Genomic DNA, 203,183 nt, shown 5'->3' on the forward strand with positions numbered 1-203,183 from the left:
CAGCTGTTCGCAGTTGAACACGATTCGCGAAAGATTTACGACTTTTTGGACTACCGGAATATCGGAAACACTGAAAAACCACCAGTTTTTCGAATCCTCGTTTTTACAACCCTCGAAGATTTTATCGGACGAAGTTCTCCTTCGTTATTTTCTTTTACAGAAATTGAAGTATATAATTAAAAATGCTTGGATCAAATTTTAATTGCGTTTGCCAAAAGTTGTAATAAAAAAGGAATAATAGTTGAAGTTGTAATAGTTAATTCGTTGACTCGTTTTTATTTGGTGTTTATTCTTAGTTTCATTGCGCAAAAAAAAACTTGCAACTCCTTAAATAAAATGTACTCCGTCGATAATAAGTCAACTAATTTCCGTCGCTAATTAGACAGTCCGTACGATTAATTTGGGCACGAGAAAAATAATGAAGAATTGAATATTCCTTACACCTGAAATTATCCAGCAGAGAATAATTTTTTCTTATATCAAATTATGAATCGACTTCTAAATATTCTGCGCCAGAATAGTATATTGTGTAACAATGAGAAAAACTCGCACGCGCATGCGCGCAGTACGGAAATGACCACTTTCAACTTCTAGGGCTTAAAAGTGGTCTTTTCAATACTCCGCGCATGCGCATTCGCAGAATTACTCGTACGTCATAGAAACGAATACTTTGTGCACGGAAAACACGCGCGGGAAAAGGCGTAAAACATGCTTGGGTTATATAAAAATATATAATCGTTTCGAATTACGTCCGAACGTTTTCCTGAATTGACGTTTTTTTCTCTCTCACCTTCTTTCGTCGACGTTGGAAAATGAAATGCAAAAATTGTTTGCGAATGACTGCGTATAACTGCGATACTGCGAATAGCCGGACAAGAATTAGTTCCGATGTATTACGAATAAGAACAAGTTACGTAATAGACAGATTTCTCAATGGCACGTAAAATTTTAGGTAAGAGCTGAAAAAACGAATTTTCACCTAAGCTTGTTAATGTTAAACGTCTATTATTAGGTTCGCTGGTTTATTTGCGTACCTCGTATGATACGTGCCAGAGAATGGTTTCTCCTGTGTATACATACATAGTATAGATATATGCGAGAAATGAGGAACAAACGAGCTCCGAGATCAGACGTTGTTTCTACTTCTCTTTATAACTCATCATCATCATCATCATCATGGTCGTCGTCGTCGTCATGCTCCTGCACATTCCGGCGTTTAACTAACTCAAAATCTCAAGCCGTACAACGATCTATTTATAATCTAAGAAACGTATGAATTTCACGTTCAGCTATTCCTATGCGATTAATGCGGTTTCTATTCTTCATTTATTTTTTTCTCTTACATACTTTCGCACAGCTCTGCGGGGTTCGGAAGTTTCGTTTATTTTTTAAGAAAAAAAGAAAAATTCTCTTTCATCTTTCTTTGTTATTACCGAATCGCACGGGCCGTTATGAAGATGAAAGAAATTCTTGATCCTTGTTCGATTCGGAGTAAAGAAAAAAAGAGGAACATAAAAACGGTCGAAACGTGTTCATCGATTACAAAGAAACTGAATAGCATCGGTACCGTAAATACCTTGTTATCAAAAGAGTACAGATTCCGTTAGCATTCATGCAATTTTCAATAAATCGATCAACCATAACGTGTGATACATATTCGCTAAATCTTCCTGCCGGAATCTAAATTTTTATCTTCATTTTCAATGGCTTTTTTCTTCGACTGCGAGAGAATAACTTCGTCGTTTGCGAACCCAAAAAATTATAAAAATTAGTCGGTTAATTTGTTTGCGAAAGATGGGTTGCAAAAATTTTTTTTGCAACCAAAGAAACGAGACTAAAATTGAAAAACCACCGTGGAATGAATCGTCGAAGGACAATACTGATTGCAAATGTCACCCTGATCGTGTAACCGTTGACTCGTTCGTCAAAACTCCAAATCTCAGATTTGTCAGAATTTCGTCAACAAAGCCAGTAGTTAATCGGTCCGATGAATTTTAGATCCTCTAGACGTCTCGAGCTTCATAGAGCATACAGCCTATATATAACGTATAATCTATTCCTATTGAAATTGGGATTTTCGGTCTCACGAAAATTTACAATGGTATATCATAATCGCGTATTGTATATAATGTATATAGTTTGTAGGAGGTTGCCAGCAACCATGTATTCACATTATTACGACAATGAATACCGCGTGGTCATACTTAATTCATGAGAATCGGGTATATATGACTGTACATAATATACACAATAAGACATTTTTGTAGACGAAATTTGGACCGTACATACACTACACATTGCTCAGTAAACATGGAGGTATGATGAGTATGCCTTGCGGTTAGCGCTGTGTGTTTAATATGAAGTACGATATCAGGCACGAATGTCATACCATAGCCTGGACATTCGGACCGCGGTCTCTAATTCGAGGAACATCACGCAAAATTCTATTGAAAATGTTTCCCCCGTGATCAAATTATTTGTTTTTATGTTTATTCATTCTTTTTCTACAAAGAACAATCGTTTGTTTGCAAAAAATTAAAAAAAACAATAAAAATGTTGGCCAAGTTTGACTGAAATGATTTTTTTTTTGTATTTTCAACCACTCTAAAGTCAAAATTATGTTTTCTCGATACCGCTATTTTATTGATTTTTTTAGAAAATTGGAAGTAAAATTACAGCATTGAAACGTTATTTGTACTACAATAATAATACTATAAAATATGAGAACTTGTTGTAAGTATCTACTTGATAAGTGGAAAAGTTGATTTGGTTTGTAGAACTTTGTTGAGAGTTGAGTATAGTTGAAGTTTAATAGATATTTTGATTTATATTCAGGCATTTATTACAAAAATTACAATTATATGATCATTTCATTGTACATAAAAGTAATTGTCAAAAGTATTTAATTTTGTTTTAATAAGAACTGTTATGACGGATATCCGTAACTTTATACACTCAATAGTTGACACGATTTTCATTTTCGAATATTTAAGACATACTTCTGATATATGACTACTATAATTGAAGGAAAAAAGGAATGACGGTATCTCATGACATGTTTTCCATAAAGAACACCTAATTAACATAAATCTAAATATTAAACGTGCTCTTTTTAAATATTTATAACTAACCCATCTAGCCAATGATCCGAGCAAATTTTTAAGAAGATAACTTTGAAAATATCTTCGTCCAAATTCGAACTCGGAATTCTCGATCTTCTTCGTGATTTTGCGCCATATGCTATTCATTTTTCCATCGATCTGTTGAAATAGGTAGACAGAATAATTTTTCGAGTTCTTTGCGTTCCTTGGTTGGCCGTGCGCCCAACTGATAATAAGAGCATCTTTTATTTACGAATTTATTGTGATTCCTAGTTCCGGTCTAGTTACCTCGATATTGCATGAAAACCGTCTTATGATACGCTAATTTTACGCCTCATTCCTTCCGCAATTGCGCAAAGTATTTCAGCCATCCATTTTCACACGTGTCAAAAAACCACACATTTTGTTGATAATTTTCGGGATATGAGTAATTTCGTGAATTCTGCAACAAAAGAGCGATGTACCGTAGAAATTTGACGCCTTTCCGTTCGTTGGTTCATCTGATATAGGAAGAAAAAGGACGAGTTTGCTCGGTCGGTAATGGTAGGAATACCACATAACCTTAAGTTCGAAAATTTACAAAAGCAGGGGCGTTCTGCCCTGGCGGTTTTTCGCCCCGAAAACCCTCTTCAAGTAAATAACTTCGGCGATTTCTTTAGCGCAGGAAGAGAACTGGATTGAGTCAAGGCTCGGAGCAGACAGACCATGTCGGACACGGTCGGACGAATGAGGCATTCGCTACAGCGTGGATGGTTTTCATTTTGTCAAAAGTCAGGACCTCCACGGGGATTTGGAAACACCCTCGGAGATTCGTGCGGGTTTTTTCGAATTTTTTTCAACCGAAGCACAGATGCTGTTAAGAGGATGTTGTAGTCGGTGAACTGAGAAAAATTTCACTTGCAACTAGAAAAATTTAGTAAAACAGGTATCGTTAAAAAAACTGTTTGGATATTGTTGGAATTACGAAAAACGAGGTACGCGTAACCATTTTGCGCTATTGTCGATCCTTTTTTGGTAATTGGAACGCAAAATCAGTTTATGAGGTTTACTCTACTTTTTTAGTTAAATAAGGCTTCAACGTCAATTTATTGTTGCACAAGCATTAAATTTGCGCAACAGTTATACAAGAAAATATAGTAACAGTGATCGAAATGAGAAAGAATAGTAACGGATACTAGACTTTCCGGTAACAGCTGGAAAACTAATTTTCATTTTGTACCGATAATTATATTTTTCGATTGTGGTAAAAGATGAAAATAATTGAGGACTGAACGGTAATCGGAACTAAAAATTTCTCTCAGTGTATTTACCGACCGCGTTGAATGTCACTTATTTCAACATTAATTTTATTTTATCAAAGCTTACGCATTACTGACTCGACGATACCGCAGTCAGCGAAATTCTACAAGCAATAACGAATGTCAAAATCCAAAAAAGTATCGTTTCACGGAACAATAAGGGCAATATAAATGCATACCTATAATGTAGTTACCACTAACTGCAGGAATACATTTTCTCGAGTTATTTTTGCATACAACCAAAAAGTTTTTGGACAGTTTTCTTCGGCATTGCAAATAAAATTGTCCCGACTGCGGCATTTTTTTCATTACTGTTGCGTAGGCTTCGATTGCAGTCGAAATAAGTGACAATTTACTAGTTTCGTGATTACTGACTATAGTATCTTCTCGAACAGCAAAATGGGTTCGAAATCGATGCTGTTTGTTGGCATAACGACGAGATCATATTCGAAAGTTACAAACACGGTACATCGAAATTTCAAAAATGAAGAGTACTAAAATTGGTGACAAAAGCTCACATGTTGATGCTTGCTTTTAAGTCGCTCAGAAATCGTCCAAGATTTAGGGAATTTTTTCGATTTCATTCTACGATGGCTCATTTTAATCGGAAAATTGTAATCGTTCACAAGTTGGCTGAAAAACTTTTTTTCGATTAACGAAAAATAGCATCGTCGAATACTCGAAACATTGCACGGATATATTGATTCTGATTAACAAATGGCAGTATTTAATAGGCTGCTAAAGAAAAATTTGTTCAAGCGTATTTATAGAAAATATTATTCTCTCATAATTTTGAAGCATCGATACTTGAGCTTTTGTTCACAATTTCATACATGTTCAACTTTTTCACTGTAGAAACATCATTGTAGCTCTCGAATGTACTGACGCGATGAAACGCTCATATTTTTCTATTGTAATTTCTTCGACGTCTGAACATGTTTTGAAATCGTTAGCGTCTCGTGATCGATGGTGTGAGAAAAAAACATCCCGCGTAGAAAAAAAGTTCCGGTAACTCGTAACGTTTGCGGTTTTAACGGAGCCGCCGAAACGTTTCGAAACACGTTATTGCAGGTTGTTTCGTCGTGAAAATTGAAATATGAGTGAAAATGAAGAAACTTCTCTTTATGAGGAAGAAAAAATTAACTCTGCCAAATGCCAATGAAAATAACCCCAGTTATCTAGTTTCACGAAGTCGGGCAGCCTTCACCGTCAGAGTTACATTCTCTGTCAGAGCTGCATTCTGCTCAAATCACAGACTCGAATAGCGAGTGCTACCAGAGCCAAATTTCTCTTCACGGAGCTTGGAGATGGAACGCCGAGCCTGCCGTGCCTATTTTATTGGTAATGATATTTCCTGGCCTCCAGAGCAGAGAGTAAATTCCGTGGTTGCAGTCCACCAGACTTGATATCCTCAACCAACAATTTCGGACACGGTCGACTATTATTCTGATTTACGATGATAAACGACGTTGGTGTGGAATACAAAAGATATGTCATATAAGCAAGAAATTTCATGGAATACTTTGTTTAGTCGAGAATATTGCATCTCATCGGAAGATAACAAAAAAAAAATAATGGAACCTCTCTGGACTTACAAATATCGATGATTTTATGAAAATAAAATAGAAGTAAGCAGTAAACATAAAATAAATTATACAATGGCTGATTCAGGATTTATTTAATTGATAGGGTGGTGCTTGAAAAGGTCATTTTTCAATTTCGGCCGAGCCACCCCCCAGATTTAAACCAGAAGGGGTGCCGGAAGCATAAATCCATTTTTAGTTTCAAATTCGGGTAGAAATCGTTGGTTATCACTGAGAATGAAGGATTGCTGTGAACAACGAAGTGTTACATCAACTGTTTGAACAGTACTTCCATTGTAACAGGAAATGGAGAAAAAATCATTGCTTTGCACGTCGATGCTCCTGAAATAATTGAAAGCTTGGGTGAATAACTCTTCGAACATTGAGAAAAATAGGATTATTTTATCGTCGGTCTGTGAATAAAATGGTTTATCAGGTGATAGATTAATTTGGAATTGAAAATTGTACGTCAGTTTTTTCATCTTCCATGCTCAAAGAGTATTTCTGCAAAGTTTTGAATTGTTTCAGGACATCAACGTCCAAAGTTATGATTTTTTATTCATTTCAAGGGAAGTACTGTTCAAATGCTGAGATGATGTTTCATTTTTCACAGCTGTTTTTCATCGTCAGTGATAACTAGTGGCTTCTACCCAAATTCGAAACTGAACATAGATTCATGTCTATATACCGCCACCCTTTCCAGTTGAGTTACAGTGCTCAGGTCTTACTCAAATTATTTTTCATTTATTTAGAACCGCTTTGAGGAGTGGCTTGATCGAAATCAAAAAATGACCTTTTCAAGGACCATCCTAATATTCAAACTATCCTCAAGTATACGGCTTTCAATTCTTCGATTTCCATGCTTTCCTCGATGTTTTAACTCACGACGATGTCTCTAAACGGATCGTACGGTAATTTAATAAGCGAACAACTCGAAGCGCTTATTTCGTTAGAAATTTATCTAACGTGAAATTCAATCTAAATTTGAAAACAGTCTCCGATTAAGGACTGCTCCATCAACCAAGTAAATCGGTTGATCGCCTTTGCTTCGCATCCGCTCTGCTATAACGTAATCGAAATGATAACCTGCCGCTTTGGCTTGGTGCCGAGTAAAAAAAAATGACGCGTAATTAGTCGGTCCAGCGCTTTGCCACGAATCCGTTAGCGAGTGATCGCGGTCCTCGTATCATATTTATAGGCAAGATCGTTGCTGCTCTTGACGTCGCGTATCTTGTTCGGATGACAAAGGATTATCTCTTCTCCGCGGCTTTGGCCGGTCGCTCTTGGCGTTGTTGACGTTGAGGCGATCAGCTTGCTATCTGCTATGGAGGATAGAGGTGAGGATAAGTATCTCATACCGACGGCGGTATGGAAAGACGTGGCATCTCAAATTGTGAAAGAAGAAGGTGACATCTCGACCGAGGTCAAATTGTTCATTGATACGGCACTGGATTTTTGGCTGCATGAATCATACAAAGAATTTTTTTTTTTACAACAGATTCAACAATTGTTCTAATCATTTTCTCATGTATTTAACCTTCAGAATGAAATCGATTTCACACTAATTGCGAGAAAAATTTTTCGTTCCGGGTACCGCTCAGTCCTTAACTATTTTCATTTTTTACCAAAGTCGGAAAATACAGTTCTAGGTGGAAAATGAAAATTAGTTTTCTAGCTGTTACCGGAAAATCTAGTATCCGTTACTATTCTTTCTCATTACGATCGCTGTTACTATATTTTGTTGTAACTGTTGCGAAAATTTAATGCTTGTGCAACAATAAATTGACGTTAAAGCCTTGTTTACGAAGGCTAAATGAATGAGAAAATGGTTGAAACAATTATTGAATCTATTAGCAAAAAAATGCTTCGCATAATTCTTACGCCCGCATTTCCAGTGTCATATCAATGAAAAATTTGATTTCAGTCGAGATGTCACGTTGTCTTTTCATTATTTGAGATGTCACGATCTTCTGGCACAATTTGAGATGTCGCGTTCTTTTATACTGCTATCGACATGGGTTCTCAACTGAAAAAGTGTCCACCAAAAAGCTGGAAATAGCAGTTCAACAAGTCGCCAGAATGGCGCTACAAGCAATAAGGGAAACAATCTGATTGGCGCTTTGTGGAACTTTTGCTGCAGCAGCGCCATCTTGATTTTCCTCTACTTTACGGACACTTCTACACACTAAAAATAGTCCTCCTTCCCTCTACCCTCCATACTATTCACTCATATCATCAGCTGAGTATCTGAACATGTTACAAACTATTTAAGCTTCGATTATATCGTCTCTCGTTTTGAAGCTGTGAATTGGCTTCATGTTTACGGCAACTAATGGAATTCTTGTCAGAATGAAAATTGCTCCGCTACTCGTGGACGTCTTTTTTATCGACAAACGCTAACGAATCCTCAGAATTACCAGCCAGCGCTTTGCCTGTCGGCAACAGATCCCAGAGCTTTTCGGATAAGGTTGTCAAATCGCCAAAAATTATCGACATTTTACCCTCTGCGGTATGAGTCATTGATAACGACTTGTGATCTGGGTAGCAATGATCAGCCGAGGGGGTTCATTTTTTTCACCTACGAAATATTGCTTCGAAAGTGTGAGAAAATTGAAATCGTCAAACGATGACATTCGACGACCTTTTGACGTATCACTTCGTATTAATGTAGTCTTTGCGGAGAAAAGTCTTTGATTTTAATAAAGGAATCTGTTGTCGAGTAGCACGTTACGTTCTGTGAAATTGACCGCATCGGATAATCAACGGTCGAGGAAAATCAGCGACGGTTCCAGTTCCAATCACTTTCCGTGTAAGATTGACGAAACAAAAAGCTGTCGGAAACTGAAAGTGAAATACATATTATCATGCAAGATAGTATCCTGAAATTTTTATTCGTCTCTTAGTTTTATTGCACCGGTCATTATCGTAAAAATTGCTTGTAATTGTGACGTAAGAAGAATCCTTCACATTATTAAGCCGATCGCTGATCAATGAATTTCTTGAATCATCTTTCCGATTAGCTTATTAAAATATCACAAAGAGTTTACTTCTTCTGTCTCAAATCAATTTGTCTGAATACAGTTTGCTACGTACAAGAAATAAGTGTGTCTTACGGACACGTTTAAATAAAGATTTTGCAAAATAAAATAATACGAACTATTGTTTTATGTAGTTTTTTTAATAAGCACAATTTTTAATTCAAAATTCGATCAAGTAGAATATTCAACTCTACTTCGTAAGTGGAGAAAATACGTAATAAAACAAGAAGTGCGTAGTAAGCTGCAAAATATGATTGCAAAGAATTACCGAGTGATGCACTTGGCACAGTATTTAAACCGCATGCAATGCACTGACGTTGCATTATTTCTTGCGATACATTATGCGTGGCTGATTGAACATTTCCACGTGGGGAAAAGTTTCAGACAAACTGGAAGACAGACGCTCTGACGTACATAATTTCTCAAAAACTGATGTTCATTGGACGATAGAAAAAAACACGTTTATCATTGAATTCAACACGGTTTCACTGGTTTCAAGTTCAAAGACACCGGCCAACCCAGACTCACGACTTCCCCTAGCCAGCCATAGAAAGCAGCGTAGAATATGGCCGAGAAAAATAGTCACCACTTTGAAAAATCGAGCCTTCGCCCTGACCCTCATCAGATTTGTTGTCGTTTTTTCTGGCAGCTGGCAGTTCCTCTCAACTATTGCGTGCTACTATTTTGTAATAGAACCATATTTTTTCACCACATTCGCTTTGTGCGGTTGCTTTGCGATGCTTTTCTAAGCTTTTGCTCGAGAGTTAATCATACTCAATCGCTACCTAACGATCCATACGCAAGAAGAAGGATAGTGATCCCGACCATAGCGCATACGTCGTTGTAAAACAAATGGAAAACCACAACGCATATGATCACCATACTTCCTGCGCGTCTTACGAGTTCCACATCCTTCAGTATTTCTCCCGTCACAGTGTGCGGTTTGGATTGTTTCCACTTACGAGTACAAGTGTAATGACAGTTTGTACTCTACTCTGCCAGTGTTGAGGTCGAGATGGCAGAATCTTTTGCGTTGCGTTTATAACTGATGAGAAAAAGCAAGCTCGGTGTCTGCGAGTTCTGAGTTTCAAAAACTGTACGATTTGCACATATCGTTGTGAATTGTGGAGATCATGTTATGGTAGGTGATGTGTTACTTTGAGGAAAAATTGGATAAGTATTGTATCCGGCATACGGGGAGGGTGTTAATCAGCACCATGGATCGAAACAATTCAACCCTTGTGTCGATTGGACGTTTGATGTTGTTTGCCTCTTTGGTTATCACTGTCTACGGCATAGGACGTTCCAGAGGTGAGTTATAAATTGCAATGATTCATTCCGGATTAATCATCATTTCGCAAATATAATCGAGGAACAAATGAATTCAGTCGAAACTTTGTCTTCTTCTCTAATCCAACTTTTGAAACATGTGATAATCTGAACATATTATTTGGCTGTGGGAACATAGATGATACGTACTGCAAATTGTCGTGGCAATTTTATCGGTCGACCGATATCTTCCGGTGTGATATAATAATACTCATTCCTCATATACGGAAAGCTGCGAAGCATATACCAATGAATCAATGATCATGCTTTCCAAGTTCCCTCGCGTCAACGTTAAAACCCTATATATTCAATTCATAACGTAATCATGTGCCTATTTACATATTTGAAATTCGTCGCGAATTTCGAATACAGGTGATGAGATAAATTAATGACACTGTAGTCAGGGCGGCTAGTAGGTCTAGTGGAGTAAGTCTCCGGTAAAGCATCTCTAGATACCATGTTCGATTCCTGGCTCCGTCGTTAATTTTTCAACTCACCTGAAAATTTTCGAAATTGTACTCTTTCTAGTAATCATGTACCGTAAACTTATGTTTGATACAGAAGAAATAGAGACGCGGAGCAAGTACGGCGGTACATTAGATTACAAGGTTTACGTAGAAGAGAATCAACCAGCAACCGTACCTTGTGACCAAATGAGCAATTCGATGCCGGATTTCATATGGCTACAAAGATCCTACAGCAGTTCGGTCTGGAACAAGCTGAATGTTTCAAGCCATTTACGTATCAATGAAACCGCCATCTGGATACTTGATATCGCAAACGTGACATCCGAAGACAATGACATGATATACCAATGCGGTGTGCCATGCCAGATTCCTAAGACTACCCCAGGATTCCCTCTTTGTACCAGATCACTTATTAAGACCTATAAAGTGGACGAAAATTACAAAAGTATCCGAGCTGTCGGTTCGGATCGCATTTGCCTGCAAATTTATGAGGTGGATTTTATCACTCCAGATATAGTCTTGAATCGTATTACATATACGTTAGATATTACGTATCAGGAAAAGGGTACGGGCCAGTGGCAAAAAGTGGGATCACGGTCAGACATCGTACCCAGTGACCTTATTCTAAACGGATTGAAACGAAATACTACTTACCTAATAAGAAGCCTAATCAGTTTTCATTTCCACTTTAAGTACTACACGATTCAATATAAATGGGTTACAACGTTGAAAGAAGGTACACAAGTTTCAGGGTAAATCATTTTATTTCGATATGACGTCAATTTCTACTACATGATATTTTTAAGACGCGTCGGATAATTCCTTCCCACAAATTCAATGTATGGTATGCTCGGTTATGTCGGATGGTCGAACAATTCTTGCAAAACTATTTTTCCTCAACAGATATCAAATACGAACCAACTGTTTCAATTTTAAGAATGACTGGTAGTTCAATAGCGATCGAATGGACCGCACCACCGCCAGAATTGGAAGGTTACATTAGCTTTTACAATGCATCACTTCAAGGGGGACTACAGAACGAGAAACAATTTGTATCACAAATAAGAAAGTTGAGCCACATTTTCAAGGGACTTAGTGCAGAGATGAAATACGATGTTCAAGTGCAAGCTTGTTCTGTTGACGCATGTCGACATGCGTACACGGGAACCATATTAAAGGATGTGTATATCAAACTCGAAGGTTTGTATAGATACTTCGATCGTCTCAACCTGGTGAGAATTAGTTTCTCACACGTATTTCTGGACAACTTTATCGCCAATGTTTACAGAATTATGTGAATCGGGATGTGAGTTTGGTAGCAAATCATCTCATCATTATCGGGCGCTCTGATGCAAGACAGGATTTTCCCTGAAGCCAATTTTATCCTCTATAGTCTTCTTTCGCGAGATTTTGTCTTTGAAATTGAAGACTTTATCGAAAAAGATTAGATCCGCTGAAAATGACATCATCTTGATAAACAGAAGGCAAAACAGTTGTGTGAAGTTCTCCAGATGGACTAACGTCAATCTAACAAAAAGCAAAGATTGTCATCAACATTTTCTACAGATGAGTTAGATCCATATATTCAACCGACCATATTTCTGAATGGAATGACCAACGATTCCATAAACATCGGATGGTATAAGCCCGATGATTCGTACAAGGGTCCAGTTATTGGTTACTACCATCCAGTGCTGTCGGCGCAGTACGTTACGATTGAATCAGTATACGTAAATGGGACTACACTTTCTTTCTCGTTTGAAAATCTGCTGCAGAATGTTGAGTATGAGTTTCACGTGACGGCCTGCGGGAAATACAAATTGAATTGTGGTAATCGGAGCGTTCCAATCAAAGCTATGATCCGAGGTAGGTATACTAAAAGTACTTTCAGATAAACGTTGTCACATGTCCTTACATCTGTTGGTCATGCTCAGAACAATGAACACTAACTGTGACGTTGAACGTGAGATAACGGTTACAAATAAACATAACAGTTTTTTCCTGTCCCTTATCTCCTGCGTCAAGATACTCTCACATCCTGGTGCAATAATTAGTAGTCCATGACTGGAATTCAAACTAAACAAGAGTAAAAGTAGTTCACTTTTCAATTAAAACTTCAATTTAGAAGACTGCCAGATCTGGTTACGTATTGCGACTTTTGAACACGCTTCCTCCACTCTGCGCTCTGGAAAAAATGTCTATTAGTCATTTTGGTAAATTTGAAATCACCATAGGTACTTCCGACAGCTATTGGATTCATATTGGAATATGGGTGATTGCATCGGCGCTAATACTCCTTATCTGTATGAGCGCGCTCACTGTTTGGAAACTTCGGCAAAAGGTACTCGAATAAATCGACCTTGACTTTCACATCAACGAATTAGCTGACTTGTGGTTTTTTTTTTCCAGTCATTGAAACGGAAATTGATCAAAGCCAGACTCGAATACTTCAACAATGGGGATGCAACGATTCTGAGTCCAGACGTGGCCGTCAGCGATCAAGCTGAGCTACTGCCTTACCTGAAGAAATACGAGTTTCCTCGAAGTCTCCTTATCCTCGGTACAGAAGACTTCTCACTCCAATAAATGCTACGTACATAGTGCAATGCCGTTCAGACGTTACAAATTCAGTGATTGAACAATTTCTCTAAGTCTCAAGTCTATTTACTTGTATTAGTAGACTTTCTTGTCATCCCCCGTGAAACACTGGAGGTTCAGATTGGCACACTAAACAGTGGCTCATAACTTATAGAGTAGATTAAAAAAAAGTATTAGAAACATGAAATCCTAGACCAATGGCTCGGAAAGAACGACAACTGAATTAGGTCCAGTCGCATATTACCAACGCGATGTATCCCCGGATACGTTGTTGTTTGCTAAGTTTCCTCGATGTTTCCTCGATGATACACGGTGACTATTTGTACATTTATTTCATCCATCAGGCGACGTGTTGGGAAGTGGGGCATTCGGAGTGGTGAGAAAAGGACAGGCGAAAACCATTCGCAGTCGCGAAGCCGTCACAACAGTTGCTGTGAAGACGGTCCGGGCCACAGCCAGTCTGGATTGTATGACGGCCCTTCTTCGGGAACTCAGGATTCTTTGCTACCTCGGCGAACATCTGAATCTTGTTAGTCTTCTTGGCGCTTGTACGAAAAATATAGAGTACGGTAAGTTGTCTGGATAAATGTAGAGAATAAAATTAAAATCCAATGCTCGGTTGATGTGACACTCATTCCAATCATGTTTTGATGAATATACCAACAGGGCAACTTTTCGTCATCGTAGAATTTTGTCGATTTGGTAACTTGCATGACTACCTGTGGCGCCATCGGCGCGATTTTGTGAATCAATTGGATACTGACACTGCGGAAATTCGTGATCAAAATCCTTCTGAAGATGCAATCGATACCAACGATCAAGAGTAAGTCGATTCAGTCGATTCGAAAACACGGAGAAACACGGTGAAAACATGCAGGATATTACCCTTTGCACTGACTTCAAGCTATTCTTAACCTTTTGACCAAATGCTTATAGCTCGATTGATTGCTTGTTCGTATTTCCTAAGCCGTCTTGTAGGTATTTACAGGATGTAACAGCCACGTGGGATGCAATAATGATCAACACTCGTGCCCGGCAATACTGAAAGATGACTGCGTTCATCTGAACCTTTTCACTGGTCTCTCAATTTTCTTACAGTGGACAATCAGGCTCAGAGGGTGACGAAAATCCAGAAGCAGAAGACTGCGGTGATGGCACTAATGTCACTAGTACAAGTATGACAACAGACCTCGTTGTCACTGGTGCTGAAGCCACCGAACCACGCGTGCCTTTCAAATACCCAGGCGATTACAGAGGCATAGAGACAGATCCGTTGCGAACGCGAGACTTGGTCTTTTGGGCTTGGCAAATTTCACGTGGCATGCAGTATCTCAGTGCCAAGAAGGTGAGTGAAGATTTCTACGCAGGATCATCTCGGCACAAATAAGTGTGTGGAAATGTTTCGCACCGTCTAACAACAAGAAACTTTGCAGGACGCGTTTACTTGGCCAATCATTTACGGCATTCGTTAATCCTGTTTCAGGTTCTCCACGGAGACTTGGCGGCAAGAAACATTCTACTCTCTGATAACAATGTTGTGAAAATCTGTGACTTTGGACTGTCAAAGTCCCTCCGCGAGGAAGAGAACTTTACGAACAACGAGCGTGGTCCGCTTCCGGTGAAGTGGATGGCCATCGAGTCGCTCAGGGATCGAGTATTTTCAACGAAATCGGATGTTTGGTCGTACGGAGTCGTTCTGTGGGAGCTTTTCTCACTTGCTGATACGCCGTATCATGGGATAAGACCCGAATATATGTGTCAAACTCTGATCGAAGGTTATCGTATGGAGCGACCGAAATACGCACCGCAGATTTTGTGAGTGTGCTAATTCTTTTTCTTTCGTTACACAGTTCCTAACAATGTGAAAATTTCTGGCTACCATTTCAGGTACGATATAATGTTACATTGCTGGAAAGAGGAGCCATCGGAACGACCCTCATTCGAATCGCTCGCCTGGAAAATTTCTGATATGGTGGACGAGCATGTGAAATTGGTAAGAGAGATATTTTTTAAGTGAAACTTTTCTAGTGGGGATAAGGATAAAATGTTATTAAACATGAAAAAGAGTGGCTGGTACAGTTATGGAGATCGAAAGAGAGAATGAGATAGAGCACGCTATATATAGGATTTCCTATCATCAGTCTTCTCTTTGTGTGGATCTTCGTGCGAGTTCCTATCTGCGGTTTTCTTTATGTACGGATTTTCATGCCTCATTTCTTTACGCCTGAACATAGCGAGTACGACATTTCTGTGATATATTTTTGATCAGGTTATTAGGTTCTGAATTGAATGGTTTAAGCCTTTTTCATAAGGATTTCGGGGGTTCATTGCAAAATTGTTATGTGTATTATAAATATATTATAATTTTATAGATATATTTTTATTAAAAATATGTTACGCTCATATTCTTTTTTGGCCTAAAACGTTTGACCATTACATTTTTCAATTTCGGCAAGGATTTTTCCCATGTCAGGACAATCCCTGAAAACCTTCGCAAAAAATTTGAAATTTTTTGAATCCCACATTTTTACCTTATGAATTTTCGAACCTATCTCAAAGACATAGAATCTGATATTTTTTAAGCAAGAAAAAAAACATCTCGTTTTAGAAACGAAACATTTTCATCCAAGATTCAGAGTGGGAAAATGCTTTATTCAATTGTTTTAAATCATATTTTCAATATTTCAATCGTATCAAAATGGTGGGCAGAATTTGGGCAGCGGAAAAAAAAATTCGGAAAAAATTGTGGATGTGTCTTAGAACTGGAGAAAGAATTTGAAAAAATCAGTTATCAAATCGGAGATGTGGTACGTACTATAAAAGGTTTTGAATAGGTACGAAAATATAAAAAACGATATAAAAAATGGGAAGAACAATTGTAAGAAACATAATTGAACATCCTTAAACTCTGAATCTTGGGTAAACATGTTTCATTTCTAAAAAAGAATATTCTTTTTCTTGTTGAAAAAATGTATGTAGGTGGTTTTCGGATAGGTTTAAAAATTCAAAAGATGAAGATGTGTGATTCAAGAAATTCGCTTTCCAAATAACTGTATTTGGGTGGTTGAAATCACTCATATAAATTTTAGAAGTTTCACCTCTGTCGCATGTGGTCGCCACAGATGTGATTTTTTTCGTTTTTGTTTTTCTTGGATCGTACAAAATGCAAATTTGTCAGGACAACGTATTAGCTTTGTGAGGCATGATTGGAGACTGCATTGATAGCTCAAAAAATCCAGGACTTAGCACAGTGCTCATGATAAAAATCTTTTGTAGTATTACCTTGACTTGGGCAATCCGTACACCGAGATATACGCCGATGTTTGGAAACGTGAAAGAGAAACCGTGATCAAAGGTGAAACACCTGCCAGACATGAAGAGACCCAACCGCAAGAGTAACAACGTCGGTCCAACCTCTTTACTGGTTTTTATGAATTATTAGATGACTTTATGATTACTTTGCTCATCGATGGAACAAGATGTCAGGAACAACTTTTTGGAAAAAGTTTTTTATGGTTTAGATTCTTAACCACAGCATGTCTAGGAGGATCCTTCTAGTGAAGTCATCAACTTTGAAGGTCAAAAGTAAAAGGTTAAGTTCCACACTCATTGGCAGTTCATAAGATATACTGTAATACATACTCCACACATCTTCATGCAAGGGTCGAAATTTCCCGGATTGATCTACGAGTGAAATAGGAATTATATCAATAGATTTATTGCCAGCTCATTATCATCTAGTTTGAAATACCAATTTTCGCAAAACTAGTAACAAATTAGCGAAACACTTCTGCTTCGCTACTTATTATTCAATTCTTTCAACTTTTCCTAACCTTGGGTGATGTAAAAAAAGTATTGATTTCAGTTGTGACAATTTATTTTAAGAATTTGTGGATATTTAATGAAGCGTCTATTTTTATTAATATCAAGAGTAAATGTGACAAATTATTATAAGTTATAATTTTGCACAATTGAACAGCAGAGGCATACATATCAACATCAAAGACACTTTCATTCGTTACGCTTCTTATTATCGAAATTTCAAGTGAATTATTCTTTTGTATGAACACCTTCTCTTTGTTTAGCAAATAAATATATCAGAGGTGTATAATTGTATAAATAAAATTGTAAATATTAGTTATTTTAAATCATTGATTCATTCATCCATTCATTCACAAAATTAAGATACGTCTTTTAAACATAGAATGCTCATTGGAAAATGATTTTAACGACAATGCTTCTATAACTAGTCTTTTTCTTCGAACAACAATGTTTTTTCTTCTTCTTTTTTTTTTGTTTTACTTGACTTTTGTTTTTGTTTATCGCTGTTAAAGTCAATTCCGCAGTTTTCTTTACACATATTTCGTTTCCGTAGATGGTTTTTCACTTTTCATTGTTATAAAATTTCTAAATTTCTCAACTTTCGACTTATAGTTTTAGAAGAAAATTTGACTAGATTGCATTGAGTAAAAAACAAATCTACGTTATAGAATTCTATTGACAAGTTAAAGAATAAATTGAAATGAGGATCACGAGGTATCAATTGGATGTTAGTTCGGCGTCTTCTCGTAGAGTCCGTCGTTGACTGAAGACTATAGAGTCGTTCGGGTCAAGTGTGCGCACTTAAGGATTTAGGTTCGTGTAAAAATTAAAAAAAAAGAAATAAGGACAAAAGAACCCATGCATATGATGAAGCATTTATTGAACTAATAATTAAATTAAGTAATAAGACATAAAACTTTGACAATTGGAAAGAAAAAATGGTTAATGAAAAAAATTCAAATTCGGGTAAGTGTGCGCATTGTTCTTGAATAGTTATAGACTTCTTAATAAAAAATTATTTTGAAGACTAGATAAATAAATAATGCGAGATCGACTTATTACAATAAAATTACATAAAATCAGATGCCTAAGAATGAACTTAAACGAGGATTATTATTTGTGGCAGCGATCACATTCAAAACTACCACCTTCATAAAAAGTACATTGTTCATGCCACGTGGCATTGTGATCAAAAACTGAAATAAAAAAAACATCATTAGTCAATTTTTTTTGCAACTTCATTGCCTTCTCACATAAAACAACGGGGGTATGAATGAAGCCGAATCTTCGACTACAATCGTAAAGAAGGTCGAGTTATATTTACCGTCACCATCAATATGCATCCAACAAAAAACGTAGGACGTCAATTTAGGAGTACAACGCTTCCGTTATTCATTTATCTGGACATTCCGGTTCCGTGTTAGAATGTGAAAATCAACTTTTTCGTCAACGACGAAAATTATCGTCGGTCCATTAAACTTAGAAAAATGCAATGCATGTAACGAAGCCTCATTTCTTAGTACGTTTACTGCTTTCTCATCGCCACACTTTCTGCGTATTTACCAAGGTCACCATCCTTCGGGATTTTTCCACCGACGGTGTGCGGTTTTTCTTATCTCTAATGACGAGTACAAGTATAAGAGCAGTGTGCACTCTTCTTTCACCGAGTCAAGTTCAACCTTGCAAAATATCTCGTAGGCAACGTTGACAGCCAATGAGAGTACGACCGATCTCCGACAAAAAATACGAGGCGAGGCTTAACTTTCAAAACCGTCTGATCTGTACAGATTTTTGTGAATCCAGTAGCTCATATGATCTCAGAAATTGATTTGTTCAGAGGGAGAACCAGATCAGCGCTGGAACGGACACACGGTGAATGTGCAAATCGGCACAATGAAGAAAAACGATTTGACACTCGTGCTGATTGGACATTTGATGTCGTTTTCCTGCATCGCCGTCACTGTCGACTCCGCGCAACCTTTCACAGGTGACTTAAGAATTACAGAACTTCATTTTCGATAAATTATCATTCTGCGGCATTAACCGAGGGACACATAAATTAAGTTGAGACTGAGTATTTTCTTACTTTGTTTTTTAATTTTTGTCGTTTATCGTGATGTAGAAAAGGTATCGAATTCGGTTGAAATTTACTTGTCTGATTCCAATGATTGTTGAGGTTTTCACACCTCGAGTAGGTATTCATGAACACGTTTTTAGAACAATGTTGGTCCTCTTGGTCTGTTATTCTGTCTCGGAAACGGTTGAATAAAAAAATCCAGTATTCACACGACTTTCATTCAAATGATGGGTATGAAAAATTGCCGTGATCCATTTTTTTCCACGTATGCTTCAAACAGAAGAAGGCAAAAAGAAGGCCCCAAATTATCTCCCGCTGAACCATACTTATGCTTTTCAAGTTTTCGCAACTCGACGTTCAAATATAATACATCCGTAGATAACGCGTAATTACGAATCATGAATTTGTGTTTGACATAGCAAAAGAATCAGCGGTACGTAGCCCGAACGTTTCGAGAAACGACTACGAGGTTAGGGTGGAAGAAAATAAACCAGCAACCCTATTCTGTGCAGTAGAGGGGAATTCGTTGAAAAATTTCAAATGGCTACGGAAAATTGACGCTACTTTAACCTGGAAAGAGGTGAACATTTCGAACGCTTTGAAAATCAACGAAACATACGCCGCCGTGACGTTTGATGTCGCAAATGTGACATCCGAAGACAACGGAACGTTATACAAATGCAGTGCAGAAGATGACAGCCGCAACGTAGAAAATACATTGCATATTAAAACTTTTAAAGAACAGGAATCCTACCAAAATATCCAAGCGGTTGGACCAGATCGCATTTACCTACGAATAGATCGGATGAATTTCATAACTCAGTATCAATACGAACTGTTCTTGCCAAGTGAATCCATCATTCATTATAAGGAAATTGGTACAAGGGAATGGCAGCACGCAATGTCACTGACGAATGACGATATTCCCAGTTACCACGTTATAACCGGATTGAAAAATGACACTGCCTATCAGATAAGAAACGTGATTACTCCCGAATCGCAGAGTTTGGGTACCGTCGTTCAATATAAATGGGTGACGACGTTGAAACAAGGTAAGTGAGTTTCAGGGAGATTCATTGCACTCTGATTTTCCAGTATTTCCTATTCGAATAACTTCATGTCGTTTCGAATGATTCCATTTTATAGATTCCACTTATCCTCAGTCATGTCAAATGAGCGAATGATCTTTTAAAAGACTATATTTTATACGCAGCTCTCGAATACCTCCCTATCATTACGATTGCGAACGTCAGTAGTTCAACGATAACGATTAGGTGGAAAGCGCCACCACCAGAACTGGAAGGTTACATCAGTTTTTATAATGTATCAATCCGAAAATATCAGAACGAAACCCCGTCTGAGGTGAAAGTATGTTCGAGGTCACAAAGTAAAGAGTTGAGCTACGTTTTCAATATTACTCAGAAAGGTCGAAATTACTTTGAAGTAACAGCTTGTTCCGTTGACTCATGTGAAGATCGATTCAGATCCACCTTGAATCTCGTTGTGATTACACTCGTAGGTATGTCAAATATTTTGCACCGATGAATCGTGCTTTCGCTTTTCAAATTCATACACCTCGACATTGAAATACGATATGTATACCAGTTGGACCACGTAATTGTGTGCTCTGAATTTATTTTTCATGTTGCTCAAAAACCTGATAAAGTAAACCCGAAGTACCTGAAGAACAGTTACCAGCTCTGGGTGGAAGAGAATACTCCCGTGACCCTGCTTTGCGATCTAGCTTTGTTTCCGTTGAAAAATTTCAAGTGGCTAAAAAAATCTCCCGGTTCATTGATATGGAATGAGGTGAACGTTTCGAGCAGTTCACTTATCAAGGAAAACGTTGACAGGACTCTTGATATCGCAAACGTGACATCGCAAGACAACGGAACGTTGTTCAAATGAAGTGGGGAAGTTAATGAGCAGCATGTTCAGCGTACGATGCTAATTGTGACTTATGGAGGAAAGGAATCATACAAAAATTTCCGAGCTGTTGGATCGGATCGGATTTACCTACGGCTAGACCGGGTCGATTTCATAATTGCAGATCCAACTTTGGTTTGTTGGTCGTGTAGCTACGTTATTGATTACAAGGAAAACGGTACAAATCAATGGCAGTACGCAGTGAACCAATCGTTTTTCGACGTCCGTGGCTACTACGTCATGAATGGATTGAAACCGGATACTGCCTATCAGATAAGAAATAAAATTATTGATCCAGTTGAGAATTCGACAACGGTTTTTCAATATAAATGGACTAGAACCTTGAAACAAGGTACACGAAACTCAGGGTCGTTTCATTTATTGCGATTTAACAACAATCATAACTATGGCACTATCATATTGATCGTTAATCTTTATTTTCCATGAGATATCGAATACGTTCCAAATGTTTCGATTTTGAAAGTGACTTCCTATACGGTAACGATTGAATGGACCGCGCCATCGACAGAACTGGAGGGTTACATCAGCCTCTACAATGCATCGATTCGAATGTCCGGCCACAATGGGAAGCATTATATGTCTCAAACAAAGGAGTTACGCTACACGTTTAATGGACTGACTCCAACGTTGGATTACGATCTCCACGTAAGCGCGTGTTCCATTGACGCGTGTCGACATGTGTACGCAAGTGTCACCCTCAAACAAGTGCGTACAGAGTCAGAAGGTTGGTAGAATGTGTACTTTGATCACCTCGCCGTGGCGGTGAAATTTATACTTTGGAATGTATCTCTGCATGCATCGATCAAAAATGTTAACATAAGTCACAAAATTGGAATGGAATGTTAAAATCAAAGTAATATTTTGCAATCAACAGACTCTTTGATGCAATACAAGATTTTATACAGAGCCAATCTCAGAGAGAGATTTATTGTTCTTGCAGCATGACACTATTTTGATGAATATAGAACGTAACAGCTGTGTGATCCAACAAAGCATTAACATTGTGACTAACGTTTTCCCAAGATTCAATCAATCCGGATTTCGTTCCAATCGTTTTTGTGAACGCATCGACCAACTATTCAATACCCATCAGCTGGACAGAACCCCAAGATTCATACGTAGGACCGAATATTCATTACTACCATCTAGTGCTTTCCACTTCCTACGGTATGAATCGCTCGATATATGTGAATGGAACGACAAACTCTTTGACGATCGGAAATCTGCTGCAGTACGCGGAATATAAGTTTTACGTGGCAGCCTGTGGTAGATACAGGATGAATTGTGGACCTTGGAGTGATCCTGTCAAAGCTGTTATACCAGGTACGAGTAATCAAACCCATTTTAGATTCATGTTTTTATTCATATGTCTTTCCGTATCTTCACTTCTCTACATATACCGGGACAATCTCTTGAAATTTGAAAATCTACCGCGCATGCGCGAATTTTATCGCTGTTCGTGCAGGCTGTCCCTCCCGAGTTTTCAGCTGTCAAACTGTTTCTGGCGGCGATGTAGTTGATACGAATTTTCGAGGCTAGAACCGCAAATAATTGAGGTAGTGACTCGGAAAGATTTGACAAGCATTTGCTATCATATTGGGTCGAAAGGTTGATTCTTCAAAGAACGGTCGGAATTTAATGCTTAAGCTCTTTGAAAATTCAAATGGACAAATTTTGTGTACCTTGGCCCCGTGCATCGCAGACAACAATATCACTGCGGGAAGATTTCGCCGACCAATGGGATTAAATTATTTGGCGCATGCGCAGTTGATTTTCAAGTTTCAAGAGATTGTCCCGGTGTATCTGTAATACTCAAGCTCTTTCTGATATATGTTTGCTTATAACTTCAGAACTACGAATCCCTTTTCTTTTTTTTCTTCTTTGTGGATAGCTACAATGTCTTGCCAGGTTTTAGGCTGTATTTTGTAACAACCAGAGCCGTAGTTTTGGAGATATAACAATATTTGTTAGCCCAATCGGAACGGGATCACACACTTACGCAAGCACTGACTAAACTCTTACGAATAAAGAAAAGCTGTGTTCAAGAGTTATCAAAGTCTCGATGAGTTCTACAAAAATTTCGCTGGAGCTTTTGGCTATGTCTGATGAATTTGCCACGAAAAGCATTTAAAAATATTTGTGGGTAGAACCACCAGGAATTGATAGTGTTTCACATGTGCAGACAGATCAAGATTCATCGCGCTGAGTGTCAACTCTGAGAATTCGAACTCCAGTAGTGGATTCAAATATTTAGAAGCTTGATTTCTGAAAGCACTTATTTGCTGTCGCAGAATTTTAAGTTAAAAGTATCCATTTTATCTTCGTGCGATAGTCCACGATGCTCGGATAAAACTAGGAGCTTAATGAAAATTCCTAATAAAATGATATCCATCTCCCTAAATCAATAGTACAATTTTCAAAGAATGTGTTACATTTGGCCAGTCAAAAACAGCACAAATACCTATTCACCACAAACAAGGATATCGTCAAATAGTTTTGCGTTTTGATGTTGGTTCATGCTTTCTACACTCTGATACAACAAAAATATGTCTGCAAGTAGCTATCTTGATCAATTAATAATTACCGCAGGTGCTTTGGATACTCAAAATATCGGCTGTTTGAGTCAAATGCGAGTATGGCGGATTGTCTTAGCGCTGATACTTCTCATCGTCACCGGCACGCTGGTCGTTCGGAAACTCCGAAAGAAGGTACTGGAAAAGGGTGACCTTGACCTCAACATCAGCTAAATGATTAAGGGAAGGGGGGTACAGTTTTGACGGTCTAAAATCGTATTCATTTTTAGGAGTTTCTTTTTTCAAAGAAAATGAAAACACTTGGGGCAATTTGAGTTCGATGGCTTTATTATTTATAGTTTCAAGAACATTTAAAAGATTTCTTACTGAAATTAATAACAAAATACAATCTTTAAAACTTTGTTGCGTTCTGAAGAAACGTCTGCGAGAGATGTTCGATTCAGATTACATTTAGGTACACGAACCTTCCGATATCCATGTGTGGGAAATCTGGCTTCTCGTTCAGGCTTTTTTCTTAAGCTCTCCACTATCTGTAAATTCGATATGCAATTCAAGTGAGAAAATAGATATACTATTTAGCATTGCATAGCTAGGAATTGGATTGCCTGATTACAGATGGTATGATGCATAAGAGTTATGAATGCGGTAATGTTGTACACTATGAAGGTCACTGTGTGGATCGATATAGATCCAAGAGCTTATGGTAAGAGCGTGCACGACGCTGTAATAGTAATTGCCCGTCGGTAATTAGTGGCGTGGAGAGGGCGCAGTCGCAATGACCGGTAGGGACGTAACAACTTGTTTATCGATTCGATCTCGTAGCTAAATTGTTTAATTTTAAACTCAACACTCTTTTATAAAGATTCTTCAAACAGATTTTTGATAGAAAGATGACATTTTTTGTTCGCAATCGCATATATGTGAAATTTTTTTTTTTTTTCAACATCTGGGCTACGAGCTCGAACCCGAAATGGTGTTTTTTGTTTTTTAACTCGACAATTTTTCTATCTATCATAAGTTGAACAGCAACGTCAGGAGATGCGCCACCGCAAAATGTGCGCCATGCCACCATTATGTTATTAATTTCAATGAAAAAATTCTAAAATGTTCTTGAAACTATGAATAATAAAGTCCTCAAATTCAATTGCTCCAAGTGTTTTCATTTTCTTTAGAAAAGCTCCTAAAAATAAGTATGGTTTCAGGCCGTCCAAGCTGCCCCCCCCCCCCCCCCAAACTGACATGAAGAATATTATGTTTCAGGCATTGAAACGGAAGTTGATCAGAGCGAGACTCTCGAACTTCAACGACGGAAATGAAATGATCTTAAATCCAAGTGTGGCTGTCAATGATCAAGCTGAATTACTACATTACGAGAACAAATACGAGTTTCCTCGAAGTCTGCTCAAACTGGGTATGAAAAACTTTTCTGCGACTTTATTGGACGGATGATTATATTATGGATTTTTTTCCGCGAATCATTCAAGTTTTAAAAGTCAACGCGTGACAGGTTTTTGCGTGGTTCGAAGTTACAGGCAAAAAATAATCACGGCCCGAAAATCAATAGGCGATCGCAAAGTGAATAACGTTCAACTATATTCGAACACCACCATCCAAGAGTTTCTTACGTACATACGATATATTTTTGCTAGCATTAGTCCACTGTTGATATCGAAAAATCGTCACCCTCTATTTTTCCACTATTACGGGACGATTGATTGCGGATTCACTTTATCCACTAGGCGACATACTGGAAAGTGGGACGTTCAATGTGGTGAGAAAAGGGCAGGCAAAAACCATCCGTAGCCACGAAGCCGTCACAACGGTCGCTGTCAAGACGGTCCGAGCGACAGCCAGTCTGGACTGCAAGACAGCTCTTCTTCGGGAACTCAGGATTCTTTGCTACATCGGCAACCATCTGAACCTCGTCAACCTTCTCGGTGCCTGTACAAAAAATCTACAATACAGTGAGTTTTTCGAAGTAACGTGAGTACAATGTAACTGAAATTTACTGCTAGGCTGATGTGACGTTGATGAAACTCATCTTTCGATGGATACCAATAGGTCAAATCTGTGTTATCGTGGAATTTTGTCGATTTGGAAACATTCGCGACTACTTGTTACGACACCGACGTGATTTTGTGGATCAATTGGGTTCCGATACTGGAGAGATTCGTGATCGAAATCCCCTTGTCGATACGATCGACGCCAACGATCGAGGGTAAGTTGTTGCTGAGTAGTTGCTATATCCGAACGATAAGTGGGTGAAAGAATATTTGGCAATATGTGGGGCAGCCTTATTCGTACTCTCTGTAAGCCAATATAGAACTTGAGTAATCGTTTGGATTACTATCCACCATGGTTGCATGAACCACGTATCCAATCTGAGCGTAAGTTGAAAGCACAAGTGCTTAAGAATCTGTCAAGTTCAGTGATAAACGGAACTTCAAATCACACCCAATGACCCATTCGCCACGTTTTATTCATACGTCCGTGACATTCGTCAGCTGAATATGATTAGGACGTATGGTTTCCTGGAAACTATAGATGAAAATAACCGAATTAACATGTTCAGCAATGATGAATCTTTTCTTTCCTTTTCAACCGTCTAATCATCCTTTTGTGGTCTCTACAGCTCAGAAAATAAGTCACAGTGCAACGATAATGAAGATGCAGAAGGATGCAGCGATAACAACGATCTCAAATGTACAAGTGTTGGAGTAGACGTTGTCACAGAGGCCCAACTAGCTGAACCGAAGCTGCCATTCAAATACCCGGGCGATTACACAGAAACGGTGACAGATCCGATACGCACACAAGACTTGGTGTGTTGGGCTTGGCAAATTTCACGTGGTATGCAGTATCTGAGTGCGAAGAAGGTGAGTGAAGATTTCTACGCGGGATCATCTCAGCACAAATGAGTGGGTGGAAATGTTTCGCACCGTCTAACAATAAGAAGCTTTGAAGGACGCGTTTACTTGGCCAATCATTTACGGCATCCGTTAATCCTGTTTCAGGTTCTCCACGGAGACTTGGCGGCAAGAAACATTCTCCTCTCTGATAACAATGTTGTGAAAATCTGTGACTTTGGACTGTCAAAGTCTCTCCGCGAGGAACAGAACTTTGCGAACAACGAGCGTGGTCCGCTTCCGGTGAAGTGGATGGCCATCGAGTCGCTCAGGGATCGAGTATTTTCAACGAAATCGGATGTTTGGTCGTACGGAGTCGTTCTGTGGGAGCTTTTCTCACTTGCTGATACGCCGTATCATGGGATAAGACCCGAAAATATGTATCAAACCCTGATCGAAGGTTATCGTATGGAGCGACCGAAATACGCGCCGCAGATTTTGTGAGTGTGCTAATTCTCCTCACTTCGTGACATGGTTTCTAACAATATGAAATTATCTGACTATCATTTCAGGTATGATATGATGTTACATTGCTGGAAAGAGGAGCCATCGGAACGTCCTTCATTCGAATCGCTCATCTGGAAAATTTCTGAAATGGTGGACGAGCATGTGAAATTGGTAACCGAAATGTTTTTTGAGTTATCTCTTGCAATCCACTATATGCAAATTCGTCCGTACGAACGTGTCAGCTTTATTAGACACGATATGCAGCAGCATTAGTGGCTCAGAACATCCACCACCTTCATTACGATCAATTCTCATTATAATAATACCTTTTAGTATTACCTTGACTTGGGCAATTCTTACACTGAGATGTACGCCGATGCTTGGAGACGTGAGAGGGAGACCGTAATCAAAGGTGAAGAATCTGTCTCCCATGACGAGACCCAACTTTAGGAATATCAATGTCGTTGAATCGCATCACAATTTCATGATCAATCGGTTAAAATCCATGACCCTTTCAGCATCACCCACAAATAATGTCCTTAGTTATATTGTATCGCATAAAATTTACATGTAATCAGGAAGGAACACTTGTAAATAACTTGTTTTAGTACGTCGCCTAATTCTCCACGACTGAGTTGAGTTGAATTTTCAGTTTGCCGAGTAATTTCGTAGTTGTATCAGTTGTATCATCTCACGATGTGCGTCGGAAAAAAATTCATTCTTGTTCACCGCTCGTCTTGCTAACTACTTATAAGTACCTAATCAAGATTATTACGGCGTCATTTTTGACTACGAAGTTGGTTTGTCGATAGGTTTCCTATTCAACCTATAAGTGGGCTTTGCTCGTGTTCAAACTGATAAATAAATAAACAAATAAATTAAATCTCAATTACTATGGAATAGAATTAAACCTTAAAGTGGTTAGTATGCCATTTTTGAGTTTAGTGTAAAGTGTACTACCATGAAAATTTATTTTCTCCCCAACTGCGATTTTTTTAGCAAACTCAAAGACCGTATTCATTCTGAATTTCGTGAGAAATCCTGCTCCAAATTTAAGAAACCTGCTCGTTGTGAGGGTGAAAAATCAACAAAAATATCGATCGGACTTTTTTAAAGCAACTTCCACCATCTCTTAATGCTTCACATTACGCTCAAATAATCATACTTCTCGGAAAGAAAGCAAAAGTGATTATACCTATATTCTACCAAGGCCTATTCGTCCGCTTTCAAACCCCATTCGAATTCTGCAAATTGGTCAATTTAAAAAAAAGATACGTTATCTTGTTCGACCGAAGTCACTCTTGCTATAATTCAGTTTTTTCGAATGTTTAAACACTTTTTAACAGCGTTACGTCCGGCGTATCGCCACCAGTCCATCACTCCTTGCCAACTCTCCCACATTTTTCATATCAACACCATAGTCTCTATCCTGTCCTGCTATTTCCATCCAGTTCCATCCCGTACTCATATAATATAACAATAAATTTATCGCGTTCAATGCAATGATGATTGTCTGATTAGATTTTTCTTCTCTAACATAGCTATAGTCATAGATTTATAAGTTAAACATTTTCGAACGCATAAATTCCATCATGGCAGTCTTAATCCACAGTTTTCTCCTTGTAAGTTTGTCAAAATTTTGCAAGTGATGAACGATCCAGTTACTGCATATCAGTGGCAATCATGCCTTTACCATATTTCTCCAGCCAACGGATTTTTTCCATTCCTTTGACAACCCCGCAAAATGTTCTACCGACACGATCATGCATGCTTATCTTCAAGTCTTCGTAAGATCTCAAACCATCCATCCATCCGAACCCATGATGGTCATGCTGTAGGAATATTGCATGATATCGCAGTTAACGTGGCAACAGACGCCATTCATATGGATTTTGAAACACAAGATGGCTCAGAGAAATCGCTTTTAACTGTTGTATTATCGGTCAAGCTCGCCGCAAGCGTTGAACCGACTTCGCAATATTTCTTTCTATATTTTATACGGCATTCTATTTTTATACTGTTTCCGCACTTGATTTCACTTTCCTGTACGGAGAAAGTTTCGAGATAACTGCAGCTGCGTAATTTTCTCCATTTCCCTTGTTTGCGGTAAAAATTTCTCATTTTGCTCACCACATTGGCGTTTTGAAGTTATTTTAAAACGCTGTTCCAAGCTTTTACCGGAGATTCGATTTTCACCGACGCTCGATGAAATCCGGGCGTTACAATATCTACTTGTTCCTCACATTCGAGTCAAAACTAACGCCTTGTCTGGTCAACAGCAATTCTACAACACTAGATATCACGAGCATAAGACTGTGTACAAACCATTGAAGTACAGATGTAGGCAAACAGACCAAAAAATTACCAAATAGGATTAGAATAAGGAAGCGTGAGTGAGCCGGGAACACAAACGAAACGTCGATAATACATGTAACCAAATCGGCGCAAGCAAATCGGAAAAAAACTTGTAACTGTAGCATACCTAGAGCTAATTTTAGCATGCCAACAAAAAGAGGAAAACCGCCCAAAACTTGAGGATCAAACTAAATTACGTGCTGTGAAGTCCGATCGTAATTATATGAAGAATTTTGTTCTCACGATAACTGTGAAGATGTTCAGAGTGATCTCTAATTACTTGACTGCAACGAAACGAAAATTTTCTTTCTCCGACGAAAAAGAAGATGTGGCATAGGGTGTCTTTTATTTTTCAGTTAAAGATCGTGGCATTATCATGTACGAAGTAGCAGTACTGCATAGTTGACGTTAGAACGGAACTCGAAAATGATTCACAATGCAATATAAAAACCATTCGACGGTTTCGAGGCGCCACAAACATGTTAGCATTGCCATAATGGAATCCAAGTGGTAAAAACCGCAATAGGCGGCATGTCGACCACATGACTTGGTATTCAAGTCTGGTTAATTGAGCCATTTTGACGAAAATGTTAGGATTCCCCGCATTACTAACCTAGAAACACACTTCAAACCATAACCGTATATAGAAATTTATTTAGAAAATTACGTGACATATTTCACACGTCATGGAACTATGACTAAACCTGTTTGCAATAATCATTCGTTCACGCGATGAAGAAATTTCATTCGACGTGACCGTTAGTTGAAGGTAAATTTTTGCCATTCTTACATTCTTGAAATCATATTCCTTTGAATGATTCGAAATGAATATACGGGGTGTCTTAATCGTACTGAAGTTTATTGAAAAAATTTTCGATTAGTATTTTTCAGCAACTCATTTCCATCATGAAATTATAATCACAATTTTTGGACAAGTGATTTCTTTTTTACGTATCGTTTTATCTCTTCTTTGCCAGCCGCTACTCATTTCGCAAGTTCTCCTTATGTGGTGGAAACGATAATTGTGATAATAAAAAAACAGCCTCAAGTTGTTACAAAATTATGCAACGCAAAGCAAATATCAACTGTTGCATAATTCGCACGAGCGTTTGCATTTGATCTGATGAAATCAGAAACGGAAAATTTAATGTGGAATGAGAGATTAAGCAGTATTCTATACTGTCGGAAAAACTTAACAACCACATCCGGGAAATACCGAGCTTTTGTGTCCTTTATATATTCTCACCATCCTGAATAAGTGCAGAGTCTGCAATTGACGCTCGTGCTGCAAATATCGTGTCTCAATCCTTGCTCCGTCAACGCTTTGTTATCATCATCGTTTTGTTCGAGGTAAGTGCAACATTTTTATCCATGAATTAAAATTTTCCCATAGGATATGTGTAATACTTGTGAGTGAAATAAAAATAAAAAAAGAGTTTTGCCAGAAGCGATTCGAAACAGCAAAAAAATACTGCTTGAAAATTTGGTCAAAGTTTTTAGTTTTAGCAGTTCTTGTGCGTGAGATGGATTTTTATTTACTATATTCATACTTCTAGTTTTGTTTAGTTGAAAAATTCACGTGTAATCTCGTTCAGAAATTTTGTCAACGAAAAAATACAAGACATTTTAGCGCTACGTAATTCGGTGAAAAAAGTAACAGATATTGATCGTCATATTGTAAGATTTAGATGACAACTTTTGCGGAAAACTTGAAGATTCATATGCAGACACTTTTTGTGAAATCTTGCGAGATTTTAAGGTCCAATTTTTGAACTGCTTCATTTTTTTCTTGACTTCATATTGCCCACCACAGAGAGTAATCCATGATTTTTTCTAAATATTTTTTATGATGTTTTCTCCAGTTATGAATTTTCAAATAATTACCTATTTCGACTTTTCAAATAATTATGAATTAAAAAAGATACGAGATATTGAAAATGGCAAAACAATGTTTACTCTTTCATCTTTAATCATAGATAGGTGAAATTGGATATTAAGAAATCAGATCTTCTCAAAATCATCTACTTCGTTGACTTTTAAACAATAGCGAATTATTTTTCTTCATGATGGACCCGTATTATTTTTGTGCAAGGAGAATACTGAAACGTAGACTTTTTTTCTAAAAATGCCAAACCAAGTCTCATTCTGGGCCAATGACTCGTTACATTTGAATCATTCAACTAGCATATAGTTACTATTTCGTGATATTTTTTGCACGAATTTATACTGAAAGTCAATAAATAAATTTATTAGATTTTTCCTGATATCTCTTATCGTTTTTGACTAAAATTTATTAACAAAGTCGAAACACGTAATTACCCAAAAATTATTGACTGAAGAACAGATCGAAATAAGAACTTGAAAAAAATCATACATATTCTTTTCAATGGACGGAATAAAATTTGGAAAAATGCGGAAGCAAAAAATTCCAAATTGAAATGTTATCCGATTGTGCCAAATAAAAGCCTCACGTACGTATTGTGGATTGGAATAAAACATTTTTCGTGGTGATAATTTATACAAATACTTTTTCATCTTCGCATCGACAATTCCGTATCAACGACGACAGTTCATTTTTTTCATGGAATAACATCCCGAGAGACGGGAAATCCCCCATCTACGAGTCATTCTGCTTATCATTCAACACCCGAAGCACGCTGACACATATTCACGTGCATTAGATAAAACTTAAAACTAATAATTGTCGGATTTAATTTTTTTTTTTCAACCATATGTTTGATAGTATACCGCATTTGTGGTTTCTCGAATTTCGAATGATATGAGAAATGTATAAATAAATGATGATGACGTACTAGTTGATAATTATTCCTCTATAATCGTATCAATGCGTCAGCATTGTGACAGCTAGTACGAAATTCTCCGATAATAATATGGAAAAATGAACTAAATGGCCGAAGAATACGTATAGAAACTGCTGTTGACTTTCGCCAAAAAAATCATTTCTTTCTTTACCCTGTGACGTCGTTTCGAAATGTTGAATTTCGTATCCCTGTCGTCGAGAGGAGGGAGCTTGAATTTTAATAGCATAAAACGGACGGTGAGAAACGGATACTGGTCGGTTGGACGTAATCGCTTCTTTGACCGCATTCAGCGATAAGCTCAAATATTAGCATGTGGCTCTTAAACATCAAAGGTTCAATGGACGCATCTATGCATAACACTGGTCAACAGTGGTTTTGTTGCCCTGATACTTGAGTGGTATTAGAAAGATTTGACATCGACGATCCTAGGAGTAAGCGTAGTTTTTCGAAATTGGGTCTAGTTATTTATTTTATCCACATTTTCATATATGACTCGAAAAAGCAATATTATATTTGAATGAGAAGTTCGATTTTTTCTTATTTCTAAAGTTTGTCAAAAAATACTGCACTTTTTTTTTAACGCAAGTTTTTTCCCCTGAATTTTGGCGATTCTGTACGTATAATTTACAAATAAAACTATAATTATATCAGAAACCATCCTCTTCCTCCACCACTCTTCAATCTTACAGTAACATAAAAACTAGAACCAGTCCACTATAATCCTGGTTTTGCTCCTTAATTCTACGTTCTCAAACACCAAAATTCACGGAAAGAATCAGGGCAGCAAAGGATATTATTTTTTGTTTGTTTTTGTTTGTTTCCTTGTTGAGCTGCGTAATGCAACAGGGTAACTTCAGAATTTTTTTTTTCTACCAATTTTTATTCATGGCATTGAAAATTGTTTGCTGAATTATGACAAAAACAAAATCCTTCACAAGAATAAGCTGCTTGCTCAGGCCTGAGAAGTCCTTGAATCGAATCTTTTACTTTTTTATCAAGCTAATCAAAATGAAATTTCTTTTCATATCGAAATTTGAGATGTCAGATAAAGTTTGCTCATTGTGGTTCATATTTTTTCCTGGTTATCGCATTAAATATCACTTTCCATTTTTTTTATATTTATATTTATTTTATAATTATTTACCAGTTAAGAGTACAGATCAATATATTTATACATGTATATAATTATATATGACTATCTGTCCTATAGAGAGGCGAAAGCATCTGTGCATAGGACTGGTATAATATTTAATTCAAGGTAGCGAATTCATATAAAAAGAGATAACAATTTTTTAACATACCAAAAAAACAGCACATTACTGATCAAAGTTTTGTGCCAAAGTATAGTTCAACTAGACTTCATATACTTATAATCCATTTCGGGAGATTATTCTTAATTGATTTCTTAACACCTTTTAAGCTCTTTAAAAGCTCCTTATTTGAAATACGTAAAATAAGAATCTGAATTTTGAAACGGATTATTTGAAAGAAGAGTTTTTGAAAATCTTTGAACTGACAACTATTACGCGATTCAAACGTTAGAAACAAATTTCGAATATACACGCTATCGCGACTTGGAGATAAAAACCTTGTTTTCGAATAACAATTTGCGCAGAGTAATAACTAAAATTCAACGCCAGAACGGCGGATTTTTAAGTGTTCAAGATGGTTGTTCTACATGCAGCATTGAGTGTGAAAACCGTTGACCTGTGCGAAAAGGAAAATGCAAAGCTCCACCGCACCGATGGCTATGAACTTGTCACCATGGATCCACCGACGCCGGTTCTACGACGTGGCCAATTGTTCAAACTGAAACTACGCTTCAACCGTCCATTCGTTAAAGAATCGGACATTGTTCGTATTTTCTTCAGCTTTGGATCTCGTCCAGACGTGATGAGAGGTACCAACGGAATTGTCACCGTCGATGACAAAACTTCTTTTCTGGCCAATTCGGAGACCTGGCAGGTCAGGGTAACCGATATGAGGTCAGAAAATGTCTCACTCGAGGTTCAAAGTCCGGCGGATAGTCCGGTCGGAGTTTGGAAAATGAGGATAGATACGACTGTGTCAGGTGTTGAAAAAACCGTCAATACTTACGAAGTTGACAGCGACATCTATCTGCTGTTTAATCCATGGGTGAAGGGTGAGTGTGAATCTGATCAGATAATTTTATACTGCCGGCATTAAACATTCCGTCGAAATCGTGCAACGAGCCAAAATTATCTCTATTTTCCAGATGATCTTGTTTACATGGACGACGAAAAACTACTCGAAGAGTACGTGATGAACGACACGGGTAAAATCTGGCTGGGAACCGAGAAACAACACAGCGGCAGAGGATGGGTTTTTGGTCAATTCGAGGACTGCGTGCTTCCAGCGTGTGAATTGATGCTGAAGAGATCCGAAATCAAGGACGCGGCTCGAGGAGACCCAATCAAAATGTCCAGAGCAATATCTAGAATCGTGAGTGGCGAATTTACTGATTATCGAATCGTGTTTTCATATTATTGTTCTAATATTGCTAGCAGATCTTTGCAACTATTACTATCGTTTTGTTGCAAGATTTGAACGCACGTTGTTATTTCGGTACCAAAAAGTAACTTGTTAATATTCATCATCACAGATCAACGCGAATGATGATGGAGGAGTTCTAGTCGGTCGATGGGATAGTAAATACGATGGCGGAGTTTCTCCGTCCACGTGGACAGGAAGTGTCCCAATATTGAAGAAGTTTCTGGAAACCAAAGAATCTGTTCTTTGGGGTCAATGCTGGGTATTCTCAGGAGTCGCGACCACCGTTTGCAGAGCATTGGGATTGCCTGCAAGGTCCGTTACGAATTTGACCTCAGCGCACGACGGCGACAATACGTTGTCCATCGACCGTTACTTTAACAGTCACTACGAGTATCTGTATGAAGATCCAATCACTGGGAAACAATTCGACGACATGGTCTGGAACTTTCACGTCTGGAACGAGGTCTGGATGGCCAGGCCGGATCTGCCCATGGGTTACGGCGGCTGGCAGGCCATTGACGCGACACCTCAGGAGCAGTCTGATGGCATGTACCAATGCGGTCCGGCTTCCATCGAGGCGATCAGGCAAGGCGCCGTTGGCTTCAATTATGACATTCCCTTTATGGTGTCCACCGTCAACGCTGACGTTATACATTGGATAGAAGACAGGCGAAGTGAATCTGGTTGGAGGAAGATTAGCTGCTCCAAATCCGAGTGAGTGCTTTTTGTCGTCAATTTGGGCTCTTTGCTTGAAATTGAGTTACCACATTGTCTTAATTCCGTCCATTTCGTACAGGGTTGGACGTATGATCTTGACCAAAGCGCCTTTTGTGTTTGACCCGAACGGCGATGGAGACCGAGAGGATATCACTTTTCATTACAAAGCTAGAGAGGGTAAGTAAACTTGAAGCATCTCATTTCACCGAACTGGAAATTCCGAAGCCAATCACGTGACACAACACATCAACAAGAAAAACTTAGAAACAATTAATCAAAGCTAACAACGTATTTATCAATGAGTACCAGAGTGAGTAGGGTAATTCTTAATCTTTAATTATATAGATACAAATCATTGACGACTTTATCGGCTTAGATATTGTGATGTGAAGTGATGTGATATGTTGTGCATGCAATTATCGCATTTATCGATGATCACATTTCGAAATCAATACAGATTTTTCTAAGGATAATCAATGGCGACCAAATGTCGAAACGAGGCGCCAATTTGCGAATTTTTAATGATATCATAGTAGAAGTGGCTAAGATTTTTGAGGTCCGTTTGTTTGTTAACAGTAATATTATTTTTCATGCTAATATGTGTTATGATTACTTTAGGTACAAGGGAGGAGCGGTTTGCTCTGTACAGGGCTGCTCGTAGTTTGAATGGTGCGAGGAAAATTTACGCGATTCCTGAGAAAGCCGAGGAAGATTGTGAATTCACTCTGGTTGATCTCGACACAGTGAATATCGGAGAACCTTTTTCACTTGAGGTCAATATAAAGAATTATTCTCACGAGCCGCGAACCTTCCATGCGAACTTGACAATCAGAAGCGTGTACTACAACGGTAATCCAGGAAACATGGTGAGAGCAGTGACTACACGTTTTACTGTTTCTCCCCATGAACGTAAGTTGAATTACAATACTCGGAAGATGGCCTTATGCACTGAATCGTGATAGAGGTGAAAATTGCAGCACGATTGTTTTGATACTGATGTTATTTTCATGCTTCAGGTGAAGTGCTTCGCTTGCCTGTCACCGCTGATCAGTATCTGGAAAAACTAGTGGAGTACTGCCACATGAAGTTGTCCGCCGTGATCAATGTCGTAGAAACTAACCAAACTTGGGTCGGTGAGGACGATTTCCGGGTCGTGAAACCGACTATCGCAATAGAGGTAACGTAGTCTGAACTCGTAAGACAATTCTTCAGCCTCAACTTACAGAACGTCACGAATTACATGCAATCGCTCAAACTCTGTGCTGACGAATAAAATTTTTCAGATCGCGAAAACACTGATTGTTGGAAAGCCAGCAGATATATCACTTAAATTCGAGAACCCCTTGAAAGAGTTGCTGACCGACTGTAAACTCAACTTCGATAGTTCACGATTTATCAAGACCAAGGAGATGAGACTCAGAGATGTTGCTCCAGGCGAAACGGTTCAAGCAAAATATCAAGTCATCCCACACAAAACTGGAAAACACAACCTTGTGGTCACCTTTGTGTCCAAACAACTTTGCGATATCAGTGGGATGGCAACTGTCGAAGTTATCAACGAACTGGAAAACTTGACCCAATAATATGTAGATACGGTGTATTCTTAATAATGTTGTCATCTTGATATTCTTGTTATCACTGAAGGGATCAGCCCACAGTTGCTGTCCGGTAGCACACGGTTTCTTATATCTTCTAACCGTCCTGAGAAACATATATTCTTGTTTGTATTAAACGTATGGTTAAATGATATCGACGGCAGTCAACATCCAAACAGACTTAGGTGCACGTGCGTATCAGAAGGACCACACCAGAGAACGACTGGTATCCTTTCAATATTGCAAGCTCATGGTCAAAGCATTTTCTCTTTTACAATGCCTTTCATGGCTTTGGCTATTCATCTCATCAGCGATTGAGCGAAAACCGTTTAGCGTCAAACAACAGTTCGTTAGGACAAACCAGATGTCCGAAAATCACCTTATAATATTTTCGGACATGCAGGAACTGGCGTGCGAGTGCAGCGTAATAAAACCTTTTCCAACTAGTGTCGTTTGGGAAACGATGACCTAAGGCCAGAATAGGCTATCTTTGCATACAACCATTTTGTAATAATATTCAATCATTGTAACCTCAACTCGGTTTAAATTTCAATAAACTTAATCATTGTGTTTAATTTATACTGTGAGTTGTCCAAATCAATTGCCTTCAACGTGAGTATAGTAAACTAGCAATTCTAATAAACTATCCATTTCCATTTTAGTATATTCACCGGCGCTTGTGTGGCATTGGTAAATCCTTTTATCTACTCCATTGTCAATTCTGATCAATTCGTCTGGGATTTTGGCACGTGGTTTTTTTCAAGTATTTTTCACACATTGTGATAGGATTTCACCTAAATTCTCACCTGGGAGTGAGATATTCTAAATTTTGTTTTCACAAAACGGCTAATTTTTTATCATGATTCTTAAAAACGATGTATTTTCTTTCAAAATAAAGCTATGGAAAAAATTCTATGAAAATTTGTTAGCACTTGCAAGTAGATTGTGCCCGAAAAATCTGTATGCTGTGCTACAAATATTAAGTGCGAATCCTTGCGCGCTATGAATTTTTATCTATGTAAACTCTATTAAATTTGCACTCGGTGCATCACCCTGGTACATTTAAATGAGGATCTACATATTTGATCTTATTTTTGAACATGAAAAATTTATTGAAAAACACCGTTAATCATTTTATTTCAGCAGCTAGTTCATTCACATACAAGTGAATAAAAGAAAAAACAGTGCATTGCACTACAAAGAAACACTTTTTGTGTTGGTTTTGCTTCTAACTCAGAATTCAGATGTGGTTTACGATTTGGTGGTTATTTACGTGTATTGCTCAGTACATTCAGAAGGTCTTATTATACATAAGCCCTCCACAGCCGTTAAGATGAGTTTCCGACCATATATTATAGATTCTTGGTGATCGGTCAATTAAGAAAACGTAATTTTAGTTGACGTTTCGACCCGGATATGGGCCCTCCTCAGAACGATTTATTTTAAAAAACTGTCAAAAATAACAAAATAAAGAATTTTATAGTATAAATCATGGTACTAGAAGTAATCGGACCTAATTATCGTAGATGTAATACTGTTAGAGCTATTAAATATTGTTGATAGTAAGACCTTATGATTAATTGAGATAAGGATGTTTTTTGGTGTTATTTACCTTTTGAATTAAGTAAGTGTAACAAGATGTAGTCGAATTCACAATTACAATTGGTGGAAACAGTGTTCTTTTGAGTGACGGTAGACAATGTTAATTGACCGATCACCAAGAATCTATAATATATTACATACGAGGTCGAGAATTCTTATTCATCAGTTTCCGACCATGGTTGCCTTGCCTGAAAATGCTTCCCTAGACAGCCCCTACACACCGTAGAAGTCTGTCCAGATTTAACATAAACACCTTGTATATTTCGTACACCTATCAGCGTCGGGAATCAATCATCTCCTAGCGAAACCATCCCAGCAGATCTTTACACCGTATCCTGATTTCCGACTAGATTATACATTATACCTTCGGCTTCCGTTACCGACTCGGCGCTCCGAAGTTCCAAGATGGCGCCAGCTCGCAACGCGTCCGCTGGATCGATGGTCACAGCAACTGCCTTGACTCGACACTCGGTGACCCGAGGTTTCAGGTTCGGAAGGTTCGAGCGCCAGATCCGTGGTAAAGGGCTGACGAAGCGGCGTCGCTAGATGGCGCCACCGGGCTGACCGACTCCGAGTTTCTCGCTGCTGCCGTGACAGGAACTACGCTTCTCCTCGTCCCTCGTCCCATTGGGTTGTGCCCTAAAAGAGCGAGGCGCTGGGCATGGTGGCGTTGTCTTGACAGCAGCCAGCGCGAAATGTCGATCGAGGAGAATCCGCGGCAGTGCTTTCCGGGAACATCCGCGAATCAGTCCGGCCGAAACGAGGCCTGAAGCCTCGACAATATTTCGCGATCGTTCGCCGCGTATCTTCGGACCGGAAAACTTTCGCGAAACATGAAAAATACCGGGCGGTTCGTCGAGGCGCCCTGCACTCGCCACTTTGACGCTATTGTCGAGACGATTAGCTTTAGCTGCAGCTTCGATGTGGCCGCCGATGGTTATTTTTGGCCCCTGAAGGGCGCCGCCTCAGAGCACGCTGGGAACCCCGATGCACTTTTGCTTATTCCTCGCATTCCTATCGCTCTTCTATATTTTATCGATGATCAATTTGTCAGGGGCGAATAATTCGTGAATTATGAGAATCAACCCGAGTAAGATGAGCACTCCGATCGAGGAGAAGATATACCAGAACCTAAAGGTACGTTTTCATCGTTTAAGGAGATTCCGCGATCTCGAAAGCCTCGCATGCCTTATCAAAGTTTTCTTCTCTCTTACCTGCAGCCCTGCTTTACTGCATCTCCTCGTTATTTTCAAATCAATAACTCGAGAGCGCTACTCTACAGTCGGTTTAACTTACCCGGTTTGCTGGCTGCCCCCTAGACGTTTTACAATATACTCTCTAACGATGTTTTTTACCCGATTCTGTAACAGTTTTTTTCATAATTATTGATTCCGCGATGCCTTAGACCGATATTTTCTCGGATTCGTTTTATGATGTTTGTTTCTCTTCTCCAGCTGCGCGCCTGAATCTAGATATAAAATTCATGATTTAAATTTCGACTCGAAATTTGAATATCGTGCAAATCCCTAGATACAGGAAATGCAGGTGGCATTTTTTTTACGAGGCTGAAGTCAGTAACGTTAACGTATAATTATTGTCCAATTTTAGCATGACTTCAAAGGAGTTGTATTTACAAAAATGACTATTTTTTTGTTTATTACGGTTTAATAAATGTAAGACAATCCCAAAGTTGCGAAGTAACGATTTCTCCTAAACATACCGCATCGTTATAATAACGTTACTAACTTCAATCTCAATTTTTTTCTTTCTCGATGCTTCCCACGATCCTAAAAGTCACTGAATTGATTCTTAGGGAATTCTTTTACTCATATTGAAAAAGATTACTAATTGTGTCCTATAATAATTTACACTCGTTATATAGTTTGAGAAGCGTTAATGAATTTTCTAGGTATCAAAAACCATTTGAAGATAGGTGTTAGAAATTTTTCAAACCATGATAAGATCTACAAATATTTTTCGGGAAATATATTCGTGACAAAAAAAGCTATCACAGAACTATCGTGTCATACAAAAAATTTTGTCGTATTTACAAAACCATCAAAATTCTTTATTTACAAAAATCGTTTAGTCGATTTAAAGTTCTTATTAGCTTTGGCCAAATCGTAATTATCAGAGAATTGTTGTTTATTATCTAACACGGTATAAATGTTGTGAAAAGTAGAATCATGTCAATACTATTTGAACCCGCAAGGTATTTTTTAAATTCCGATATTATGTCAGCTCACTTTTTGTTTTTGGAAATTATTCATTGGTTTTATTTACTGTTTGGACGTTATTGGATTTATTGGACAGTATTATTAATTCGCATGGTTATACTTAAATTAATTGGAAGTATTCGTCAAAGGTTCGGACTGGTATGGTGACTGTGAGCGATGGAAAGAGCAAACCGATTCCTATGCGGTTACATCTCTCGATGGAGGTTCTCAAGCTGCAGCGAGAGGACACTGAGGTAAAGTGAAATGATTTTAACACATCGAAGAACCATCGGAATATTTATTTCTCTACAATTGTCTCCACCCGGTAGACAAGAATGGAATCCATCGTTTCTAAAATTTCAAAATCCTGGTTCAGAACAGTTCTTTTTTGTTATAAATCAATGCATTGCGATTTTTCAAAACTATATGAAGTCTTTCACTATTCAACACAATTTTTTGTTGCTTCTTTGAACTATTGCAAATACTTTTCGACTTTCTAAAATTCTTTTCAGTTTAATTTCTTCAACTTTTTTTTCATCACATTTGATTCTCGGCAATTTATTTCAACGTTTTTTGAAGCTCTTCAGTTTCTTATCAAATCCCTAAAATCTCTTCAAGTCTCTACGAATCATTAATATTTTTGTTAATTCCCCAAATTTTCACCACTTCATTCTAACCCTCTTGAATTCGTACCATCACCTTCTTGTCAGATTCAATTTTCTCAAACTTCCCTCAACGTTTCAAAATTCTGATCAATTCTTCCAAATTATTTTGAATTTCTCTCTACTTCCATAAATTCGTTCAAATTATTTTCGAATTAACTCGATTCTCCAACATTTTTTTCACTGAATTCCAATCACAGAAATTTTTGCCCAATTCCATTTAATTCTTTCCGATTTACTCGAGATTCGGGTTAGTTCACGTCAATTTCCTTATATCCTTTACTACTGTTTTCGTAAATACTTTCCAGTACTTGAAATTATTCTTTTAAACGATTTTCAAATAATTTCTTTGATTTTTTTTTAACTCTTTTTTCGAATGCTGACCATTTATTTCTAGTTCATTGTCACCCTTTCGAATCCCTACGCATTTCCCAATCTGTTTCAAATCCCTCACCACCTTGTACTTTTATCCTGCGTTTATTCCAAATAATCGCACGCCAAGTGCACGAAATATTTCATCCCGATATTCACAATTCAAGAAAAAATAGTATCGACTAATCTCAGCAGGCTATGAATCACAACAAGCCGCCATTAGACGCGAAGGAAAGAATGGTTCAGATAACCAGACAGAAGATAGGAGGACTGGGACTCAGCATCAAAGGAGGTGCTGAGCACAAACTTCCGGTTCTCATATCCAGGATTTATAAGGGTCAAGCCGCTGATCAGTGCGGTCAACTTTTCGTCGGCGATGCCATCATCAAAGGTACGAAATTTTTTCAAATGTATAGAACTTTTCGAGAGCTCAATTGCGTAAACGACTACATCTGAATTTGACGGAAATACATTTTCCGGAATTCGACTTTGGACAATCTTTGTAAATTGAATCACAATTTTTCTGCACAAATGCTGTTCCGTTATGACATTAAAATAATTTTTGGCAGTTTTCTTCACTGTTTTTATTTCACGAATATCACGCACGTTTTTTACGATATAACTCACAGTTATGGTTTGACTGATTTGAATGCTCTTGTAAAGTAATTGCATCATCCATGATTCTTCTGGCGTGTTTCCGATTCTAATTACCTCCGAATAGTTTCATTCGCGTTCCAACTGTTTGACTCTTATTCCTACAATCAATCCACAATTCGTTAATGTTTTTCAGGATATTACTCACGGTTTCAAATAACTCTTCATTCAATTTTTCTTCATTTGACTCAAGCATTTTCATGGGTACTTAATATATTTTTGAGATGCTCAAGCCGATGTTACTCATATCTCCAATATTGTACTCACGATTTTTCATTGAAGATAAATATGAAATTACGTCGTTCTTCTCCAAGATAGAAAAACTATGAGAACAAAAATTTTAATAGTGCATAACGAAAATTAGAGCCAAGAAAACGACTGTTAAATCGAATGACACGAACGGTACAATGATTTTTTCCTCTTATTTTTCCTCAGTGAATGGGGAGTACATTACGGCTTGCCATCACGACGACGCTGTAAACATATTGAGGAACGCTGGGGACTTGGTGGTTCTTACGGTGAAGCATTATCGGGCGGCAAAGCCGTTTCTACAGAAGAATGGTAAGCGTGGATAATAAAAGAAGGGCGAAAATAGTAAGTTACGATACGAGTGCGCAAAGTACGCGATTCTCGCACGAGTCTAGTTTGTCGGCCAAGCGAAGCGAGGGTAACAAATACACGAGTGCAAGGGTCCACGTACTTTGCGCACGAGTATCGTATACTATTTTTTGTAACACCTGTAACGGGAAGTTTGACTCCACGAATTACTTAACCTTTCGTTAGTCGTGCAATGAGCGTCCTTGTTCCACAATGTACTATTTTCGGTAAATTTTTTTCGGTAGTAATTTCTTACAACGCTTTTCTTTCATTTTTTTCAAAATATCTGAGCACGCTTTTCCCCGCATTTTTTGTTTATCTGTTTGGCGTTTTTTTTTTTTTCAATTCTTTTTGAACTATATTTCTCGATGGTTAATTTTCTTGAGTTTTCTAGATAAAAATTCTTTTTCTACTTTTGAAAATACGTCTGTTACTTTTTTTTGCCAAATTCTTAAAAATTCTCTTTCAAAACATTGGAAATATGTCCCAATCAGGCTTAAATCAATCAACAATTCGTGAACGTTTCTTTTTTTTTTTTTTTTTTTTGTTTTTTACACCCTACAGAAGAGAATAAATGCTGCTTCGAAATTTAGAAACTTTTGCGGCGAAAATTTTTCAGCAATAACTGGATAAAAAACCAACCACAGAACGTTGTTTTTTGAAACGCAAATAAGTAACATAAGTCTCGAGGAATAAAAATACCAACTCGGAAATCAACTAACCAAAATTCTCTGAAGGAATCAAGCAGCGATTTTTTCATTCCGAATTTCGACCGCGTTTGTTGAATTCTTTTCCGTTTATCCTTTTTCCCCAGCAGAAAAGGAGGAAAAACTGGATAATGCCAGCAACGAGGTTGCAGAAGACGGTTGGATTTCACCTAGCAGAAGATCAGGCAGTCCCAGATGTGGCCATAGCAGACACAGCTCGAACGCCTCCTCTACTTCAATTCAGGACAAAAAATGGCTGGATATCATAACCGGTACTTCAGTAAAACGTTCTTTCTTCATACCCACTATAATATTACCATGATACTATTTTTCATAGTCCTCGAAAAGAATGTTCCGTTTCTTCTTAAATTCATATTCTATTTGTTGTACGTAGAAACTTATCAAAAGAAAGAAAAAAAAAAGCTCCAACACCATGTCGTGTGGTCACAAAAATGGAATTCCATTTCAAAATCTGAGCTGAGGTCGTAAAAAACGATATCATCGGAATATTTTCCAAGCGATTAACTGTCCTGATACAATTTCAACGATCAAGAAAAATGATGATAATAATAATAATAATAATAATAATAATAATAATAATAATAAACTGATGCGGACGTGCGATTATTTTGTAAAAAAAAGATTCTCGAAAAAAAAAAAATTAAGGACAAATTAAATTTTTACCGAATAATTCCATTATGGTCTCTGAATTCCAATTAAAAATATTTAGAAAAAAACGTATGATAATGTATGTATTTTTGTATCCCCAGTCCCTCTGATGATGGCGTACGTGACGAGATACATATTTGGTACGGACAAACTGAGAAGAAACGCGTTCGAAGTGCGTGGTTTGAACGGTTCAAGAACCGGAGTAATTCACTGTGACGACAGCGCGATTTTGAGCCAGTGGCTGAAATTCATCACCGACAACGTGACGGGTGTGACGCATCTGCAGGTGATGGACGATTATTATATTCATAACGATTATCCATCATGGTGGAATTTTTCCTCTCCGAAGATGATTTCGTTCACAAATCAAGTGTAAATGAAAATTTCGAAGTAATTGTCGAGCGATTTGCAAATAAAAAACTGCCTGGAATTTTGACATAGATGTCGCTACAAAAAATTCCAAAAGTTTCTACAGATTGGGATCAAAAGAATTAGAAACGAAAGAATGCCCAAAATCCGGGCACACAAGAGAAAAAAAAAAAAAAAAAAATACTCAACCAGAACATTAAGAACGAAAACAAAAATAAGAACTTGAATAGAAACAACAACGGTAACCTGAATAAAATCAAAAAGTAAACAAGAACGACAATTAAACAGGAACGAAGCCAACAACACAAGAGAAAAACAAACTCAATAACAGCAACAAAAATACTTAAAAAATATTGGCAATTCATGAAATTCATTCGAGTGATTCCACATTTTTTACTTTGAATGATAGAAGAAATTCTTCCGTAACAATTCTGTGCATGGCTTAGAAAAGAAATAATGTTCTTTTACTAACTGACCGAATAATTTTATCAACGTATTGCTTTATTTATTTGCTCTATTAATCGATAGATGAAACTGTACAACCGCAACTTCAGCGTTGGCGAACGGATCGAGTACATGGGATGGGTGAACGAGGCTGTGAGTAATAGTAACCAACCCTGGCAGAGCTATAGGCCAAGATTTCTGGCGTTGAAAGGCCCAGATTTATTGCTGTTCGAAACGCCGCCGGTGAGTAAAAACAAAAAACGGGACAAACGTTGCGTTCGCAAAAGATGTGGTATTTTTTTTTTTGAAAATTGAGTAACAACTTGGCTGTTTATAATCATATAATATGTCTTGAAAATCTTTCAAATCATCGTAATTTCGAATCAAGGTGGTGTTTATAAACTCATAGATGGCTAAAAAATGGTACGAAATCAGTCGGTTCTTACTCAAATCGTTACTGCAACATTGTTTGAATTGCAGTGAGCTCAATTCAAGATATTTATATATATATATATATATAAGTTTGACACCTAATCCAAATCTGAAAATTCAGACGAAGAACTTGAAACGATATCTTAGTAATATTCGGCGACCAATAACGAGGATTTTAAAACAGTTTCAAATAAATTTCGCATCTGCGCGTGGAAGAAAAAATGTTATGCTAAAAATTTAATTTTCTATGGATTTAAAACTCTTAAAAAAAAAAAATCATCGTTAGCAAGAGATTTACAAAGAGTACAAAAATGTGAATGAGCCGAGTTTCTTCGGTGACAATTTTACGCATCTAATAATTTGTCATTTTCTCCACGTGATAATTTTAGTGCAATATAGGCGACTGGTCTCGCTGCGCGTTGACGTTCAAAGTTTATCAGACGATGTTCAGGGTGATGAAAGAGTCCGAAAACGTCGACGAGAGGCAGCATTGTTTCCTCGCCCAGAGTCCTGGAAAATCGCCGCGTTATTTGAGCGTTGAAACGAGGCAGGAACTATTGAGGGTCGAAGCGGCTTGGCACACGGCAGTTTGCTCAGCAGTGACGCATCTCAAAGTGAGTAAAAACCAAAAAAATTATTCGAAATTTTTCATAGTCACCGTTTTCAAAAAACATGCGCGAAATTCCATCTAATTCGATCCTATTAAAAAAAGTACTGTTTTTTTTTTCTGGATTGACAGAAGAATCAATAAATTTTCAGATCAATAGTCACCGTGAGTAATGAGAAATGAGAGTTTTTGTATCGCAGTGTTTTTTTAAAGTGTGAAAAGAGCACAACAATTTCACTTGGCAGGAATATTCAAAAGACAGAATGAAACCTTTGTTGAAGTTCCTCAAGATTTGACGTTATTGAAGAAGTATTTGTTCTTGTTTTTTTTTTACTTCTTTTTTGAATTGCCAGAAGACGTCGAAGAAAAAAATCAAAACAATTTATTTGTAATTATTCTTTTACGAAAATGTGGTAAGATTCTTTTACATTTGACCGTGGTATGAAGAAGTATTCATGTTTTTTTTTTTTCTCTTTTGAGCAGCTAGAGAATTGAAAAAAAAAAATTTCAAAGCAATAATTGCATCGATTGATAAAAAAATAATGAGAAGTTTCGAATCATGGGATGTGCAGAGAGTGCAAAGTGAAGAGGGAAATATTGTTCCATGGACGGGTATTGCGAGTGAATGAAATCGAAATCTTTAAAAATTGATTCGAATCAACTTTTCACGGAATAAACTGATTTCGTTAATTGTTGAGTGAATTACAATAAATTAAATTGTATGATCACTTGAAATCTATCGAAAAATACCGCCATGAAAAGTAATAACTGCTTTAAACGAACATGTCGAGTTGCGGAAAAATCGAAATACCGTCGGCCTGTCAAAAAACTGTGATAGCAATAAATAAAGGATCGTATCGACTGAAAATTCAGGTCATGATTCCGAAGTCTTTGAAAACATAACGACATTAAATGCAATTTCAAAATCGGTTTATGAAACGACAAATAAAGAAGATGCCTGAATCGTCGATTGTTTAATTTTCCAGCCACGCAAAACATAACTTTTGTATTTTGTCATTAAAGGACAACTGATAAAAACGGTAACGAAAAGAAATGAAAATCTTTGACGATGAGTATTGCAAATTTGACATCACGATGGTTAATGATTGGTGAATTTTCGGATTGGGGAAAAAGCCTAAGAGTTTTGTCTTATTTCAGCACCGAACGGCGGCTGATAAAAACGGTAAACGAAAAAATGTCTGCGAATGTTACACGTTTCATACGACCGTTATTTTTCAGAGTCAGACTTTCCCGGTGACATTTAGCGGCCGGAGTTCAACCCTAACTTTGGAATGGACTCAGGGTTTCACGCTTGCATACGAAAACGGGAGTGAAATAATATGGAAGTACAAATTCTCCCAGCTTCGAGGCTCCAGTGACGACGGCAAAAGTCGTCTGAAGCTCCACTTTCAGGAGCCTGAAACTATCGCGATCGAGACTAAGGTGATTATTAAATGCTGATTGAGTAGTTTGGTTGGTCAAAAATATACAATTTTTGTCAATCTAATTACGAGATTACTTTTATTTCATTGACGTACTCCGTTTCTAAATTTGATTTTTGATCAAACGCAGGAACTGGAATGCACTCAGCTACAGAATCTCCTCTTCTGCATGCACGCGTTTTTGACAGCAAAAGTGGCAGCCGTAGATCCGACATTCCTAACATCCACAACTCCGTAATGCGTCAACAAACCGTTGAAAACGACTCCAGTAGCAGGAAGATCGAAAAAAGAACGCTAAAAACAGAGTCTTGACAGAGAGAGCTAAGTTTAAAAAAAAAAAAGGAAAATTCACATGAAAAATGATTAATATGTGACAAAGAGCATGAACTGACAAAACGTGAACAATTACCAAATATTAGATCGTAAATATGATAACCACCGTAACGTGTAATGAATTGCTGGATTTAAAAGAAAAAGAAAGACAGAGGAAGGAGAAAAAACAAACAAACCAACAAAAAAAAAAAAAATAATAGAATTATTATCTGTTAAATTGTCGTATATTTTATCAGGCTGATTATTCGCGCTATTACTTGTATATTGTTACACCTACTCGACAATTTTTGCTTTCGTGCCAAAAAGTTTACTCGCTCAATCTTGTATCGTATATTCGAAAATGCCATATTATGCATCGAGGTTTTCGCTTCGAAATTTGAAAGCCGGAAAGAAAAAGTTGAAAATTCCGAGAAAAGAATAAGCAACTATCGAATATAATTTTGGCCCGAGAGCGAAGATTCTGACTGTCAATACCGGACTTGAGGAAATAAATAATGCAAATCTGCTGACTATTAGTATTAGGAAATAGATATTGAATTTAATTGAGAGTCGTTAAAGTTATACTGTATGAATTATTACCATTATTATAGTATATATGTAAATGCATAAATATACGCGACGTCGTCGAAATATCTTGTTGAAGAAGAAGAGAGAAAAAAAAAAAAAAAAAACACAGGGACAAAATAATTTTGTCGTTGACTGAGTGTGTGCAATATTACGACATACTTTTAAAGTAATTTAATCTCGTCTTGGTATAATATTAATTAATATTGTTATGAGCAAGGAATTGCAGCTTCTTGTATTGCAAACGTTAATTTAACGACGGCGTTTTGACATAAAGATACGCAGGAAACGCTGAAATACAAACAGGGCGTCCCATTTTTATTCCAACGATATTATTTTATCCAAGAAACCGAACCAAATTATTCGTCTATCATCACTTCAGAAGTTTTAAACGAACATTTTTTACAACAATTGAAAAAGTTAATTTCGATCGCTGTTTTTCCGATTTAAAGTTGGAATTTTGACATTCAAAACATCAGATTCAACCGGAATTGACAAAATTCGTTTAGTATATTCGGGGAAATCAATGAAAACTTCTGATTGAGCATTTCGGTATTGCGTAAAACACGCCGTGCATTGAATGTTCAGTTAACAGAGTATTCAAAATGATGGAAAGCCGGTAAAATATCTCAAAATAAAAAAAAAAAAAAAAATACCAGATGCGAAAAATTTTTTTTTGCAATTCTTTCAGTTTCTCAAATTAAAATTGGTGAATATTCATCGACATTCCACGTAAAAACGGTAAAAACTTTCTGTATTTACTTTTTTTGAAATTTTTCTGCAATTTCGTAATAACTTCGTTACTATTTATCGTTGCGTACGGGTTGCCCTGCATTTTATATCCAAGTCACGGGCTTTCACCGAGTCAAAGTTGCTTCTAGTGTATAAAATCTCGCTTTTTACAAGCTTGGATTTCTGTCCATTGTTACCGACAGTTCGTTACAATGATATTATTATATTGTCATTATTTACATCACCATGTATCACGCTATAAATCATTATTTTATATTATCACTCATTACTATTATCATTATACATTAATATATTTTATCCAATTCTTTTATCGTGATACGAATATATTACGTATATCGGTTTACATGTACAAAAATTGAAACAAAGAAGGATAACAAAAATACCTACGTTTTTTTTTACACGTTTCATTTCACGCTACGTAACAACTCACAGCTTTTATCACTCTAATTTCCGCCTCTCTAAACCGACTCATTATTAAATGTCAAGTAGTAAGTATGGTTAGAGAAACGTACGCCAGTCGCTGATTTTTGTAATTTTGTGAATTATCAAAGCGTGAAAAATCATTGCTGATAATTTCGTGTATTTTATACTCACGTACAATTTCGGTCACCGCAAGCAATGAAATTGCAAAATTGACGAAGCAATCAGTCATATCAATTGTACATTGAAAGAAAAACTCGACGCACATGACATTAAAATTTATTTGAAGAAAAATTACTTACTTTTCTATAGATTGTGCTATCTTTTTTTCCAACTCGATCCTAACTGGAAATAATGAAGATTTTCAGTTTCGACGATTGAAAATAATTCTTCGAGAAATAATCATTGCTGTTTAAAAATTATCAGAATTTTGACGATAAACGGCAAAAGGAAGAAAATTCCCCGCGTTTTGAGATTTCGAAATTGTTTGCAATCTTTGAATTTTCAATCTACGCCTCTGAAATCATTGAGCTCTTCGGCAGAAAACAAAATTACTATAAAAATTTTGTCGATTTTCGCGTTCTAAAAGGTGAGAGAATGTCTCGACACAATACAAGCGGTGAAGAAATTACAAATAACAATTAGTAATCATAGGTATATGATAGGTATATATATTACGATAATACACAGTTCTATCAAATTCATGTCAATATATTATAACAATAATAATTTGTCCTTTAACTAACTTGTAGTAAAGTGCCTGTAATACGATTTAATTATAGTATACTAATATTAATTATATAGTGTCTGTATAAAAATGAAAATTATCGACTTTCGAAACGAGAGAAACACGGAATTACGTCAAGTTGAAAGAAATTAAAATAAGTGAAAAAAAAAAGCTTCTTCATCAATCGATAAACTTCAATACAAGATCATCTAATCCATGATGTAATTACTACGGTCAAGAAAATGATACACGCTGTTTAAACGGTTAGGAAAAATTAAACTGTTATTTTCTTTCTATTACCTCTTTCACAATTTTTCACAATCCTATATTATATTGACAATTATTATCGATGTTGATGTCAAATCTAATTGTAACGCAAATGGAAGGGAAACATTGAATAGCTGTAAGGAAAGAAAAACGAAAGAAATGGAAATACTTGTCATCAGTTTTCGATTTTTACATACTGATTTTTTCAAATCAAATACTTGTGTCGTTAATGCGACGGATGGATAATGTTATAATAACAATCATTCTATCGGCACCGCAGACTGCATAATCAACACTTGAAGGAAATAATAATAATATTAATATTAATGTCAATAACAATAACAGTGTTGATAACAATAATAACAGCAACAATAACAGGAGTAACAAGAATGATATCACGTCTGTCAACATTGTATAGAATAATACATGTAATACGTAATTATGAGAAAAGCATGTAGCTAGGAAAATGGAATGAAGATAGACGCGTTAAAAACGTGGCGTGTCATAAAATTATGCTTTTAATAATTACACATAAGTAATTAAACATAGTTTAAGTCACATAGTCAAAGGATGAAAGAAATTTGGAGAGATAAGAAACCAGAGAAATTCAATGCCTCATTAAAGTGATAAAATATGTAGTATAATACATAGAGTAATACATAAAAATATTTATAATTCTGAATTCCAAGATGATAATTCATGGTTCGTGAACGTGATTCGATTATCAATTTTTCGTTCTTTCGAAGTATCGTCTCCAATGTTATATTCCGAAATATAATACTATGGGAATCTGTCGAAATATATTACGTCACATTTCATGTCAATTCAAACCACGCCTAAGACGCAATTATTATTTGACGTAGATATTTTATCATACGTTATAAAATCGTCAATGTTACATATTGCAATAATGTAATGATTTAAAGCGGTCATCGTCACGAGTACGATATAATTACAAATATCATTATTATATAAAACAAAAACACATAGAGCTGTACATAGTTTATCATCACCTGTAGTATATAACGGTAATAATAATAATTATAACAACAGTAATGACAATTTCATACCGATAATCAAGTCCGTATGGTAAATCTATGAAAAAGTCGTATGATCATACGTTATGCATAATTTAATCGAGTTACAATTCTTGAAAATTTCTATATATTGTTATATTTGTTGGTATCTTCATTGTTATTCTTATTGCTATTATCGTTATGGGCAGCATGCATTGCAGCCGTAGGCATGAATAAATAATTGTAATTATGCAATAAGCGCGCAGTGCACCGATAGAAATAATGGTCAAATAAAATATATGAATATTGAGGTGAATGTAGAGGATAAAATGAATAAATGAATAGATTATAGGTCGATGAATAATTGAAATTTAGCATCGCACACGCCTGCGTTACATGCGTACAATAATATCACTAATTTCCAGGCTACCAAGTACGATTAATTCAATTCCATGCCAATCGAACCAATCACTCAACTCCGAAGATACACCAAATGAAATTAGAGAATAGAAAATAAAAATCGTAGTAGCTCAGAACTGTGACAGTGATGCTAAAAATGTTTCAACAAAACCCGTAATATTTCGATTGAATTTGGCATGGAATGCCCCATATGTACACGTGAGAATGATTGCAGAATATAAATAGTATATAAATACGCGAATAAGTATAGTTAATTATATATTACAAATATCGTGTTGTATGTACACGGTGAAAAAGAGTTTTCGACCCACCGGAAAGAACTATAACCGATTAAAAAATCTGACGTTAGATGTAACATTTTTTCTTCAACTTATCACAGCTACAGAAACTTGTTATTTCCGTCTGTTTTTTCCATGAAAATCAATTTCTCCCGACAGCTCGGAGGGTCTTTTTTTCTGTGTAAAGCGACTATATAGGTAGTATTGTCAAAATTCTTACGTTTCAAAATATAGTTTATCCGTATAATATGTATCCATCTCCACCTCCCCCCAACTTCCTTTTCCCAACCCCAAAAACTCCTCGAACCTCCACTGACAATATGATTCGAAAATATATTATATCATTGTTAGAAGTTAACAATCCTGTCCGTCAACTTTCGTGAATTTTTAACCCAACCCGAAAGTGCATGCACCTTAATTTTTTTACTTTCGATTCTCTGATTTTCTATACACCGATACTTTCAGGTGTCCGAATTAACGTATTCGGTAAAACTGCGACCATAATACTTTATGCAGTAAAACATATAATCGTTTACATTTGTACGAGAATTTTTACAACGCGATTAACAACTTTCTCTCTCTTCCAACATCTCGCGCCCCCCATCACGTTTGAAGTGCCGATCACACGGCAAATTTTTTAGGGAATGTAGTCAGATATCAATAATCTTGAACGGTACGTTTCCCGCGAGAAAAGGCGGCACCTGGCGGCGACCGGAGGAATTAAGTCAACGACCCGCCATCTAGCGACTCAGGCGCTGAAGTATTTCGCCATCGGCTCGGCTAATATAGTACACACCGCTGTCTCTGAAGTCGCCTGCATTTCTACGCGATGTAGGAATTCCGGTAACGCCTGCAAACCGCGCGAATTCCCATAGTTACGTAAGTAAATGTACAAATACTTATATTGTTGCAAAACTGACAAACAAAATTATTCCAATTTATTTGATAAAATGTGTTATTGATGAATATATCATAAGATGAATGAAGAATCAATAAACATATAACCGAGAATCCGACTGTAAACAAATTGGTCTCGAAAATTTGTACTGAAACGTTCGTTCCTCCGTGATATAAAATTGTTGTTATGTAATTAAAATGTTAATCAATTCAGAGCTGATTTTAACCGTGATTTAGGCACGAAGGTTGATGGATAGCTGAATTATTGATGGGTTAATTCGTGAATTTAACGTGATAGATTTGTTTTGGGAAAATTATGTGGATAAAAGGAAATTGGACAAGATCTGCGGGGTTGAAAAAAAGATGGAATATTCGTATACATGAGATAATTATCAAAATTTTTCATTTCAGATTCTCAGTGAGATAAATGGTCAGACAAATAAACAAACCTACAGGATGTAAGATTTAGGGGCAAAATGAGAAAGATAGCGAGAAAAAGAGAGGGAGAAGAAGCTGTACGGATTTCGTATCTCGTCAAACCTTTTGTCCACACGGTATAAATGGTCTCTGTACTGTAACGATCGTATCGCGTCTATGGAGTGTAACTGATAGAAACCTCATTTTCCCTCTAAAAAGCAAAAAGAGAGAGAGGTAAGCTGCTTTCAAAAACGTTTGAGTAATAATGTCTGCCGGCCAGTTTGCGATTTCAATTAGTGAGGTGGAAATGAAAGGTCGTTATTGAATTATTTCCACCAATTACGAGCCTTGCATTCTTTCCAATCTTTAAAAATAAACTTCGAACATGAACGAACTTTTATTCTAGTAAATTTCAGAGAAAAGTGAAAAAAAAGCATTTCTCATTACTCGATGTTTTCCATGAATATAGAGGTGACGTCAACTTTTACTTCATCAAGTTCTTTTCACCTTTCCAGTTGATTAAATATGCTTTTGTTACTGCAAGGGAATTTGGCGTCACTTGACTTTATTCATTCGAGACTTATTTCAAGGTTTAATTAGCTTCGGATACTTTTTTATGCATCTATGATTTGATTAAAAATTTCTTACTTGCAAATGAAATGAATACTCCAAAAATATGCAGAAAAAAAACCCAACTATAATAACTTTTCATCCTTTGGAAAGACTGACAAGTTTAACAAGAATTATCTAAAAAATGGATTTCGGTAAATTTATGTATCATAATCAGAATCTACGCAAGGTTCCTCAGAAAAATGTTGACATCTCGAACCAAATTGAGATATATTTTGACCAAAAACAAGTAAACAAATTGTTAATTTCATTTAATTCATGCGATGCCTGACTTGACGAACATTTTAGTTTATTTGAGTGAAAAACTGTAGATACAAGTATGTAGAAATCAGTTACTTCTACATTTCAGTCGTTCATGTGTCTTATGTTGTAGAATATTTTGTGCCTTATCTTGCTCATTGGATTTTTTTTTTATTATTATAGCCCGATGAAGACGTGATAAATATGAGTAAGAAAATTTTAGCGGCGATGAGAGGTGTGCCAGAAATTGATAAGTTCATTGATCGCAAATAGAAGGCGAAAGGAAAATCAGAAACGGCTGCGATAATACGAGGCAGAGTGATCGGAGAGGATGGAAGACAAACATTTACCTTTTCTAATTCGTTTTCACATTTTTCCCATCAACGATGGATTTTTCTGCTTCTGCTGAGTGACGTGGAATGAATCTACACATAACAGCCTTTACCGTCTGTGAGTATATAATATGCGTGAGGATACACGTAGATACTGCCCGAGTAAATGGAGACACGGAATTTTCGCGAATTCCTTCGCTTCTTGAATAAACAATGATCGAACACCTTCTTCGCTTATCTTCGGTCGATTTGATCAATTCGCACCATTTTACAGGCAGAAATTAATTTTTGATAAACAGTTACTCTAAAAATTCAAGCGTAATCGATATATTGGTACACGGGGAGAAAAGAACTCTTGAATCAATAAAATAGATTTTGTCAGAATCCATTCGCTTCATTTTAATATTCCTTATTTGTTCCAAATACGATCACTTCAATTCAACAATTTCGATTTCGATTTCGTATGTCAAAATGATTTATTGTTAGTCAAGCGAATTCCTTAATTCAGCGCAAGGAAGTATCGATTCGAGTCAGCCTTTAATGTGTGTCCAATATTGAGTCACCTAAATATCATTTCATTTGAAGCTTATGTGTTGTTCCTCCAAGTCGCATTTTCGTTGACAGAAACAATCAGGTACTTCAAATAAAGTAAGTACGTGATTCTAGCCATCAAAAAATGTTTGAGCTTGTTTGTTAATGAGATAAAAGAAACACCACAGACTCTGAAACAAGTAGAGAATATATTTATCGTAAACGTCACTGCACTAGTACTATAAACGACCGCTAGGCGGTGAACTCTCTCGCTACGGAAGTAGCTTCACAGATAGTTATAAGACCGGGTAGTCCAGCAGAATGTCGGGTGCGGCAACGTGAGATAATATCGTTCATCAGATTCATTACGAACGAAGAAAGTGTAATACCTGGTTTCGAGTCGTCGAATTTCGTATTGATATGACAGATAAACAATAACTATTCACGGTAATGAAATTTACTCGATTTAAACTTCCGCGTGTATAGAAATAAGATTTCGCATTCCAACCATCAATTATCGGGTGAATCTCGCAAGATTTTGAGTCGAAAAAATTATTAAGATCATTCAAAGAATACACCTTGTGTGATGGAATAACTCCAATGTTCCGTCTATGCGAAAGGTTTTGGTAGCAACAAATTTTATATTACATGCTTCAACCATTGAACTCTTGACTGAACGAAACATGAAACAGAACAATCTTAAATTTTTTTGATCCGACAATTCAATACTTTTAAAACAAAATGATTGAGGAACGTTTATCAATCAAATTTTTCGTCGTTTCAATCACACATTTTCTTGATACACAAATTCACATTGTCGCAAATAACTCGTGCTGTGTTATCTCGAATAAATTGATAGTCAACACGCTCGTGCTCAAAAGTCTTGATTCAATTCTATATTAAGTTGTCGCAGTTGAAATCATAATAATCATAATATTCATAAATATCAAGAATATTCCATAAAGACGAAAGATGGGTTAAGCCGGAACAATTTCAAATTCATAGTTCTCGGTTTTTTTTGCAACATCTTATCTTTGTTAATTTCCTCGCTTTTTCTTACATCGTACCAAATTCTGCACGCATATTGCACTCGGAATGTTTCATCCAGTATAACGAAGCTGGGCAAAAAAGCATTTTGAGCGAAGTTAAGGGACCAAGAGGGCTGAATCGGTAGAAATGAATAAAGACAATATTCTGGATATTTCCGCCGTTTTTCTCGTTAATTCCTCGACTCTTTTTTTCTTTTGCTGCTATCCTTCTTTCTTCTCTTTTTCGCATTTTATAACAATCTGTAAGTATACGCTTTGAATTAAAGTCTCTTATTGTCCCTCTTTCTCTTGCTCTCTCTATTTCTCCGTCTCTCTCAATCTCTAGCAGCTGAACACAGATCGAAGCGATCATTTCCCTCGAACAACAGAGCATCCATGTACAGCTACAAGCTCAAAAAAATTGAGAGTAAAAATACACGGAAAAATATGTAATGCAGATTTTACGTCTGCCGTGGTGAATACATGGACAGCACTTTTTTGGAGTCAAATCTACATCAATTGTGGTAGATCTACCGAAGCATATTGTAATTCTTACTATTAGTTTTGTAACTCTTATTATCGGATTTTTGAATCTTGCCAAAATACCTGTAGATTTAACTCCAAAAAAGTTTTGTCTAGTTATTCATGACAGGAGATGTAAGACCTACAATATCTTTCTTTCAGTGTATTTTCGCTGAAACTTCTTACTCAAATATTATAAAGCGCTTTTTGCAATTCCTGCTCGAATAAGATTACGATGTACAGCCGATAATGTGATCAAAGCGTTCTCGTTTCCTCCACATTTTTTTTTTTTTTTTCCTCATTAAAACAGGCTCGTTTTTCTGTTCTCGATTTCTTCAAATTTAATTATCACGTGAAGTTATAAATAAGGACGAGAGATAGTTCACAAAGAAAAAAAAAGCGATGTGTCATAATTGTGTATATCAAATTCAGTTACTTGCTTATTTCTCGTAGGATTCAACATCTTACAATATACACGTATGACTAATTCTAGCTAAAAATCTAATGATGAGAAAAATAATTGCCCTGCGGGCTTTTTACTTTATTTTTATACACCGAACAATAACATCGACATTCGATTGTGTTTTTAATGAAGCATAAACGAGATAAATAAAATAATGTGTTATGAGGTGGATTTGTATGTATGTATGTATATTGTACAGAGTGGTTCAATTGAAACTCCGAGAATGGGAGGAGCTTAGTTGATGAATGAGAACAAAGATATGACAACAAGGGAAACACGACAGCACGAAATGTCAAGAATTAGGTTTGTCAAGACTACGCTCGACCCAGTGGAAAGAAGTATAACCGATTAAAAAATCTGACGTTAGATGTGACATTTTTTTTCAACGATCACAGCTATAAAAACTTGTTATTCCCGTCTGTCTTGTCCATGAAAGTCAATTTCTCTCGACAGATGGGAGGGTCTTTTTTTCTGTGTAACGCCAATATTTAGGTATTATTGTCAAAATTCTTACATTTCAAAATATAGTTTATACGTACAATATCTATCCCATCTCAGCTCAGGTTGTTGATCGTCCGTGGTTTTGAAATCTGTTTCCGTCTCTCTCACACAGCCTGAATCACTCGATAGCAGCGACACTCGTGGTCTCTAGGCGAAACGGCCCGTGCTTCAATAAGAGGACCACCACTGCAATTTTTGAGCGAGTTCCCAGACCTGTATGTAAGACCGTGGTCTTGACATATTGAAGTCATGTCTACTCATAGGCGTCGTATATACTAAACATTCGCTAGATTCGCTGATGAGTAGGGCCTAATTCATCAACCAAGCTCCTCCCATTCTCTAAGTTTCAATTGACTCACTCTGTATATGCCTGTGTACGTGAGGTGCAGGTTTTATGCGGTTGGTTTGAGTTGACTTGAGCCAAACGTGGCGTTTCGTTTGCAGAATATAAACGAGGGAACATCCGAGGTGTGCATCGCGTGTGTGCATCGCGTGTGTGTATACGCAATGCATATACAGAGTGAATTCCGAACGACTAGAGACTTCGTCGTCTGCTAGAGTTTAACGCCCAAGCCCTAGAATCCGAGATCAGTTATCTGAGCTGTCAGCGCGACCTACAAACGGAAATTTTAAACTTCCACACGACTGCTCTCCACGATGTATATAACCTATAAAAAGTTTGTAATCAATTAAGATTGAATAGTAAATTGAGACTTAACATTCCGGCTGTTTACACTACTCTTTTTTTAACAAACTTGGCTAAATGCGAATGCTTTTATTCGTAATAGTTTATTCCAGAGAATAACCAACGATCGAGTTGAGCCAAGGTGTGTAAATTTTTGAGGTTAGATACATCGCAACGAACTGTCGTTAACGAATTTGCAAATTTTCGGCAGTTGGTCGCCCTGACAAGCGACCGTTTTCGGATTCTAGCACATCCGCATTAAACTCTAGCAGACGACGGAGTGCCTAGTCGTTAGGAAATCACCTTGTACACAAACGCACGCACAAATACTCGCGTGTTTTCGCGAAAAAGCGTACAGCCTCTGAGAACAAATGATACAGGATCACGATGATCTATGGAGCAAAGCAAATTGCTCTCTCTCTCTCTCTCTCTCTCTCTCTCTCTCTCTCTCTCTCTCTCTCTCTCTCTCTCTCTCTCTGTGCCTCCTCTCACTCCTCCCCTTCGTAAGGAACGGCGCAACAGACATATGGTGTAATAAAATAAAGGAGAAACGGTGAAATGAACGCGAAATAGACGAGGAGAACATGAATAATGGAATTTGAATAGCGATATTAGACTGGTTCGAAAGATTTTCTTTTCATTCAAAAATGTAAAAGCTTCAGTCTTGTTTCATAAAAAAAAACTTCTCCAAAATATAGTCTGAGAAACAAAAACGTACTCAAACCATTCGTTTTGATTGATCAAACTAAAACCAATTCATCGCATTATAGTAATAATATCAACGTATCGAGACAATACATTTCATAAGCTTGTAGGATTTTCGTCAGTGAGTAAAAAATGTTAATATATTTGACTATTGACCAGGAAGTTAGAAACGCCATATGCGAAGAGAATCTTTAGCGTTAATTATGCAGTAATTTATCTGATAGGTAATTCAATAATATCTTTGAATTTCAAATTTCAACGATTGTGACAAAGTTAATTCACGCAGTATTAAGATATCGCTATTTTTTACAATTACAATGATTTGCTTGAATTCATTAGTCAAACTATTTGTTTAGTTTATTGTTTTCATCAGAAATCCACTCTCGATGTTCGAAAGAAAGTACGGCTAGCTTTATTCTATTAACAACGAATCAATTTTGGTCGCTGAATTCTAAATTCACTGATAAGGATTATAATTCAACTTGTTACTCAAAACGTACTGACAATTTATTAAATAGGTGATAAACAGCTGCACAAGAATCGTCGGTACAATAATGTTGGCAATCAGAACATAGAGTCGAAAATAGAATTCATCCAATTGATATTAATTGAAAAAAAATTCTCAGTATGTGTTGAAATGATCAAGAAATATCTGTGACACTATAAAATAATGTACAAAGTCTCATTTTCTGTTCGAACGTTTTTCTCGACTTCGTTCGGTTGGGTTTCGGAATCGGACGGGAAAATGATTTAGAACTGTACAAACGGTGGGTTAAAAAAAATCACCGCGAGGCTGTAGGAATTTGTTATTTCTTTCGACCGTGACCGTTTAGCCAAACTTTTTCCTACGATACGGTGTTAATTTGACTTTTGGCGGATCCTGGGCCCCGGAATCGCATCACCGAATCAGAAGCTCCCTTCTCTTTCATCCCTGCAGAATCCAGCCGGCAACGACGAGTGACGCTTTCCGAGGGTCGCCCACGCGCCTCGTTTTCGTTGCCGTAGAGTTGGTTGTGGTCGAGGGGATTTTAACCAGTGTGTCGAGAACCACCAGATAGGTAGTTTCCGTTATTTGAATAGTCCGCCTCTCGTCGTCGGGAGAAGCGCAGGACTTTTGCGAGCTTTTAAAAACAGCGCTTAGATTTTTGTTGTACATCATCGCTCGCGTTCATCTTCGATGTTCATTGCCTAACTCTGTTCTAAAAAGTCCCTCGTAATTGCGTTGCTTGAGAACTCTTCCTCTGAGCATTGTGAAAAAGATATTTGAAAGATTTTTTTTTTCATTCTTTTTTTTTTCAAAAATTCGAAACAACTACGCATCGATGAACGAAAGAAGAATAACTAAGAAATTCCTTCGCTTAGCTGTTGATTAAATTCCGGCACGGAAATAACGGGAATATTCAGATCGCCTGTTGAAAGCTCACTTGATTGAAAGTTTTGCAGAGACTGTACCGGAAATCGTGCGGGAGTCAGAGGTCGGTATAAACATACCGTATTGGTTTCCAAAAGTTTGGGTAAGTAACCGATTGCGAGTTTGTGGATATCGTGTGACGTGTGATTAGTGTTCGTCAAGTTTCGAGTTGTCAACATTCGTACGTCAGTGACTTTGATTTAGAAATTCTAAGATTATTCGCTGCAGACGAGCACCTTATGGAATTATTATAGAACATCCTATACTTGCAGATTACTAGTAAGTAAAGCGGTGAGTAAAGTATCATTGTATCATTATCAAATACCTGAGAAATTCTTGTGCGAAAAAAGGTGTAATTCGATAAAACGAGTCATTGAAAATCAATTTGATTCATTCGATGCTGTGCAATTTCAACTATACAATATTGTCTGACAGTTTGTAGGTAGAGAATTTATTTACGTTTTGAAATGAAATATTTTACAGTAAAATTGGACCAACTATACGGATTTTTCGGTGAAAAAATAGTGGAATAACGTGATTTCTCTTATGTTGATAATAACAAGGTGTTTACAACTGAGATTCAAAGTTGAAAAGTTTTCATCTTTATTGCAAAGACGTTTTTGCATAAGATTTGACTTGATCAGCTTTGGTCGTCCTGTTCAACTTTCCCGTTATTACGTCTTTTATTAGACAAATTTTTGAACTGACTATACCTGACATACATCCTTATAGCGCTGATCAGATTCAAACAGCTGAGATATTTTATTCACGTTGTCTATCCACAATAGTAAATTACTTGTAGGCATTGAATAATCGGTTATAAATTGATCGCAAGGAATTTTTTTTTTTTAGTAAAACAATATTGAACGAAGAATGCAACAAGTATTCAAGAAATTGTTGAGAAAAAAAAAACTGTTTATTGTTTGGATGAGAATTATAACATCGTACGCTTGCAGGAACGAAAAAATTACGTCAAGAAGAAAATGAAAATAGCATGCCTCGGTTAATTTTACATTTGACCGATTTTTGAATTGCGTTGAGGGTCTAAAATTAACCGTCTAGCGTTGTGGCGAGAAAACAGCCGAGCATCGCACTGAGAATTTAATACGCGCAATATAAAAAGGCACGGTAATTTTTGAATGGCGTGATGCTACGAAGAAAAGCTGAGAGCCGAGAGTTTCTTGACTTTGCACACTGATAAGTGAAATAAAATTGAAATTGAACACGTAACGATTAACGACGATAATTTTTACGGATATAATTACAAAGATAATCGTCAGCAATTCTCACTTTTTTTTTTTTTTTGTTCGTGAAAAAAGAAATATGTGGAGCTGTATTCGATATTCCCGGTTTTACAACTCGAAACAACGACAAAGTCAATCGATTACGTAAAGTCCCCGTATCTTCTATCAAATCTCTACTCTGATACTTTCAGCTCCTTCTGTTATACATCTCCTCTTAATCTCTTGACATTTTCTTCAAGCAGGCAGTTCGGGTAGCGTGAAGAAAAACCTCTCAATTCTCTCCACAGAATTATGTACAAGTTGTTTCATTCCCTCGATGAAATATTTTTTACTGTTTTTCTCTGAAAAGTGTGAAAAACTTTATTGTCAAAATAACTCGAAACATTTTCAAAGAATATTCTAACAGATATTTTGAAGATGGTTGAAAAAAATTTTGTTTTTTTTCGGTTTTTGCGGTTCCGAAATCTTTGGCGAATAGTGCGTAACAAATTTATTTCGTCGAAATATGATCAGATTTTATAAACATCTCAAAGCTTGTGACATCTTCAGATGATAAATTTTGAAAATTTTCTATTCGGAACTCCTTTTGACGATAGTCAGAAATATTATTCTGTCAAGGAATTTCTTTTGCGGAGCTTGATCGGATTTCTTTTTTTGTTTCAAACTGTTGCCCAATTTTCTTAACAAGTTATTCACGACTGATTATCAATAATTAATAACTCAGCATTTTTATTTCCGTCAAACCTCTGAATCGCATTGTCGTTCAATTCTCTTTTACTTTTTTCAGCTCGCAATCGGATTTCACCGCAGTTTCATGTGTGCAGTCCTGATAACTTCAGCCGCAAAAATGTCGTCAAGGTTAGTAAAACGCGCATGCAACAAATCAAACTATTTAACATCTAGCGACAAGAGTTTTCACACTTCGTGTAATACCCACCAAAAAAGTCTGTCAACTGCAAGCGTTTTTACCGTCTTTTTTTAAGCCACGCTCAAAATTTTCCCGACCAAGGCCATTTTTGCTTGATCCACAATCAGTACGAGACTTTTGCGGTGAGAAAAATTTCATTTGTTACGGTAACTAGATCAATTTATCGTTGCACAATCCTTAAATTTTCGCAACAGTTACAAGAAAATCTAGCAACAGTGATCGTAATGAGAAAGAATAGTAACGGATACTAGACTTTTCGGTAACAGCTAGAAACCTCATTTTCATTTTGTACCTAGAATTATGTTTTTCGGTTGTGGTAAAAAATGAAAACAGTTAAGGACTGAGCGGTAACCGGAACTAAAAATTTCTCTCAGTGTGGTTATTTTCGTTAGTCCGTCATTAGTGAAAGTTTTTATCTCTTGTAACATTTTTGCTACAGCGTTATTTCATTGGTGTAATTTCTTTCGTCAGTGTTATTCCGGGAATTGTATCAATGTTCATGATACTAACATAAGTGTAACTCAATATCGATTGAACTCTGTTCGGTTCTTAGCTGAACTGCACTTTTATCCAATTTTTCATCGAAAGCGCAATATTTTGTCATTTTCGTAACAAATTTTGTTATCGGTTTAATTTCTTCGTCAACTCTGGCCATGGTTTCCAAATTCGTCGTGTCGAATTGCGCATTGATTTTCGTTCGACCGAAGAAACAGATAAAACTAAAGCTCTAAGTTATACCTACGATGTTTTGCGTTGTCGGATATATCCGTGCACCGTTTTAGCTCCTGGCTAAAATGTAATACTTTTATAAATTCCCCCGTCGGCGAATATCGCCGCAATATTTGCGGATAACGCATTGGCGGTTTCCAGGGTAAACTGCGATACAATTTAGCTTGATATACGTTACGCAGATAAACCCATGAATCGCCTGTTGCGAGATACGCAAGTTGCGTATAACCTGCTCGTAAACCGTCTGGAACGCAGACGCGCTTACGCGTGCACACAAAAATAACACACACATGGACACGTATTTAATAAGAACTATGTAACGAGCTTATTATACTCTCACCCGCAGGATTTCGGTATTGAGTCATATTCAAATAAATCTCCCTCGATATTACGTCGTCTAAAATGTATCTCACGTGAACATTTCGGGATTAAATTACTCGATCTCTGATCTGAGATATTAATTTTTTTTTTATTTGATCTGATTTTCTCCTTGAAATCCATGAATTTGAGTCTTTTCCTAAAAAAAAAAAAAAAAAATAGGCTCGTATTGCATAAATCCCGATACTTTTGCAATCTTACTTTGACGTGTCCGTCGCAAAAATAAATTCAATCGAAAAAACAATGAGGAAATTCTCGATTTCACAGTGTTTCGAAAATATTACTTTTTCCTTTCTTATTTCTGTTTTTCCCTCAAGCATTATCCAAGCGTTTTCATCGTCTACCCTTATTCCGTTCCTATGTCACCTTGTTTCTTTGTTATTTTATGGGCTTATTTCTCATTCTTCTCTTGTACTCCGAGTGTATATAGGTGAAGGTATAGAGTGTTGAATAAACAGACGTGAAGTTGCCTGGCGTGTGCCGATACTTTTTATATCGAGTGCAATTTTCTCACCCGGTAAAAGCCTTTCTCGATCCGCAAATAAATATATGTAAACACACACATACACTTTCATATATATATATATATATATATATAGCGGTGTGATATCAACTGACAGTGAAATATTTATCCGTTTGATTCTCGAACTGATCTTCGCAAATTTAATAAACTTGAGTACCGGATAATTAATTCGTTTCATGGCGATAATGGTTGCTTTCAATTTGATAATTTAAATTCTTAGATGGAAATGTGCATTTTTTTCTTTTACCTTTCTCTCACGATATTGAACCACAAACTGCGTTGAACGAAATGAAAGAAAATAATTGACGATCGTATTTTTTTATAGAAAAAAAGATATTCGTCTTGATAACGAGAACAAAACCGCACGTAGCGTCATTATTTACACATATTCGAACGATGTATTGAATTGATTTTGGAGTAGTAATAAAGTTTCAACTTTTTAACGGACGTATAGGTGTCCATACAAAACTTCGTCCAATTTCGGTAGAGGTGAAAGATTTTATTACGTTGAGACGGTCGGAGTTTGGAAAACGTGATCCTTTTTTCAAGTTTTCGGCTTTTCACATCTTCCGGTCGGACGATTTCAATTTTACATGGCAAATAAAGTGGGTTTCAAGGTGGGTTTATTTGAAACCTGCGAGTTTCGTTCGACTATTTTTATTTTTTTTTTTTTTATCTGAAACATGCAGGAATTTGTGCGAATTGTGTCAAATTAGTAGATCAAAATTTACGATTTTGTAGTAGATATTAAATATTCAATATTGTTGTAACAAGTTTCATCATTTTCGAATATCGTTCAATTGATTTTTGAAACTTTGAAAACAAACAATCCACCGTAGTTGTAGAATATTATCATAAACAATCGGTAACAGCTTTCATACGATAAGCAAGAAAAAAAAAGTACGGAAAAAATATCGTCACACGATTCCCAATTTTCAAGCAATATAAACAAATTTCGATCAACTCGCGTTATTTTCGACGATGAGCAATAATATTAACGAATTTTTCCAAATTTGACGAAACTTTTCCACAGCTTGTTTATAGAAAATCTCGAGATTGATTTAGCGAGACTGTTTCCGCGCTCTCCGTCTCTGGTTTTTTTTTCTTTCGTTCGTACCTTTTTCTTTGCCTTGAATTTTTTTTCACTTTTTCTCTCGAGAACTTATAACTATTGGAAAAAATCTCTTCACCCCACACCAATAACTTCTCAATTCTTGGAGGCGTGAAGTGGAGAAAACTTTTTTAAGGCTACAAAAGAAACGACGGCTCTGGAATTTTATCCGTTCCAACCCCCACCTAAGTCAGGCACCTAACGGTGAATACTCACGGATCTTAGGGTATCCCGAATTTCAGCGTACTCCTTGAATTTTCATAGACAGTGACTTTCCAATTTCAGTTTTTGGTTCTGGTTCGTGTTAATCGATCAAAAATTAAATAGAAAATAGTAAGCTGTAGAAACAAAGGATAAATTTACAATTTTCCACAAATTCATTCAACAATTCTGCATTGTCCTGTGCTTTTTATTATTTCGGAGTGTTTTTTCCGAAAAACAAACCTCCCGTTTGTTACTTGAAAATAATTAATACGGAATCGTTTTTTTTTTTTTTTACAAATAAAGAAGACACTTTTTTTGTTTGTTTATGGCTATCGGAAGTCTCCGTAAAAACATAACTAATGGGAATTTTTTATCAAGTCTTCCGAATCTTATTAACGAATCGACGATTGGAAAGCCCAAAAAAAGTCAAAGTAATCTAATTTCTGACGGATAATTTGAAATCCGTTTTCATGTTTGAAAAATCGAGAAAAATTTCACGGACTTTTGTCGAAACTTTGGAATTCGTAGTGATTAATATATTGACATTCATTCGCCCCTCGGCAAAATTCTGAGAAAGTAAAGACATTACTGGGAATTCGCCGTTGGTTAAATACGTGTAGAAAAGAAAATCGGAAAACGAAATAAAAGTTCGATACCATTTTTTTTTTACTTCAAACAGAGAACTCGTGTTTTAAACTCGATCGAATTTTGAACGGTGATTATGAAATGGGAGTAGAATTTGCTCTACGCAAATTCGGAAAACTTCTGATGAAATTTTGCAGTACTGATCACTCTAAAGAATAATTAACTGGATCAGAAATTTTGCATACTGTCTCTCGACTTTGCCCTTTATACGGAAAATTTTCTAAAAATTTTTCGCGACGGAAAATGATGGCAAGTAACTGAAAACTTGAATAAATTTTCCGGGAGATCGATTGAAAATTTGTAACTGGAATTTTCGCTCATTGACGACAAGATTGCAATTTTTTGATTGTGTCGCCGAGTTTTTCCATCGGGGGTGGTTAATTAAAAGAATCTTGTAAAGGAAAAATTTCGGAAAGAAAGAATTTTTCTTCTCCTTGTCGTTATTAAAAAACGTGTAACAAGTCGGATAGAAGATCCTTGAACGATGATTCGCGTAACGAGGTGCTTGAATATCTCAAGGTTTAGGAATTCTTCCATATAAATTACAGTATAAAGCAAGGCGTGCGACGAACGAAGGGGAGAATTTTTATCCCGACCGAAGCAGGCGAGCTTACATAAAACGGAGCTTTGCCCACGTTTCGAGCACTCTGTCTTCGTCTCGTATAACATCCTTTACTTGTTTCTTCAGTTAGTGGAAGTCTGTACCCCTATTCCGCGGTTAGGGATACATGCGCAGCCCTAAAAGGGCTTCGAGCTTCTGATTTATTCCAAAAAAGTTGATTCAATTTCTTCAAAATAATTTTCCAGTATCAATTACGCCTGTTGTAACGTAAGGTTGAAGGGTTAAGAAAATTATCAATGAACCAGGGCAAAGAACAAAAGCGGACCTTAATTTCATGTGCAAAAACATTAAAATTATTTATTTGATTTTTTTTTATACTTTTCATTCGAAAGTAAAAACCTTATCTGGCACACTGTGCACATTGAAATTTTACCTCAATTTCTAATCAAAAAGTATATTTGAAAATTATCCACGTCGTCGACCAGCTCTCGTTTGATTTCGTCAAGTTTACAAATTTAACTTGTTTTCCTAGGTATAGAATCCTCTATTACTTCTTACCTTTGATCGAATAACGACGGTTTCTCTTGCCTGTATCTGCTATTGATCTAATATTAACAACCTTTCCACAATCGTGTGACATGATCAGCCCGGAATGTCTCTGCTCCACGCCTCTGAGGTGGGAGAAAAGTGGGGGGAGTAAGCGGGCAGCGCGCATGCGCAGAAGAAAAAGCGAACAGCGAGCGAGTATCGCGCGAGAGAGAGCGAAGTGAGAGCGGTGAGATTAGTCCGAATCGAGCGCTCGCGGAGAAAGGTCTAATCCGAGAAATAGAGGAGAACAATCCAAGATGAATCAGTATTATTTGGAAAATTTTGAGCAGGTATTTTCTCTTATATTCACCCTCTCTTTCTATCTTTCCATTGAAATAATAAATGCACATTACCTATTCTGTGGTTTGGAAAGGATTTTTCTCAAATACTATTGCTAAGAGTCCTTTTTACCAAAAAGAAAGCAAAATTTCAAATTTGACGTTTGTCAAAATAACAATCGAAATATTTCTGTGTTTTATTCATATTTTTGATGGAAAAATCGATCAGAAATTTTCAGATCTGTTATATTCTTAAATTCTGCTTACGAAATAATTTGATATTGCAATGATTTGCGGATGAAAACGTGCGCTTAATTTTCTCTAAATTCCACGACAAATTTTATCTCCACCTACTTTCGATTTAGGATTGTAACGTTCCGAATCAGCGTCAATCGCAGGTGGGACTTACGTCTTCTGCTGTCTTTTCGTATTGGCTTAATTGGTCATGTATTAAATGAGATACGTTCCGAAGTTTGGGTATTTTGGTTTTGATTCTTTAAAATCCCAAGATGAGAGCAGCATTGATCACGGGGTGCCTCAGGCTGACGGTAGAGATTAGACGCCTGTACCTTGAATTAAAGGGATGCCCTAGTCGATTTCAACGCTGTCATATATATCCCCAAATATCGCAAAAAAGGGCTTAACAGCCCCATTCTATACGCAATTCTGAACAAAGACACTCCAATTCCTTTTCATTTGATACAGAAACAAAGAAATGGCACGAATTCTACAAAATCGCGATAGTAAATTCGTAGAATCCATGCCGTTTCTTTGTTTCTTCATGAAATGAAAAAAAAGTTGGAGTGTTTTTGTTCGGAATAGCGTACAGAATGTGAAGCCCTTTTTGCGTTTGAGATACGTGAACTCCGATATTTGGAGACATTTACGACCACATCCGAATTAACTATTACAACAACAATTTGCAAGAGTAATGGAAAATGAGAAAAAAAAATGGCGGGAGAGGCAAAATTGGTGGACGAAAATGTGCGGAATTTATTGTAACACATGTAAGCGTGAAATTCGAACTGGTTGGAATTCATTCAAAAGTCGAATGACAGCTGGGTGAATAATTATGACACGGGAAGCCGATTAGGTTCGGAAAATTCTTGTTATAATACGAGAATTTATAAGCGAATCTGCGTCGAGCATTTTTTTTCTTTCTTTTGATATCCTCACACTTTCTTCGTTTTGTTAATCTGATTGCGAGGGAGACGTTCTGACTTCTCAAAAATCTCCAGAATTATCCTCGGCTTCATAATTTATCGCCACGTAGTATAGCCATAATAACGATAACAATAATAACGGAGACCATATTGTTGCATTCCCTTTGTCTCTTCTATCCTTCGATTTGAAAATTTAATAACTCGCTTTCTTCTTGACATTTTGCTTTTCAGGAAAATTATGGACGGGAATCAGATAAATAGAGAGTAAAAATTATAGTATGCAAACGATCAGGATATGTGAGTATTTTAAAAAATAATTCAGAATTACTTTTTTCAAACATATCCAGTATCTGTTTTGAAGCTTTAGTAACATTCTACCAAATACTGAAGTGTTTTGGGGATTTGCGTTTGAAAGAATGAGAGAGTAAAATAAGTAGTGGACCGGTAATGAAACTGATCGTAGAAAAAAACTCGACAGTTTCATGAAGAACGTGAAGAGAATTCACCAACAGAAGAAAATTTTCAATCTCAAAATCAGAATGTTCAGATGACTGAAGTTTTTGACCTAAGCCCTAAGGAATTCAGAAAATATGAAAAAACATTTCGTGTGACACTAGAAATGACTTTGTGGATTTACAAGGCTCCACATGTGATAAAAAAAACAAAATGTCAAGCTACTCGAGAAATTTTGCTGAAGGTTTTCAAAAAAAGTTTGTAAAGAATTTTAAACAATTCAATAGCTTCGAAAAACTCAAAAAGGTCTCAAATAACTTCGAATGGCTGTGAGTTGCTTCGCAGTAATTAAAGCAATTGATTTTATCGTTTTGAAACACCTCAAAACACTTCAACATTCTTGGCAAGGTTGACAGAACTTCGAACAATCTTCGAGGAGAGTTTTGCATCATTTGAAATTACGCCTCGCACTTCTTTGAACGAATTTGAAGTAATTCCAAAGACTTGACATCGCTTAACGGGATGAACTAAAAATACTCAAAATCGACGTCAAATTATTCTGTTGCGAATTCCCACACTGTCGTAATTTTTCAAAACAGTTGGATTGTTCATATTGTTTGTTTTTGCAGTGTCGTTACATGGATTAAAAACCCCATTGAATCCATCTTATCTGCGAAAAATTTAAAGCGATGGTGAAAATATGACTGGTATTAACGTTGAACGATCCAAAAAGTTCCGAGCTTTTTGCCAGAGGAATGAAAAACCGCACATCGAGGGTTGAGAAGGTTATTAATTCTCGAAAATCTCGCGAGCGGGTTATCTGTCATACACTCTAAACAAACATCGATCAATTCAGATGAAAAATTAAACAAAATAGAAAGGAAACGACAATGAAAAAGTCGGTGATGAAACATTGTTCAGGGTTCAATTGAGAGTCAAAGATGTTTTGTTTTTTCGAAATTGTCTAAAACTAAATCTTGCTATTTTGATGATCAATATCGCCCAGCTGACGCTTTTGAACGTTCAATGAAACGAGCTCGGATAAACATCTGGTCAAAATGATACTCGTATAACGATTTTTGGAAGGAATATTGAAGAACCCGATCAGTAAAATGGATTCAATTATTTTTTGGCGGTTGTCTTTTAAAGACTATACATATTTAATTTAAACTATAATTACACGCACTGGCCATTTCGGAATCCAAGATACCTAATTACAAAAACTCCTAATACCGTTCCAAATGAAATCAAAATTTGTCGATCTATTTGAATTTCAAGAAAATGTTACCCGATAACCTAAAAATTTGACTAACACATTATTTTCCCACCCAGTCGCGAAATGGAAATCTTGCGTTAATATTTCACGCGACGTCAGAATTTTCCCAAGCTCATGCCGAAGGCTCTCAAGACACCTTGAATTCGGTTGCCGATATCGATTTCCGATTTGTACAACCGGGGGTGTAATGCCATCGTGCGGTCTCGTTACGGTTTCCGATCCGCAATCCTCTCAGCGCCGGCATCTGTGTACTTGTGTACACGTGGCAGAGACGCATCGCGACCGTCGACGGATCCGCAATCAGCGTCTTTGAAGGTGACCCTTCGACGCCTGCAAGAACTTGGCTCTCTGCGAAATTGCGCAACAAATGACCGCAGGTATCGGCACGCGAGCCGATCGAATCACCTCGCATTTCATAGCTCACCAAGTCTTTTCACCCCATATTCAAATTCCGATGTGTCAACATGACAGCAATTTTCGTCGGTCTCCAGTATGTTTCCGATTTGTCTCTCTTCTCGTTATCCAGCTTTTCAAACTTGAAGATTTACCGACAGAAAAATCCTCTCATCTTGACAAAATCGATCATTTCAAGAACGGTTAGTCGGTAAGTCGTTGGCAAAACTTTGTAATCAAAAATGTGACGTTGGTAAATATTTCAAAATCGAGGTTTTTGAAGTTTTCAATGAGTGAGGGGGGAGGGGGTTGACGATACGTTACGTCTGTCTTTCTTCCGGTGCCCCGTCCTCGAAAAATGATTTAAAAAATCATGAATTTTCTTCAGAATTGTAGGTAAAGATCCACAAGCCAAGAAAAAACCAATAAAATCATCGTTGTTGAATAAAACCTGGAAACTCCTGCGGCCAAATTTGGATCTCGGAATCTTCTTCCATTTGAGTTTCGATTAGTTAGCGAATCGTTGATAAAGATTCGTAAATCGTGCATTACCTAGTGGTAAAGTAATTGTAATACTTGGTTCGGAAATGAACATATCCATGACTAATCCATAGATAATAATTTCGATCGTTGATTGTCGTTATATAGTCAGCATTGTCAAAGTACACTCAACGTGTCGAATACTCACCGAACTCAGGAACACGCGTATTTGGCTTAAACACCAATTCTGATGAGAACCGTTTGAAACGTCGGTAACAATCCCACTGGCACTGTGCAGTATGTGATAAATTTGACTCGTTCGAGATGTTGGCGAACGATTTTACCGACAGACTTACCGACGTATCAGATGGTTCTCATTGGATTTCGTGTTTGAACCAAATACGAGCGCTCCTGAATCGATCAGATCCAACGCGTTACAAGTGTACACATGATCGATATCTTTAATCCCTTGTTTGGATTAGAAAGGACGGGAAGTTGTCACGATTTGCTCGACATCTATTTATTGGTATGATAAAGTTCCGTATAAGCCGTTTGTGAGCGAATTAAGGTTCGGATTTTCGGTTATGAAATTGTTTAAATATACCGTAGGTATTTGTATGATATTTTGTTAAAAAATCTAAGTTTATACCACAGACAAATGAATGGTAAAGGAAATGCTCTACAGCTCTGAATATCATAAAGTTTCTTTGTGGGACGTCAGGTACATGATGCGGTGCAGACTCCAAAGTGTTTTATACAAGAGTTGTTCCGCTTCGTAATTGGGTACAACTGCTTCAGATGTTCTCCCAGCAGCAAAGGTTTTAGAGAGAAACTTGGAAAGGTACAATACACGGTGACAAGAATGCCTTCGAAACACTTGATTAGTACATAAACTAATTAACTTCTAAGCGAATCTGAAGTATCGTGAAATCACTATCAATGACTAATTTTTATGAAATATCATGGAACTTGAGTTCTCTAATTTATAAAAAGACATTACTCATATTATCGGAAGCAGAACTACGATTTTATCGCCAATAGTGATAGCGCCTGGTATAATCGACTCGAAATTACACTTTTGTATGGATTTTAAGAAATTATCACTTTCTGTCTGATGTAGGAGTTTTTGGCAAATCGATTCTTGAGCATCAAAATCCAACAATGGCCTCAGTTCGGATCGAAACTCACTCATTATTGGAACCAAAATTACGATATCAGTTATCCTTCGAGGAATTAAAATTTGGTTACAAACTTTGAAACGAGTTTTCGGATTTTTTCTGCCACACAGCTTTCAGATATGTTCGAATTCATTTTAATTGTCAAAGTAACGGATTCTGAGCATATTCCATCCGCGCCATTTCGCACACACAACTCATTTTTCGTCTCTCTTGCCCGAAAATCTCGCCATTTCACCAGACTCAACAATCTCTCGCACATATTTTGCACACCTGACTATCGCATCTCATTCCCAGAACCCTGATCCAGCCCTCTGCTTTTTGCACCGACTTCCGCATCTCTCGGCTTATTCGACTTCATTTCTCACCGAACTTCCAAAGTGTTCGCTTCGTCTTCACCTTTCGAACCAATCAATAGACATCAAACTTATATTCTAATAATACCACCCATTGGTTCATCCCTACTCTTCGACTTCTCGGTAGTTCTTAAAGGGTTGACCTAGTCGATTTGGACGTTGTCGTATATATCTCCGAATATCAGAATTCACGTATCTCAAACGCAAAAAAGTAGGCCCTGTTAACAGCCCCATTCTATACACAATTCTGAACAAAAATATGTCAATCGATTTTCATTTGATGCAGAAACAAAGAAATTGCATGGATTCTATGAATTTATTATTGTGATTTTGTAGAATCCATGTCTCTTATGTTTGTAACTGTCGGTAATTTGACTTACGGGATTAAGTTCCGTCGGCTTTTTGGTATTTCGCATTTTTGCACCCTACCAAAGAACGAGGGAATTATTAAATTCTTAAGTCAAAAGATAGAAGGGACAAAGAGAATGCAACGATTTTTTATCCGAATAGCGTTGTTATTATTATCGTTATTATAGCTATACTACGTAACGATAAATTATGAAGCCGAAGATAATTCCGGAGATTTTTAAGATGTCAGAACGTCTCCCTCGCAATCAGATTAACAAAAGGAAGAAAGTGTGAGGATATCAAAAGAAAGAAAAAAAAAATGCTCGACGCAGACTCGCTTATTAATTCTCATATTATAACAAGAATTTTCCGAACCTAATCGGCTTCTCGTGTCATAATTATTTACCCAACTGTCATTCGACTTTTGAAAGAATTTCAACCAGTTCGAATTTCACGCTTACCTATGTTATAATAAATTCCGCGCATTTTCGTCCACCAATTTTGTCTCTCCCGCCATGTTTTTTCCTCCTTATTTCACATTACCCTTGTACATAAGCTTGGATACTTATACATGTACAAGGGTAATGGATATGTATATACTAAACATGTATATATATATATATATATATGCATACATACATACATACATATATATTACATTGTTTTTCACCCCTGCAGCTAACTTGCGGCGCCATTATCGAATGACTTCGGAGTTCTCCTCTTCGTATTCGATTCGACTCTCTTCCCTCAGCATCGCGCCCCCCTGTCCTTGATACTTGACACCCCTTCCCAACCCGAAGCACGGTTACTAGCTCAGAATTTAAACGAAGAGGTGGCTGTATAACAGCCCCCATCTCGCAATGTACGGCTCACAATTTTCTCAAATTGGTTTACTCGAGTGGCCTGATTATTTTAGCATCGGAAAAAAAAGAGGGAAAAACGGAAGGCTGGTTGAAAAACGAGGCAACTTAATGACTGTAACCGGTAAACAAAAGATAAAAATTCACACAGATAGTTTACCTGTATTTTGTTTTTTTCCGCCTCTTGTACACACAGGAAGAAACTATTTACAGTTCAAAAAATGAAACAGTTATTTCTGAAGAGCTAACCTTTTACCGTAAGTATTGGAAATACTGTCATCAAATTTCAGGGTGTTTATTTTTACAACAAAAGGGTCGAATGTATTTACGATATTCGTCGTAAGTTTGTCATTGCCATCAGTGTTGTCAGCAATATAAAATACCGCTTGGAATATCAGCGGTTGATCACTGTGATAAACCAGTGTCTGATATATCAATTTCACCGCTAATTTTATACAAGAAAAAAGGTGCAGAGAATATGATGTTATTGCAATGAGAAGGAATATGATATTATGTTACGTTCCCTTCACCTCGTATTGAAAGCCCTCTTGAAATCGTGGCTTTGATCAATAAGTCTTCGGAACGTAGTGTACTTCCTATTATGTACTTCAGCGAGTACATCACGCCAACATAACATGTAGAGTATGCTTCGAAGTATTTTTTCTAACGTACGTGTGTACATACATGGGGCATTCCGCGTGAAATTTACGAGTTTCGACTCGTGTCTATTTTTTGCAATTTTTATCCGATTAAATTTGAGAAATACACGTTTTCTTAATTAGCAATTTGCTTGAGCTTGGTTTCGTTTTATAACAGGTTTATATTTTTTGGTCGGGCTTACGATAAAAATAAATGAAAATAAATTTGTTGAAAATTTTAGCTAACTTTTATTAATAGGGTTATTGAGTTTTTTCTCTTCAAATACTACTAAACAAACATAATTTCAATGATTGAAAGTATAACGACAAATTTACACGAGGATGAACGTTTAAAGAGTCTCGAATCATTTTTATGCGACTCGGAATCAAGACAAAAATCATTATGTGAAAAAAAACGTATTTTTTTATTTTTGATCGTTCCACACAGCATAAGAAGTGGCTGATGAAATAAAAGAATATGGGGGTTCTGACAATGAGAAGGAAAGTGCTCGAGGTTATACTTCACCGATTTTCGTCATTATGTAATATGCCGCAGTAGGTACATAAACAAAATATCGAACACGTATTTATTTTACGTGCTAATTTAGTCGTCTGAAGGGTCAAATACACCCCTAAGTCTTGTCCACACCAAAAATAAATAATGACACGGATATCATTGTCTGTTGAAAGTGAATGGTGTTCAATTGGTTCCACGTAAAATATTTATCTAACTATCGAGAAATCATTCGAACGCTAATTTTTCACGCTGAGGTTGGATCGTGATTCTGATCCTTTTCAATGGCCAAATTGGCACGTAAAAAGACATGTTTGTAATGTACTAAAATATATAACAGAATTATTAAAATCGGCTAGGTACACTTTGAGTAAAGTAGTATAGCAAGGGGGGGTTCTACACGCAGAGATTCCTGTTACCGACACTTACCGATATTCTCCCCAGACTCAAACCCTTTTCCGCGAGCACTACAGACTTTGACCTTCGGTCGGTAAGATTGTCGGTAAAACAGCATGATTTTGACCTTCGACCGATACAACTGTCGGTAAGGTTGCACGGTTTTGACCTCAAGCCGGTACGGCAGACTGTGACGTCATCGCGGAAAAGGGTTTGAGTCTGGGGAGAGTGTCGGTAACAGGAATCTGCGTGTAGAACCCCCCTTGCTATACTACTGAGTAAGCTTGTAGAATGTGGATTCCATGCGGAATGGACCATATATGTGTATCCGTACGGCGAGAGAAGTGGATCAAGTCTCGAAATTCCGGTGTGTACGTAAATAGCGCAGGAAGTGCAGAACAGTCGGCGTCGTTCGAGCGTTATATCTCGTCAAGAGGTTTTAATTGGCCGTTTTTTTTTTTTGCCTTTTCCTCTTTCGCGGAAGAGCAAAGCTTGTGCGGAAAAGCGAGAAAGAGAGAAGGCTGTTACTTCGTATAAACAAAACTTCGTCCAAGGCAGCTCTTCCCTTTCCCTCACTTCGCCTTTCTTCTCTGTCCCTTCTTTTCCTTCCGCTTCTCGTCCTCGCGTGTTTCGCTTTTCGTGGAAGATTTACAGAATTGAAATGCCGAGGAAATTTTTCCTTTTACAATGTAACATAACCTTATCTAACCCATTCTAACCTAACATAAACGAGTGTCGAACGTACGAATAAAATAGTTGCCGGCTGTGACAATTTGTTTGCGCGGGAAAATTTGCCGCCAAATGTTTTTCACACAGTATTGGAGAAACTTTTTCCGATTGTACATTTGCTCGCTCACTTTATCCTTTTCGCGGATCCGTTCTTTTCTCTCCGAAAGGAAAGCTTGAGATTCTTTGCTCGAAAGATGTGACCTTCGAATCTTATTCGCTATCCCGAAAAATAAACAGGAAAGTCTAGGTTAGGATTACGTTGCCGAAAATTGTGTCGATGGTTTCGATTTATGGTAAATGATGCGTACCTGCAACACATTTGATTCGGGAAATTTAATAATAACAAGGTGAGTAAAAGTACCGTGTTTTGCTGATAGTTGGTTACGGAAAAAGTGCCATGATTAAGAAAATTCGAAATTAATCGAGACTCGTGAGATACTTGAGTCGGCCATTTTGTTCACTAAATTTGAGGAATATTATCTTGCTCACTAGCATACGGTGTAATTGATTTTTAATAAAAATCTTGGATCTCGAAAAATAAGTTAGGAAAAAAACAGGAAAAAATTAATGATGTTGATTTTATAGCAGTGTATCTAAGTCGTTTTCATCATATCTCAACAGTAAGTATCATCTATAAATAATACGCCAACGATAAAGATTACATATTTTGTGACCTGAGTTGAGTTTCTTTTTTTTTTTTTTTTAAGTTATGTATTCTTAAGTTTGGTCGAAATAAGGTATACACTGTGCATATCGATTACGTCCTTTATACCAAGGACTTTGATAGGCTTCTGAATACCTACAATATACAAAACCTCAAACAAACAAAACCGAAACGAAACTCCATTACAAAAATAAACAAAACGGGCAAGTTCGAGTGAAGAGAATTGAGCCTGGTGAAGAATATATAATATGTATATATGCATGTCGAAAAATAACACGCTGAGGGGAGAAAAAGACAAAAGGTTGAAGCCTTCTAAACAGCGAAGGAAACGGAAGTCAGTGAAATTCCATTCTCTTGAAGTACGAGATATATTTGCCGCGGTGAAATACTAGGGTTGAGGTGTTAAAAGCGCCCGAGGATCTGAATCGAGGCGGTAAATAGAATTTACAATAATTGACCGGAAGAAAAGGATAGGAAGTCGGTGAAAAAAGTTTTCACATCGATTCAACCAAGATCCCATTTTCATGGAACGCTGATAAAAAGAAACATATACTTCTTTACAAAAAAAAACAAAAGAATAAAGACAATTTATTTTTTTTTATCCTTTTCATGCACAGGACTAAAATTGTTTAAAAGAAACGTGTCATTTGGCAGATCTGTAAGATCAACCTCAAAATGGATTTCATATTCGGAAAGACAAGACCTGTTTTTCAAACTGAAAACAAATTGGGACATATTTTTTACCCGAAAACAGGAAATCTTGAGAATTCTAAGGCAAACTTCAATTCGAAATCGTAATGAAATTGGTGTCCTTGTTTCTCGTGAACGATGTGGCTTAGCAGCCTCGAAATCGGAGGATTCTCACATTTGGTACACACTAAAACACGTACAAATTACAACGACACCGAAATTCATTGTACATTAGCAGTTTTCGGTGAAACTCACTGCATAACGCCAACAAATAGGCAACCAGAGGTGCCTATTTTGTGTTCCAACATATTCCGAAATGTAATTTCGGTTGCCTATCTCCTGGCTCAAAGTGTTCAGTTTCATCGAAAACTTCCGTTGCACGAGGCACTCCGTTAATGAAGAGTCGTGCGAATAAATTGGTAAACACAGAATGAGAAAAATATGTTTAAGATCCCGTTTTATCGGCGAAATGGTCTGCCCTGCGCCTCCGGCTCCAGCCCTTCTTCTTCGTCCTTTTCCCTCGGTCCCTCGGGATCAATAATACCTAGGCACCGCTACACCTTTGGTCGGGACCAGATGGTCCCGCATTCTCTGTCTCCTCCTCTTCTCTTCTTCTCAGCCGCGGGGACAGCATGCGATAAATATTTATTAGGAGCGATGCCTGCTATACCAAGTTGCGGCGTCAAATGGCATGTCCTTAAAACAGGAAATCCTGGACCCTAAGATATACCTCGGGAATTGGCCTAAGGATACGAGTTTCCGCTTCTCTATCGCAGCCTTTTTACGCCATCGCTATTCTCGCCTTCCAAGCCCTCCACGTTTCGTTATACGTATTGTTTTTATTCCTAAAATGAACCTTTGCTCTGCTTTTCATTTTCGTAAATGTCAGAAGCGAAATTCAGATCTAATTTTCATTACAGAACAATTTTTTTTCCCCTTCAGAACAAGATATTTTTTGGTTCTTGAATACTGGGAATTAAGATAGTTATTTCATCCAATTATCTGGAACACTTGTGATCCTTTCAAATTCGGTAGAATCATGTGGACGCAAGTGGCGTGAAAAATTGGGAAATACCCTTTTGAAGGAATTTAACGTTTGAATTGCCTTTCAGCGGATTCGAATGTCGACATTCGAAATGTCGCGAAAGCAGAAATATAGAAACAACAGAATGTAGGAATTTTTAAATTCCTGATTGTATTTCGACCCCGCATTTTTTTTTTTTTTAATTATTTTGACGTTCTTTATTCTGTATTTTATCCATCATAAATTTTGGTACTTGTTATTCGATAATTTATGATTCTGCATCATGATACTTGATAATTCTACTTCCTTTGTTTCACCGGGAAATTTTTGTTCAGGACAGAGGTAACAAATATGATTAAATATTCGATTCAATAATTTATGTACGATGCTTGATTTTGAGAATCTGTTGATCAGTTTTATTTTTCGTTTGAATCAGTAATTCTTTCCCACCGCTATACGATGACGAATAAAGGATAGCGAATAATCCCAGTCAAACTTCGAGCTGAAAACTATTAATCGTTGCAGTCGAATTTACAATCATATCGAGCAAGTTCGCGGGAGCACCGCTAGATGGCGATGCTCGCGTCGTTTTCTCATAGAAGACACGAGTTGAGCGAAGTACAGATTAAGGATTGAGGTTGAACCGCAACAACCTCTATTTTCCATTGAGATCGTTCTAAATTTGATAATTTGAGTATCCAGTATCAATTTGGTTTTCGCTTTCACGATTCGGATTTCCACGCGTTTCTCTAGCCAACCAGCCATTACGGCAACTCCGTCCACATGCCGTGTACGTTATACAGATGCACGTATGCGTGTACATAAAACATATTTCTGGCAAAGCATTAGCGAGCTTTTACAGACTATTGGCGGTTGATCGATCGCTCAGTTGGGATAATAGGAGTGAGGGTGGCGTCGAAGAGTAAAGAGCGGTCAATAATTCCCCCGGCAATATAAAACTGACGCTGATTCTCTCAGCGAGACATGTAACGTATTTCCTTCGATGGATCGGGTTCGTGCTTCATTTTAATCCTTGATTTTTCCTTTTTTTTTCTTCAAAACGACGAAGACGAAAGCTGCAGGATACCTCGCGTTATCAGCTTTGCCGTGAGAGCGGGGCACGTGACTCTGCAAGCATTATCCTCTAAGAGTTATGCGGATTATCCACCGGCACACACTTAGCACTTAGGCGAAATCCTCTAAGTCGGTTAAATGTCTGTCTTAAGTTGGATGCTCGGGGATTTTGGGAAAATCATAATCTAACCGAAACCGTGAAGAATTAATTTCCCGTCCCTTCCTTTCTCCCGTTCAATTTCCCATTTCTATTTCTCATGCATCCCCTTTTCCGTTTGTCATTTCTCATCCCCGTAGTACATTTTCTCCTAAACTCACTCGCAAAATTTTTATTCTTCGTTGCCAACTCGTCGATTTACATATTCAATTTTACACTTTTTCTTTTCATTTGTCTCTTTTTCAACAGCATTAACTCATTTCCCGTTTCAGAGAAAAACGGAAATTATTGTTATCGCTCCGAAAATGAAAAGTTGAGTTTCCACTAGATCTTCACGTTCAAAAGTTCAGAGTATCACCTCCAATTATTTTCGGATATCGCGAAATTTGGCGGGCCTCTTCCAAAGCATGAGACTTACATGAATGGATAAAGATAGAATTTGATTTATTCCTAAAGTTGCTTTTCTAAACGTGTCCGCCAAGTACCACTTTCCAATTTAATTTTTTTCTAGATTTTCATCAATGTATGAGTTATTTTGTTTCTTATTCATACTTAATTATCACTTGTGGTTGGATAACTTTAGGGTCAGTCTGACCCCAGTGTGGCAACGCTGTGATTGCAGATAGATCCGGAAGCTGAGGGTCAAGTTTCAATCATGCTTTCAGTGTGAATCAACAGACATATACTTGGCAGTAACGTGTGATTTGAATCTTTTATTGTACGAGGTGATTATATGCATACATTTCTGATCAGAGAAGCTATATTTGAGAGTAATGACCACATTTTTAATGTACTTGGAGAAAGGTTTTTGCACCAGCAGTGCTTTTTGGGCGGATATCACTATTCTTTGTACAAATTTATTTGTCACTCGTTCTTACGTATAAACTACTCTTGATAGACATTGACAACTTCGAAATGCAGAGAATTGATTTGGTACAAAATCATGGTTAATTTGATATGGTTTCAGCTTCTAGTTGGTTCGAAGGTGCTACCGATTGTTAAACCAAGTTTACGCAATTACATAAACTTAGGGTGCGCAAGACTACTAACTCTGCGTCTAGCCTTATCGAGAGCTCCGCTGTTCACCAATCCAATTTGAAGTAGTCTAATAATTAAAACTAATTTGGATATTTTTACTTGTTAGTTCCGAACCTGTGACCAGAACACATCAACATGACTTTCTTTTATTATATTATACGAATTGAATCGATGTCCAAATAATGACATTAGCACTGTGACCAGTTATATTTTGTATATTGTATCGAAACAGTTCACTTCTCAGAACTCAGGTATTATGGAATGAAAAACTTAGTAAAAAAACCTCACACAGAGAGAAACTTGATCGTTAAAAGCTACCTAACATCAAGAGTAAACATGTCAGAATTATCTTCAACTTTGTGAACTAGTATTTCGAAGTGACTAACATTTAATTAGATGAAAATCAACGCACATGAAACATTATTGTTGAATTGGTATCACTACAATTTTGCTGAAAGACTCAACTTTAATTTCTGAATATGTAGAAGTTTCAAACCTTCCTAGAGCAATATTTTTATTTTAGTAGCGACTACTTTTGATGCACATTAAACTTGTACAAAGAAATTTGTGGACAGATACTATGATGATGATCGTAGGGGCCACGCGCTTTGAAATCATCAACGATTTATAAGGAATTTCCTGGTGAATTCAAAATGTTCAGGATGGTCAGAGAAATAGATTCCGTAAAACTGAATACTATACATTTCATACATGTTTTCACTCGAAGCTATGTCTCGAAGAATATATCAAACCATCAACGGTGTTCAAGTAATTATCTGCCGACCTTATAGCTTGCATTGTGTAGGACGAAAATTTCCAACCTCTATGATGATAAATAAATAAACAGACCTTGGAACCAGCTGGCACAGAATGCCATATAATCAACTTTTCGGGGTAACAAGGCCGAAAAAAGAGACACGAAGGCCAGCAAATACACTTGTACGGTAACTCATTTGTTACACAGAATGGTAAACATCGTTTGCATTATGTGTAACGAATCTGACAGATTGTTTACAAAATGCGTTGTTCGATGAAGCCCAGTTTTCTGCATATTCCAACCTTTGTCCTTCACTTTTTGCCAGTATCAGCTGACTCCTGTAGGTGCCGGATCTACGCTTCTTCGGTTAACCCACATGTGAGAAGCGATAGCATGCTTGCATCCACCCGTCAAACAAGATACTCAAATGACGATACTTGACACACATTTTATGCCAAAACGTACAGCTTTGTACATATCCTCCTGCCGTACACTCGTCACATTCTGTGGATTTCATTGACTCTTCGTCTTTCTCCTTCGTCGGTGTTACGACGTACCATTTGCTACTCACTTTGTGCCTTGGACTGATTTTTATTCCACGGTGCATGCCGAGCTCGACAACGTACCTTCTCGTGCAAACCTAATTACATAAAAGGTATATCTGTCAGGTTATAGATGTGGAAAATGTAGATCCTTATTGACATTAATGAATAAACAATTTCGGTACACTCTACTGGGTATAAAGAAGTATATGGAAAACACAAAATAAAAAATAATCGTCATATTTTCATTCAAAATGGTATCCGAGAACTTTAAAATCGTTAATCACGACTCTGAATTTGTATTTCGAAATTCGAATTGGATATTGTTCTGTTTTTTCTCTCTATGAACTTGAAACCTGCAGTGTGAAAATGGAAAGTTTGAAAAAGCCGCTTGGTCATCACTTTGAAATTCTCGTGTTCAATTTTATGTTTCTCACTTTTCGATCTTCACTCTCTGTTCTCTGATTCAAATTTTCATCTCCATTGTGATATCGATTTGATTCGACAAAGCGATGACAGTAATTAACATCCGCTAATTCAAAATTATTCAAATTATCTGTCTGTACAAATTATACGTGTCGTATTCGATATCAGGCGTAACGGGATTGATATGCAAAGCGAGTATTAATCAAATCGTGTTACCAATATTGGTCAGCCATTGTTTTGCATATAGCAAAGTGAAACACGAATTCATTCGCACAGTTGCAACTGGTCTCAAAAGCGAATCACTGCTAATACTTCGCTGTTATTTATTAAATTCGTTTCGTCATTGTGGTTCATGTTTACGTCTCCTTCACCATTTCTCTCGTAAGTTTTTCATTGTAGATTCACCTTTTCCATTCTTCTTGAATATTTCTCACATTTTCCTTTGTTCTTCCTCAAAATGAAACTTTTTTATGAACATCACGCGAAGTGGAATGCCTCCATTTTTTTATTTTTCTAATTTCATACCTTTACATCAAGGCTGCAATTTCTATCCCGCGTTTTCCATTTTCGATTGTTAATTTCTCATTATCTACATTACGAATGTTCAATTTATACTGAACAGCTCACCGTTTTATTGTCAATTATTTTCCTCTTCTCATCTCTTGTCATCCAATTTCCCCTCTCTAAAAATTTTTCATTATAAGCTATCAAAATTGACAAATTATCCTTTCTTCATCTTTAATTTTCCATTTTTCACTTTTCGATTCAACGATTAAGCATAACATTCAGTATATGCTTATAATGCTTATATATATATATGTAAGTTTGAGACTAATCCAAACTACAGCGCGACTATCAGAGGTCGTCCGCTCGGCACACCTACCAAGCCAGAGACAGCGGTCGTCATGCTGATTAGTCGAAACTGCGTAATTCAAACAGAAACACGCAAAAGGCTCGTAGCGCTTGGCGCTAAGGTTTATAATCAAACAAAGTTAATAATTATAAGTACTAGTTGTTGATTCAGGTAATCCTGGGCATAATTCCATATTGTAATTATCTGAATCGTTTGAACATGTGTAAATAGTGTAAATATATTTCAGTTATTACCAGCATCAACCGCAGTACTTTATTGAAAACAAGATAGCCCTTAACTACGAAAGATAAGGGATTGACTTATAAATCAACAACTATGGCGGTGGTTCGAGCAAAATTCTGCTTTGTCTCCGAGGCATTAGACGCTAGAACCACCATTTTGAGAGTTCGCACAATTCAATTAGAAGGAGAGGACACGACTTATGAATTTCCGGAACACTTTTCAACGAAAGAGAATCATCCAAAACTCTTCGAAACGAAGATCGTGAAAAATATAGTCAAGAGTGTTAAAACACGGGGAAAGTTCCGGAAGGTGTGGATTTCGCTAGTAGATGAACTTGAAGGGCAATACTTAGATGAAGAGGGAAATGTATGTTACGACGGTATTTATTTGGATGAATGTCGAGCGTATGGTGATCCCAGTCCCGTTCCCACCCATAATTTTGAAACCTTTCCGCATGAAAAGATAACGTCACGAGTGAAAAACATGATTCTGGAAAAATTCTCAGGAAAAAACCAGAACGCGGCTATTTTTATGGATCTTTTCGTGAGCGAGTGCACCCGTTTAAAATGTAGAGAAGAAAACTACGCAGAGACGTTGAGATTTTTTTTGGAGGGACCGGCCCTTGACTGGTTTCAAAGCTTTTTGAAAATAAATAGGATTACAAGGCCATGGGAGCATTGGAAAAATTCCTTTTTAGATACTTTTGCCGTGATAGGGTGGCCAGAAATAAAGTATGCATACGAATTTCGTTATTTAAATGGTTCGCTTTTAGAGTACGCACTAAAAAAGAGAAATCTGCTTTTAGACACAGATTCTAAAATATCAGAAAACACTCAAATAAATTTAATTGTTTTGGGCTTACCAGCAAAAATTCAAGTACACATAAATAGAAAAGATTTAGATACAATTGATAAATTAATGTCGCTCATAAATCAGTCAGAAGGTCTTGTAGAGAAAAAAATCAAAACAAAAATCCCAGAGGAAAATAAATCAGAAAAAAAACCATGCTCCTACTGCAATAAAAAAGGATTTCCAAACAGGTATCACTCAGAAGATGTGTGCAGGTTAAAACTCTATGATAAAGAGAAAACAAGAAATGATAAAATACGTATAATAAATAACACGAACATTGAAGAGAGCGTAGCGTCTTCTGACGAATCAAAAAACGGATGGCGACCCCACTTATCAGATTAACAATAGGTATCGAGGATACTCCAGTCGTTGCGGTATATGACTCGGGAGCAAACGTATCGATAATAAATTATGATACAGTGGTAAAATTAAAATTAAACAAAAAAATAAGTGGGGTAAACAAACTCAATACATTTGCAGGCACTACGAATACGTTAGGCTCAATAAATCTAAGAACAAAAATTTTTAATATTTCAAAAACAATATGTTTTTATATTGTAAAAAGTGTCTCTTTTCAGGATGACATTTTGTTAGGTTTAGATGCAATCAAAGAATTTAAACTGTGTCAGAATGAAAATTTGAAAATTTTTCAAAATGATACAAAGAAATGTCAGTTACATGAGAATAGGAAAACAGAATCTATGTCAACAAACATAGCGGTAAACAGTGAGATCTATTTGGAACGCGTGTGGAATAAACACAAACAGCTGTTTACAGAGGACAAGTTCAAAGTAGGCAAAGTAACAGGCTACGAGGCGCCAGTAAAGCTTACCAAAAATAAATATATTGCGCGAAAACCGTACAAATGCTCTATAGCGGATAGCGAAGAAATAAATTCACAAATAAAATCATTACTGAAAGTAGGTTTAATTGAACGCTCGACTAGTCCGTTCGCTTCCCCGGTAACTCTTGTTTTGAAGAAAGAAGAAGGGAGAAAGTCACGGTTATGCGTAGACTATAGCGAACTAAATAAAATAATTATACCAGAATGCCACCCATTCCCAATCATTGACGATCTGCTAATGCAAGTCCGGGATTGCAAATTTTTTACAAAATTAGATATAAATTCGGCCTTCTGGTCAATCCCGATTAGAGAAAAAGATAGATATAAAACCGCGTTTATAACCCAAAACGGGCATTGGCAATGGAAATGTTTGCCTTTCGGCTTAAAATCGTCTCCGGCAATTTTTCAGAGAATTCTGAGTGACGTATTAGCGAAAAACAATCTCGAGAAATTCGCGATAAATTATATCGATGATATTTTGATATTTTCAAAAAATTCTTCAGATCATTCACGTCACATTAACGAAACTCTCATCGCCATAGAAAAAGCGGGTTTTAAGTTAAACAAAAAAAAATGCACATTTGCAAAAAAGTCAGTTATCTATTTGGGACATGAAATAAAAGAAAATAAGATAAAACCTCTAAATGATAACTTAATAGCAATAAAAAAATTTCCGAAACCGCAGAATCAAAAAAATGTGAGGCAACTCTTGGGAAAAATAAATTTCTACTTAAAATACATACCGAAAGCTTCGATAGAATTAGAACCACTACATAATTTACTTAGAAAAAATGTAAAATTCGAATGGACACAAGAATGTGAAGACAGTTTTAAAAAAATTAAAAACTATCTCAGCTCTGAGCCGATATTGGCAATTTTTGACCCGAAACTTCCTATATACATTTTTACAGATGCATCCAAAAAAGGAGTAGCAGCAATTTTAAAACAACCTCAAAAAGACAATTCTATAAAACCAGTCTTTTTTTTTTCAAAAAAACTAACAAAACCGCAAGAAAACAAACGCGCTATATTCTTGGAAGTCCTGGCGATAAAAGAGTGTATTTTATATTGGCAATATAAACTTATAGGAAATAAATTCACGATCTTCACAGACCACAAACCGCTTGAAAACTTTAATGTAAAAAAGAGTAAAGATCCTGAACTATTAGCATTATTAAACTACATCTCAAACTTTGATTTTGAAATCAAGTATAACCCAGGCAAAAATAATGCAGAAGCAGATAGCTTTTCTCGAAACCCAGTACTAGATGAAAACACAAGCAGTGAAACGGCTATAAAAATAGTAAATTTTTTATCGATGGAAGAACTGAGGAACGACCAAAAACAATTACATATAAAAAAAGAGGATAAAACAGTAAAAAAAAATAACATTTGTTATAAAATCTTAAATAACAAAGAAAAAATATGGGTGACGGAAAAGTTAGGTATTCAAATGATAAAAAATATACACAACGAAAGTCATATTGGAGTAAAGCAGTTAACTCTGACTTTAACCCCAAAATACTATTTTAAAAACATGCACAAACATATAAAACTTATTTGTCGAGCATGCGACACTTGCGTAAGAAATAAATCAAGGTTCGGAAATTTTATTCAACCCCTTTCACAATTAGGTCCAGCGTTGGAGCCGTTTCAAATAATATCCTTGGATACAATAGGAGGGTTCAGCGGAAACAAATCACCAAAAAAATACTTGCATTTAATCGTAGACCACTTCACGAAGTACGCCTTTGTATTGATCGCAAAAACACAGACAGCAAAAGATTTCATAAATCTAGTAAAAAAAGTTCAGAAAAAGGGAAAAATAAAAGTACTTCTAACTGATCAATACGCGGGAATAAACTCAAAAGAATTTAAAAATTATCTAAAAGCAGAAAACATAACAAACATTTTCACCGCGGTAGACTGCCCCTTTTCAAACGGGCAAAATGAACGGACAAATCAAACATTAGTTAATGCGATTAGGTGTAAAATATTTGAAAAAAAAGACCGGCCGTGGTCAGTCATAGCTGAACAGTGTGTAGAAAACTACAATAACACAATACACAGCACAACAAAGTTTACACCGAATTACCTTTTAAATGGAATTGATAAATCCTATCTCCCGTCGGAACTTAACGAAAACAACTTAGAAAATTTAGAGAAAAACAGAAAAATAGCATTTTTAAATGCAGAAAAAATACATAATCAAAATAAAGTTTACTATGATAAAAATAAACGAAAAATAACATACGAAGTCGGTGATCTTGTTTATATTCAGAACGGAAGTCGGTTAAATAGGAAAAAACTTGATCCGGTCAGAGTGGGCCCGTTTAGAATAAAGAAAAAAATCTCTGACTTACTGTATATTATTGACTCGGGATTTAAAACACCAGAGTCAAACGTTTATCATGCAAATAAAATGATCCCCTATTTCCAGACTCCTGACTCCTGAAACATAAGTCTGGGAGGGGGGGGGGAGGGGGGGATGTAAGTTTGAGACTAATCCAAACTACAGCGCGACTATCAGAGGTCGTCCGCTCGGCACACCTACCAAGCCAGAGACAGCGGTCGTCATGCTGATTAGTCGAAACTGCGTAATTCAAACAGAAACACGCAAAAGGCTCGTAGCGCTTGGCGCTAAGGTTTATAATCAAACAAAGTTAATAATTATAAGTACTAGTTGTTGATTCAGGTAATCCTGGGCATAATTCCATATTGTAATTATCTGAATCGTTTGAACATGTGTAAATAGTGTAAATATATTTCAGTTATTACCAGCATCAACCGCAGTACTTTATTGAAAACAAGATAGCCCTTAACTACGAAAGATAAGGGATTGACTTATATATATATATATATATATATATATATATATATATATATATATATATATATATATATATATAGTACGTATTACAATATATCTTCAACTCATCAAATCTGTATTGCCCCAACCCCCCTCCCCCCCCTCATCTTTTATGTAAACGTACATATATAATATGTGTGTATAAGATTTTTCCTCGGTTTAATCTTCAGGTTTTCGACTCAATATTTGTTTCGCCCCAACGATTCCGTATTCATCTCAATCCAGTTTTGTAACACATTCACAATCATTGAACAGTTCACTGTGTTGTCTGTTGTTTCCTTTCTTGTCTTTTGTTTTTTTTTGCCATTCTTGAAACATTTCTTGCCGATTTCTTTTTCAAACCTATCGAGTAAATATTTAAACAATGAAAGCGAGTGGGAAAAAGAACTGAAACGAAAAATGTAAGAACGTGCATATAAATAGAGAGGCGGAAACAAAAATAATAATAAATTGAATTAAACGAACACCCAGCAGACGAAGAATAACACCGCAAATGGTCCGAGGCTCCAGGGTATAAATGATGTCGTAATCAAGGGTTGTTCTCGTCCGGCGGTCGCCGCAAGGTATATACACGGTGAATGCGTGCCTACATAGAAAATCGGAGGTTGTGTACGTGGGGGTCGGTAAATAGGTATATACACGTGTATATACAGAAGGCAATGCGGCTCCTGATAGGCCGGAAATTAGAAAAACGGCGGAGGCGAAGGGGGGACGAAAAAACGCCGCAGATCGGCTGAGTGAAATTAAAACCGACTTACACACCGAGGCTTCGAAAAGTATCACAGAAAGTAGGGATGAACAGTTTTCAGCTGCTGCTGACTTTGGGAAATTTCCGACCACGATTCTTCGCTGGCTCGCAACGGCGACGGAAAAGTTAAATGGCGACGGGAAAGCTGGTTTAGAGAACGGAAAAATAGCAGGATTTGTCAAGGTTGTGAAATTATACTCGTAGTACCAAGTGTCGAAACTTGATCCGTTCAATAGAATTTGCAGTAATAGCGGCTGAGAAGGCATCGATATCACTGATCGTTGATACGTTAACTTATAAAACGCGAGCTTGTTTTTATGCGTTTTTCCATGCGTATTTTATGTACACAAAGTACGAGTTTCTGTGACGATCGAGTCGGTCTGCGAACGCGCATGCGCAGAGTACTGAAAAGACTACTTTCAAGTCTCAGGAGTCACGAACAACGTTTTTAGTACTGCGCATGCGCTGTCGCGAACAAATCTGACATTATGCGATCCTAACCTCGAATTCGTGCTTCGTGAAAAAAACGCGTAACGTACTCTTGTTGTATAAAAAATGGTTTCGAACAAGGAGGCAAAAGTCTTTTCGCCTCGCCTATTTGCAATATTCGTCTTCGACTCGTATGCGTCCTCACCTGCTACTCGTTTTGCAAACTTACGCTCGACCCGAAAAAACCGAGTTTTCTTCCTTGTTACACAATATACTATTAAGTGTCCGGCATGTTGATATACGATAATATCATATGTGAAAAGGAGAATCGGTAAGGAAATATAGAACCCCACACCCAGAAAAATGATATTCTTGAGGCAACTAAATTTTCACAAGTGTAATATAATCGACTAAAAATTGACATAAGACAAATGAATTTCATGCTAGGTTCAATCATTAATACACAGCTAAAATTATTGAGAATAACAATCCTAGGAGTAAAAAAAAATTTCAACAATATTTAATCCAGGGCTGAAATTCTGATAGCAATTTTTACACTGGTAGGAGAGACATTTGTTTTAGTAGCTTGTTATGTGTCGTATAATGAAGTCGGTTGGAAAAATTAATGAATTACTGTTATATATAGTTTGTCATGAAAATTAAGAATTGACGAAGGAAAGAGTGATGAAAATGCAACGCGGACAGTTTCATCACCCAACTATTCAACAGCATCAGAATACTATTGCTAACTATGACAGGAAATAAAGAAGTTTCCTTTATCTTAGGAACTAATGATTATTTTAGAAAATCAATCACGAAATTAGTTACAAATAATAATCTCGATCTACAACCAGCATAGAAATAGTACTAATTTATAACTATTGTCAGCAATGACAAATTTACAATATAAATAAATATAGTTTTGGATTTTTATCAACCTTTGATTAGGTAATCTAGTCAAAATACAAAAGTATTCTGAATTTATACATGCGGCATATTTTTGCGAAACTATATTCAACGCAACGAATTACTGAACACGTTCAGATTATGCAATATTTTGAGAACAGTTACGTGAAAAAAATAAATAACGGTTGGCCGATGATAAGTTACAATACTAAACGAATCGAACGAAGTAATAAAACCGTATAAATAATGCCGACTGAAATATGTGGGGTACAAAATCCAGAGAGGGATAGAAATTCCGAAAGAGAGAGAGAGAGAGAGAGAGAGAGAGAGAGAGAGAGAGAGAGAGAGAGAGAGAGAGAGAGAGAGAAAGAGAAAGAGAGAGAGTTTGATTGATTGAATAAATTTATTAAGGCTACGGGGTACAACCCCATACAGCCCAGTAAGATAGTACATTAGTAATATTATTTGTTATTTGCATAATATAAGATTTATACATGTAGTAAGAAATATTTTCAAATTTAACAAGAGATCTTACATGTTAAGTTTAACAATTTTATAATTTTAAGTATAATCCTGAGTGTAACATCTTTGTTTATTCTTAGATATCAGTAGACTTCTTAATTTCGGTAAGCGCAGTAACATATCAATAGAAATAGTCTCTGGAGTATACATATCACAAAGTATTTTATATTTGGTTACCATTCCATTTAATAACTAAAACTAAGTGACACAACTTATGCCGAAGGTACTGCTACATATCTAAAAGACTAGTTAAGACACTGTCGTATGGTAGCGGGTTCAGTATCAAGTTTGGGTCTTGTGCCACTCTAAAACGCCACCGATCAACTTCAGTCTTAACGAGTTTTGCAAGTACTTCTGATTTAAAGCCACTAAAACGTTGAAGGTCAAACATGATGTTGCGATCTACCGAGGAGTTTATAAAACGCGATGCAATATAGTGAAACGAGTTATCAAGCTTCTTAGATCGTGCCACATTTATCAATAATGGAGCAGGAGGATAACGTGGCATAACACGTCTCTGCTCAGCATCAGCCCTTAGTTTGAAAAGATCAAATAGATACGTTGGTTTTCTTGAAGAAATCACAGTGTAGGCTAGAGTAGCAATAATGTATAATCGTCTATCCTCAACAGTAAGCCAACCAAGGTACAAGCGACATGGCGTTATTGGAGTTTGCCAAGGGATATAACCTTGAACAAATCGAATACAGGTATTCATAAGACGATGAAGCTTTAAGTTTTGTGTTTGTGTTAAATCATTGTATACCGCTACTGCATAGTCAAAGTGGAGAAAAATAAGAGATTCTACAAGGCGTTTTCTAAGAGATCGTGTAAGTGCATGCCTATGAAATCGCAGAGAATAAAGTGCCCCGTGAACACGACTAGAAATCTGACTAATATGCTTGTCCCAGTTTAAAGTTGAGGAGAGTTGAACTCCGAGATCAGTTACATGACTAGAATAGTCTAAAGCGACACCATTAATTACAACTCTTGTAAGTGTGGAGAAATCAATACTGGAGATGTAAGCTTGACTACCTAAAATAATTAGCTTAGTTTTATCGGGATTCAGTCTAATCAAGTTACGTTGTGCCCACTCAAAAACACGACACGCATCCTCAGAAAGCCTGAGATATGTTCATGTTAATATACAACAGGTTTAATGCTTTGGCTTTTAGAATAGCAGCACGAAGTAGATTATACGTTTGTTTAGGCCAAACAGCATTCATAAAGACTGGTTTTTCACCACCAGAGCCAAAAATGATTTGCGCAGTTTTTTCCTTAAGCAAATTCCACTGAGATATAACATTATTGCGTACTGTAGGGGAGACAAGTTTGACCATGAGAGTTACAAATTCAGGAGAAAGAACTGAATTATCAGCTGTAGTTTCATTTGCAGCATTAGCTGAGACATCAGCTGACTGTGCAGAGGGCAATTGCCGAATAACAGATACGTATTGTAAATTATAGTCATTTTTAGTCGCTTCAAATACTGTTTCAACCGCACTATCATATTCATTTGTCGGGGATTTAGGAACGTCCGTAATACGTACTTCACACGAATCAGAAAGTAACTCCCAGTCTTTGATACTTTTAAGGGTCGACTTAATATCATTCAACTCCCTAGAGTTAATTCGATTTTCATTTTCAAGACTTGTTATTCTAGTAGACAAATCTGCTAGCTTTTGATTCACTTCATTTGTGAAAGGATCAAATTTTTGAGTTGACCACGCCTCAAACCAAGGTGGCATATTTCTCTCGCCCATGTTTGCGGAAGAATCTGATAAAGAAACTACGGAACAAGCAACTTTTTGCCTTTGCAAGTTCATTGGGGACGGATGAGACCGTTCGTTGGTTAGTCGTTTGCGAGATACTTCTTTGCTAGCGTTTGAAGACAGTGGAGTCGAAGATAGCAAGAATTCAGATTGACCAATGTTTCTACTAACTGAATTATCAATAGTGGCAAGAGTACCAGATAGACTACCAGCAGAAGGGGAACGTAATTTCATGCAAAGTGCACAACAATATAATGCAATGTTCCACCGCCAAGTACCTTTCAAGCAGGACGAGTTAAAAACTCTACTACACAACTTACACTTTCTAAGCGATTTAGAGCCTGGTAATACATTGTCGTTACATGCAGGGCAAACTCGATCACTCATGTTTCAAAAAATTTTACAAAGTAAAGTAACATTGTCACTATTATATGTATCTTTCAAAACAATAATAATAATATAGTTCCCCCGCACTAACAGGCAACCAGTCACACCTACTTGTAGTACTGGATACTATATACAGATTGAGTGAAGATATCCAAACTGATCTGCGCTTAGTGTAGTTTCAAGAATTCGCGCGTTTCACGATGACGAAAAGCGCATGCGCCAACTGGATGTGTAGAAGCGTGCGAAGGTGACAGTGGTAACAACCATCCAGTTCCAGGTAGTGAGTGATATTCTAACCTCTAAAATGTTCTGCAGCGGCCATGTGACTTGAAGATGAATGCTTGACGAACATAACCTCCAAGAAGAAACGTTCAGACAAAATCGAGAAACCTGGCTCGGAAAATGCGAGTCTTGCCGAAGATGATCAAAGGTGCGAGAGGCAGCGGTTCCCCGAACTGTCTACAATAAAACTCGACAAAAGAAAATGTATGAGTCAAGAAAACTATGTATAACAAGACGGAGCGAAAATCTACACGTGTAGCCACGCTTACCGAGAGAAAGAGAGAGAGAGAAGAAGATAGCGAGTTAAATTTCTTTTTTCGCTCGTAAGCGTGGAGAGTAGCCTCTCTGATTGTTTTCCGATACTCATGATTGTGGAGGACGCGAACCTGCGCCAGCAACCACCTTATAAATTACATTATTATATACCTTATAAAGGCAACGCAGACGATCTCATCCCCATCTTTCCCTCCTTTTGAAGAAAACTGAGACGAACGATACTTTTGTCACGGTTCTAAGGGTTGCCGGATTTCTCAGGAGGTTATAAAAACTTCTCCTTCATGTTCCTTAACAATGGATACCATAGATCTACGGTCTGGACATAATGATTTTATATGAGGCTTCTTCGTTTACTTTTTTTATTCAGTTTCGACGCTTCAAAGACGAAAAGTATCGCATAAAATGATCGTAAAGAAGAACAGATGAATAGACCAAAAAGGATGAAAATAAAATCAAACTTTTTAAAGTTGTCGTATGAATACCCCATTGAAAATTATCAAATTCTCACGCATCGATAACGTAATTTGCAAATTTTTATTTGAAATTGTGATTGGAGACAATTTACTGTGTCAATTTTCAATCGTTCATTTTTGCTGCTCAAATAAACAGGTTCAAATCCACATCACATTTTTTTTCTATATTATTCGGAAGGTAAGACTTTGATATGCGTTATAAATTTATGAATTTGTGTATTAATTATAAAAAGACTCTTAAATCGTCGGTGCAATTAATTTTCACAGAAATTGGAAGGTTGCGTGATAGCTGAATAATCGCAGTAATCGACGGTCATTATTCATAAATTGTACGTACAATAACTAATTTCCATCATTTATCAGCGACTCCCGTAACAACTTCGAGGAATCTCCATTCCTGAATTAATGATTGTTAGTTCTGGAACATATTTACTCAATTTTTATTCACTCGACAGCTGACTTGTTCATTTGTTTTATTCAATTATCCATTTGACCGTTTACCTTAACATTGAGACTACTTTCCGCATGAGATTCACTGCTCATTAATCTATTCCTTCGTTACTTTTGTTTATCGAGTCGAGTAGTTAGTCATTCATTTACTTAATTTCAATTCATATCCTATCGATAATTTAGCCTTGAAAATAAATGACTATGAAGTTCCGAGCTCGGGATTTTAGGGGCAGGGATTATCAAGAAATCGGGAAGCTAGAGAGCAGGCAGGTATCGAGGGTGTGAAATAATCGTCGGAGAGTTGTTACTCGTGAGAATACTCCCCGTTGACATACCTCATTTTCTACATTAGGTACATCTCCAGAACGTTCCAGAGTCGAGGAGGATTGTCAAATTCCTTTGTTTCAATTTGCCGACGAAAATTCTGCCCTCTGTATTCTCCTCAGCGAAACTGTGGCCATTTTCCTGCACTTAACGGAGTACCCTTGGTGCGCAGTAAGTCAAAGAATTTCAACCTTCTACTTGAGTAACGTAGCATATAATTTGGCAACACCGCGTTCCGTGCTAACGCACAAGTATAACACTTATGTGTAGGACACTGAAGCAGCCTGAACGCGGTTTCCATACATCTAATTGTCTCAATTTACCATTTTTATACGGTTTCGTAACTGGTGCAGTTCGGTAACTTACCTTTAAACGAAGCGCCATAACCTATAATACTGCGGTGTTGCCACGTTTCTGAATTACTCAAAAATCTAGTCTCTTTTTTTTTTTAATTTATTTCTCCTGACACAGTCAAGTTTTACATCTTTTGGAAAATGAAAAATGTTCGTAGGATATTCGTTTATATGTCCTTGAGATTTTATAAAAATCCGTTTGTTAATTCCAATAATTGATACATGATAAACTGCTTCAAAATCCCAGATACTCCATGTTAAGTGCTTCGAAATTAAATTATTAATATCTTCTTTCAAAGTCGACGAAAGATTACAAAAATTGAACCGAGTCATTTTTTGAAAGGTTTTGATATCCCTGCAAATTTTCGTTACTTTCTGTTTGTGGATTGATTGACCGAAGGTACTCCCTTAAGGACGTAAGAGACGTATAGTCAGGTCGAAAAGTTGTCACTACGAGAACGCGATAAGACAAAGCTCACAAATTGTCACTGAAGCCAACGTATCTAACATAAAACTGAAAGACTACGCAATATGTAGGAAAAAATTTTAAACAATGAATTTTTAATTTTATCGCTTGATCAATTTATCAACTTCAGAAATATCACAACGTTATATCATGTTTTCACTTTTTTAATTTGAATCGGAAAATTAGTGTTTCTGCGCTACCTCCGTCAACAACTATTTGCTTCCTGATCGATTGGTCACGAATCGTTTTGATCATATTCTCGTCAACAGTAACGTATTTCTTGCCAAATCGTAAATTTTTTATCTGTAGATTTTTTGACGGAGTTTTTTTGCACTCACTAGATTTTTGCGATTTTCATTACTTATGTAAACGCAACGTTTAATACTTCGGCAAATACGAATATAGGAATTTTTTTCTCAAAGAAACTTCAAACAGGCAAAATTGAGCGTTGACATAGTTTTTCGACATTTCTTGTGACTTTTCTTCGCGTGGTTGAAAATGCGTTTTGACACGAGAAGAACAAAAATTGTAAAAAAATTTGCAAAGTGATTAAGGAAGCTGTCTTTTTCTACTTTCAGTTGCCACTTGCACTCTTTCTTGACAACTTTTTTGAACAATATGTCTTAACTTCTTGTTCAAATCGGGAATTCGAAAAGTCATCTGGATCTTTTGGACGGTAAATTTCACTTGAATAACTTCAGCAGCACTTTTTAATGCTTTATGTTGTTTTTTCTTCGACATACTTTTGACCTGACTGTACGTCCCATTTATCCCGAATATAACCTACCGACGCTCCATAAACAAGCAAAGCTCTAGCGGTAAGTCAAGCATTTCATTCCGGCCCATGAAATGAGAATCAAAGACTGTTTACCAGGTTATTCAAACAGATACAAAAAATTTGATTTCCATGAATTCAGGCCGGCTGTACGTGTCGAAATGCGAAATCACCAGAATTCGAATAATTCGACCTAAACGTTATTATCTCGAATCTCACCCGAAGTTTTTAAATTTCCGGAGCGCCACGAAGTTTTGGTTGGGAGTTAATTACTGCAGACAGGTCAAAATCTCAGGCATTTCGAACTTCAATGTACTATCAAAATTTCAACCATCTGAAATTCCTGAAAAGGCAACAACGCGAATTGTTCTATACAATTAATCAATCGGTTAGACTGAATTTTGACATCTTCAAATTTTTTTGCAGACTTGGATATTTAAAATTTTTTCAGTCAGATCATCGAAGTTTATTTCCAAAGTTGATTCGAGAATTCAATGTGTTGACTTTATTTAATGTTTTTTTTTTATCCTCGTTCAGCTACAAGATGGTATTATTTTTTTTTTTTCTCTCTCTCTTCTATTCGCCGTCGGAAGAAATTGAGTCTGTCACGTTTTTCAGAAAATAAATTATCGCAGCACAGCTGATTAAGTCTGGATATTTTTCTCTCCGGTAAGTAAGATTTTCCTCAAGTCAGTGATCCGAAGTAACAAGTTTGCGTCTAAACAAACTCTGACCCTGCGTTTGAAGGATGGCAAAAAAAAAAACTAACTAACTAACTAACTATGCCTTTACACTTTGGGTCCGACTTGTGCAATGATCGGAAATCCACTAACTGAATCACTTGCAAAACACTTCAGCTTGAAATTTCTGGAATTTGGTAGTATCTGAAATATTCTGTACCTACATATTAGAAAATTCCTGAGATTCGTATCACATGCAGCCCTTCCAAATCCAACGAGTAAACAGCCGCACGTGGCGGAAATGCCACCGTATAAGACGTGTACAAGGGCTCGACGATGTAGTAGACTGAGAGTTTTCCCAATCCTTACGTCCTCTTCTTCCCATTTCGCAGTAAAGCGCATAGCTGACGCCGAAGCAAGGGACGAATCATGTCAGGATCCCCGGAACCGAATTTTTCTCATTCCCATCCGGTCAATAAACCATTCAAAAATAGTATTCGAATGCTAAAATACACTAACAGAGCTTGTGTTCAATGGTAAAAGATAGTGAAAGAATGTAAATTCGAAAAAATGGTGATTTCGAAAAATTAACGACGGAGCCAGGAATCGAACCTGGTAACCAGGTAAACGATGGTATTGCAGTATTTTACCAGGAACCAGGTAAAAGATAGTATTGCATTATTCTAATCAATCAGATATTTTTGCAAAATCTATTGACGTGAATATATAATAAGTATAAAATTTCCCGTTAAACGGATAAAATATAAAGTAAGTAAAATATTATACATTGTATGACAAGAGAAAATTTTGACGATTGGTTCAGAACTTGTATAAAGTTTTATGAACATTTTTGGTTCCTGGAACTGTTTTTGCGATAGACTGAAACCAAATTTTTTCATTGACACACTTTGAATCGACCCTAAGCTTACAAATTCCTTGAGTCAACATATCTGGTTCCATTAAACAATTATACACATAAATATTGTGCAACTTGAGTGTTCCACTCGAAAAGTTGCAAGAAAAAAACTTTTAAGACCTACCCCAATGTTTGAGTAACTTGGAGTGGATGATTCTTCTACACGAAACTATTGGAGGCATTTTATAATATGACAACCAGACCGAATTTTAATCCCACCATTTCAAGTTCGGGTAAGATTTTTTCGACTGCCTGTAAATCCTAAAATTTGATGATTTTGGAGTATCTCATCGAACAGCTTCTGCACGATGAATATTGACACATCTTTCTGGTTACACCTTTTAACAATTCGTGTAAAAATGTGTAAAAGTTAGTTTTTTAAAAACGTGAACATTCTGGCACATAATCATCCGCATTTCTTTGCAACACAAAAATATGGCAACTAAATCTCTTGATACATCAGCGAGGCAAGATAGAAATAAAAATTCCCTGAGGCCCCTGGAGAACTGCCAGCGTGGGCACCAAAGCTTTCGCATAATAGAAAACGCGCACAGTATCGAGCTCGATATGCGTTCTCTGGAACCGATCGAAACAGCCCCCAGACACTCGACGAAGTGCGAGTCACCGCCAGACGCTTGTTTCGATGCTAAGCGTTCCGCCAGCCTCGGAATCCTTCGGGACTTGGGCATTCGTCTTCCGCTGATATTGCATAACACCCTACAATCCATCCTTCCTCGTCCTTCGTCCTTCGTCCTTGAGGTTTTTGAACGGAGCTTGCAGAGGAACGCGTGTATCCATCGCGTGTTTATAAAGGATAATGGAACTATAAACGATGTACTTGCCGTTACATGCTGTACGGACTTACAATGGCATCTCGTTAATTCTCCGCTCGATAACTTTCCGCCGAATAATCGCCTGCTGTATAACTTCCCGCGAAATGATAGTCTTTGCTCGATATTTACCGGCTGTTTAATTTGGCACCTCGGTAAGTATCCACCCTATAATTACCTGCTGTATAACTTCTCACTCGATCATTGTTTGCACAATCATTTTCCGCACATAACATTCTGCTACGTAACAACACGTTCGATCATTGTTCGCTTAGGAATTTCCTACTCTATAAGTTCTCGCTTTATAACTGCTTGCTGTATAATGTCCCGCTCGATAACTGTCCGCCTGATTACTGCTTGCCATGTAACTGAAATCTAGCTCCATAGCTTTTCTTCGATTATTTTCCCGTTCAATGATTTCCTGTATCGAGAGTAGTGAAATTCACAGACTAAGACTCTCGTTGTTTACTCCCTCGATAATCTCACGCCTCGTAATTTGCTGTTTGATAAATTAATACTGGATAATTTTCCATTCGATAATTCTACACGTTAATCGTAAGCATTCATGCGGTATCTTTGATTGCATTAAGATAAATAATGCTTTCCAATTTTCGAAGCGTGATTCTTAAAATTTTCCCTACCTAATATTACCAAGAGTGGATGTTCATCGAGACTCTATTGTAAAGATACAGATGAATGAGTATCAAAACTCTGTATCATTCTAATCACACGGATCTTTTGCTAATTTGTCCAATCGTGTTTTCACACTTGTTTTTGCAAAACATCGTTGCGTTTTTTCATTCAATTATAACAAAATAGAAAAAATAAAGTACAGTTACGTACCATGGTACGAACCATTTTCTCCCACCATAAATAAGTCGCGATTAAACCATAGCCTCGGCGACAAAACACGTACTTCTGCATGCTTGTAATTTATCGACTACTATGTAGGATACGGGGGATTGGATTTATGATAACACGTAGTGCAAAAGATGGGATTAACCGTTGGTGACGTAAACTCCATTCTTATTTTTTACCTTCGTTCCATGTTGTAACTAATGCGCACGGGCCCAGCTTAGACAGTATTATTCGTATTTAATAAACCGATTTCGATGAAAGTTTTCAAAACTGGAAATCTATCACTTTTGAAAAAAGATAATGAATTCCTATTTTTCCATTCATTCGTTTATTTGTTTTCAACTGGAAAGTTCAGGAAAATTACTCCAACTCCTTTTTTTGCTTATTCCGAACGAACGTTATTGAATATATTTTTTCAAACTCTGTATTGACAAGTAAAGTAAACAGTAAGTAGTTTTCAATAAAGCAATGACGAATTAGTAAATTGAAAATAAATAATACATAATTCATCGTGATTGCGAGTAACAATTTTTTCGCGAACACGGCAAATATCAGTCCTAATCATTTTTTATCCCTCGTCAGACAATTTTTTGCAAAATGCGTACAGGTTTCAGGGATATTGACTTCGTTGAAGAAGTAACGCGAGTGCCTTTGTAAGTAATTTTGGATCCTAAGAATTTGAAAGAATTAAGGAATATGGGTAAGACGAAGAAGTCTTAAGAAGATGGGGAAAAGTTTGGGCTTTAAATTTACGTCGACTTTGCCGGCGACCCGCCGCCAAACTCGCGTTGCGTCTTCCAGCGCGCAATAAAGACGATATAAGAGAGCTGGAAAAAAGTTTTTTCCTCTTTCTTTTTTTTTTTCTTATTTATTTTTATATTCCCCCCTCTCCTCCTTCCCTCGTTCTTCAAACCCGGTAATTTAGGGCTTCTACTTATACGCTCGCCGCTCTCTGCTCGGCTGAAGATACCAGAAAATGAAGGGCGCAGAGAACGCAAAAAACGAAGGGTACAACGAAAAAAAAACTCGGGAAATAACGACAATTTTGCAGTCATGGTTATTACAGTATAACTGATATTGGTTGTAGAATGAATACAAATTGTACGCGCATTTTTACTCCTTTATCGTTTACTCGGCGAGTGTTATGAAAATTAAAAAAAAATATTCTGTGTTACATTTTTTTTTTTTTCTGATATTCGGGCTTGTTGCGTGAAAAATAAACATCTGAATATGAAATTGAAGAGCGTCCGTTTCTCGTACAATTCTTATGCTTGAAAAATGTTATTATAGCTGTGAGCTAGGCGCCTCGCTTCGGAGCAATTTAAATTCATAACACGAGGGTTGGCGGTACTGGAGTCTATAGGGTTGTTTCGATCTCTATCTCTACTGCTTGTATATGACGAATACATGATCCACTACATCGCGGTTTTCCGAATGGATGAAAGTTATGGGCATGCGAGGCGGAAAAGAAATTACACACTATAAATGGTGAAAAAAATGTCAAATTCAATTAATTAGTTATCTACACAATTCTTCCAACCATAAACACACTTCAAATTTTTTCTTCAAAAAAGTCTGTAGCCTAAATTAAGAAAACTAATGTTTCGTCGATTTCCTCTTCATCACTCACGATTCAACAATCATAACACCAACGGTAATTCTAAGTCTTCGCTAAAAATGTAAATATTTTTTTTTATGACTCGGTGAATTGATTTTAGAAAATATAGAATTCATTAAACACGACCCGTGCAGTTATTTTTATCTGTATCTGTTGTTTACAAATGATATTTTCGAACGAGTATAAAAATGCAAATACGTATTTTATTTTCTTGATGTGGAAGACAAAAAAATTAAAGTCCTCAATATTGGATCAGTAAAATCAGAAAGAATTTTTGGAAATCTTGCAAATTATTGGAATATGTTTCCACGTAACGTTCAGACGCAGGCATCGGATGTTAAACCCGAAAAACGAGATGGCAATAAATAATAGGTAAAAGATAAAGTCTAGAAAATATTTTGAGGGCGTTTCAGAGTTCGGACTATATATTGAAAAATAATTGCTGATACATAGCAATATAAAGCTAATAATAAAATAAACATCCAATATTCGCTAGTTGTTTGAAAAGAACAATTAAATCAAATAAGCTTCGCATTGTTATTATTGTTAGTAAATTTGTTAAATTTTAGTACGTCTCATTCGAATCCAACAAATGATTAATCGAATAAAAAAAAATAAGGGAAATCAAGTATATACCGTTTACTTGTATGGAAAACAATTTCTCTTTTTAGTGTGTGCCATAGAAAAACAAAAAAAAAAAAAACGACTCGATAAACTCGATGCTAAACGTTTGTAGAATTGACATCGAATACCCTATGTGCATATTACTTATGAAATACCTAGCCTGAGGAACGCTGGAAAGACTTCACGCACGTGCGGAAAATTAATAATCTCGCTCGCCACAACTGCAGCTGTAACACCGGCTCTCGCATATCAATTCCATATCATGCAACAGATGCTTGGTCTACCGCACGCACAGCATCCATATCATTTACAAACTCTGTGCAATAATGACCTTTAATTATTTTCTATCCGTTATCAGGTTTCATCCAGTCTCGTTTTTCCCGTTTCGAAATCACTCACATTCGTTTTTGTTCAATAAGATTAAAAGTGAGTAAACCGAAAATTATTTACCATCAATTAATAATCCATTACGATTCTCAAATTCGGAAACGTAGATTGTTAAATACCGTTGATAAATCTTACCGCAGAGTTACTTTTTCATTATATTCAAGTGTTAGTTTTGGTTGTCATTCCAGAAGCCAAAGTCGATCGACGCGATAAAGAAACTTTTTTATCCGTGATAAGAGAAAAGAAGAATCTCTGATCAAGATGGAAAAAATGTCTCCACGATACATTAAAGTAAGGTGAACGAATGTCGGTAAAAAAATTAATTCCATTAGAGTTACCGGCACACAGACATTAAATGGCTAATTGAAAATAAGCTGATTGGTTTCGCGGTATCAGCTCTTCATTTAATTTTCTTCTGTTCCCATCCGATTAATCCGCGCCGCCTGGCGGTCGAGAATTTCTCCGGCTGAGCAGTCACCGACTCTTTCTACTCGTTTCGCGCGCTGCTTTGTCCGTCCGTCGTATTATCCGCTGTTTTCACTTACGACCGTCACTTTCGTCCGTTTCGCGTCGCTGCCGACCGTCTGGCTGACCGTAACGCTGATCGTGAGCCTCATCACTGCCGCGTTCAAATCGCCCCGTGAACTGACGACGTTCCAATATCCTTAGAGACGAAGGTGACGGACTCGGTGTTTTAATCGCGTTCACATAATTTTTGAAACCTTGATTGATTTAACGGGACCTGAACCTTTAATTTCTCCCTTGTACCGTCATTTTGCAATAATTATCAAAGCGGGGCAAAACAAAGCTCTGAAAAAATTCTACAAGTTATCGATCAACGGAAAGAAAATGAACAAGTTGAATTTCTTTTTCTAGGGTAACGTTTTGCCCCGTTTTCCTAAAGTTTAGTTGATGTGTTTCCGTGCTTGGAACCTAGTGACTTAAAAAATCTGGCCACAATTGCAGACTTTTTCTATCATTTTCTAAAAAATTATATTTCATTGACAAAGACTGATTGGGCAAACGAAAATTGGGCCGGATTATTTTTCACCGAGCTAAAACCAATATTTTATCATGCGTGGCATCTTGTCTGGTATAAATGCAAGATTGCGATATCCATACAGGGTATCCCATTTTAACTTACACATCTGAATAACTCAAAACGTTGCAAGATAGTCAAAAAATGGTTAAAAGAAAAGTTGTTGGTTATTAAGGGACTGACCCAACTATGAACATCACTGCGGCATTGATCTTCATTTTTAAGGTTATTTGAGGGTCAACTTGTGTTTATCAAATAAAAACCCTACTTTTGATCTCGGATTCCAAAAGAGTCATTTAAAAATCAAATTTGGACGATGATAAATTTTGCTTTTAAATAAGCCCTAGAACTCGCTTTGGCCGATAACGTGGATACCTATCTCAGTGTGGGATTTTCTTCTCATTTGGAATCCGAATTCAAAAATAGGGGTTTTCATTCAAAAAACGGAAGTTGACCTTCAAATTACCTTAAAAATAAAGGTCAAAGCCAAGGTGAATGTTATAGTTGGGTCATCCTCTTGATACCCAGCAACTTTTATTTGAACTATTTTTTGACCGTCTTGCAATGTGTTGACTAATTCAGCTGTGTAAGTTGAATCGGGACACCCTGTATAAAAGCCATCCTCTTTAAATTTGAGCAAGTAAACTTTTAATACATCTGAACTGTTGAAGTCGACCCCGGCAAATTCTCTCAGTCCTGTTTAAGCAAAGTTCCTCATCTCCACAGAGTTATCCTGATACAAATTGAATTTTTTTCACCCTCTTTTTTCTTATTTGTTTTCCTTTTTTAATCCCGCGAGGGACGACGACGATAAACACCAAAAAGTTTAATAATCGTTTCGCAACAAGGTTTATAAGATTGGTTTGTCGCTCTGTCTTTGCGTAAGATTCTTTCAAGTTTGTTAAACAAATAACGACAAAAAAATAAGTGGAGTGAAATGAGCCAGGACAAAACGAAAAACGGTGAAACACGCAACAGTTTTCTACCAGAAAAATGTCAGGCTGGGCAAAAGAAATAAGTCGATATGAAAATCGACGAGCGATGAGAAATTCCGCGCAAAAACAGAGGAAACAAATTAATTTCATGCAGATATTTTCACTCACGCGGAGCCTGTGACACCGGGCCTCAGTGCGGCGTTCATGTTGGGGGGCAGGAGTTGGAATTAGGATTTCGGTTTTGGAAGGACCGATCGATATTATCCTCCCAGCCGGGAGTTTCGGCTGCAGACTGCCGGGAAGCTTTAGCGTCGCCAGCTAGTCTAGTCGAATAAAATTCCCCCAGCCTGTCTGGCGCCAGCGGGGCGCTGGCATTCCGACACTGGTTCGAGAGGCGCTCGAAAATTTCGCATACAATAGCCGTAGGATGTCCGGAATCTGATCATGCATTTTCCAATTATTCAGACGAAAGATTCAAATCGAACATTTTTATTTATTTTTTCTTTCACTTTCCACCGTGCATCGCTTAAAGAAATCGGAAAAAAACACAAAACACAGAAGCAATTGCTTGCCGAATTTCGAAATCGTTGTAAGGAACGACTCTACGTGAAATTCTGGGATGAAAATTCATTTCCCTGAAATTCGAATGACCCATAGTTTCATTGGCGAATTCGATCGACAAATCGTAACAACGTTTTACGGGATCGAAGTTTATAAGAGTTATTTAGAGAACGTTGCTTAAATTTCGGTATTACGTTGAATGATTCTTAGTCGACAGCTGAACGTTTTTCTCGTCATGGATCTGCTATTATTTTTTTGGGAAAAGGTGAACAGGACTGAAAGCGTAGAACGCAGGGATCAGAAAGTGGCAGTGACGACTGAGTCGGTATGTGTAAAGCAAAATAGGTCGCGTCATGTAGTACGAAAAATATCCATCAAGAGCTTAAGGCACGTTAAAAAAAAAGACAGATAGGGATGAGGGGCGACAAAAAAAAGAGCAAAGGACTGAAGACATTGGATGAGTTTGCAAAAGAGAGAGAGAGAGAGAGAGAGAGAGGGAGAGAGAGAAGCTGACGGCTTAAACCGATTACGTGATAAAAGTAAAGCCTTTATTATATTATCATAATCCCTATTATGGTAATTCCTGGTGGTAATTCAACTGGGAGGTACCTGACCAGCTAACGATCCCGACGCTTCTTATATTCCAGGGAAATCTTATGCAACTCTATTTCACTCTTTTATCGCAGTCGGTAAAAGAGGGAGGGAAGTAACAAGAACACTACACAATTGGGTGACATTCGAAACGTGGGGAAAAAATGGGCATAGAATGCATAGGGTATGTAGATAGGTTGGGAGAAAAGAAGTAAATTGATACAGGTGATCGTATACAGTTAAACATGTTTATTCAACCTGAACAAGGTGCGTTAGATAAATTATAGTACACTCGGGGACAATGAATGTGAGGCGACCAATTTTTTACACCAGACAATTATGTTGGCAACGCAGAGAAACTCACAGCGCCACAGTCGGCCGAACGCGAAACAAACTCAATCTCAATAAACATAACATAACACATGACTGTCGAATTTAATGACGTGTCAACAAGTCATTATCTCTGCGGTATTCTAAGGTTAGATTCGACGGTCATGGATTATGTTATGTTTATTGAGATTGAGTTTGTTTCGCGTTCAGCCGACTGTGGCGCTGTAGGTTTCTCTGTGTTGCCAACGTAACTGTCTAGTGGAAAAAATTAGAAGTCTCAGATTCATTGTCCCCAAGTGTACATATGGTACGTTTAGCTATTACCAATACACTCAAAAATGGGCTGACTTTTCAGTTCCTTGAATCTTTTATCGAACTAGATTATGTAAACAATGGATATACACATAGATCTTACTTACAAACTCTTTAATTATACGTGAAAAATCTTTACTTTTATTGATTTCTTTATGTTTACATTTTCCGTCGCGGATCGCTTGGAATCTACATCCTGTTGAATTTGTTGTACTGGATAGTTTTTGCAAACATGCTGAATTCTGAGACAGAGATGAATAGAGTAAAAGAGAGGAAGGTGTAACTTCATCCCATATTTCTATTGAATATGTGGTAAACAGTATCAGGTACAATATTAATTCTGTCAATGGTGTCGAATCAAACAAAAGCTCTGACGTTTAATTGGTTTAGCATAAATTGGTTACGTGACCGGACTTTCGTTTGCTCAATTATCAGTACGTCGATGCATAAACGAACCACATGTGACACGTGATACACAATACGTGTATAGATATACAAACGGGGCATCTCAGTTGAGCTTACAGACATTCACGTCGAGACCATTATGTCCTTTAATTTTGTCGCAACTTCTTACTTTTTTTGTTCTCTTCTTCTTTTCCACGCCCGTAGAATGTTTTTATAGTAAATGCTATATATGTGAATAGACTAATCCTATCAATAAATTAGCCTCGAGACGGGTGAATGTGATAAAAAAAAAAGAACGTCTGAAAGAATGTAAAACCTTCAGTTCCATAAATAATATGATTATATTATGAATCGATTAAAGGAAATGGCGGCAAAAATTTGGTGTAATTTCCGATACAGCTGAGAATTCATGTTGAGAAAAAACCACATGAAAATTTTTAATTGGCTTGATGAGTCAGACGGTCGCCGTTTTTATTTTTATTTTTCATTTATATACTTTCTTTTATTTAGTACAGACGAAATAAAACTCTAGTACGTTATATGATGAAGCTGCAAAACGAAATCCTACCCCCCCCCCCCCCTCTCTCTCACTCTCTTTCTCTTTCTGCGCAGACTTGTGCTTACTTATCTTTTGAAAACATTGGCTTGCCAACCCCTGTGTCAAGTCTTGTTCACCGAATTCTCTGCTCTCTAAGGGTTGAAGAGAGAATGAGAGAAAAAAGAGAGAAAGAGTGGCGTAAAGAGAAATGGGTTGGGGTAGGATTTTAGGAGAGGGGCGCTTGGCGCATAATTTATTACCTAGTTTTCTCTAAGCGGTACCATTATTCGTTTTTTTCTCTCTCCCCAAGATTTTATCCTCGAAAAGTATAAGCTAGGGTATATAATCATTATACAGAAACGTCAGCAGATCTGGACTTCAGAAGTAAGCTCGAAATGAGAACAAAATGAGGGAGGGATTTGGAATCAAAATGTAAAGATTAATTTAGTTAAAAACATCATAACATTATTTAAAAAGTTACAATTTTTTTAGTATCGGCTCAATCTTGTTCATGCAAAACCTTTCATTTTCATTTTTTTCTATCATTATTTTTATTTATTACTTTTGTTTCGTTGCGACGCTTCTAAAAGATTGCAGATTTCCAGATCATTCGCTCTCACTTGGCTTGATGCACACTTAAAAAGAATGGCATCACAGCATTTTTTTTTTTTTTTTTGTAGATCCAAAGAAAGAATAAATTCACATACAAAAGCGGAATACAAATTTCGGAAGTGTTTTAACAGGGCTAAAAATTAAGAATTCGGAACGACTCACATTTTTTTTTTTTTGCGAAGCCATGTATTTTCAGATACCTACATTATTACATATGGATATGTATATATATCGAATCGCAAACTCGGATCATATATGATATAAATATATATACACATGTATATTGAACGGTGACATCTGGTCTTGTAACTTCGCATGGTTCGTATGCAGTATGTATGTCATCCATAATGTATGTACGCGATGATCGGCAGTTCCAATAAGCTCAGCTTCTGAATTGAGTCGATACAGGAACGGCGGCGGGATTCTAATCATAAAAGTTTGATGTACCTCTATTCTTCAGATTTACGTCCGAGAGAGACGGACTTTAAAGTAGTGCGATGGATGTTAGCGACAAGTTCGGATGACGAGAAATCATTACAAGAATTTGTTGAATCGCATTTTGCACGAATGTTTGGGACATTCCGCGCCAAATCGATCAAATTCTAATTTGATTTAAATATTTTGAAACGAAGCATTTCTACAAATTACTTTGATCCTGTTTTACTACGTGCATTTTGTCAATTTCCAAATTTGTTCAGTGATAAAAAGAAAGCCTGTTTTGAAAATGATAATCAGTCGAGTATCAAATAAGAGAGGATGATTATTCGTTGTCAATTTTTTTTCATTTCCTTCAAGAACTATAGCTTCCATGATATCTTGAAAACGAAAAAATTTTGGGGTGAATAGTGTTTCAAAAAAGTGATTCTTTCAGAAAAATTGAAAATTTTCTAATTCCAGATTACATTTTAGAGTTGAACAATTACTTTTTGGTTCAGCAGGTCGTTTCATAATCTATCCCGAAAATATTCGATTATTCGATGTCTAAATAACGCAAGACCATAATTTGTTGTTAAAAAATTCTATCACGTAAATTTTCTCAGAATTTCCTTTCATTTTTCTTAGTACTACTAGAATTATCTAGACTCTTGAGTCTTGTTTAAAACTGATGCTATTCATTTTGTATCTAAACATTCAGTTTCATATTCTTTATACTTTATTTTTTCATAAAAATTGTTCAAAAATCTATGAATATGCGTATCTTGCATGAAAATAAATCTTGATGTGCTGTAAAAAACTAGCGCTATATTTTAATTCAACAATTTTAAACACAAAATAAAAAAAAACATTATTACTTAAGGAGGAAATTAAAAGTTATATTTCGCAGCCCTGTGTTACCCATCTGATCAAGCTGGATGTCGATCTTTTCACTTTTTTTACGCTCATCGTCTCGTAAAATTCCAAGCTAATTAAATGAAAATTAGTGAAAAACGAAACCACTAAAAAACAGCAGCCTTAGCAACAGCATCGGCAATGGCTGAAATATATTCGAATTTCGTGATGAAAGCTGCCGGACGAGGAGAAATCAGCTCTACCAACAATTGTAAATAATTAAAACCGGTGTCGAAATCTGAATAATTATAACTCTAAAAGTCTTAGTAACAGAAATAGTTACAGCTTTGAATAAAAATGAACAAAGAATATTTACCATATAGATAAACCATTGTAAAAATAAAACTAAAATAGGGAAAGTAGAAATAATTTAGTGCTCGGGAGCTTGTGCCAAGTTCGTTTTTACGGCTGCCATTCAAAGATTGAAGGAAACGTCAGGCAGTGGATTCCGATAAAAAAAAAAGCCGTCGATATTTCTCCGAGATGTATAAGCTGTGCTGGTGGAGCTTACAACTCTTCGTGAATTCTGACGCGCATCATTTCTTGCGATGAGAATAAATCCGCGAACTGTATAGTCTCTTGAACGCAGGGAAGAGAGTGAAAAGTTGGGGCTACGGTTAGGGGATGTGGGAGAGGGAGAGATACAGCAGCGAAAGGACACGCGTCGTTGTCAACGTCGATCCTAGTTCCGTATCTTCTATAGAACGTAGTTACAATATCCAACCTCTCCAGGATATCGAATCGATTTCACGGACTGTATATTAAATCAGCTACTCTTTATGCTTTTCTACGTGTATCTCCGCAGTATTTCAAAATCCTGTTCTGTCTGATTGTTGAGATTTTTTTTTTTTTGAATAAATACCATAGGATACCAGGCTACTCCCTGTTTGAGCCTGGATTGCAAACTAACCCAACCGATAACCTAACCCAACATTAAAAAGTAGCAGCATTGTCGATTCGATCACGAATCCGTGCCTCCATTATCCGCTACGGTATCCATTTCTGCTGGGACCTGAAAGCTGAGATAATATAAATCCTAAGTGCATTCGTCACAAATACTGAATATCGTGAGATTTTGTCCATGATTATCGCAGTGCCGTTGCTCAACGTTCAAGGCTTGTTTAAAGGTGAAATCGAAACGAAATTGTTTTTGCTGTCGTACTATTGGCACTGAAAATAACATCGGTGCGTTTCAAGAAGTGGCAACAATCCTACAGCCGAAATACTTTTCCAGGCGTGCCAAAGCGGCGGCCATTTTGATTTCCACACCAACGTCCATATTGATATGCGGACTCTTCTCCTCAACTTTGCATCTCAAGTATTTATACCCGTAAGCTTGTCTAAATTCGAAAAAAAACGTACGTCGTCGTTTCCGCAGAAAAAAACAAAATTCGAAACGAATTCGATTTCATTACGAATATAAACCAAGTAAATACCGTACAACGATAGCATAAAAGTTATTTTTCGTGTGGTCAATAAATTTAGATCAATACTTGTACGAATCGTGGGTACAAGTAAAAAAAAAAAAAAAAAACAACGCCAAAATTACTGTACGAAGACAGGAATATTCTCCGTCCGAGGGGATTACGAGTATGATACAGGCCGGCTTACACTGATGCGCATCTACGAGAATCGTGGACAGAGGTTTGGGTATAAATCCGGTTTGCGTACTCCGGGACGGGACGCAACTCCGTCTGGGATGGCCAAAGGAGGCGAAAATATCCGCGTACATGAGTCGTGGACGGGACGTGAGGCAGGCGACCCTGCAGAGGCAGAGTCGGGGTTGCGGTTCTCAAGGCGCAAACTCGCGCCCCGTCGAGCGCAGCGGCGTGGCGACGAGGGCTCGTAGGGTTCTCCGAGAGGGGGCGGGGGAGGGTGGGGGGGGGGGGGGGGGGGGGGGCGTGAGGGGTAGCACCGAGGCCGAGAATTCAGTTGTACGCTAACACCCACGCTCATAGTACGCACGTCGTCCGGACCCACCACGTGTGTTCCTGCGGAGCAACGAAACCGCGACACGATCCTCCATCCTCCCCCCTTCACCTACCCCTGAAACTTCCCCCGCTCGACATACTCGTCCGAACGTTGCAAGAAATCTTTTTCCAACACCCCGAAACGCCGTTTTTTTTTTTCCACCCCGGGGAAACTCAGCAGGTCTAACTGTACTTCATAGACGTGTCTAAGTAAATAGATAGACACTTAGTTGGACGGATATTTTTTTAATTTGTTCGAACGCCGTTTTTTTCCAACCCGGGGAAATTCAGCAGATCCAACTATGCTTCATAGACATGTCTAAGTAAATAGATAGACACTTGGTTAGACGGGTATTTTTTGATTTGTCCGAACGTTCAATTTCCGCGATATCGTTTTTTTTATTTTCGTATACATAATTTGCCCGGGGTAAGGAAAAAAAATTTTCACTCGGCACTCCAGACGCGCTTTGACACTGCGATGGTCGGTTATCCAAGAGTTTTCCGATCGAGGTGTCAGACAGATGGCAACAATGGTGGTGAGCGGAAGTGCTGCAACGCTCAAGTGTAATGATTAGGAATAACAATAAGAATAATGATAACAGAAGTAAAAGCGGGAAGGACGATTTTAATGTGAGACATCGCGAATCATAATCATCGCGTATAGTTATGATTAAATTTAAAATGAAATACAACAAAACTGATGACAATAATAATAACAATGGGAAGTTATCCGCTGCGCGACGGGACGGTAACAATAATGAATTTTTGAGATTTAAACTAATGTATCACTTAAATTTTTGCCCAACTATTGATATTATGAATAATCGGTATTGATTTGAGAAAAGGAACAGAGAAACGCGCGTCTTAGATGTATGACGATTGCCTGATTTTTATTTTTGTCGGAGGAATGAAGGCATTTTGTTAAATTCTAATGTAAAGATACCTGCGCTCCGAGGGAAAAGCCAAACGACACCTTGGCGTCAGACTGTAAGTATTTTCATTGCTGTTTAAACGGTGAGGCTTATTTTGTATTTTTTATTCACGAGAAAACGGAAAATAAAAAAAGCAAAGTAGAATAATATCTAGCTTGGAAGAGTTTTATCTGTACAAGTTTTAAATCGTAAAAGTCCAAAAAAAAAAAATCGAATTTGAATATAAAAAATCTGCTGGAGTAATTTTGATGATTTGATCTTGGAAAAAAAAATTCAAATCAAAGCCGAACGATTTATAAGTTGGAATTTTGAATTCTGAAAATTGAATCAAGGTTGTCAATTTACCATTCTATAATAATCAGGTCAAATTAGGATACCGTATGATTGCTAAGTCGTAATCTTGATCTTGAAAATGATGTGTCTCAGCATCAAGACACGTCCTGAAATATACCTTAAAGAGGACGACACGTCTTTACGGCAATATTTGCAACCCGTTCGTTTTCTTCTCTAAATGTCTGAAGGACTTCGTCGTGACCAACGAAAGACGTTTTACAACTCTTTGTTACCTACAGTGTTTAATGTTGTGATGAAAAGTTGAAAATTTAGTCAGGAATGACGAAAATGCAAGATTCGCAATTATTTCTACAGTCAAAATTTTTTTAAATTCAACGACACGCTGAAAACCTTAGAAAAGCTCTGACAGATCTGCGAGTTTCGAAATTGTTTTATTTGACATCTGAGTTTGGGTCGGTGTCGTCTGCTTTACTGAGTCTTAAAGAGGATCGCGTGTCTGTTTTGTTTTGCCCGGGTTACCAACCCTAAGGCGACGGGACTGATGGAGTAGACAGAGCATAGCGGAGTTTATTTCTTCAAAAAATACATCAGAGAAGCTTCGGAAGTACGCCTATCCGCTGATTCATTTCTCGTTCTCTTCGCGTTTGCTTTCCGTCACCCATTTTGTTTCATTGCGTATTCGGCGATTCCAAACACCGCCGACAATCTCATTTTCTTATCTCGGACATTTGCGCGAGTCACCGACGCGCTTTTCAAACGACTTTTCGAGTTTACCTAACCTCCAAAATAACCTGGCAACTACCCAACGTATCAATTCACTTCTAACTCGCTTTAATTCACAATTTAACTCAACGGTATGATTAGGAATGAAATTCACGTCACGTCTTACAGACGCCTGAAAGACGTCCAGAAGTATTCGGAAACGATTGAAACAGTTTTCAATATTCTATGCTACGATTTTTTGTTAATTACGATGTTTAAACGATGAAATCGTATTTAACGTTGAAGACGTCTATTCGTAGTCCGAAGATTTTGATTTCGTTTCTTTTATTTCTTTAATAAACCAAATATATATCAATACGAGTGTAAAGTTGTTGTAAAAAACCTAGGCTTTCATCGATTGAAAGACAAGACAGCTTTCAAATTACTAAGCCTGGGAAAGAAAGACGTTCCGAGTATTACACACGTTTGAATAATCTTCGAAAGGAACTAGCCAAGCTACTCCTCCACTGATAAGAATTTTCATAACGTGGAAAAAAAAAATTCGCAGACGTCTCAAGCACGTATTTCTACTCCAATTTCGTCTGAGTCGTTTCAGGGCATGGCGGCGAGCTTCTCTGTAAGACGAAGGTATTAAAGCGATGACACGATAGTCTCGCACGTCCGAAGGATGAATTCGTGAAAGCTGTTACAAATAAAATGTTGTACGCCGAATCGTCTCGTATACCGAAAAATTTCCGACCCACTATTTTTGAACAAATATATTATCCGATAACTTTGACGAATATCTCACACACTCTTGATTGTTCTTCATCGTATTATATTCTGAAAACTTCAAAGAATTCAGTGTTCACATTCGAAACTTATCGAAAATAAATCACCATCAAAGGCTGTTAATGATGATCGACACGTTTTGAAAAAAGCGCTAGATAGTTTTTTGTTTCATTCAAAATGGCGAATTTTGTGAAATTTTTGTCAATATTAGTGTCCATTATTCAAAAACTTTTGAAAAAAATCTGTTGAGATATCTGAAATTGTTCGTAAGGTATGTAAAAGTAACTAGAATATAATGAGAAATTAGATTTGATAAGTAGGTATAGGTAGAAGTTTCTCACAGTTCATGAAACGATTTTTAGAATAATTTAAAAATTTGTCGATGTACAGTCAGAAGTCTTTTGATATTTCTTTGAATTATTTCAAATTGATTTGAGAATGAAACAATATCTGTATATTTGAACATATTATCGGAAGAAGAACTAAATGCCACGGATTTCTAGCCGAATTATTATCTCGCCGAAATTATTTCTCGCAATCAGGCGTAAAACGGGAATCGAATGAGTTAGCTTCGTCCCTTCTCCTCCCGCCCGTCTTCTCACGAAACATATTCGATTATCTCTCCAGTTCTTTATAGGTATATATAAATGTATATAGAGCATTCCATGACATCTCGATCAAAATTCTACGTCGATGTCGCAGATCTAGGGGTGAGATTGTGATGAAGCGAAATGTTTTGACAGGGTATCATAACTTTTATCCATGTAGATAGTTGTCGAATACAAATGCAACTCATGCATTCAACAACAACGATACCGTCTTTGTAAACATTTTATATTCCTCGCAATAAGAAGTTCAAAACACGTATTATTATTCTGACTTTAGGAAGTATGCCAGATACTGTTGTTCCTTCTCTTTCTCCAATAATTAAATTTATTCTTATCTTTCAGAATTTTACAATTACTTATCATAACCATCTTGCAAAATCTCATCTCTGCGATAAAAAATTACAACAAAAATTAAAAAAAAAAAAAACAAGTACAGACGGGACAAAGACGTATATACCTACGATAAGTTATGTACCTACATGTATTGGACAGTTTAACATCTGTAGTATGTAGGTACAAAATGACATCTTGTCTGGTTCGCAAAATGCACTGTGCACAACAAGACAGGTGGATATATAAAGTGTGTGCGTTGTGTATGTGTATGTGTAAAATAATATATACGTATTATACACACAAACGCAAGCCGAGAGCTTTCCTTTACATTGTCGCAATATGACAAAGCAGCCGCTCTACTTTTCTCCCTGCTCCTGTCCTTTCCTTCTCTTCTTCTCATCTCGTCTCTTTGCCCGTCAACAACTCCCACCGAAAAGCAAAACGAAACTGATTTCTATAGAAGATTAGATATACAAAAAAGCTCAGTTCCCGTTATCACAAATAAAGTTTGTGAAATCTGTCTGCGCGTCTTCCCTCCTCCCCCCGCCTCGCTCACTCACTCTCTCTCTCTCTTTCTCTCTCCGTCTTTGAAAACGGGATAACCGGCTTCAAATCGACTCGCGATCAGACGTATTTTTCGTATTTCACTCCGTATTATCCGTCGATTGTTTGACATCGTTCTTCTTTTCAATTCACTCTGAACTTTTTCCTCAAGCCAATTCCCAAGGAGGAATGAAAATTTCTTGTGAAAACATAAGTTTTTCCTTTATTCGCATTTATGTACAGCGATATATGTGGTTCTACAAACTCAAAAGAAAAAAATGCTACGCTGTATAAAGTCAACTGTACCTTTCTCCAAGATCGCTTTTGCTACCGGTTTCCAAAAAAAATTCAATATCCATTTTGAAAAACCGTGAAGCTTCAGACGAGAATTTGCAGCTCTGCGATAAAAATTGGGGAGCATAGAAAAAATACAATGTTCAACTAATGAAATGTGTTTATTTTTTACCTGAAAAGTCGGACAAAAGTGGCACATAATTCCCTCTTAACTTTTCTCCCTCATCTGCGGAGAAAAAGTAGCACTTTTCTCCCGCATGTGCGGGAAATATGACCTCATATTAAATTGACGTGTAACACCTTAGCTCTCGGTATGTGGCAGTTGATGGGACTAATTTCGTGAATGTGACGGAAACGTGTAACAGGAAGTAGAGAGAAGCGCGTGCTGTTCAATTTATTCGATTTACTATAATATGATTCTTCGGTCTGGCCTGTATTTGGCGCTTGTGTTGCAGCGTTTTAGCGACCTTTGTCGCTAACCTTAGTTTTGAACAGCGCAACGCATCGCGATGGACAAATAATATTTTTACAAAAATTTATTACCCGTTCCCGTTTCTTGACTTCCGCCAACCTAAATCCATGCACTGCTTGTTTGCATTGTTTGGATCTTCTCTTCTTTCATTTTCAAGTCAATAATGTGGCGAGAATTAAGACGCAAATAAAGTCCTTTATGTAACACAGGAATAAAAGTCGATTATTCCCTCGTTACATAATGTACTATTTTTTACGTTTTCTGGGGATTTAGCCTAAAATGGAAACCATATTTGGAAAAATTAAACTTTTCTACATTAAAAAATATCTCGAGTCACGTTATTTTTCCCGTCATAAAGAGACGGTAAAAATTCGATTGCGAAAATCAATCCAGTCAAAGTTCTAAGATCAAAAACGTATTTCTCGAGAATTAAAGCTACTATTTAAATGTCGAATACTTGCTGGATTTTTACGATTTATCGAAATTGCAGAAGAATATAAATTTTTTAGCTGGGTCGTTTACAGATATTCACGGATCAACCCATTTTTTTTTTCCTCTCTCCAAATCACAAGTATCTTCTTCAATTCCGAGTTTATGATTTCAATTTTGTTTCTCACCAAGAAGTAAAATTTTCATCGTCCTTCGTCGAATTGATTTATCGTACTTGCGAGGGTGCTAAATTTCTATGCGCCAGATTTTCCGTCCATCGGGTTTGACTAACAACAAGTACCGCATGACGGTTCGTGGATGGAAACTGCCGGTGCAGCCTCTGTGCTGTGCGGAAAATTGGATTACAAGCAGTAAATGTACGCGGCTTTTCCGTCGTGTAATTGAATTTACCTGTTTTATAACCTGGTCAACTGCAAACGGTGTGAAATACTACCACATATTTCTAACCGACTCTTATTTTCCGTTACGAAATTGAAACCTGCAGGATTTATCTCGAGGAAAAAAAAGAGCGGAGAAACAAAGCTTCGATTTTCGAGTAGTCAATCTTTGGCAAGAAAGAGAGAGGTTTTTTCACATGTGTATCATTGTCCCGGTGAAAGAATATTTCTGACTATTTTCATACAATATTCTTAAACACTTTGAAAACCGAACAACTCTGATTTGCTGTCTAACTCTCTCTAAATCGTTGATTGCTCGAAACATTTTTTGAACGAATGTTATTTACAATTTCTGTGAAAAATTTACCTTGGAATTTCAATTCCTTGAATCAAATTCTTAGAATATCTGAAACTTTCTGTAAAATCTCGATGTTGTACATAACATCAGGTATAATCTTCAAGGGTATTTGAATTGTAATTGTGAAAAAACAGTTTCTAAACATTTTTGAGGGTGTGCAAAAATGGTTTTTTATTCCACTAAAAATCGTACAGTTTAGCAATCGAGAACGAGACGTAAAACGCATGGAAGAACAAAAAGCCGTGGAACTTGAGGTAAATTTGATATATACACAGCAATACGGCTGTAAATCCTGAAAGGGTCTGAAATCGCACGCATCATTTATAATCTACCGTATACGAGATATTTTCATTCCATTTTATTCCAATCCTTTTATCTTTTTTTCTCTGCCGTTGAAGGTTAGCTGCATATTTTATATACGAAATATGATTTATCACTTGTTTGGTCTTGGTCAAATTTTCATTTATTTCAAATTCGTTTGTGCCTAACGATTGATATTTTTGCAACGCGATGTTGCGATACACGTAACGTTGAAAACTTTAAGTTTACCGAAATTTACCTTCGCTAAAGATGATGCCAGTAATCCAAAAAATAAACCATTGATTAGTTTTTATATGAAGAATCTTGTGAAAGTTTCACGAATTTCAGACAATTCTATCGTAAGTAAATAACATTTGAAACGGCTCACGCCGTATTTCAGTCCAAGAAGTTTCTCCTGCTTAAGAATAAACACAGTATTCTGAAACATTCCTAACTGCAACTCGAGTTCTCTGAATTTTTCGGAATTTTCGCACTGATTTTGCAATACTCATCGAACGCGCAATTTTTAATAATTCAATTTAACCATTTTTTTTATTTTTTTTATTTTTTTTTTAACAACCGTCGACTCGATTTTCTCGACAAAAAATACTAACTCCGTGGCACGAATCGTAAACATCCTGAAATTGACGTTTAATTTTTCCTGAGTAGATTCCTGATCCAGGGTTACGAAAAATTCAGTCACCGGAAAATAGTTACTGGTATTGAAATAAATATACATGATATCTACTTGTTCTCCCTGGTATGTTTTAATTAATTAATTGTTCGTTTGATTCAAAGAGGACGCACTAGAATGCAATCAATTCACTAAGATCAATGCATTGGTTGTTCGATTCAATTTGTCCTTTCTGTCAAAAAGTAAATATTGGCTGAGGATTATTTAAATAATTCGAGTTCTTTGAATCTCCGAAATAATCGCTTTACTTGAATAATATTTACTCGTGTTAAAATTTTTCGATTTGAATCGCGTAAATATTTTGAAGATTCAATACGCCTCAAATTATCTGAATAGTCCTTGGCCAATATTTATTTGTTGCTAGAAGATAAACATTTAATCAAACAACTATAGCATTCATCCTTTCGACAATAAGTTTACCGGATTCTAGCGCGCCTTATTCAAATGAAACAAAGCTGTAATCGAACCAAAGAAATCAGGGAGAGCAAAAAAATTCGTTTACTTAAAAAAAAGGAATTATTTAGTGTGCGAGAAGTGTTTCCTTGTTTCGAAAATTTCTCTCTCTCTCTCTCTCTCTCTCTCTCTCTCAGACAAGTATGACAACATCCTCATCATGGACACCCGGTTCAGTTCCCGTGGATCTTGATGACTGGAACTCCGAGTCTCGCGTAGCGGTCAAATGATCCTTAGAGTGGCCGGCGTTATCCCTCGGGACAATAATGCGGCACGTGCCGTTTTCAGGGCGTCCTTTCGGCCGCAGGATTCACGCCCTTGGCCTCTCCGGGGGCCAAAACATGGAAATGAGGAATCCGTCGAGCGAACCGATTCAACTCTAACCCCTCGTTAGGCGTCAAAGTCGGGATATCATCGACGGAATTGACATAATCAAGTCGAAGCGTGTAATGATACGGGAATGTCTAGTCCCGGTTGAATAGATTTTATGTACATTTGATTCCAATTCCAAACCGAAGAGACGAACCGTTATGGGGTTTGAAATTAGAAGACCGCTTAGCCGTTGGCTAAAGGCGTTAGAAATTCTTTCGAGTCGCCAGAAGTTGAAGAGTTGTTTTAGTTAGTAGTTTTGGTGTAAAGCAATTAGTTATTCAGACGCTTGAATTATGTTCTATCCATTTGCGGTCCCGCGAAGATCACAAATTCTAAGCAAATGGGATTCGTCGAATATCTTTTGGATATTCAAAATCGCTCGAATTCAATTGGGCAAGTCAACCAAGTTATAAAAACGTGAACGGGACGTGAAAAAGTCGATTTTTCTGAAATTTGTATCTCTTGTAGTTTGTGCTATGATTAAAAAGTTCTCCAAGTTTGAACCTTCTAGGATTTACCGTTCGCGTGAAATGCCGTGTCAAAGTTTATCAATTCGACCTAATTGAGGTTTAAGCGCGAATTGTTTTAATCGGTGTGAAAAAAGAGTGGAGAGTGTTTTGGATTTTGTATGTGATATTGATGTTTTCATTATTTGAAATGTGTTTTATATTTCGAGAGAGTCCATTTACCAAGGGGATGGATCCTGATATGTTGTTGTTGTTGTTGTCCATTAGGATTGCCAAGTTCAAAAATTCTTAGCTGTTGTAGCATTTATTCACCCTTTGGATTTTGTGGATTAATTTGTTGGAATACCCATTTTTGACTAAAGTATGACTGATCATTTTTAAATTTTACTTTGTGAAATTTTTATGACATAATAAGATGCTTCTGTCAAATAATGGTACGGCAACATTTCTTTTATAGCAGAGATATTTATGGGAATTGAAATGAATATATCCGCCTGACCACGTATTCTTTTGATACCAATTGGTTATTGTTTTCCCATTATCATTGATAATTAATTACGGTATCCAAAAATCTAATCTGTCTGTTCTTTTTTAACTCATCTGTGAAGTTAAGTCTGGGGTAAGAGTTGTTAAAAGCGTCGACTAAATCCTGGATTTTGTCTCACTGATTCTATTGCAACTCATGTATGTTGTAGGACATTGAAACTGAAAGACACGTATTTTCTGCGAAAAACGTTTTAAAGGGCTGCAAACGACTCCCAAATATCGGTAATCGGGCAACAATAGGCAATCCAATGGGATGTTTTTTCAGTGACGGACAGAAGTGCTTAATATAGTTGAATAAAACCAACGCTGAAATGTTTCATTTGTCGATAGAAACATTCCAGCGTTGGTTTCATTCAAATACACCAAACGCGTCAAGAAGCCAACCCATTGGGTCTTCACCTTTAGGGATCGTTTTCACCCCTTTAAGCAGTTATTCCGCCGATGAAAAAAAAACATGTCATTTAGTTTTCAATGTTTCGCAATATATGTACATCAATTACAACAAATTATAAGAGGGACACTAAACTGGTGTTTCTTGTAAGAGTCCTTTGGATCTATGAAGTGACTTGAATTCATTAGAATTCACTTCCAGGTATTTGAACATGCTGGAAGTCTTTTAAGTCCATAAAGTAACTTGAATTCGTGAGAATTCATTCCCAAGCGTTTGGACTTGCTGAAAGTTTCTCCAGTTTACGAAGTAACTTGAATTCATCGGAATCATTTACTTGAAGACATCCGAAGTCATTAAAAGTCTTTATTCGTAAAGTGTCTTTAATCCATTTATGAAATTACACTTCCAGGTGTTTGAACTTGCTAAAAGTCTTATCCGTGAAGTGCTTTCATTGGATTAAAATTCACCTTCAGACGTTTAAACTCCCAGGACGTGCAGTTTTTATTCCATAAAGAGTCGCGGAGTGATTTGAATCGTTTCGAAGTATTGTGAATCAATGGGCTGATTAATAATCTACCCTAAGTCATTTGAACGTATAGAAAGTCGGTCAAGTTTCAAGTTTTTGATTCTTGATTCTTTGATTCTCTCGAATTCGCTTCTAGGCATGTCAACTCACACCCTGGGTAGTATTTCAACTTTCCCGCATCACTGGAATCGATTCGAACTCTCAAACCCCGGTCATCAAAACCCCCTGAAGGTTTTCGAGCTTCGTAAGCTTCCGTAATCGCGTGAGGTCACCTTTCAAATAAGCGGATCGTTAGCACAGTCTGAATGCAATTGGTTCGCGTACGAAAAAATTCACTCGAGATTTGCGAGGCTTCGAATAGCATGCAGGCAGCCTGTCTAAGCGGCGAGTTGAGCAGCTCTCGTCTATTGTAATAGACGAGGCGGTATAATTGCTTCGCTCAAGTCGTTTCTCTGTTTCCAGTCCGATAACCGAAGACAACTAAATCCTGCACAGCGCAAGCTGCAAAGCTTTACTGTACCTCATACCGCGGGATTCACTCGAAGCGACGACGCAATGAATTTCCAATTATATCCACACGTGCCTCGGCAGATTCGAGCGGCCATCCATCTTCCCTGGAATCGAGCTTATTTGTAGATCGAAGAAAATTATTCAGTGTGTGTGTGCTCGCCGCCTTCTTCTCGCGAAATTGTGGTTTTACATCGCGGAGAGATCGCCCATCTTTCGAATGTTCTCGGCAGTGGTTAGTAAAATTTTCATCAGTCGTTACTTCTATCCTGGCATGAGCAAAAAATTTTTTGGAATACAAGAAATTTCTGGAGAGGCATTGAAATTTTTTTTAAACACTGTGCAATTGTTTTCGGTATAATTTTTTGGCGTTCATGTCTTGAAGTTCATTTGAAAAATAATTAAACCGGAACGAACCGAACGTACTATCTTTTACCGGCAATAGAACTAAATATTATCACATATTCGTCCCCTCTCGTTATGAATTTCGTCGTTTGGAAAGTTTCATACGTTTACAGTTTCTTAGAGCTTTCAATTGAGCCCTGTGTCAATACGATCGATGGACGGAGAGCCGAATTATACCAGTTCTATTGTTTCCTACATCGTCGAAATCGTCAGTTTGATCAAGAATTTTCATTGTCGCCAAACGGTAGACTTTTTGATGTATATGGAAATAGATGTACAAATCAGTGATAAATACGATTGCCCATTTTGTATAATTGACCCGCGGAATCGACGAATGCTACTAAGAGTATAAACGACATTAAATGACATCGAAAGGCGCTCGCCCGTACCAAATTTATGTGAACGTATCTGGTGGCGAAAACTGAACAGTCCTGTTGAGAAGCTGATTGGCCACATTTAAAATTCCCCATAAATTCCACTAGCTCGTCCCAGAGCCACGATGGCGGTTTGAGCAGATGCTGTTTACATGCCATCCAAATAGTTCAAAAATTTTTCCTTCGTATCTTTGTATAAGTAGAGTTTTTGCGAAATTATGACCGACATTGGTTTCCAAAAGGCAGCCTCGAACAATGTGCCAAAAATTGATGTTGGCATTGTGGCAAAGTTTGTGACGCGGACTTAAGCGGGCAGGTAAGTCATGACACGTTGGTTGAGTTACATCATCATGTTGGACTAATTTATGGTATTTGGTCGATAAATTGTGGATTCTTATCACATATGTATGACTCGTAAAAATTTTTGATATTTTACGTCAAGTTCTCGAAAGTGCATTATAACCTCACAATCAACTTCAATCGCAGTCTGCTTCATTAATTGTGTTTTCCATGTACTTCTTTATACCCAGTAGAGTGTACCGAAATTGTTTATTCATTAACGTCAATAAGGATCTACATTTTCCACATCCATAACCTGACAGATATACCTTTTATGTAATTAGGTTTGCACGAGAAGGTACGTTGTCGAGCTCGGCATGCACCGTGGAACAAAAATCAGTCCAAGGCACAAAGTGAGTAGCAAATGGTACGTCGTAACACCGACGGAGGAGAAAGACGAAGAGTCAATGAAATCCACAGAATGTGACGAGTGTACGGCAGGAGGATATGTACAAAGCTGTACGTTTTGGCATAAAATGTGTGTCAAGTATCGTCATTTGAGTATCTTGTTTGACGGGTGGATGCAAGCATGCTATCGCTTCTCACATGTGGGTTAACCGAAGAAGCGTAGATCCGGCACCTACAGGAGTCAGCTGATACTGGCAAAAAGTGAAGGACAAAGGTTGGAATATGCAGAAAACTGGTCTCTCCGAACGTGAACGGAAATAAATATCATGTCACAACTACACTCCAGGATGTATATCAATTAAAGATATCCCGAAAGATCCTTCCCGTAATAATAATCCTAATATAATAGAAGACAGGATGCAACGCTTATGCTCGCAATATTTTGCTGTTATTTAAAATCTGGTAAATATTGCAAAAATATTTTAGAAACACTGCGAAATCTTAAGTAAATTATGAGAATTAATTAATCGAGAAGATTGAATATTTGAAATACTTACGTGGCGTTTTGTTACCCTAAGAGTTGCACCGATATATAAAAGTTCAGAAATTCGTTTCTAATTATTTCTGGTTAATTTGTTTTTTTTTTTTTTTTTTTTTTGTTCTTGTTTTTCGTATACAAGTCGTGCGGAAACTTTGCAGCCGGTACTCTGTGTGTGAAAAAAATTAATTAGCGAGAAGTAGGCGCAAAACTAATCTTTCAATGTCGGTCTTCTGCTTTTTGTAAACCACTACTTTGCATACTCGTCGTTCTACAAATTTTCAACTCACTTCGATCGGCGCTTTCACGACAAGGAACTTTTCGCAATTTACTAATTACTCGACTTCCAAAACAAAAACAAAAAATGGAGAAATATCGTGATTACTCCCACAGTAAGAATAAGGCGCCGTTCAAGTATTAGTTAAAGATAAAACAGGGATAAGCCATTCGGCGAAACGTTATCAAATGTTACGCTATAGTGTGATGGGAAGATGTTGTCTCTCGAATATCTGTCTTCCACTTTGTTTTATTAAGGTTATTTAATTACATGGTTCGTTACGAGAAATCTTATCAACTTATCTTAAGATAAATTGCCGATTTGTTTAAGATGTTTCCTTGTGAGTTTTTTGAATTTTGAAATCTTTAGCTGGTGATTAAGTCCTGGTCGTTAGTTCGCTGGAAGACTTTTCCTTTTAGATAAACTAAAGTTACCAGAATCTCTCTGATGAACTTTTACAAGAGGTAGAACGACTTCAATTGAATAAAGAATTCGCATAAACTATTCAAGTGCATTTGACGATACCAGCGATATGAAATTCGTAAATAACTTTATTTACTATTCAAAAAACGTCTCCATCTTTTTCCTTCTCCTTTTTACAACAATCCCGCGAAAAGATAGTGGTTTATCAAATTTGAACTTGTTTTCTATCAATCAAACATTTGGAAATCACTCTAAATCAACTTAGAACTGTTTTACAAATGCGTCAACCATCGAACAACGCAATATTAGTCGGCATAATGAATTCACGTTTTACTGAACATTTTGATGTGCAATAATTATTAAGAATAATTAATGTTCAACAAAGTAGGAATAAATTGATCGGAATGTGACTATAAATGACATTTCTGCCATTCCCAGGCAACGAATCGATTTGGCAAAAAACTTTTCAAAAAGCTCTGGCTGACGTTATAAAACAATAGTGGGCAAAACAAGCAGGCAAAAAATTGCAAAAAATGCGTTAGCTAACACTTGAATGGCCCGTAAGTAAAAAAATTCGAACATTTTCGCTTCAATTATCCTCTCGCAATCAGTTCCGCGTAGACGGCTTACGCGGTAATTCGAACTGCTTCACAAGTACACTTATAATTATAATTAACGTAACGCGCGATGTCCTCGGTGAAATTTTTCAAAGGCTTGGGCTAATTAATCTCACAGCGCTGGTAGCGATGGGAAAAAATCGGTATAAGGAGAAAGTGGAAACGAAACTGCAAAATCATATCAAATACGCGTCGGAGATAATTTATTTAAAATCACAGGCGTGTAAAAAAATTCTCGAAAAAATTATTTTCGTACAAAATTAGATAATCAGAGGTCCGCCATTTTGCATTATAGTAATTCGAGATTGTCATATTCGAATACAGTCAACATCTGAAAATTTTACCAAGTACAAGTTTACTCTTTCACCGCATCAACGCCGCAATTTTTTATCTGACAATCCTCATACCATACAGAAATTTGGTGATACAAAAATTTTCTCAATCATCTGAATCCATCATATTAAATATACAATATCGAATCAAAAAAATATTCCCACAACTTTTTCTCTCATTTTACAAATTTTTTTTGGGTTTCGAAAATATGTAAAATTTTACTTGACGTCCTCGCGTGTGATTGCGAAAAATGCGGGTGAATTGAAAGTGAACAAAAATGTAGGAAAAATTTCTTGACACTTTGCGCTAAGAATTTGAACATCGTACAATTCATTCCTGATATCCGCCGTGACTTTGATGCTTATATTGTATCATGCGTAATACGGTGTGCCAATGGAACATCCATCATTGTAGCTTCCCACCATAATATCTCACATCTCGATTTTATTTTCCCCTATACCCTGCTCTTCTATTGATACCACGGGTTAACGTATCGGTTGGGCTTTCGACCGTTTTATCGCAAGGCACGGATATTAAAGAGCCGACCCTTGCGACATGCCAAAAAAGACTGAATAAAAAGGATTTCACCGCCATTTTCTCGTTTTATATTATTATTATTGTTATTATTATTTATTTTTTTTTAACACCCTTCCTTCCTTCTTTTCTCGCGTCAAAGTGAATAGGCTACATGTATCGTACCACGGACACCATGAACAGCCCTTGTACGTAGTCCTTTTAATCTCTACTTGTGGGAAGATAAAATAAAAAGCCCGAAGGATCATCGAGAGATGATAAAATAAATGATGCTGAAGGTTGTGTCCGAAATTGTAGACACGGGAAAAAAATGGGACACAAATTTTCCATTCCATGAAATTTCTCAAACGAGTGGAAAGAAAGAAAGAAGTTCATATTTCTAATTTTTTTTACGTGTACGTATTGATAAAGATTTTGAAATTGACGCAAATTTGAAAATCTCTTTACGATGACAGATTTTATTTCGGAGTACAATAACAATAAATTAAATTTAACTATTCAATTAGGTTCAGAAAATATCGTAGCTTCAATTAATTTCAAACATAGCTTTGCAGCTACTTCGCAATTTTTGCTGAAGACTGTTCAGTCGATGTTCTGATTTTTCCATAAATTTTCATCGAGAAATTGCTCGCCTCATTTCTTCGCACTTGTAATATTTTGCAAACGCTTTTTTCCCGCCAATTGTTGCGACGAATTAACCAGCAGTGTAATTTCCTATGAGACAAATGAAAATATCAAAAAATTGGAATAACAGTAATCCACCCCCATGCTGAATTAGGGTTGAAAAATACCTCTTTTCGCTACTTTTTTTGCTTCCCTCGTTTTCCAAAGTTCGGGGGGATGATCCAGTCGTGTTATTTCGAACAAATCGCCATCCAAGTTAAATAAATCGGCCTGAAAGACCGAGGGAAAAAAGACAATGAATGCAAATAAATAAAAGGAGACTTTAGTGAAACTTAGCTCTCTCTGATTGTGGGGCCAGAACTTTTAATAGCTGAGTCCAGCGGAAACTGAAAGAGAAAATAGCGTGTCTTGAAAGGATGAGATCCGAAATTGTATTCGGTGCGTCACTCAAAGCTCCGAAACCTTTTCTTTTCCTATACCTACTTCTTCAGCCCCTGCGGCTTCAGGATGAGAGAAAAAAAAGAAAAAGAAGAAGGATCGAATCTGTCTGACCTTTGTGTCTTTCCTCCCTTTTTTTTCTCGAAGTTCTTTTATTTTTATACCTTGGTTTTTCCGTATGAACGTGTAAAATACGTGGTGAACCCCTTTTTTCATCGATCTCTATCCGAAAATCATTATACTTCCAAGAAACGAACGGAAATATATCGGAGGACCATAAATTAGATGTTTTTATTTGGGACGATCAGGCACGAAGCCTTAAACGATTCGTTTCAATAAAAATAAAGCCTTTCTGAAATCACTCGAATTTCGAGTGAATATACAGTTTGTTTTTTTTCTACAAATTTGTCTGTCGCAAATTTGTTGTTTTGAGAATAATGTTGATGAAAAAAAAGGAAACCCCTAACTCTCGGACTTTTGAGATCAAACACCAAAAATCGTGGAATATTGACTTACACAAATTTCTAACATCGGACTATTTTGTAATAGGCGGTCGTGATCTTAGATGATTTATAAAGATATTATGTAACTTGTAAAGATTCAACGAAATTTCAAATATCTTATGACACCTTGCGTGTTATACAGAATTCCAATAAAATACTCCAAATTCTAATTTCCCCCTTTAGTAATAATGCTTTTTTTTAGATATTTAGATATGTTGAATTAAAATATAGCGCTAGTTTTTTGAAGCACATCGAGATTTATCTTTATGCAAGATACGCATATTTGCAGATTTTTAACAATTTTTGTGAAAAAATAAAATATAATTAATATAAACTTGAATGTTCAGGTATAAAATGAACAGTATCAGTTTTAAACAAGACTCATGAGTCCAGATAAGTTGGAAAAAACTTTCTTTTCCTAATTTCTTCAAAAATCCTGTTCAATCCTCTTCTTTTGTACTTACGTAGCTCTAAATACGCTCAAAATCACCATAAACAACAGCTACTGAGTGTAGATGAATATTTAAATATCAACGGTACCATTATTATAAAAATCAAATTTTTTCACCGAAATTACTCCTCAGTTTCGTGTCGCGAGAACCACCGCAGGCCTTATTTATCTAACAATTCTTTTTACCGTCAATTTGACGAGTAATTGAAAAACATGAGTTCTATTCGGTTTGCTATTTATTTATCTTCGCGAATTCATTCGCGTCATTTTCTCTGATCATCAGTATTTTACGCCGCTAAAATTTCCTGCCCGACTTCACTCAATCCCGGGTAATGCAAACTGTTATACGCGATGGGAAGCGTGTAATAACGCGTCTGCGGTGATGAAGACAAGGGTCTCGTTTCGCTTCCTGCAGCCAACAAACAACCCTGCCGACACTCAATTATTACGATCTGTTTTAATCACGGATGCTAAATTGCGGCCGAAGAGAAATTGGAGCGCCGCCTTACGATCTTCGTTAACCGCTGTCAATGATCGATCGCAATACCGAGTGCTTAAGGCAACTCGCTTCAACTCTCAACTTGGCGTGTGATTGACGCGAGAAACTCGATCATCACTTCTCGTCCGCAAATTATTCCCTCTCGCTCCGGCGGCTGAGAAAGAAAAAAAAAAAGATACGACTTACGTGCTGCGTACTTTTTCTTTTTTTTTTTTCATTTTCAAAGCACTCCCTCGTGATCTCAGAAAAAAGGGTAGATATTATGCTTAGCCGAATAAGCTAATGAAATCTGACCCCAGTGATTTTTAAAATTCCATACGACTGATCGATTTTTAATTTGAAAAAAATAAAAAAAAACTGCCTGAAAATTTCAGCCTTCAAATCCTTATTTTTCAACGTCTCTTATCGGTAATTCTTACCACCAAAATTTTTGTTAAAATATATTCAATGGAATAGTTACAATAAAATAAATTCTCAAAAACACGTTTTTTTTTTTTCATTATGTCACAACTCTTTGGGTCCTAAAGCTGAAATTTTCGCGATTTTTTTTCTTTTTTTTTTTTCAACTAGAAATCGATCAACCATATGGATTTTTAAAAATCATAGGGGGCAGATTTTATATGCTTATCCGGCTATAACCTGTCAGCGTTCATTTTTCTTGCCCTTTTTTAATGCGCAGAGCCGAAATTAGTGGCTCTGCAAGATTTCGAAAGCGTGATGTTTTTTTTTTTTTGCAAATAATTCAGCGTAATCCGAACCAAATTAATTGGGATCTTTGGGAAACGATTCCGAACGATTTTGTAAATTCATCAAAGAATCAGACGATTTCTGGTGATTTAAGTAGTTTTAATTTTTACTCAATGGTTTCCAGAAGTTTTTGCATTACAACCTTGACAGAATTTTCGTGGATATCGACGAACTATTTTAGAAGGTTTTCATCTTCCAATATACAAATATCTCAATAGGTTCAAAGAAGCAAATACGTTTATACGCGAATTCCAAAATCTGAACGGATTTTATCGAGCTTTAAGAAACAACCGAAAATAAGTGAAAAATACTCTCGTTATTTTCAAACAATATTATAATTATTCAAACGGTTTTCACTAAAATTATTACAATTTCAACCATTATAACTATTATACTGCCATGCTTTATTATTCGAACGTATATTTTTTTTTTAGTACTGTATGAGCTGAAGAATGATTTGTTATCAGTTTTTTTCTCGTTCGTCTCGTTTTTCTGGTATTATTTCTTTTCATTCATCTCATTTATCCAGCTTTACAACAAAGTATTATTCCAGGTGCCGGTGTTTCGCTTCTTGTAAGAAAGCTTACATAATAATATCTCGCTTTATTCAGCGTTGAAAGCTTTTTCCTTTTCTTTTTAACAACGCAGAGACGAGTCAATACGGTCTAATGTATCGCATTATACGCATATTACGTATACCTATACACAATTATTTCCGCTTTTTACTTCGTACGTTTATTACATACATGCTTATATACGTGTATACGCATGCGAAAGGTATACGACATTGTTCGTAGGTACGTAAGAAGAGAAAAAAAAAAAACAAGAGAAAATAAAGGAAAGCAACAAATGGGAGGAACAGGAATAAAAAAATAAAGGGAAAAATCGAGGTAAGAAAAACCAGAGAGGAAAAGAAAAAGGAGGGTGAGCAAAAAGTATCGCTTGTACGGTTTTGTTAGCTACAAACTTTGAAATCAGAGCACAGCTGTGATGTGAAATATGTGTACGTGTATTACAGACATACCAAGAGAGTACAGAAATAATAATGCCTTGCGAGAAAAAAAAACACACACACACAAAGAAAACGTTATACACGTGTAATATATCAGATAAAGTGGAACACGTGACGATCAATATTTGAAACACGTAACTCATTGTGCAATATGATAATTGTTCAGAATTACGTGTGGGTATTAATACGATTGGAAAAAAACAAACGATGTTCCATTTTTCCAACAACTTTCTTTTCGATATTCCGGCCTTTCTGCACAATACTTTCATCGATAAATACTTGTTTTGACAGAACTGAGTATCGCCAAAATTGTACAGCGAGACAAAAAAAATCATTTTATATTCACTTGAATTTTGAATTCATCGAACCATCTGAAATATTATTTTTGCCATATTTTTCATTCGAATAAACCGACTTTTCTCTGGATCAAAAAGTATTTCTCCCGATACAATTGAACACCATGACTGATAAATTCTACGAATTCTACTTCGCTTGTGTCTAATAATCGTTTAACAGACGAATTGAGACCGCGCCGATGCATAAAACGGTATTAGCAACTAGCGGTAAGTATACAACCGTAATAATCGTATAACGTTAGGAGTGATGATGATAATGGAGTAAATGCGTGGCGATAAAAGTCGCTTCTATCGACCGGGCGTAATAACAAGCAACACGAGATTGATAAACAGTAATAGAAACGCCGTCTGGGATCTAATGATCTATATTTGAGCCGGTTACCGAGCTTTAAGTGACTGCAAACTCAAAAGCCAGCGCTGCTCTATAGTCCGGATTTGACTGTGCATGTAATTAATTAAACGCACCGAAGATCACAGGGCTTCCTTCTTCGAAGAAAATCCTGCCTTTGATTCCAAGACATTGCGCTACGGCTGGGTCGAAAACTACCCAAGCTTCGATACCTCAATGAATTTTTCACGGGTCTGACGGTGAAACAACATTGAGATTGAATTATTGAAAATTCTGTTAGTGAAAAGCATCGAGTCTTCGGGACAAGACGCTTCGTAATTGTTGAGATAAGACGATCACCAGGCCTGATTTTGATGATAGACAAATGTTGGCGGATTAACCGAAATCGGGAGAGTGAAAACTTGGCGAGGATCAAGATTCATCGAAATTGGATGTGATATTATCAAGCCGTCCGCAATATGGACTCGATTATCCCGATATTCTGACGTCGGATTAGCCGGTTGAGGAGGCACGAATATCTCATAATCTGGCAAAGTTAATTAGGTACGAATCCAACGACTTTTCAGTGTTGAGATCATCGGAGGATTAGCTATAAGACTTTATCTAGAGGTGAAATCTGAGTGCGCGGTTAGCAGAGTTCTGCTGCATCCGGTTCTCTTTATCGCAGGAAAATGTCGATCTGCGAAAATCCGATGTTCCCTCGGTCTAGAAAATGATTCGTCGAATCTTCTCCGAATTCTCGTAACTGGGTTTTTCATATCTGTTGAAGGAATCTAGACAGGGATTGAGCTGCGAAACTATGCAATTAAAGTTTGATTTTATGGAGCCTTGATTATTGCGGATTAGTTTCAACTTCCCTACGGCAGGTGGCGCAAGTCTCTCATTGATAAGATATGATTAATCCATCCCGAGGAAAAAAGACTTCTAAAGAAATGATCTGCGAACAATCCTACGATGCTCTGTGATTCGGAATCAAATCCACATAATCCACATAACGATCGGCTCAGCTTTATTTACTAATTGCGAGTTCTGACACAACATTTTCAGTACCAAAAACGGAATTTTCCTGCGGCCTTGGAATCGATCGACCTGTCATTTGCTAAAGAATGTCGGGAATCGTGTTGAATGGCAGGAAGTTGCTGTTTTCAGTGTCATAGAATCGCATGATTGGATACAGATTGCTCCGATTTTCGAATTTCGATCGAGAGAACAGGGCCGGAAGTCTTGTTCCACCGTTCTCCGATTGGCCTGATAAAGTCTTTCAGTGGAATATCGATTCGGAAAGTTATTAACAATTTTCTACTCATACTGTGGTAAGTTTGATTCTAAGCACCAGCAATTTGCGTCCCACATAACACGCAGAATCAATACCGGGTCTGAGAAACTCTCGTCGCTATCCGTCTTGGCGTAAAGTTTCATTCGGCGCGACGGATTTCAGGAATTTCAGGGAGATCGGAAAAATTGCAGCGTCATGCTGATTTGTAATTCCCATAGCTGCAGGGGGTCGGAATATAGAAAAATGGCGGAATTGACAGGACAATAATCCGAATTTAAGAGTTGCACAAATTTTCAAAATCGTTTTTCAACAACAGTTCACGGGATGAAATTTGTAACAATTTGGAAGTCAAATCTACATCAGCAATTTTACCCCCCCCCCCCCCCCCCCCCCCCCAAGAGAGAGAGAAAGTTGAAAACATTTCACACGAAATCATAAAAATCGAAATGAAAAACTAGGGAGTATGGATAAAATTCAACTCACCAAAGCCTTGCAAAAGTCAAAATTGAGGCTTTTCACTGAAATGTATAATTTACAAGTTTGAAATGCAGAGCCACTTCCATATGATGCAAAGACTAAGATTTTCTTATCAAAATATAGATACTACAACAGTAGAGTAAAAGGAAGTAAAAAAAAGAGTCAACACGTAGATAAAATTATAACTTTCACTACAAGTTCAACGACGATTTTATTAATCGATACATTAATTTAGGCTATTCTATACGTATTTTGTTCACTGATCTTTCTCGAACCCATTTAATAGTAAATTAATTTTTTGTTTTTCTCGCGTTTTCTACACTCTTAATGTCTGGTATTTGAAGCCTTATAATTTTTATAGTGTCTGCATTTCTCTGAACCGTAATTCTCAGTTTTGGAATCCCGATTTCAGGGTTGTCAGAGTTTTGACCGAATCATCAGGCTTTTTTCCAATTACCAAACAGAGACCGTAAACGTCGCCGGCCCTCTGATTCGACCGTTCTGCTTTTCGATCTCCACGAGATAATTAGATCGAAAATGGAGATCTGCATGGTACAGCTAAAAGTACACACAAAACCGTGGGTCCATAATGGCATTGTATATTCAGATTACGCAGAAAGCACTCGAAACACAATGATATGAAATTCCGGAGTGAAAATTGTCCGCGGAAAACTGGAAAAGATGTGGGTGTAGTATAACCCGAAGTGAAAACGACCGCCGAGATAAAAACTGCTAGCGTCGGAGAATTTTTTTTTTTTTAAATTTCTCGTTTTCACTTTCATTCTCTTTTTACGAATTTTTTTCCTCCTTCGCGCGGGATAATTTTCCTTTTGTCAGCGGAATTATTCTCATACGTATTATAGTACACGTTTCCTCGCCCCGTTTTTTCCCGTCAAATTTTTCTTTTTCTCCGTTTTTGTACCGTTTTACTTGAAAGATAAGAGAGGGTGGAATCCACTTATTTACGCTTCATCTTCCTCGCTTTTGCTAGAAAATTCTTTAGCTCGAATCTCTTCGTTTTTAAAACGTGATCTCTCTTTGTTTCAGGGTTCAAAATGTCCGGAACGGCGCCCCCCGGCGGTGACACCAGTCCCACCCGTCAGCCAAGGTAAGAAAACATCACATGTTCATCGTTTTAGCAGTTCAGATCACAACAGTCGAGAATTTTACCTTGTACGACGATCCGGAGTCTGATGTCATAAAATCGAAAACCTGGATTATTGCAGCCATTTTCGAAATAAAAACTTGAAAAAAAAAAAAAAAAACAATCAGTGGCTTCGCGATCATTCTGGTAGTGACTTCAAGCCCGATAATTATTATTAGTTCACTAGTAAAAATGAGTGCGAGTGTTCCAATTTTGTAAGATATGAATAGATACGAGAGTACAAATATTTCAAGTAAATGTGTCGCATCTTTTTACTGTAGTTTCTAAAATATTTCGGCATATAGATATATTTGTTGTAAATTTAATACGTCGTACAATTGTTTTTGCTTCATCTTCACCGTAGATTTCAATTCCTTTTTTCACTCTAGACGTTTGGTCAATAAGTCATGAAATCGCGTCGAGTATTGAATTTTTAGTAATAGATCGGAATATTATTTTTTGGGTTTATATATAATATTAAATAGTTCTTATTTATACAGAGTGACTTGCTAACAACTGAATGGTTTAGTGCGCATGCGTTAAAATTCGAAAATAAGAGCAGTTGTTTCATCAGGGTGACCAACATTCGTAAATTTAGGTGACAGAACACCGCGAAGTACGTAACCTCAAAAATTTTGACATCTTTCGGTCATCTGAATTTATGAATATTGGTCGCCCTGACAAAACAACTGCTCTTACTCTCGTTAGTAAGATTTAAATAATTGATCTCCATTGTTATGTGCTTCGTGGATCAAGTCTTGGATCTGTATCATGAATTGGTTAGTCTTTGTCTTGTTCTTTATTGCGTTCAATAGACTTGGGCACTTGATAAGAATTCTCGTATCACGGTATTCGTTGGTGATTGCAACTTCTACAGCCATGCGTATAACACATATACTTCGCCTTTAGCTGGACCACTAATTCTTGTATGATGAATCTCGTTATCTGGTCTTGCTCTTCAACGGTAACAAAGGGTGAGACTAAGCCAATTATTCTCTCCGTGCTTATGTGTAGATGTTATTTTGCAATTGATCTTACGGTACGCTGTTATTGGATTAAGTTCGTTTAGTTGTTCTCACGGATTGGTGGTTATATTGAGTATCCACGGCAGGTTTTGAGGATGCGGTTTTCTTTCTGTAATTTGGGGTAATTCAATCGCTAATTCATCAAAGTACCTGTTTATTCTTCTGCAGAAGATTAGGCGTGGACGGGATGTTTTCGGATTTTTCGAGTCTAATCTTGAAGCTAGTATGTTGTCGAACGTTGAGTTTTTATTGGGCAACATTCCCTATTTTCATGAATTTCATAAAATAGTTCTTTTAAATTGAGGTCAACAATAATGTAGAATTATCATTTTCATTATCACCACTATTTCCTACATTGTCAATATTACCACCATTACTACTATCACCGGCGTTACCACTTTTCTACCATAACTACCATGCCTACTATAAGGGGCCGTCTATTTATTACGTAAGGCAATTTTTGCCCATCCCCCTCCCTCCCCGTTCAGTAAGAAATCGTAACACCTAGGAAGCACCCCCCCCCCACCTCAAAACATCTTACGTAAAACATGGACGGCCCCTAACCACGATAGACAACATAACCACTATAACTGATATTTTCACTATAGTCACTAATCCATTATTGCCACTATTAATACTTCTACAACTATCACAACTATTTCACTATTATCATTATCGCCACTATTCCATTATTATCACTAGTGCGACTTTTGCAACTGTCAGCGCTATAACTACTATTTAACTATTGTAACTGTCAGCGCTATAACTACTATTTAACTATTGTGACTATTGCTACTATTACCAATACTACTAATCATATTTCTATTAAAAAAATTTCACTCGAAATTCTCATATTAATGCGTTAACACAGAGTTTGAAGAAAATGGTACAATCGCGAATTCTTCATCGCGTACTTATCACTTTGAGATAATTTCAAACCCCCAGATTACAATGAGAATCAAAATTTGAACAACGCATAGCCGCAAAAGCGTTCTCTCGCAAATGTTCAATGTGAAGTTTCGCTTCCCTTGCCCCAGAAAATTCGCCTTAAAATTAGTAACAAGCCTTCGATTATAACAAACCTCAGACCATATACCGTGTTGAATGAATTCTAGCAGAGGATAATTCGGCGATAATGAACGAGCTACCTCGTTCGCACTGCGCTATAATTGCATCAATTTTCATAAGCTGGGAGAAATTCCTCGTAGCTTATTGATGGACACACAACAACCAGTCTTACGGTATCTGAGCAGTCGGATCGATTCCTGTCCTTTGCGGTCTGTCGAATTCTTCCCCTTTTCATCGGGATTTAGGGATTACACACAACATTCTCACCAATATATATCATTTTAATTTTATCAATTGATAATGGATTCAATAGTTTATAATGCCTTATGCCTTGAGATTACGTGAAATTCTCCATTCATTAATCGTCAGGCTACCTTAATGCAAAGGCCTCGAAGTCCCTTGTTGAATTGGATGAATTAAGTTGTAATGGTGAAAAATGTCAATGCGATCAGAATGGAAAAGACCAGAGATAGGAGAAGAAAACAACCGGAGTCGATTATAACCAAATAAAAATATGAAAGCACGATATATTTTATACGCATATACAGAAATATAGACATATTATAGTTTTACTGATGACTAAGGTCTTCTTTCTTTTTATTTCTTTTTTGTTATTTTAATCTTGTTGTTGAGCGAGGGTGACCGGACGGTCAGTCCTGCTGGACCATTGTGCCCGGGCCCGTTAGGCACCCTAGAATGTTGGAAACGACGTGAGGTCAGCCAGTTTAGCGATCTGAAGCAGCCTGTCCACCCGTGTTTCCTCGATATTCTCCCCGCCGACGTGGCTGACCCCAAGGGCTTGTTTCATGTGCCCTCCAGTCCGCCACACCACACGATCAGGTTGAGGAAGTCTCCTGCTCCTCTCCGCATCTCAGGCAATGGGACTCCGTACTGAGTCCGAGGTGCATCAGGTGCTCACTCGTGTACCAGTGCCCGGTAACAAGACCCATCACGGTTCTCAGTTGCGTCCTGTCTAGATTAGTGAGCGTGGCTCCTAAAGCGTGCGATGGCTCTTGGAACGGGGACATTTGTGTGAGCCATGCGGCTCTCCGTCCAGTTCCTGGATAGGTACACTTGGGGACAATGAATCTGAGACGGCTAATTTTTTACACTAGACAATTATGTTGGCGACACAGAGAAACCTACAGCGCCATGGTCGGCCGAGAGCGAAACAAACTCAATCTCAATAAACATAACATAACCCATGACCGTCGAATCTAACCTTAGAATACGTGTCCAATAAGTCATTACCACTGGAGTATTCTAAGGTTAGATTCGACGGTCATGGGTTATGTTACGTTTATTGAGGTTGAGTTTGTTTCATGCTCGGTCGACTATGGCACTGTAGGTTTCTCTGTGTCGCCAACATAACTGTCTAGTGTGAAAAATGAGCCATCTCAGGTTCATTGTCCCCAAGTGTACCTTACGTACCCCGGATATATGTCAGTGATGCAGCCCTCATCGCTTGCCCAGCGTGAAGTGCCCTTCGTGACTAGTTTGTATGCCAGCTCCTTGCCATGGATACCACTATGTACCAGCACCCATATAAAGCTCACGTGATTGGCCTACGCCAGCCGTGTTAGCAGTATGACGCATTCCCGTGCCAGTACTGGCCTTATGATTTAAGCATCCAAGGAACTGATTGCAGCCCGACTATCGCTACAAATGTTTATGTGCTTGTCTTTGTAACCTCTGCTCAGGATATACCTGGCACAGGCTAGTAAAGCATACACTTCGGCTTTAGCGATGAAGCCGTGGGTCCCAGGGAGAGCGAAATGCTCCATGTCGACGATCAAGGCGTCAAGGAGACTCACGTCTCGTCGTCCGCCCGCAGACTTTCGATCTCGACTTCTGGCTTCATTTCCATCGAGCTGGTCTCCGTGGATGCCACGTCGTCATGCTCTTTTCTTGAATCTAAGTTTTCCGGTCCCAAATCCATGAGGGTCCCACGACTAAAAAGGGAAGGAACGTTCCACCCCCTAGGGCCTTCCCTGGTCGTTCTCCTATCCGCCACCTGGAGTCGCGCTCGATCAGCGTTCAACCTGTATCCCTCACTCCGTACAGGGCTTGGGGTCCGAGTATTTTAATCAGCTTGAAAATTCTTCGACCTGTGGAATAATTTTGATTTATTTTTTGATCCGTGTTACAGGCAGAGCAGGACGCACAGCGTCGGCTTTCCGACGCGTACGTCGCTTTTACCGGAACCACCGCCGGCCGGAAACGTTGGAGCACCGCCGATACCGCGTCGCCATTCCGCAACCCCTGCGGTAGGTGATAAAAATTTATGTGTTCAGTTAAGAGCGAAAATCAACCATGTGTATAACAATTTTGCAGCACTGATAGACATGGCGGAACAAGAACCAATGCAATGAAAAAAGACGTTCATTACAGTTGTGTGTTAAAAAAAAATGCTGCTCGTAAGTCATCGCATTGTAAGTTTGACGTATATGATATCGTTGGGTCTTTTTCAACAAAATATTTTAATCAATCACACGAATGTAGGTACCTATACCGTTCGGAAAAGAGTACAGATACAAACCAATTTTTGAGTTGACAAAATCTGTACGATTCATTATGGGTCAATAAGATTTTTGAAAAAATGAAATCAATTGGAATGGGTAATATAAAGTTACCGTAGTGATTTTTGAAAAATTTTGGACGCTTATTTTGGTATTATGATACTTTTGAAATAAGTATTCCATGGTTTCTGTTACAAATAAAAATTAAGCTTTCTAAACTAAGACGTAACGAATTTTGAAATTTGTTTACTTAAACACGAGTTTTGTTTTTTTTTTTTGTTCCAACAATTTTAGCACTAACACTGATCAAAAAGGTTTGTTTTGGAACTTTGATACGTGTTCGCGTTTTTAGCTAATTTTTGATTTTCTTGCTTCCGGGAATCATCGAAAATGTATTTGAATCAGCCTCCGCAACGCATCGTGAAACTCCGTTTCCACTTTCCGTGCAGTTTGTTTGTTCCTCCGTTCGTTTGCTTTCGGACTCCTTGTTCATTAATTTACCTTAAAAGCCGCAACAGACGGATATTCTTGGTGAGATCAGTTGATGAGGGCCGGACTTCTGTGGTTCATGGTCGTATTTCGAGTCTCGTTAGCTTCGAGGCGAGGCTTTTAGTAGTTGCAAATCTCCGTGTTGGACTCGACAAATTTCTAGTTCTCATTCGAAGGGCTAATGTGGTCAGTCCTCAGGTTGAACCGTTACCTTCGAATCGTTGAAACATAATTAGAATTGTCCTACAAGTTTTCGTTAAAAGTACGCTAGACGTAAAAACAAAAGATTGACGAAATGAAACATAAAAAATCAATCACAGGCCCTAAAATTTTCGGTTGAAATGTAAAAAAAGTTCTAGTGCTGTTCTCTGAGACGCTTTGGAAAAAATATTTCATTCGAATTCAATTTTAAAATTGCTGAATGTTTCATCGAAACGTAGCATTCAGTAGCTTCTATGATTTGGACTTTTCATTATTGTGTAACTTGACTTCAACTGTTGAAGTTAAATCTTATGCACTCATCTCAGCATCCGCAGAACTTTAGAACCATTTCAATTCCGATTCGATTACAAAACTTTTAAACGTAACAATCAAAACTTAGCGTTCATCACTTTTTTTATGATGAGAAATCTACACACACTCACAAATAATTACGTAATTGGATAACATGTTTCATTACAATGCAAGAATGAGATTGTTATACTTTAAGTTCAGAATCCGCAGAAGTGGGAAACTTGTCTAATTTAAAATTTTTTTTGAAGATTGAATCCAAATTTTGTGTACAGTAGTAATTTTTCGTGACGAGGAAGTTCAGCCGTAAGGGCATTATTGGGTAGTTGAGTTAACGTGTCGTCATAATGCAAAAATAAAACCTAGTTCATTGACGTGCGATTAGAATTTATAAAAAACGTGAATTTTGTTTCGATCGAAAAGTTTTCCAAGACTTTTCTTTCAAGGTTTTGTGTACACAATAAAATATGAACTTAATTCAAGTCCATACGCTGTCACAATGCGGAGAATAGTTTTTGTGCTTTGTATTAATAATACCGTACATGGGCAAGTTGACATCGTTGAGACATTCGAATTATTTGAGGCACACAGTTGAAACTTGGTTAATTCGATTAGCTGCTCGAAGATTTGCTGTTCTTTTTGAAGGGCTGAAATTCGGGTTCACAAAGTGCTGAGGCTTTATTCAACCCGGTATTTCGGGAGTGATCGAGTCGCTCGTCGAGGTCTAGGTGGAAGTAAAACCCTTCGGATCGTGACCAGAACGCACTAACACCGGGTAAAATTCTGTCGACGGTGAGGCGGAACACGGCCGCTATTCGAGGAACAAGAGCGATTTTCGATAATTTTGCTGACAAGTAAAGTTCCCACCCTCCTGCCTTCGGAGCGTGGAATGGGGGCGGAAAGGAGGGAAGGAGAACTTGACACTTAGTAGAGTTAAATGGTTTGCCCGAAACTTTTCGTCGACGGGAAGCTCCGGCAAGTTTCTACGTAGTTAACAGGGCTGCTTTGCCAAGAATTAACACTGTTCGTCAATTTTATCACCCGATGGTCATACACGGATTATTTCTTGAATTATTATATTTTTGAACTACGGAAATAGCTTGAAAAATACAAAGATATGTAATACTGGGATTATGAAGATAAGAATTAAATATTAATGATTCATTTTAAATCCCTTCAAAGTTGATAATTTAGTACATTTATTCGACTTCACTTTTCAATGGCTCATTATTTTATTCAGAGGACTATTTTCTTTTTTCAGCAGTCAATTTGATATGACGTTTTCTTTTCGACATGGTTATCAAAATCAGTGCTATGTTGTAAAATTGAATTGACTTAGCGATTTTAATATGATGAAAAAGAAAACTATTTCAGTCAATTTTTTAGAAAACAATCTTCTGAATCAAAAGAGCCAACGTAGTGTGAAATAGAACAAACTCAATAGAAGTTTGAAGAAAAGCATTTCGATATCGATTTTTCATTTAAAATTGCTGTATAGTGACAAAAAATACAGTAAATTTATTCGATTTGACTCTGTAATATGTCTCTTGTTGTAACGATAACCGTTTTTCAGAAGATGACTAGAACGAATCTTTTTCGTTTTCATGGCAATAGTGAATTTAATATCGCTGTTTCTTAATAAAAATTAATATCAGTGCAGTCTTGAAAAATTGTATATTTGCCTATGCCAACATAATGAAAACAAGTGTCTTGGTAGGGATGTATAAAACATCGTTCGCCAAAAAATAAGGTAAACATTCATAATCCAAAATTCAATAATTTTTCGACCGTTTTATACCGATTTGAAATGAACAATCAATATCGAGGCTCTCATTTATTACTTTTATTTTTTTCTATTCTTCTGACATACTTAAAAAAATATTGTTATCTTACGGATATGTAAATTTTATATATTCACAATGTCTGAGTATCTCGTAATGAAATAAGGGATCAAATATCGATTCTTGAGTCACTTGCAGCCCGCCTTAAAGTCAGTGAATCGGATTTCCGCAAATGCGATTTGACTTCTGCTTCTACTTCTACTTCTACTTCGTTTTTTATTTCCATTTCAGGCTTTTTGTCCAACCCATCAGCAGCCAGTGTGTCAGCCACAACAATCAGACACTCAGAATTCCACTTTACACCGGCACTACAACCACTTTAACACAAGGTCACTCAATTTATACTCACATTTATACTCACAACAAATTTCACCCATTTTCTGTCGTTTTTTCTGCATCGAAAAACCTGATTAGGCTGAAAGCTATGTTTACCTTTGTGTGAAACTTTTTCGACACTGGGGAAGCAAATAAATTACACCTCCCTATAAGTCCAATAAATTTTTTTGCAACAAATTATCACTCGATTCGCAGGCAGTAGAATCTATACGGTTATATTGTTTTGAACAATTTGAAAGAGTCGAAAAGAGAGGAGGGAACAATATTTGAAATGGGCATACATTGATCTGCTATACATTGGAAATGATGAGTAGATGAACCCCTTACACCTTAAAAATAAGCCATGTATAACAGTGAAATGCCTGTGACCTGAAAATTTGCGAATTGAGGGAGAAATTTGTTGCCTTATTGCGCTTATTGAGTTGACAAAGAATGAAGAGCGTTCCAGTAATTCAAGGATGAAGTCCGGTGAAATTACAAATTCCTGCAAGTGCCTGTCTCTTTACAAGTATCGCTTGAGGAAACCCGCGACGATGAAACCTTGCAACTAAATTCTTTCTCAACTCTATCTGAGAAATTTTCGGCAACAATATCACAAAGGCGAATGAGCTAAAAATTAGTAGTTCGTTGAAAGACGCTGAAATTTCACCGAGCAGTTCCGCAACTGGATGAAAAATTGGATATTAAGACAATTTCATAAAGCACGTAGGATCACGAACACGACGATTATTAATAGATCCTCGATCATTTAGCGATCGAGAAAACAAGTAATTGAAACTCTCAGCTTTTCCGACAGATTCTAACTATATCAATATAATTTCATTGAATAAGCCTAAGTCTGGTTCGATCCATTTTCGTCAACATGTTTCTGAATATTGGTTTAAATAACGTCTGTGACCGTGAAAAATTCCTCATCTTTTTCAAAAAGTCCTTGTCGTCAAAAATTTTTGCAAAAAAATTTGAGACAATCACAGAGTTATTCGAGTTGCATAAAAAATAAAAGCTGTCACCTGAGTTGCAGTCTCATGATTAACTATCATATTACGTCACTCAGTTGTAAAAAACAAAGTTGAAATAAAATCAAGTTATAACGCACCAAAATTATTTCTGTAATCAAATTTTTCCACATCGTCAACCTATTTTCATTTAAAATTCATCCGAATATTGCAAGCTGCGAATCGTTGGCATAATTTGATGGTTCGTTATAATTGGATCGTACATTTGGATAGCAATTCCTTTCGTTTTCTATGCAACTAGGATCGTAATAAGTTTGAATTTTTATATGCGAATAGTGAAGTTCAGTGAGGAGTTTATTTTGTAAAAATTTTATTTAGGGATTATACTGACTAAAGTCGATCCAACCATGCAAGAAAATACTTTGTTCATGAAACTTTGTTCGGTGTAGTCGAATCTACGTGTGAATTGAATACCGGGATTTGCGGGTCCGGGATTTTTCACTTTTTTTAATCGCGTATTTTGGAAAGTCACCTTCGAGTTCAGTTGAGAAATGTTTCTAAATTTTTTAAACAACGAGAATCGCGAGAGTTACTCACAATTTTTTGTTGAACCATCGAATGACAATGTCACAATAACACTCGAGCACTTATAACTTTTAATATTTTTGAGAATGTCGTGAATAAATTTTTTTTTTTTTTTTTTATGGGAACGAACGTTGCATTGTTACATATTATCTACCACTTTCGATGACGAAGTGAAAGAAAAAATTTCTTCCGTTTGTCCCGCAGGTGGCGCCACCGCCGATCCCGCTCCGAGCCCCGGCGATTCCGAAGCGATGCAAAAACGAGCGTCCAATACCGTTGCAAGTCCAGCTCCCGGCAATCCCGCGGCGTTCGAATCCTGACCGTAAACCGGCGGCGCAATTCGGGCAGCCAAAGGCGGACCCAACGCCGCCAAAACCCGAACCAAGACCGACGGCAGCGAAGAGCAGTGGCGCTGTGAGTCCGTGGCAGCAGCGTCAGGAGGAACGGAATCTGATCGAGCTTGACAAGGCGTCACGTGACCTCGATAAGCGGCTGCAGGAGCGAACCGGTGAGCTTGGAAAGCACGCCGGCGTCGAGCGATTGAAGTTCGAGGAGCTTCAGCGAGCGGCGCGTGATCTGGAGCGCAGGCTGCACGAGAAGCCGCTTCCGGTTCCGGCCGAGCCGCCGGAAGTACCGGAGCGCGCGAAGTTTGAAGATCAGCTAAAGTCCCGGTACGATTCGGACATGGAGAAGGCGAGGAACATGCTTCAGAACAGCTTCGGCAAGCGGGAAAAGACCAACGGCGAGAAACTCGAGAAACTTCCGAAGGCCACGCAGACCAACATCCCACCACCGCTCAGCGCCATCGTTCAGAGCCCCGTTCCTAAGCCCATAAGCGTTCGCCAGGACAGCAATGTGTCCTCGGACAGCTTCAGTCAGACCAGTTCGCCCAGCTACACCAGCAAGACCATGGAGGCACCGCTTTTGCCCCATAAACACGCCAACGGGAAAGTACCAGGTGTGTTCAAAAGGGTTCTCGATTCCAAGAGACATATCCGTTTCTTAGAGATTTACCCGCTTTGGGTCTTGTGCAGTTTTTTTAACGATTTCAACTCCAAAAATCTCACGCAGGACATCAAATTTGAAAATGGATGAGATTTTGAAGGGTTCCGAAAGATTTCAAGTGATTCAGAAACATTCGATAAGTTACCAAGTAATTTGACAAGAATCGATGAGGCTTGATCATGTACTTACGTGATTTCGAATGTTTCAAAGAGTCTTGAGGTGTTTTGAGGAGAATTCATGTAGTTCGAACAATATTTCACTTGTTTTCGTAAGTTTAAAAAAGTTTTCAGGTCGTTTAACAAGTATTTATGAAGCTCGAATAAGATATTACGAGTATTTCAAAAATTTCATAATGTTCTGTAGAAAATTTATGGAGTTTAATCGAGATTTTTCATGATTTTGAAACGATACAAAAGTTTCAAAGTGAGTTGAAAAGAAATCATGGTGTTTAAATAAGATCATACGTGATTACAAAAGGTTCTCAAAGTTGTGTCCTCACTTTTTGAAATAATTCATGGATATTTTATTCAAACATATTGGAAATAATTAATTTTTCACCAATATACTTTTCCCACTCTGTTAATCAATTGTTGTTGCCTGTTTTTAGGACGAGCACTTGTACCAGAGCCAGAGAATCCGCCAGGAAGTCCGATCACAAAGTCGATGAGCACGCCGGCCAGTCTGCAAACAATCGTGCGATTTCACAACGGAAGCAACATGTCGCTTCATCACAGAGTGAGTAAATTCCAATAATAAAATCCGGTCCTTTTACAGACTGCTATTTCTTGAAGGATAAATACAGAATTAGAAACGTTCTCCTGCCATCTTGTTCGCTTGTATTTTCTGATACAGCGACAATCATCACGGACTGTTATTTATGGTAGGTTCTATTACGGTATCGATTTCCAACCGCGGTACCTACTTGTCAGTCGGTGGCAACTTCAGTTTTACATTCGGAAAGCCTCGTATATTGTTTCCATGAGAGAGAGATTAATCGTTGTGAACGTCGGGTGAATTGTGTAAGCCAATTATGGTGGCACGTAGAGTAACAAAGTGTATGAAACTTTACGATATCATTTACGTGCATACTATAAAAAGCGTTATGTTTGCGCGTTATCTCAAGATTGAGACGAATTCGAACATAGGCTTCTGAATTATCTCTGTAATATTATATGGAACACAATCTGAAGTAACCATTTTAAGGAGTTAAGTGAAAATGAAGTGAAACTTACTTTCAACGGTGTACTTGTTAAAATCGCAAATTACTTCTGACTACAAGCGCTCAGATGCAAGGCTGTACGGTTAACCGGTTTAACCGGTCAGAACGGCTAACTTTATTAATTAGACGATGGCTTAATTCGTTTCCTAGCTCGTTACTCAGATATCGCGTAGAATCGTTCGAATTCGTTTCAAATCACGCAGGAATTGCCGCAAATCAGTGAAGAACCGCTCAAAACTGTTTCAAATTCAATGAAACTAGTTTGAAATCATTTCTAATCAGTGTGAAATCGCTTTGAAATCATTTAGAAATTATTTAGAACCTTCCGAATTAATTGGAGACTACTTAAAAATCGCTTAAAACTCTGTGTGATTAGTTTAAAAGCATTTGTAATCATTCTGAAATCGCTGGAAACCATTTACAAAACACTTGAAGCTCTTCGAAATTAGTTTGAAACCGTTTTTCCGAAACGGTTGAAGATCTTTGAAACCTTCTTGAAATTAGTTGAAAATAGCTTATAGTCATTTTTCAACCATACCATGGAATTGGTCTCGGCTTTTCGTCGCTTATTAAAAAGCACTGCAGACTGGTGCCGTTAACTGATTGTATGTCGGAACTCTACGGTACGCTGCAAATATTCCAGTAAGAGAAATCGCGCACTCACTTCGAAGAGACAGGGCTTTTTGAAACCTCATCTTGTGGAAGGAAAGCATGAAAAGAGGGGTCGAGAGATGAACAGATTGAATAAACGTTATAGGAGGGTTCTGGAAACCTGAATATCTCGCCTGCGGAGATAAAATAAAAATCAAGAGAAAAAAAAAAATGTTGTCTAGATAAACGTGTTCCAACATCAATTACCGAGCTTCTATCGTTTGAAGTTCGAATAAAAACATTTTTTGTCATCCCTACTGCAGAGCTTACATTCAGCTTAAAGATTCTCTTCTCCTGAAAAGATTTGGTAGACCTGCCGATATCGGCATTAAATCGTCATATCTACTACTACTTCTTTCGTGTTGATTCGCTTGAAAGTTCATGAGGGGCTGGCAAGTCATCAATTATACGTGCGACGCGACCGTACGAATAAGTTGAAATTCTTGCATTCAGCCGTTTTGAGAGACACTTTATACAGACCTGTTTATGGGAGGGTGGATTCTATTTCGTGAGAAGGATCGTTAACGCTTTAATCAATTCTGAGATGTCCTGAGAAGTAGACACTTCACCCAAGCGTATTGATAGTGTTATATCGACCTTAGTCAGTGTGGTATTGACGCAAAATAGCGTTAGACTAACATGGAATAGTGTTGGATTGACATCGGATGGTGTCAGGTTGACATCAGATAATGTTATACTGGAAGAAATATCACGTAATTACTCGACGCTACATGCTACGAAGTAGTAAAAATCACACAGGTACATGGAAGTCCTTAAAATTAAACTCGTGGTTGAATTGAACGCACAAGACTTTTGCTATTCAGAGGTCTTCGATACTTTTCAGCTTCATTTTGTCAACTCGTTCATTATTCTGTCTTCGTTGCATTTCAGTATGTGAGAGAAAGGGAAAGAGGAAGTTATAAACCTTTTTCAATTCCATCTCTGTATTGCATTGGCGTTCTTTTTTTTCAACATGATACTTTCTCTTCGTTAAGCTCTGCCGAGTATGATGAATGCAAATCAGAGTTGTATGTGTAAAAATAAAAATATCAGATTTTTTCAGCTCGCCGAGACAATACGACAGTGATGGAAAAGTATATGAACGCGCGCGCATCCGCGCACGTGTGTGTTCCTGTGGACATAAAAAAAAACGCGATCAAAACATGTAAAAACAGATCAATAAATTCTTGTTCACAAAGTGCAACGAAACCCAAAGAAAGAGGAGTAAAAAGCTTTTGACTCCATTGAATGAAACTCTACATAGGATCGAGGTCTGTGAATTCCTGCAGTAAAACGAACCTATAAAAAGAGCTGGTAGAGAATTATTCCCATTTATTTGCTCGTTTCGCACACTTTTCATCAGCGTTAAAAATCCAAGTCCTGCTTTGCATCCAAGCAAAACATATAGGTTGAAAGCCGAACCGCAAGCGCCATAACTTTGTTGTTTAACGTTGGGGTGAGCAGAGAGTGGAATTACCTCTTACTACTCGCGGCTCAAGTGACTCTCAATTCCATCTCGCTTTAAGTAAATTTCGGCTTTTAATCGCCGAGGGTTTTCGCACGCCCCTCCAATTAGCTTCTGATAAAAACACTCTCGTCACTTCATCGCTTCAGAGTTTTACACGAGCTAATTCACCACCAATTAACCGGGGTGATTTTCCTACCACCAATTCACCGCTTCACACAACCCCAAAAAATCTGTACAGAGAATTAGGGATTTGTTTCAAACGCTTTTTTTTTTTTTTTTAAACAATCGACGATAAACAAAAGCAAATCCCAGAACTCATTGTCCAGTTCAGGAATTGTTCTTGGAATGAATCTTCGAGGTGTAAAAACGAACGGTATGGCAGTTCAAACGGGTGTCAAAACATCTTTAAAGCGTTTGCATACTCTTTTCATCGAGCTGGAATCTTCATCTATCCATGAACTGCGTTATGCGGAATTTTTGAACTAACTTATTTTGTATTTATTCAGATAATCAGAGATATAAGGAGACCGAGCAGTCATTACGTGACGACAGGAAGACTGCGTTTTAGATTTGCTCAAGTGCTGGTCAACGCGGTGGCTCTTTTTGCGATAGCAGGTGGCCTAGCAGCGTACTTTAAATGTGAGTAAAACTGATCGATGTCGTAACTGAATTTTCGTGAAAGCCTGCAATCAAGCTTCAGAGAACTGCAGACTCGGCGACTTTAAACCAACTACGTGACAGTTATTATATTCCAAGCCATAATAATTCGTCCTTTGAATGTTACGGTTTGCGGTTTTCTCCGCTCACAATCAGTAGCGTTAATAACTTGTCACAAAGCCAAATTCCGGATACAATATCGAACCAATTAGCGACCACTTCCACCCGAGAAATTTTCCACACTGCATTGGTCTCTATGTATGCACGATGTATGTAACGTGTAATATTAATGTTCGGAAAATTGGATTCCAATCGACTCGTTTAATTGCATAGAACTCATTTTGCCGAGAGACCGTAAAAAGCTTCATTGTACTATATCAATTGCACTGACTTATTTCATGAGTTGTACTACATTTCACCACTAGTGCCCATTTGCTGAGCATCGATTTTGATGCTTCAAATCATTTGAAATCAGTAGTACATATCCACCATTCTTACATGAAAACAAACCGAATTAAATTAATTCTTCAATTAATTAATTCTCACAAAAGTCCAATAATCATCACTCGTTAACTACTTGTATACGTCATACCTGAACGAAGTGACTTGTTCAAAAAACCACATGAACAATACTATCGAAGGATCGAAGTGGTCAGCCAAATGATCCAGTGGCGTTTGTTCTTCCTCTTGCAGCTTACCCAGCGTACACTGTGAGGTTGGAAAACAATACTGTACATTCGACGGAAATGGTGATAGCCCCAGGACCTCCGAAATTCGAACCACCGCTGAAAAATCCAGCACCAGGAATCTGCCTGCCAGTGATCGTCAGCTTCTGTCAGTACCACAAGGTAAGAGAAGTGAAGTGAACCGATTATTGCCAAATCACTGTGACGAACGAATGTGCAATCCGCCTTCTCGTTTCGTTTGCGAAAAAATATTTGGTGCACTGAAATCCAGGGGTTCGACTAGTTCGGATGAAAACAGACAGCATTGACCCGCATGCACACGTCTATCCATTTGAGTGTGCATCGCGAGCACTCGACTGGATCCGGCAGTTCGAGTTTGAGTTTCATTCTCTGCAGCTCGTGAACTCCTCCGCTCGAGCTAAGGGCTTCATCCAACTCCAAATAGTCGAACAATTTGATAACTCCTACAGAGGGTATTGTTCAAGGTCTATATACTTGGTCCATTTCACTCAGGATCAATATTCATTACTCATATTTAACCCTATGAAATCCGTCATTCCGAGTGGAAACACGGAAGTAAGGAACTTGTCTTTGTCGAGGAGCAGGAAAAATTTGATACACCATTTGTGGCACTTCGACTGTATCAATTTTCGCCACTTTTGCGAACTTCTGTATTCGCTGGTGCGACCTTTGATCTCATGGATTTACTTAATTCAATACTGATATTCAACTTTGAAGTGGTGAATCAAAGCACCATTGTATGATTGGTGACCATAATGCTCGGTTAAATGTAATAAATGTGGTCACAACCGGATCAAACGATGTCCACAACTAATCCCGAGTCGAACTAAACCTATCGTATAAATAGGCATCGTTCATCGTTGACACATGATTGTTACAGATCCCGTACAATTTCACCGTATTCCCGAACTACATGGGCAACTTTGGACAGAGGGACGCTCAGCACGAGCTTGAACTGTACGACGCAGTTGTCGATGTGCGCTGCTACGAATTGGCAGCCCTGTTTCTCTGCAGCGTGTTTGTGCCGAAGTGTGGTGTACGAGGCCAGGTGGTTAGGCCATGTCGCAGTCTCTGCTATCGTAAGAATTTTCGACTGATTGGTGTTTCCTTCGATTGCTTATTCGGCCAATGCTGTAAATTCGTTCCTTTTTGAAGAGACCAAACATCGCTGCGGGTTCTTCCTCGAAGTGTTTGGTCTCACCCTGCCCGAGTATCTGGAGTGCAACCTTTTTCCCGAGAATGCTGACCCCGAGGTTTGCGTTGGACACCGCGAGGTCATCGAAGCGGCAAAAAGGGCGGAGAAACCCGGTGAGTAATATCTTTCTAGTGGAATGATGATTGTGCTCCTGTATGAAAAAGACATAATGTGGTGTGTACGAGCAGATGGTTGAAAGGGTAGGTGAATTTATATCCCGACAACCAATTGCTTCATCCGATTGGGGCTTATCTGATTCAAAAGCATATAGATTGAGCTTCCTTTGCGTATTTTTTTCTGATACGTTCATTTGATAGAAAGCATTGTTATTAACAATAACGTCAACCATTTTTCTCAGCAATGTGTAGTGTGATGCCCAGAATATCTCCAAAATGGCTCAAACTGATTGACTTCATATCTATAGACAATATTTGTGGATTGGTCACGTTCTTTGCAACGATCCAAATTTGTTTTCCTTTTGTTTTTTCATCAACCTAATAATAACCGTCTGAGGACGTGGCAAAACGAATTAGCTATCGAAGAACACTGTCTTGTAAATTCAAAGTGGTTAGGTTGGTTAGGTCCTTTTTAGAGTTCCGTAACTCAAAAAGTAAAAACAGAACCCTTGTTGAAACACTTCGTTGTCTGTCTGTTCGTCTGTCAAGACAATTTTTTTAGGAACTGATAGAAGTATCAAGTTGAAATTAATATCAAATACTAAGATGTACGATCTCTTGGAGGTGTAAGACATTCAAGCTTCCAGGTCAATGCAATCAAACGATGCGGCCATTTATGTCACATACTTTAGCACTCGCAAACTCACTCATCAAAACCTATAGGGTACTTCCCGTTGACTTAGAATCATGAAATTTGAAAAGAAACAAGGTCTTACGGCACAATTAAAGGGAAAAGTCTCAAAATAGTTGATCTGTAGTTACGTAAAATTAAAGGAAATGATTAAGTTTATACGAAACCCTCAGGGCGCGAGTCCTACTCACACTTGTCTAGTTTTTTGAGATATTGTGAGTAGCGCGAAACATGTCATCCAGCCAAGTTATGTTCATGCTGAGTTTCAAATATATAAGAATTTCCGAATAAGCCCGTTATCATTATTTTTTTTTTCCTTCTTCCAGTCCGTGTTTTTTTTTTTTTTTTTTTTTATTCAGCAAAATGCATTTTGCATGGGGTATGTCATGCGGCAACGTCGAGAACGAACTGGGAAAACAAAAGACGGGCTTAACGACCGTTATAAATATCTCACCAAATCTATTGTCCACGATAACAATGATCCAAACACTGCGGAATACCTCTTGAAACGTTATCCCACCGCTGTCACCAATTTTCGTGCTCCAATTTCAAATGGCACCCGTTTCCTTCCGCGAGAATTGGCGTGATCATGGAGTTCAGATTTGAGTGATTTGGGAAAACAATTACTCAAATCAAACTTACTCGCACAATCGTTTGTGAGGGGTTTTCATTAAAAAAAAATGGTGTATCCTGGGTTGTAAAAAATTTTCATCACACGATTTATCACATTTATTCTCGAAATGCATTATACTGCCGAGGCGGAGTTGATCCCGATGATTTTTCCGTACCACTCTACAAATTCTCATACCCAAGAAAATTTGGTTATTTATATTTCGTTTCTGATAACCTCTCGAGTGACTTCATGATGATATATAATACTGCAATACGGTTGTTACCAATGAAACCAATTTCCAAGAATAGGTACTTCAGTTAATTACAAATAGCAACAAGAAAGGAAAGAAAAAAGCCGGAATCTGGCAGTTTCAGAAAAGAAGACTCGGAGTGCGAAATTAACTATAATGGGGATGATAAGAAAATAATAATGTTTAGGGGACCAGTTTAGAGAAAAGTGGGTCGAGTAACGATCGAAGGCTGCTGCGGTTACGTAAGAAGGTAAACGATGTTCAGTACCAACAAGTTTAACTTACGACAACTGTGCTTATATAAACAGACCGAGCATTGGGAAAAGGATTTGATTGTGAAATAAGCTCGAAAAATTCGAAGAAGCTAATTCCACGTTGCTTATGCAGCGGTATTGAACCGAAATCAGTGTGGAATCAAAACAATACTCTGAGCGATTTACAATCGGTCCAGGATAATTGATCCGCAATTTGCAATTCCGACCCCGGAATCCATTCCGCGAATAAGATTTCTGCACGATTAAACAACTGTCGATAAGAAATTATCACCGAAGCGCGATCCCCTGGGAAATTTACCAGAACCCCTTTATACGTTTTCGGACAAACTTCCCACCCCGGAATATTTGCGACTTCCTGGAAACGTTGAAGATGCTTTCAGTTTCTTTATCGTTTCGAACTGTTTCACAGCGATCACGTGACTCATCGCATTCTCGAGGGTTGAACTCTCGCCCTGAATCAGCTTTGAGTCTTTGGCCTTGTGGTTTATATTTTGCAAGAAAAAGCGTTCGGAATATTCCGGTTCATCAAAGCGTGGAATCGCATCCCGTTTTTAGGTACAGAAAAGGAGGTCTGACTTTCGTCTTGAGTCGATCCGCGCCGATCTGTCTCTTGATTGCTGTTGGAGACAATCACGGAGGATCGAGATTCTTTCTCAATTTATCAGGTGTGTGTAGTACTTGGAGGATGTTTTGTACAGATTACCGGGATGATAAAAGAAGCTGAAAAGTTAAGAAGAATCGCAAATGGTCCATTTGGCTACCCTTCCTGCTTTTTCTGGCTCCTTCCACGACCATTCGTTGATCAATAAATTGCGACAAAGCGGTTTCTTCTTCCTTTTCTTCAACTTCTTCACCCTCTTTGCAAGGTCCGTCTCTGTTTCATTGGGCAGGGGGTGAAAATGTCGAATTAATAGAAAATCGAAGTGTCGCAATACCCAACTTTCAAAATCTCAGAAATCTATTTGTTGAAATTTTAAAATCTACATAGCCAAAGTGTAAAATAGTGAAGTATACAGATCACCAAAATACAAAACCGCCAGAATTCCAACGATTTCATATTTTAACCCTTAGTTCAAAATGGATTTTGAAACAACGATATAGTTGTCAATGTTCTATTTTCTGACCTTTTTACACTCCGACCTCGACCCGTTCCATGTTTGGCTGAAAAAATATTCACGTCTCTATTTTTTCGATAATTTTAAAACATTTCACCTACTCTCTCCAGCGCTTTAATGTTATATCATGTATTCCGCGATACAAGATGTTCACTTTTGCGAGGGTATGAGATAGCAAAAAAAAAAACACGAAGCACATGTCGGGTCCTATCGCGAATTCTTTTCATTTGCCACACGCTGTCACCGACGTACAAAAGTTCACCGAGACCCCCGACCTACCGCTAATGCAAATCTAATTGTAAAATCCATATATTGAACGATAACGCTGTCAAGCTAACCGGTGGATGCGGCTGTTATCTAACTTCAAAATTCTCACTTTTCTACCGGCAATTGTTCCGCACCCTCGCTGTATGCCACAGTTTTTGTGTTCAAAGACAAGAATTATTTTTCCTCATCAATTTTTATCCGGCTCAACATATTGTAATGTATTTCTCGGAATAAGCATGATCGCACTTGTCTCATTTCATGTTATTATTTTGAATGACATTTTCACCAGAATCTCACCTCTCAAAATGTGGCTGATCATTCTTGGGTCAAAATTGAATATCAAACTGTCATAATTAACATTCTGCTGTCATAGAATCATCGTGCTATTTTATATAATATATTCATGAACAGGATTTTGGATAGTTCGAGATTCGAAAATGCATGAAAAGTCAATTAAGAATTTGACATGTTACCTCCGTTGTCGAAAATTGAAAAAAAATTGATCTCGTCGGAAGTCCAATATATTCAAAATATTTTTCCTCCGTTGTTTGCAAAGTAAGTTTTAATGTTTTTGCAACATGAGACACGAACCATTACAACGATTCTGAATATTATCCATTCTGTGCAAATAAATAACAACTAGATTACAAAAACAGGAATGTCAAATCATCGTTCGAAATATTTGAATTAATAAAATTTTCCAGCGGGTGAGTTGCGATTTGAATATCGATTGCTGGACATATCTGTGTATGGAATTTTTTTGCAAGGCTTAAAAGCAATGGAAATTATTACATATTTCTTTATTTTTCGTTGCTCTTCGTGCATTTGAAGAAAATGCAAAGTACACGCTGATTGAAAGATTAAAAGTTTTCTTTCGTACTTCAAGTCTGTACAAGCGGGTTTCAATGCGACGGTACCCGATGCATTCCGGTTGATTGGCGTTGCGACGGTCACGTCGATTGCGCTGACCAATCGGACGAAATCGGGTGTGGCGAATGCGGAGCCACGGCACCTTCGACCAGCGACGAAGAATCCCTCGCTGACCCCGTTCTTCACTGTGGAGAGAGACAATGCATGTCCAGTTTACACGTCTGCGATGGAACCACGGACTGCCCTTGGGGACAGGACGAAAGGAATTGCTGTAAGTGAAGCTTTTTTCACTAAAAAATTTGCTAATTGTTGTGATCGTTGAAAAACAGCGAGAAACCGCTTCCATTCATTCATAATTGTTTGTAGAAATCGCTTGAAACCATTCCAAAATCATTCGAGACTCTTGGAATTCATTTTAAAATACTTTGCTGTTATTCTGCAACTACTCCAAACCACTTAGAAGTGTTTTGAATTTCCGCGGTATTATTCTTCGAATATTCATAATTATTTTTAAACCTCTTGAAGACATTCAAAATGACTTAGGAAATGTTCATGCCCGTTCAAAATTGTTTTAAAACCATTTGTAACAATTTGAAAACTGTTTGTGACCACTTTCAAGTCTTTAAAACACCTTGTAATTAGTTTGAAACAGCTTAGTTCCTTGTTGTATTCAAAGAAGTCATTAAACAAAATACCAAGCCTCTTGAAACATGTCGAAATCAGGGACACGGCTCCATACGAATTCGAGATATTCGTCTCGAGTATGCGTTTCGGGGCAAAATGCATACATGGTTCAGGATTCGATGAAAAATTTTGCAATTATAAATAAAAAAAAATAAATAAACACCACCAAACATTTGTTCTCGAAAACAAAGAAATTGTTCACTTGAAAACCCGTGGTTATTTTTAACAGGTTAACTTTGCAGTCAGAAAAATTTTAAAAAAATCACAACACGTACACAGATGTCACATCAAAATCTGTAATTTTTTTATGATTTCCTTTGTTGGAATGGCGTGGAAATCGGATAGAACTAGAAGATCACGCTGCTTTCAATTTACAGTGTATAAGTAAAGATAAAGGGGTGAAATTTGGGCAAACTTGGCTTCTTATGAGAAGGAAAAGTTTGGAATAACGCAATCACAAATCGGTTAAAGGACGTATTTCATATGCAAACCCGGCTAGGCCCTTTTACAAATTTTTCGTCACCGTTGATTACAATGTAACTTGAATTCCATGAAACTATCCTCTGAGATTAGACAAAATTGAAATCCAATTTTTCAAAGTATTAGACAAAGATAAAAATTCTTATCGATCAAAAAACATAGAGAAATCACGTATTGATCCTGTGGTTTCAGTAAGACTTAGCGAGCGTAACGGTGACATTGGTAAAGGACGGTTGGAGATTTACCACGCTGAGAACGGGAACTTCTCACCAGCCTGTGTAATGAATTGGGACGCAGAAACCTCACCTCATCAGATATGCTCATATCTTGGATACAAGTGAGTTCGTCTTACACTGGAGCATTTCGATTGTGGAATGATCCGGAAGTGTTCTTGGCGGTGCGCGGTGTATTAATCGTCCTAAAAATCTCAATCTGATCCAACAGAGTCGCAAACTCGTCGGTACTGTCCAGAAATGGCACCAACGTCTCGATGCCACAGCGGAAAATCGAGACCTCGGTTCAATGGCGGCTTGCTCAAAAAACCAACACCAACATTCTCAAGGAACTCCGGCGCTGCACAAAATACGAAAATTATCCTACCGTTGAACTGGCCTGTTCGGAATACGGTAAGAGTAGTCAGGAACTGAATGAACGATGATTCAAATACTTAAGCAAAGAAAAAGACAGTCCGGAAATATTCGAGACAATGTTGCAATTATACTAGAATACTACATAATATCGTCTTAACATATTCACAAAAAAAAAAAAAATAGTCCAAAACTTTTGCAATATACTCAAACATCCTTTAACGGGGTTTCTAATTTTTTTGAGTACTGTTCAACAATCCCTAAATTCTCGAAATTGACATTTCGAGTTCTGCGATACGTTATTTTTCACACCGTCACAGGATGCGGAAAGCGAAAGCGCATCTACGGTAACTCGAGGCCTCAGGCGAGGATCGTCGGTGGAGTTGAAGCAGCTCCCGGTGATTGGCCATTCCTTGCAGCGCTTCTCGGTGGACCTGAACAGGTTTTTTACTGCGCTGGAGTCCTGATTTCCGATCAGTGGGTTCTGACCGCGTCACATTGCGTCGGAAAGTGAGTTTTCAATCATATCTTTGAGTCATTCCAGTTTGAATCCTGATGAATGTGTCACCAACAACCCTCGAATTATGGAGAAAAGGAATAAATTTTCTACAAAGTGTATCCAATTAATCACTGAAAAGTTCAGGCAATCTCAAGATTGAGAGTTTTTTTACTAAAAAGTATGAAGAATCTTTCAGGTTGTTAGACAAACAGATGTTGTCACCTCAAAGCACAAGCGTTCGAATCCCACCGCTGTCACCAATTTTTGTTCTCACATAGCACCGAAAACACATCATATTCAAGTTCATTATCCAAACTCCTTCAACTTCTTGGAAACGTTTACAATTCATATATCGTGTCAACTTTATTGCCTTATTTTTCACACACGCATTATTACACTTATGATTTCCTCGACCTATCCGGTGTGAAGGAAGAAATCTGGCAGTTTCAGCCACTCCGACGTATCCGGATGGACAATCCAACTCGGCATAACAAGACGCCACGCTCATACTTACCTCGGTCAAAAAGTCAAGGTAAAGCGAGTCGTTCCTCACCCAAATTATAACCTGGGAGTCGCTCACGACAACGACGTCGCTCTTTTCCAGGTAAATCCAACGCTTACGATTTTGTATTTGTAGACATGACGGAATTATCCATTCGCTACCAACAAATCCAGTTCAATTTAAATTCTTATCAGCATTAGGACGTTAATCTAAAAACTCAGAAGCCGTTGTCCACTTTCAGAACTGTTTGTTTGACTTGAACATCACCCTTTTCAAGTGATTTGTTTTCACACGGCCTCTTAATCACCGTCTTGAAACATCGTGTTCAAGGACTCGTTGCTTTTTTCTATTACATCAGACCTTGCGGAGGCTAAAGTTTGTACAATCTTTTCAGCTTGACAGTCGCGTTCAGTTTCACGACCATCTAAGGCCTGTTTGCTTGCCAACTGCGGACATGGAGCTGACGCCCGGAACACTTTGCACAGTAATCGGTTGGGGAAAGAAGGAAGACACGGATGGTGAGCAATAAGATTAGATGAGGCTCTCTTGAACGTTTTTGTCAAATTTTTGCCGTAACATTCGTCGTTTCAGATCGAGTCTGAAGCAAAATTAGAACGTTACACATCGTATCTCTCTGTTACAGTTTCGGAATACGAGCCGGCCGTCAACGAAGTAAACGTCCCAGTATTGAACAGAGAGCTCTGCAACCTTTGGCTCGAACACAAAGAGCTTAACGTAACCGACGGCATGATTTGCGCCGGTTATCCAGAAGGAGGGAAAGACGCCTGTCAGGTGAATAATTTCCAATACTCCCAAATTGTTAAACAATGATTCGCATGAAAAAAATTGAATTTTTAAATTTGACAAAACTCCTGACCTCGACTTCTCAACTTTCTGCCCAGAGAAAACAATGAAACTTAGCAAATTCATTTTGAGTGATCGACTGCGCATGCGCAAAATAATTGAAGTCTATTGGTCCGTGAGAGCGTATCGCGGTGATATTTTCGTCTGCTAGGCAGGGGAACCAACTTACTGAAAACGAGTCATAGAATATCGAACTCTCTCACGTCGAGTGACAAATCGAAATCACGTTGTTACGATGACCCGCAACAGTCATTAGTCCTCAGTTAGTCAACAACGAAAGTTTTCTTGTCAAGTTTTTCAGAATTATTCGAACAACTATTAGAGATCCGCTTAACCGGAACAAAAAATTCTCACCACCTACATAACTTTTATAAGCGGTGTTTGACAGTTAAAGCTTCAAGTGGCCAACCAGCATGAAGTAACTAAAAAGTTCGCGCACGCGCAGTCAGCCGCTGTATCTGTCATGTCTGAATGCTTTATTTCAGTTTAAGTTAACCACGGGTTTCAATTTTCAATTTGTGTTACCACTTCATGAAATATAAATTGGCAACATTTCTGAAATGAACGGGGAATTGGATTGCCATTTGAATTACCAGCTGGATGTTCTGCTGTATACATTCAGACAAAACAAAATTCGAAACGAATTATATGAATTGCTAAGTAAATTGAGATTATTGGAAAACATTGAATGAACGAGCAGAAAAATTCCTAAATGGCTATTAAAAATTTCATAATATCAAATGTCTTCAGAAGAGTGGAAAAAAAATGGATGAAACTCGTAAAAACGAAAAACCAATATTCACAAGAATTATTAAAATTGCGACATAGCTTTTGCCGATATCAAAAAATGAAAATCTAATACTTAACGAAAATTTTGATGAGTCGTATTGAATTCGCAGGGTGATTCAGGGGGGCCACTTTTGTGTCGAGACAAAAAGGACCCGGAGAGATGGTTCGTTGGCGGAATAGTGAGTTGGGGTATAAAATGTGCTCATCCAAAGCTACCGGGTGTTTACGCATACGTGCCAAGGTACGTGACGTGGATCCACAAACAGATCGCGAAATACTCCGACAAAGACAAGGGGTAACGAGAGCTTTGACGAGAAACTTGATATAATTGAAAAATTGCATGTGCAGGTATACTTATGCACGCGTTCTACGTCTGCGCGAAGACATGATTACGCTGAACGAAAACGGTAGTAGAAATAGAGAAGAAAACATGATAAACCGAGGCAGTAAATTATATGCGCGAATTTGGAGAAGGGACGAGGAAAAAAAATAAAAAAAAAAAAAGAGAAATAGAGGGGAAAAATACGCGTTCGGATAAAAATCGAATTATTTTTGAACGCAGTTGTTTTCGTCGCGTCTATTGATTAAGTAATACCTGTACACACATAAATATATCATACACATATTATACATATATACATGTGTGTACATATATAATAGTTTTGTTGCAACTCAAATGTAAAAGTAGGCAAGTATGGCCGCATGCTGAAAATGAACACAACACGCTATTTCTCAACGAATGACACGCGTGTTGGAATTTGGCGAACCATTTCTCCACTAAAGAAGAAAAACTGTTTTTGTCCGCTTATAAAGCAAATAGCCTCTGTACGGTGGCGCGCTCTACCGCCGATCACGTAAATGTGTCTCGTGATTCGCGGTAAGTTCACACTGTCAATTCCCTCGGTTGAGGTTATGTTTTCGCCTCCTCATAACTTGAATTTTTGCTCGTGCATTTAGTTTGATTGTCGTTTATCTTGTAATGTTTTACCATAACCGTTACTTAATTGAGAAATCATGCGATTTGCTCATTTTCAGCATCGACTAATTGCCTAATTTTACATTTTCATTGGGAAAAACATTACGTGCAACTCGTGAGCAAGACGATTCTGAGTTCGTGCGGCTAACTTCACACTCACTCGGAATCGTGTCATTTGCCCACTAGTTGCACAATATACTATTCTACTGTGCTGAATAGAGCGTAGAGAAAAATAACAATAATATAGAATTAGAAGAATTGAAACACAGAAGAAAAAAAAGTAACGATACATTCCTTAGTTTTCCGATCTGATCAACAGCGGCGAAAATGTTGACTAGCTGCAGTATTTTTAAAGCCCGGAGAATCCGATGGGTAATAATAAAACAAGTTACTTGATAAAAACAAAACTACGCAAAAGAACAATCAGAACAGAATTTGAACGAAATTTAAATTCTACCCAGAAAAAAATATATAAAATAAGATGGAGACAATAATTCAACTTCTGATGTATAACTCTTGGTCTGAGGGACACAAGCACTCAAAAGTGAGAAAAAAAGATATATATATATATACATCTAAGCATCTGAAAACGAGACAATAAGAAAATATTTTTTGTGTAAGGAAAATGGAAACGACAATAATTATAATTATAATAACAATATAATTAACTACAATATTGATGATAATATCGATAATAGTAATAATAATAATGATGATTATGATAATAGTAAATAAATTATATTAGGCAATTGACAATAAGAAGAAGAAAATTGGAATGAAGCAGAGGAAAAATGAGGGAAGTAAAGTGAAAACTGAAATTAGAAAGAAGAAAAATCGTTTCTACTTGGAATAGACGAGGAAAAATTAATTGGAAAGAAATGAAAAGTGAAACGTAGGAAAATGTGCATAGTGCGAATAAGCCATATAACGTCGTAAAATTGTGCGAGATAAATCTTTGATTAAGGGGCCGTGAAATTGGGTCGAATCACGTATCCATAAATCTTTCTGAGGACAGGTAGTTTATATGTTTAAATATTAGGCCGAGGTGAAGCTGCTGATCCGTATATTACCGTCGTAATTTGAAGGAAATTTGGTCGATAAATTATGCCGCCTATAAATTCTCTCATCCCAAAAGAGGGCAAAATTACTCCATCTCAGTGTAATATCATTATTTTTATAAATTCTACCATTTTTTCCATCATGATTTTTTTTTTTTTTTTACAAAAATGTCATTCAAACCTTACGGTCTAAAGATATTAATTGTCAGTCTTATTATTAGTTTAATTATGTTAATTCTATTCATTTTTTCGTATTACGGATATTTTTTCAACACTCGCAAAATTGAAAATTGACGTATGCAATCCTTAACCAAACAAAACGAAATTAAAATCGAAGCAAAGTATGGATTAAAACATTTCATAACATCAACGTAAGAGATTGATAGCGAAATTTTGTTGGCTGGCTTTCGCGACGATAAAGAATAATAACGACGTACAAAAAAAATGTATTCATAAAATGTTTGATTCACCTGCGTGACGTGCGATTTTTATCAATGATATATGATACTGAGATTGCGTTGTGAAAATTCACATTTTTTTTTTCAACAAAATGAATATTGAAAGAAGAAGCAAAACTGACAAAATAGAAATACTGAAGGGGAGATAGGTTTGAAATTCATTAACGAAGATTGATTGACACTTCGCAATGTATCCTTTTAACATTTCACAAATTGGTTTGGGCTTTCGAAGAATGTAAGAAAAAAGTATTCTAACTCGATTGGAAACAAAAAAAAAAAAAAAATACGCGCTAGCAAAATTTTCTTTGAAATTTATAAAACTTGCGCCTTGTATCACAAAATACGTAAAAACAAAACAAATGATTACGTTCCGTGAAATAAAACTCGCATTAACTCGAAAACGAGAACAATCGATAAATGAAACACCATTGGTTAAACTGCTGATTAAAAATTGAATATCTCATCTTTGTTGTTAATAACTAGCGATATTTTTTATCTTGTTATTTTTCAGTTTCTATTCTTTTTCATCATTAATAGGGTAAAAATTTATCGACAAAATTTTCGCAAGAGCATCGGTGCGATAAATCAAATTCTATATAGAACCCGCGGTAAATTAGCTTTACATATATTTAGATATGAATATACACAGAACGAATTCGTAACGACTGCATATTCCCTCGTCTCGTGAAACTTAATGCGCATGCGCTACGATCCGAGAGCGACTGTTCGCCAGGGCGACCAACCGTCATAAATTTGGACGACAGTTCGCCCCGATTTATGTAACCACAAGAATTTTGCCAGTTGTCGGTTGCGCTCAACTCATTACTGTCAAATTTTTGACGTTACGTATATGGCGGTGAACTATTGTTTGTGACAGTTATTCACCCTGGCAAATGGCTGCTCTGGGGTTCTATTGCGTCCGTACTAAATCGAGCAGTCGACGGAACGTTCCAATCGTTGAGAATTCACTCTGTATACCTGTTATACATGTAATACAGTGTGAAAATTTAGAAATGAGTGCACAATCATTACATGTAACTCGCGACCTAATTGTTTTCCAACCCTGCAAATCATTGCGATAATTTTTTGATTTCTGACTTATTTTTCATAAGTCAAGAGAAATTTTGTCATGAATCGAAGAGAAACGATACTACCAAACGGAAGTCATTCATGGCAACGATGTAAATATACAACACATTGATTATACTGGGTTATTTCCGTGAAGCGCTCCATAACGACTCCTAGTTCCAGGCAATTCGGGATACACATACACTCTGGCAATGAGTATACTCTGTTCTACGAGAGAACGACACAACGTCACGCAGGTTCGGGATAGCGAAGCTCACTCGCAATCAGTATCGTATCCATAATATCGTGCATTTGTCCCCTACGCCAAAAATCCACGCTCTGTGAAAGAACTAACAGGTGAAATAACGCGAACACAGCGGTCTCATTACATCACGAATAAATTCATTCCACTTCTTCGTCAATATGTATTTATCGAACAGAATAACAAAGCCACAATTCAAAATTGACAATTCCGAACTCACTCGCAACGTTGCTGACGATTGACGCTCCACGGTTTGAATTGATTTGAAATTAACCGTTAGGTTAGGAATCAATCGTTAGGTTTGAAATTAACTGTTAGGTTTGGAATCAAGCGTTAGGTTTAAAATGAATCGTTAGGTTTGAAATTAGCAATTAGGTTTGAGTACCTGGATACCCTTGTCGGCTATACTCGGGTCTGGTCGGCTGCTAGACCAGTTCGGTTACCTGAAGAGGGTAAAGTGGGCGTAGCATTGAACTGGATCTGACCACACCGAACGCGTTTGGCTTGGTGAGCGTGTCGATCTCTCGTCGAACAGAGTTACAGAGCTTCAAGTTTCACAAGGGAGACATAAGCCGCGCGCTAGCAGAAGACCGATGGCCAAAGTCAACCGGTGAAACTCGAAGCTCTGCTCAGAATGTACGTGTATCCTTGGGGTGGTTCTTATTTGCCCGTTGTTCGAATTTAAATTGTGCCGCCCACTCGTTTGCTTCTAAATTGAAAAAATTCATATTTTGAGCCTAATTTGAATGTCCGAACTTAATTTTTACCATCCGCTGTAACGGCGCGAAGTTTTCCACTTATATACACGTGATTTTTATCTTCTAATGTTATTATTTTACTGAAACATCTGACCTTGGAGGAAAAAAATTAATTTTTTATGGATTTGACGGGGATCGATGCTACTTTCAAGGCGAATAAAAAATTAAAAAATGTAACGGTCATTCTCTAGGCATTTTTATCCTGCTTATTTGAATATTTTTCTATTTTTTAAATTGAAAGCAGATGGTTGTCACCTAAATATTTCTTTGATGATTTCGTTATAACCTGAAATTCTTCATATTATGTTTCTAGATAACCTGAATGCGTAATAAGCGTAATTTATGACTGATATCTTGCTTTTTTGCTACCATTTCCAATTAAAGCGGCAAAAAATATTCAAATAAGCAGGGTAAAAATGCATTAGAATGGCTAATACATTTTTACTTTTTAAAGCGCTATCGATCCCCGTCAATTCTATACAAAAATTAATTTTTTTCATCCAAGTTTACATGTTTCAGTAAAGTAATAACATTAGAAGATAACAATCACGTGTATTTTAAATGAAAAACTTTGCGTCGTCACGGTAGATAGAAAGAAATCAAGTTAGGACATTCGTATTGGGCTCAAAATTTTTATTTTTTTATTTAGAAACAAACGAGGGGCAGCACAATTGAAATTTTAATCCCTGTGGCTCGTATCAAGGAAACAGCCTGTTATAAATTATAGAAACGTCGAATTGTATAGCTGCGAGTTACATAACTAGTAACAACAATAATAAACTCATAAGTATATACATATAGGTAAAATTAGAATATGAAATAAATGGAAACATAAACGTGAAATTTGAAAACGAAAAATGTGAAAAAATACACTAATTACATGTGTAGGAATGAACGTTATATATAATACTACAGGTGTTTAGACGATAATGATACGAAAATAAATTATAGGAAACTCATCGTAAACGTTCGACTAATCTCGTGTATATATATTATTATATGTATTATTATATGCATATACATGTTTACAGTATACACATACTTGTGACAATATAACAAATATATATTATATACTATACTAACAGCCAAGTTCAGATAAACAAGCTGCAGCAACGGCATTATTTTCTAAAAAAGGAAGAAAGGCGAATAGTTGTAATACAATGCTAATCGTTTAATGACGTACTATGATTTTAAAAGATGTGAGATGAAGGTGTTAAAAAAAAAAAAAAACTGAGTATATCAAATAATGAGAAAACGAAAATAAGGGAGATGATATTTCGGAAATACTTTATACTGGCAAAAGGAGAAAAAGCGGTAACTAAGAAAAAAAAAAAAAAAAATTGGATAAAAAGAAAAACTGGAAACAGATTAAAAAAAAAAAAATACTAAGTGCTATATATGTAAGATTAGCATGTATAAATATTATAATATGTATATATATACATATATACATATATTTAAATTATACACGTTATGTTACCAAACGCATTTAATGCGGGGTAAAAATATTTTTTATGTGTTGGTGATTATAATTATCATGAATACATTATATAGTAATGATAGTACGATTGATTTATTATTGAAAATAGACACATACGAGCGTTGCGAGGATATAATAACGGTATAATATTGATTGTGAACCACCAAGTGGGAAATCTAATTATACATATACATATATGATAATGCTATACGCTAAATACGCTATGTTACATGATAAATGCTATATATATAAACATATATATTGGATAATAATTGACATGAAATGTTGCTGAAATATGACGTACACAACACATATACATGTATATATGAATATACTCATATATTAGACTGCCTCAAAAAGAAGACTTAATATTTTTTTTTTGTATTTCCACTTCAAGAAATCATAGTTTTCAACATAATATTGAACCTCGTAAAACCAAATTGCCATACGATTTTTTTAAGCGGTGTCGCACCGAGATTTCGTATTCGCCTTTTAATTAACACGTAAGAAACCGAATTCTGACGGTTGGAGGGAGAAAATATTTTTTTTATACTACGAACGGAGCTCTCTATGGTAGCATTTGACAACTTGTACGTTTTGTTCGAATCGACGCATCGTAGAAAATTTTCAATCACACGGTAATATCTCTCTCGCACTCATACATCAATTAATCCACTTTCACAGACTATTAAGAATTATAAGTGGAAATTCATTGTTTAAACAAATTAATAAATTTAATGTTTTTCACGTATTCGACAGATATTGTTCAACATTTTATTGTGACCCAGTTTAAGAAGCTGGGCGTTTTTCCTAGGTACCCATTTTTCGAAAAGGTCAAAAACGACGTCTTAGACAATCTTGAATACCTCGAAGATCGTGCGGTTAAAAATTTTCCACGTAGCACCGATTCGAAGAAAACAAGTAAGTTGTCAAACGCTACCATTCAGAGTTACGTCCGTTATATAGAAAAATTATTATCTCTCTCCGACCGTTAGAATTGGGTTTCTTACGTGTTAATTAAAAGGCAAATTGAAAAACTGAATGCGGCACCGCTCAAAAAAATCGCACAACGATTTACTTTCAAGAGGTTCAATATTATGTTATAAACTATGGTTTCATAAAATGGAAGATCAAAAATAAAATGAAGATTTCTTTTGAGGCGGTCTAATATAAATATATATATATATATATATAAGTATTTTGTATACACGTAAGGTAAGATGTATGCATTTCGAGTTTCTCAATATGCGGAATGACGCGTGCGGTTTATTTAAGCAACCGGAGTTACGTCTCTCATTTCAGGTTGAGTGTCGTGTCGTCCCAAACTTTACCAAAAAATAAAAATTGTTATTCAGGATGACTGTGGCAGGATACGAAGTTCAACCTGAAATCAGAGCTGTAACTCCGATTGTTTGAACAAGGCGCACGCATCGTTCCACATATGGAGAAACTCACGGTATAAACCTAATCGATATCAATGTACGGTGTATTCCGTCCAATTTGTCTGCTGTTAAAAACTGAGTGTCCAGAAATTTGATCCATATTTTTTTATACCATTAACAGTAACTCATTTCAGACTATTTTGCAAATTTACTTACCTCTAGTAACGTATTTATGAATGAAATACGCAATATTGATGCATACTTCGTTCACTGGATGGAATAAATTGCTCTTAAAATTATCCTCAAATTTTCAAGCTCGAAAAATAATAAAACGAACGACTATTTTGTGGAAAAATCTGACGAAGAAAACGTTCGTGGATGAATTTCGGTTGAAGGAAAAAAATCATGAGACATTCTTTATCCAAGTCGGCATGGAATACACTATACATTGTATAGATATATTAATGATGATGAATCATTGTTAGCGTTTTATCAACGGTTGAATGTAATATCGTATACACATAAAATGAGTGTTTACTGTTAATTGGGCAAACTTTTTCATCAATCACAGTAACGATGAAATTTTTACACATTTTACCAGATTTTCCGAAGTGAGCGTGTGAGAATTTCTGTTATAAGAGAAAAGCTTATACCCCAGAAAAATCTTTCGAGCAGAATCTAATTTTTGTAAAAAAAATTCTCTGTAACTTCTCAGTTTCTTGACCTCTTTTCTTGAATGTTGTACCAGGTAATTACAATTAGATTGAAAAAAAATATATATATATATGTTCGTAAGTAAATAGAAAAAATAAATAGATTGTCTTCTCAATTGATTGTCTAATAACAATGTGACAGATTATAAGGGGTATCAAATCGATGAATGCAAAAAGTGGCCCAATTGACTAATTTTAAGACGATCCCTTGTACATAGATATGTACCATATACATATACATTATAAAATAGATTTCAATCTGCATCGTGATTGAAATGTAGAAACGAACGAGATGAAAAAAAAATAATAATACGAAACAGTATCGTATACATACTATACTATATACTACATATACTATACATATACCGATGGTACAAATACGTATAATGATAAAAATAATTACGATAATGATAATAATCAGCCGCGATCACGTCAATAGATCGAAATATTGCATTGAAAAATAGCATTTAGTAAGAGTTTCGGAGAAAAGGAATATATTATACTAGAATAATTATGCTTGATCGTAAATATAATATGAGAACGTCAATACGCAGTCAGTGAGCTTCAATTTTTGTTTCAACAATTATTAAAAATGATGAACAATTTTTTTTCAATCCGCAGTGAAACTCATTTGAAGAAGAGGCCGATTTGAAGCCACTAAAAAAGTATAAAACAACTATTAACAAAGTTGAATGATAAGGAATTGGAAAAAATAAACAAAGAAACACATTTTTTCCAGACAATTCAGAGAGTAAGTGAAAAAAAAAAAATGAAGATAGATTATAACATTAACGATAGTAATAATGATGATGATAATAATGAAAATGCCGACTATAAAACTGCAAGGCAGACAGTATTTAATTATAATATATCATATACACATAGTTATAAGCATAGGCGTACACATTATAACAATGTTGCATAAAATGCGTATGATATAGTTTATTTATAAGACGTCGCATAAGTCATTGTTGATCGTAGAACACAAAAGTTGAAAAAAACAAACAAAAAAAATTGGTAACTTGTAATGTTGTAGGGACTGTTTAGGGATAGATTTAAACACGTACGTATGCATGTCGGTACGCGAATTTTGTGATTGCACGTATCATTTTTTCGTTATCGAAAAATACTTTCAATTCACGCACCCAAATACGAAGTGTGAAATAACGCAGGGAAAAGTAAAAATGTTGTTTTTGGAAATATTGATTCATATTTTTTTTTTTTTTTTTTATGGTAAAATTATTTGTATTGAATAATCCTAAACTAACCATGTACTACGATCAAGCATATACGTATATAATACAGATATACGCCATACATTATATATATAATGATTTATAAAGCAAATTGTAATAATTTCCTTTTAGCTGAAAGAGAAGCTACATCTGCAACTGTTATTATCACTGTTACGGATTTTTTAATTTCATCAATCACACTAACCGAAACTTGTACAAATTTTGTAAAAAAAAAAGTTGTGATGATGACTTTCGATACCGAAGAGTCATGAACTCGGGTGTCATTTTCATCCCAATTAACGCGTATGGTGAATATATAAAATGTGTTTGTAAACAGTCATTGTAATATCGTATACAGATACTGGGCTATTTTGCGAAAATATCACACAGGCTAAATCAGCCTGCACCTCGATAACCGGTCATACATTTTTGTGAAACGAATTGCATGAGCGCGGACGGTAGGTAGCCTAAATCCGCCTGCATTTCCGCAATTCGAGATACACGCTTATCGAAATCCGCCTGCACTTTGACAACCAGCATTACATTTTTGTAAAATCAACTCGAAGTTGCATAAATGCAGGCGGATATATATATCCCGTGTGATATGTACGTGAAATAACCCGATGTATAAATAAATAGCATATGAGCTTTTTTAGGAACATGTTACGAGAGTTTTCACCGTTTAGTCGTAAGATTATGTCATGTAAGTGTTCTAGAATAATATTTTTTTAAGGATAAAGGTGAGGAGGAAAAAGCCAGATATAATATATAGTGAAAAATGTTGACTGAATCCTAGGGATAATAACATGTTGCGTACATCGGCACTTCTTTGAACAGCACAAATACTGCACCTTAATTATTACGCTAAATTATTATCGATACATGCGTAACAATGATATATAATGAAACACATATTTATATTATGATTGTTGTCATTATGATATTTTATGGATATACAAAATCGTATATAGCGTAAATACTTATGTGATGACTTACTCATATTAACTGCGGAGCCTTGCATTGTCATATGAATATAATTAATTGATACTGATTAACCACTATTATACTGTAATTGATATTAATCAGATTTTTCCTTTTTTTCAACTTCCGTTCCTCTTTTTTTGGGAAAAAAAAGAAAAATAAATAAATAACGGAAGTTATTGATGTCTTATTTGGTGAAGTATTTATTTATTTATTCATTCATCCACTTTTTTTTACGTTGTATTATTTATGTGCAACTGGTTAATGAATTTTCTATCAATTTTCATTTCTACTCTCACTTTATATTCTTTAAATTGATATTTCGATATCGTTTACATAGTTCGTTGCCTTCGAGAGATGATAAAAAAAAAAAAAAAAACTTATAGAACAACAAAAAGAATCGGTAGTTAGAGAATTTGGTTGATTGAGAGGGAAAAAAGGATGAGAAATAGAACGCTAACTGTCTTCCTTAGTATCCAGGCAACAATGAATTATGGTGTAGTAATAATAATTATAGGTATTTCAAATAAAATAAGGCGACGAAATTTAATAATAACCGACAATACTGTGTGAACAGACAATAAATATTTCTTAGCGAATGTTCCAAGATGGACAATAAATAATTATGAATATTAAACTGTACGATATATAATACTAAATAATGATCAAGGTACATGTAATATAACATAATATAATAATACGTATATTATATGTAGGACACATGTTAGTAGATAGGTGATAGAATTTAAATAATATATACTGTTTAATAGAAGCTGTGAATGATTAAGACACGTATTAACTTGTATAAATACGCATAGCCATTACGAATACATAAAATTATTGTTAAATGAAAAAACAAAATACTTATAAACGGTATAATGAACGAATTTTATGACAAGGGCAAGATTTAAAACACTTCTCGAAAATTTTTACTTTTCCGTTGCTGCCAGAGAAAAAACGATGATATTGTTTCGGTCGATTTCTATGTAAAACAGGATTCGTTTATCTTCCATTTCTCGAAGCTTAAAAACAAACGAAAAGAAAAATCTATCGTATTGGCGAGAAACGATAATCAAAAGTCAATATTTGTAGTCAATTGAGGAGTAGCATACCGTTACAGACGTATTAATCTTTTCGTTTTTTTAAAACAAAATTCAGACGGCGCACAGTTGGAGAATAAATTTTCAACGAGGTTGGTCAATTGTTCGATATACAATACATAGTTGTTACCTAGTCTAGCCAATTTTATATAGACATTTTATTCTTTAACCACGACGTTTGGTAAAGCGTACAAACTCTACCGAAAAGTAACCAATATTTCAGAGTTTCTATTAATTCCCGATAGCATTCGCACACTCGCATCAGTTTTCTTCGGCGTTAAGGATAGCGAAAAGAAAAAAAATCGTTACGCATGATACGTAGACTGAAAAAGAAACTGAAAAACATTTATTTGAGACAAGTGTATCATGTGCTTGGATTCGAGTGAATAAAAATTCCGTGAGAAAATGGTAAAAAAAAGAGAAACAAAAAAAAAAAAAAAAATAACTATCATACCCAATGAATAACTTGCGCAACTTTTTTTTTTTTTTTAATCACCGTAATACACAGCAAAGCAATTTAGTTACAGTCACTAAACATTTATAGTACATAGTCACAGTTGCACGGAATATACAGCAACTATATGTATAAACAATAAAGAAATACTATTCGAAGCAATTGAAGAACTGTTTGAATTCCAAAGATTCCGAATGAATAACCATTTCAACGTATAAATATTTTTGAATTGAACAACTATTCTCAGCTGAATAGTTATCAATTGACAAATGAAAACTATGCAAGTTCGATGTTTAGTTGTATGTAATTGTTATTTCTTTTTGGCGATGGATGAGAAAAAAGAAAAATTCGATCAAGTAAATAGAGTTGGTATTCTATTCAATGGCGATACAATTTTTTTTTTTTTTTTACAGTTTACGCATCATGCGCGATACTATTTTTATGAAATGCATACATTTAACGCTATGCAATACTTACCGCGCACAAATAAAAAGTGAAAATACGTATGATTTGAAATATTTTACCTGTATACCGATCATTTGCATAATACGTTTTAAAGATAGTTTAAGAACGATGATGAATTTATATAAATAGTAATAATAAAATCGCATGTAACTACTCCTGTCAAGTCAATGTTAAATAGCAAAATATATTAGAAGTTTATATGATATACACAGTAAGATACGCGTATTCATTTGTTGATATACATTATGTAACAATATGATATTCGAGATTTAGATAAACCATAACATAAATCGGCATAAATTATTGCACACGAATTTATGTACTGTAATCATGCATTACGGTGAATTGAGAAAACCGAGATTTTCAATTGTGAAATTATAAACAATGTCGGTACATCGTTGTTGATTTTCATTTGTCGCAACCACAAGTAAACGAGCATAAAATTTTAATTGACAAGTCCCGCTTTATTTTTCTCAACAAATTTCGACCATTTGTTTAAATTCCTCATTCTCACCGTTCCTATTTCTTGCAAGTTCCATGAATAAAAATATCTAGCAAGTGAGAAGTGACAGACAATCGCAAATTGCCGTCGTGCGATATTTCCAAGTTTTCAATCCTCGCGACTATCTATTCGACGGAAAACTTGCCGAGGTACTTATAATTCATTTACAAATTATCCTCATCAACGAGTAACCGCTAATCGTATTATCGAGAAGAATCGAATTAAATTTGATCTTCAAACTATATTATACATGATTAGAGAAAATGAATAAACTAGAGATTTAAAAAATGTGAAAAAATTATCGAAAAAATATTTGTGGGAGGAAGAAAAAGTTATACAAAAACTGCACGCACAGCCGGAATATACGCTTAGGATAAACAGAAGCGAAAGAATAAATAGAAAAAAAAATGAAGATAAAAAAAGGAAAGAATTTATAGTAAAATGTTCAGTATTCAGTCCACGTATAAATACATATATACATATATATATATATATATATACATACATATAATAACATTATAGTACGTATAAATGAATGTAAGTGATATTCTTGTACATACATATGTAAAGTTGAACGGTTTACCAATGTAATACTATACATTATTAACGATAATGATAACTATATTGACTATACACTGATGATCTTTGTCTAGTACTGAACTTGGTACAGCTTTAGCGGTGATCCTTCCCACAACATGAATATACATATATAGGTATGATCGTACACTTTTAGTAACAATGAAATAGGATGACGGGAAAATATGTTTAATGACAATAATTGAATGTGAGATAAAATATAGAGTTACATATGCATATTATTATTATTGTGCCGGTGAAGTGCGGTAAGAAGAAATAATAATTGATTTGAAAAAATGAAAAACAATATCTCGGACCGCGCAATAAGACAGTAATAACTATAATAAATGTAAAAGGCGTTCGAAATAACTGAATCGGTAAAGTAATCAGATGTTATTGAAATTTGAAAATAATACGTTTAGATTATGAATTACGAATGATTGTGGAGATTTTTTGTTGAAAAGAAATTGACGATGGAAGAATCCCGGGGCGGAAATTGACAACTACGTTACAACGAGACAGGATGTTGCAAATACGGCAACACCGACGGAATAATTCTCGATATTTTATTCTCAATATGGGACTTATTGTGGATATACTTAATGTAATTATGTTTGCTTTGCGGTACACGGGAAATATTCTGATCGTGAAATCAATGATATTCGAGAATATGTAGAAAAAGGTAATAAACATATTCAGATTATTGTTGTTATTGTTATTAGTTTATCATAAATACCACGTTAATAGCATTATGATTATTGTAACAACTGAGCCTTTATAAAAAATGACGCGAAACAAATTTAACAACAATCGACAGATAATGGTTGATAATAATTACCGACACTCTGAGATTTATAAAATTTTCTGATCTGTGAAACAAAATAGTTTATATATATATATATATATATACATGAATATATATATATATATATATATGTATAACTAAAGTAATAATAAAAATTTGTACACTGCATGTCGAATTGTGCGTGTCACTGTGATGGGTATATAGATATATATTATATATATAATGAATCGATATATTTATACATCGTATATACATATTATATATTATATAACTATATCTATACACTGTAATACACCAATAACCAATTACTATACACACCCATATACACATAATATAATATATGCTTTGTTACGTAATTGATATACCTATAGCTGAATTATACGATATGTAATAGATTGTTGTATCGTGATAAAAAAAAAAAAAAAACTCATCGTCATCCGCATCTATCCATAACATGAATCTCGTTGTTACTCAAATGATTTTTCGTAATTTGTGAGAAGAATCGCTAATACATACTGCGTTGGAAAATTAATCAACTTGTGATGAAGGATGAGAAAAAAAAAAAAAAGAAAAAAACAAGAATCCTTTCACGTTTGTATTATTTATTTTTTCTCTATTATTTCTTTTTCCTTGTTAATCGAAACGTTCATCACCGCAGACTTTATATTAGTGCTCAATTGTATTACGATTAAGAAAATTATTTTGTAAACGAGATCCCTCAAATCGAGCTAAATATGTACATATATATACATATTTACACGCGTATAGACAATAATGCTACATTATATGTAGGAATTAGTTAGGTAATAACAAAGAGAAGAATGATATGATACAAAATATGTCCAGACAGATGATCATATGAATATTTGGCAAACACGTCACGTTCGTAGAATATTTTATTTCTTAGAGCCTAGCAAAACAATTGATGAAAACAAAAAAAAAAAAAAAAATGTGACGCAATATTTTTTGAAGCCACATTTACTTACCGCAGCCTTTGAAAATTCGACCGTTCTCTAAACCTAATCGTTATCAGTTGACAATGTTTTTTTTTACAAATTTACAAGCTCGTAAAAAATCCACCGAAAACTTTTCGATCGATAGAAAGCGTGTTGTTTTCCAATTAATCAGACTTCTCGCTAGTGTAACGTATCGTAACACATAAATTCTCTTGTGCTGCCTTTTCTTGTAGAGAAAGAAATAAAGAAAAACAGAAAAAAAAAGAAAAAAAAAAAAAGAAATAAAGAAACTCTCGGAATAAATAAGACATTCTGAAAAAATTGTTCACAACTGCTACGACAATAATAAATATATCGTGCGAATAAATATTAGAGATATATTATTGTAATGATAATCGCGTCTTTGCCTCTGATATTGTTGCTTTACATAGCCGCTTGTGTTAAATATATACATTATATATACACATATTATATAATATATTGATATTGTATACAATTATTGTGTAAATCGTGCTGAATATATAAATTGAGTTGTGGATATTGTGACGTGAGCATGACGCGATGCGTCTGATATAGATAAGGTGGATAAATTAAAAAATGAGAAAATTGAGAGCATTGAGATTTGAAGAAATGGGGTGGTAAAAATGAGTAAAAAAAATTAAAAAATATCCACCAGCATAGAACCGCGCAACTCTTGCTGGACAAGGGAAAGCTGTTTGTGGCCTGAAAATGAACGGAAGAGTATTTGAAATTGCAAAAGAAACAAATGAGAAAGAGATGAAAAATCGGTGTGACGTTTGGAAATATTGAATAAATAAACAATTAGATATACATTATACATGCATGTATATATGATTACAAGTGAGTAAATTTAATATTATTTTCATGACGTTGTAAGACAATAATCATAAATAATTATTACAGGTAAACGATGTAAGCATAGATGGTATATATATCATTCATTTGTACAACTAATTATTAATTATCGTCTTACGACGACATGAAAATAATTCTGAAATCACTCACTTGTATTCACGTATATATGTTGCATATGCAAGTTATATATTATTTATATATACGAGTTGTACACTTGCATATGTTATATTTAACCTAGGTTGTACGTGAAAATAGTTTATTGTGGGTAAAGCGATGTGTTTAAAGAAGAGGAAGAACAATAACCAAATAACGAAGGGATGACAAAATTTGAGAGGGTATAATTTAGTTCAAAAATAACATCGGGAAAATTTCAAGTCCCTATTTTCTGTATACATTTTCTATAATTGACTGCGTTTTTTCTGGTTGCATTTTATTGTAATTTAGTCGTTTAATTCTTTCGAGAACGTTTCAACTCTAGAAATCTGCTGAAATGACACGATTTTTGAATTTCGACAAAGATATAATAAAAATTTGAAAAATTCCGTGGATCGCTTCGTACATATGCTTAAAATATATGTGTAGTTACAATCAAATTGTGTGTTAAAGAGACTTGTTGTTAGGTATTGGTTTCAATGCCCGAATGAAATGAACAATAATCAAACCATAGTATTGAAAATTTGAAGTGACTATTGTGTTATAATTGCAGTAAATATTTGGAATAATGGAACATACATACATCTATACATGTTATACACATCTATTAAGTACACAATGGTATATTAGATTGTTTCGCTTCGTTGAATATATTAGAGGAAAGAATTTAAACAAGAGATGAAAATGAGAAAGAAAGAGAGAGTATATTAAGTAATCGGAAATTATACGCATATAAATGTATACAAATATGTATATACTGGAATATATATATATTTGTGAAAATTGTGTGTTGACAAATAAATTATGAAACAAACAATGTGAAACGTGAATTCTTGATTCAAGCCCCACTCGTTTCATATACTACGCGTTTTCTAACACCTGCTTCGAATCCCTGAGCATCCAATTAGCGGAAAAAGAGTCCTGCCAAACGATTTTGGGACAAAAAGTTTCCGAGCTCTGAAATTCGCGAAAAAAAAAGCTGACCGCTGTGAATTTTTTCAAACGAAATTTAAGTTGGCCGATTTTTTTTTTTTTTTATTTCTTAAGTGAATTACTTGTTTTATGCGCTATATCGACGTAATTAGGCCGATTACGCTGCGAGCATCGTATCAAGAGCTACAGTTAAAAAATGAAAAATTTCCTTTGTATATTCTTTGCGTCCCCTGAGATGTTCCGACGCGACGGTAAAATTGAGAACTTATTGCAGAACATCTGAGAGTGGCCAATTTCGTCATGATGCTCGCTGCATTCACCTTCCGAGTAACAGTCTTCGCAATGGTAAGCCCAAGCCAGTACTTAGCCTGCGTGTACGGCGATATAAGAAATTAATGGTGAGGATAAATTTCTTCCAAAATTCGTAGCAAAACAGTGATTTAATTAGAGTATAGGTACCCGAGAGAAGAATGTGTACATAGATTAGAAATAATAATAGATCAGATGTAATAATGATGCAGAGACCAAAAATTATACATGTATATGCGGTCCATGTACGATATTAATGGTTTATGATCCATTTACGACTAATACGTGATGCATACTATGAAATTTAAAATTTTCCAGGAGAAAAACTAGATTATCTACAATAATACGGCTATAATATGAAAATAGAAGAATTATTCACTTCGAAATTGGATTTTATTCGACACGCGCTCGATGTGTTCCATAACATTATTATTCGTAAATATTCCAACGACTTTTCATTTGCTCTCTCGATCTTGAATTTTCGTAGGCATAGAATCGAAACGCTGCTTTAGCTAGTCGCAAGTGAAGTATCTACGTTAAGTAGAGAAGCGAAATTGTTTTCAAAAAGTGTTCGCATGGAAACAAATTCAGAGTAACTGTAATACGTCACGGATGCGCTAATTTTAATCAAGATGAAATGGATGCTTCCTATATGAGACAGTATCTAACGCAGCGTAGTGATTTAAAGACCTAAAAAGGTGATAGGGAGAGAAAGAACGAAGCTTCTTAACACTTCTAGTGTATTTTAACACACATTTGAAAGATACGAGCGAAATTTTTCATCATCCAACTGTCGCAGAACGGCAGCGTTATTAGCCGAGCCGTTCACTGAAGAATATATCTTCAGTCAACGGCTGACCATCGAAGGGCCTGGCCGCTTGAGTCTGGAATCGGCAGGAGAGATGAAGTGTGTATTTCTTGTATGAAACGTGAAAACTAAAAGCATTATACATCATATCATATCATCATACATCGTACACCATACATTATACATCGTACATTATACATCATACATCATCATACATAGTGTTAAAAGTCGGAACCAAAGTTCGGATGTCGGATGTTCAGAAAGTGACGTTACCAATTCAAAATCAGCTAGCCGAATTCCTCAGTCTGGAAACAACCGCGCAGTAGAGCGGACGGATGAGAGTCGCGCTCCGCAAATTTCGAGTACCGGGTTCTCAACCTCCCGGATCCCGCGCTTCGGGTCCGCTACGTATTTCGAGTACCGGGTTCTCAACCTCCCGGATCCCGCGCTTCGGGTTCGCTACGCGGTGAAACTCGACTTCCAGGACAAGCGCTCCGTAATTTCTTTACTCCAGGTCCGCTACCTGGTGAAACACGACTTTCAGGACACGCGCTCCGTAGTTTTTGCGCTCAAGGGCCTCTACCTGCAGGAACTCGACTTCCAGAACAAGCGCTCCGTAGTTTTGGCTGTCCAGGTACTTGACCTGATGACTTTTGACCTTCGGGAGTAATTTTGCGTCGTTTCGGCTGTACAGGTTCGTGACCTCGTGAATTTTGACCAAGCACTGTGTAGCTTCTGCGCGGGTCCGCTACGCGGTGAAACTCGACTTCCAGGACAAGCGCTCCGTGGTTCCTGGTTCATGTTTACATTAAATTATTTCAATTCGTTTTTCGCGCAAGCCCAAATTCAGTAGCTGTCAGTGCGCTAATAAAATTTCTATAACTTTATAATCTTCTCATAATCTTTTTGGTAAAATATGTCGATAAAAAAATTATATTAAACCTTACACATTATTTTTGATTTGTTCTCATGCTGAAAATATTTATTAGTATTCGCGGTATAACTCGAGGTGGTTGGCGGTGGTCGTTGGGGGTGGTTAAGGGTGGTTGCGGGTAATCGAGGTGATTCAGGAAGGCGGACGAGGATTTGTGCTCGGTGAGTAAAACACTTTTATAATATTTCGTGGCAATTGTAATTATATTTTATCTAAAATATTTCAAACTAGTCATGTTTACATTAAATTATTTCAATTCATTTTTCGCGCAAGCACATATTCAGTAACTATGAATAAGCTTATATAGTTTATTATGTTATTAATTAATTAATTAATCAATTACTCAATTATATTAATCCTTACACAATATTTTCGATGTGTTCTTATACTGAAAATATTTATTACTATTCAAGGTATAACCTGAGGTGGTTGAAGGTGGTCGGAGGTGGACGAGGAGGAGGACGAGGAGGACGAGGAGGACGAGGATTTGTGCTGGGTGAGTAAAACACTTTTATAATATTTGATGGCAATTGTAATTATATTCCATCTGAAGTATTACAAACTTGTCACGTTTACAATAAATTATTTCAATTCGTTTTTCGTGCAAGCACATATTCAGTAGCTATGAATAATCTTGTACAATTTGTTATATTATTAATTAATTAATTAATATTCTTATAATATTTATTGGCAATTGTAATTATATTTCACCTGAAATATTACAAACTTGTCACGTTTACAATAAATTATTTCAATTCGTTTTTCGTACAAGCACATATTCAGTAGCTATGAATAATCTTGTACAATTTATTATATTATTAATTAATTAATTATTATTCTTATAATATTTATTGGCAATTGTAATTATATTTCATCTGAAATATTACAAACTTGTCACGTTTACAATAAATTATTTCAATTCATCTTTCGTGCAAGCACATATTCAGTAGCTATGAATAATCTTATAGAATTTATTATATTATTAATTAATTAATTAATTACATTAATCCTTACACAATATTTTTGATGTGTTCCTATACTAAAAATATTCATTACTATTCCAGGTATAACCCGAGGTGGTCGTAGGTGGACGAGGAGGAGGACGAGCTGGACGAGGAGGAGGACCAGCTGGACAAGGAGGAGGACGAGGTGGACGAGGAGGAGGCGGGGTGGGTCGTGGGAGAGGAGAGGAGGGGAGGGGGAAGGGGGGGGAGGGAAGGGTCGTGGCAGGGAAGGGGGAGAGGTGGGCGGGGAACGGGCGAGGCGGGCAGGGAGGGGGAAGGGAAGGGAAGGGAAGGGAAAGGAAGGGGGGAGGGGGGGAGGGAGGGCGGGAGGGGAGGAGGGCGGGAGGGCGGGAGGGAGTGGAGGACGGATGTCGATGCGAGCCCGTTACAGTTAATAGAGTAGAACACCCCCCCCCCCCGCCCTCCCGCCCTCCTCCCCTCCCGCCCTCCCTCCCTCCCTCCCCCCTCCCCCCTTCCTTTCCCTTCCCTTCCCTTCCCTTCCCCCTCCCTGCCCGCCTCGCCCGTTCCCCGCCCACCTCTCCCCCTTCCCTGCCACGACCCTTCCCTCCCCCCCTTCCCCCTCCCCTCCTCTCCTCTCCCACGACCCACCCCGCCTCCTCCTCGTCCACCTCGTCCTCCTCCTTGTCCAGCTGGTCCTCCTCCTCGTCCAGCTCGTCCTCCTCCTCGTCCACCTACGACCACCTCGGGTTATACCTGGAATAGTAATGAATATTTTTAGTATAGGAACACATCAAAAATATTGTGTAAGGATTAATGTAATTAATTAATTAATTAATAATATAATAAATTCTATAAGATTATTCATAGCTACTGAATATGTGCTTGCACGAAAGATGAATTGAAATAATTTATTGTAAACGTGACAAGTTTGTAATATTTCAGATGAAATATAATTACAATTGCCAATAAATATTATAAGAATAATAATTAATTAATTAATAATATAATAAATTGTACAAGATTATTCATAGCTACTGAATATGTGCTTGTACGAAAAACGAATTGAAATAATTTATTGTAAACGTGACAAGTTTGTAATATTTCAGGTGAAATATAATTACAATTGCCAATAAATATTATAAGAATATTAATTAATTAATTAATAATATAACAAATTGTACAAGATTATTCATAGCTACTGAATATGTGCTTGCACGAAAAACGAATTGAAATAATTTATTGTAAACGTGACAAGTTTGTAATACTTCAGATGGAATATAATTACAATTGCCATCAAATATTATAAAAGTGTTTTACTCACCCAGCACAAATCCTCGTCCTCCTCGTCCTCCTCGTCCTCCTCCTCGTCCACCTCCGACCACCTTCAACCACCTCAGGTTATACCTTGAATAGTAATAAATATTTTCAGTATAAGAACACATCGAAAATATTGTGTAAGGATTAATATAATTGAGTAATTGATTAATTAATTAATTAATAACATAATAAACTATATAAGCTTATTCATAGTTACTGAATATGTGCTTGCGCGAAAAATGAATTGAAATAATTTAATGTAAACATGACTAGTTTGAAATATTTTAGATAAAATATAATTACAATTGCCACGAAATATTATAAAAGTGTTTTACTCACCGAGCACAAATCCTCGTCCGCCTTCCTGAATCACCTCGATTACCCGCAACCACCCTTAACCACCCCCAACGACCACCGCCAACCACCTCGAGTTATACCGCGAATACTAATAAATATTTTCAGCATGAGAACAAATCAAAAATAATGTGTAAGGTTTAATATAATTTTTTTATCGACATATTTTACCAAAAAGATTATGAGAAGATTATAAAGTTATAGAAATTTTATTAGCGCACTGACAGCTACTGAATTTGGGCTTGCGCGAAAAACGAATTGAAATAATTTAATGTAAACATGAACCAGGAACCACGGAGCGCTTGTCCTGGAAGTCGAGTTTCACCGCGTAGCGGACCCGCGCAGAAGCTACACAGTGCTTGGTCAAAATTCACGAGGTCACGAACCTGTACAGCCGAAACGACGCAAAATTACTCCCGAAGGTCAAAAGTCATCAGGTCAAGTACCTGGACAGCCAAAACTACGGAGCGCTTGTTCTGGAAGTCGAGTTCCTGCAGGTAGAGGCCCTTGAGCGCAAAAACTACGGAGCGCGTGTCCTGAAAGTCGTGTTTCACCAGGTAGCGGACCTGGAGTAAAGAAATTACGGAGCGCTTGTCCTGGAAGTCGAGTTTCACCGCGTAGCGAACCCGAAGCGCGGGATCCGGGAGGTTGAGAACCCGGTACTCGAAATACGTAGCGGACCCGAAGCGCGGGATCCGGGAGGTTGAGAACCCGGTACTCGAAATTTGCGGAGCGCGACTCTCATCCGTCCGCTCTACTGCGCGGTTGTTTCCAGACTGAGGAATTCGGCTAGCTGATTTTGAATTGGTAACGTCACTTTCTGAACATCCGACATCCGAACTTTGGTTCCGACTTTTAACACTATGTATGATGATGTATGATGTATAATGTACGATGTATAATGTATGGTGTACGATGTATGATGATATGATATGATGTATAATGCTTTTAGTTTTCACGTTTCATACAAGAAATACACACTTCATCTCTCCTGCCGATTCCAGACTCAAGCGGCCAGGCCCTTCGATGGTCAGCCGTTGACTGAAGATATATTCTTCAGTGAACGGCTCGGCTAATAACGCTGCCGTTCTGCGACAGTTGGATGATGAAAAATTTCGCTCGTATCTTTCAAATGTGTGTTAAAATACACTAGAAGTGTTAAGAAGCTTCGTTCTTTCTCTCCCTATCACCTTTTTAGGTCTTTAAATCACTACGCAGCGTTAAATACTGTCTCATATACGAAGCATCCATTTCATCTCGTTCAAAATTAGTGCATCCGTGATGTATTACAGTTACTCTGAATTTTTTTCCATCCGAATACTTTTCGAAAAACAATTCCGCTCCTCCACCCAACGCAGATACGTCACTTGCGACCAGCTAAAACAACGTTTCGATTCTATGCCTATGAAAATTCAAGATCGAGAGAGCAAATGAAAAGTTGTTGGAATAATTATGAATACTAATGTCATGGAATACATCGAGCGCGCGTCGAATAGAATCCCATTTCGAAACGAATAATTCTTCTCTTTTCATATCATAGCTAATCTAGTAACATAGGTAAATAGGATGGTTGGAGGTGTTCGGAAATGGTAGAACATTTCAAAAGTTAAAGTCGACGATGATCCGGTGCATCAATTTTCTCGTTACAGATTTTCTTTTCCCATGAGGCATAGAGTATTCAACAACGATAATGCAGTCCTTAAAATTCATCATTCATCTCTGTCTGGAAAGCTAATTCGCAAGGCGCGGTATTCTATTCTATTTGCGTTATTAGAAAAATACCCGTACTCTACATACACTGTTTCTAATCTTTTGCTACATTTGGTTTAATCCCCGTGCTTCCACAGCACGATTAGTCCGAAATGTTTTCTATTATCCATAATAAAATAAAAGAAGTAACAAAGCTTAAATTTATTGTTAAAGCTCTAATGAATACATCAAACTGCGGTCGAATTCATTTATTATTTGCACATGACCTTTGTATATTTGATAAATTATTCCTAAATACATTGAAACATATGTATTTATAATGAAATATCATGCAATGGGCTGTGTAAACTATAAACTATAATTTCTATCAAATAGCTGCTTTTATGTCAACAGTGCTTTGAGACTCAGTCGAGTTGGATTTCGATTTTTGCCATCGTATGTAGGACATTGGGTTACAAGAACAAATGCGAATTACGAAGAACTCCGTATTAGAGATAAGGATATTTTAGTTCAAGTATATCTATACACAGAAATCCGTGTGTGAATATACTAAAACCTCTGTGTTTATTGTAAAAATCTAGTTTTAAACATGTGTATATATGTATATACACATGCATAAGTATACATATACATATATACACATACATGTACATAAATAATTGCCAAGAAATTAAAAACACTCGCAACTTGTCGCAAATAGAATAAAACGTAAGGTTAATAATATACAAATTACACAAGCGCATCATAAAACGTGGCAAGGGTAATCCTAGTGCGGTAATTGTATAAACTGAAGAAATATACATCTACATATACATGATATAAATTAATAGTCTAGAAAAGAGTATCGAGAGAGCTTATCTAATTCCGATCTTGTCACAATAGATCATTAACATAATCAATATACGGTTAAAGCTGTATTAGCTACATTCACTATTAGAGATAATATTTTTTATCCATTTTTATAGTTATTTAATTTCTTGTACAACAATTTTTCAAATTTCACCGCAAAATGCCCAACGAGTTCTCGTAGTGCAAATACGAGTCCAATTACCTTACAGATGGCATTACATTGATTTTTGCCTTCTCGCGTCGAGTTATAAATACAGAGAAATCTCAATGTGAGCTCATTTCTGTAAGATTTATTGCAGTGCTATATTCGTAGCTGTACGTGTTATTCTATATTATATACTGTCCTAAATTTCAAACACACAGCACAACAATGGCTGAAAGCACAATGGCAAGAAGAGAGGAGCAATCTGCATCTTAATAAATCTTTTCTTCTTTATACGTAGCAGAGCGATGTCACGTCGGAGGATATGTACTAGTGGATCACTAGGTGGGGCACAGAACTGAAACATAATTATGTTGAAAATCTTCAAAATCTCTTACAGAAGGTAGGTACGTTGTCACACCTTGTATACCAACAATGAATATTCGTGGAGGCTATATTCATAAATACTTACAAAAGTGAGCTAATATTTTACCCGCAATTGCTTATTACTGATAACTTGATATGATAATATCCCCTCCCCGCCCCTCCCCGCATACATCTACTTCTACTCCTACTCTACTCCAACTCCTACTACTACGACTACTCCTATTCCTACTCCGACTTCTACCACTTCTACTTCTACTCCTACTACTCCTATTCCTGATCCTACTCCTACTCTAATGAATATGATAAAAATGTTATACTCACAGTGCACAAGTCCTCGTCATCCTCGTCCTCCTCCTCGTCCACCTCCGACCACCTCCAGCCACCGCCGACCTCCTCCAACAACCACCAATAACCACCACGGGTTATACCTGGAATAGTAATAAATATTTTCAATATAAGAAGACATCAAAAATATTATGTGAGGATTAATGTAATTAATTACTTGATCAATAATATAATAAATTTTATTAGCGCATTCATAGCTACTGAATTTGTGCTTGCGTGAAAAATGAATTGAAATAATTTATTTTAAACGTGCCAAGTCTGTAATATTTTAGATGAAATATAATTACAATTGTCATCAAATATATATATGACAAGTTTCAAAAAATTTCAGGTAAAATATAATGACAGTAGCCATTAAATATTATAAAAATGTTATACTCACTATGCACAAATCCTCGTCCTCTACCTCGTCCAGCTCGACCACCTCCAACCACCGCCAACCTCCTCCAACAACCACCAATAACCACCACGGGTTATACCTGGATTAGCAATAGATATTCTCAGTATAAGAACACATCAAAAACATTACGTAAGGATTGATATAATTAATTAATTGATTGATAATATAGTAAATATCATTAGCGCATTCATAGCTACCGAATTTGTGCTTGCGCGGAAAATGAATTGAAATATGTAATTTATTTTAAACGTGCCAAGTCTGTAATATTTTAGATGAAATATAATTACAATTGTCATCAAATATTATAAAAATGTTTTACTTACCGAGCACAAATCCTCGTCCTTGTCGTCCTACTCGTTCTCCTTGTCTTCCTCGTCCTCCTCCTCGTTCACCTCCGACCACCTCCAACCACCTCCAATCACCTCGAGTTATACCTGAAATAGCAATAAATATTTTCAGTATAAGAAAACATCGAAAACATTACGTAAGGAATAATATAATCAATTAAGTAATCAACAATACTATTAATCCCATTAGCGCATTCATAGCTACCGAACTTGTGCTTGCGCGAAAAATGAATTGAAATGATTTATTGTAAACGTGACAAGCTTCAAAAAATGTCAGATGAAATATAATTACAATAGCCATTAAATATTATAAAAATGTTTTACTCACTGAGCAGAAATCCTCGTCCTCTTCCTCCTTATTCACCACATGTCCCTGAAGTCGAGTTTCATTAGGTAGTGGACTTGGAGCGCAGAAGCTACGGAGCGCTTGTCCTGGAAGTTGAGTTTTACCAGGTAGTGGACCTTGAGCTCAGAAACTTCGGAGCACTTCTTCCTGAAATTGAGTTTTACTAGGTAGCGGACCTGGTGCGCAGAAACCACGGAGAGTTCGTCCTGGAAGTCGAGTTTCACCAGGTAGTGAACCTGGAGCGCAGGAACCACGGAGGGTTCGTCCTGGAAGTCGAGTTTTACTAGGTAGCGGACCTGGAGCGCACGAAATACTGAGCGCTTTTCCCTGAATCAAGTTTCCCCAGGTAGCATACCTGAAGCGCAGGACACACGGAGCGCTTGACCTGCAAGTCTAGTTCCTGCAGGTAGTGGGCCTGGACAGCCAGAACTACGGAGCACTTGTCCTGGAAGTCAAGTTCCTGCTGATAGTGGACCTTGAGCGCAGAAACTACGGAGCGCTTTTCCTGGAAGTCGAGTTGTACCAGGAAGCGGACCCGGAGCGCAGGATCCAGGAGGTAGAGAACCCGGCACTCGAAATCTGCGGAGCGCGATTCTCATCCGTCCGCTCTACTGCGCGGTTGTTCCCAGACTGAGGAATTCAACTAACTGATTTTAGATCGATGACGTTGAAAGAAAAAAATTTTGGGTGACGTCACTTTCTGAACATCCGACATCCAATCTTTGGTTTCGAACTTTAATGCTATGTATGATATGATGATGTATGATGTGATGTATGTATATATGATAAGATGTATAATGATTTTAATATTCGCATTTCAGACAAGAAATACGCACTTAATCTTTCCTGCCGATTCCAGACTCAAGCGGCTAGGCCCTATGATGGTCAGCCGTTGACTAAAGATATATTCTTCAGCAAACGGGTCGGCTAATATCGCTGTCGTTCTGCGACAGTTGGATGATAAAAATTTTTGCTCGTACCTTTCAAATGTGTTCAAATACACTCGAAGTTTTAACAAGCTTCGTCCTATCTCTCCCTATCAAAAAAAAATAAATAAAAATCGTCGACAATCACCTTTTTAGGTCTTTAAATCAGAACACTGCGTTAAATACTGTCTCATATACGGACCATCCATTTCATCTCGATCAAAATTAGCGCATCCGTGATGTATTACAGTTACTCTGAATTTTTCTCAATACGAACACTTTTCGAAAAACAATTCTGCTTCTCTACCCAACGTAGATACTTCACTTGCGACTAGCTAAAACAGCATTTTGATTCCATGCCTACGAAAATTCAAGATTGAGAGAACAAATGAAAAGTTGTTGGAATAATTATGCATGTTAATGTTATAAAATACACGGCGGTGCAGGGGGACGAGGAGGACACAGGCGGTCGGAGGTGGTCGGAGGTATCCGGAAATGGTAGGGGATGGTAGGAACTGGTAGGTGGTGGTTGTCGGAGGTATGAGGTGGTTAGAGGCTGTAGGGGGTGGTAGGAGGTGGTCGGTGGTGGCATTAGGTGTTTGTCGGCGGCTGGAGGGGGTAGGAAGTGTTTGGAGGTGGTTGGAAGTGATCGGCGCTGGTCGAGGAGGACGAAGACGACATGGACGTCGATGGTCGGCGTGGAGGCGGTGGACGGAGACGAAGTGGACAAGGAAGACGAAGGTGGTCGGAGGTGGGCTGAGGTGGTTGACGGTGGTTGAAGGTCGTTGCGGTGGTTGGCGGTGGACGCTGTTACGCGTCTTCTCACGGGAATGATCGAGCTGATCGACATTTCTAAGTCGCAGTCGACAAATAGTCTTACGTACTCACTTTGTACCGACTCAATCTCAAGCTTTGATACCGACACTACTTTGGCTGCTAAGAATGTCGGTGCAAGCCCGTTAGGTTAAGTCGATAAAGCGGAACCCTCCTACGCTCCCAGGCCCACCTAGGCCCACTAGCCCGCCGAAAAATGTTCACAAAAATTTACCCAGGGGTTTCCGTCTTTATATTCTTCAGGCAACGTCATTGCGTACATGCATACCTATTGGTCGAAGATACCGATTGAGTTACCAGGATGCAGGTATCGGTAAGATAGATAGCCGTCAGTCGGCCAGTCTTTGATATTCAATTTCACGATTTTCTTATGAATTCATTTTGATTTCTACAGCAAGTTATCATCGCATTCAACGTCAGAATCCGCGAAGTTGTTTTATCAAAAATTGAATCTCGATTAATTAACTTACCTACAGTCACGCCTTTGATACTTTCAATCCGTAACCGACTGATGAATTGATTTTCACGGTAGGTAACGCAGAGCCCTTCACTCTAGTACCGCCTGTTTCTTGTTTGTTACTAATTTTGTTTTCTTATTCTTATCGTCAAACAAATAATATCAATCTCTTGAGCGATATTGGAGTACTCGTTGACAAGAGAAATGAAATATGGCATTGAATGAAATTTACAAATGATTCGGAAATTCATAAGATGAATCAGAAGATTTCAAGGACATACAGGAAACTATACGCAGGATATTCCTTTCAATTTTTTTTTTTTTTTCTTTTCACTTTCGCTTCAATCATTGTAGCAAAGCTGTACAAACTTAAGACGCGTGAAATCCTCGTAAACAAGAGTATAGAGAGAACTATATGACCCAATCCAACCGGACCTAATCTAACCTAACTCTGCATTGGCCTAACGAGGATTATTTGTGAGCGATTCGTTCGGAAAAAGTAAGAAGATAGAGACGAAAGTATTCGAGGGAGGTCGAGAATGCTGCAAGAGATGAAAGAGTATCATTTTAATCCTACGGTGATTTTACACCATCTTGCCTGCTATCTGATGTGACATTAAATACCAACATAGGGTTGGCGGACAATGGGGATTAGAGGACAGAAGAGTTTTGATAATACGCAGGCTCAGGGCCTAACGGTCCGGACAAATACGATTTTCCGCTTTGAAATATATCCGCGTAAAATCTCGCCGCTTTCCTGGATCCCCCAATCCCACGAGCAGCACCAGCAACAGCTATTATCTCGGAGCACAGAAACATGCGAGCGTGAATTATCGGGGTGTCAAGAATTACTTATGGATGGGATAAGCGACGGAGAAAAAAAATTGACAAATAAATATCTGAATAAAAATTACTCGTGTTGGAATATGCCTAAATTTTTCATCGTGGTAACGGACGAAAACCAATCGGAGAAAAGTTTTGCGTGGAAAGAAAAATGGCAGCAGATTGTCCGCTTTGGATTGAATTTCGCTGATAATTTTTTTTTTTCTTTTTAATTGCGTTCAAAATCATACAGTAAAGTGAGTATCATAATATAACATTTTTTAATCCGACACAACCAAATAAGCACAATCTCGAAACCCGAATATACCTACTGAAGCAACAAAATCGGCAATAGTGCAAATAATCAGTTATAAGAAAACACCGACGAGAAATAAATAGAGGTAGAGAAATATTCCGGCTGAGTTCCTATCACATCTTACAATAGAATTGTCAAAGAATAATCGCAGTCACAACTTCCTGAAGAAACGCTTCTATAAAGCGACACAAAACATGCAAACGAATTCACAATCAGTGACAATATCAGCCAAGGTTGAAAAGGGATGAGAATCGATTTCGGGAAGCTTGGCACGACTGAATACGAATCTTGAAAATTGAAAATAAAACGTTCATATTACCATAGAGCCTGAGCTGATAAAACACAGAATAAATACTAAAGGTTCTCTCGGTTTTTAGTGACATTTTTTGATTCGTTGATCACAATGGCCTTAATTACGTGGATATAACACCTCAATGAACTGATTATAACATTTTTCGAACACCGCTAGAAATAGACTGGAAAATTAGTAAGGAATTCACTTACCTTTTGTCGAATGAAAAACTAATTTTCGTAAAATCGATTCGGATGACCCTTTTCAGACCCTTAAATTTAGGCCCCAAGGAATTCAGAGAAGGCAGCTTCATTTTTTTTTAAACACGATGGAAATACGAAGAAATATTATCTGTTTTGGCTTTAATTTTTTGCACTTTTTGCAGCGAGGTCAGACTGTGCTCAATATCAAAATTACGTTGAAATAGGGTTTGAATAACCTGATTTTAATTACCTTTCAAATCACCTTAACATTGTCCGAACAATTCAAAGTAATTAGCCTTTCTTGATTGCGATTTCTAGAGTCTCAAACTAATCGATCTTTCAACCAAATCGCTGTGGCTTTGTATTAACCTTTTGATTGGATTAGACAAATATGAAACCATTTTCAGCGATTTTCGTAATCGATCAATATTTTGTCAACTCTGATACAATCTCGTATTTTTTTCTTGATATCAGAACTTTTTTTTTATTGCAGACAAGTGTGGCATGAGTACATGATTTGATTTCATTTTCAATATGTTTACACTGAGAAAAATTTCATTTATTACAGTAACTAGAAAAATTCAGTAAAACAGGTATCGTTAAAAAAAACTGTTTGAATATCGTTGGAATTACGAAGAGTGAGGTACACGTAACCATTTTACGCTATTGTCGATCTTTTTTTTTGATAATTGCAACGCAAAATCAGTTTATTCGGTTTACTCTACTTTTTTAGTTAAATAAGGCTTTAACATCAATTTATCGTTGCACAAGCATTAAATTTTCTCAACAGTTGCAAGAAAATCTAGTAACATTGATCGTAATGAGAAGGAGTAGTAACGGATACTAGACTTTCCGATAACAGGTAGAAAACTAATTTTCATTTATACCTAGAACTATATATTTCGATTGTGGTAAAAAATGAAAATAGTTAAGGACTGAGCTATAACCTGAAATAAAAATTTTCTCTCAGTGTATCATATGTCCCTGTAATCAGCCATAAACAATTCGTATACATCGATACGCTTCTATTTTATATTTACGTAGTTAGGTACGCACATTTGGATGGTTCATTTTTATTCAGAGAATCCTACTGCTTGAATATTATCACGGCGAGTCCTACACGGTGGCGGAATATCCCCGCCTCACCCTTGATAACAGAATATACGTTGGTTATTTGCGTTATGAGCCCTTTGGCAAGAAAGATGTATCACGTTACCTTAAGTCGAGACAGGAAAGTGATCCCGGGGCGAGTTTGCATTTTAATTACCAATAAATGGTAATTAGCGATCCAATGTTTCACGGGAAAATTGCGGAGGAGAGATAAATACACGAAGGTGAGGCTAAAAAGCCGGCTGGAAAGAGGATGCGGGCCCAAGTTTGGATAGGTTGGTTCGTGTATTATTAAACGAGGTGATCACACGCTGTGGTTGTAATTAAAACAAACTTTATATTCAAAACTTTCGCCGGATCACTGATTAGCTTCTATACAAATACCAACCTCGGGTTATAAAGTCTTCACAAGACACGTCGCTCCGCAATATTCATACTTCGAAAATTCAACGCATCATTCGTTATTCTGTCTCTTAGCCCAAAGGATGAAAGAATTTGATAATCCGTCTTGTTGCAATTCGATTCTCGCATGGCAAATTTTCATTCGCTTGCATAGCGTAGTAACCTGAAATAATTGTGTCGTATTTTGTTTATTCTTCGAAGATGCCTTTTTTGCGAAGCTAAAAAATGCAATATTTTCGATGTTTCTGCTTTGTGCATGTACGCGAAGAAGATTTACTTCCTTTTTATCGTACGAAAATTTAATGGTACCGTGTGTGACTATTTGCAAAAATCAACGTATCGCTGTTCGAAAACAAAAAAACTCCGGTTGCTACTTATCGTGGTTAACAATTATAAATAACGATGAATAATGTATTTTTCTTGAACTTGAAGTTGATATGAAAGTTGATCGATTATAAATAATATGTCTGACAAAAGAAAAAAAAAAAAGAGCAAATTGTTTGTACAGCAACAATTATCTGTCTAAATTAATCTAAATTCCGAGACTTATTTTCAGAATTTAAAATGACAAGCTGTCACCCTCTGATTGCAAAGAATCTCAACATTTGTTATAACTCTATTGCTTGTGAATAATTTACCGTTCAAGTACTAGATTTTAAACATCAGAAGATTATTTAACCTGTTGACTGACGAATTTTCTCCAATTTTGCAGACTTCAAAATCGGTGACGAATTCGAAAATCTATAGTTCGAAAAAAAAATGGAAAATATGATCCATCATTGAGTCGATATTGTCACAACTTATAACCGCGAAAAATTCTCTCCGCCAACGATTATAGGTCATATCTATTCGACGATCCGGTGTGTAATAGATTGAATAATAAGCGTCTGATCCACCACGTGCGCATGGCTGTCAGGTGTGCAAAGGAAGACACGATTTGCCTCAAGAGAGGAATCTCTCCGACGTATACATTACACAGGCACACCGATCGTCGTGCGTGAAACGGTATGGAACTGCAGCATGAGCTTTGGCTTAGCGTCGTATAAGCGGATGACGCAGCGGGTGTCTAAACGCTGATATAATCGGCATAAGGAAACCCGTGGGCAGCTTGGGACCCATTGGTGATATTTCGATCGTTTTCTCCAATCACAATGGACGATTGAAATATTGTAATTTATGGCGGTGCAGGAGCCGAAGGAACCCCAAAAGACCCACGGATTTCGGATCAATCCTCGCAATGAAAGGGATCGTAATTGAAACGATTTTCATAGCTACACACGAGTTTTTTTAATAATATAATTCGTCCCCGTGAATCGATCGCGTTTGGAAAATTGGAAACTGAAATTTTCAGTTCCGGTTATCGCTCGGTCCTTAACTATTTTCATTTTTTATCACAACCGAAAAATGTAGTTCCAAGTACAAAATGAAAATCAGTTTTATAGCTGTTATCAGAAAGCCTGGTATCCGTTACTATTCTTTCTCATTACGATCACTGTTGCCATACTTTTTTGTGACTGTTGCGAAAATTTAATGCTTGTGCAACAATAAATAGACGTCAAAGCCTTACTTAACTAAAAAAAGTACAGTAAACCGTATACATGGATTTTGCGTTGCGATTACCAAAAAAGGATCGACAATATTTCAAAATGGTTACGCGTACCTCGTTTTTCGTAATTCCAACAATATTCAAACAGTTTTTTTAACGATACCTGTTTCACTGAATTTTTCTAGTTACTGTAACAAACGAAATTTTTCTCAGTGCAGAATAGTAAATATACGTTATCTACAATACTGTGGAAAAGTTGTTGCGCATCATTTCCGTGATGGGAGAAGTATTTTGATGTGAAAGATGAACAAGGATCTGAGATATATAACCAAGGAAGAAATCGTGCCTATGTACAGGTATGTTAAACCCGTGTACAACGTAGGTATATAATTTACTTTCGTTTTAAATACGAACTTATCGTTCATTAGTAAAGTTGGCTGGTTTTCCGTCGGGGTGAGTATTTCAAATTAACGTACGCAGTGTAAAAGCAATAAACACTTTTTTTTATTAATTTACGACTCAGTGTATATTACTAGAACCTTGCCGAGCTCCGCGTTCTCCGCAGCGCGAATTAAAACCTGGTTTGCCTCTTTTAATTACTTTATAATTAAAACGTGTCCCGCGACGCCTGCTCTTAGATTAAATACTTATTCTTCTCTTTCTGTCCTGCTCTCTTACCGATTTCCTCCTTCTCTTGTCATGACAAATTTTATTCTCTATTTATAATTCTCACCCCCTACATTTTTAATTATGCACGTATTCTCTTGGACGTATAATACCGACTGTATTATACGTATACTCGTGGGAATTAGGCACATAATACTGGTCGTACAATATCCACCTGTCACAGTCCGATGACAGGACGACCTTTCTTCTACTAATTTTACTCGAATATTATGCATACTCAGACCTGCAGACGTAATAAAAGAAAATCAAATTCAAATAAATTCTCTCCGTTCAAAGTGAAGTTCATGTGATATTAGGAATTCGAGAATTGATTATAACAGGGGACACATATTTTTCGACGTACATTCTGGTGGAGCAGCAAAGGTTTTCGACGAACCTCCAAGTTTTTAAACATTTTATTCGGTAGACGGATTCCAGACGAATCAAACGAGCCCTGAACAACCAATTTCTGATGATTTGATGACGAAATAATTCATCCTGAAGTTTTTTGCGCAAAATGCGCAGCTGTCACAGAGTTCAAGCCGTTGAAACGCATCGAGCGCATTTTTCTCCCGCTTCGATTATCGGTATCTCGTGACTGGTTCATCAGATTTCGACGATTCAAAGCTCGTTGAATTCGTCTCGACGTCGGCTATTAGATAGGCGAAGACAAAAAAGGAAGAATTTGCTTTTAGCAGCCACTAATTATGAAGTACCTATCGATTTGCAGGAAACGATAGACGAATTTTTGATTGTTTTTGTGATGCCGTGTAGAAAGTTATTCACTGCACAAACAAGTATCTTGAAGCATAAAAAAATGATAGACGAGTTTGTCAAATGGGTGACGAATGAAGCAACAGGGATCGGAAGTGATGGCGATAACATGATAGCGTAATTGAATGAATAAAGGTTGAAGAGCAATTACGAGTGAAATAATTTACTCTCGTGTATCGAGCAGGGGATGGATATTACAGCGTTTGTTTATAGTCGTATGTAATAATTCCGGGGGTTGAAGCTGCGCCGCGTTTGAGGAGGATAACGACTTTGTACACAATATATCTAATTTCCGAGGCAAGGAGCAGGGTCGTTATCTCCGATAAACGAATCGCGGGGAACCCTGCGATGATCACCGCTCAATTGGCCCTGCAGCCACTTATCTGTCTACTCCGTGTTCACCCCCTCTGGGGCGATAAGAGAGGGTTGAAGATCGACCCGCATCTCCGTGAACACCCTGGGGGCGAGTCCTGCCCTTCGGGCAACCGTCGTTGTTGCGGAAATAAAATTATATCGCATTTCGTCGACACCCCCGAGGAATCGTAAATGCACGCCACTTTACGGACATTCGATTTGGAGGCTTGGAGATGTTAGAAAGGTTGGCCAAACTGCAGATCTCATCAAAGTTTGATGGCTTCGGCCTCAAATGCGAAATGAACCGGAAATATTTTTTCATCATTTAGTTCAATTGCAAACACATGAAACTGAGTTTTAATACAAATAAGTTTTACACGAACATGCCAATTCTTCGGTTGTGAATTTTTAGTTCATATGATGTTCTTCGCCCAGTCCATCGGTGATGTCCTCTTTCGTTGATACTTAAAATGGCGTTGAAACACTCGTTGAGCTTTGATTCTAGTATACTTTAATTTTGATGAAGAATAGCATCCAGGACCCAGAATCAGGCTATTTTTAAAAATATTAAACTGGTGCCCGGTGCGGATACTTGTAAAAGTTTGTCATCCTCATAATTCACAATGTTTTCCATCATCGCTTCAGTGTTTTTTTCAAATTCAATTGCGGTACTCGGAGTTGTATAATATCGACCGGCAACTGACACGATGACGTTGTCTGTTGATTACCACTGCGCGGGTCCTAATGAAAATTTATTCTACTAAGAACTCGAGATTTCACGAAGAACATATTATTCTCTTTAACATCCGATGCTACTCATCCATAATCCATAAGTTTTGACTCGAGCAAGCACTTTGAATCGAGCCAATTGTACGAACGATGGGGACTGATGACGTTCTGATTTGTTTAACAGTGCGCAGGTTTTTAAAGAAATCTGCTGTATGTGCGTTTGAAATTTTGGGAAGAACCTATCGGCCTGTTATTGTCCAGTGTTGCTCATTCGTAACATCAGTTTTCCTGCTGGTTAGCATTTTACACTGGGCCAACAACACGAATGATAGTGACTGATGACATGCTCATTTGGGGCACTCAAGGCTTCGGGAGAAATCTCTCAAGAGGATGAAATTGTAGAAAGAACGTATGCATTTTTGGATCACTCCGTCAACATCTGAGGGTACTAATCCGCATAGCATATCAGTTAGACGGAACATTCCAGTTGGAACTATGAACCGGACCGGTTATACACGAATGGTGGAAACCGATGACATCCCAATTCGGTTAAAAAGCGCGAATCTCGGGAAAAGGAGTGGAGAGTTCGGATTGAAAGTTGTTCAGGTTCCGTGAAACAAAGGATGGGAAGAGACGGAGTCGGAGAGTGAGGAGGAGGATGAGAAGGCTGGAGGAGTGGCGATAAATCAGCGGTGAATTGGGTTCGAGTTAACCGGAGTTAAAACAAACGTGTAATTTACCGGTGGCTGATGGCTGATGGCTGGTGCCGGTGCGGTGGCTGCAGACTTGAGGTCCGGGTCCCGAAGGCTGCCCTCTTTCCTAATTCCTCAAGGGGCAACTGCCAGCGGCCCGCTTCAGGACGACCCGGAACGGTTTCCTGCCCCAGGATTACGATGCATGGGTTGTATTTTAGTAGGCGTAGTAGAAGACTCCCGTTTAACCAGTAATTAAGGCTCGCCTCCGTCCCGCCCCCATCACGCTTCGCTTACTTAGGCTACTTCACTTTGTCCGGGGGCCAGTTAGACCTTATTTATTAACCCAACGCCGATATCTATATCCACCGATACGATGCAGCAGCGGAAAGCGTGTACATGCGTATGACCCAATTTTCGTTATTCCCACTCTGTAAATCGCTCGGAAATTTTGTGACGTACGAAGCTTTTTTTGAATGACGATAACAAAACGATTGAAGATTGACAGTTTGTTGATTTATGCCTCATTTACCACTGTCCTGAGGAAAATTTAATTTGTTATAGTAACTAGAAGAATTTAGTAAAACAGGTATCGTTGAAAAAACTTTTTGAATATTGTTGGGATTACGAAAAACGAGGTACGCGTAACCATCTTGCGCTATTGTCGATCCTTTTTTTGGTAATTGCAATGCAAAATCAGTTTGTGAGGTTTACTCTACTTTTTTAGCTAAACAAGGCTTTAACCCCAATTTATTGTTGCACAAGCATTAAATTTTCGCAACAGTTGCAAGAAAATCTAGTAACAGTGATCGTAATGAGAAAGAATAGTAACGGATACTAGACTTTCCGGTAACAGCTAGAAAACTAATTTTCATTTTCTACCTAGAACTATATTTTTCGACTGCGGTAAAAAATGAAAATAGTTAAGGACTGAGCAGTAACCGGAACTAAAAATTTCTCTCGGTGTGTGGCCAATTTTTGATAAAATATTCTAGAAAATTGTCCGTTTTCTTGAATATTTATGCATCACGATCTCGGCTTTTTGTTGAAAGCATCGGTTGAATAATGTTCAATCATAATTATGGACGAAAAAATATTCGTACTCTGATAGCAGTGCTTTGCCTTTGTTTTTTTTTTTCTTCTAATTCTCCACACATCCGAACTCTTTCACAACAAGTCTTGTAAACATCTTTGAATCGATGCAATTTCCAAAAATGATAAGTATCCGTGCTTCTTTGCTTTCTTTTACTTTTCGGATTGATTCTAAATCGATTCACTGACAGATAAATAATACTTGTGTGTAATTGATAAATTGTAGTGTACGGTAAAAAAGGTTACAGGTAAGAATAGAACACTTTGTAAAGAGTCCCCGTTTTTCTTGGCGAAATTCTCCAAAACCTAAGGTCGTTTAATTCTGAAAATCTCTGTAAATTCATGAATGTCGAATTCCAAATCGATTAGCAATAAATTCTTGAAGTAAATTAGCAAGAGCTGAATTTTGAATTACATCATTCCAAAAGTACCGAACATCTGTTTTTTTTCAAAATTGATTCGATCACAGCCGAATAATACCGGCAGTTATGTTGAATTTTTTGAAAAAAACTTAGCCATAGTTAATTGTCTTATATACATATACAGTAAAAAGAAACTTGAAAATAGAACAAGAAATCCTGCGTTCTTTTCTGTCGAGGTTATCCAAAAACTGGGAATCCCTGGAATTTCTTGAAACGAATCCCGAATCAATTATCGGAGCTGAATTTTGAATTACATCATTCCAAAAGTACCGAGCATCTGTTTTTTTCAAAATTGATTCGATCACAGCCGAATAATACCGGCAGTTACGTTGAATTTTTGGAAAAATCTCAGTCAGAGTGAATTGTCTCACATACAGTAAAAAGAAACTTGAAATTAGAACAAGAAATGATCCGTTCCTTTTTTTTCTCAATTGTCCAGAAACCGAAGGAAGCCCTGCATATTCTTGAAACGAATCCCGAATCAATTATCGAAAATTTCCATCAGGAGAAAATTGTCAGGAGCCGGAGTTCCTCATCCAGGACGAACGTCCTGATCGAGGAGTTTGGGGTCCAAGGACGACATACGATCGATTTTCCACCGCAGTGAGCCAAGAGTTGTCAACGTATAAGTGGGCGGCGAACACAATGCGACAACCCGCTGGCAATAATTACCAATCGGTTCGGCTTTTTGTTGCATGTACCTCGAGGAGCGCTTTCCGCCCGGGTTCATCCCGGCTCTGCTCCCGAGTGCCGAGCTCGGTGCCCAAGGATTAAACAGACACAGACGCAGGTCGTGGAATCGGATAAACGCGACGGAAGCCCGCCGACCACCGGCGTTCTTAATTCGAAATTAATTGACTCCGCGGTCCGACGCTCGGTCTTTTTGCGGTTACCTACTAAATTCGTGATCGTCATTCCAGACGAAGCTCCATCCGGTTAATCCCCGATCTGATAGTCCGAGAAACCGTGGATAATTTTTTCTTCTATCATTCCTCTTATTTTTCCGCAAATTTCAGAGCTATGTACAGTCCATTTTTACATGCTACACGTGATTCTGAACTCGCGAAAAAGTACGTTCCGCATTTTTGCAAACTATACACATTTTGGAGACTCGATTCGGTTCGGTTCATTCGTTACATCTGCATCGTTGCTTACGTAACACATCCGTCATTTATGCCAATTTTTTCAGCCTCTACATAAGTCATTTATTTTACATGATACTTAACACGGAAAAGTTTTTTCTAACTCAATTATTCTGACTATAGGGATATAAAAAACTTATGCATTATGAATTATTGTACCGGTAATCGCAGACTTTATTCATTTCTTTAATCCACTTATCGGACTATTATTTGATCAACTCTCTAAAATTATGCAATTTTCTTCAATCTTTATGCCATTCACTTATTTCACATTATTTTTGATGCTTCAGAATTTATGTATTCAATTATTCTAATCGGTAGAATACAAAAAAAAAATTATAAATTTTGAATTATCGAATACCAGACATCGAAATTAATTGATCAATTCTGTGATATTCCAAAATTCCATGGAATTGGTTACAACTTCATTGATTGGACAATGAATTGATTTCAGTCATTTTGGTTTCAGAAGATTGGTCGATTCTACTACACTTCGAGTACATTGTCAAATACGTGAACGGTATTACTTCAAGCGGGTAAAAAAAAAAAAAAATTCAGATACTACCCAATTACGACACTTTTGAAATAAAAAATATATGCTGGCGAGACGGAAGCGAGCTTGTTTTTTTATTATTTGCTCCCGCGAATTCGGAATTCCACCATCGTGTAAAAACGAGAAGTATTCAGGGATGATTCAAGATCGGGTAAAGAAGACTTCCGGTTGTCAACGAGCCGTGGAACATATGGAGAGGGGGAAAGAAGATGGGGAATAAAGGAGCGCTCGGTTTGCGACATAAATCTCGGGCGTTTGGTTAGAATCGCGGTGCCGGTCGATCCTCAGGACTCCCCGAGCTCGGCAGGATCTAGCGATATATTTCGATATAATTAAAACAATAAATAAGATGGCGTCCCACCGCGAACGCCGGGGGTCGAAGAGAGGCGCTCTCGGCGATGCCTCGACGAGAATTACGCGTACCCCGCGTTCCCTGGCTCGCCGGGCCGAAAAAGAAAGACGGTAAGACTGAAAAAAAGGGCGAGGATACCGCGTGCATCTCGAAAAACAAGTGGAGCATCTTGCGCGTAGGTTCGTAGAAGAATTTATAGTGAAAAAACCATCAATTGCTTGGTAATATGTGTTCCAAAATTGATGAAAAATAAAGACATACTGGAGAAAATCGCAAGTCCGTGTTTTGGAAACTGTCAAAGTTACTTGCGGTGCGAATAGAAATCATCTTCACTCCATCGCACTGAGGGAAATTTTTAGTTCCGGTTACCCTTCAGTCCTCAACTATTTTCATTTTTCACCACAATCGAAAAATATAGTTCTAGATACGAAATGAAAATTAGTTTTCCACCTGTTACCAAAAGGTCTAGTATCCGTTACTGTTCTTTCTCATTACGACCACTGTTGCTATATTTTCTTGTAACTGTTGCGAAAATTTAATGCTTGTGCAACGATAAATTGACGTTCAAACCGAACAAACTGATTTTGCGTTGCAATTACCAAAAAAATATCGACAATAGCGCAAAATAGTTACGCGTATCTCGTTTTTCATAATTCCAACAATATTCAAACAGTTTTTTCAACGATACCTGTTTTACTGAATTTTTCTAGTTAATATAACAAATGAAATTTTTCTCAGTGCGGGATTTTCCGTATCACTGGAAATCGGATTTCGATTCGAATCGATCTATTTATTTTAACAGGATTCAAACAGTCTACAAAGTATCCAATTCAGTCGGATGTAGATAAAGCCTAATACTATCATAAAAGTTTTTCGAAATAAAAAATTATACCTAAGCTGCTGAGCTTAAAATTGAATTGAAAAGCACAGAATGAAAATGTGGTGTCAGATTAAATGTAAAGTAATTGCGTTACATGCCTGTATATACGTGATCATGATCGAGTTTCAACCCTTCGTATTATACGGAATATTTCTTTTTTGTTCTTTTCCTCCCTTTCTCTTTATATCCACGTATATACATACACACATATGTGGGTGTGAAGCCTCGGAAAGGCGGAGAGGATGTAGGATTTGCATTACGTGGATTGCTCATTGTAAAAAGCGAGATGATCCCAACACGTCCGGTCAATTAGCTTGCTTTTCCGTAACTGTCGATTTCATCCAAGCGTTGTTACAAACAAACCATTTGTTTGTTCTATATTCAAAGCATGTTGAATAACGCTTGACGCTTGATACGGCGGACTCATTCAAAGTTCAAGTTTCGAATTCACTTGATGATGCATCCTCTTAATTCTTCTCCGACATATATATATATATATATATGTATATATGTATACGTATATTAAATGGATATCCCTTTTTTCTTTCAATGATATTATTTCAGCTGCAGAAGCAGGCGCGCGCCGTTCGTTTTGGCATGCCTGGCATTTTTGGTCCCCGAGTTTATATTCGCTGAAAAACTATTGTCCGCCGCTACTGCGAGTGTCGGTGTGCTTATACCAAAAGTTCCGGAACTGGGTCTTTGCATTTGGTAGAAAAAAATTACCCTTTCAATTAGTCTAACAATATGACAGTGAAACGCAAAATGACTGGATCGTTTTTTTTTCATTTTTTATCAAAACAAGATAACCGAGTACGGATATTACAAGCAATTGAATTACACCGATCTTGCGATAAATAGATTACACGATATACCTTGGCACGGGTGACGTAATATCGTATCAGGTTCAATCCTGCGGTATTTTCCACGGTTCGATATTCGATCAAGAAGAGAAAAAACTGGCAACCAGAATAAACAATTTCTAAATCAATTATAAATTGTAGCAGTATTATTTTTAATTTTCATTGTTGTTGTTGTTGTTTTGAACGTTGTTCCACAGTCATTGATCATCACGGGTTATAAATACTTGTACACGGGCAAGAAATATTATACATAGACACAGTGATCAGGACAAATGTTTTCCCCCAAAGCACATACATATATATACATAGGCATATAGATATGTACAAAACACGCGACCATAGAGATCCCTATCTCCGGTTGATAAATTACTGTCCCTACTCAAAATCCCCCCCTCCCCGCCCCCTCGCATTCCCCTTCAGCCCCTCGCCCACTCGCCACCAAGATCGCCGTCACCCTCGCCCTCCAACTTCTCCGTCCTCATACCCCCCGCCCCCCCGGCGCCCTTCACCTGAGCCTTAATATTAATTTGCTCCGCCATTGTCCATTTTTATTACCCACATATCTTATACCGATTTCTTTCCATTTCGTTTTTTCCTTTCCCTCCTTTTTTCATCCCTCCCGTAGGTACTTTTTTTAGTTTCACTACGTTTTTCATAACATGTATCTATGTAATAATATATATACAGGTTTGTCGTTCTCGTCCTTTTTCTCCCTCATTCAAGTTCCGAGCTTCGTTCCCGACTTTTCTCACAAGCCGGTCATTTACATTTCACCTGCACGGTCACCTGCATGGTCAATGTTTCTTCAAATTTTCGCCGGTTGAGAACCACTGACAAAACAGGCCGCAACCGTCACGGATCCTTTCGTCAATAATGCAGGAATAGTTGCAGAAGTTGGGGATGGTGCGTACAACAATAGTACCCGATCACCTCAACGCCCAGCAATCATGAGGACAATACGCAAATGACGGAGAGAAATTTGTCAGCACGGAATCCCGCAACTGTCACGGGAATAGACCATACGATATATCGCATGCCGTAATATTTCAATTTTACTGCAGCGAAAACGCAAATCGTCACTCGGTTAAGCCCTTTAAATATGCGTTTCATGGATATTCACACCTCAGTTTCTTCACTTTTGTTCAATGACGATGGGACAAGTTTCTAGTCCTCAAGAGAATTCTATGGTGCAAATTTTACATCCCTTACAAGTCGCGAACATTACTGCATAAAAAATGACGTAAAGAAACGGGGTTTGGTTTTGAACAATGAGCCGACCGAAGTTAAAATATTCACTGAGAAAAATTTCTTTTGTTATAGTAACTAGAAAAATTCAGTAAAACAGGTATCGTTAAAAAAAACTGTTTGAATATCGTTGGAATTACGAAAAACGGGGTACGCGTAACCATTTTGCGCTATTGTCGATCTTTTTTTGGTAATTGCAACGCAAAATCAGTTTCTGAGGTTTACTCTACTTTTTTAGCTAAACAAGGCTTTAACCCCAATTTATTGTTGCACAAGCATTAAATTTTCGCTACAGTTACAAGAAAATCTAGTAACAGTGATCGTAATGAGTAGGAATAGTAACAGATACTAGACTTTCTGGTAACAGCTACGAAACTAATTTTCATTTTGTACCTAGAACTATATTTTTCAATTGTGATAAAAAATGAAAATAGCTAAAGACTGAGCGGTAACCGGAACTAAAAATTTTTCTCAGTATACCCAATCCCATTTTTGTGGATATTGTGTAAAATGAAGAGATTATAAAGACGATTCTGCATGACGAATTGAAATTTTTGCTACGGAAAAGGGAAAACTCGAGGAACGAAGTTACTATAGTACCGTACGTTACAAACCTGAAGTGTGTTAACAGGAATGTAAATCCACATATAACGGTGCAACTGCTATATTCATACACGTACACGATATGCATGCCGACACCGCAGGGTGCATTTGAAGCAGACCTACGTGTACTCGTCTTTGTCCTTCCACAACCTTTTCCCCCTGTTCCGTCTCTGTCTTTACCTTGGTCCGCGGAGGAAAGCGAGAGGAGTGTAGGTATTCCTCAGAGAGTTGTACGAAGTATATAATAATAAGGTGCCTACAGAGGCGTCTGAAAGGTAAGCGGAGAGTACAAATTGCATTCACGTCTCTCGTGGCAATGGCACTGTTCAACGGCCACAGGTGTCCTTTGAACGAGGAGCGCGGAGCTGCAGCGTCAATGCTAATACTCGGTTATTAGACCTCGGTTTATGCGCTGCATGGCACAAGGATTCGGA

General features: G+C 37.1%; 5 protein-coding genes and 1 long non-coding RNA gene across 19 annotated transcripts; 5 read left to right on the forward strand and 1 right to left on the reverse strand.

Annotated features, from left to right (window-relative positions):
* Window positions 1-9,980: 9,980 nt before the first annotated feature.
* Window positions 9,981-17,562, forward strand: LOC124219295 (vascular endothelial growth factor receptor 1-like). Of its 3 annotated transcripts, XM_046626645.2 has the most exons (12): window positions 9,981-10,331; window positions 10,911-11,552; window positions 11,720-12,016; window positions 12,383-12,682; window positions 13,051-13,157; window positions 13,226-13,376; window positions 13,759-13,983; window positions 14,081-14,237; window positions 14,513-14,759; window positions 14,898-15,229; window positions 15,302-15,407; window positions 16,691-17,562. In XM_046626645.2, the coding sequence occupies exons 1-12, from the start codon at window positions 10,169-10,171 to the stop codon at window positions 16,811-16,813; spliced, it is 2,850 nt and encodes a 949-aa protein (XP_046482601.1). In that variant the 5' UTR covers window positions 9,981-10,168; the 3' UTR covers window positions 16,814-17,562. The 3 variants fall into 3 exon arrangements, with proteins under 3 accessions (XP_046482601.1, XP_068992416.1, XP_046482604.1); XM_069136315.1 differs by lacking the exon at window positions 9,981-10,331 and having other exon boundaries at window positions 11,441-11,552; window positions 11,754-12,016; XM_046626648.2 differs by lacking the exon at window positions 9,981-10,331 and having other exon boundaries at window positions 11,487-11,568.
* A 1,347-nt stretch (window positions 17,563-18,909) lies between these two features.
* On the forward strand, window positions 18,910-28,036 carry LOC124219296 (vascular endothelial growth factor receptor 1-like). 4 transcript variants are annotated; one of them, XM_046626650.1, is made up of 14 exons: window positions 18,910-19,223; window positions 19,733-20,365; window positions 20,460-20,832; window positions 20,980-21,591; window positions 21,688-21,984; window positions 22,284-22,583; window positions 23,850-23,968; window positions 25,055-25,205; window positions 25,534-25,758; window positions 25,856-26,012; window positions 26,427-26,670; window positions 26,809-27,140; window positions 27,213-27,318; window positions 27,481-28,036. In XM_046626650.1, the coding sequence occupies exons 4-14, from the start codon at window positions 21,258-21,260 to the stop codon at window positions 27,595-27,597; spliced, it is 2,382 nt and encodes a 793-aa protein (XP_046482606.1). In that variant the 5' UTR covers window positions 18,910-19,223; window positions 19,733-20,365; window positions 20,460-20,832; window positions 20,980-21,257; the 3' UTR covers window positions 27,598-28,036. The 4 variants fall into 4 exon arrangements, with proteins under 4 accessions (XP_046482606.1, XP_046482605.1, XP_046482608.1 ...); XM_046626649.1 differs by having other exon boundaries at window positions 20,527-20,832; XM_046626652.1 differs by lacking the exon at window positions 20,460-20,832 and having other exon boundaries at window positions 21,167-21,591.
* A 2,743-nt stretch (window positions 28,037-30,779) lies between these two features.
* Window positions 30,780-37,729, forward strand: LOC124219465 (hemocyte protein-glutamine gamma-glutamyltransferase-like). Its single transcript, XM_069136451.1, has 8 exons — window positions 30,780-30,852; window positions 33,965-34,467; window positions 34,561-34,787; window positions 34,948-35,552; window positions 35,635-35,732; window positions 36,174-36,464; window positions 36,572-36,732; window positions 36,839-37,729. Exons 2-8 carry the CDS (start codon window positions 33,990-33,992, stop codon window positions 37,136-37,138), a joined length of 2,160 nt encoding a protein of 719 aa, XP_068992552.1. The 5' UTR covers window positions 30,780-30,852; window positions 33,965-33,989; the 3' UTR covers window positions 37,139-37,729.
* A 1,616-nt stretch (window positions 37,730-39,345) lies between these two features.
* Window positions 39,346-51,019, forward strand: Syn2 (Syntrophin-like 2). Of its 3 annotated transcripts, none has more exons than XM_046626395.2 (10): window positions 39,346-39,889; window positions 41,118-41,222; window positions 42,195-42,393; window positions 43,092-43,217; window positions 44,068-44,232; window positions 44,731-44,915; window positions 45,527-45,685; window positions 46,264-46,488; window positions 47,721-47,924; window positions 48,054-51,019. In XM_046626395.2, exons 1-10 carry the CDS (start codon window positions 39,827-39,829, stop codon window positions 48,159-48,161), a joined length of 1,539 nt encoding a protein of 512 aa, XP_046482351.1. In that variant the 5' UTR covers window positions 39,346-39,826; the 3' UTR covers window positions 48,162-51,019. The 3 variants fall into 3 exon arrangements, with proteins under 3 accessions (XP_046482351.1, XP_046482352.1, XP_046482353.1); XM_046626396.2 differs by having other exon boundaries at window positions 44,071-44,232; XM_046626397.2 differs by having other exon boundaries at window positions 39,347-39,889; window positions 42,198-42,393.
* A 9,694-nt stretch (window positions 51,020-60,713) lies between these two features.
* LOC124219364 (atrial natriuretic peptide-converting enzyme) lies at window positions 60,714-174,344 on the forward strand. Of its 6 annotated transcripts, none has more exons than XR_011177173.1 (20): window positions 60,714-61,166; window positions 63,095-63,165; window positions 134,141-134,201; window positions 138,480-138,597; window positions 143,771-144,524; window positions 145,179-145,306; window positions 148,416-148,548; window positions 149,260-149,414; window positions 150,154-150,352; window positions 150,429-150,581; window positions 154,682-154,936; window positions 156,022-156,166; window positions 156,274-156,455; window positions 156,737-156,926; window positions 157,345-157,519; window positions 157,812-157,935; window positions 158,061-158,209; window positions 159,181-159,311; window positions 159,419-163,172; window positions 163,211-174,344. XR_011177173.1 is itself a non-coding variant. In XM_046626812.2 (19 exons), the coding sequence occupies exons 3-19, from the start codon at window positions 134,149-134,151 to the stop codon at window positions 159,561-159,563; spliced, it is 3,189 nt and encodes a 1,062-aa protein (XP_046482768.1). In that variant the 5' UTR covers window positions 60,714-61,166; window positions 63,095-63,165; window positions 134,141-134,148; the 3' UTR covers window positions 159,564-174,344. The 6 variants fall into 6 exon arrangements, 2 of the variants coding, with proteins under 2 accessions (XP_046482768.1, XP_068992273.1); XR_011177176.1 differs by having other exon boundaries at window positions 157,360-157,519; XR_011177174.1 differs by lacking the exon at window positions 60,714-61,166 and adding an exon at window positions 61,281-61,354.
* Window positions 174,345-183,451: 9,107 nt separating this feature from the next.
* On the reverse strand, window positions 183,452-186,094 carry LOC124218519 (uncharacterized). Of its 2 annotated transcripts, XR_011177153.1 has the most exons (5): window positions 185,830-186,094; window positions 185,457-185,740; window positions 185,105-185,215; window positions 184,358-184,464; window positions 183,452-184,007 (listed from the first exon to the last, which is right to left on the reverse strand). It is a non-coding gene; the product is annotated as an uncharacterized lncRNA (long non-coding RNA). The 2 variants fall into 2 exon arrangements; XR_011177154.1 differs by lacking the exons at window positions 183,452-184,007; window positions 184,358-184,464 and adding an exon at window positions 184,822-184,860.
* Window positions 186,095-203,183: the final 17,089 nt, after the last annotated feature.

The sequence above is a fragment of the Neodiprion pinetum genome, chromosome 5 (assembly GCF_021155775.2).
Source record: "Neodiprion pinetum isolate iyNeoPine1 chromosome 5, iyNeoPine1.2, whole genome shotgun sequence".
Classification (NCBI taxonomy): Eukaryota; Metazoa; Arthropoda; class Insecta; order Hymenoptera; family Diprionidae; genus Neodiprion; species Neodiprion pinetum.

Excerpts from the sequence above, each read along its gene's own strand:
- LOC124219295 (XM_046626645.2), top strand. The coding sequence starts at position 10,169 with ATGTGTTACTTTGAGGAAAAATTGGATAAGTATTGTATCCGGCATACG. Across the intron at positions 11,553-11,719 it reads GGTTACAACGTTGAAAGAAG|ATATCAAATACGAACCAACT; the intron begins GTACACAAGTTT and ends TTTCCTCAACAG. Across the intron at positions 15,408-16,690 it reads TGGACGAGCATGTGAAATTG|TATTACCTTGACTTGGGCAA; the intron begins GTAAGAGAGATA and ends AATCTTTTGTAG.
- LOC124219296 (XM_046626650.1), top strand. The coding sequence starts at position 21,258 with ATGCTAATTGTGACTTATGGAGGAAAGGAATCATACAAAAATTTCCGA. Across the intron at positions 26,671-26,808 it reads AGTATCTGAGTGCGAAGAAG|GTTCTCCACGGAGACTTGGC; the intron begins GTGAGTGAAGAT and ends ATCCTGTTTCAG. Across the intron at positions 27,319-27,480 it reads TGGACGAGCATGTGAAATTG|TATTACCTTGACTTGGGCAA; the intron begins GTAACCGAAATG and ends AATACCTTTTAG.
- LOC124219465 (XM_069136451.1), top strand. The coding sequence starts at position 33,990 with ATGGTTGTTCTACATGCAGCATTGAGTGTGAAAACCGTTGACCTGTGC. Across the intron at positions 34,468-34,560 it reads GTTTAATCCATGGGTGAAGG|ATGATCTTGTTTACATGGAC; the intron begins GTGAGTGTGAAT and ends TCTATTTTCCAG. Across the intron at positions 35,553-35,634 it reads ATTAGCTGCTCCAAATCCGA|GGTTGGACGTATGATCTTGA; the intron begins GTGAGTGCTTTT and ends CATTTCGTACAG.
- Syn2 (XM_046626395.2), top strand. The coding sequence starts at position 39,827 with ATGAGAATCAACCCGAGTAAGATGAGCACTCCGATCGAGGAGAAGATA. Across the intron at positions 41,223-42,194 it reads TGCAGCGAGAGGACACTGAG|CAGGCTATGAATCACAACAA; the intron begins GTAAAGTGAAAT and ends GACTAATCTCAG. Across the intron at positions 46,489-47,720 it reads CAGCAGTGACGCATCTCAAA|AGTCAGACTTTCCCGGTGAC; the intron begins GTGAGTAAAAAC and ends GTTATTTTTCAG.
- LOC124219364 (XM_046626812.2), top strand. The coding sequence starts at position 134,149 with ATGTCCGGAACGGCGCCCCCCGGCGGTGACACCAGTCCCACCCGTCAG. Across the intron at positions 150,582-154,681 it reads AAAAAGGGCGGAGAAACCCG|TCTGTACAAGCGGGTTTCAA; the intron begins GTGAGTAATATC and ends TCGTACTTCAAG. Across the intron at positions 157,520-157,811 it reads ACGACGTCGCTCTTTTCCAG|CTTGACAGTCGCGTTCAGTT; the intron begins GTAAATCCAACG and ends CAATCTTTTCAG.